The 288,358-nt window shown below is 41.2% G+C and overlaps 1 protein-coding gene across 2 annotated transcripts; it reads right to left on the bottom strand.

The window, feature by feature from the left end:
- Window positions 1-69,669: 69,669 nt before the first annotated feature.
- Window positions 69,670-185,789, bottom strand: CDH2 (cadherin 2; the record flags this gene model as incomplete). Of its 2 annotated transcripts, none has more annotated exons than XM_082499343.1 (16): window positions 69,670-69,876; window positions 77,150-77,314; window positions 88,548-88,687; window positions 90,789-91,022; window positions 91,338-91,571; window positions 92,806-92,948; window positions 94,370-94,626; window positions 96,961-97,146; window positions 97,497-97,634; window positions 102,200-102,372; window positions 103,427-103,571; window positions 105,322-105,477; window positions 106,570-106,707; window positions 108,550-108,776; window positions 174,607-174,718; window positions 185,715-185,789. In XM_082499343.1, 16 exons carry the CDS (start codon window positions 185,787-185,789, stop codon window positions 69,670-69,672), a joined length of 2,730 nt encoding a protein of 909 aa, XP_082355469.1. The 2 variants fall into 2 exon arrangements, with proteins under 2 accessions (XP_082355469.1, XP_082355468.1); XM_082499342.1 differs by having other exon boundaries at window positions 106,570-106,716.
- Window positions 185,790-288,358: the final 102,569 nt, after the last annotated feature.

Genomic DNA, 288,358 nt, shown 5'->3' on the forward strand with positions numbered 1-288,358 from the left:
AAAAAGAAACCCCAAAACACTCAAGGAAACAGCATTTTTAGAAGGCACACTCAAGTAAGCAACATTCTACGTAATAACCCAGTTTTAAGAACCTATCTGAAGATCTTAATTAGCCCATTCTGCTCTTAATTTCACATATCCCCTCTTTGCCTTCAGTATCTTTATAGAACAATTTGCAGGCAACTGCATCTATGTTTAAACCCGTATCCATCTAGGCAGGATATGATTATGATTATTTATGATTAGTCCTCCAAGCATTCCCACTTGATCAGGGTAGGAACACTGAGCAATTAACCCTCTGCATTCCTGTCCCTAAGTAACACCCTGCATCCCACCAAAATAATAAATGTTTTTTCCCAACAAACTTTTTATGGGTTATTTTTCCTTTTTGGATACACTCTTGTTCAGTTTTACAGAGCATTCTCAGCTACCTTTTCATTTGAAAGAAGATCATTATCTTTTTATTCTTAGATATTCTTGGGACAAAATGCCAGTCTGCAATTTTATCTGTTTCTGTCCCAGGTAAGGTGCCCCAGGCCCATGCCTGTCAGTGTTAAAAGTGGCGGCAGCTACCAGCACTCTTGAGACTGGAATGGGCATGGAAACAGTGACACCAAATGCCCCATCAGTTCACTGGGGCACCACCTTGTGGGCCCAGGAGAACACCCCGTCCCCACCCCAGACCTCCCAGCTACAGCTTGGACCCCTGTAGTATGGTTGGAGGAACAGGTTTGGTTTATTCGTGCAGGGATGACCATCAGATGCCCCCCAGGCAGCACTGCTCACAGGATTTCTATACCTTATTATCCCCTGTCCCATTTTTGATCCTCCTTTCTGCTGTCCTCATACCACCCTTTGCTTACTGCAGCCTCCTCCCAAGTAAACAGCTGCTCTTTTTGTCCCATGGGTTCCAGTTTTGCTACATCTGTACCCAAATAAAGTATTACTGATACGGTTACCTAGACACTGGTGGCCTTGCAGGACTATGGCCGGGAAGGTCCCCAGCACTCCCCAGCTCAGTTATCTGTGAAGCCTGGCTGTTTCTCCCATAACTCCCTCTTAGCCACCTGTGAAATCCAGCCATCCCTCATGGTGTTATCTCTAACTTCTGTCAGCTCATCACGCAGTTATCTGTCACATCCAGCAATTGTCATGTCTCGTCCTTTTCCGCTGCGCATCCCGCTCGTTTGGCTTAACGACAGGGCAGGACCCATCCAGCGGTCCAGTCATTTCCCTGCAGCCCTCAAAATCAGGTGAGGAGACCCAGCATCCAAGTCACTTCTCTCTTCCAAACTGAAGCGTCCTTTTGTGCACAAAAGATACTGTAAGCTCATGTCTAGCGTTTCCTGACCAACCCTTGCCCAAAGGCCACTCTGAAGGCACACTGCAGTGCAGGGCAGTACATTTGGCAGTCTATTTTCAGGCCTAACTATTTTCCGACAGCAAGTGCTTGAGGTTTTTTTCTGACCTCTGATTCATTGCTCCTTTTTCTGGTCCGTAACTGAGGCGATACACTGCACTTTTTGGAAGAGTTACTTTCTGCCAGTGAGCCTAACAGCAATGTACTTGTGTGTAATGGCACACAATTGAAAATTGGAGGCCCTTCAGATCTTGAACATAATACACCTATGGAGCAGTCTGGCTGAGGTTTAGCTGCTCAGTGAGATGAATATAAAATGAAGTTTCACTTTATAGGTACTGAAAATGCAATCCCTTCCCCTTGCATCAGCTCTGGTCATTCATCTGACCCCCCAGCAGGCTGTCACAAGAGGGAAAATACGGCAGGAAGCTCTTCAGTAGCATGGACAGCAACTCACCAATGCAAGCTCTGTTTAGGTGTTAGGCTCAATTAATTTTTGACTTGAATAATAGTCAGAGATGCCTCCTCAAAGTAAATGCAATCTGGAAGACTCAGACTTCTGTGCCTATGCTAACACCCATGTGCGAAGCCAGTGGAGAAGCCAACTGTCCCAGACGTGGCAGACCTCTCTCACCAAATGGGACACTTGGGTGGTACTTCCATGAACTCCAGTTCTTCATGCATGGCCACTGCTGCTAGATTACTTCTTTCTGTGTAAAGCAGATGTGACATTATGTCTCCAAGATTATTTTTGCTTTTCCATAAGCAGGACAAAATTTCCACCTTTTTAAAAATGCTGACTTCCTTCCAGATTTCTCTGGATAATTACCTCAAAAATGAATGTATTTTGTGCGGGGGAAACAGTAATTTTTGAAGGGTCCTGATATATATATATAACTAGAACTATAAATATCTTTGTTGGACAGCACAACAAAATAGCATCTGAAAGAAGCCAATATATATTAAACATTGAAGAGGCAGAATAGTTTATACTAAAATTATTGGTTTTACTGCCATTGGCTCCTTTCATTCATAAGCATCTGAAGCCCTCACCTCTGCTGTGGATATCCAGACAGTAGCTTTATAGAGCAGAAAATATTTTCTTTTGTAAATTTACATGATATCAACATAATCCTGCCTAACAAAATGCAAAGGGAGGAAAATAAAGGCTGCGAAATTAGCTTCTCTGGGGTTAGAAGTGCATTATGGGTAGCAATTAGAAATTGCTTGCACTAACCATCAACCAAGCTAGCAGATTTAGAACATCACAGAAATTAATGAGTCTGCATGTAAAAGCTGATAGCAATTCTTTCCTCAAACCTACCTCCTTGCTTACAGCACAGCAAATGTAATTTAACTTCTTGAGGCAACAGAGACGGTTCTTACCAAAATGCAGCGAGGTAAATGCAGATGCCATGTTCCTGAATGCAAGGAATGCAATAGGACCCTCTGCCCTCACTTGCTCTGCCTTCCTTCTGCTTCACCTCCCTGGTGAAGGGGGTCCTAACTGCACTCCTGCACGTTTTATACGCTATGTTCCTAGCAAGATATCTGTTTGCTGAAATACTTAATCCTTTCATGCTGTGGTTCTCCCTCCCCATCCTCCTAGTGGCATTCCAAGGTAAGGGCTTTCTTTAATTAAAAAAAAAAAAAAAAGAAGTTGGGGGAGAACTAACAAAGGGAATGAAAACCCAAAGCCGAAAAATAAGACAAAGCAGAGCCTGGCTTTGTATCATCAAGAGTCCCGTGCTGGTTTATTTCCAGCTAATATCAAAGTTCTCCAGGCAACACTCACACTCTAGAGATGGTCCACCTGGAATAAACAGCCTATCTCCTCATTGAGAAGCTGCCACAGGCCTAGAAAACAATCAACCACAAGGGAGCAAAATAAAATGATGAGAAAAGGGTAGCGATCACAGCACTAATAGAAACAGTGAACCAAGACAGACCAGAGGAGTCTGGAGCATCATCACCTCTTTGAAAGGAACCCGAAGGGAGAGGGCTAGCAACTTCCAAGGGAACAACCTCTGTTTGGATGCTCAGCACAGGCTCAGACTTGCGGTAGGTTCCTGACACAAAGCAACTACATTTCAAGCTACTTTCCTCTAATCAGGCAGTTAGCCATCTTTCTTGGTAGAAAGAAGAAGCTGAGGAGTGGCAAAAAGGACTAATACAGAGAAAATGAAAACAGAAATGAAACAGCTGTAAGACTGTGATTTGCTGCACTGCAAAAAGTGCACACTCTTGTTTCCTGCCTCCCATGAAAGAGACAAATGTCCAGGGAATAAGAGAATTTCATCATAATAGTGCACAGGTCTTGACTGAGGAGTTACAATGTCAAGAGTTTGCCTTAAGGGTGATGAGTGGAAAACTGATCTCGATAGAAATATTTAAGTACATTTAAGAATTAAAATTAATTAAAGTAAATTCCTCCTTCGCTTTCTCATTCCATTGTCTCCAATGTCGTTGTATTTTTGTCATGAGAGGACTTGTTTCTAAGGGTCTTTTTCCATGGGGCCTCTCTTTCTTTCCTAATGTGGTCTTTTCTCGTCAATCACTCCCAGCCTCTCCTCTCTGTCCTCTAAATGTCTTGCTCCGACCAATTGCCTTCACCCTTCCTGAGCAGTGGCTGCCTCGGCTCACGCTGCGTTCACACCTTTCCCCATCTCCTGCAGCCTGCGCAGCTACGCCCTGCCGCTCCGATCACTCAAATACTTCACACGCACAGCAGTCGTCTTTCTGCAGAGCGACACCCAACTGCATCATGCAGAACCGTGAAATCCAGGAATTGAACATGATATTCCACAAGAGAGTGATTAGAAGAGGACTGGGTGTTCGTTCAAAATAGGACTGATCACAGTAATGTACCATTCAAACAAGGACAGGTGATGGCAGGGCTACGTGCACCAAACGTATTGTCATGGCGACTGGAGGCCCCACTTGTTAAAAGTCCCACTACTCAATTTAAAGAACAGAGTAGCTTTCTTCATCTCTGACGGAGTCTGCTGCTTGTCTGCCAGCTGTCATACTGTCCCTATCTGAGGGAGCTCACAGAACAGACTTCTGATGAGCTCTCTTTGCCTTTATAACAAGACAGATTATACAAAGCTGAAGATATTTTCAGACATGTTCTCAAGGAAAAAATAAATCCAATGCTCCAGAGAGAAGCTTCACCTTAAAACTGAAGCTACATAAATGGTGCGTACCTTTCCCCCAAAACTATGTAGTGCAGTTCTGCAGCAGAGTTCATTGTGGTCTTTACCAGTTGATTTTGCCTCTGTAATTATAAGAGGAGTTCATGTATTTTACTTAAGAGAAGAAAAAGCATTAAACCTTTCCCCCTGTCTGTAGTATATAAATGCTTTATGCAGAACATATACCCCTTGTGGAGTGGGAAAGGTTTGTGAGTCCTCAGTATCTCAGAGTCTCATGACCAAAATACACAACCGATGTGTCTTTACAAGCTATAAAACACATCAATTGTTTGTGATTTTACCAAAACCAGTGGAGGGATGAAACAAATTATTTGCTACTCAGTAGCTATGGTGGGACAACTATACCTATTTTTTAACACCTCCACACTTGGATCATACTCAAGGGGAAAAAAGTATATTGCAATATTAGCAAGGACAAATTTCATCAGTCTAAAAACCTACACAAACAATAGCACTCACTTCAGCTACATCTCACATAAAGGGGGAACTCATCCGAAAGTTGGTCCCAGACTTGCAGAGTGCTCCGTGCAAATGACAAGATGCATCTACAAAGTTATTGAGGTCTACAGAGGAAGACCACATCAAATCATGCATCCATACATTCCTCCAAACAACCCCACAGGCAAAGCCTAAGTACTGCTGCATTAAGTCACCTCAGGCAATTCATGAAGACCACAACCCCACATCAGGAGAAGGGGAATAAGAATATCTTCCGATGCCTCTTTCAAGTGTGTGGACTGGTCCATGTCAATCAGAGAACAAAAAACAGAGCAAGGGGGTCTTCTATCAAATCACTGTTCAAACAAGGTTAAAGTTAGAAATGAAGAAAATAGCAAGAAAATTACTGTGTTAAAATTATTTATGACCATGCTGAGAAGAAAAGCAGACTGTCAGTGTTATTTGCACTATTAAATCATTGCCTAAAGCCTATCTATTGTATTCTTACAATCAGGAAGCCAGAAAGCTCCTTTCCCAGTCCTGTGCCTTGTTCTTTGGGTAAAGAGTAATACTTGCCCAAGAAAACTTATTTCTGTATTCAACAGGAGAGGCAGAAGATAACCCCCAAAACAGTTAGTCTGTTGAAGTCCTCTTGCAAGAAGCAGGCATTTGAAGTCACTAACTCTTCAAAAATGCACTAGACCCAGGCATCTCATCTCCTGGGTGGATGCTATCACAGCAATGCCACTGTGTAAAACTAAGGCAGCATGCAAAGCCTCAACGCCTTTTGGACAGATTTACCAGAGTCCCCGTGGCACAGAGCACAGGACTGCTGGCAAATGTGAAGAGCAGGTACATGGGGGAAGCTGGCCACAAAACTCCTACGTTTTTAGCTCGTGACCAGATTTAGGTGAGAGATAGATGCTGAGGTGCAGCTGTCAGTATGGCAGAAGCTCTGGGAGTGTGCAGAGAAGCTTCGTCATTGGAGCTGCATTTGAGTTTTCAGATTCCCAGGTCAGGGTACAGGCCCAGAATGTCTTCCAACCACAGAAACACACTTGCAAACAGCTGCAAAAAGTGATTTATCTGGACAATCAGGGAAATGTATCCTAAGATTATGATGTCAAATTTGGATGCAGCACTGGAGAACTTTACACAAGAAAACCCAATTGACTAGTTTTTCAGGGGCAGAATAGAACAGACAGGACTTTTTTCGAGTCTTAGGAACAAAAGTCCTTTTGTGGACTTGGGTTCTTGTCATTTAGTTATCTCGTCCCATATAAAAAAGGGTATATCTGACATTCCTTTATCCCTTCCAGTACCTCGGAGAGGATCCACGGGCAGATCGCATGTCAAAGATTACCTCTGCACTTGCCCACCCAAGCCCTCCTGGCTGGATGGTGTAGACAGGCAAGACAGCTGGATCTTCACCTTCTAAAAAGAAGCAGTAGTAGATAGCTGACAGACCATTTTCTGGGCCTCAATTCTTTGCGTTGCTCTACTATTTTGTACTTTGAAGCTTTTTGTAGACCTAAATTAAAAGGAAAGTAAGTGAAACTGCTGTAGTCCCACTTCTAAATGCCCGAAATGGGCAATGTTCAGCAATCCAACTGAGTAGGAGAAGCTAGCAGAGGGTCCACAGTCCTGGCAGATAACAGTTGAAGCTCCTGCTTTGAATTTTGGACACTTGATGGGTTAGGCTGAAGCTATCTGAAAAGTGGCCTGTGATACGGGCCAATCTTGGGAGTCTTGACTGACAGCCATGGCTTACCAAAGTTTAGATGACCTTCAAGGATTTGGAGGATAATCCTCACCAGCTGAGATTGGGAATAAAAACACTTTGTAGCCCTGAACTTTTTTCTTGTCACACCAGTTTCTTGCTGTTGAGCAGCCAGTGGAGGGTGGTTTTCTGAACCCCCAGGGGACCTTACATCCCTCATGGCCTATGTTGTTTCACCACTTGCTCTTGAAAGTCTTGTAGGAGGCAGCAGGACTCCACAGAGAACCAAAATGAATGCAGCAGTGAGTGAAACAGGGAAGGGAGAGGGGAAAGATCAGATAAGATACAGTGCTACTGTATTTTTGACCAAGAGTAAAGGAACTTGGTACAGCCCATCATGACAGCAATTTCTGCTTTTGGCCCCAGCTGCCACTTTTTTATTTCTTTTTTCTTCCTCTTCAGAGTTGTTCTGAATTTTTCTCCCCTTAACAGTATATCTGCCTCTATTGCTGTGACTGCAGGTTGCATCTATACTCAAAATACCTTGAATCAGTGAACTTGCAGTAGCTCGAAGTAAAAAGCAAGCTAAGGAGATGGGTAAATATTTGGGCAGCTACACAGCTGCTGGTAGCTGGCCCAGTTGGTTTAAGGCCATCTTAGGTCTCCTTGCACTCCTACCCTGCACTGTCACCATAACTGTGTCTCATAGTAATTAGCATCCATGCTTGGGTTTTAGTTTTCTATTAGTATTTCCAAAGGCTTTACCATGGAGGGGTAAAGCCTGTTGGAGAAAGCCCCATGCAATGGGTAGTGCTGATATTCCCTGTGAACCACTGGTCTGTAGATGCAAGAGGGTCAAATGAATAAGGGAAGTTCAGTTATATATATGTATGATCCATAAAGGTATTTGGTTATATCCCAGTTCCATGTGAGGTGATAACTGTCCTGACACACTTTTTCCCTTCAGATAACCTGGTCTCACATAAAGAAAAAGCAAATGCGTGGGGCAAACAGGAGCCAGAGCTTGCCCCGAGACACAATCAAGAAGCAACCATCATACCTTTTGTTCTCCAAATCAAGTTTTAGAAGACTATTCATAATCCGTTTATTCACATAAGTGTCCATTTCCTCACTCAGACTCCAGTCATCTGTGGTACAATTAAATGCACAAAATAAGAGAGTTATCCCTGGACTGTGCTAAATTACTGTCTACTGGAAAGGAAAGTTGCTTTGAAGAAATTCACGATAAAGGCAAGGCTGTTGATCTACATAAGCAGAAAGACATATCATGCCAAGTTTTATTTATGTATGTTTTTGTTTTTTCACTGTTTTGTCAAGCACCCTGCAGCACAGTTCAGTGATAGCGGGTAGTGTTTGAATGAGTGGGTAAAGGATGTCAAAATGAGTGTACAAGAATGAAAGCATTGGCCTTGACTATGGAAGGTCTGGTTGATTTAAAAGCTAATTCAATGATACAAGCCTTCACTCAGCTGGTTTGCTGAAAGTATGCAAGCGGACTTTTTTTCTCTTCTTCGTTTTTCCTTCCTGTCTTTTGAACGTGTGTTGCAGGCCCCAGGCATCTGTTCACAGGCTTTCTCTTTCTTACCATGGAGAAAAAGCTTCTCACCTGCCTGAAAGATGGAGTTAGGACACCATGCCATTCTAATCAGTTGTGAAAGAGTTTTCTTGCTTCCCTTTGGTTCTGGGCGTGCCTTTTTCTGTGTCTCTCATGGCTCCTAAACCTCCCTCAGCTACATTACCTCAGGACACTCACAGCCTGGTACAGCAAGTTGTGGGAAGCTCAGCGTTTGCCTCTGATCAGTGCTGGACCCCTGTGAGCCGACTGCTGTGCCGGAAGGGAGGATGGAGCAGGTGTCAGGCAGGGACAGGAACTCTGGCTGCTCAGGGATGGAGCTTATCACCTCCTCATTAGCCTCGTTTCCAGCCCACTGGCCTGCAGAATGACAGTCTGGAGGTCACTTACTGGTCTGGATCTCCAGCTGGACTCCTCGCGACACCTAGTCGGAAGCTGGAGGTGTCTCATCCTGTTATAGTTGGATCGGTCTTCTGGCTTGTCTGGTCAATGGAGGAGTTCGGTAACATTTTCATGTATATTCCGACACTGTATGTACTTATTTATCTTGTCACAACTAAAGTGACTTAGTCACATAAGAAGAAAGGAAAAGAATAAATCCTTCAGATCCTGCAGGATAAAAATGGCCTCCTTGAATCAATCTTCATCTGACGGTAGTGTAATTATGGATTATTTACCAAGATCCAGTCTCCTACCCAGAGCACAAAAATTGCCAAGGTGCCTGGCGCTAGTAAATTAGATAACACACAGGGTGATTTGTCATTATTACAGATCATTAGTTCTTTTCATGTTTAAACTTGCCCTTTCCAAAGATAGACTATTTTTGGGTGTCTGGAAGATACAATATGCTTCAATCATGACTCAACTGGTATGTTAATCATTGCACTGGATTGATTCTGGCCTCATCCAGAAAACAGCATTAAAGGCTTTGTAAAGTGAGAGCAAAGAAAGCAAGCCACAAATGGACAAATAAGAATTTGCCAATAGAGAGACTGTAAGGTCAGGAACTTTACCAGCTGTCACAATGTGAAAGTTACTGCTCTTTCACCTATTCCTGTGACCAACACTGTCCCCATCCTCTGTTCTCCAGCCCACAAAAGACATCTCTTAATGAGAGATACATGAAACTCCTGGAGGTCTGACAGAACTCTCTGAAATGGACCACTTGGAAGTGATGGCATCCTAAAATCCTTTTCCTTGCAGGCGGGAAAGTGTTACTGTGCTGCCCTCTAATGCTCACAGCCTTGCTTTCACTCACGGATGGGGAGGTTTAAGGTTAGTGCCGCTGAATAGGCAAAACGCTACTTTTTTTGTCTGCTCTTATCACATAAAATTGGAAAAACAAGGCTTTATGCTAAATTCAGTGTCGCTTTTCCTGTGCGAGCACACTTGTTATTATGCAGTGAAAGCATGTATTACTGAGCGCTTTGGGGCTGTAATCCAATTTGTGGATATTTCATTTAAAGTGTGCCATGAGTGAATTGTCCCACAGTGATGTATTGATAGGCCCTAGGCTGATACTGTCACTGAGAGGTAAAATAAGGCAACTCAGCACAACTGGAAAAAATAGGGGAACTTTTCTTGAACAAAATCATGACAGACGTGTTAGGTTCCTGTTCCTTTAAATTTTAGAGGGTATAGAAATGATGCTCCCTGGTCTATTATATCTTGCAGAACCATTTCACAGGATCATTTAATCTTTTTCAGGAGCTTCCCTACCCTGAGTTTCTTATTGTTCTCCTTCTGCATCACCTAAAACCCTGTCAAAACTTAAAACTGCTATCCTAATCCAAGATTGACCGTCTGAGCTTTGTGCTTTCATACACCCTGTTTTGCACTTAAATAGATGCCAGCCGATTCCCCTCCTCTTCTTCCCTGCAAAGAGGTGCACAAGGGGGGGGTGGGGGGTGGGCAGGAACAGGAGCTCCAGTTTAAGGCTCAGCAGCATTCAGCCCCCCTTCTAGCACCAAAGCTTGACCTTGGAGTCTGAGAGCTACGGCAGCGGCAGCAGCCACACGATTACTACCAGGGTGGGGGCCGGAGGAGGAGGAGGAAGAGGAGGGAAGGAAGGGATGCAAACGAGGAAACATGTCCACAGAAGCCCAGTGGATCTAAACTAGCTTATCAAGCTGCATAAATATTAATCGTATCGTTTAAGCCGACATTCTGCCCCATCTGCAGAGTTTCACTTGTAAGAGGTTTCTCTAATAGGGCATGATGTCTCCAAGTGCCTTTTATTAATAATTAAAACGTTGTATCTTGAATTACCATGCGGTTCACGGAAGATAACGCTGTGTCGGCAGTGTCAGGCAGCGGAGATCCTAGTGCATAATGCGGAGGTGAAGGGGTTAGGTATGCAGCCTACTGCCTTTCTCTTCATTATTTACATTTCAGCGCTTCCTAAAAGCCACGAGACCATGCCCTTCTTCTGCTAGGCTCCTGCTCCACACCTCTTTTCCCCATCTGCAAAATGACAATGCTTTCATTTGCCAAGCACTTTGAGGCCTACCAATGAAAAGCATCGTGTATGAGCTGGCCCGAAAAAAGGACTTGTGTGCCCAAGATCTTGTTTGTTAAAATGTACCAGTGGGGGTTATTAAATGCTAGTACCAACAAATCTTGCTTTGGCTGTGTCCTTAGGCTGTCACGAGCAAGCTCTCTCCAGGCACATAGTAAGAGGCTGTTCCGGAAAAAGAAAATACAGGTTAAGGAAAGAAAATACACGTTTAGGAATTTCTTTCTGCTGAGGAGGGACGGGAGACAAATACAGCACAGTGTATCGGCAGCGCTTCAGCTGGGAGTGCTGCAGGGCTCTAACAAGGCTCAAGTGGTGATGGTGGAGGAGTGTCACTGCCGTGGACTGGACAGAAAGGTGGAAAGGTAAAGCACCGACTCATCGTACAGCTTGTACACGGGAATGCGTCTGTGACCAGCAACAATGCTCCTTCAGGGATCGTAGCCATAGGGAGTGGGAGAAGAGTAGTAGTTAAGAGAGAAAGCGCAATCAACCCACATACAAAATATTTTAATTGCGAGTTTGTTGTTTTTTTTTTTTTCCTTTGGAGATGAATTTACATCTGGCAACAGGCATAAAAGGCTGTACAAAGGCAGGCCCATGGCTACTGGTCTGCCATGATGACAAAGTGCAGGGCATGAAGTAGAAATGGCACAGACAGGACTGAGCCCACACAGTGCAAAACAACACACCCTGGCACAAAGACGTCTGAGGAAATGATGATCCAAGCATTATGGTTAACGTGGTGTAATCCACACCATATCAACATTATGTTTAGCTCTGGATGTGGTGAAGCTGGAGCAACCAAGACTCTGCTGGGGTGTGTCATTAGAATGCATCCAAGCTCGGAGTGACTTTTTTCTGGCCAACTGGGATGTCCCTGGATCACCCTCTGCTCTGCTCTTGATCCAAAATGAGCAGAACAGCTGAATTCGTGAGCCCCCACAACTGGGTCCCTACTTAGAGGTCACTGTGTTTACATCGGGGCGAGCAGGTCTTACATATAGTCGTGTTTGAAATTCCTTGTGTCAGAAATCTCTTTTTGTGTGTAAAAGAGTTTCAGAACTGGGCTCACATAATTTGCAAAACAATGTCTTCCACATTTTTAGTTACTGTACAGATTTACTTTACATGTGTGTGGGGGGGTATCACTGATGGGAGTTGAAGTTGCCAATGCAGTTTTCAGTGAGCTACCAGATTTTTCCAGACGTGGAAAGCTACTTGTTTTCATCTGCTCTAGCCATAAGACTACATTAATTCTAAAAGGAACCTGGATGCCAGATTTATTAGTCAACAAATCTGGAAGAAGAAAAAGAAATCCCTGAGAAGCAGATGCTGACGAGATTGTTCAGAAAAAAAGTTTATTTAGCTTTAAAGAGCAGACAGTGCAACAAGGCACTAACATGAATGAAGATGAAACTTCTTATTTCATTTTTGGTAACTATTTTAGCGCCCATTACCTTCTTCACTTTCCTTTTGTGCTCCTTTTGTCATTGTTTTCTGATTCCGTGTTCTCATGATAGCTGGTTCACAGGAAGCTGTTAATCTTTTGGCTAGGTGTTGTAATTGTTTGAAAACAAATTAGATAGCTAAACTGAGGGACAAGAGAATTAAGAGACATGTCTGAGGTCACACGATAGGTTAATGGCTAATCACAGTTTGAATCCAGGAACTTCTAGTTATTAGACTTTTGCTGCAATCGACTGTGTTGTCTCCTGCAACTCTGGAGTGCTATAATATCACTTCAAAATTGATGCAAGGGTTGCATAGGTGAAAATTAAAAATATGGTCAGGAGAAAAAAAATTGAGTTATTGGGAATCACTAACAAGCATCCAGCACTGATCACTTCTTAAACAAACAGACTGGACTCTGCTGGCATATATTTGATACCCTCAGAACAATTAATCAACTCTCAGAAGTGGCAAGTGTCAGTAATAATATCTTACCTGTAGATCACTGAATAACCAAGGAAGTCTGTGCTTGTGATAAAATCTGTCTTCCTTTTGTTTCCTTGGTGGAATATGCTGGCACTTACTGCTCTGCTGGGAATGTTATGTGGGAGAATTTCTGAAAGAAGGCAGAGTACTGCTCTCCTTCACCTGTCCCCTTCCAATTAAACCTCTATGGATTTATGTCTTAATAAAACAGCAGTCATACTTTCTTTTTTCAATTCCTCTTTGCTGTTAAAAACCACTACTCCAGACATAATAGGTATTGTCTGCAATTGCTTAAATTGGGCATAAACATTTATTGCCTCCTTAGCTAACAAATGCAACCTTGCTGTTCGTAGGAATGAGGAAAATTCCACTCAAGGTCAAGTGACCTGATGTTTCCAGGCAGCCTCATTACCCGCATTAACATTGTAGAAGATGAGGCAGAACATCTGGTAGTGCCATAAAAATGATAGAAATGTATGTATATTTGCTTTAGCTCTTCATGACAACATCGAGCCTGTGCTCCCATTTTGGGCCAATGTTCTGAAGAAATGCTGGAGTTTCAGTGTTAAAGGTTTAGCTTAAAAGGTTTCTTGGTGTCTGCAATTCCCTGTGTCTGAAAAAAAACATATCATGGTGATACTGAAATTGGCATCTCTTGCTGCTTGCCAGCACTATCGGATTTCAGGCAGAGATGGCTTAGCCAATCTGATGTGCATTTTGCCCTGTGCATCTGACACCTGGGAGGTAGCTGTTTATTGGACAGCTATCAGCATTCCTCTGTCATCAAGTCTATCAACGAAGTTTGCTCACCACAACAAAAATGGGTTACGAAACTGGAAGAAGAGAGGATGCTTGGCAGCATGACAATTTCTGTGCTCCTCTGTCGCTGCCCTCTGATGAGTTTCTGCCCCAGTGGCACTGCAGTGTGCCTTTCAGACTCGTTGAAGGGCATGGAAGGGCAGCAGCATCTCACCAATCCCTGCAGGGGGAACCCCTGTAGCTCGTTCGAGGTGCAAGAGTGGAATTTACTCAGCTCCTTGGGTTTTTGCCTGACTCCAACCCTGATAAGAATAGTTCTGGGTCTATTTTGCATCAGTGGGTTATGATCACACACTGACAGCTGAAAGACATTGCTTTCTGGCTTTGCATTCCTCCTGAAGTCTGACACATCTGAGGTGTGGAAGGAGGGAAGTGCAAGATTTGGCTCTCCAGCTCCTTGTCATATGGAAACGCTGCTGTTCAGAGTATCTTTAGTACAGAAATTACAGGAGCTTCCCCTCCCTTCGAGGCAGGAGAGCACTGCGTAAGAGGGGTGCTGGGCTGAAAAGCCGCCTGAAATACACGTACAGTATGGTCCATCTACACAGTATGACTGCTTTGTATCCCATTAGCACTCCTGTTCATTTCAGTACAGTGCAAATGTCTCTATTCAGCATTCAGGAACTCCTGCTGCAGGTGCTGCAATCGTCAAAAGCTGGACCTTTTGTGATCAAAGATCGTGTAAACCCAGTCACTCCCAGAAACTCCAGAATTAAGGTACTGAAAACAGAAGGCTATCTGCTGTGGTGCATGCCGTGTTGGTCTGGCCACGTGATGTAGAAGGTAGCCAGGAAAACAGGGAAGAGCCTGGTGGAGAAGCGTCAGACTCCTCCGTGAAACTGGTCCTCTCCCACTCCCACTCATTCCTGCCTGATCTGCATGTTTTCAGCTTAAGTATAGAAGGGAGAGCAAGGCCGTCCTCCAGTGAAAACATTTCAGCCTCAGTCATGCTACTGCTGCGGCCAGGGGTAATAAACACAAGCTCTACGCAGTCCTGGTGGCCGTTTGGAAACCTCTGCAGACAACAGAGCATAGGAACAACACAGTGATTTACAGTGGGCAATGCTGCCCTTTCCAAGGCGGCCTTAGTGGAGTTCCATGCAGAGATGTGAAACCAAGATAATGTAAACCCACCACCTCGCTCCATACGCCGTATTGCCTTAGCACACTTCCTTGCCTTTATTTTAAAGTGCTTGCAATTCAGAGTAATTTAAAACCTCATCAGTGCTCACTAGAGGATTGGGGTTTAGAACCTCAGTCAATTAAGTCCATGTAGATGAGTAATAGGAGTAAAACTCACAGTTTTCAGTGCAGAAAAAGAAAGAAAAAAGAAGAAAAAAGATTCTATAGCCTAGCTATTCAAAAGCAATTATATTTTTAGTTACACGGAGAGACATTTTCAGACTTCTAATTGCTCCAAATCTATCTGCTAAAGAGTCATTACATTCCATTTTAACCCCTCTCTGACACCAGGAACCAATGCCATAATTGAACTGTGTCACCAGTGATCTCAGTTCACAATGATTAGTAGAGTTGTTCTTTTTCATATTTGCTCTAACATTACTGCTCATTGCCTACAGGCATGGGGCCAGATTTGCTGCCAGCATATGTGGGTACAACACCACCGAGATCAGTGCTGTTGTGTCCAATTAGGCCTGTGATGAGGCTGGCCCCATGTGCTATGAGCCTTCATTAACCAGTAGATTCCCATTACAGACTGTGTTCCATTCACCCAACTACATTCTCTTAAACACGTGGCAACACAGTAGAATAAAACTCAGTAACATCATGCTTTTGAATTTTCCCCAATTTTTTTTTATGTCATAACTCCATTTTAGGACAATTTCATATCCACACACATGATTCTAATTTCACGTGCAGACAATAAAGAAACAATACTTTTAAATAATTTGGGCTGCAGTGTGCTCCTAGGATTGTGATACCTTGTTGATATTACTGGGTGTATGTAAAATACCCTGGGATCATCTCCCTCCTCTCCACAGACCTTATTTGAAGAATCAAAGAAACTAAATCAGAATAATCATATTAAACATGTCAATAAGGTTACATGCAGTTTACATATCAAATTAAACTATAGATTTTGTTGTACTTATAAAAAAGAAATGTTAAATGTCAAGGATATTGTTAAATGCAGGGCTAAAAGTAGTATTTAACCATATACAGTATGATAGTATATTGGCAACCGATAATGTGAGTCCTACAGCAATCCTTTAATTAAGATTCTACCCACATTTCTGCTTTAAACCCTGCCATAAAAATATGCTCCATACTATAATTTGGAATACAGATCTTAGAGCAGCAGTGATTTTTTTTGTTGTTTTGTTTATAATTCAAAAAAATCATTCAGCCATTTTATAGCAGAGAAAGATAAAGAGTAAGCTGGAATTTTCCAAGCCCTCAGTTATGATCTTACACAACTCATCTGATCCCAAGATTAATGCTCACAAATGCAATAACTCAATCTCATTCCCATGGCATTAGACCGCTTAGAGCCCAGCAATTAGTCAGTGGGTGCTGGAAGAGTTTGCTTGTGCCAGTGTCTGTCAGACCAGTTGACTCATGCCCTGCCTCACCACTCTGAGCACGTGTTGACCAGGCAGATGTCATTATTTATGGCCTGACTCTGCCCCTGCTCCCCCTCGACGGAGCGTACACTGTTTCGCTGCGTTAGCACATGCTGCAAAGCTCTTGTCAGAACAACTTACTGGCCGGAGCACGACCACGCGACTAACCTTTGCAGGGCCAGAGCTGGCTCGTATCTCATTAGCGCAGGGGACAGGAGGAGGGTGCTTTGCCACCATCTACATATGACTGTGTAGACAGCGCCCGCGGAGCAACTGCTTTCTGGGCCAGACTGCGGCCCGTGACCTGTCGGAAGAGTTACGCTGAGACGAGCCACCCCATTTCCATTTTTGCCTACCTCATATTGCAACCAGGCTCCCTAGGGACAGACAACCGAGCTTGTATCTGGGCCAAGATCCTGGTTAACTAGGTCACCGGCGTGACTGTGCCACCTGCAGTCATCTCAGCTCCCCCGGGGAAGAGCAAATGCCATGTGGTGGCAGCCGCAGTGTCGCACACGCTTCCAACACCGCTGCCAGAGGAAACAGCACTGCTCTCCCCCTGACTCCGGCAGCTCAACGGCTCTTTCTGGGAAGAGAGCATCAGTGCTAGTGAAGGCACACAGTGGTAGGGAGTGGGGAGCCGATCCTGGGTAAAGTTAACCCAGGGGGAGGGGGAAGAGAGAGAAAGAGAGAAACCAGTTAGTTTTAACCTGCTCGGGTTCCCAGTCTCATTCCCCTCCAGCCACGTGACCGAACGCTCGCAGCATCATCCACAAGCAAAAGCTGATGCCAGCGCAACCGGGGAGCGAGCAGAGCACGGGGGCTGTGAGGAGCGCAGGGTGACTTGTAACAGCCCTGCTGGCTGATGGCAATTCAAGGTGTAGGGGCAACTACGGCTTGAAAATTCAGGCACGGCGGTTTAGTGACGATGAGCATCACTTCCCTGATCCACCGTGTCTGTTTTGAGAACCCACTTTTTGACTCAGTCTATGATCGATACATAACAGCTTTTGTAATTTTGAGGAAATAGCAGCATTAGAAATCACTGACTTCCTGAGCCTTTGGACTAGCTCAACATGCACTTACATGCTTCTTTCTCTGAAGCTTAATAAGAGCTTTTACGTCATTATTACACACCTTCATCTAAATTTACGTCCGTTTTATTATTGTATTACTACCAAATCAATAATATGATCTATTTTCAGTGTTTACTTAGCATAATAAAACCTGAAAAAAATAACTAAAACCAAAATGACAAAAATTCCCCAGGCACAAATAGGCTATAAAGGCTCCATACTCCCAGCTCCTTTCACTTTAGGTCGGCATTAGCCTGAGCTTTTCTAAGGCACAGAGTACCGCTTTAGCTTGGCTCCCCAAGCCCAAAACCCACCCGCATAAACACCCCTGACCTTTTCATGGCAACTGGAGGGCGGCTGTGTGAAGCGCTCCCCTACAGCATTCCAGAGGTCTGATTTTCCCCCACTTTCCTCATTCACCCCAAAGGTAGCTTCACTTCAGTAGTACCAAATGCATCCAGAACATACAGGAGGCACGACACCGGTATAAATGAGAATAATCATTATCATTACATTTCCAAAATTAGGTTCCACATTAGTGTCTTCCTGTGGGGCCTTTTATATTAAACCATAGGGGTTTAATCCGCAACTACAGTTTTTCCTGCTTCTGTGAGATTATTTTGTCGCCTTAATGTTCCTCTAATAGATGGTATTTGTGGCACGTGAAGTGATGAGTGTGTATTGTAAACCAATCAGGTTTTATTTAAAAAAAAAAAAAAGTGATAGGCAATGGAAAAGTATCGTGAAGCACTGAGAAATATTTGAATTTCTTGATAGTTCCTGCCTTCAGAAGCAGTGCTGTTTAGCCAATCTGCTAAACCATTGGAACAGTTTTATTTTTAGATTATGTGGCTCCTGTGCTAACATCTTTCCTGCTCTGTAGAACTAATTACCATCCCATACACTATTGTACATACCTTCAGCTTAAATCAAAAGTTAGATTTATTCAGTGATTCTTTCTAAAGGAACAGGAGACAAAGAGATGCATGCCCTCGGACTAATTTTATCCTGTGGAAAATTTCATTTTACCTACCTTCGTTATTTTAAAGAGTTATTTTCCATTTTGACTGTGTTTTATTAATAGGCCACTGGAAGCTTATAAACACTTCAAGGCTTTTAGGATTGTGTTTTTGCGAAAATGATTAATTATGCAGTGTTATGGATTATGATGCCCTCTTTTCCATGGTTTCCGGACTTCTTGCTTGTTGTCATGTAGCTCCAACAGTTTGATGAACACAAGAATATTTTTTCCCGGTTTGTTCTAAAAGAAAGTGTGATTCTTCATAAAGGACATATTGCAAATTGAAAATCTGCCACTCACACAGTCGGGTTGTCCTGTGGTGCATATCATATACAACCGCTTGACGCTTTTTTAAAGACTAGTTTAGTACTTGTGCAAAACCCCAGACTATCAGCTGCAGAGATTGACAAGCTTAAAGCCAGCAGGGATAGTGGCAATCATCAAGACTGATTTCCCGCACAATACAGGCCGTATACGTTCCCTCACTAATTCTTCCAAAGGAGAGAATTTTTCTTCCTGGAGTATGAGATTTATTTTATCTATGAGACAGCAAAGGGACAGTGTTACCTTCTACCGTGTTGCCTCATTTTTTGCTGAAACAATGTCTGAATAGTTTCTTTACGAAACTAATTCTTAAATTCTTTATGGATCATGCGAACTGGAGCTGAGTAAATCTTGAAACAGGCATCTCTACTGGAGAGTATCAATTTCAGTTCTTAATTAAAATAGACAGTATGTGCCAGCTCTCCTAACATAGACATACCTTTTCTACTGTCTTCCTGAGACTGTCACAGTGAGTGACTTTATTCCGAGGAATATTAGTGCTTTTCTTAATACACAGACACTTGGAGAAATTGCACTTTTGACTTAATTGCAAATTCCCGCAGCAGAAACCTGATCTAACAGGCCTACTTTACTCTGCCTGGAGGACACCCCCACATTGCAATGAAACGGTTTGTCAAATGCAGGCAGGGAACAACTGATATGCCAGGAATCATGCACCGATGTTGTCTGTCTGTAGGGTGACCTGATGGCCAAGTGCGTTCAGGAGCCCTGGGGCTGCTTCACTGATGAGGCATCGGTAGAAGGATATGCTGGTCATGAAGAATCCCATTCTGACCCGGCCTGTCCATCCACATAGAGAAGCATGGCAGGGAGAAAGAGAAATCTTTTGTTCCCTCAAAGATTTTTCTTGTTACAGGAAGCCAGCAATCTGTACCTTGTGCAGGAAACAGGCAGGCATGGGTGCCCATTCCTCTTGCCCCTAATATATTAGCAAGCCTACTGAGCTTGCACAGACAAGAAAACAGATGAGCCTAGAAGGCAAAAATGACCTATCTCCTCTCAAGTCTGGGAGTGGGGGTGGAAGGGGTAGTTGTGACCTACCGCCTGGCGTGCACTTTGCACGCAGAGCTGGACAGCCACATGAGGTCTTTCCTCCAGGGACACTATCTGCCATGCATAGTTAACATGGAAACAAACAATATCTACTTAGTTTCATGGCTAAGATGTAGCAGCTATGCCCACCGTCATGTCTCTGTTAGGATCTGACATACCAATTCATAATCATGCTTTGTCTTTTCTTTGTGCTTTTCCACCCTTATTCATGGAGTGGTTTGGGCACGTTGCTGAACACTACCTTTTATGAACCTCAGGGAACAGTATCAACCCCGTATTTCGGAAGGGAGAGGCAAAGTATGCTGGCCAAAGGAGTGTGGACATGTGTCATCTTTTACCTACACCTAAGCTGACAGAAGGAGCTACTGCAGCTTAGCCAGTGCCCGGGGCTAATCACCACTCTCCCAGCAGAAGCTACTCCTCCTCCGGGCTGCCTCTGCTGCTCATGGCAAAGCTCCCCAACCCGTTTCAGCCCAAACAAATGGGCCTGGCTTAAGAGGGCAGTGAGTCAATCTCTGCTAACCCAGCTGGATTCAAGTACGTTCCCGAAGGCAGCTCAGGAAGGGTTGCCCCTGGCAAGGACGGGTAGCTAGGAGGCAGGATCGGGCCGGTAACCTTTTCATCTGGCACCGCTGCAGCTGGAAAAAGGATGTGCGCTCACACAGTGACTTGCCCAGGGTCAGACTGTGGCGTAAACAGACTTACAGTTGCTTTAGTTAATAAGCAGAAGATAAGCAGGGGGAAGGCAGGAAAAAGTTCACAGCAGAATTTCTACAGCGCAGTAAAAAGAGAAGATATAAGAGAAGCCAAGGGGAATAACAGTTTTCTTTGTTAGAATAAAGTCCCTTATTCAATATTAGAAGAAAGCACCTTTTCTGTGATTCTTCACTTTTTGCAACAAAGTCTTTACACAAACAACTCCTAGTTTTATGAGGCAGCAACAAAACAATCCTTCTCCAAAACTGTCAGAGAGTGATAATTAAAGCTGCTACTGAGGAGACTGGATTTGAAGCACCGCTTGACAGGGAGAGAGCATTATGCAGTACCCTGCACTCCCTCTGCATCCCACTGCCTTTCCATTGCAATGAACTCACTGAAAATGAAAGTTAAATCACATCAGACAAACACATAATGAGCTTGTGCTGCAATGTTTAATAAGTTAATCAAGTATGTTAATGATACATATTTACAAGAAAGGAATTTGACTTGAAATGAAGTCAGGAAACAACAAAGGCTAGTAATAAGAACAGCTTTGCATTGACAAAGTCCAGATGAATATGAGATAATTTGGGCATCAAAAAGAGAACAGAGAAACTGGTAATAGGTGGAACTATGAAGAAAAGCTGAATTTCACAGCATATCCAATTACAAAAGTCATTACTGATGGGAATAGCAAAACAACTTGTCTATACAGGATATGAGTAGAATTCAGTGGATTAAATTGTCTAAATCTGTACCACAATTCGTTTTTATTTTTAAAAGTGTCTTGATGCTGTGGAAATTGTATCTAAATCCCAAAGTCTTAGAACATCTGGAAAGTCTCAGGTTTTTGGTCAGTTCATTAGAAACGGAGGTAGTTGTGAAGTTAGGGTTTCAAATTTTATTTCCCCTCTACAACATAAAGCATGTTTAGAGTTGCTCAGGTTAAGGTTTCTGTTTTTCTGGTAAATTCTCATGTCTTCAAGAATGAAATGACTGGAGTAGAATCATCCCGCTGTAAAAGCTTCAGTTTTAGATAAGAAAAGGCACCCTCTCTTGATCTCAAAACTGTGAGACACTTTTAGATGGCTGAAAATAAAGGAAGACCAAAGTGCCTCCCAACGGGGACTTAGCTACATGACTTTCATTAAAGAGATTTTGTAATGAATAGAAAACCCACTTTCTTTCTATTTTCTTTCCTTTAGAGATGAGAATTATTGGTCCTCTTTGTGTTTAGAGTTTAGAGTTCCTAATTTCCAAAGGCGAGGGGAAAAGAACCAGTAAGCTGTATTGCAACACTGCATAAGTGTGAAAAAAAAATGTGGTTTTTTTTTTCAGTGACATCAGTGTTCTGGGCAGGAGGGCGAACCTGGAGGTGCTGCAAGGCACAGAGGCCTCCCTTGTTATTGCCCTGCTGTGCTGCACTCCTACCCCTTCAACTATTGTTGATTCAAGGTGGCACGTTCGCGGGGTGCAGTGTCACTCCATGTGAGGACACTAGCTGGGATCGGAAGGCTGTATGGCTACATCAGTCCAGATCATCTATTTGTCTGCATTCGGTGACATATTGATGCAGGAATATTGCTTCCAGTTCTGGTGCTAGCTTGAACTAAGCCTGAAGAAAAAGTATCTGAGCTCAGACCTAGACCTATTATGCTGTGTAACCCATTTATTTGGGTGCATTATGTTCATCTCCTCCCCATGTCCAAATCCTTCATAGTCCCTCAGCAATCTTTAATGTCTATTACTGTTTAATGTCTGTTTGGCTGACTCTGGTTGCACGCTCTTCACAGACATGCCCCCTAGGGCCAGCTGGAACCGGGCTTTAAGTGTTTATTTAAAGAATCTGCACTCTCTTTCTTTAAAATATTTTGCCTTCCTAAATTTTCTCAGATTGACTCTCAATGGTAGTACTTCAAACTCAGAATTCAGTAGTTCTCAGCCATTTTGAATTTTTACATATGCGTATATTTTCTTACAGAAATGCATGCGTTATAATTTAGTAACCTGGCTTTGTTTTGCAGCATTTGTTCTCCATAAATACCCATTGAGCATCTTGTATGAGTAATTCCCAGAATGTGGGCTGTTCTCAAGCACCATGCTCTTGGTTACTTGAGCTTTGCCACTGGTTAACTGAGAGCAACAGAGCCTGTTTCTCCTCCCTCATCGGAGGGCGGCAACGTTGCAGTCTCAACAGTGAATGGTAAAAGAGCTCTTCTGATACCCTACATTATTTATGCTCGTGTCCTCAACACTCCGAAGGACTGATCTGATTTTCAAGGTTAACACTTTTTAAAAAAGCGTGAGCACTGCCTAATAGTTTATTTCTGAAATTCAACTTTACCTGTATTAGGGGCTGCACTAACAGCTACTAGCCCTTCATCAGAAGGCTAAGAATCTAACTGAAGGACAAAAGACAGCGTGACAGTGCTTGCATGGTTAATAATGCTTTTCTCTAGTAAATTTCAGAACCCGAGTGTTAAAACCTGGAGCTCTAAATGATGACTCTTGTTAACTCATCATGTCTCATCGTCAGTGGCTTTCAAACGACAGCTTCATAAAATCCCACCTAAGACCAGCAGCCAGCAGGGTAGATCATCTGATGTCTCTGAAAGGTTTTGGCTAGGCTGCTTTTGACGGCCAGAATTCAGCCTGCCTCAGACCCTGGCAGAGAGGGAGACTGCAAGCGACCGTCGGCATAAAGGAGCAGAAGGTTTCCTAGTGCTGCTTCTCTCTTCCTTTGTTTCTTTCCCGTTCTCATCTCAAGGGCTACTTTCACTTGGTCTTTCTGACAGCTGCACTTTTGCCTCCCAGTTCCTCTCTCATCAGTTGTTCTGCTTTTTAGAGTAAAACACATAGACTAGGTGGCAGGGAGACATTTCGTGGACTTCAGTGAACGTCTTTTTGCTTCAGGGTTAACCTTGTTGCACACACTGAGGTTTTCCTGTACTGTCCTTGGCTCCTTTGTTTTTTTTTTTTTTAACTTTCTCTACACTGAAAAGCTTAGCCTCAAAGTGCTTTTTTCTCTCAGCTCTTGCAGCAGCAAAATAGCAGCTGTGCCATAGCGTTATTTTTTAAATTTCTTCCAATTGTTGGAGAGACTATTTCTTTGCCTGGCTGTCTGTGTCTAGCTAGGAAATAACTGAAAATAATAATAAAGCAGTTTAACACATTGAATATCTGTGCGAGGCATGCACTTCATCTCGGGTCTTTTCTCCTCTTCGTATGCTACTGTTTAGCCCCTGTTATTGTTCACTCAGCATTTTATAATGACAGGCGTATAAACATTATAGAACCCTGCAGCTGGAGCACGCCTGAATGCAAATTACCTCACACAGGAAATTGTGTAATGCACTCAGTACCTGAAAATAAAGATCCAGATAATGAAAATGGAGATAGTTCTCTGGATGTGAGTGGAATTGCGCTAATTTACGGCGGCTAAGGATTTGCCTATGCATATGCCTGAACAAGCAGGTGATAAACAGCTTGTCCTGTTCCTAATTGACATCTTTCTTGGCACCGTTCCGTTCTTCCCACTCCCCCTAAAATTAGATGTAAATTGCCCCCTCCCCCGCCCCCCCCGGACTGAAATACTGGGGCTTGGGAGGTTTGAATTGGACGTGGTTTAGGTATAAAATGGTTTTAAGAGCACAGATGTTTCAATCCAGCACAAAGGTCACATGTCTTGAGGGAGAGAAAGCTCTACAGTCCTGTCCCTTGCCTTGAACTGATATGTCCTCCAGATAAAATGCCAGAGAGTTCAGGAGGTAAGGAGCATGGCTAGAAAATTGTAATGAAGGGAAGACAGGCTCTTTGGCAAGCAGTTAATGTGGTGTAGCCACCGGAGAAAGCAAGTCAATTGAGCTATGATGACAGAAATTGAGTCCTTCTCAGTAATTCCTTTCTCTGCCTGTCCTTCACAAAATTTAAAAGGGCTTATTATGTCCCCTGGACAACTAATAAAAACAGAGCTAAAATTAATTTTACAGCGTCCTTTCACAGAGCAAATGAGTTCTGCGCTAAAGACCCCAAAACCAGTTTCTGTTTTGGATGTGGCAAATGGAAGTAACAAATACCGTAGAAAGAATAGGTTGGGCTAAAGCTCCTGTACAGAGTTTTTCCTTATACTGAGTATGTGCTTTGGTTTAATTACTGCTTTATGAAGAACTCCAGTTGCCTCACATGCCATACAAGCCCTAAGGAGGCATTTGTAGTGGGTTTTGCCCTTCAGTTTCCCTCACGGAAAGCGTTGATCCGTCTGCCTGAAGAGCTATTGAGGTTCTGAATCAATGTGAGGAAGGAATGGCGAATACCCCATGTCTTATAGCTTGAGCGGCTATTTACACCTCAACAGAAGCAGGCTAAATCAAAATGACACTTTTTTATACTTTGTGTTATGCAAATTGTTCCACAAGGGGTAATACCAGCACAGAATGAGGTCCAGAGACCCACAGGAAAAGACTTACACAGTAATTAAATGCGAGCTGAGTGAAAGGCTGCTGGTAATTCATAGGGCGAAGGGCTAAATGTCTTCATTTTGCAGCATGTGGAGGCACACTCAGGAACAAGGCAGTCACTTAGAGCAAAACGCAGCCCTCACATAAACCTTTAAAGACATTGCACAGCCACTTGCATGAAAGAACTGTATGATAGCAGAAGATAACATTCTACTACCACACACAAAAATTCTCACACCTTTAATACCATATGAGCGGAGACGTCTCCAACTGATAGACATGAATTCTTCTGTACTGATTTGCCCAGATCATTATCACCCTTGGCTTACCGTGACAGCAATAAAAAGCATGTTGTACACAAACTAACACACGCAGCAAGTTCCACTGCATGTTGGGAAACATGATATCTGCCAGCGTAACACCCCCCCATGCATGTCCCCACTCTTATTTTATTTTCATTATTTTTGTCAAAGAACATGAATTCATCCACAGCCTAAGAGGCAGCTTGCATGTAAAGAAATCAGAATTAAGTTCAGAAGCTGCATGACACTACAGACAACCAGTATCCCAGTAATACATCACCTATCCCAAAATGTAGTAGAAGACTAATTAGAAAAATATTTAAAATAGTGCACTTCAAAACTTAATCTTCAGCACTGTGTAAGTAATATTCAGTCATGGCATCCCTCAATCTGACCTGAAAAATAACTGCCAGAAGGTTCAGCTGGATTTGTCTCTTCGTTATTCAACACCATGGCTATTCCTTCCCCAAACAGACTGGAGATAAAAGTGAGCTAGAGAAAAAATGGAAAAGCCTATGCAATTGTGCTCTTGAATGTCTGTCTGGGTTTCTTGGTAACGTGACATCAGTGGTGTGAAAATGTTGGGTTTATATTCCTTCAGTGGTCATCAAGCAAAAAGTGCAGAAAGGTCAGGGTAGCACAAAGCTAATACTGGTTCTATTGTTATTTTTGTCCTTATTAGCTCCCTAACAGGAAGAACCTGCTACCTCAGCCTCAATGAAGAGCAAGAGAGGAGCGGGGCAACTTTCTGAGCTTGTGCTCCCTGACACATTCATCATTTTGGTTTATTTCAGAAGACTCCTTTAATTATACTCCACTAGACACCAAGACACTTCAGCTGGCTTCTGGGGCGAGCTGTGTATTATATTATACTGTATTGTAGTGTATTATAAAGTGCACCTATTTCAAGTTCTGTGGAGGTCAGCAGAGGAAGATGTTATTAAAAAGATTTGAAGAATGGTATGAAAAGCGTGGCATGTTTTAGGGTTCCGCTGCTGTCCTGAATCCTTTAACATTTACGCACAAATTGGGTGTGATAAACAAGAACAGTCACATGGCAAAGATGAGGGGGCTATCACTGGCATAGGCAGCAAGGCCCATTGCAAGATCAAAGCTAATGTCCCTCCATCCACGGGGAACTTTGAGGAATGTGAAGTCAGAAATTTGAATATGGGATTTATCTCCTGGGTGCCATCAAATTCCTGTTCTGTTTCACTAGATTGAATGGGATCTGCATCAGGGACTTCCTATATTTCTGCCTAATCAGGTGAAAACACAGTGAAAGATGTGACCAGCCATCTGCAGGGAACAATTTCTGGGCAACAGATAGGAGCACACATTTGCCTTGCTATAAACTGATTCAGCCTGGGATTCATCACCCATCCTGAGGCCCTGCTCCAAAATTCACTGTGATGGATTATATATGCCATTACCAAAAAAAAAAAAATCTGAGAACATGTCTCTGTGGGTGACATTTATCAGCACAAATACAAATATCCTTTGTTACAATGGATCTCGTGCCTGGTCTAGGCTAGAAGTGAGGGTGATTGCTGCAACATCTTGGTTTTTCAGATGCTTTCATAGGGGGAATGTAAAGAAGTTTGGGAATGAAAGTTTTATTGGCACTTTTTTTTATTTTTTAGTTGGGAAAGGAGGCATGGGCCAGTGAAAATAGATGTCCCACGAGACCAGGTATGAAATGAGCCCAACTCAATCAGTCACAGCATGGTTGTTCCAGATGGTGGAAAGAACGGGAAGAAAGGTTCTACCACCCACTGTGGAGGAGTATAGGAGGAGAAAAGAGAGGAAAGAAGCCCAATAGATACAAAGAAAAGGCTGAATTTGAAGGGAAGGAGGTCTGACTGTGACTTAGCTGGGTCAGAGAAAAGGGGTTTGATTGACCGGAAGATTAAGTCATGTGCAGAAGTTCTCAAGCAGCAGCTTTCCACATAAAGGGTAGGTTTCGTTTTCTCCTGTTCTTTGTGCTAGGGGTCCAGGTGACTCCTCTGTCAGCAAGTGAAATAATATCGCAGGACAGCACACAATGTGACTGAACAAAACTTTCAAGACATGGACCCAACAGTAAATAGCTACTTTTTTACCTTGTATTCAAAATGTGTCCTCTTTGCCATCAGCACAGCTTATGATGTGGCATCTGTGACCAATTTCCACGAAGGAAGACTGTACAGTCATCTCTTTTTGTTTTAAGTCTCTGCAGTAGGACTAGGAGATGTAGCGACTTATAGAATCCCAGCAGTGAGTTTATGAATGATGCATGAAACAAAATCTCTCTCTGCCTGATGCACAAAGGGAATATCAGACAGGGTTGTGAGACCACTGCTGGGCTGGGCTGCTTGATGTAATATTCAGCTCAGACACAGCCAGGAAAGTCCACCAAGCACACTAGTTTCAAAGTAAATGTGTAAAAACACAATGAGAAAAAAAAAAAAACAGAACAAAACAAACAAAAAGAAAAACAGGGATAATGATATTAAGTTGTTTGGCATAGTGGATTCTTTTCCCTCTTCCTCTCTCTCCCTTGCTACCATTCCCTTTCCCAAAGCAGCTGCCCTCACAGACTGGGTAAGAGTAAAGAGCGTTTTCACCATTTCTTAAATACATTCTTTAGAAACTTATCTTAGTGAAATATGCCTACTACATTTCCAAGGGAGGTCTTTCACTTAAAAACAATGATCTGTGACCTTTTTAATAATGAAATCTCTTCCCAGATTGCTCAAACTAATAGACGGATCTAAGAAACACTGGAAGTTATTTCTGCAGTGTAAAAAGAAACCCCAGTCCATTCTGCTTTTTCAGATGAAAGACCAAGAAGCACTTGGACTCTGCTCATACGTGCATATATCTAAAAGGTGGGGGTTTATTTCTTAAATGACCACCAAACACAATCGAAAGCCTAGTGAAGTTCAAAAGGCATCTTTCAACTTCAAGATGTTCTGCCTGAAGATTTTATTTACACTACTTTATACATCACTTGGAGTTCTAAATTTTAAGTCACAGGAACTGTATCTACAAAACATAGCACAAGAGGTGGAAACTACACTAGAAAATAACTTCTTTTCTGTTATATATGTCAGCATAGGCAACTATTAGTTACCAAACCCTGTTACTGGTTAACAGGCATTTGTAATAGCCTTTAACTGAATTGCTTGTGCTAACGGAGAGATGCATATAAGAATCGATACACCTGGCAGTCCCAGCACAGATGACAAATCAGCAGGCAGCATAAGTCATCTTCCTACTCTCACGAAAAAGCCAAACATGGAAATGTATTTTCTTGATGCTGATGCACCATTGAAAATTCCACATCAGCGTAATCTGAAAAGAATCCTTTTGTTCCCTGCTTCCTACATCTCCACTCTGACAGTCTTCAAAATGTAAGTACTAAGACTGACTATCTTCTCCAGTATTCTGTTAAGATGTAGGGCTGCAAGAACTTTTATCTTTCATTAGATTTACAACACAACTAGAGAAAAAAAGTAAGCACAGACTTTGGAGTTCTTATACGAGATCTGGTAAGAAGCATCACATCAAAAAGAAAGCTAAAAACAAGTTAGATATATTTGTTCATAGCTTAATCTAATTTTGCTAATTGATTCAATCACTTGAGAGGAAAGCACTGACAGAGACGTGACACACATTAGCAGGGAGAGAGTTGACAGATCTTATGGAACAGACACAAAAAAGAAACCATTCATGTCCATGAAAACAGGGTCAGATGGCAAATTGTAGTGGCACATAATGTAATATCTTCATTATCCCCCCTTTGAGCATCCAGAGGAGTTACAAATTTTAATTCTAGACTTCTTATTTGAAGGGATTTGTAGGGCTCCCTTGAGGCTTGCAACTGAGAAGTCAGAGATGCTTTGTGAAAAACACTGGAGCTGAAGATTTCTACCCTTTATTATGTGCAAAAGTTCTTGTTTCTGCACACTGATTATTCCGTTTCAAAATGACAGCACTGTCTGCATAGGATATCAGTTTTCAAGAAGAGTATGTGTAAAATCAAAGTATTTTGATGGGTCCTATTTATGGGGACGTTCTAGATGTTTACATCATCCTGGAAGATTTGGATCCATTTATTAAGTATTAGCACGTGGAAAGTTTTCATGAGTTTATTGAGGATGGTGTCGTGTGAGAAGCAGAAATGAAGATTCTGGAAAGTGGTATTTACATGCATTATTTCTAAGGTCTTAATCCGTAATCTCTTTCAGTCCCTGGAGATGCAGCAAGTACACAGAGACTCTGCGACCCATTTTGCAGAAACTGAGGGAGTACTGGTCAAGCCATATTTGCTGACACTCTTCCACCAGTCTTTTAATGATACGCTTACATACTGAAGAAGTGAGACTGCGGAACTCAAAGTAGCAACTCAGATACATGTATCAGTTATATCAGTCACAAATGTTTATAGAGAGGAAAACATGGGAAAAGCCCGTGTTATCTCAGAAGATGAGGAGGACTTCAAAGCCAGCCTTGGGTTGGCCTTTTAAGGGGGCCTAAGCTGGGGACGTGGGGAGTGAGTGGTTCCCCTTAGATCTGTCAGAAAACAAAATCCAGCGTCAGTGTTGTCTAGGGTGTACACCCAAGCCTAATGACTATCTGCAGTCCATTCCATCCTATTCTACCCCTTAGCTTCCACAGTTGTGGCATCAAGTGTCAGAGGGTGCATCTCTGTCTGTTCTCTTAGCATCTGTTTATGGACCTGTGGTCCATGAATCACTCACCCCTTTTTGAACCCATTGAAAATACCAGCCTCTACAACCTCTATAGCAACAAATTCCAGAAGGTCATTATTGCTGTATAAAAAAATACTTCCTTTTATCTGTCTTAATCCCATCCCCTACTAGCATTCCATGAGTGCTCCTCAGTTCAAATATTGCAAGTTTGGTTAGTAACAGTTCTGCATTCATCTTCCCCCACAGCCCCTGTGATCTTGTAATCCTTCATTTATCCATTCATCACCCCCCTGTCCCATCTCCGCTGTACAGCACAGAATACAATGAGTGTTTCTAACAGTGGTCAGGTAGAGCTATGGCTGGAAAGAAATTGTAATGGCAGATAAAACCACTGCATTCCTTGCTTTCATATGTCAGTGCACAATTATATTTGAAGATCAGCCCTTCAGCTGGGTACCTAGTGGTTTTTTTGAAGTTTTTCCAGGGAACAGCTGCTCATTCCTTTGTCTGTGGAATGTCTATCATATTTGAAGCACTGAAGCAACACAGTTTTAATTCGGAGGTGTGAGTGCAGACCAAGAGGCAATCTGAAGGCAGGAAACCTCAGGGCAGCTCCTATATCATAAAGTTCACAGGGTGCCGCTCCAAGCCTCCTGTTACTTGCACGGAGAAGTAAGAAAAAACCAAAGCTAGACACTACACAGCACACAAGTCCAGGGGCCAAAACCAGTCCCTGGGTATTCAACATATTCCCCTGGAGTGAAGGGAGCTGCTACCTTCAGCAACCCAGCATTTAACCCATCTGACCCAAGACAGCAAACGAGGCAGCTGCTTCCAACTGGTGTTGTCAGTGGCCAGGAGAGAAGGGAGAAGGTGGTGCATAGGAGCACATGCTGAGATGAAGACAAAACCGGTGAGAACAATTAACCTCTGACATACAATATAACATATTATGGTCATCTCCAGCTTAATTGACTATAGTGGCTGCATCAGGAATAAGCTCTAACACGCGTATAAGTCTTGCAAGGTTCATTTGCAAAATGCCACGTATTTGCATTGTCTGGGAGCAATTTGCATTTCAGATCCCCAATCGTTTTCAGACAAGTGAATGTTAATGAAGCTCCCCAGGTAGCAAAACATTAAGAAGATTTAAAATGTGGGGGAAAAAAAAAAAAACAAAAAAAAACCAAAAAACCAACACCCTTGACACACATTAAAGTTCAGGTCATCTGATAGTTTAAAGGAGGATGCAATTGTCATCAGGCCTCAGGAAAACTTTACTCATGAGACATTCCAGCGGCTGGCACAGGCCAGCGCATAGTATGCTACCTCAGAGTCTGGAGACCCACGTCCTCTTTCTAGATCCATCACTTGTTTCACCACCGTTTTGGGCAGACTGTTTTGCCATTTATCCCGGGGACAGGGAGGAAGGCTGTACACAAACGTACCCTGCACCTCAGCACACACAAGCTCTACAAAGCACCTTGCTGACAGACACAGAACATATTTTAGCAAGCAGGGAAGAGCGGGTGGTCTGGTGCGAGTACATAGGATCTGGCAGAATATAGGTAATATCTGATTAGGTCTGTCTGCAGATTCCTCATCCCTAAAATGGAGCCATGTGCACTTCACGCCACTGCAATACAGTTTCAGATCATGAGGGTAAGAGCACTACGAAATGTTTGGCGTTGCTTGAATTCTCCATATTGATAAGGTGACCTGCCATCTGCTTCTCTGCCCATGCTTATGGGCTCTTGCTCCATACCTTAGCACCCATTCATGTGAGAGGAATGTTTGTGTGACCAGCAGCTAGGACTCTATTGTATAGGTCTTTGCAAACATTTCAGTGTGTTTTCCCAGGCATTTTTAAATCTGCCCCCAAACACACCAGTTTGCCTGCGTGGTTTTGTTTTGTTTTATTTTTCTCAAGGAAAAAATTCTCACATCTTAATGAGACACTAACTTAATATTTTGCAAATTCAGAGATATGCACACACACGTGTAATATTTTCTATAAATTTATATACATATATACGCATGCATAAAAGTGCAATGACAGAGAGATGGGATGAATATAAACTTTGGAATTAAACCCTGCTGTAACTCTGAATCCAGAGAGAGATTTGTCGGGCAATTAAGTGTTATTTTTGCTGACAAAACTGCCTTGGGAAGTTTCTCTGCGCTGCCCTGACCCAGCTGCTGCCCCTCCGCAGCAGTTTGCTGTCTCCTTGACGGAGGAGATGCAATTGTTTGTGGAACACTCTGTGTCTCAGACCCCTGATACAGTCCAGGGCGAAAAAAGAAAACCTCCAGATAAAAAGGTTCTTGTCCTTCTTTTTTTTTGTTTGATTGCTTTTTAACGCAGCTCTCCCTAATCTGGTCCACGAAATGATCCCACGAGCAGTTATGCTGGCACATCTATAGGAGTGTGGGAGCAGGGATAAAGGACTGAAGGGCAGTGGAGGAAGGGCAGCTCATTTTGCCACCGAGGAACACATACCACGTAACTAATCCTAACAGCTCTCTACAACAATGAACCAGAACTTCAAGTCTTCTAAATTATTTACTGTACTTGATTCCTGTATTTCACTCTCTAAATATTCTAGGTGTGGGTGTATTTTTTAAAAAATGCTGCTTTTTTTTTTTTTTCACTAAGGCATACTGACAAGAGACTATTCATTTCTTCCAAAATAGTGTGTCAGACAGTGAAATGCGGCTTTAAGCTAAAAGAATTTTTTTTTTTTTATGTAACATCTTTCTTGTCAGTGGAATAAACAACCAGCATGTATTTCCAGCTGGTGCTCAATTCTTCCTCATATCTGAGTCAGCCCTTGTACATTATTATATGAGTGCTATTGTTGCTGTTTAAAGTATGCAGATCGTTGGGCATTTGTTTGCTCAGTGAAGCAATTTTTTCCCTTGGGATAAATAAGTGCGGGTATTTTATTTATGGAAAGCTCAATACTGAACAAGCTCATACCAGTCCAGCAAAGAACGTAAGTGTGTGCTCAACTTCAGGAGTATAATTTCTGCTGCACTCATCAGGGACACTATTTACCCGCTGAGAGCAAAGCATGCGTCTTGCCGGATTACAGCCAGTGTGTTCAGAACCTCCCAAAATTGAGCTCATAACTAATTGAAGTTACTACACGCACTTCAGGAGGAGTTAGCCACCTAAATACCATTGGAGATCTGGTCTTAATTCCTCCTTGGAATCCCACTAATCCCTTTCTTTCAGTCATGTTTTACAGCAGTTCATATACAGCTGCATGCTATTTATGCTTCCAAAACCATCCTTTTAACAGGTTTAAATTGGTTTCCTTTTCACCTTATGGTGTCTCTGTATTTTTCTATTATGGAAGCAAACAGGTGCTCCTGTCTGACCTTCTCTGTTCTACTCAGTATTGGATATGTTTCTGCTATGTCGTAATTTATTTGTTTCTCTCTAAACCTTTATAATCACTATGCACACAGTAGACATCTTGCTATTCCTCTGATATTTTTTCCTGTCCTTCTCTGGACCCATTCGCTTTCTAGTGTTACCCTTTCTGAAGTGCTGTGCCCAGAATTGTAAACAATATTCAAGGTGAAGGTACACTCTCAGTTTACATTACGATACATTCCTAGTAGCATTCTTCTTCTTTCATAATACAGACTGTTGTTTATTTAACTTGAATCTTGGCTTCCATCAACAGGTGGTTTTCATCAAGGAGACTATGGTGAAGCCTTCTGTTATTTTTCTGCAGGCACATCCACTTAGAACTGACCGGTCTGTAGGCATGTCAGTATTTTGCTGTCAGTTTGCTTCCCTTCGAATTGTTTGACTACCAACATTTTGACTTGAGTTTAAATATCTCCTTATGAGGCCCTTCCCAACCCGAAGGCTCAAACTTAGAGAAGCACTCGTCCACACACCAAATCATGCCTGAGTTGCCATCTAATTTATCCTTCCTTCACCTGTTTCCTGGTATAGCTTAGGTCTTTCTCCACACCCACATCTGGCTGAAGTCACAGTCACATTGAAAATATAGGTAGGTAACTCCCCTCCCCCTTCCATCCTCTACACAATACATATAGATAAGCAAGAAAACAAACAGAAGTCCTACAGATACAGATCTCCACATCTCCAGGATGCAACTTCTTGTTGCTTGCAGCAGCAAGTTCCGCTACCTAGGAGTAAGGAGCTCCCTTGTCCAGACATGTAGTACGGTCTATGTTCCTAAAACAGTTCTTTCCTTTTTTTCCATAAGGATGCTATTTTGTACTGTTTGCAAGCTTTGCTGTATCTTCCTTCACTTCTTTACACAAACATTGATGAATATACTGGACCCTTCCAGTCAAAGGGTTTTTTTAATTTATTTTGCAAGTCAACCCCTTCCCAGGCTGAAAACAAACTGCTTACTATAGCCAATGCTGCTGACAACTTAGCAGTTTCTAATTAATTATATGACCCTTCTTTTTCATCCCACAACTGCATAGCTGTCTTTATGGCCTCCCAAGGGACATTGTCAGGAAATCTACAGCAGGTGGGAGAGCTCATGTGTCACCTCCTACAAATGAAGGCTGAGAGACTACTTACCCAAGCTAAAGCACAGATAAGTACCCTAAAATTAGCTGGGCATTTGGTGGAAGCAGCTGTATGTAGCAATGCACTGCAAGATGCAGAAACAGATGGCACAGCAGAAAATGCGGGTGTTGTGTTTGCTGTCCAACTGGAGGCCTCTCTGCTTCCTTCCTCTAACATCTCTGCAGGGTTTATTGTAGATAAAATGGGGTTCCCTTTCTGCTCCCCTTCCTGCCCCTTCTGCTGTCAGCTTTTCTGGATCTTCCCTCCATTCATAGTTGGTCATTCCTACTGCTTCTTTCCTGGTTTTGACTTCTTTCTACTAGAGCTTTCTTCTTTCACCTGTACTAGTATATTTTTCACTCATGACCATGACACTCGCTTTACATGGTGACAACAAACACAAAAGTACAGTTCATATGGGGTTTTGACATTCGTGAGGGAGGCAAGTGTACATATTAGCATTTAGGTCAAAGCAGTCATTGGAAAAAATTTAGACATTTACATCAAGGACATGCATGGATGTATATTCTGCCCCAAAAATGCAAGAACATATAGGGAAAAGCTCTTTTGTTCTTTTTTATAGAAGAGAACCAGCAGTTCCATGGGAGACCGGTAAAGTTTTGGCAAAGTTCTGTCAAAGTTTCAAATTACTTCTTTCAAAATCAAGGAATTATTTTTTTTTTTAGTTTAGTGGAATGTTAGGGCAAATAATCTCAAAGAGATTTCCTCAGCACAGATCCCTAAGCTCTTTCAGGCACAGACAGCTCTAGACCTGGGACACCCATTGACTTTCTGCAGCAGTAGTGTTTCACAGCACTTCTTGGGGGAGGGGAGGAAATGAAAAGCAGAGAATTTGGCTAATTAAAATGACAAATTTATGAGCAGATTAAGTGGGAGTATTTAATGCGTCTCAAGATGCAAGGGGGTGTGGTATACACGGAGGTAAATGCTCTGTGGCCTCCAGGACTCATGGGAAAAGATTGTTGTTTCAAATGCCCCAGGGTAGCTGAGCAATCCCCCAGGACATACCAGCACAACCTGCAGGGAGACCAGTGCTATGTGGGTGTTTCAGCCAAAGGCCTAGCACAACTCCACAAAAAACAAAGACACCCATCACCTCCAAAGAGCTCATGGTCTTCTCTCAGAAGGACAGAGACCAGCCCTCTCTTCAGGAAGACCACCAACAGAGCCACAGCTAAATCTTCCTCTGAGCCTCCTGTGTCTCCACCCTACTGCTGTACACCTTCTTCTGCTGGTCTTCACAGCTTGTCCTTCCATGTGAATCTTTTCCTACCTTCTCAAAGAGTCCTTCTGTGGCATGGTTTTGTAAAGCCCCTCTAGCCTCTTGCCTTCCTTTGCCGGTGCTGATGATACAGCTGTCCTCATCTGCTGGCCATACTGTCCTTCCACAGGAGCTGCTTCAGAGCTCCTGTATCTACCCTCCTTCCTTTGAAGCCTTCCACTCTGCGAAGGGCAAACGTTACTGGGTCTGCCATAGGGGACCCATGCTGTTGCAGAGACACTCAGAAACGGTATGGCAGGAAAGTCAGTGAGCAGGAAAGGGCAGCAGGAGAGCATTACTCAAATGTCTCCATCTCCTGCTCTGCCCATCGCCTCACCGGGGGAAAGAGAAGGTTGAAAAGAGAAAGTTGAGACTGGGGATAGGTTTTTTACCTATGTGGTTGTAAGTGCTCATATTCTTTTTTTTTCTGCGATGGTAAGTTTTTGTTTATTGGCAAATGAATTCTGAATTATTGGCAATGAATTCTGTAAAACTCCTCCAATTGAGACTGCTTTGGTCTGGACACCCTCACAATTCACTCTGTCCATGGGACCTCCAGTTTACAAATGTGAGCGTAGATAGGCAAAGACAGGGGATGCATTCTTATCCTCTGTGCCCTAGCTTTCCCTAACTACTTTTAACCTATAATAGCTACTGATTCACTTGTAAACTAGATGACAAACTGAACAGTACTTATGTTCTCATACTCCTGACAAACACAAGCCACAAAATCCCCAGGCATTCACCAGCCTGCTGAAAATTGTCATGACCTTCAGTCTGACATGGGATAGAGTGGCTGGGGGCAGAAAGTAGTTGCTGATCTGTGATTGCTTTTGAGGCAGTGAATCATAGTCATGTTATCCCAGGACAACAGGGTTGCACATCTTCCAAATCACTGAAAATTTCAATTTCAGTCCATGAGTGGCATTGTACGAGCTGGTTTGATAAGAGCTTCTACCTGTCTTTCATCTGCTGGAAATAACTGAACTGCAACCTTTAGACCCTTTGCAGTCTTCTTTTATGGTTGCTACAGTCTTTCTTCATTAATTAAATTCTGGAAGTGAGATTTACATTGCATTCCAGGATCTTCAGCATACAAATGTCATGTATGGGACTGTAACCCAGCATGGACATTAGGGACTGCAGCAGTGAGGTGCTGTGAAAACCAACTCTGGCAAAGTTTGGGGCATCAATTTAAAAGTGTTTTCTTTCTGTTTAATTTTGGAGAAAAATTGAGGACTGTTGCTTCACAGGAAGTGTTAAGGGTGACACTGTTTGCTAATGTCTCGGCATATACAAAGCAAAAATTTACATCTTTCCCAACTTCTACCAGAGTACATAATGAACGGAGAAGAAATATACTTAAATTTATAAGTGTAGACATACCTTAAGGAATTGGATATCAAGGTATAAATGCTTTCTGTTCCTTAGGAAGAAATATTGTTGCAATCACAGGATGTAGGAACTAGCAGTTCTTCTGAAGCTTAAAAGAAACTCGCTTTTTGGCTATAAAATATGTATTATTCATTTTGCCCAGGTTAACTTTATTTCTCTTTTAAAGGAGCTTTGACACTTCAAACAGGCTTTCGTGAATTTAGTGTAAATCTTTGCAATATTAACCAGGTGACAGGCTGGCTGCAGAAAATGAGAATTATGACCTGTGGAACAGCCCATTTAAACAGAAGCATGAGGAGTTAGGGTTCAGCCTACTTTCAAGCACTAAACAAGGTGCTCAGGCATCTTAGCACTGCCTATCTACAGACATTGCTCCATCCCAGCGTCACAGTACTTCTTGAGTAGGTGTTAGAATATTTTCTATATAAATTTATTCCTTTCTTTTTTCCATCTCTTTCCTAAGAAATTAGATTTAAAATAAGTAGTACTAAGTAAAGGTTTCCTGAGGATAATCATTTAAATACAAAATTGAATTAGGTCTGGCCGTGTTCTAACCCACTTTGTGTTTGCCTTTCACATGCCCCTGAGCAAGTAAATTTTGCTAACAAAAGTGCTCAAGAAAAATTTTGAAATTCACAGTAGAGCCGGTGTATTTTAGGACGTTTGGTGTTGTTTACGCAGGAGGTGTCTGACCTTCCAAAATCCTTTCACACATCCTTAGCGCAGAGACCAGGCAATGATTCAGGAAATGTTTTGGCCACACCTTCTGATAATTAGCAGTGCAGATGCAGCCATATTACCAGAGTGGTAATATGTTCGTTGCAAAGTTAATTTGGGGAATTAACGTCAGGAAGGATGAGCAGAAAAAGCAGACAGGTTGAAAAGCCAGATCGTGTCACTGTCTCTACTGGTGATGTGCTTGTATTATTGTGTCTGGATCGTGTAGCGCTGTTTCTTAAGGCTGCAGAAAGCGGAGCTGCTCCAGCTGATTCCTTCTCAGTGAAATACTGGAGACTTCTCGGTGAAATACTGGAGAACCCGTCTGTCTTTTTGGACAAGTTACTGGAAGATAATCAGCACTTTAGCAGTTTAGAGTCGGCGCTGTAGATGTTTTCCAATAAGGGCACTCTAGGTGCACCAACAGTATAGTCACAGGGTGGGAAAATACCACGGACACTGATGAATTGCTGCTCTTCCTTTCTAGTAATAAAACTGTACATCTCTCAGATAAAACACATCTTGTTTTCCTACCATAACACGGATCTCTCTGCCTCCCCCCAGAAACAGCAAGATGGAGCCACTCAGAAATTTTACGTGGGTGAGTATGGCTGGATTGGAGTGGAGGTGTCTGTGAAAAAAATCAAGGAGAAACACACATCCACTTATTTTTTCAATAGAAACACTGTCCTGAGAAAAATCAGGAGCTTGAAACTGAATGTTGACTGAAACCCACTTTGAGCTGTGAGCAAATACATTGTTTAATTCTTTCCACATAAAGGGCTACATGAGTAGAAAGGGATTATCTCAAAGACAACCAGCTCTGCCATCCATTTTTACTCCTAACATAGAGCTCTGAGGCCCACAAACTTTGACAAACAGCAGAGGTCAAAAGGGTCTCTTCATATACCAGTTGCAAAGAGACTGTAAATGAGGATAGGCAAAGGATGTCAGATTTCAAATGATGAGACTAATAACAGTGAATGGTTGAAATTATCCACCCAAGCAGCTAAGACTAGAAGGACATCTAGGGAAATACCGAACAAGCCAGACAGAATATTTCAGTGCACATCAGCACAAGAGGAAAAAAAAGACTCCAGTGGGGAAAAGCTGAAAAGCTGAACTCACGCTGTGCAGGAGAATGGGATTAACATAATGCATTCACCTTTGAACTTGCAGAGAGTGAAATAAAATGAATGTTCCAATCAAAATATTAGAAGATTGTTGCACCCATTTGAAAACTTTGCATTTCGTCACCGTGTGTTCCCAACAGTTGGCAAAAGAAGGCAAGGCATCTGATTGCTTTGTAACGGCCTTTCAAATATCTTTCATATTGATGTTGGAACATCCTGTAGAAGGAATAATTTCTAATGGAATTGCAGATGGCTTTAAAAGTGAGGTGGGTAAGGCAGTGATAGCACAAACTAGAGCAGCTATAATCTGCATGAAGTGCGTGGAGACGCACCAGGCAAAGAAAAATCTATGCATGGCACAAGAACAAATGCAAAGGCTGACATAAGATTGCACAGTAAGCTCTGTTTAAAAAGAAATTGTGTGATAGCAGATCAAGGAAACAAATGCACTCTTGTATTCAAGAAAGAGAATGAGCTTAGGCAAAAGTCCCTAACAAATCTCAGAGCTGTGAGCAGCTAACAAAATCCTCATAGATGACAGCTTTGAAGAAAAATAGGTTTACAGGAAAGGCACTGGGCTGAGCCTCAGGAGGTTGGTGTCCCCATTGCTATAGTGCTGCGCGTGGTCTCTGGGACTCTGGAGGGGAAAAAGATTCAGTAAAGCTTTCCTTTATAAAATGGAGATAGTATTTCCCTTCCCTGACATCCTTTGCCTTATCTATTTATGAGGCAAGAACATCTTTGCATTTACTCTCAGCTGAACCCGCCAGGAGTTACTGTGGAAAACAGCGTTCCAGGGACACCTTACAGAAGAAAGCGTGTACCAAGAGAACCGTTCTGAAAACCTGCCGATTCAGAATGAGAATACGAGGCCATGAGTGCCACTGACACAGGGGATGTCTTTCATGGGATGGCAGGGAGGCTGATTCCACTTGCTTCCTTTCATGTCAGTCTAGGTACTTTTATGCTCTACGGATTGTCAGCAGGTAAAACTTACAACCAAAACGGGGTGTCTTGAAGTCCATTGGCACACATTCAACCAAAGGGACCTTTAGTGGTCCCTGTGACCTTGCTCTGAGCAGGCTGAAAGACATCCTGAGGTCCGTTCCAGCCCAACTGATTCAGTGACTCTATTGTTCTATTAAATACTCGGACTGAAGAATAAACAAAACCCATGACTTCTGCCCAGCTCATGGGCACAATTAGGGTCTGGCCTTATGATATGGCTTGAGATATGCCAAAAGAGCATGTTCAGCTCCACTCCCAAATATCTCCATCAATCCTGCTCCTAGCCATGGCCTCCCACTGCTCACTTTGAGGTGACTCATACCTGTGTCAGTCACACAGCAAGCCACACCAACCCAATCAGATGGCAAAAAGGGACGAGATGAAGCAGTTTCATTTGAGATCAGATGAACCATTGTAAATGAATCAGGAGGGAAAGCTGGTGGCTGAGGACAGAGATGGGGAGGGGAAAGGGGAGAAAGGATGGATGAAGGGGCAATCAGAAGAAAGGTTATCACAGCTCCCCCCTTTTGTCAGTGGTGAACTTGAACACCAGCCTGGCCATATTGTGCAAACATATTCTAAAAGCAGGGTTAATTTAGATCTGCAATTCATCTCAAAACTATCCCGCTCTACCCATATCCTCTCAAACCATTGTGTGATGTACGAGCACAGCAAGGAGGGGCTTTTGGACCTCAGCAGAGCTCTGAACTCAGGAATTAAATACTAGTGATAATGCTTTATGCAGCACAGAAAAAGCCAACACTCTTGTGCACTGTATGCTGTCATGGTGGCACTGTAACATGGTGAAGGAAAGGTTGGGAAAAAGGGAATGGTAGAGGAAACATGGTCTGAGGGGCATGATCCTTTACAACACAGACATAGAGTTACGAGCGAGGATGGAGGAGAACCAGAGCTTTACATTCAAGGAAAGGACAGCTCTGTGCCTGTGGGACAGAGCTGGCTCACAGCTTGTCAGCAGCAGAGGCAAACTTCAACAGCAGGGCAGCGCAGGACAGACGGGTGAGGCCGTGCGGAACAGGCAGGTGTTGGCATGGGGGAAGCACAGGCAGTTACCACCCTTACCTCTTCTCCGCCTTCTTCTTTCTTGCCAGGCCCAGCTAACGAAGCCAGCCTGCCTGTCATCGCCTATTACTTCTCACCAGCGGCGCATTTCCCTTCACACCCCCGAGTCCCGCCAATGATGCTGCTTCCGCCCAACAGGACCATGCTCAGCCCCTCCTGAGGCTTGCTTTGCCACCACATATAGGCAGTTGCCTGCTTTATTGTTGCCTGAAGCCAGCCCTGCTACCAAATCGATCCCTACCAACTAAGAAGGGTCAATCTGAAGAGGAGAGTATCACAGTATCACAGTATCACAGTATGCTAGGGATTGGAAGGGACCTCAAAAGATCATCTAGTCCAATCCCCCTGTCGGAGCAGGAACACCTAGATGAGGTTGCACTCCTACTCACACTACAAATTGTGCAAGGCTTTCCAGAGTCAATATCTATGCACAGTCATCTGAATACACACAGGGCTCCTAATTATACGCTTTCCTCTCTGATTTATTCTGAATGGGGCAACATGATGACCGCAGTGCAGTGCTCCATAACCTCATGACGGGACACGTCTCTCTTCAATGACCTGCCTGTTGCAGGCAAACAACTTTGTGTATGTACGTATCTTTGTTCCCAAGGCTATGCAGCAAAAATACCCCAACTCCAAATGCACTATAAGGGTCATAAATGGAAAACAACAAGCCTTTGACGCAGGAAAATGATACACTCAGGCAAAAGCTCAAGATAATCTAGAGCTGCTGAAATCATGATGAGTGGTACAAAAATATCAACGATAATGGACACAGAGCTTGCTAGGCAGAACAACACACGCTATGTAGCAATGGTCTTATGAGTGAACAGCATTTAGGGGCAGTCAAACTAGAGATACAAAGATTGTAAGCCATAAAAAGTGATTGCATTGCAAGAAAACATCATCCCAGACAGAATAATCCCAGAGCTGTAAATACATACTCTGTGTTAGTAAGGAAAATTTAATCCCAAAGAACTGAAAATGACTCATTCCAAAATGAAAGGGATAGGTTTAGATCACTGTCCTTGCTTCTAAATTTGAATTTCCTCACAGCTTACAAGTGTTTAAGACCATGTTTTTGAACTGGATCTCCTCTATACATTATTTAAACAATAAAAAGGTTTTAGTTAACACTGTGCTAAATTGGCTGCAGTGGTTGGCTCATCCCAGCTCTTGAAGGGAGAAACAGCTTCTAGGGCTATCCAGAAATGGAGAAGACCTCCTGTTCACATAGTCTTACCAAATGAAGTGCAGCTTGAAGGAGGCTGTATGATTTAGGAACCTTAAGGAGAAAGAAGAGGAGCTCTGAGAATATCTCTTGCTTATATCTGGGAGCTGTAGGGCTAATATAGTTTAGTAATGGAAAAGGACCACTTTTTGGGGCAGTGAAAGCTGGCCCGGCTAGGGAAAAGCAAATTCAAAACAGTCTGAATCACATTAGGGCTGTGTGTAGGTTGGGTGCACTGATGACTCTGAGTATGGCTGGGAGCAAAATTGTCTCTCTTCTGGTGGCTTTAGTGTTGTATACTGCCTTAGTCTATTCCAATTGTTCACTGGTTGTCCTCAGGTTATTATTCTCCCTAGTCTAAATATGTGAGACAACACTTGGTAGGAATACAAACCTTCCTTTAATTCCACAGTCCTTATTGGTTCCTCCCCTACCGCAGTCTAGTTGCTTTATTTCCTTCACTGTTTTTGAATGGCACCAGTTGGTGCTAACACAAAAGAACAACCCCATGGGCAGCACCACCACAGCCTCACAAAGCACCAATAGATGAGCTGTGACCAGTTTTGCAACAGGGGTGTAATTGGTACCTCCAGTTACCCACCCTGCCCTCCAGCTGTCCACCCCCAAAGCCTCAGAGGACATTCCTGTGTGTCAGTGGCACCCACGTCACAGTCCTACATGTTCGTCTTATCCACCAGAGAGGAAGGGTGGGACTGCTGGAGAGTTGTGGAGTGGCAACACATGGCCCTTTCTATTTTGAGGTGAAGGCCTCCAGCGGATGGGCTACAATAAAAGGTTGGTGCAGTGACACTTTCTGTGGCCACAAGTGTTTTCTCACTGAATGAGGGAGCTAGGTCTGTATGGGGTACAAGGACAGGGTTGCTGTTTAAGTAAGTGCTGCAGAACAGATCTGCAGTTCATTCTTGCCAAGAAAAAGAACTAATGTGACTTTGCAAAGTTTTTCCCTCCTAAGGTCAACTCAGAGAAGAGTTCAGCAAGCCCAGAGCTGTATTTCTCTTCTCTGGATGAACGGCTACCCTAAATTGTTAGTGAGGTGCGATTTAGAAGAGCTGGTAATAGATTTGCCAAAGTCTTCTCTGTAGAATCGATATTAGCTTGTACTCATAATAGCATTTCAAACCATCATGTACTGAAGTCCTGACCATCTGGGCCAGGAAATGGCAATGGGAATTAGCATTCCTCCTCTGCTAGCCCCCAGTATGCTACCCTGTGGCTATTACAACCATCTATTTTGCATTCTGGTTCCCCTGTGATATCGACAATAAACAGTAAACAGTGCACTTTGTAATAACTTCTCCAAAGGAAAAAAATAAAACCCTCAACAAAAAACCATAATGTAGACACACTCTGTAGGAGTTTCCAAGATGGTTTGCAGCAGCTATGCAGGCATCAATGCCAAACAAAATTATCTGAGTGGTAGAAAAAAGTCCCCAAACAGCTGCCACCAGCCGTAACAGGCCAAGTTAGAAATAATGAAAGGAAGATGATTTTCTTTTTCCCTGAGCATTACAAGAAATGGGAGCAGAACTACATAAAGTGTCTGCGCCTCCTAAAGACTCTTTTGTTGCACATAATCCTTGTAGAAATTTACATATATCACCATCTGCTGGTACCCTCCATTACTGCATTGCAACATTGTGTTTCTCTATAACTTCAATAAGATGATGCGTAGAATTCCCATGGCTGTGTTTAGAGAAGAGTGGATTGAAAAAGTCAGTATAATGGAAATGGTCAAACTGGTGTGAAACCACCAAGGCTTGAGATGAGTTTGCCAAGTTCAGTTCACATTTTCACTTGGAGAACCACACAAGAGGTTTTAGAAAGCCATGCCTGGGAATAGGGGAAGGGACTGCCACCCGGGATAACTTGCTACGGAATGATGGAGAGATTTGTCTGATTGCTTGTTATGAAACAGAGAAAGGAAAAGGTCTACAGTCAGCAAGGGACAAAGTACGCTTTAGTCAGTTTGCTGTCCTGTCCTTAGGATCCTAGCTTGTACCTCCCCATCCTTTTTGCTTTACTTCTCCCTGTCTGAGATCTTGTCCAAACTCCATTCCTCCAGTCACCGATTTCAATGTCTTTTTTTCCAATTTTATTACAGTGATCTTTTTCAGCTTTTTTGGGGTGATCTTGAAGGATAGCTGGCAGCTCCACCTCATAAATCTTTTGGATGGTAAACCTGTCCAGTAGTGCTTTCTTCATCCAGAGATGAGAATAGTTCTTTATCCAATTCTTCGCCATGGATCAGTACAGTGCTCACACACTAACATTGCGTAATGGTGAATGGATGGAGTTTTACGGGCTTTATATAAAATCATCTTCCATAGATTAGTCTCTGTATGAAAATATCATGTAAAAAATATATGTAGAAGTGCCTCATGGCAGCTTTGTTCTTCTGCATACATAGGTTTGATATGTCCATTGTCATGGTTTCAGCTGGATAGAGCTGACTTTCTTACTAGCAGCTGGTACAGTGCTATGTTTTTGACTTGGGGTGGGAATGGTGTTGATAGCACACTGGTGGTTTTGGTTGTTGTTCAGCAGTCAAGGCCTTTTCTGCTCTTCTTACTGCCCTGCCAGCAAGTAGACTGCGGGTGTACAAAAAGCTAGGAAGGGACACAGTTGGGACAGCTGACCCCAACTGACCAAAGGGATATTCCATGCCATACGACGTCATGCTCAGCATATAAAGCCGGGGGAAGAAGAAGGAAGTGGGGGGGGGATGTTGGGAGTGGTGGCGTTTTGTCTTCCCAAATAACAGTTATGTGTGTTGGAGCCCCGCCTTCCTAGAGGTGGCTGAACATCTGCTTGCCGATCGGAAGTAGTGAACGAATTCCTTGTTTTGCTTTGCTTGCATGAGCAGCTCTTACCTTACTTATTAAACTGTCTTTATCTCAACCCATGAGTTTTCTCACTTTTCTGATTCTCCCCCCCATCCCACCAGGGGAAAGTGAGCAAGTGGCTGCGTGTTGCTCGGTTGCCAGCTGGGGTTAAATCACGACATCCATCTACCTCAGGGCTTCTCTTCCCAGCTGAAAAGTTGTATTTCTAACGGCAGGGAAATGAGTACAAATGGGCCACCCTGAGGTAAAAAATACAGTGAGAACAAGTTGCGTTATATTCCCTTCCAGGTAAATTTACTCTAAGCTTAACATCAAGTGGGGAATGGGGCTGGTCTAGGTGAATTTACCTTGAAATGAAACTTCGGTTTGATGTTTTCTTATGCTTTTTCTTTAGAATAGACAATACATCTTAGATCAAGGTAAAAAACGTGGCTTATTTAGCAAAGTTTTTGTTCACAAAGCTGGTAATTGCTTAGGATCCTGGCAACACTCGTCCAGGCTTTAGTCACTGAAATATAACTGATTAAAGAGCCACAGCTTCTGTGTTTCTAGCAGCAACATAAATAAGAATATTTTTTTTGTAGTAGTGCCTCGAACGTGAATCTTTGCCCAGGAAAATCTGAATTATGCTCTGGGGCAAACCTCGACTATTGAGCGCAGGTGCACTTCCAGCACTGCTGGGGGCTTACCACCACCTCCGAAATGCACAACAAGGAGCCCCTCTGTAATAAAAAAGGAATTTGAGGATTATTCTTTGGTGAGGGGGCATCTATCTGTGGATTTGGATGAAATATCCAGCCTCTCGTACCCCTGACTCGGACTCAGCTGTTAAAAACTGCAACTTTGAATCATCTGTTTACTTTAATCATCAGTTTATAGACATTAGATTGTTTTTGTCGAGGTCTCGTTGTATGTATTTTACATGAATAATGTTACTTCATCTTTTTGTAGTCTTTTATATTCAGGAGACATGCTCTAAGCTTCTGGTAAGATCCTAAGATAAGAGTTAAATGCTGTACTTTATTTTAAGGAACAAGTCACGTTTGAGAAACAGCTTTATCTAGAAAGGAATTTGAATTTTTTTTGTAGCTTATCACGTTTCTGTTGTATTCAGGCGAAATGTCATACTTTGGCATCTATAGGGGAGCTATTGTCAGTGACCTTTACACTACCTTGAAAAAGCAGTAAAAATTTCCTCTTTTTTTTCCCATTTGCTCAAAGAAAGAAGAGGGAAAACGACTCTGAACTCTTTCATTAGCAACTAAATCTTCACTTACTTCTTAACAACAACAGTCGTTGTCCAGAGCAGGTAACAAGGATCCCTGTCAATAGAGATAACCTAAATAAATCCAATAAATAATGAGAAAACTTTTGAGTAAAACTGTGTTGTTCGTGGCATTAAAAGACCCATGTATTTGCAAGCCCAAATATTTTCTTTCTTTCTTTTTTTTTTTTTTTTTTTTTTTCCACGGGACTATGGGTCTCCATACAGGGAGACATAAACGTGAGTGCTCCACTGCTCAAAACAAAAATTAAGACCAGTTTGCACAGCGTTGTAGATTAAACAAGAGAAAATGTTAGGTAATTAAATGCTAATGATTCAAGCTGGGTGCTTATGTTTTGGATTACTTGCCTAATAATGTTAGCATTTAAATGGTCAGCTTTGAAGTTAACAAACAGCCCATTAAGATGCAACCGGGGAGTTGTGGGCTCTTTGGGTGCCATTGTTTCAGTCTGGCTGGCTGCAGACTCAACAAAACAGCAGTGATGGGATTTACATAGCGAAGACTATTTTTGCAGTTGGAAGGGCTAGAAGTTTTGTTGGGCTTTTTTTTTTTTTTCTTTCTTTTAGTGAAAGCTCGTATTATTGAGAACACAGCATGGGGGAAAAGCTTAAATCTACTAATTTCTTCTGAGTCCTGGGACTTCTATTGTCCCTGCTGACTGCTTAAATACAAATCACTTGGTTCCCAAGCAGTGACTCTGTACAGTGATCATCCTATCGCAGCCAGTGAAACTCTACCAGATTGTTGACTCCTAGGCGGTGTCGCTGGGTACTTGCAAGGGTTAATATAAAAATGCACTCCTGTCCGTGAAAGTTAAAGAAGCTTCAGTGAAGAAAATTGCATCACAAAATGAAAAATCCTCAAAGTAGTGGCTACTTAAAGGACAGAAATAATTAAGAGATAATTGTCAATAGAACAGAATATTCTCCAGGATAATGGGCTCCTGCAGATGCAAGAATAGCGCAGCAAAGGCAAAGCGTTTATGGAAAATAAATGGCATGGTGCAGCTCAGGTTCTTTCTTCTTCAAAGCGCATAACACTGATCCTGTGACAATGGTCTGTTATTCCAAATCATTGATGTAGACTTAATTATTTTATCTAATGGAGGTTGATGTGGGAGTTACTTACTGTGCCACCGTAGACCTATTGCAATTTGAGTGCCTCTGAAGAGAAAAGCACTGTGGATTTCAGTGCCTGGATTTCATCAAACGTTTTGTTCTCCCTACTGTGACTGCTATTCCCTGTACTTACCACGCGGTGTTAACCAGGGAGAGCTAGATTTGCATTATGAAAAGTGGATTGCTGTGACAGTTTGATGTTTCTTGGTGGCAACTGTAAATATTGACATTTTAGTGACTACCACAGTGGGATCTTGATGCAACTCATTAAAGGTAATGGGGCTTTTTTACTGAATTTAAAGTGAATAATTTCAGGCCCTGTTTGGTGCTATAGGGGGAGGAGGACTATTCTTAAATTGGCTTTGTTTTTTGATATTTTCTATGTGATGTCAAAACGCCAGAACAGTCTCCTTGTAAAACTATCTATCTTGTTGGTTTTGATCTTTTGTGGTCTGCTAGAGGATTTATTAAAAATGCCACAAAATATGTACTGCTAGATCTCAGAACTTAATCAAAGGAGTAGGTGAGCCGGATGTTTAACAAAGACTTCTTTGTGTCAAAAATGTGAAATAGTGAAATAGTTCCTAGTTAGGAACATAAATCAGTTGCACTAAACCAATTTCTTTCAGTTATTCACTTGCCATCTTCATTCCTGTGATGTCATTTTTGTAATTTATTATATTTTTTTCTCAAATATGTTAGATAGAACTTATCAACTTATTTTGCTCTTCTGTTCCATCCTGTGTTGACTTAGGGAGAATACCCTTTAAGGGTTATTTCTACATCTTACCACCCACACATGACATGACCAGCAAAAATGACGGCCGTTTGAATTCTGCGTGGGCTGTCTGTAGCTGTACAAAAGGGCATAGACTTGGCCCTCTGTATTTCATGCAAATGCTGGATGGAATAACTTAGCAGGTTGTGCAAAAAAAAAAAAAGAAAAAAAAAAAAACACAAAAAAAGTGAATCCAAAATACAATAATGACATAGATAAAGGGAGATGAACAGTATGATTAAAGTACTAGGATCACACTGAATTTTTTGGAAGTGTCTACAGCTGTTAGAGTGAATGTCTGATGATTTTTTTTAACTAGCCCAGTTTTAATTGGGTGGGTGGCTGAGAAAGTCATGTGAAGCTTGCCTTTCCTTCTGACTCCATTTTTGTTACAAAGACGTTAACAGCATATGATCAGCTCTGTGACCTGATGCATCTCTCTTGCTTTAAGCTTAACAAAAGCAAGGACAGTCAGCAAAGCACCTTCCCCCTCTGCCAAACCTTTCTAGCTGTTTAGTTCAAACAAATTATCTTCTTCATAGATACTCCCACCTTGACTGTCAGGTGATCAGCTAGGAGATCACTACAAATCAGAGGTGATTTTTAAGCTACCACACTTTTCTTTGTTACAGTTCTGTTCTTCTGTTCCTGTAATAACAATGCCTATAAACATTACTAAGGAGTACACAGAAAAGTTTGCTATACGTAGCTTGAACCCTATTTGGGGATTGGGCTGTTGTCCTTAGTGAAGATTAGGCCATCGCCATCTTGGATTTAGCCTAGAGTGCTCCTAGAGACGCTGATCACCACTTTTTAGTGCAATGTACCTATTTACTTTTTGCCACGTATGACGTTTTTGTCTATGCCTGAGAGTTAAGAATATGTGGGTGTTAATTCTGAAGAACTTGGCAAACCTGTTATCTTTACTACAATTTCTCTGGCCTTGTAAGTGGCCATTATACGGATGACACAAGTAATATGGATTACTGCAGTTTTTCTGTGCTTAAGATTTATTATTATGTGTTGCAGCATTTTAGAATGGCAGTCACAATCTGGGTTCTGCCTCCAAGTGCCAAGAAAGGCCTTTTACAAACTAGCTCTGTCTGTCTGTCTGTCTGCTCAAACCATGTGATATATTTCATGTTGAGGCTGGAAACTACCGGACTGCCTTCTGTAACCTTTTCTCCTGAGCATATTTTGTTCCCAAGTCCATATCCCAAACATGCAACTTCTTTGTTTTGCAGCATCTTGAGGAGGGGACTGAAGAGCTTTGCGGGGAGCTGCAGATCACCTGAGTAGCTCTATTCTTTTTAGGGCTGTTGCCAGACAGATAATTTTTGATGCACTCCGCTGCTGACACATATATCCACTGAATGACTAGTGTGGTCCACACCGCCTCTTCTTCTAGTCCTTTCTCCTGTGCCAGAACACCAGACTGTAGGATTTACACATCTGCTGGGAGGAAGTGATAAAACAACACTCCAAAGAGCAGCTTTCAGGTGGGAAGGTATAAGCGGTCTGTGAGAGTGTGGCTGCATGGCATGCAGAAGCTCCTCTTGCTAAATGTGCTGTTGAACGCACTCTTAGATGTACCTAGCTGATGATGGTGCCACACTGTCTCTAGAGAGTTACAATACTTTTCAGAAAAGAGACCCTATTGCCCTTCCTGTGTCTCAAAGTCCTGCTTTGAGCATGTCCCAGGCTCTCTCCAAGGTTAGTCGTTGATTTCTGGCTTTATATGGGTAAGGGTAAATTGGCGCACCGTGTGTGAAGGTGCTTCAGAGCTCCATATCAGCTGACAGACTCCCCGTGCCGCTGTTTCTGCACGCTGCACTGACTTGGCCACCTGAGCTTGCCATTCTTCACCACAAGTGACAGTGGTCCCTAAGTCCTTCCTTGTGGAATTTTAGCTGTGCTCAAGAGAGGATGGATCCTGCATTGCAAGGCTGCAGTCTATCATCTCCAAGCCAAGAAAGAGTCAATCTAGGATAGTGTGGCTCTGCACCAGTCCCACTACTAAGCTGTTAAATAATCAGGCCTTGGAGAACGACCAGCACTGCTTATGGGGGATAAAGAGGAGAACCGTTAACGTTTGTCACATACGTATAAACAAACTATTTTCTATGGCAACTATTGACCATCACCAGCTAAAGATAAAACTACATACAGCCATCTCTTCTTTCGCCTTACGCTACACAAGGAGGTGCAAAATGATTCATAGACCATCAGGACTTGCCAAAAATGTTGCCCCCAAACCTGCAATAAGCATAATTTTTAAATAAAAAAGGTAACTTTTAAAATATTCATTTCTATGTTTTCTGTTTTACTCAAGGCAGAAAAATGGTACCAAAATTCTCCTGATGTTTTATAGTCAACCTAAGAAGAAGGTAGTTATAAATCTCTTATCAGAAGAGAACTCCAGCAATGCTTCAGTTTTAGCCAGTTGCAACCCTTGCAACCCAAAGAGGTGCAAATAAAGATTTCTTGTCCACAAAATACACTTTTAAAAATCAAAATTATGTGTTTCAAAACGTTACTTTCTAGGGTAAGATTTTCAAACGTACTCAATATCAGCCCAGCTGTATTCTCACTGGAGGCAATGCAATGGTTGGCATTGGTGTCAGTGGAAATGCTTTAGTATGTCTACCTCGGGGTATAACAGGTTAAGATCAGCTCAGAAAGCAGAACATTGGAATCTCCCATGCCTCTCCCACCGCTCCGTTTCTGCAGATGACTAACTCTGCAGCACCTGGATGTCATTCAGCGCCTTTGCCTCTTTGGCCAGGTCTCTCCTGGTTCCACCACCACTCTTGACTTACCCCTACCATTAGTAGACTTGCACCGTCTTCCTTCAAAGGGGCTACTTCCCAAGGTGTTATTTTTTTGGAATACCAGTTGCTGGAAGTTAGTCACTAAGCTTAAAAAAGAAACCTTAAGAACAGTTTATTTACCGGCTCAGTAAGACAGAGGTAAAATGGGAGAGGTCATGGGCCCACAGGAAATCTGTGGCCTTTGGAAGACCTGTAGTACTGATTTTAGAGGCACCTGCAGTGGAGGAGAGCCCCCCACTGTTGTGTGTGATAGCTGATTTGGGAAACCAGCTGTGCCTATGACATTAGGGCCCTTCTACAATTGAACAAACATATCAAAGGGCCCCATCAGATTCTGCAAAGCAGAACTACTTGAAGCAAATTCACTCTGCTGCTGCCACTCTGTTTTGATTGATATGAACAGGTCTTATCTTCAAAAATATGTATAGCTAACATGAGTATTTCTATAATCACCTCAGATTGCATCTTAGAAAGGAAGAAAATTTTGCCTTCTCCCTGCCCCTCCTCCTCCTCTCTTGTTGCCTCCACCCTGGAAAAGTCTTATGCATAGTTAAAGCATATGCTAAATGTGGGAGGAAAAAAAAAAATACCTTCCAATTCTTCATGTCTTTGGCAGCAAAGCAGCTGTATATATCCCTTTTCTTTAAAGGTATGAATTAGAACTGAAGAACTACTACTCCAAAATCTCTTACCTTTCGACAGATCTGTTTTGTGAGTGGTGGCTATGGCTGTCAGCAGCAGTTTGTTAAGTTCGTAAGAATATTTGATATTGGAGGGAAGGGCCATCTTTTTTGCTCTTAAAGAGGAGGAAATCCAGGAAGAGAATGACTGCGCTGGCCGTGCACAGCTATGCCTATATTTTCAGTTTGGCTCATCTGACCTTGCAGTCCTTATTCAACACTACAGATCTTGCAGGCTCTAAAAGGCAGAGCTGCGCATTCAAGGATGAAATCCCTTATCTCTGTCGATCTCGGTACAGATACACAACTCTTGGCCCAGATACAGCAGCAGTGCTAGGGAACGACACAAAAAAAAATTCCACCCCCAAGGTATGTTGAATGTGACTGTGGCTATACAGGCAGTGAATCCGATCCTGCATTTCTTGAACAGGTATTAGACCGATTTTTAGGACAGCCAGCAAAGATTTTGGTTTTGAAAGCTGATACACACAAAGAAGAAGAACCTCTAAATATCAGGAGCTGTCAACCAAAGCTTTGGGGAGAACAAAACAGGAGACCAATAGCCACAGGAGGATAGAAAAATGCAGCAGATTTTGATGAAGAAACAAATCCCCTAAAAGGATAAGTGCATTTAAAAATAAGGAGGAATAAAGTAGGCAAAGAAATAAAGAGAACTGACTTTAGGTTAGAGCAATTCACATAGGTTGACCAACCAAAATCAATTGCCCTGTTGGTGGTCTTTAAATAAAGGTCAGACAAAATTATACTGAAATCCACATGGGGATTATTTAAGTGCTTATTTAAGACAGTGGGTTGCCTGTGGGAGGCAGTGCTCAGTGCTAGTTTCACAGTATTTCTAATAGTTCTTAATTAGTTTATTATTGCATTTGGAATTACTCCTTTCTTAAAGACTTTAAAGTCTTTTTGTACTGTTCAAAACTCTCTTCCATCTACCCAGAGCTGCAACAGAAACATAAATTTTTGAGTTCAAATTCTATATCTTCATCTTTGTATCTTGTCAAAGTTCTCAGGCCTCCCCAATAAGCTCCTATGCAAATGATCAATCAAAGTATCACCCTCTGCTCCATTTGTCAATGCTCATCTTCTGCCCCTATCATTGAAGCAGCATGTCATGAGCTCCATGCAGTTGAGAACCGTGTCATTCCAAGATTGATGATGAAATCATGCCTGTTTACCCTTTGGCAAGCTTAGTTATCACGCACGGGGTGACAAAAATATTTATCTAGAATGGTCTGCTGACCTTCTGTTCCCACAGAAGTTGGAGAATTGGAAAACATGTGCAGCAACATAGTCTGTGTGGTCACACAACAGAAGCATGTACAGCTTCTGAATGTAACCTACATCGATTGAAAAAAAACTTTCGGAGCAGGGACAGCACTCCTGTATAATCTCCTTGTTTCTGCAACACACTAAAATGCTTTAAATCAGGTATACAAGCTTGAGGACAGTTTCCTGGTGGCTGAGAACGTATAGTACCTCTTTGCTAAAATACCTATGTCGTTACCCACCCAAGGGAGAAGCTGAGGCCTTCCAAACGATAGTCCTGTATGTGACTTTAGTACATTCAAAATAATAATTTTTTTTTCCAATCTTGCAACTCGGGCCTGTCCAAGACTTTGCAGCTGGACCGTTTAAAGCCTCTAGATACAATAGTAGACAGTAAATTATCCATGGCCCAGCAATGTGCCCTTGTTGCCAAAAAGGCCAATGGCATCCTGGGCTGCATAGGGAGGAGTGTGGCCAGTAGGTCGAAGGAGGTCATTCTCCTCCTCTACTCTGCACTGGTGAGGCCACAACTGGAATACTGTGTCCAGTTTTGGGCTCCCCAGTTCAAGAGGGACAGGGAACTGCTGGAGCGAGTCCAGCGAAGGGCAACTAAGATGATTAAGGGCTTGGAGCATCTGCCTTATGAGGAAAGGCTGAGAGAGCTGGGACTCTTTAGCCTGGAGAAGAGAAGGCTGAGAGGAGACCTTATTAATGCTTACAAGTATCTAAAGGGTGGGTTGAAGGAGGATGGAGCCAGGCTCTTTTCAATGGTTCCAAGTGACAGGACGAGGGGCAATGGGCACAAGTTAGAACACAGGAAGTTCCGTTCAACTACACGGAAAAACTTCTTTACGGTGAGGGTGACAGAGCACTGGCACAGGCTGCCCAGGGAGGTTGTGGAGTCCCCTTCCCTGGCGATTTTCAAGACCCGCCTGGATGCAGTCCTGAGTAATGTGTCCTGGGCAATCCTGCGTTGGCAGGGGAGTTGGACTAGATAATCTCTAGAGGTCCCTTCCAACTCTGAAAATTCTGTGATTCCGTGATTCCGTGAATATGTGAGCCCAATGGCCCTGTGAAAGGCTTGGGTTGAAAATGTTGTACTCCTTAGAGCAAGCAGCTTAAGGCCAATTGTTTTTGAGATCCAAAAGGGATCTGTGAGTAGCCAACACAAGGTGCTTTCAGAAACTTGTTCTCATGTTTGTTAGGTAGCCTTCAGCTCAGGGCTCTCACCACCTAAGAGCACCTCAACCCCGGCAGCTGGCACCATCGGCCAGCTCAATGCTGCAGGAACCAAGGGGGCTGGAAGGCATTATTGAGCAGCTGTTGTCACTGCTGATCTGACACGATAAAAAACGGAGGGAAGGAGCACTAGATGAGAAACACGGAGCTAGCTGCTGCTTGGCTGATTGCCACCCTGCTATCCCATCATGGTGTCCATCGTCAGGTTGTGTACAGGATTTGAGGTCATTGAATAAAGCATGTTGTTTCAGACAGCCCATCTTTTTCTCTTGGAAATAAAATTGTCACTCCTTGAGTCACGCGCAAGTAGCAGCCTGAACTCTTCCTAAAGGTGCCAAAGCTGAGCTTGCCTTCAGGAAAGTCTGTGGTACTAAGGAGGAGAAGATATTTTTTGGGGTGTTGGTGCGGAAAGTGAGCCTTGCTTTGTGGAGCAGGAAAGGACTCTATAATGGAGCTCCAAAGGGAGACTACCTTGACCTACTGCAAGAGTTAGATGCTTGGATTAAGCTGCTGTATGTATTATAGGGTCTAACTGGAACTTTCAAGACAAGAGTTCTCTGAATCTGAACAATTCACTGCCCATGATTACTGCGAGTTTAAGCCTAATTTTACACAGGGCTTGAAATGGGAGCACTGTTGGGTCCTTGTCCTGCTCACTGTGATATAAATATATAAGGAGCACAGCAACATACAGACCTACTTTAGCATTGAAACTCCTCTGAAAAGTGTCCTTTAAGGCAAAATCGATTTCATAATATGTGAGTACTGTAGGGAATATTTTCCACTCTTTTTTACAGAGAGTGTGCAAGTTGGTCTCTATCTTTCACAAAATGGTATTTGATATGAACTATTATTAGCTGAAAAAGATAATCTGTTCAGCGAAACATGTTCATTTTCTGGTCCTAAATGGTTTCTGTTCCCTAAAAGCACCAATCCCACAGTAATTCAGAACACAGGCTCTGCTCTCTGCTAAAGTTATGCTTGATGCATGTATTTATCAATCTGATAATTATGCTTAAAATAAGGGAGGGAAACAAAAAAAGGCTGACTGAGAAAGAATTCTGATCAAATGCTAGAGGCAGACACTGTTCATGTCTGCTAGCACAGAGGTTTACAAGAAAACAGAAAGATAAAATGCAATTTTACATTTTATTCAGTGCTGTTTATTCAGCTCTTTTTCCCTAAGAATCATTATCAATATTCTGTAGTTATTTATGCTTCCATTTCTGATGGAGCTTGGGCTTGGTCAGCAAATCTTTTCTAGAATAAAGCATTCTTTCTTTTTTATATCTGCTCACAGATGTTTTAGGATGAGATATTGATTATTCTGTAAATGGACAAGAAAGCAGTTGCTTTTGAACCAGAGGCTTGTTTTCCTCATTACAGCTCTAAACCACTTGCTGTTTTTTTAACCCTACTCAATCCCCTGGTTCTGTTTCATCAACTCCCCTTCAGGGTTTTTTTCTTTGGCCTCTTCTCTCTCAAATCCTTGATGTTGCAAAATTCCTAGGGTATTTTGCCATTCGTGCTGCACAGAGCTGAGAAAACTAAGGAACAAGTGTGTGTGTTTTTCTGTATATGCTTTGAAAAATTAGTGATGCAGTGATACTGCCACTCAAACTTTATTCGTGATGTGCTTTTGTGGTGGGTTGACCTTGGCTGGCCACCAGGTGCCCACCCAACTGCTCTTTCACTTTCCCTTCCCAACAGACGGGTGAGAAAATAAGACAGGGTCGAGATGCAGACAGGGAGATCACTCACCAATTATTGTCACGGGCAAAACAGGCTCAGCTTGGGGAAAATGAATTTAATTTATTGCCAATTAAAAATGGAGTAGGATAGCTCTCGCATGGGCCCCAGACCCTGCCAGAAAACCTGCTCCTGCAAGGGCTCCTCTCCAAGGGCCGCAGCTTCCTTCAGGGCATGTTCACCTGCTCCATTGTGGTCCTCCATGGGCTGCAGGAGACAATCTGCTTCACCATCGTCTTCTCCAGGGGCTGCAGGGGAATCTCTGCTCTGAAAATCTTAGAAAGCCGATTTTTTATCATTGGTATCAAAATACCGTGACCTGAATCTTAAGAGAAAAGTAGCAGGCTGAGAACAAGAACCAGTTAATGAGTGTCTTGTCTTCTTGTTAGACCAAGAAGAATTGGCCTCCTGAATAAGTAATTCACAGCCCTACCAGCTTCCTAAAGACCTGTTTGTACTGGACGCAGCAGATAAAGCTGGAAGTTCACAAGTCTGAAAAACAAAGAAGTAGTAGGAGGCAGAGAAGTGAGGGCTGAAATGTTGGAAGAGTAAATAGGTGGCAGAAGCGTATGGAGGTAACCTGTGCTTATTTGTGCACCTTTGGCCTTACAAGATCTGGGTGGCCACAGAGCACATATGAGGCAGTGGTAAATTTCTGAGGTTTCTGAACTAGAAGGTTCATCGTAAGCACACTCTTATTTGATTTTTACAGTCAAACATTTTTGTCTCCCAAGCACTGCAAACTTTTGCAATAGATACCCATATTTTTAAGTGAAAACGCGTGAATGAAAAAAATCTCAGCACCTTCAGCCTGAAGGTCAATTTGGAGGGTGAGGCAAGTATTGCTTTTAGCAGAAAAAATGCTTGAACTAGGAATACACTTAATATCCAGAAGCTGGTGTTATAGTAACCCGCAAGTGTTGTAACACAATATCACATACCATCTAAGTCTTGGGTCACCATCGTTCTTTACATGGACAGTCACGGGCTCAACTTTTGCCGCGCAGTAATGAGGATTAAGGTCTGTGAAGTTACGCTTGTGCAAAATGGGGTGGCTAGGGGTTGTCATTTAGAAGAGTGATGAATGGAATCACAATAATCTTTAAAAGTATTCTTGAAAGGAGCTTGAGGCATAGCATCTCGTAGAGTTAGCGCTTCCTGAAATGACACCGTTAATGAATGCAGGACAAAAGTATTTCATACCACCCACATTAAAGAGAAGGCATTTTGCATCTTCTTGCCTCTTCCGTGAACTAGGCGAACATTTTTCTATTGCAATATCCTACCACATACTTCCAGTCGGTGAGAATAAAGCACATTCCAACTCACGTGTTGAAATAAAGCGGCTCACCAGGGTGCAGCGCGGAGGGCTGCTTCCTGCCTTGACAAGAGCTATGTAAGAGGGAGCACCCTGACTTGCTGTACGCCCACCAGCGTGTACAGCTATATGACCCTTCCCTTTCCTTTTCTCTGTTTACAGTGGTTCTGTAATTGACCCCTACTACTTCACACCTCCTTTCCCTTCCCCAAAGGCTGAACAGCTTCCAGGCTATGGTAGGACCCTGTCTCCCCGCCAGGCTGACACTCGTGCACCAAATTCTTTGACAGAAGACTTCATACACACAACTAGTGGAAGAATTTGAAGAATCCAGCCAGCAACAAATGATTGGTTTGGTTAAGCTTTTAAGCTGGGAATTATGGTCCACTAATGTGCTGCTTGGGAGCTTTGGGGCCACTCCCAGTGCAAGCCAAAAAAAAAAAAAAAAAAAAAAATTCACATCCATTTCCCTCGTGTTTCTTGAGGTATATTCCAGGCTGAGCTGTCAGTGTAAGACAGTAACACTAAGACCTCTCAGTCAATGTAATATGGTTCAGTAGGGATTACTTCGCTCTTTCGGGGAAGGACTTTCTCAGCTAAAGAAAAGCCATCAAGTGAAAATCCTGGTTTGCCTGGAGTGTTTTGCAGGTCTGGAAACCACTTTGTGTATTGGGGTGCCCGTGAGAGTCTGGAGGGGAAGTCAGCTTTGAGAGTGGGTACATGGGTACCCATCATTCTGGGGCTGGACTCGCTTACTGTGATGGCCCTTCTACATCCCGCGTCACTAAAACCACATACTCAGAACTACTACTTGATTGATACCTGTAAATATAAAGTAAGCTAAATTAATAAAATTCTCAGCTAGTGTAAATTAGGCTAGCCTGAATGGTTTCGGCAGTTACACAAAAATGAAACAAGAGATAGGGGAATCTGCTCCAATATACGAAATATTAAATAGTAGAATATATTACATCTCTGTGTGTGTGTGTGTGTGTGTATGTGTGATCACATACATATAACCAGAATATTATCACAGCATTTGGTTCTACCTTTTTTAAACTCAACCTCAAATGGACCACGTTGGTCCTATTTTGAGGATACCATCTTTTATTTAAAAAAAAAAAAAAAAAAAAGGGAAAAAATCTTGGAATGCATGAAGCTCTGTCTCAGCAACGCTCTTTCCTAATTATGGCAAGAAGTCCATGACCAGATCTGAGGGTGGGGGACACTGACATGCCTCTGACAACATGAGCCATTCAGAGGTGGTGTTATTAAAATGAATGTGCCTTTTTCTGACACAACTGAATACAGTACTTTGCGTACCAAAAGACAGAAAAAATAGTGTTTTACCTAGAAATTTTCTCTCAGAACTCAAATTAAAAAAAAAAAAAATCATGATTCCTGCCAGCTACTGAATTATTCTTACTTTTAAAACCTTCCTTTTCCCCTTTAGCTTCTGATGATTGACTCTCCTTGTAAACTGCTTTGTAATAATCTGTATGGAGGACAGTATACAAAAATAAATTGCATTGAGTTTGATCCAAACATCATTTGACTCAAAATTACACTGAGGTTTTGGGCTGGTTTTTCCCCTCTCCCCATTTCTAGGTCTGACTGGCAAGCCAAATCATTTCTATTTGCTATCATAAAGGCTAAATAAAAGGGCAAACAACTCATTGCCGTTCCAATAAAATTCATGGTGTTATTTCACAATGTAGTTCTGCTTTGTCAGCCCCCACTCCCATATACTCATTCATACACAGTGCCACTTGGATCACCGATGTGTTTGCATATTACAGAGTCTGCAGAAATTATGGGATCAAGTTACACCTCTTTTGGTAAACTTGATCGCTGGCAAAAGAGTGAGTCTGTTGGAAAATTAGCCTTTATTTACAACACCGACAAGAGTGAAAAGAAGTAGCTTCTTGCAATGGTGCAGAGGTTATTACCTTCCTTGTAGTAAATCTCAGGACACCCAATTAAAGTTAACTGGCGTCTTGCAACAAGCAGCCTGTAAAGTTTGCTGGAAAGAGCTGCCATATTGTCATTCAAATTGCTTTATACTAAACAGTGACAAAACATCTAATTGTCTGATTAAGCTGTAAGAATAGGTTCTTACATGTACAGAATTTTGCATACCATCAACGAATACAGACTGTGTTCATCACTGACTCACATCATAAACAACAACAAAAAAAGAAAATAGGATAGAACAATGGGTTTCAGCTACTATTGTTCCCAAACAGCAGAGATATTTTTGCTAGTACTCCGAAATAAACAGAACCCCTCCAGCAAACTCAGAATTCTGGGGATGTCCAGGTCAAGAACAAAATTTTCTGTCCCGGTTCTGACTCTGCATGAGGCGCATGGTGGCCAGAGACCATCTTCATATGAAAGCTGTGCACCGGCTGTTTGGCAGAGGTGGCACTTCTTGGGGTAAAAAGATTTTCTAAGAGACGGCGAAGAAAAATATGTACCTTTAGGCTTAGTATTTCACATTTGCCTGCCCCTGGCACTGTGGGGCCAATACACAAATTCATGTGGTGGGAATGAGGTGGGGTATTAGCAGCCGCTTCATCAGAAGTGCTTGTGCATTTGCTCTTACCCTGGAGAGATCCCATCATAACCATCCAGGAGCTGCAGTGGAAGCTCAGACCCGGACAGTTAAAGAAAATGGACACATTTCAGTTTTTATGCCCAGGTTTATCCCACAGCTGCTCATTTGTTCGAGCAATACAACCGGTGAAAAAGGCAGAAGAGCATCAGCAAGGAAGCTGCACTATTTTCCCATCAGTTTTTCTGCTGATTTGGCTTACCATGGCTGGTCTGCCAGCCGATTGCACAGACAATACATAGAATCATAGAATGGTTTAGGTTGGAAGGGACCTTAAAGATCATCTAGTTCCAACCCCCCTGCCATGGGCAGGGATACCTCTCACTAGACCTGCTTGCTCAAAGCCCCATCCAGCCTGGCGTTAAACACCTCCAGGGATGGAGCATCCACAACTTCTCTGGGCAACCTGTTTCAGTGCCTCAGCACCCTCACAGTGAAAAATTTCTTCCTAATATCTAATCTAAATCTCCCTTCTTCCAGTTTGAAGCCACTACCCCTCATCCTAACACTACATGCCCTTGTAAAAAGTCCCTCCCCATCTTTCCTGTAGGCCCCTTTCAGATACCGGAAGGCCACTATAAGGTGTCCCCGGAGCCTTCTCTTCTCCAGGCTGAACAACCCCAACCCCAACATCTGGTACTGTATATGCAAAACTAAACATGGGTAAGGTACTCTAATTTCTTTTCATAAAGTTTGGGGGAAGAGAGAGGAAGAAAAAGGGGGTTTTGACTATCCTATAACAGTAGTAATTTCAGTGGAGGCAGCTTTTTACTGTGCCACTACTGCACTGTATCTTCACATCAGACAGAAGGTAGCCCCACTTTTTAATAATCCCAACTGTGAAACCAGTAAACATAAATTGTGGCCTCAAGGGACCCTCTTTTCCAGAAGGGAGAAGCAACTTAGCCTCCATAACACATCAATCTCCAGCTTGTCCTCAAAAGGCTGTCAATTGTCCTGAATTATGTATAAAATCAATGAGAGGTGCCGTCTGCCAGAGATGGGTTGACATTAGCAATTTCATTTTCAGTGAGGGGGGTCACAAGGCCCAGATCTTCATGACCACAGAGTAAGTGCCCATTCTGTCCCTACTTCTCGAGTTCCAAAATTATACCAATATTGTTGCATTTTTAGAATTAAAAAAAGGTCACAGCAAGATGATGCTGTCATAAAAGACCTCTTTAATTGTCTCCAATGGGCAAATTTATATACTGTTCTCAATGGGGTACTATTATAATCTGCCCTTTTCTACTCTAATTTCATTATACTCTTTATTAAATGGACATTCACAAACATGTTTTTTTTGGGGGGGGGGGATCGCACACAGTGTTATATTCAAGTAATAAAAATTAGCACTCTTAAGACTCACAAGGATTTCCAAGTGAAAAAATCTCCCCTGCAATAAGATGCACAAATATGCACAAGCACGACGTATTCAGGTGGGTTCAGAGGACAAATAACCTTGTAATGATCTTCAGGGAAGCCTGATTTGACACTGATTATGAAGCCTGTCCTTGTAAAATCACCATCACTGTGCAGGTGTACTGAATGATCTGGGACTTTGGCCCACAGACCCACAATAAATACTTATACAGCATACAGCTCATGACCCAGCACTTTACTATAACCTTTTTTCTACTGTACGTATGACTGGAGCAGTGTTGAAATCTAATTTCACAGAGTCATCTTTTCCCTCTCCTCTAGAATGGCAGCTGACCTGATATTGCTGTGACAGCCATGAAAGGTCCGAGTGTCTAGTGGTCTTTGAGACCATCATCCAACAAAATTGTCATCAAAGTTCTTTTCCAAATACTCAGTTCTGAAATAGATTTCTGTAAAAGCTCAGTTAAACAGGGTCACCTGTCATCACAGCATGGTCCAGACTTCAGCAAACACAGCGCCTTGGTGAATACAGCGAGTTGTAATAAACATAAAGTCATTAGAGGGCATTTTTCAAAAAGAAGTCAACTGACAATTGATAACAACTTGGAATTGCTATGTCATTCTCTCTTTTCTGAAACACACGTATTCATGCATATATTACTTGTTATTCAAGGTTGTTTAACTTCATATAATGTCATATACGGCTGAAGACATAAATGTTTTCTCTGAGCTGAATGCTGTTTTGAGGGCATCCCCAATGGGAGCACCTCCATTGACTCGGGAGCTTTGTATCCAACCCCACTTTTGAAGGGCTGTATTCCGCTACTCTTACTTACGTTCTGTAATACATTGCTCCCATAGCACACGTTGGAACTACTCAATTTCCAAGTGGCAAAAATTTTCATAAGAACTTGACTCGATGGACTTCTATCTGGCAAAAAGGATTGCCTTCCAGTCTCTGAAGGACAAGCCTGAAGGCTTGTCCTCAAAATGTTTCTTTGTGGGCCTCGTCCTGTACGCAAACCTTATTGCCGTTTGAGTCTTGCCTTCAAAGAGCTGCAGGCTGAGTGGGAATGTCCAGAAAACAATATCTTTTGTGAGTAAATGCAAAGGATTTGTGATCTGTTTCCTTCAGGATAAAATCTAGAGCTTTCCTGAGATTTTCATAGCAAAACTCAACAGGCTGTTTTCAAAATAATGGCATTCACTCAGCATATAAAATACCAAGGCACAATTCCCTGTTCCTGAGCACGGACTGGGGCTTTTTACATCCCAAACAGTAGCTTAAGCTCTAAAGTCTTTTCTCGGGAACAGCAAATATTTAATTAGTCACACCAACAAGGAGCAACAGGAAACACCAAAGCAACTAACTCAGAGCTGGGATTTAGACACTGTGCAGTCAGATTATTAGGGCTCTAGTCAGTGTGAATTCTTGCCACACAAAAAACGGGAAGATCAAAAAACTCGGCAATAGCCCGGAATTCTTCTGTTATGAGACATGACAGCAGAGCAGATCTTTGAAGTCGCCTCTCCCATTCCATGAGGAGTTTTTAAGGTTGGTTTTAGTTCTGTTGGTTGTTTTTCTTGGTTGCCTTCATTCTGCCCAAATGAGGAAAAATCAGTTGTCAGAAAGATAGGGCACTGAATGTTGCTTCCTGACTAGGCCAGGCTAAAAGATTCATTTTTGTTTATTTCTCAGTTTATCTTAAAATAACCTTGCTGAGCAAACTGCTGTTTATTAACTTCAAGTCAAAACATACCAGTAATGATTCTGCGTTTTTAGTGTAATTCCCTCTAATCATCCCAGCACAAAAACTCGGCTTGTTTTTATAACTGCTTTATACAATGCCACCAGTGATGAATGTTCTAGAATTGGAACATAATTTTGATTATCTGGCCATTACTTTTGATTTATGGAGCACAGAGACAGCTGGGTTTTTATAAGCTCGCTCTGCAGTACTGCAGATAACAAATGTAATGTAATAATCAAACTTCTGTAACATGGAACACAGAAGGGGTGGGCCCACAGATCTGTCTATCTATATATACCCACACCACATCAACAAATTTTATCTTCAGAAGCAGGAGTATAGAAGTAATGTGCACAATGCTACTATTCATTATTCCTACCCAGAGCGAAATATGTTGCTTTCAGAACCAGTATTTAGGCTCTGCAGGAGGGGGGTGGACCACCCGAAGGTGGTTTCACGAAATTACATAAATGCGCACCACCATGAGGTTTACAAACGCATTAGGGTTAAAAAAAAAATCCTCTCAAAACAAATATATTTTAAGAAATAGGAATAAATATAAGCCATTTTGAATGATGCAAAATCTAATTTATTTTTTTCTGGTTGCCACACAGGAAAATACAAAATCAACAAGAATGTTCGCCACTAAAAGGAAAAAAAAATCAGACTCTTCAAGGAAGATGTTGACCATTTAGTTCAGTTACAGGAGGTTGATCAAAGGTCTGAAAACAACAGCAAAAGAGCTGCTTACACAAACTGAAAACGGGGAAGAGGAAATCAGAAACATTCTCTCAGGCTTGCCAAGGGAACTAGGAAAGTAGAATTTGTTAATGCAAACCAAAAGGGTTTCAAAAATACATACTAGGAGAGGGAAATGCAGCAAACAACAACAGTAATTCATAAACCAGAGAGCATGCCCGTCATTAATAAGAGACAAATGGTTCTAAATACTTTCTAAAAATTAGTCTCTCAAAAGATGGGGGGAGGAGAAGAAAGATGAAAGCAATGAGAAAATAATGAACATCTCGTCCAGGTAGGGGCTGGTTGTAAAGGTGATAAGGGAACATCAGGGAGGAATGAGGTGGGACCTGTGGGTGCCCACAAACTCCAGGTTTTGCGTTTCAGGAGTCATATGTGGGTGGCTTTTTTGTGCTCAGGAAAGAGGGGCAAGAGAGCTGTGACTACACTTAAATCCTCTGGGCTCCAGCAGTTCCATTACACACACACAGATGCATTTTCTACAGCCAGAGCTACACGGAGAGCAGTTCAGAGAGCACGTGCCCACCACCTCACCCTGACTGATCTTTCAAAAAGCTCTATGGGGGCTGCAACTTCACATTATCACCACATTAGTGTATGCTCTTCTGCGACAGAGAAATCAAAGGAGCATGCAAATATGAAATCTGATTATAAGTAGCTACTGTATTACTGGGAATTGCTGCATTTTCGGATGTTCCAGAAATCCACAGAGGTTGCAGGCGAAAAATACTATTGAGGACACCAAACTTTGAAAAGTCTTCCCAGCTATTGCTACGTTTAGAATACATCCTGCTGCGTTTAGAATACATCCTGAAGTCCACAGCAAAACAATCAAACCAAAACCAGATTGTGACCTTGATTCTTTGAGGCTGTAGAGCCCGATGTGAGATTTGGCACTGTTCAACTATCTAAGTAAATTGAGGGCAAAAATTGGGAAAGCTTGGTGGTGGAACGTACCCCAGCAGGAAAGGCAGCAGCCTGACACCGGGAGCTCCAGAGAAGAGGCATCTCCAAGTCCTCCATTACACCAAAAAACCTGTTTGACCAGTAGAGAAAGGAGCAGGTTGGCTGGAGAGTGCCTTGCATTGATTGAGCAAAGGGTCCCTAACAAAGGGGATGCTCTTCCCCTATCCGTATGATGGAAGGCACCTTGAGTCCCTGTGGGAAGTGCTTAGCCTTTTTTCCTTAGCCATTCTTCTCCTCTTCTATTTCCCAGCTGGGCTTTGCTGCTAAGAGGAAAATTTTTCATTATTCCTGAAAGTTTTCTTATTATTCCTGTGACATATATTAAGTCAAGGGCAACTACCCTATGCTTTAGAGAAACTCCCAGGAAAGATTCTTGCCTACAGTAAGAGTAAAAAGTAAAGCTTATGTAAATAAATGGGAGGGAAATGAAAAAAGTAAGGACGTCATCCAAATCTAGATCATCTCCGGCTGAATGAGGAAAACCATGTATAAAATATACCATTGTGGATTAAGTATTAAGGCATTTGAGTGACTTTGCTGCATTTTATTTGAATAATTAATATTGACTGAGGTAAAAGCAGGGATTTTGCTTTCATATGCCTCATCCAGAAAGGCAAATCTGCCAAAACCACACTACCCCTGCTAGAAGGAAGGCTCCTTAGGAAGGCAGGAGTAGTTGTGCAAGGTAAAAATTGGCAGTGGCTTACCTGAGACATCTTGAATGACTACAGACAGGTCTGAGAGACCCTTTTGGGGATGTATCCCATCACCTCCCAGAAGACATTTTCCCTTGTATGTTAAGGTGAATGGGACCATGGCAGAGTAGATATAAATGTTCTTCAGGGTAAGGAGTTTGGTAGGGTTCCAAAAAATACCATGTACCAAGAAACACAGCTCCCAAGAAGCAGACTTCATGTGGCTTTTAGCACCAGAGTGACTTTGCTACATTGGCACCAGAAGAAAATAAGCGGCTGTTTAAAGTATTTTTGTTCACAACTGAGAAACATCTTCTGTCTGCAAACCAGTGCAATACAGACACAAACACCTTCCATTTAAAATTTACATGAATGTATAAACATCTTAGAAAGCAGAGACAAGCAAGACAGAATAATTTGGAGTAAGGGGAAGAAGTCGGTGCTCATTGTCTGCCCTATCAAACTGATTTACATGAGGTTTTCGTATTCAGAAAGATCACAGTGAGCCTTATAGACAGCTTGTAACAGTGCTACAGCACAGCCAAGAGCACATCACCACCAGTAAAATCACTATGACAAAATGACAACTCGAATGTTACTTAGTTCAGCTTCTTGGAGGGAGCAAAAGTACTTTTCAGACTGTTATGGGATGAGTATTAACATCCTTCACCAATACCTGGCAATCCCAGAGGAATTTCCCAGAGGAAACACAGGAAGCTACATCCATCCACATGTAAGGCCTTGTGTACCCATTTGAAATGTTTATTCCCCCAAAAAGCCCTTCTTCACCTTTTTCGCCCTGAAGTTCAGAAGGACATAGGCTACGAAGGACTATCATGGAGAGAAAATACAAATTGCAGAAAGGCTGAGATGGGAAAGTTCCTAAAGCCTTATTTCTTGCCAGTAACTTCCCTTGGATACAGCGTCTACAGGGCCGAGATAATATATATCACTGCCAAATCCCATTTCCAAAACAGGCTGCCAGGATTTCCCAAGACAACTGTAGGGTCTAAAGTTCAGCTATCTCCTTTGTCTCAGCGCAGTCCTCTGACAGGGATTTAAGCATATATCATGGGTACAAAACCTGGTTGCACATTTCTAGAATAAGAACCAACCTGAAGCTTGATGAAAGAGGATCAGTTCAAACATACTTTTTTTTTTTTTCTTGTAAAAGCATTTGAGATGCATAAAAATGATTTACCCTTTGTTCTGTTCAGTAGACCAAATGCTGACCTAACACTGGGTTTGAGAACCGTTGCTACAATTTCAAAGCAGCTGTAGATAGAGCTGGAAGATTGTCTGATCAAGATAAAGCTCCTATTGCTGTGCAAAAGAGCTGAGTGCTTACAAAAGATGACCTCTGCTCCATTTTAACAAAAAAAATGCACTATAGCCAAAACCGCAAATCTTTCACAAATCTTTCCCCCTCCGTATTTTTCACCATTCAATATCAATTAAATAAAACTCTTTTAGCATTTCCAGTTAGCTGGTTCCAAGTAACGATAATAGCATTATTATGCTTAAAATATATTTTTGCATAGATTACAGAAGACGGAAAATCAATGTGCTAAAAGTGGCCTTTTGCTTATTTAACATATATTTACAGTTTAAATTCTGCCCTTTATAAAAGTTTTCCTGACTTAACTATGCATAGCCCGATTTTCCTGTTTATGTCCTGCTCTACATCTTTTTCCCCTACACTGGTAATTAATATGGAAGTAGCTTTAAAGAAGGTCACTGATTATTTTGATACATTACTGAAAAATCAAGGCTTTGTTACAGCATCAAGCTATAGTTAGGAATGCATGAGATAAACAATAGGCAGGCATGCCTGAAATGTTCTATCCCAGTCTGAGAGGATTGCTACCCCTCGACTTCCACAGGCATCATCAGGAACGAGAGGAAGAAAGGAGACATGCCCACGAAAAGCGCAGCGAAGAGGAGATATCTCCCTCACATGCAGCGTTAAGATTTCAGGATTTACCTCTGGAAGTCACAGTCAATTTCTGCAAATTAAAAGGTCTGAGTGGTGAGGAAGCACTGAAGCGGCACCACGCGGAAAAGCATCACCCACAGACTCCCCCCCTGCCCGCCCAGCGCAGAAGGCTGCTACGCCAGTCCCGGCGCCCGGATGCCCTCCCGCTGCTCCGATTCTCTCAACGGGCTGTGGAACTGTGGCGTTTCTGCCGAGTTTGAGCTTCACACTGTTCACAATTAGGTCCTTAATGAGTGTAAATGTAGACATTAAACCTGGGCAGATTGTGGCAAGTGAAAGGCGGCAGAACTGCCGTACCTACCATGTTCGCTTTGCCTGCAAATACATCATTGTAACAGGTTAGAAACTTGTTTAGTAATAACTAATCTCCTAATGGGATTGTTTGATCAAGGTCCCTGACCGCGAGCACCTCCTTGAAGGACACGATCTGATGCGCGCTGAAGTGAACAGGGGCTTGTCTTTACTTCAGCGTAAGAAAGTCCAGGTGGCAGATGACTGCCAGGATCTGCCATTTATTTTCTTTATGCAACCCGCAGCATAATCACACAATCATTAAACTGTCAGTCTAGAAATGAGCCAAAAATGATGCAAGCTCTGTTATTTAGGTAATGTACATTAAGCCAAAGAGCTTGCCATCAATGTGGAACCGAGAACTTTGAATTCCCAGAAATGGCACAGATCACGCTGCTTTTACCTGGGGACCTCAAACCAGGACAACTTCTGCATTTGGGCTAAATTTTTTTTCCTATCTGCAGCTTGTTTTCAGTCCCGCAGTATGGAATGCTAAAGAAGCACACATAACTTCTGACAAAACTCAAATGCACTTTGTGTACTTTTTATTTACTATAGTCAGGACTGCCCAGGTAGGACAAAAAATGCCAAACCAAGCACCAGATCCAAAATTAGCATTTTATTCAGAACGTTGGGGTCAGAGGTGTATCATTCATATTCTGGTACACAATACAGAGGCAAAGCTGTTCTCAGAAGTCTCTCCAGTTTGAAAGCTCCTTCCCCCTTCCCTCCCCACCCCCAAAACATACTGTATATTTACTCGTGCCACCAGTATCAGGCCAACTCCCCTCCCCCCCCTTTTTTTTGGTACAAATTATGTAAAACTTTTGTGCTAAGAACTTTTCTCCCTCCCCAAACCAAAAAAATAATAAAAATAAAAATAAAAAAAATATTGAGTACTCTAACTACAGTTCAACAATTGAATCAATGTCACTTGTTTGCAACCTGTTTTGTAAATACTTTATCCATAACGAAAGATATAAACATGCAAAAACCTGAATCCATAGTCCAAATAATACATACACGTGTTCTGAAGTTTCTGCACTTCTCCACAGACTATGCCAATAAAACATTATGTACACATACCATTTTTTTTACAGTGAAGTGGGAAAAAAAATACTAGAAATTAAAAAAAGAAAAGTGTACATGGATTAAGACCAAAATGTGTCTAACATTCTAGCATAAGAAAAAAAAAAAAAAAATCAATTCTGCTACAAACTGGTGATATGAAAACTCCCTTTATTTGCAACCAGCTGCATAAGTTTTAGAATTTTAGTGAAAAAAATCCCCTAACATCTAAAACTAGAAGTAATGTACATTGTTCCACCTCATGGTCTTCTCTCCCAGATAATAAAATTGTTCCATGAGGACTTTTTTTGTTTATTTTTAATCTCCTTATTTTAATAAAAGCAATGCGATGTAACAAAAGCATGTTGAAGCATATTGTGTTTCACCTTACTCCTCCCCACCCCAACATATTTTGTCTCTTTAATGCATCATTTCATAAATCAGTACCATTAAAGCCTTAAACATAAAACTAATTCCGATCTGAAAAAGGTACAAAAAGGCACATAAAATCCCAGTGCTTCTGTACTGTAAAATTCAAGTGTAACTGAGCTCAATATTTTTTTCCAAACAGCATTGGATCACTGATATTCCACGGAGCCCAAATTGGTTTGCAGCCTAAGCCAAAGCCTTCAGCAAGCACTTGTGCTAGTAGACTACAAAGTTAAAGCCTAGCTTCTGTATGCTTTTGGGGAATATCAGTTGAAATGTTTGTACTTGTCCAAAAACAAAGTTCACTTTGAAGTTCAGTCATCACCTCCACCGTACATATCAGCAAGTTTCTTGAAACGTGGGCCCCAGTCATTTAGGTAGTCATAGTCTTGCTCACCACCACTACTTGAGGAGTTAAGAGAGCTCAAGGATCCAGCAGTGGAGCCACTTCCTTCATAGTCAAAGACTAAGAGGGAGTCATATGGTGGGGCTGTAGGGTCATTGTCGGCCGCTTTAAGTCCCTGAAAAGAAGGAGAGGGAGAAAAAAAAAAGATAAAGTTCTGTATCTGAGAGAGACAAAACATAACTGCGATATTGCAGTGCTGTTATCTATCAGCCGCCACTTGAGAAAACCAAATTCACGTTCTTCTGCAACCCAATTCAAAACAGGATTCATGTTTTTGTAACTCCAGCAAGAACTTATTTCAATTCCTTTTAGAACGGACAGGTTTCCAACATTACAGCACTGGACATTTTGAATGTAGCTGCAAACATAACTCTAACAAAACCTTAAGAGAACATCACGGCACTAGGACCGATGCTAATAACTACACAGTTTCAGGGCTACACAGCTCACAGCCGGCGGCACGAGCAATATGGGACTGGTCGAACAGACAGATGGGGAAGGAGAAATAGGCACGTTTGCAAAGATTCACTTTAACAGCCATCTCACGTGGCCAAGAACATATACAGTGACATCGCTAGCCTGCAGTCCATCTGCATGTGCCAAAAGCCGTATTTATTTAGTTCTGTAAAATTCATGTACCTCTATGGGCTGCTGCAAGAAAAAGATACAATGCTGGCTTGAGCATTATGTGCTTTGCCATAACCAACCATAAAAGATTCCACCTGCTCTTCAGAAAAAACACACAATTATATCAAAGCTAAATACAAAACTATAACCATTTTTGTTTCCTCATTTCCAAGTATTCAAGTTATCAACAGATGAATATTGGGTCTTCAATTATTTTAAATTTCTACTCTCTAGGGCTGAATAACCCAAACGAAAACCAACACAAATTGAACAAGAGGAAACGAGGGAAAGAACCACACTTCCTCCAGAGAAAAGTCTCCTCCCTCCCTGTTTTCTTACACAGGTCCAAACCTAAACATTAAGTTTAATTTTAGAATATGAGATGATTGCTCTGTGCTTATCCTGGGAGGATTTACAAGTTGAATATAAAAAGCTGAAGCCTGAAGTTAAAAAGCCCTCTTGTGTTTTGTGTTTTTCAACCTCGCAGTTTCTTCCATGGGATTAGCAATGCTTTTTCAAGATCTTCCACTTTGAATAGGATCTACTCCAGCAGCCACTGACAAGGGATAATATATCTTCCAGAACTCTATAAGGCTGAGCTAGAGATTTTAAATTGCTCACTGTTCATTTTAACCGGTGCTATTTTGCTGGGTTTATTTTTAATGTTTATTTATTTAAAGAATGGCTTTTTTATACTCTCAATTACTTCAAGGACTGAGTGTGCCTCCTTCGAATTATTTAACATATTCTGTTTTTAGAAAAGTATGTTTTACTCTCAATTGTGCTCAGTCTAAATGTAACATAATGCAAACAGATGTTGATTTTTCTTCTAGAAATACATATATAGCTAAACCCATTAATAAAAGCATATGGCACTGATAAGGTAGAAAAAATCCTGGTTCTTTATTGCCTAACTGAAACCATTCAGAAGTGTGTAAAATGTACCTAAAATAATTTTGCAAATCAGTGGTGGAAAGACCAAGTATATTTATCAAACTAATGACGTCTAATCAAGAACACATTTTGGACTTTTAAGTCCATGATCATTTCATGTAATACAACAACATCAAGCAGGTTATTAATAGCCTGCATTAGAAGCACAATTTTGAATTATCTGATAAGAATAATTGGTGATGCTTGTTATCTTCCTCTTTGGAGTCTTCCATCCCGATGGCCATAATAAGGACAAAAGACGTGAGATTCGAAAAAGGCAATAGCCAAAGTTGGAACATTTCCCTTATCCAGCTTCAAAGCTGGATATAGTTCTAAGGCTTTCTCTCAATTTATGCTGCTGAAGCAGAAATGCAACTTTACTTCTTAGGCAGGAACTGGCCTTAGAGTATTTACATCTTCCCTTAAGCCTGCCTGGGGTGACAGACACCCATGCTCTCCGAACACAGGTGACAGGGAAGGAAAATAAATACCACTTGGGCTTAAGGAGTGCTGAGGTATGAATCCCAGGTATCAGTGCGTAAAAGTCATTTAGAAAGCCAGCTTGGAGAAGAAATGCTATTTCCCTGCAGTTCTGCCTAGTAACAGCCAGCCGACCATGGGATACCAATTTATTAAAAATCAGCGAACAAAACTTTTTCCTACATCACTGCAGAAATTCTGATAACTATCAGCCATCCACAGCAAGGCGGCAGGCAGCCTCTTTTCATCTTTTTTCCCAAATGGGAAGTTGGAATTTTTTTCCAATTTGCTGCTGGTATCGTGATAGCATTTAAAAAGAAAACTGGCTTTGAGCTACTGACTTACAAGATAGCATCTCACTAACAAATTCATTGTTTCAAAGGTTGGGCTTACTGTGTAATCCATTTCATTCAGAGAACGTAGCTACAGGCCATGTCACAGAGGTGTTGATTCAACTGCACAGCCCAAGTTGCACTGACATTTGCACCTATCTTCTGGTTAAAAATTCCTCAGATTCATAATATAATGACCAAAGGTAGTCTCTAACTCTTCAAATGACAACCAAGTTTTCTCCTATATTTGTGTGGGAAGTTACATACTAAAATGACAAAGAAATATTACAATTTTTTCACTTTCTTTTGATGAGCATATTCCCTGAACCTACCCAGCGCACTGCTCTGCTTCGCTGTTGGGCTCTACAGCATGTCCACAGCTGGAGTTACCAGATGTCAGCTTTGGCAGTGAAACTGGCCTATGAAACTCCCCTCGGTTTCAGTATTTCCACCTTTTTTGCTTATCATGCCATCCCTTTCAGCGGATGGTACCACAGCCTGCCCTATTGGCCCAGCTGAAAAGGCAGCAAATGGCTGCCAAGAACTGCTTCTACTGATTTTGCCGCCATGGTATTGTCAACCGCTTCTGAAGAGATCTCTCAGCTTTTCCCAAATGTGTTCAAGAATCTCAAAGCAGCAGAGTTGTTACGGTTATTTGGTTTACAGTTTCTTGATCTGAAAACCCGGAGGTTTTACTAGATAGAGAAGCTTAGTCACCAACAGAATTGCTGGGACACACACTTGGGGACCAGGTGACCCTGCTGGGCCACATTGAACTAAGCCACATTTCCTCTACCCCCAACGCACAAGACGCAGCCACAGAAGAGCCATGGCACTACAAAGGTCAGCTTGAGGTCTGGGATAGACTGAGGAGTAACCTCACTTTTTTTCTCGCTTCCTCTTTTATATATGTCATGGCAACTTTCACTAAGGAGGAGATAGGGGCAGAAGAGGAGAAACTATAGTTCCTTGACCGAGGAGCAACGGTAACCTTAAGTTATAGCTTCCTTAGTATGTGCAGTATTCTCAATTTGTCTCAAATCAAGGGAAACAAAACCCTCAAAATCTTGAACTAACATAAAACATTACAAAACCTAATGCTTTTATTTTCATTAATCCTACTACTTAATCAGATTCAGCAAACTTTTGATCAGAAGGAAAGGAAGAAAAAAGCCCTACAGGGAAATACAAAAAAATTGTTTAAATCTGGAACCTTTTTTTAACTCTACAAGAAAACCCAGAAAACATTGAGGGACCTGTGCTGCTTGGAGGTGTGTTGTATCAATAACAGCCATTTACTAAGAGTGAACTGAGGGTCTTCCATGTCCTCATGGGATGAGACCTTCAGTTTGTAATTTAAATTTAGTTTACCTCAGGCTATGTCCTCTATTGATTAGAAATATATTCTGAGCCACAAACTCTCCACCACAATATGATTTGTTTAAGATTTCTAGGGACAGCGTAGCTGGTTCTTGAAAACAGGATTAACAAAGCTACTTCAAACAGGCCTAATTTATACTGTCCCGCAAATCCTGACTATTCTAAGTGTTAATTATGCTCCACACTCTGCAGGTTATGTTTTAAAAGGCTCAAAGTGGAAAACAAGGTCTACAGAGGATTCTTAATAACACATGACTTATTTCATTGACTTGTTTGTACACTAGACTGGAAGAAAAGGAGGTTTTTCCCTTCCCCCCTTAAATTAGAGATTCTTCTATCCATTAAAACAGACAAAACAAGAAAGTCCCCGAGGTCATTTAGCTTATGCCTGCGAAACATATTTTGATTATAAGGCACCTCTGGAACCTTCTTATTTTAGACAGTTCAGAGCTCTGTAGGTGTTATCTTAACTTTGTAAGTGTTATCAAAAATACGTGAAGTTTCTATCATGCTTGTAACTTGTTTTTCAACTGAGAAGTCATTAGAACACTACAAAATACTCCTACTTATGTATGTCTCATTGAATTAAGTAGATTTAATACAACGGATGGCAGCTAGAAAATAATATACCAAGAAACAGCATACTGCCAAAAGGAAAAAAACAAAATGACCCACTAAGTCTTTTTCACCTTTTGTTTCTACGGATCTCCAACAAAAGTAAGAAGAAAAAGCCACCCCGTGCTTGCTTGGTAGCCAAATCCTCCGATATCTGAAACCAATGACCTATAGTTCTTTTTTTTTTTTTTTTTTTTTTGTCAAAAGCTGGAGGAATTCGGAGGCTAATCTGAACAATGCTGGCTGTGTGCGTGAGGTGCCGGCGAGCATTCAACAGCCTAAATGAATTCCCGCACATGGGCCAGCATCCCAAAGGAACACACTGATCAGCATCTCTGGGACAGGGCCAAGTCCTCCAAAAGACCAGACCGATCTCCAAAAGCGTCGCATCTTTTCAAACCAATGGGGTAAACGCAGACTTGGCTGCCCAGGTACTGACAAGTCAAAGGCAGCCTCTCCCTACTCGGCTAGCGACTGGAACAGCTTCGCAGGTGGTTTGTGTCAGGGCTGCCCAAGGGAAAAAGTTAATGGTATGACTTGTAGCTACAGTGAAAGAAAGTTCTTTGCCTAACGATGTTGAAGCTGAACGCAGAGAGGTATGAACTTTGCCCTTCCTTATCTCGCTACGTTGTTTTCACAGCTCAGCACATCTTCTGTATGAACCGCCCTAAGAAATGTCTGCTACGGGTTTTACCCAAGATACTTCTTCCATCTACTCCAAGTAAAACTGAGAGGAACTTACCAATTTGTTTGGGTATAATCTTGCCACGGCCGCAGGTGGAATGTTTATGGTCTAGATGCTGATAATTTGGAAATTTAACTGTAATAGTGAGTATGACTGAAAGACTGCTATTTCCCCCCACCCCAACGGACTTTTTATAATCACATTCGCCATGGGAAATTTTAACATAAAACACAAATTAAGATGAAACTGTTTCAGAGAAATAAAATCTTCATTTTGCTCAGACTTCTGACAAAGCAGACAGAGCATGGACAACCTCTTAGTGGCTATTGTCTGCCAGAGAGAGGGTTAAGTGGAATGCCCCTTAAGTAAAATGATACACTGCTGTGAAATCCTAAGAAAGAAATATCTTGGGAAAAAAAGCAGCTAAATTTATAATGCTTAAAACAGGAACTACCTTATATAGTCCCTCTCAATCAGAGGATATAACTAATTCTGAGCTAACTTGCAGACAAGAAACTTGCCACGTTTTCTTTAGTTTCATATATATTTCCAAGGTTAATTTATTTTAGAGTCAGTGACATTATTGACGTTATTTTACTGTGTATGAATAGCTGGCAAAAGCTTTCTCTTTTGGTGGATAGCAAGGGGAAGAACAAAGGGAGGTACTGATCTAATACAATAGACGGCAGCAAGAAAATGACTCCATGCTCATCTGTACTGTGATATAAACATATTGGGTTAAATCGAGACAGCATGTACTGTTTCCCCAGCTCCATGTCTACACAGTGATGCTACAATCTTCCAGAGTGATTACCTACTGAAAAACAGTTTGCTAAGTAATTTAAAAATGGTAGGACGCTGGACAAACTCTGGCCCCTTTCTGGCTTTCCAGGAGAATCACACTCATTCTTTGTCTTGGATTTGTGAGAGCTTGATAGCCGCTTTGAGGGAAAGAACAATTATGGTATTGAGGATTATGGGTTCCTCCTGACAACCTGCCAGGTAGGTAGTGCCTGGTCACAGCTGTGTGAGAACAGGATGGGAAACGGGATTGTTTGGAAGAAGACAAGGAAGCACAAGGAAGTTCTTGTGTGCACACTGCCTTGGCCAGCAATGTGGGCCTTTTACTGTCCCACGTTCTCCACTATTTTCCAGAAGCTGATTGTAACTGTAATATTTAGAAGTGAAAGGCATGCAAAAATCCTCTTTGTTGAGATAACCTCTTTCTAATACAGCTCTTCCCCAAACCTGGAGTCTTCCAAAATACAATGTCTTATGAGAATATTTCTATGCTAGTTTCCTGCTAGTCATCTCCCTGTAGGTTTTTTTACAATTGTATTGCTGTTTACCTTAAAAGGAGCAAACGCAATTTTCTGCGGCTTGGTAACACAAAAGACTTCAGTATATTAGCCTGACTTTTCTTTAAAGCAAACAAGAATAAACACGCTTGCAAAAACAGTTCTGCAATACTTGCCAAGCTCTAGTTGCCAAGGAAGATACGAGAAAAACAGAGAAAATAATTAACTATTACTATTCATCTGTAGAATATAGCTTATTTTTAAGTGGGAAATTTTGGATTAGTATTTGTTTTCCTATAATCAACAAGCATAAGAAACTATCTTAAGTACCACAAAAACAATGATTTAACACTGACCAGTGACAGAAATAACGAAAAGAGTATTTGTAGGAGCATTTCTTTCAGAACTGTGAGTAATCTGCTATAGGCTGAATCTTACTTACATTTATCTTTATTAGATTGAGGAATCAAAGATAATGCAAAGACTTTTAAAGCTCTATGACAAGACAAGTATTAAAAGCACTTACGTAACATTTAATTTAGCTGCCCTGCTCACTAATCGTATTTGATGGAATTCTTTTGGTCTTATTGAAGGTACTGAATTTCCACTATTATCTGGACTCAAAGGGTAATGTATGAGGAAAATGAAAATTAACTTCTTCCATTATTAAATTACTGTGAATTAATAAATTAATTTAGGCTAAACTATAATTTTGTTGGACTATTTATTACTTGGAACCCACAGAATAATCCTGCTTGGAGATACTGTGGTTGCAGCTGATAACGTATTATGAATGTAATTAATACAAATGTACAAAAGTTAATTGATAAATCTTCCCTTTCTGTTTGAATGAGTTAATTAAGTTTGTCTGCACTTTAAAAGAACATATTTACTTCTATCTAGAAAGACAATTTTAATGTCTAAGTAAGTTTTAAAAAGTTGTTATGTTCAAGCATAACAGCTACTCCTGCTGAGTACAATAACCAAAACATAAAAGCTTATCACATCTTAGGAGGAAACTCCTTTTCTCTTCTTTACCTCATTAATGAAGTCCCCAATGTCTCCAGGATGAGGAGCAGCTGATCTGACTGGATACTGAGGTTCTGCATGGATTGGCCTTTCATCAAGACGTCTGATTCCAACAGGTTTGATGGCATCTGGTTCCACAGTGTCAGGCTGCTGGAGCTGGCTCAAGTCATAATCCTGCAAAATATGAAACAAGGACAGTACTTTAGGAGAATTTCAAACAATATCTGTCAGGAGGCAAACATGAGGAGGACAAAAGGGAAAATGAAAAGTATCATTTCACCAAAAGTCCTATTTTCAGGATTGTAATGCTTACTGAGAATAAGTCAATAACATTGTTATTTGCATACCAACAGGATGTTATTTGATTTATATTCCCTGAACCTATGGTTTTGATTCTATTCCATCAGATTTGTAGAGCTTCTCATAAGTTTTCCATTGAGAAGCAAGGATTTGAGTAGTACAATTAAGTGACTAAACACTTTGCCTAGTAACGATGATTTACTGCATAGAGCAAAGATGCCAAATCCAACTCTTATTTTTCTAAGCAAATAAATGCCAGACATTCTCATTCTCAGAAAGAGGCAAGTGCGCCGCTCTGCAGCGTTTTATAATACCTTCAAAGAATGAATTTAAGACTCCTTTCTGATTTCATGTGGCTTCCATAATATGAAAGCCAAAGGGGGAAAAATGTCATAAGAAGTACAAAGCTCCTCAGATTTGGCCTTAATTCTAAGCACTTTCTAGAGATTACTTGTGGATCTGTTCATTAAGTACTTGATGCCGCAGCTTCAAACTCCGGCAGATTGATGCAGCTAGCATAGCACTATGAATTCCAATAAGCAGGATGTATGTATATAAAAATTTTAATTAGATGTTTTTTTATGCATTTAAGATAGATATGCCTGAATACTATTTGCACAGTGTGATGCATTACAGCATTATCATTTACCTCGCTGTTGTCATGTCTAGAAGGTAGTCATGCTCTAGGGTGCCTTTGCACAAGGCACTGGTAAAAATGCAGAACAAAGAACTGGGCTTAAAGGCTTGAACTAAAGCCATTCACAAACTACCAGCAGACTGGGGCTCACGCCAACTCTACTGTATGCCAGATACCCTGCCCCAGAAATATCCAAGCAGTTGAGGAGCATCCTAAATAAGGTCCTTTATCATCAGTCTCTATTTTTCAACAGTGTTGTTGTGGTAAAAATCTTATTTATTTATAATCTCAACTTGCTGGAAGATGGCTGTGCAGACAATTACGTTTTCATTGGTTCCTAACTGGCTCCTAAAGGAAGGAATGCAAGCATTTACTTCTGCTGTCACCTCATGAGATGTAGGTCCTTTTTGAGACTATTACTTACTGTGACCCCAAAACCAGACTTTTCAACAGGAGGGGAGGTCTGTTAACAGCAGTGAAGGTAGTTTTTTGGGAGAACTGTAACTGACAAATCCACTACACCTTCTAATTTGTTACTCGGGTCCTCAGCTGACTGCACACAAACGTATAGTCAAAAAAGGTGGAACAGCTCCACTGAGATCTGAGAACGCAGTTTCATATGCTCTAATTAGATTACAAGTTCCTTGGGGCTGAGCTGTAACTTCTACCCTTCGGTTCTTCATGTACCAAACAGAATAATAAGTGATCTCCATAAAGTGACATGAATAGGAGAAAAGTAAACAGAACAGAACTTTTTATCCTTTTCCCTTTTTATTAAGTAAAATAAATCAAAATATTTCAGAGACATGCTATCAGAAAATCCTATTAAACACAGAGGAATGTACTTTTTAGAATTTATAAATATGTAACACAAGAGTGCTTTTCATACCCACCCAAAAGATAAAGGTGGAAAACACCAACAGGGAGAAATGAAAAATACTGTTTTTTTTTTTATACTAAGCATTTCATTATGGAGGAGTTCAAACAGGTATGGTTAAATAACAATATATTAAACCCAGGAGAGCCTCTCCAGTCATTTCAGTTTTATAAAGATAGTATGTTTTTTTCCCCACACTTGCACATGCATACACTTCTTTCTGATCAGTGGTCATACAGAAATGCAGTATGAATCAAGTCAGTCACTCCAGTATCATCACGTCTAAGGCCAGTTTGAGGCATCTCCAGGCTCCGTAGCTAAAAAGACAGCAAAGATTGCCATCTGCAAGGCAACAGAGGCACAGAATGTGTCCTTACGTGGACTCCCACTTGGTTTTTGTTTTCTTTTCTAGGGTAATTTATGACACTGCCATCTAGCCTTCTATCAGAGGAAATTTATTTTGCAGGTCTATTAGAGTCTGGACAGGAAGAGCACATCCACTGCGCTTATTACCACGGACTCTCAAATCTCTCGTATCATTAAAATCAATACTAATTGTACATCTATCAGGTATGGCAAAGTCATCCACCACCTCCCCAAACTGGCTTAGTGCCATACGAACACAACATCACGCGGTAACTCCAGCTGTTTCAAAATTCTGCCTAAAGCCAACTCTACTCAATTATTGCAAAGTAAAAGAAGGAAAAATGTTTTCAAGAGCCAGGGCATAAGCTGTTTAGGGCAGCTGAAATTCCATCTCTTCACTCAGTGCTGCGTTCACAGCTAGAAAAATAGGAAAACTTTTCACGTATCACCTAAAGCTCCTGAACAGACTTTAAGGTTAGCCTCAAGCAGAGTTTGTTAAGATAGTTAACTGCAGAAGTGACAGCTAAATGGAAAACAGTGGCACATCAGACACAGAACAAGACATGCTGGGGTAGGTTGGGACAGCCAGCTTGGAGCAACATTCGGGGTCATTATTTTGACTCTTAATTTCAGGACCACAAGTCAATGATGTTTTGTCGTTGCTCCAGTCTTTTTCCATATAACCTGTTCGTAATTACAATCCTGCTGAGGGACAAGATTAGGCCCACCATTGGAAACATACTTGGGCAAAGGCTGTGAGAATCTAATTCATATGGCCGCCAATTTTTGTCTGAGGTATTTATTATGTATGCTGTTTAGCCTTAACTCCAGCAATTTCAGAACAAATACTTCTCTCCCTTCCTTCAGTTTGGATTTAAGCAAATCCAAAGAGAGGGTTTGAGTTTTTCTCCTCAAACTTTCAGACAAGGTTAGATGGGAGGGAGAATTTAGTATTAGTTTTTCTGTATTGGAAGGTCACTAAAACATATTAGCTTGCTCCCATTTTGCATCTAGCAAAACCCCAGGCCTCTAGAAACCAGAAATCTAGACTAGTCCGATTGTCCAAGTCTACAGTCAACAGGGAATAAGAAACCTCCAAGTCTATGACAGGAATCTAAGTGAAGCAAGCTGAATGATCCCCTGTCTTTCCCCTTGTTCATAAAGGGATCTGATACTACTGATGCAACACAGCTAGCTACCTTTTATATAAATGGCGGTTAAAGAGATGACAACCTTAATGCTTTATCAATATAACTGCCTTTGGTTAGCATCTCTGGCGTCACCACTTGCTGTTGCTGAAAAAAAAAAAAACAACAAAACCCTGACATCTGTATTGAAGCAGAAAAAGTTCTGGTTTTGATTTATTTTTGTTTTAAGAAAGAAAATGGGGCATTTTATCACAAGTTGCATCTTGTAAGATTAAACAAGCTCACTTCCCCACCCCAAACCCCACCAAACCCCTCCCCTCCAAACTGATTACAAACATTGACCTTTATAAGCTACTCGCTTAGTTCTAGCCAGCTTTAAGCAGACTTACACCATTACTAGCTCGCGCCTCACGTTCCTGAAACGTGAGGTCCTAGCGAGACAGTGCTAAATGCCAAAACCAGCTAGCCAAGCCTTAAAATTAACCACCTTACCAGATGTGTAGGCAGAAGGGTCCAAAACCCCCAAAAGCACTTCTTTTAAGAACATCTATGCACAGTCCCAGTATCTCAACTTGAATAGAACAAATGTCCAGAATAGAAGAAAAGGCTGTTTTATATTCCCCAGTAATCACTGATTTAGAGAGAAACAAGATAATGCAGCCTTCAAAATCTCTTCCCTTAAACTACTCCCTCTTTTGCGAGGCAGCTATTCATTTCACAGCACTTGAGTAATGATCCCTCATAGAGCAGTCATCATTACGGCAACATGAGAGATATTTTAACAAGTGCTTTGCTTTCTGACTGACCGTTACCAGATTCTACAATCCCTGGAGAGAAAAAAAAAAAAAAAAAAAAAAAAAAAAGAGGGGACAGACCAGGAAATGGAGTTTCTCAGAAGTTTCTAGTTTTATGAAGTTAACTTTTTTTTTTCTCCTGGATTAGCTGTTCTGGTTATGTTTGCATTTTAGAAGATTTACTTAAGTTCTTGGCAAAAACTTAGTGAAGTAAAAACTTTTTACAGTAACTGGACCTGCTTTGTATGAATGTGTACTGAAACATTATAAAGCAAAACTGCAAACAACAGAATCAAGCCACAACCTACTAAAATTATAACTTGCTATGCATAGACTGGACTGTTTTTTTTTTGCCAGATAGGAAAATTCTGAAAGTATCGGAATATATTACATCTAAATTGAGCTTTCCACTACTAAGAAGTTTCTGTAACACTAACAGTGATACATCCTAATACACGCAACCTGACTGACATATTCATTAACGATTTATGAATCTGGCTTCTCTTATCTCAGAGCTCTCAGTATATTTCCTGGTCATTCATTAGACTGCGTTACACACTTTTAGGGATGTCTTGGTTTTTTACCTCATACAAAACTAAAGCTTTGGCTATACATAAATGTAGGCCTAGACATATGACTAATATAACAAAAGCGCTACACCTGTTTCTTATTTTCAAAGGATGCAGCCTTTGCAAAGAAATACGAAAGTTCACATCTATCCCCATGCAAGAAATAATTTGTCACCAGATCACTTAATTTGGCAGTAAGTGTCATTCACTGAACAAAATCAGCTGCAGTGGTCTAAGTGCACGGAAAGCAACATTGGCAGAAGTTTGCATTTCACCCACCCCTTTTACAGGATGATGCCTTAGTGTAACCCCAATTTTATTGCTGGGTTAAGAGAACAGAGCAAACTATGACTGGAAGTACCTATAGGTAAAACACATGTTCTGTTTTGCCTTTGTGTTCCAAAGACAATTACTGTCCACTCCTATAGAGAAACGGGATGGGGAAGCAAGGGAAGAAATATTTTACACAACTGAATGTTCCCATCTGCCAAGGTCTTTTAAAAACAAAGAAAAAGGAAGTGAAGACCAATCCTGATGCATCTTACCATTCTACCCCCAAACATCACCCTAAAAAATGATGAGAAATTTTCACAGAAAATATTGCCCGAGTTCAGCAAAACACTCCAACCTGCCCTAAATCTTACATCTGCTGAAATAATGGGACTCCAAAAAAAGCAAAGCACAGAGGACTGGCTAGATGTAGGCTGCAGGTGGGGGTTAGTTAAAATGCCTGCGCTAACAGTTGCTCTTTGTTTGTGACTCACTTTTTGATTACTTTCTGCCATATTGCTTTTCCCATTTGTTTTTATTATAGATGCATCTCCAGTATTACAAGTTAGTAATTTTTAAGATAACCAAGAAGCTTGCTTATCTTTTTTAATAATAAAAAAGGTGAAAGTTAAACTCCAGCTGAAGACAAAACACAATAACAGGCATAGGTTCTAGATAGGATAAAATAAAACACAAAACAATTTTGTAATGGAATTATGGAAACACTACTTTTCATATGATGAGATAAAGATTCACCAAGGAGTGACAGTAATTCCTCCACAGGAGCACTGCATGAGTCACTCATTCAAAAAAATGAAGTTAATGTCTTAGTAAGCAAACACAATCCCCAAAATAACTACCTTCTAATTATAATATTGTATATTCCTAGGGTTATCTTAGCAACAGTTACTTCATTCATTATCATTAAAATTTCTAAACATAAAATATATTCCAATCTTAATGCAGTGCAAAAGAAAGGTTAGAAAGTAAGAGTAAATGATCTGAATAACAGATTGGGTGGTGAAAATAAAATATAATCAAATGGATTTATAAACTTCATTGAGTAGAGGTAAGGACCATTGTCATGTTTACAACAGAGGTTATGACAAGATCCAGCACACATGACCAATGTAATCTTAAGATGCATGACAATAAGAAAAAAAAAAAACCAAAAACAAAAACAAACAAAAAATTCAAAGGATTACTCAATTTCCTTCTATCCATGACACACAAATGCTGGAACAAATCTACCCTTTCTATAAAGGAGCAACTTCTGATTAGAATTGAGATCATATACACATAAGAAAAAAACCATTACGTTTTTATTTTTAATGCTATTATCACTTTTAATATAAATGCTATTTTCTTGCGCTATATAAACATGTAATAAAACATGACAAAAACCAAGCTACTGACTAATGTCTGAATACACTTGTAAGAAAAGGCGACGCAGGAAGGAACAAGCAGAACCCTTACAAAGAATAATACTTTGAATAATAGTAAAATCATTGCACTAGAAGCTCTCGTGTTGAAGAGATCCGAGGGCAAGATTAAAATACAGGTTCAAAACAGCTGATCTGCAATAATTTCAAAGCATACGACCCACTTGCTTGGGCAACTTGCTTCAACTGTACCTGCATGAGCAAGTACTACTAAAATTCAGAAAACACTATAGAAATGGGCTCAAAGGAGATGAGAGGATCATCTTTTGCAATGAGATGTATACAAAAGCAATTAAATGGAAAAGGAAAATGTATCACAGTTATTAGGTTGACATATGCTGCACGTATCCCAGTCGAGCACCCACTGCCTCCATGTAAATCACGCAAATGGCCTGAGAGATGCAACGAAAGCCAATTAGTGATGCTTATGGGTTGTGATCTGCTATGTGCGTGAACCATGCTGCAGACATGTGCTAAGTGCTGTGACACTCAGCCAACATGAGGTTTTGGTATTTAGAGCTGACAATAGTGTCACAAGTTGAGAGCACATCGTGTCAAGGGAGAATATTTGTATCTCACACCTCCTGTTTGCTAAACAACTACAAACTCTAGATCACGTGGTCCATTAATAACAAAGACAGTCATGACCAGCTTCATAATTCATGCCTAAACTATGCCACCTATTTCAGAAAAAAGCAAATTGTAGTGTGTGCTCTGTGTGTCCCATGTTGTATCCCCCCCAAAATTGCTGGGTTAGACATTCAGATGGAATTTAAAACAAAAACAAACAAACAAAAAACAACCAATGCTTCCCCCTCCCCAAACCAGTCTCCCTGACTTTTGTGGTGGAATGATGCTAACTCAAAGCCTCTCATGGCTCAGCTCCTGTAAGTCAGATGGCCAAACTGTTAAAACTACAAAATATGAAACAAAATCCTGAGAAGAACCACAGACTTTTTATCTGGAATGCCTCTGCCCCCTCTCCTTCCTCCCTTGTCCCCATCTTCTCCTAGTACAGTGATCTTTGCTGATAGCAGGAAAAAACGTTTCTGCCTGGGTTGACAGGAGTGCTGTACAGCTTTCACAGACAGTTTTTCCGCTCACACTTCCGAGAAACAGACGTTCAGGTGAAAAAAGTCCAGAACGTTTCCGGTGTTGACAAAGCTCTTCAGTGGGGAGCAGGCTGACTTCAGTTATGACCCACAGCTGAAGAGCTTTTCTGGCTTAGGGAATTAAAAGCCTTTTTCTCAACTGCTGTGGAGATCACACGACCCTGTGTACATCATGCCAGGCTGGAGGAAGACTATGAATCATTCAAGAACCTCAATTTATTTTACAAGCATTCAGTCTGTCACAGTGAACAAAGCAGGCCAAGATGGCCTCAGCTGCGATTAACAGGAGACCTTCAAGACGGAATAAACTGCTCTTTTATGACAGACTTCACATCATAATTCCTTGGAAATGTTAGCACAAGAGAGGAAAAAAAAAAAAGAAAACCAAGCAGGAATTCCACCTTGTTGTTGACAGTTGCTATGATTCAGAGGAACTAGCTGGAATTTGGAACTCATCAAATTTGTTGGGGGAGACATTACTCTGATAGCATGTACAAAGAGTTTGAAAGGAACATGCCGAGCATGCTTTAGGAGTTTCTAGGTCTGCCATGACAACTAAGAAACCCAACTACATAGCTTCCAAATAAATAAATAAGCCCTCTTGAATAAGTAAATTACTCCAAGAGCAAAACCACAAAGTCTAAAAGTAGCGCGGTGCAGGATGCAAAGAGTCCTAAGTTCTATCACTCATCTTCAGGCCCTACCAGCCTAAGTCAAGTCACCTAAACTTCTGGGTTAAACAAGAAAAACATGAGGCCACACAGGGTAGGTCTCCAAATATTTATCAAGAAAAATAGGTGCCTTTAAAAGGGCCTGAGTAATTTGCTTGCTATAAATAGAAGTAAGTAATTTTAAAAGGTACAGATTATGAAAATATATCTGAAACTTTTAAAATACTGTTTTCACAGAGATCTATGTGAAGCTTTGAGTATTCCCTTCTATTTTGCTGCATGAGATGCAGATCTGTTTCTGAGTGACCTTGTGCACTGCCTTCTACCAAAGCTGCTTGTTCAATCAATCCTGATAGTTTTGGGGAGAGTGCACCATAAAAAGGTAATGTTGACGTAGAGCATTTTCTTCTGTCATTTGCTGATGACTTGTGGATGCAAGGTTGACGTGAAATATTTTTTCTTTATTTTAATAGAACAGTGGCAGTTTTACCCTATGAGGCCTCATTCTGAAAATAGATTTTTGATGGCAGTCTCACGCTTTTCTAGAACACTTCAACTTTGACACTTTAACAGTTATTTTAACTTTGACAAAAATGCAAAGATCTTTATGGCCAGTGCCTTTTGCCCACGACGTTCTGCACACAGCTTTGCTCATAAAGTATTTTCTTAAGTCACAGTTCGCAAAAATTAGATTACTACTTGTAGGGAACTTGCTGGGACATTTCAAAAGCTTAGCATTCCGAATTCTTAAATCTCACATAAAATGCGTGCAAAAGCAAATAGAACACGACCAAATACAGTCATCCCTCTTTCCCCTGGGCACAGGAAGTGAGTGGGACAAGGAGGAAACCAAGAACAAGTGAACCTAGAAACTATTATCATCTGCTTAAACACAAGCAGAAATTAGATTTTACAAAACATCAAACCAATATAAAGTAAAAAAAAAAAATATATATCTCTGAAAAGTCAGATAGAACTTATTTTCATCATCCACTGTAGACAGAAAATTAAGTGCTTATGTGAAAATTTTGTGCTCTCTATTCAGCCATTCTGGACAAATTCCTAACTTTGGAGCTGGGGGAGAACCTACCCCCTTTTTGTGTACGCAATGGTCTAAAACCCCTGCTACAGAAGTGGTTATAAAAGCTTGCTATACTTTGTATGAGCTTTTCTTTTCTTTTCCTGCAATGTCTGTTATGTTTGGAGCATATAAAGACCTTTTAGACCCTCAGACACTATGGTCTACTGCTCAGTGGAAAGGGATCGGTGTACCTGAACTACGTGGCGGGCAGCTAAGGTAATTAATTTGCAATCATGGCCTTAAAATTTGCTTTTAGAAAGCAAGCAGGAGTTTTGTGGCTAAAAATCATTCAATTTTCTATAAAGCCCTTAAACCTCTCTGCGTCTAGGTGCCTCCTCTGCTCACTGTGAGAGGAAACGATCCTAATTTCACATTTCTTACCACTTTTACTGCTACTCCACCCATCGAAAGTTCTTCCTTTCATTGCATGCACTGCGCGCATTCACTACTGGTGAAAGGCTGCGTTTATGGGTGGCTTATGTCCTGCTAATCTCTACGGCTTTCACACAGTGTTACCTCCTGCCGCACTACCCTGATTCTACCTCTCTCAAAGACAGCGCTTTCACTGGAGAGGAGCACAGTACAAAATGGAGAGAGGAGAGACTTCAGCACCGTTTCTAAACTATTAAGTATTTTACTCTCATTGTACGCTGTTCCAACAATCCGTAAAGTTTCTGATCTGGAGCACAACCTCTCCCAACACTGCTCTAGTGACTACACCTGTGACTTCCCAATGAACAGTAAATACTTTGAGAACCTTACTGACTGTGTCCTGAGGGTTGTGTAGACGACAAAAATCACAAAAAAACGCAACCAAAAATCACATGAAAATTGGCAGGCAGATCCTCCACAGAATTGTGGGGTGAACAAGAGCTGGGGATATGTGAATTGGGTTCTCACAGGACTGAGTTTTCTCGATGTTTTTTAAGCTTGTAACTCTTCTATGCAATAACAGATGCACAAACTAGAGGCAAGTCTTGTATTCAAACTATCTATGTACAAACAACTGGAATACATACAGACTCAAAGGGCTGTCTTCAATTTATTTAGTAGCATAAGCGATTTTCCAGAACTGCATAAACTGATGTTTCCTTTGCAAATTGCTTAAAAAGGAAGTTATGCAGAAAAGCCAGGAAATAGGAACACTACTTGGGGAAATGCAGGAAGCATGGAAATTACTAAGGGGAACACAAACTTAGACAAACAAACAAACAAGCAGAGGGAAGCTATATATGTCTGTAAAAATGAAGGGAGACACTTTCCAGTTATCTCAAGTGCAGGATGACTGACTGTGGATGTATGGAGGAATTACACTTAATTCTTCAAGGCTTTTTACTGCAAAATTTCTTGGGCTCTATTATATGCACTGTTCCCTTTATAATTATTACACTTACTTCTACCACTGATAATGTGCATAAATCTACTGTTCATCATGTTCATAAAGCACTTAATAAACCTCCTCTGAAGGAAGGAAATCACACTGCTTGGAAACTCACTAACTTGGAGAGAGAGGGAAAAAGAAGCTATTCTTAGCATATACACATCACTCCTAGTCCTCGGACATATCAGCAGCGGTTCAACCAGAGGTGACGCGAGAGTAAATGCATATGGCACCTGCCTGGGAAGGTATTTGAATGAACACAGATGTGCCCTGACAGCTACTTGAAACATAAATACTTTCCAAGCTGAAATCCCAGTAACGGTCAATCTGTCAATAGCCAACATTACTGTACATCTAGAAAGGCATCCACTCACCACTAAAAGGGTCGTATTTGGCATGGACTATATTAGGCACTCTGTACTGCTGATTCTGTATAACAGAATCTCAGACAAGGAGTGAAGAATGTTTACAGACTGCAATGAGAGTGATTGTTAATTTTCATTTAAATATAGTGGGAATATGGTCAGAATGCTGTGACTGTAAGTGGACAAGATACAGGTCTTACTGGCAAGCAGTTGGTATCTCTGGAACTGCAAAAAACAACATGAGAAGCAATGTTATAGTTCAGGTTTTTAAAACATTACTGCCTTCAGTATTTAATGGAAAAGTTAGCTACCTGTCATAAGGTGTCAATGGAAACAAAATAAAGTTGAGAGTGAAGTACAAATCTATACATTAAAACCATTAACCATTCCTCACCTGATCTTCTTCTCCACCACCTTCTTCATCGTATTTCAGAATGTTGTCCCTCACATCGTCTTCTGGATCAATCAAGAGCTGCTTTGCCTGACGTTCTTTATCACGGCGTTTCATCCATACCACAAACATTAAAACTAAAACTATATGGAAAAAAGGGAAGACAAGAAACCACATCTTGATTCTGAAGTACAGCCATGGAAAATTGTACAAATTTAACGCCAAGGAAAAAAAGCCAGGAAAGTTGGCTTTGACTGTTCTAGATAAGGTTGTTTGTTTTGTGTTTTGTTTTTTTTTTTTTTTCAAATAAAAAAAAAATTATAGAAGGCAGCTTAACCGAGAGATGTGTAAACTCAGGCTACCACAGGCTATTTGATTTGGAAATCAATCATATTTTCAAGGTCATAAGTCACAAATCCATTCCACGTCTACAAAATAAACTTGTCATGACAAGAAGTGGAAAGACCAAGCTTCATAAACCACTGGATTCAGCAGGGAATCTCTCCAGTAGTGGCAAGAATTCTAAAAGATTATATTATTTATATTGTTTTCTTCTGTGTCCCAAGAATATATATCAATTTATATAGTTTCAGTAATTCTGATGTTCAAACATCACCAAGCTTAGGCTGTTCTGGCATACGGCTCAGCAGTCCACGAGAACAGACCATATTGTTGCCTAAGTTTAGATTTATGTTTAGAAGCAAGAGGAATCAAGGTTGAGAAAAATGCAGTGGCATTTAGAGATATATATTTTTAATCTTTAATCTCAATCATTTCAAGTTATACTGCTTGTTTACAAACTAAACCTGTTAGAGAAAACCAAATGAGGAAAACAAAACAGAATAAATGTGAGGAAATTAATTTCTAATACAATAGGCATGTTTCCAATTACAACCATCTTCATTGAAAGAAATCCCAATGTATCTAGAATCATACAATGGTTTAGGTTGGAAAAGACCTTAAAGATCATCTTGTTCCAACTCCCCTGCCATGGGCAGGAACATCTTCTACTAGACCAGGTTGCTTAAAGCCCCCTCCAGCCTGGCCTTGAACACCTCCAGGGATAGGGCATCCACAACTTCTCTGGGCAACCTGTTTCAGTGTCTCACCACCCGCACAATAAAGAACTCCTTCCTCTTTAAAACTGTTACCCCTTGTCCAGTTGCCGCACTCCCTGTTAAAGAGTCCCTCCTGCTCTTTCCTGTAGGCCCCCTTTAGGTACTGGAAGGCCACTCTAAAGTTCTCCCAAGAGCCTTCTCTTCTCCAGACTGAACAACCCCAACTCTCTTCAGCATGTCTGGTCAGAATATCAATAGATGAACATCATCTTAAAGGATTTAATAGTTTCAATAACACTCTGTTAATTCAATACCTAAGAGTATCTTGTATCAGGAAAATAATTGTACTGCACTTGTGTATACAGCCACAGGCTTGCCTGGCTCAAACACTTTTAATTTTTTTTTTAAATTACTCCTTTCCATCATTTTGTATGTTCTGGACTGGTGCACAGTATGCTCTGAACAGGTTAATCCCCTCCTTGGGTTCCACCACAATCAGGAGTCAGTTAACCATAATGTGTAGGAGAGCTAGCATCTAAATTACTACACTGGACAGACACTTAGTCATGATGTTTAGTCATTTCCCTTATTGAATGCACTTGACACAAAAATGAAATACTAGCACAGCTTTAGGTAGTACTTAAAAACACCCATCTCCGTTCCTGCATGGCTGCCTGCTTGTTGGGCCTTATATGAAGGGCTGTGATGAATTACTTCCCCAAATCATCAAACAGCCTACTTAGATTAATCTGAAGCACACCAGTATTAACACCAGAGCGCTCCTTAAAGGCAGTTACCCACTGTGGGTGGCATCAAATCACACAGTACGAGCAGCACAAGAGAGACTAGATGTCTGGGGGTAATCACATCTTCAACCTGGTCACTCACTGATGTGACATAACAAGTGCCCATGGGCACAGACAGAAAATCTCTTTCACAAACACACTGTGGGGCTTGACTGCCATGCGAGTCCTAGTTACGATCTGTCCCACAGGCTCCTAATCCTTTCCCATCAGAAAAGTTTACGCGCTTGTCCACGACATTAAACTAAGCAGCAACAATTCTTGGACTTCAGTCTTTAATCACTCCCCCCCATCTTTGTCAAGGTACGTGGGACTAAAACATAAGAAGGTACTGGTAAAAACAAGAATAGAAGAGTTAAGTGTTAAGAGATCTATCTACTCACTGAGCAAGATGATGATACAAAGCAGAATTGCAATGATGGCACCAGTGCCCAGCCCTGCGCCAACGATTCGGTCAACATCAGTGCAGTCTCCATTTATGTCACATTGGCAAACTTTCACTTTCAGCACAGAAGTGCTAGATGCATGTGGATTTCCAGAATCTGTAATTACTATGGGCACATCGTAGATACCCGCCTCCAGGAACCTGATCCTTAAAGACAGCTGGGCGTGATCGCCTGCGTATGAAAATAACGCATTCGTTAAAAAGCAACGTACTGCTTATGTGGGTTTAAAACAGGATTGGCAAAAATGGATCATCTTTGAGCTCTGTATTAACTCATTGTTCAACCCACTACGTGACACTCAGGATAACAGACTGAACATCTTTTCTTTCTTAAAATTTCTTGTTCTTTGGGGAACTTAAGCTAAGGTGTTTTCCTATTCATATTAAGAAAATTCATGTATGTTGCGAAGTAACACGAAAAAAAAATACAGAAAAGCATATGCAACAGTTTCTTTAAAATGATTAAGATTTCGATAATGTTAATTACCGCTAATTCGAACAATGGTCCAATTCCTCTTAATACTAGCAGGCGTGTCAGGCAGCTCAAAGGCAAACGGGCCTGCATTTGGATCTATGTCAGGGTCTACAGCAGTGATGTTAATAGCGTTGGGCTGTAGTGTTTCACAAGTCGTGGCTTCTTTCGGATTCACTTGGGGGGCGTTATCATTGATGTCCAGCAGGTATATCTGAAGCGTGCCAGTTCCGCTCATCGGGGGAATTCCTTAAAGAAAAGAAAATAGTATTGCGCCCGTTTCCAACTGGAAAGTTACTTAAACGAAGCTGTACCAACACGCTTCTATTGCCGTGTATATATGTGCATCTCAGTTTTGGGATTCTGTCTTTACCAAGCCTACCTAACGCTGTCCCTGCTCCTGCTAACACACAAATTTTTATGTAGTCTGTCTGCAGAAGAAAGTGCCCTACTCAGCAAAATTCAACAAATAACTGCAGATCCACACATCAGGGACTCAACCACTTTACTGACCAGACAGCTAGCTCCTCTCCAGAGACAATCCACACCAAACGTTTCAAAGAAAAAGGTGAAAGATTCGGACAGTTTATCCTCTGGAGAAATTATTTGGTAACTTTGAAGACTAGCAATCCCCCTTTACCACATGCCTGCTATTTAAATTCTTTCTAATACCGACTTCCAGCACACTACTATTACATTCTTGCTATCCGTACCGGATGTGTGATGCTTCCTGTAAACCTTGCTGAGGTCACACATTTATGTGAACGTGCGGTGCTGAATTTGTGAGTATAATTAGCAACGGTTCTCATTCCACCCCTAGCCCCACATAATCTTCCAGTTCCATTTATTTCTCTTCTCCTGAACAGGGCCAAAAGGACAGAAATAGTTGATCTAGCTTTGTTATCCTGTATCAGTTAGCAAAATTTTACCATTTGTCTTCTCTCCAAGATAAATAGCCCCAGTGTTTCAGTTTTCTCCTCTAACGCAAGAACGTTCTTAGCTGCGCCTGCCCATCCTTCTATCACCAACAGTACAGCACTCCAGCCAAACTCAAAGGACTCGTTTCTGAGCAGAGACTGTTGTCATCAACAAACTGACAATGCAAAGATACATTTTTCAATTTCCTCTGCACTGCTGTAGCCTGAATGCGGAAAACCACAGTACCCCTCCCTCAAAGCGTTACTCCCCATAAAGTCTACTCACACTCTGCGTTCACTCAGCCTACTGCACTCCTGGTGCCCGTTTTTTTCAGTTTTCTGTAAACCTGACTAACGTAACTAAGCCAGTGCCTTTCTCCAAACTCACAGAATGATCTTTCAGCCCAGTTTCTGACTACCTGGGAAATATATGAAGTCTGACACTAACACAGACTTCCAACTGGATGTATCCTAAGCATATCTTGCTTTCTGCCCTAGTCAAATCAAATGCCGTTCAACCACGCAGAAGAAAGCTTTTTGAAAAAATATACAATGTTGATACATACCATTATCAGAAGCAAGAAATGTTGCATTATACATATTGTTTTGCACATATATTGACTCTCTGTCCAAAACAGCTGTAGTAGTTATTTGTCCATTAACGGGGTCAATTTTCAGCCAGTTTGCAGGATCTGAAAGTTTTGAGTACCTGTGTATTTGATCACAAGATGTGTTATTTATCTGCCCACATAAATATTGACAACAAAGACAATATTAGTTTTTTAACTTGTATTTGGAACACGTTTTTGGAATTTGGAGACCATATTTCACAAATTTCCATTTATTAAGTCTTGCCAATAAAATTCTTGAAAACACTTATTAAAAACATTCTTACATGTACATATTTGAAGCGCCCTGCCAGGCAAATTGTCATATAACTGTAGTAAATCATATCATTACTGTAAACTATATAACATGCATATTCAGACTCAATTACAATATTTCATTAGGGATTCTTCTTGCTTGTTCTATGCCTACAGAGCTGCTCATACTAACTTTAATCTAATGAGAGCACTGAGAACAGGAGAGAGGTAACAACGGACCAAGAGTGTTAGAGTAGCACTACCTTGTATTATTCTAGCGCTTCCAATATCACTTTAAGTTAATTTTTTAGGGGCCCTGGTTTTACTGCATGCTTCTTAAGTTGAAAGAGGAGTGTCTTTCAAAACCATCCTTCTATCTAATAAATTTGCCCTTTGATAAGTGCAAGCTATCTTAGGTCATTAAAAATATACGTATCATTAAGTCCTCACGCTATCATGCCTACAACGGTTATGCCCAGACACGAGCAAAAATATCAGCAACAGCTAACCAAAATTAAGAGAAAATAAAATTGTAAAAACCTTGACTTTGAAAGCAAAGATGGAAAATAAGTTTTGGAGTTTCCTCCACGTGAGCTAAAAAAGCTGCTGGATAAGCTAGGAACCCGAGACCTGGCCCCAGGCTAGTCGTTGCACCTTAGCTTTACGGTCAATGACCATGTTTTAAATGAGGTATGCAAAAGCATGCTTTTATACTGTACATGTTTTATCCTCTTCAGTTTTCTCAATTAGCATAGTTTTAGACATTAGGCAAGTTCTGATCAAATTATGATCACAGCTATCAGTACAAGAGTTCACAGATGGACAACAGCAGTACTTTGTGCTGCCGGAGAATAAATGAGAAGAAAACCCTTCAGATTTGGTCAACAATTGAATGTGGTTTTGCTGCCGTGTCAAAATTACAGGTTAATTTAAATTGCAAATGATCTTCACTCACACAAGCATTTGTCTGCTCTGAGTGAATTTATTGGGATGCCACGTATACAGATGCATAACTTCATTCTAACTTGATGAAGTGGGACTCAGCATTACAAGATGACCCAGCTTACAGATCTATGAATGCTGGTCAGGTGACTTTCTCTATAGCCCCAAATCCCTTTAGAGGCAGCTGCACAAAAGCTACAGGAGGTATTAGTATAGCTGTGTGCTATGGTAAATGCAGTCATTTCATAAGCAGTCTCTTTGCTTCCCACCCACCCTAGGATATTGCATTCCAATTGTTAAATAATTGCAAAATGCTTATACAGACCTTAGAGAGGTTTGCTGCATGTAACGATCTGGGTCCTGAGCAGTGAAAGTTGTCAACACGCTACCAGCAAGTAGCCCTTCTTCTTGACGCACAAGTTTAGGGTTTGGAACAAAGTACGGGCTCTCATTCACATCAATGACCGTAATGGAGACGGTTGCTGTTGACTGGGGAGGATGCTGAATCCCCTTAGCCAAAGGCACTTGATTTTCTGCAGCTACAGTCAGTACGAACATCCTGTTGGTCTCGAAGTCAATAGGCTGGGAAAAGCAAAGAGCAGGTAGAGTTGACATTTACTTACAACAGTGAGGAACACGCAGTAACATTTTGGCTTTAAAGCACGTTATTAAACATTACTTGTATTGCTTCTCTCAAAAATAAGCACAGAGTCAAAAGGGAGCACAATCAAGGTAACACCTCAACACAAGACTGGGTTGGGTTTTTGCTTAGCAGCAGCAACAGTTTTAAAGCCGGAACAGCTAGAAATCTTGTCATTCTTGGGTTTAACTTACTCTGGTACTGCCATTGGTGGTAACTGAGGAAACAAATAGTTTCATCAGAAAACGATACAGAAACTCCCAGCTACGTGCCAAGCACTCATGTGAGCAGATGTGCCTCTTGGGGAGAGAAACCTGCCTTTCTCTGTTATGATGAAGGTTTCCATCAAGCAAGACCATACCTAGCCCCATATATCAGAGACTCCCATGCCTTTAACGTTTCACTAAAAAGACTCTTTGTAATCCCAGCTAATCCCACTGCTGGTATACCTGCAGCTCCCATCTTCACAGTCCAGACAACGTTCAGTTTGGGGACTTCCTCACTGACCCAGAAGTCCAATTTAAGGATGAGTAAAAACAGTTTGAAGCTAGAGTTCCTCTACTGTGATGCATACGGGTGAGGCACTCCCTGAAACCCAGTTCCCCTTAGTGCTATGCGCTGTGCGACTCACACTGTTTCTAGACTTGAAGAAACCCTACACCTTACAGGGACGGTTGGCATGTGACAGTATGAAGTCAGTGACAAGAGACAATCCAATCTTCATTACAGGTTGACAGATCAACTCATTGCACTGCCAATAAAAAATGTAGGTAGGCTTCCAACTCTTCCCATGTCTGGGTGCTTAAAGGAGGGCTGCTGGCCAGACTTCAGAACTGCCATTTACCACCTAAGGCTGATTTTCCTATGCTGTTTAAGAGCCTCTAACTTCAGATGGTATGGCTGGTCCCCTTCCGAACAGGTCCATCGTTCCCTTGAATTTGTAGGAAAGTTCCTTTTCCAATGAGGCTCCCGCATGCTGCTACTCTGTTGTTAAACCCAGTCAGATATGGGAAAGCACTGAGATACTCTGGCAGTAGAGGGGATAGAATTTGTTAAAAATAAATTTGTAAGTGAGCAAAGCTATATCAAACAGGTTAGACATCTGGAATCCTAGGCTTGCTTCTCTTTATAATACTTTAGTTTAACCTGTGCATTTTTTAAATTCACTTTTCCACATGTTTCTAGTTTGATACCATTCCCAGATCTGAAAAAGATGCTTATGTGCCTAATTACAAGACACAGACACTCGCATAATTCTTGCTGGAAGACTGCAATATAACTATTGGTACCTCTGGGGAAGTGCAGTTATAAAACTGAGACAGTTCTTAAAAAAAAAAAAAAAAAAAAAAAACAAGGCAAACAAAAAAACCCAAACCCCCAAAACAACCAAAAAAACCCCCAAAACCTAGTGTGAATTACCACTATAGCTGTACGAAAATTGTATCTTTTTCTCACCTAGATACCAAGAAGATTAAAAAAAAAAAAAAAAAAAAAAGAGAGGAAAAGGGTCGTGGGGGGTGGGGAGTGAATGTTTTAATTTCTAAATGGGAACACTGGCATCTCACACTTGACTTCCCTAAGTGGATCAGCCAAAACCAGAACAGGCCAACTCAGAGAGGAGACGCTTATCAGAGGGCCGTGAGGAAAGGTGGCTACTGCCTGGCAGGTTTAATTATAGAACCACATTGTTATTATCACTTGAAATAAGTCACCCCTCAACACAGAGCTGTGCTGGCTAGAGAATGAAGATAGACAGGTTATTCCATAAAAGGTATTTAAGTGAGGTTTTAAAAATAGCCAGTCTCTAAAAGCCTCTTGTAGAAGTAGTCTCCCACCTATCACTTTTTCCTCTCCAATTGTGCCTTGACTGCCTATATCTGTTCCCTTTAATGGGAACGCGTTGACATAAAACCCGCAGACAACAAGCGTGACTACTAATGGAGGCCAGGAGGTAGGAAGCTGTCCCTTTAACACTAGCAACAAATACTGAGCAAATGTTTCTTCACAGACTAATTCCCATCTTTTGGCAAATAAAGCTTCAAAATCTGTCATTTTCAACAACCTCACCTGATATTTAAAAACTGATCAGTTGGAATACTACTGATAGTGTGAGCAAGCAAAAGAGATGGATGGCTTACTTTTAACAAGACAGACGGTGCCCATCCATTTTACTTTCCAGACTTGTCCTGGCCTCAGGAGCCCACATTTTTCCGCCCTCAGTGTTCTCCCCCTTCTTCCATCTCTGCTTAATTCTCCGAAGCACAACTATCCCTTACCTTCACAACTGTCACCAGCCCATCATTGCTATTGGGATCGGTCAGGATAGTGAATCGACCCGTTGGGTCTCCTCCGGTCATTCGGTACATTGCATTCCATGCAGGCGTGTGGGGCTGATCTTTATCCGTTACTGTCAGATTTGCTACGATCACATCCACCCTGTTTTCCGGTACTTCCCCGTAGAACTGCAAAAAACAAGAAAAGAAATCAATTTACTTTGGCTGCGGAAGCACCATACTGAACATTCATCAGCATTAGGGAGCGCACGTCTCTTCACTGGAGCTCTGACAATTTCGCGAAGAAGTTACCTGAGGCCACCCACAAAACCGATGGTTTGATTACCCTGTCATCTCTTGCCTTTTGGCCTAAGCAGAGTACCGTATCTAAGGGATATATATTCTGGACATACTTCAATTCTGCCTGTCAGTATACTATTTAGTAAGTAATAAATATTTACTGTCTGCGAATATAATGAGAAAAGCAGGGAACGGTTATAAATATGCACGTCCTTCATTTACTCCCACCCTGTACTTACAGTCATGGCGGTGAACTCTGGAGGATTGTCATTGACATCTGTCACAGTGATGACAGCAGTTGCTGTGTTTGAAAGACCATATGTTGGGTTTCCTTCCATGTCCGTAGCTTGAATTATTAATGTATATTGCTGTACTTTCTAAAACACAAAATGACATCAACATAAGTTTTAGACAAGACTAACATTACCTTAGGACAGCAGGTGTTTCCGAAATTGCACTTCACTAAGCAAAGGAGCCTATCACACTGTTTATTCTAGTTAGCATCACCCAAAATGACAGGAGCAAAGTTTGTGCCACAGGAATACAGCACCAGGTTGCATCTCGCTACACTGAACTACTGCTTCATTTTCTTCAAATATCACTGAGACGAGGACAGGCTGCCTGCTTCCTACTCTCAAAAACCAAAACCACTTCGTACAGTTAATGTCGCTCTCACAGATTTAAAAATGCTTTTCAAATGGGGAAAAGCACAAGAGTGCAGTTTATATTAAAACAGGTTAAGACCTCAAAAGCATTTAAGAGAACTGAGCCAGAGCAGGTTCGTTGGCCAAACGGCCACAACTGCCAAAGTTTTGTTTCAGCCGAACCCAAGTATAAAACCGCTGTTGCAACTTCTCGCGATCGCTACGGAAACCAAAGATGTCAAGGCTAACAGAGACGAGTAAGGGCACTGGGAGAAACGGGGAGGGAGCAACCACATGGGCTATTTCCATAAATGTTAAAAACCCCCGGCTGAGGATGGCCGTCTCCTCCTCCTCCTCCTCCTCCTCCTGCCGTTGCGGCTGCGTGTGCCAGCAGTAGCGGCTGCGCTCTCCCGGCAGGGCTGGAGTGGGGCCAGGGCTGCCCCCCCAGCACAAGGAATGCCCAACAAGAGACCTGACAGCAAACTGGCTCGCTGTTTAAAACAAAGTTGTTGAGGTTGTATTAAGGCAAAAAAAAAAAAAAAAAAAAAAAAAAGCACAACAAAACCAACACCAAACCACCAACTAGAAAGATGTTTTTTGTGTAGAGCTGCTGAGAAGTTGATTTTAACTCGTCAACGGCTTCTACCGTGAAATGCAAATATTGTGCATGCTTTTTCATTTACCAGTTCAGTTTCAAATCTGGCATTTCCCAGCTCAGAGGGAGCTAGGTGTTATCATTCAGTTCTTTCCAAAAGAAAAACACAAGAAAAAGAAAAAGCACAAACATAAGGAGCTGCTATTACTTTGAAATAACACTTTCATGAATGGTTTACTAACACTGGCAAAAAAACCTTCTGGCAAAACAAAAATACTTCATGAAAAGCACAGTTTTTTCCACTCAGTACCTTATCTTCTCCCACTACTTCAAGACTGAGGTGTATGACAGATGACTTCTCATGGCAATTATTCACCAAAAGGGACTCTGGATATTAATACAGAAAATAGGGAAGGACAATTCCACTAATATCATCTAACTTTCTTTCAAATTTTGGCCAGACTCTACAACAGACATTAGAGATTTAATGGTTATGCGCACTTCCAAGCAGCAAATATGAGCCATTGAATAAAAAAAAAAGTTTTTAAAATAAGCTGTACAAATGTTTATCTCCCACTGAACATAATTTATGCTCATGTTCTCTTTCACAAAGGAACCCTTACAACACACCTCAAATGTGTATAACTGCATACAGACACCAAGGTTCTTTAGAAAAAGCAAGACTAGTATGACTTATATAGAAATGCAATATATATGTTTTTTAAGAATGCATAAGTATGTATACAGATTCTGGCTTGGAAAATATACTTGCAAAGTGACCTTCAAAAGGCTTCAATAAACATCCTAAAGGTTTCCTTCATGACACCACCAAGAGAAGTAGTCAAAAGGGAATCAAAGAAATACTTTTACCGCTTTCATCCAGGAAAAAAAAAATATATACTTTACTTATTGTGAAGCAATAAAATCTACAGCAGTATTGAAGAAAATCTTGCAGCCAGATGATTCTACGTTATTGAAACAGCAGGTGCTTCTGATTCATCTGGGTCTTAACACATTGATCCCAAGAAGCAAATTTCATTAAGGAAACTCCATTATTATTACACAGAGACTCCACTTCCGTACAACCTTCTTATTTAATTCCAACGGAAGCAGCACACTAGAAACTGCCCCAAGAAGTGCCCCGAAAGACAGAGTATAAGTGTTTTTGTTTCCTCTCCCTTCCAGCAATCACATACAGCAGATCAACTGCTGGGAATGAAATTTCAGAGATCAACAAGAGTGTAACTTTCCAATAGCACAGGGAAACTGAGGGAGGCGGCTCTCCTCTTTTTACCGTGGGTTAAGAAGGAGCCGGGAATAAGCTGTGGAGCACGTGTCAGCAGCCTGCACGGAGACTTTGCAGCAACATAGCCGAAAGCAAACTGGCAGCTTCAAGAAAGAACGCAGACCTCATCAGGTCACATCTTTCCACTTCAACACAGGCCAAATAAAAGAGCACTTCACTGAATTAACCTCACACGAATCAGGAATGTCAGTGCGTAAATTTAAGTACCCTGCCTGACTTCTTGGCACCTCCAGCAGTAAGGCAGATGTTTTAACACTGAAGTGAATTCCACAGCAAGAGCGGAAGAAATAAGAACAGCTGGATCTCATGAAAGAGCGCCATTTGGGACAGCAAGTGAAAAACTTCTGCCTTTAGCCGAGTCCCCTACCTAAGCAACTCTCCTCCTGTGCACGTTAGCATAGACAGCGCGTTGTGCACATTGACCTAAAATACCAGCAGGTGAGGAGTGCTATCAGAGGAACCACTCTTTTTATTGAATGCCTACAACACTTATGCTCCCACCAATAATGGGTCACAGCATTTCAGAACTTAAAATTGCATCTAGTATTTTGTAAGCCTAATTAGAGCTTTACAAAGAGAGTCAGGACTTAGATAAAAGGGCAGAATGGCAGAAGTGGGTAGCCCAGCTGAGGTTCCCGGACAACAAGGAAACTTGCGCAACAAGGCACTCGCCAATCCACGGTCAGAAGTCCCGCTCGATTCAGATCTGACTTTCTAGACTCCTGGTCATTTTAATTTAATTGACTTCCATGAAATGACTGAGGAAATTAAGGAAGCAGAGCAACGGCTTGGGAAGGAAACCATTTAATCTCATATCAGTCTAATTTAATATTTGAATGATTTAACATTAATCATTAATATTCAATATGAGCAAGAAATGTTTATAAATACTCATTAGGGTATCAGTACAGTGATCCATCAGGAGAACTGATGGCAAATGACAAGGCACTTCCAACTGTTAATGCAAGGGCCCAAGCTCCACAGACAGCTGGTTTCTTCCAAGTTAAATTACTCTGGCGCTTCTAGTCACTAAGTAATAAAACTCAGAGTTATCACTATGTCCTTCTGAAAGTTCACCTGTCAAAGATGACCAGGGGATTTTAAAAACAAGGGCAAAGCTGCCCATCATTCTTTTAATTTAATAGGGCAATACAGTAAAGTTCAGGGTTTTCCTTTCCTCAAATTCCTCCTCTTCAAAACCAACTTAAAGAGAATGAATGTTAATAAAACTTTAAAACTTCATTACAATATCTAACAGTCTGTTTAGCTTTTCAAACCTTCTGATTGCCCCTTTCAAACTGAAATGCATCAGAATATTAATAGCCAACCCAGAGGATCAGAAAGTATTTTTTTTTCTCCATTTTAAATCAAACAGCTAAAAGGTGAACAGCAAATCCAGTTTAAAAAAACACTTCAGATTTAATGAGCTAAAATGAGGTTACTAAAACAGAAGTTGAAAAAAGATGTGTTGGAATAAGACTTGTTTGGATTTTATAGTTTGTTTATAAAATAATGCTTATCTCTTCTGAAGTTTTCAAGTGGTTCAAAAGCACAGTTAGTCCATGTGAAAGATCTGGAGTTGCGAGGGAAATATTTTTATTCCCACCTCACAGATGGGTGAACCAGAGAGGAGGATCTGGCATCCTCCTTCTCCGGTGGTGGGCACGGTGAAGAACTGTCTAGACAGAACAAGACTTGACCAGCATGTAGTATTTGTAGCAGGGAATTATTGACAGTCAGAGATTCTTTTTTGTTGTTGTTTTTAAGCCTTTGAATGCTTGTCCAGGCCTTGAGACAAGTCTCTATCTATACAGCTTCCAATACTGACTGGTTTATTTCTTAGAAACTTGGTTTTCAAATTTTAAAATCAGTAATATTTTTCCTGGTTAATTTTAATAAGCAAAATTCAGATCAGGGAGTTACTGCAAACGTAGCAACACAGCATCCAGATGATTTCAAATATTTACCACCTCTCTGTGAAGAGCAAGGAAGAAGACAGAAGCCCCCCTGGAGCTTCCAAATTAAATAAAACATATAGCCAATTCCATTTTCCATCTACTCTTTGCCTGTGGAGCTGAGCAAGTGGAAAGGGTTGAAGCTGAGGAACACCTCCCATCTCAGCACCCAGACTGAGCACCCGAGGTCCTTATCTGCATCGCTCTGCTTGAGTGTGTACTTGTTCCTTAAAAGCAAACAGGCTTTTGAGACAAGATCCTTTCCACAACCCCATCAAGCCCAGAGTGACTACATGTACAGAACATACAGGTCCAATTTGCAACCCCATCCTAATTTCCTTTTTCCCAGGGGTGCTTTTCAGTCCAGGGAGGGAGAGAGGTATTTGTAAGTTACTAGCAAAAAATGTGCTTCTTCACAATATTAAGTACAAGCCAGCCGTACCTCTCTGTCAAGCCCAGCTGCAACGGTGATAATGTCACCAGTCTCATTGTTGATTGTAAACATGTTTGGAGAGGGGCTGCTCGGGGCCTGGGACAAGATTCTGTATCTCAGCATCCCATTCTGCGCATTGGGATCATCCGCATCGATGGCAGTAACAGTCATCACGTAGGTTCCTAGCAGCAAGATAAATAATTGATGTTATATAAACAGTTTACTCAGATTACACAAGATCACTTACAAGCAATGGTCAAAGTATGTATTTCTTTTGGTAAACTCTGCACATTCCTTCTTTTACTTAAAACAAACTGGTTAAACCCAAGACTCACCAACAGAGTAATTAAAATACATAAGAGGAGATAAAAATACTTTGTGTTTATAAAATATCGGATTTGCTTAGAACTGAAGAAGCTCCATAAACAATGAAATACTACAATTCTGCCATAAATAACATTTCTGTAACAACAGAGCTCCTCATGTTTAGATAAAAGTGTTATTAATTGGGCCAAAGGCAATATACCTAATTTTCAGAATTGCTGCACATACTGATAGTGATTGAAAATCAATGTAAATAATACTCTTTCAAAAGTCTTTGAGACGCATGTTCTTTCCATCTCAAATGCCAAGTCAACACTGCGAAGTGAGAAAACACATTTGTTGTGCTAACCTTTCTAAAAAATTCATTTTGCACTACTGACAAATTAAGAAAGTGGTTTCAGCCATAGTTCAAGCTTTAGCCAGAGCCGATTAGAATTTTAATGAGATGTGAACAACATTTAGGGTTTTCTCGAGAATTCAAATGAAACTGTTTGATTTCAAATCCCAGTATTTCCAAAGCCTCTGAGATTCAGAACTAGAACAGGATCTGCTGATATTTCGGAAGTCTCTTATACCCCGAGCTGTCAACTAAATGAATGTCAAAATGGCTATCATGAACATAACTGTAAGAACTGTGGCACTATAAATAGGATTTTCCAAATCAGGAATCTAAAAGGCATATTCTTAAAGATTTCTCTGTTTTAGTTTATGTACATAATACTTTCTTCTTTTGGAAATTAATACTAGCATTCTAAAAGGGGAATTAAAAATGAGGTGAAATAATAAGACATTACCTGAGATTTTGCTCATGACACTAATAAGGCACCTTTGAAAGTGTTATGAGGTCTGAAGGCACCCCCCTTCATCACCTTCAAAATGTTACTGCACAGACTTTGAAAGCCCATGTATTACCTGGCTTTGATCCTTCAGGGACTGTCCCATTCCAAACCTGGTGTAAGAATTCAGGTCTATTGTCATTCATATCAATGACATTAATAACAATGTCAATAGGATTTTCCACCTGGTTTCCATTTACATCCACTGCGTGTGCTCTCAGCTGCAAAAATCATTATAAGTATTAGAATTTGCACAACATACAGGCACAAATAGATACAATAACGCTGGCAGGAAGTTTCAGGCCAGATGTTTTTAGCTCAATGTATTTTTTTTATCTGCCACTGCTCCCTCCTATCAACGATTTGAGTTTTCAGGTCGCTCGTGGAACTGCTGTTCAGACTTCTAAACTATTCTAAGCTGCAGATTTGCTTCTTTAAACTTGCTGAAAATGACTTTGAATCACGTAATTTTGATTAATACTAATGCCTACTGTCATACATAAATCTGGTTTTAGTAATAACCATTAGAAAACAGACTCTAGAAATATGTAGATTTATATCAAACAGATAGCAACTTATTAACAATCCATAAGGAATGAACACTGGCATCACTTTCAAAATTCTTTACTGATATTATGGATATTGAATAGACTTGAATGCATAGGAAAGGCATACAGAATAGGTTTGTGTTACCTGGAACACCAGGGTAAGGTTTGTGATAAATCACTGTCGGTAAACACACTGAAATTCCAGGCTAAAATTAAGCTAAAGTTTATGCACTGAGTTTCAAAGATACTGAGACACCTAATTTTAATGCCCCGATTGTCAAAAAGTACTGAGTAACTACCTTTGACAGTCAGGTTTCCCTAAATCATGTTAAATTGGACAGCCAAAAAAAAAGGAACACAGTCCTTTCTGAAAATTTAAAACTATGTATCCAGGCCAGAACCAGGCAATTGCTAAGCAAAAGAACAACTTTCTCCTGTAGCAGTCCTTGAAGCCCATTACACACACACACACACACACACACATCTATATCTTTTGGCTACAAACCTACTAGAAAGGAGCAAGAGGGCATTATTAACTCACCACTCTGGAAATGACTCATAAAATTTAAATTCCTAACTCAGTAAATCTTGAATTGCCAATGCCAAATTCTCAGTAAAAATCTTACATATGCCGGAGCTGTTGTGTTCTTGCAAGAGCCATTCCCCCCACCTCCCTCCAGATGCCTCCTGCTGCCTACTCTGTTCAGAGCAGAACTCAAAGGGCTTCCCGGAGTGCGAGGCAAGGAGTGCTTTAATCCACGACATGCCAGAAACTCTCTCTAGGACCTGAGCGACTTCTGTAACTATTTTGGCATGGTGTCTCAAAAGCAGAGACAACTCTAGGTCACAGCCTGGTCTCCCCCCTTCCTTCAAACCTTTCTTTTTCACCAATACCGGAATCCGTGGTCTACTATGTCAATTTCTTTACAGCAAAGAATATCATTTTCATAAGCTGACAGACCTAATTTACAATTCCATTAAAATGCTTAGATTTGCCCCTGAAAATGAAAATTGGTAGGTTATTCTTCCCATCTATTTCTCAAATCACAGCTGCTGCAATTCTAATAGCAGTCACGTCCTAATTTAAGTTGCTGAATTAAAAGTAAACTTTTGAAAAATATACAATACAGTGGAGACTGTGATCAATGGTCTGTATTTGAATTATAAGATACAGTATCCATATTTCAATCTTTTAAAATTACTTTATCTAAATACTTTTAATCATTGTTTACATATATTAAAGTATTTAAGCTGCTTAATCATAGCAAGAGTTAGCCTTAGTAAGTACAATAAATACAAATCTGCTACAAACTCTTCAAAATCATATCTCATAGAAAACTAAATGCCGGCTGCTCAAGTCATGTTTGAAGCAGATGTTAATCTTCAATTTGATAATCTGATTTATGGTAAATTAAACTCTTACATGAAAAGAAGCAATCTGCTCCCGGTCTAAAGGCTTTGTCACAGACAGCTGTCCTGAGATGGGGTTGATGATGAAGATGCCTGTTGGAGGCTGGTCAGCTCCTGGGCCGGTCACACTGTACCGTAGCGAGAGGCTTTTATCACGATCGGACCTAATCTACATGTCAAAAAAAGATAGCATTTACATTAGTTACAGTCAGTCAGGGGATGGGACTGCTGCTGAGACAAACAGCAGCTCCTTTTTTTCCCCATCTTTAAGCTAAACTTGTAAGAATAATTATGCTGGAAATGATATAAAGTTTGAGGTTTTTAGCTGCGCTCTTTGTCAGAAAGCTGGTCAATGAATTTTCAGGAACATAAAACTATCCCTGCTTATTTCTCATAATAGGATAAATTGTATTAAGCTAAAACAAGTAAGTGGTCTTACCTTAAATAGAATTGCTTAGATCCTAGAGAAAACATATTCTACCATAAAACTACGTAAGAAACAAAGTCTTTTTTGTCCCCTGCCCCCCGATCTCTCTTCTATGTCTTCCCAGACCAAAGCTATAGACTCTCTCCCACTCCTGGCAGTAGCCCATTAGAAACGCACCGTTTTTGTTTAAAGACTGAACTGTGGTCTCACCTTCCAAGGGAAAAGTTACAGGGCACTGCATCTGTGAGGAGCAGGTGAACCACCAGCATCGCACATCAACGAAGCTGAGCAAAACTATATCCTATCAATGTGGGCTAATGATCTACCAAGTTCTAACAAACCCCTGTAGAAGTTGATCATGACCAACTAGTAACACGGTTGGAAGACCTCTCCTGCGCTGGGCTCCTGACAATGGCCACGTCTGTGCTGCAGAATCCTATGGAACAACTGGTGTCCTCACCCCGTCACATCCCATTTCCTCCTGCCTCCTGGTGCACTCCTCTTCCTGCTCATCCCCATACGCGTCCCCAGGTGGAAAACTCCAGCGCAGAAGACTAGAGAACTCCTGAACTGGCAGAGATCTTCCTTAACCAATTAAGGAAGTTATCACAGTACTTCCCACCTGAACCAAGGTCACCTTCCACCAGTACAGGAGCATAGGGGCAACTTAAAAAAAACCCCACTAGTAAATGCAGCCCAGCCCAATATGCCCAGAGGCAGCAACATAAACCATCCCAAAAGACATCTGGACTATGAACAAGACATCATTCACACAAAATCTCTTCAGGAGCTCTCTGAGGGACACTGAAACCACATTTCTATTAACTTCCTTACCCTAACTAATTCCTGAGGAAAAGGTCCTCTGGAATTTTCTGGTAGGTTGATTGGAGGAATAACCCAGTCTCTCTTCTGCCTCTTCAGAGGGCTGCTGTGCTTGTATTGTTGCCATGGAAATACGATGTCTTCAATTTTCTTTTGGTCCGTTCCCAGGTACAGGATAAAATTAAGCACATGTTAGAACGAGAATGACTAGTAGATGTTATAAAATAACTCAGATACAATTACATAATTGACTGAAAGGCTGTCTTTCCTCTGTGTTCGCGGAACTGTTGTATTTGTATTTACAGTGCAGTATGAAAATAACCAATATTATTTACAACTGCACTGCGAAATTTCAAGAACTCCTTTTCTTTTCTTTTTTTTTTATTCAAGTTGGAGGAGGAATTGAATTATAAACCATTTATAATGTGGCACTACTGTGTAAACTATTCTGCACTTTCTCAAAAGTAGTTAATATTTTGCAGAATTTAATAGTATGCCTTTATGTATTTCTCATTAGCCAGAACTTCAGTTCAGGTAATGTGCTACTGTACATTAAATTTAGATCTGGGTGTGCTAAAATATAATTTGAGTTCCAAGAGAAGTTTAATACATACTGGTAAGGAATGTCTCAAATATTTATGACCCTATTAAATCCCATAGAATTAATACTGTAATTATTTTAAACCTATGTCAGCCATGATGGATGCAGTAGATGACCCACTTTACACATTGGGCATTAATCTCTGCTGGATGTCAACATTCCCTTCCTATTCCCTTCTATATCTGCACTCATTTCGGCCGTTGGATGCCAGCACACATAAAGCCACGCAAGCTTGCTTGAGGGTGGCAACAGGGAGACAAAAACTTTTTCCAAATCTTTTAAGAGACAGAGTTTTTTTTTTTTAAAAATCTAATCAAATAAAGTAAAAAGAGATGCCCAACTCAAGGGCAGATTTCACCACTGTACATTCTGCTGATGGCAAGGATGCCTGAACTGGATCTTTGGAAAGCACAGGGCATGCCCTGGCATACCTAAGCATCTGCTCTTTTACAGACAAAATGACAACATTACCTTTGTTAAAAACATGCCTTAGAAGATTTAAAACAATCATCAAGTAAGCAAACAAAAAAAAATGAGGATTACACAGCTTTGGTCTCCAGTGTGTTCTTGGGAAAAATGTCTTGCATAACCACACTGTCCATTTTGACATTATGCTTAAATCTTTAATGCATACCTCTTACAGGTATGTTCATCTCTGAAAAAATTTTGTTCTTTATTTGTAAACTAAGCAATTTATAACAGAAGGTAAGAAACAGCAGGGAGCAAGTAACAGAACACAAAAAGGTAGTAGACCTAATACTGTTTTCCTAAAGTAACTGCACTGTTATTTGTGTATTGCCAGGTTTGATTTTTGTTATAGTACATGGTTTATCCTGTGGCCGCTTCCAGCAGAGGGAGACTATCTTCCTTACCAAATAGTGCTGGAATCATGAATAATTTACCATCTACAATTTGATTATGAAGGGACAAGACAAAGCCAATATTCCCTGCCAGAAATGCTTTCCTACTACCACTGTAAATCTACAGCTCCCATCTAATAAACGTGACTGATGCATTCTAGCACAAATTTGTTTATTTTGTGGTTATATTTAACCACTTGAATAAATACTGTAATACTTTCAAGCAATTTAAAATAAAGAAATGACCGTGTCCGACTTAAATTCAGGTATAAATCTCAAACTACACAAACAAAAAGCTCAAACATAAATGAACCCTATATATTTAAACAGGCATGCCTTTCCATGCCTTAGCAAAGCTACACAATAACAGGCTATAAAAACATTCTTCCTGAGGCTTCAGCTCTGCATGCACTAGTTGTCCATTAATAAAATGCCTCATGGAGAGGTACATGACAGACAGAATCAAATCCCTATTTTTAGGCCTGTTTGCAGAGACACGTTTCTACAGGCAACGTTTAGTTTTTGCTTTACCGTTTCTGAAGCTCCTGTGAAGGCTGGTTCAGGGGTTAGCTTCACTCTCATTTGCCATTCTTCCTGGGTTTCCTTGTCTTGAGCAGACACGACAAACTCTGTGGGCTCTGCTGAAAGTTGAAAGCTTCTCTCTGCATAGACCACACCATCTTCACCTACTCTGAAATCTTCTGGCTCACTGCTTCCAAAGTGTATTTTTTTGTTTTCATCACAGCTTTGAAACCTCACTGTAAAACAGACACACAAAAGGCAGAACAAAAAAATTAAAAAGCAGCCCACTTGAACTCAGTGTGACATAAAATGCATTAAGAATAAACATTCAAAAGCAGAAATACTTAACTTGTTGCTGTTATTATGACATGCAATTATGAGTTAAGTCTCATACTTTAGGGGTCAGTCCACATAACAGCGATATGCTTCTGCAGCCTGCTAGGCAGAGGGAAGGTTTTAACCCCAGATATGTTGGTCTCCCAAAGACACCCACTCCCTGCAAGAAAACCATTTGCCTCCATGTCCTGCGATATGTTTCAGTCCGTTTCCAGTGGAACGGCTGCGGGGGTTTGCACATCAAGCCTCACAAAAAAGATCCAGTCAAGTCAATTCATCAAAAACACTCAACAAATTTAATTACGCTGCAACCATAATTGCAAACACAACCCTGCTTCCAGCACCTTCTCTGCCAACAAGGGTAAGACAGAAACCCAGAAGCCCGTTAAGAGATTAACTTCTGTGCCCAGATCAGCCTGTGATTCAGCTGCATCATCTCAGGTAGGTCACTTAGAGTTCGAGGCCTGAGTTTCCTCATCCCTCACCTACAAGACAGAGGCAGCAGTAAATACCTCACAGACAAAAATCTAAGGTAAACACTTTTTTTTTTTTTAAAAAACAAACTATTTCATGTACCACACATATCCATTTATCTACTTAAGAGCTACCCGTTCTTGTTTAATTTCCCCCCTCCTTCCTTTTGTCCTGACTGAAAGACTCACATTGGGACAAGAAGTCAGTAAAACTGATTGTATAGATAATGATGTGAAGTGCACAAAACAGAACTGATAACAGGTTGCTGCTTTCTTTACCCAATTGCTTTCACTACCACTTATCTTCTGGGTTACTGCAAATAATAGTAGGTAAAAAAATGAAATTGTGCTTTTATAACCAATGATAGTTCTTTAATGTTTCCAAAGCATTATGAAATATTTTGATTGTATGGGCAATAGAAGTGCAAAACATCATTATGAAGGTTGTGCTGAAACGCACATAGTGAAGATGAAGATGAAATGAGGCTTTATGCCTCATTTCAGTTATTGGACTTTTTATATTGTGCTAAACCATGCACAAACTATTTAGCTTCAAAACCTAAAGGTCCTTCTCAAGAAAAATCACTACTAAATGCCATGTATCATATGCTTTCTTCTGTCATGCACTGTTTCCAGGAAGGTACTGAGAAAAAGAATCATACCTTTTTGTATTTGAGCTTCAAGGACCGAGCTGATGTTCAGATGACATATAAAATTTGTTTCCTTACTGCACCCTTTCCGTTATCCAGAATACGCCCCCCCTTTGCCCTCTCCTGACAGAAAAGACTATATAAAATACTTTTTTGAAAGGGTCCATTGTGTACAAGAATGAGACAAAGCACAGCACTCCTCAAAATAAATGATAAAACATCAACTGTCTTAATACTGATCTTGCTGGGCTGCGCAGGGATCCTGCTCTTTCCAGGTAGCTCACAGAGTTTTAAAGGTCTCCTTCTGTGAAACACCAGCCTCACCATCGGGAGAAGAGCATGCCATGTCCCACAAAGCACTGAACCCAGGAAGAACAAATCTGCCTGGGTAAAAAGCTGAAACCTCACAGCTTGGGCTCCTCCTGTGGCCCTCCTTGTAGATGTTGCCTCAGGTCTTCCTCATTAGCAGTGAGAGTGCTTCACTGAAACGCTAATAAATACTCAGCCTCACATTGGCTGCTCGTGGCTTGGATGGATGTACACTGCGCTGGGCAAAAAACTGGCTAGATGGCTGGGCCCAGAGCGATGGTGAATGGAGTTAAAACCCGTTGGTGGCTGGTCACAAGGTGTTCCCCAAGCCTGAGTATTAGGGTCAGTTCTCTTTAGTATCTTTATCAACAACCTGGATGAGGGAAGCGAGTGTGCCCTCAGTAAGTTTGCCGATGACACCAAGTTGGGCTGGAGTGTTGATTTGCTTGAGGGTAGGATGGGTCTGCAGAGGGATCTGGACAGGCTGGACCGATAGGCCAAGGCAAACAGTATGAGGTTCAACAAGGCCAAGTGTCGGGTCCTGCACTTGGGTCACAACAACCCCATGCAGCACTACAAGTTTGGAGTTTGGGTAAGAGTGTCTGGAAAGCTGCCCGGTGGAAAGGGAGTGTTGGTTGATGGCCGGATGAGCCAGCGGTGTGCCCAGGTAGCCAAGGTGGCCAACAGCATCCTGGCCTGTATCAGAAATAGTGTGGCCAGCAGGACTAGGGAAGTGATTGTCCCACTGTACTCGGCACTGGTGTGGGCACCCCTCCAACACTGTTCAGTTTTGGGCCCCTCACTACAAGAAATACATTGAGGTGCTGGAGTGTGTCCAGAGAAAAGCAACAAAGCTGGTGAAGGGCCTAGAGAGTAAGTCTTATGAGGAGCCACTAAGGGAACTGGGGTTGTTTAGCCTGGAGAAAAGAAGGCTGAGGGGAGACCTTATCGCTCTCTACAACTACCTGAAAGGAGGTTGTAGTGAGGTGGGGGTCGGTCTCTTCTCCCAAGTAACAAGCAATAGGACAAGAGGAAATGGCCTCAAGTTGAGCCAGGGGAGGTTTAGCTTGGATATTAGGAAAAACTGATTCACTGAAAGGGTTATCAAGCATTGGAACATGCTGCCCAGGGAAGGGGTGTAACCATCATCCCTGGAGGTATTTAAAAGATGTGTAGATGTAGTGCTGTGGGACATGGTTTAGTGGTAACTTGGGAGTGCTAGGTTAACAGCTGGACTTGATGATCTTAAAGGTCTTTTCCAACCAAAACGACTCTATGATTTTATGATGAGTTTTCCTATAAATTACTCTCTAGGCAATCCCTACTGTTCCTCGAGTCCACCCTACCTGCTCCATAAAGTACAACTAAAACTTTCTTTCCTATGGATCTACAGACTTACAGGTCAGACTTAAAGGAGGAGAAAAGCGACAAGTAGAAGCTCCAGCTCCCAAATGTTGAACAACCTATTGATCTCTCACTCTTTACAACACCAAGCCATGACGGTATGCTGAAATGCAACAGCCAAGTGAGAAAACGCATCCTTCTAAGCCAAGGATATAAACCTACCAGTTAAAAGAACTATACCAGTACCCAGAAATCATTACCACAGTCCTAATTCTGTAATTCTGATTAGCCAGCCTTCAGAGCTGGATATTCTGTATTGTTTAGCACAAAAATAAAGAGGTGTCCAAGAAGAGCTAAGTCAAAAGTCACTACATCTAATGATTTAAGAACTTAATGACTTGACTACCAAACAGCGCTGCTCGTACTTCAGAGGAACAGACCACCCACACCCCAGGCATGGAGAAAGCTGGGCCTTCTCCAAGTGTCATCTCTGTTCACAAACAAAACTCTCAGTTAGAAACAGTTCACATTAAGAGACTAAGGAAAAAACCAGCCAGCGACATATCCCATAGCTGTGTCTCTGCTGACCTCCCATCTCAGCTACAGCTGCTCTCTAAATCTGCTCTTCAAAAGAGTGTCTTGACCAAAAGGACGAAGTTCGGGCAAGATTCACCTCTGGCTCTCCTCAGACTAACTTCTGAGAAGTAGGGAACGGGAAAGAGAATGAATATTAATCTAATCTTTGATCATCACTGTTTTTAAAGAAGCTGAAATTTAAAATTAATATTACAGTCATTACAGTCCAAAAGACTAAGATAATACAACGATATTTTATAAAAACCGATTTCTCAACTATTGCACAGTAACATAATATATTCACTTTTTAGATATTCAAATTCATAAAGATGAGGATTTCTTTCCCCCATCTTCTTACATATAGACTCCAGTAGCCAAAAAAAGAAAAGGCAAGAAAAAAAAACACCCTGCTAGCCACTTCATTGATATTCCTTCTCCAGGCGACTGTATATTATGAAATTCAATGAAAATCCCTTTCCTTTGACAGCATCCTGGTAAAAACGTATAAAATTGTCAATGCTTTGTGAGACTTATTCTCCCTTTGCAAGGAGCACACATTAACAAATTATACTCAAGTATAACCATCCATAATTAAATTACCTTGACAGAGTACAGGTTGTGCAGTAGCTACTCTCCCCCCAACTGCATGGTTATCAGTCTTGTAAATTCGATTTAGATCACTTTGCTTCATATTTCAGTGTTCAACTGGTATGAACAAAGAGTGATTTCTGACTGTAGGTTTTAAGGCAAAGATTTTTGCAAAAATGCGACAGGATTTTTTTTTTTTCAATGAGAATAATGACTGTTATACCAAACACATTCTTTCTAACAACCACACAGAAGGGAGGCATGCTTTCTAAAAACCATTTTCTGTTGACAAATCAATCATATGGATTCTTTTCATTTTAAAGAGTTAACCAGATATACTATACAGCATCTAGTCACTTTATATACAATAGAAAGGGTAATCAAGTATCTTATATTTTACTGCTGTTTAATAACATTCTCCACAAAAATGATCAGATATGAGTATATCACAATCTGTAAAAAACAACTCTCCTATTTTTAACCATTTCTCTCTATTCAGTCATAATCTGAAATATAACTATTTTGGGTTTAAAGACCTTTAGTCCTATCAGAACAATAAGATGCACGCCAGTTTTGACACATGGTAGTAAATGCAATTAGTTCACATGCTCAAAATAAGGCTGTGCGCAAGGATTTACAAAACCAGGGTCTTTAAACAAAATTGTATTTAGCATTAGCATATAATCATTATTAAACATTAGACCCTAAGACAAAAGAGTATTAGTATCCTAATTTAAAAGTCTTTTCTTGTCCTAAAAGCAAGACAAGTGTAATCTATTGAAAAAGACAGAACCTCTGAGACTACAACATTCTAAAATGGAAATCTACAGCTCTGTGGTATTAAAGCAAGCTTTCAAGTTAACACTCTTGCATGGAAGTAATTACAACGTATGTATACATGTGTAGTATATAAAACGTTAAGAACTAAAAAGGCAAATTCATTTGAAGTGCACTAAAGAGCTACACCACGCGTACTCAGGTCTAACGAGATGAACAATTCATAGTATCTACAAAATACACGTCTAACCTCATGTACCTTACTAGTAATCTTCAATTACCTAGAACCATTTCTCAAGACAATAAAAACCCTTTTTCAGTTACTCGTGTTGGTTTGCACACTTTGGCAACCTGTTTCTGCTTTTTTTTTATCTTAGGCCCATAACACCAGCATTACCTGACCCAAGGACTGAGCACATAATGATATAATGGGCTGCATTATTAACATGAATTTTTCGTGAAAATATTGTACAATATAGAGTATTAATACATAATTTCCTTTACTCGTGTTGTTCCCAAGACAGTTGCATTGAGTTTGCCATCTGGATTTCTGCACTTTGAAAATAACCAATTTATTTCTAGATAACATCCACGTGCATACGAACAAACAAAAGTGTATTTCCTTCTCTAAACTTGCTGAAACAGTACTACTCCTCTTGAATGATATTCTCAATGCCTAAGCATCAACCTCAAGGCTAAGACTCACTCGGAGGACATTATGGAAATTGCAACAAACTCCAAGAGCTAACAACATATGCACTCCAGCAATACAGTTAAGAGTGTGTACCATAAAATGGGAAACCCAGGCATATTTAATCCACTCAGGATCATTTTGCAGCAGGTAAAATAAACAGAATAAGAAAGTAGCTTACATACAACTACCTGCCAGATACCACTTTTACCTTTGACAGACTGAGAAATTATATGGAAACATTGTGCTCGAACTGTCTAGCTATCTGCATACTTAACATCTGAACGCTACCTTCTCCAAGAAAACACTGTATTTAACAAGCCTTCCTACTTTTCAGAGAAAGAAACTATTGAAAACTACACTAAAACACATTAAAAAAAAAAAAAAACCAAAACTTAACTACTTTATAAATTAGTCATTTATTCAGACTGGTTACTTCTGCATCTGTAAGGTGATCCGTTAGTCCCACTAAGGCAGCACACACGCTCCTATTTCAGCTCACGGCTTGCAGGAGTGGCATGTGAAATGCCCATGAGACCTCCTTTACTACAATTACAGATAACCTTCAAGAGAAGTGGGGTTTTGACATCATGGTGGACCATTATAATCACAAAGAACTGAACTACATTCAAATTGGCCTTTTCCATCCCCAGGAACACTTTTAAAGTGCGTTTGATTTTAGAACTTCTTGGGACCAGCTTAAAAGCATTATTTAATTTTTGACTTTTTGCTACATGGGGGGTCTACAGCAGCCAGGAAAATGCCTTGTTCTCACCTGTAAGCTGAGAAAATCAGCTACAAAAATTGCTGATGCAAAATAAATATGGAAGATAATCAGGTTATCTTCGACAATGGCGTTTTCCTACCTGTATTATAATTCCATTTGTCGTTATATCCTTTAGAGATACTTCAATACATCAGTGTTGTTTCTAATAGGTTCTCCTAGTCTTTTTTCTAATCCCCTTCCCTTTTCTACTTTTATATTCATGCGCTGTAGTTTATCCCGTACTCCAGACCATCCAGAAAAATTTCAAAGTGCTCCTCATTTTGAGCCTTTTCCGAGCAACCAACCAACCTGTGACGCTTTAAAAGAAAGCTTGGCTGTCAAAAGGCAGCTGCTTACCACTTTCTGAAAAGCAAGCCTGCTAATTCAGTAATTGCTTTTGAAAACCTCCGCCTTTGTGCTGAGCACTGCATTCCGCCACCCCAGCCCACAGCGAGCAAAAGGCTACTTCAGTGGGTCACACGAAACCAACTGGAGTTTTGCCACTTACTGAGGGCCAAATATGGCCATTTGCTTCTAATTCCTATTTTCACTTGACTTCACAAGCTTCGCAACCCAGTGCCAAGTGAAAGCCAGGCTATGAAGCTCGCAAGAGGGGAAAAAAACAAAAACAAAAAAAAAAAAACCCAAAAAACCACAATCACACAAAAAAGTTTCAACGAAGATAAAACTGGGGATACATTCAAGCTATTTACCAACTTTAGGTGTTTCATGGTCTGACTTGTAGCAGCTTAGCTGTCCGCATTTCCACACTATGCTGTTTGCTTAATCATTTATCTATTCAGTTAGGAAAACAATAATTAAAAGGAAAAGTGATATGCAAGAGTTATGGTTTAATTCATACCGTACACTTATTTCATTAGCTGAAAGCCGTTCCAGAGTGATCCGCAGCAGGCATTAGGTAAAACCTAGTACTAATGATATGACTTTACTCTACGGAATTAAGATGCTAAGTGAGTAGGCTACTGCAGAATAGCTGTAAAGTTGTATGAAAAGTTGTATGAAATGCTGGTAAAAATAATTTGTGGTCCTTACTGCAACTGATGTTCATTCAATGCAATTTTCTTCCCTGCCCCACTCCCCAGACTAGAGAAGAATATGCATGTTTCCTAAAAAAACCTTACTTTCAAAGCAATCTGGCAGTCTGCAGAACAGCAGGTCAGTGTGGACAGACTTCCCCCTCCTTATTGCCACAGCATATATTTTTCATTCTTAATTTGTACAATTACATTTTGTGATTTTTTCTTTTCAAGTATTTTGTTGCTGGGTGCAGGTGGGAAATATTAAAGCCCAGCGCATACTCTGTCCTAAATTAGAGGACTGCCTTCTCATAAACCAAACTAACTCAAACACTGAGGTCTCTTTTCTTTCACAGGTAGCTACCACCAGCCTGCCCGATTCTTGCATTCACAGTGAAAGACTCGCAGAGTTCTTTAATAAAATGCCATCCAGTTTCCAGTTCCCATAATCCTCTTTGTTTACAGAACAAAGTCGTAACAGGCATGCCAGAATGAAAATGGGGATAATGTTCTTTCTATTCGATGGAAATGCCTCTGCAGCTTTTCAGGATGGGAACACCAGCCATCAGCAAAACACAGGACTGGTATCTCAAACAGAGTCCAAATTATATCTGATTCACTGATCCTTTTCAGCCCTTGCCTCTACCACTCACTGACACAAAGATCTTCTGCGCTTTGACACCCCTTTTGTCTTTATTTTAGAAAAAATAAAATGCAGGAAAAGAGAATAAGCATCTTCGAGAAGGGGAAGTACTTATATTTCAACAACTGCTTTTGTTTTAAAACACAAAAAGGTTTCTTTCCCTTTTCCTCTACTCTGTATTGTGCAAGGCAGTTTCACTACAGATGAGCCTATAGGCCCCCGCAGAGTTCTGTGTCGGTTTTTTTTCTAAATGATGCTAGCTGAAAGAAAACTCAGTAATAAATGTCATTTCTGTACTCTGGAGTATGCAGTGCACCTTTAATACTTTCCCAAGTATATCAATCTACACAGTAATAAAAAGAAGGATTAAACACTAATCTCTTATACCCATAATGCATCAACTGACTACACCTGCTAAAATCCAATTTGGTAATTAAAAAATATATCTACTGAACAGTCAAACCATGAGACTACAGGGAAAGTACTGTCTCTGCAGACAGCTAGCAGAAAACAGTTTCCAAATTCAGGTGCTTAACACAAACCTATTTTTACCGCTATTCATTTTTATGTGACCTTAAGCAGCGTAAGAAACAAATACCTACAATTATGGTGCAGCAATTAAAGGGCAGTTTTATTGCTACAGTAATGACTTAAATATCTAGTAAAAACTAGATAAGCAGCTTTGCCTTTTAGTCTATCTTTAGAAAATGCAAAAAAACCTTAGCTTATTCTTGTTTTCCCTCCCCCTTGTTAGCAATAAGGAGAGTGAGAACAGAGAATAGATGCTTTTTATATGTTCTCTTTTCTAACTGTTCCTGGCCCAAAGTCCTTCTAGGCTTCAAGTTTCACGTTTTTTCTAGCTCTTCTTTTTTTCTTCTTTATTCCTCCTCCACCCCCTCTCTCTAGGTGTTCTGTTTTCTAGATTATTATTTTTTTTAAACCTACTTTATTCCCTGACGCTCCTATTTTTCTTGCTCTCACCCCCCCCCCCCCCCCCTTTCAACTGTGCTCCTGACAGAGGTACAGAGGTGCCAAAGCATCGCTGGTTTCAGGCTGACAACCCAGGCTGCAGCTCAGGCTTCAAGCACACCTAGGCAGAAAGAGCCTGTCACCAACGGCCTGTCTTTAAAAAAAAAAAAAAAAATCTAATTAACTAAATAAATAATAACGCAGGCTCCTGGAGTTGCTGTAAAGAGCCAGGACTTGCTGAAACACCAAACGGACACGTACTTTCAAATGAGCTGATGATCTGTTCCACGAATTCAACTGGTCAGCAGTATTCCACGGTGGCTTAAGCCCCCACACTAAGAAGGGTTTAGGAACAACAACAGGATATAGGGGAGAAGCATGTTTAGGCTATATGTCACATTTTACCATGAAAAGAAATAAAATAAAATACAATACAATAAAATAAAATAAAACAGACTTTTCTCATTAAATTACTACTCAGACAGAAGCGTGTGTTGTATTTGCACGGCATTGCAACAAAGAATTCACAGCTCTGACAAAATGGCAGTGATCCTGCCAGCACTCCTGCTTCCCATTTCACAACAACCAAAAAAAAAAAAAAAAAAAAAAGTGTGTTGGACCATTTAATATTTTGTATTCTGCTGCATACCCCAGGATACCACCCGTCACTTGGGAGCACATTTTGCAGTCCCTCCCAGGTGGCTACAGATGCAGCAAGGGGATGGTTTTCCCTAAAGTTGCCCTTCAGCTTCACAAACCAGCTCACATCTGAGCGTGATAACCCTCCACAAACGTCAGCGTTGCTTGTCCTCTCTCCTCTCCTCCCTCCGGTCTGCCCACCACTCTGCTGGTGTTTGTCACCCCCCCGCAGGTCACTCCTCTGGGCACACCATGGTCTAGTTTTCCAATGCTGCAATTATTTTTAATGATTTTTAGAAGGTCCTTAGTCATCCTCATGTTACCGTGACAGCTCTGCATGACACTTTGTTCATGAAAGATGAATTCTGTTATCTCCAGGGGGAATCTGGAGAACCTCCCAGCCAGCGGAGCTGGACACGGACACTTGGACACAACCGTACCAGCGTCCCCACAGCAAACAATGGGCACAGCCGATCTCAAAGCAGAACCACCCTACAATAAAGGGCGGCTCATTACCTTGGCAAATGAATAAGGGTGAAAAAAATATCCCATCTGCTTGAACACCGTACTTTTGTATCAAAAAAGGGCAAGAAACCTACCAGTTGCCAAACACGGTGGAAGAAGAGCAGAGATGGCCTAGCAGTATTTACGCTGATGTGCTAGATAGCAATAAAAAAAATCGTAAGACCCGGGGATTATACTATCACTGGATCATGTCCAGTAGGCCTCAGGAAGAAAACTAGTTGCCATGGCAGCTTAATGTTATCTAGTCAGACCTCAGGGTTTTATTATCATTATTATTAAACACAGATATCTGACCTTAAAAAAAAAAAAAAAAAAATCAAAAAAAAAAATCCAAAAAAGCACTTGGTGACTGGTGCAGGCTAGTACAGTGTATTTCACAGCCAGGCCACAGTAGCACTTCCCATAGCACAGCAGAGGAATCAAAAAGCTAAAGGCAATATGTCTGTCTCATTATAAGGGAGTACCTGTCGGTGAAAGTAACCTCTAAATGAGTATTCTCACCCTCTATGTATAGCCTTCATCATTTAAAATGGCAAAGGTTACATGCTAATTAATCATTAATTAATTAAACATTAAAGAGGGGAAATACAAAGAGAAGTGGCAAGAAAATATGTAATTTCATATATTTGAAGGTACCTCTATCACCTGGGTTGTTCATTCAGTAGCTTGCTATAGCATATCTCCGAACACACCTCACATTCCCTCTAGATGCAATAAATATGTGTAGATACCTTAAAAATAAACAAAGGACCACTAGTATCAGCCATCCTATTCAAATGAATTAGAAAGATATAGGGAACCATTTCACACTGCTGACCGTGGAAGTTCACCTAAAACACTGCAACACCATCGCGAAGCTTTAAAGTTGTGTTCAGTCCTACACATAGCAGCAAAGAGCAATTAGTAAATATTTTACAGGCTTTTCCTCTTGAGGTAAAATAAGTACAATGAGCCGAAAAAAAAACCCCAAACATCTAGAGCTGGAATACTTTTTAGTGACTGACACTTAGTGACTGCTCCCAGATGATTATTCATTACTTTTATCTTCTTGGTTGATTACCAAAACCATATTCTCAATGAGATGAAAACCATTCACCATTGCAACGTTACCAAATCTCAACAGCACAAAAGGAAAAACAAAAGAGGAAGAGAAATCTGGCTTCTTTTGGCCTGAGCTATGGACTCACACCTCTGACTTGAGTCTTTCAAATTACTATTTTATTTCACATAAGGTCCACCTGGCTGGAGGTAAGGCAGGGAAACACCAGCTGTAAGCAGAAGCACTATCATCACTTCATGTCTGACGGCGCTATATAGGACAAACTCTTCCAAATTACCAAGATGAGGTCACTTGCATAAAGCTTACTCAGTTTAAGTAAAAATTCAAGAGATGCTACTTCCCTTCAAGGATACTTGCCATTCATTGCATATCCTGTCTAGGGATTACAAAATTACAAGGCTCAAATAATCCACTTAAATTCAAATGACAGTAATAAAATTGACAGGAATAAAAAAGGTGTTATGCTAGGAAAAAACACTGATAAAAATTGTTTTCTTTGCAAAGCAAGCATGACAGCAACATAACATGGTACCTGGGTTAATACAGGAAGGGAAAAAAAATCCTCAGATATAATACATAGACAAATGAGAGGGATACAGCCAGACTTCATTTAAGAGCCAACTTTCAATACAGCCACCGCAAAATTAAGACATACTTTAGGATCCTACGCCAAGACAGTGCTGTGCAAATTTATGCAATTTATTCCAGGTGGGGAACAGACAGAGACAGACCTGGCTGAGCAGCCTCTCGTTTAACAATCGTGATTCGGTCCAGCCACAGAAGAACAGAAAAGAAAGAGAACAGACCTTCTGATATATTTGAAGATATGCTTCCTACGATAAATGCAGGATACTTTTTTTTGTCTAGACTTTCCTGTGGGCCTTGTGAGCGCAAAACACAAGACACTTGACATTCAAATTGTGTTAGATTGGAATAATGCCTGAAAATGGCAGGGGCTTGACTGATTGAACTAGAACTGAAAATTCTACTTTTAGCAAAGCCTAAGGACGGGTGCAGGATATTACCTTTCTGAACCCTTTTGCTGGCTTGAACAGTTACATGAGCTTCGAGACCAAAGATTACAGTTATAAACATTGCAATGAAAACCCTACATGTGACAATAGTTCCCTAAGGGGACTCATTAGGATTCATTGCTGGATGCGGTAATTAACCTATTATTGTCTGAGTCAAGACTATTTTGCTGAGAAGCAGTGAGGTATGCTACTCTGTGCAGCCTTGATTTTTCAATTATTAGTCACAACATCCTAAGTTTCTTATAAAGATCACGTAGCATCACCCTCCAAATGCCCAGACTGCAAAGTGTCTGGGGATTATCCCTACAGCAATCAGCGTAACGGGACTGATCCTTGACCGAGAGCCCCGGATACTCAATGAAAACAGTAACTTCTAACATTTACATGAATCCAACACGGTCCAAGCTGGCCTGGGTAACAAAAACATTCATTCAGTGCTAACTTGCAGAATCAATGCATCACAAAAATGAAACTAAATTTGCCTTTAGAAACCCAAGTAGTGTCTTGTTCCAACAGGAAAGCATTCCTCGCTTTGCTTACCAGAATAGTAAATACTCGTTTCCAAAAAGAATCTGAGCAGAAAATCCCCATTGTAATAAACATTTCAACGGCTATTTCAACTGCCATCTGTATTCCTCTCAATTTTCCTCAAATGTCTGAATTCCCTGAAAAGACACCTGTGGCATTCACTCATGAGAACAAACATCTCTTTTCACTTCCTCTCCCCCAAAACAATGCCAGTTTGCAAAGGGAATAAAGAAAGCTACGCTACAGATACTACGCACTTCAGAAAATACTACCCACTGTGTCCTACAGTAATGACCGCTGATGCAGAGGTATTTTTCCTTAGGATAAGCATTATCGTGAACATCTTCTACAAAGATCACCGAAACGCTGCACTTTGATAGCTAATATAAGCAGATTCATGATCTATCTAAACGATTGTGAAAGTTACTCATGGCAAAATTCTTTCCTCTCTTGGTGCATGATGTGCAGTTCCTCTCCAATAAATCTCAGTCACTTACTATAACCAAGACAAGTCTTTCTATGCATATGAAAATGCTTTTGGTCCATAAATGCAAAAGTTCCACCTATCGAGAAAAGACAAAGTCATTCAGCGAGACAACATACTGCATTTCTGTTGAAACAAAACTGTAGAGCGTGAAATAGCAACCTGTCATCAGATGTTGGGAGTCTGATGTTCATCATCAGCAGTGAAAACCACCCTCTCCTCCCACCTCTCTCTGAGGGAACTGACAGCCGTCTGCATACAGTGCTGACCAGTCTACATCCTGCAGGCAAGAGCTCGAGTCAAACCCTGCACTGCTGTTTAGGATCTGTTTCACTAGGGTTTCGGGCCATGTTCTAGGAAGTTTGTTTTGGGTGGTGTTTTTTTTGTGTTTGTTTGGTTGGTTTTTTTAAGGAAAAAACCCACCAACCAGACCAAACAACATGCCCCCCTCCCCAAAAAAACAACAACAACAAAAAAAAAACCCAACAAACCAAACCAACACAAAAAAGCCACAAAACAACCCCATCTCACAGACGTACACCCCCAAAATCAAACCAATAGGAAACCAAGGCTTAATCTTTTCTATTCATTTCAAGCAACTTCAGTGCCGGTGTTGTTCTCCACTACAATCTACTTTCTATTAAAATGTGCACACTGTAATTGGAGAAGGGACCCATACCCACATCACCCTACCCCATTTTATACTAAAGGCGAGGAATTCAGCTGCCCTCAGCAGAAGACTCCCAAAGAATGCAGCCTGAGAGCCTGCAAACACAGGCTCGGTACTTTTCCGAAAGGCACTATCCAGAACATGTGGCATCACGCGTCCACAGCTTCGTTTGGGCAGGCTGCTCACAGGGACGGTACTGCAGACCCTCCTGCCCACTGGAGAGAGTCCACGTGGCTGGTGCATAACACTTTGATGAGGTAATTAGACAGGTTAGCAAGCAATATAATCAATTTGAACAGCCGTCTCAGCCGAGCCCTCTGAATCCGGAATAACTCTTATTAAGTTGGACAATGCCTACAGTAAACGAGCGATACATTATTTTGATTTGCCTCTCAGGGCTCAGATCATGGTATCAAAAGCTCACCTTCCCATGAGAAAGGGATTTCTGCAAACTAAAAGCAGCCTCTCCAGCAGCAGGAGGAAGCAGCAAGTGAAATGGAACAGATCTGACCTTACACTAAACATCTGAGCTACATTTTAAAATACTGGCACCGAGACATTATTACTTTGCTTTGATATGCTGCCAAGGGAAAGCAAAGAGCCACTGAAAATTGAACTCCATTTAGAAGTCGCGTCCATTTTTCAATAATCCTTGTAATACTGTGTACATAACTTAAGGATGTTACAAAAGACAACAGACTATGATGTCACAAAATAATAATATTCATGTGACAGTCTTAACAGATTCATACTTTACAGTAGTGTCATAAATCAGAAAAATTACTGTGGAAAATAGACACAATACCACAAACGAATTACATACAGTAACTCAGGTATGGAGAAAGGCATTTGGGCAAAATTAACACGACTTTTGGCTCACAAGCACACAACGCGGCTGCTGTTCTTTATTAGAAGTTAATGTTTTGATAAGTTCACTACAGTGCTTTTTCCTTAAAAATGCAGAGATGTCACTTTTAATGTGCAACTGTTGGCATTTTGCCCATTACAGACAACTGATCGGAGTTCCAAAAAACTGGTGTCACCAATCTACATACTTTTTCCCTAACTTCTTTGTTGCTGGATGCCTCCAATACTACAACTCAACTTTTTCTTTGAGGACCAAGGAAATAGAATAACTTGAGACATCTGATATTTTAGTCATGCAGCTGTGATTTATCTGTGGTATTCAAAAAGCCCTCAGGATAAAAATCAGTAACTGCATTCAATCTATTTACAAATCGCATTCAACTGTCTCATGTACAGCTGCATAGCTTTGTTTTTACTTTAGCTTACCTTCAGATCCAATGGATTTCTGCTCTTTTGCCCAGTACTGCAAAGTTAACTTGTTTTAGTATTAATTAATCTTCCTTTCCTTAATACACCTTGTACCCACCATGCCTTTTCTTAACCTGCCTTCTATATATGACACAACCCAGTTCTCTGCCTTACATTTTTCAACTAGATGTCCTAAGTGTTGTTTGCCGTAAAATGTGTCTATATTGTTCAGGGCAATACCATTGCTATGTAGGGTCCTTGTCTTTTAGGGTGCCAGTGAGATCTCTTCTATCATTTTCCCAAATGGGATAGATGGGCAGAGAATAAAAAGGTCTCGGCTCCAAGTGTAGCAGACACAATGGTCTTCCCAAAATTCTGATTCGGGGTGGTAGAGCCAAGACAGTCAGCAATGCCTTAGGAAACAGATCTCCCTCACCTAGGACAGCTTACTGCATGGTATTTTAGGAGGTAACAACATGGGACGCATCACTTCATTCCACATCAAATGCTTTCCCACACACACAACTAGAGATGCCATTATCTAACAATGAATGAAGAGCAAATGTAACTTATGCTGTCTTTACAAAAGATTCAGAAACAATTCTTAAAGCCATTTGAACAAGCAGGCAATACCTAAATTTTGAAGGCTTCCACAAAGGAATCAGAAATCAGCACAAAGCTGAAAAATTGGAAAGTTGTACTGAGTAATCAAAAAAAATGAATGAGGAAATAGAAAACACCACTCTCAAAACACTGTCCTGAACACCTGTCACCATTTAAACTATGTATAGAAATCTTTTCTCCACTTAAAAAAAAAAAAGTACAGTTCACGTAATTGTTTCCTCTCTTGTCAAATAGGACCATTCTCTCCTTGTAGCCTCACCAGGTCAAAAGCATAGTTGAGCCTGTGGTGCTCACTGACCTGAAGGGAAAACTGAATGTTTAAGAACAAAAAAGCTATGTCATTTCTCTAGATGAAAATGGAAAGGATCCATCTTTCCCTAAATGTCTTTTCAGTCAGGCAGCAGTTCGCATTTTTAAAATATTTATTAATAATATTTGATACTTTTCTTGGTTGTGGTCATCAACTGCAGAACGCCGAGATGTGGGATTTTTTAAATGAATGTAAGAAAGGCAGCTTTGTCCTTTACTTTTTTCATCCGAGCCTGAAACACACTTAAAAGGCCTAGTCAACAAATGTATATAACTTTGAATTAGAGGACTGGCTCATCAGTTGATGAGCTGATGAGTTGAGATAATCATTTGATACTGTTTAATGCTGTGCTGTAAAATATCGCTGCTTTCCAATATTTACCATGTTTTTAAAAGGTGTATTTATGTTTCCAGACATAGTACTTTATTACATTTACTGGACCAATAGCCAAGTCTACATTTCTCATCTCCATCATACACATGTAGGAATGATTTGACTATCTCCTTTCCTTACCAATCCAAGAAAAACAAACAACAAACTTCTTGGGGGCTTCAAATGCATCTACTATAAGGTACATAAAAACTGTCCCGTAAAGATGGGAGGGAATGGGGCATAACGCCTCACCCTGCCCCTATTAATGCTGCTTTACTGGGTGACCCCGAGGAACAAACCGGAGGATTTTCCCTGTAGAAGAGAACCAGAAGTCGAGAGATGGGAGGTGAGGAGCATCCACCGCTGCCGCTGCCGGGGCTCAGCCGGGCAGTTTCACGCAGGACAGGGCCAGCACCGCCTGAGCCCACCCACAAGCTGTTTCTGTTCCTCCCATAATCGCTACAGACCTCTGTCCTTCCAGCCAAGAGAAGCCATCTTAGCCTCTCCTCAGACGAGGAATTTATGCTCTGACACACAAACACACAGCTCGAGAATACAACATCAAACGAGGGGGAGATGCTATAGCCATGAGTTCTCCCACGCCGCCGCTGCAGGGGCAGCTCTGCCACGCAGGCAGGACAAGGGGTCACGACAGTCAGCAAAATATCCAAGGGCAGCAAATTGTTTAGTGACTATTTTGTTTACTGTGCAAGTGGCTTTTGACTAGGAGGGGTGGTAATTCTTTCCAGCTTGCCTTGGGCAGCGAAAGCTATAAAAGAGTTTGGTACTTGACTGGTGTCTAAGGAAATCAGCCCCAGTCCTTGCTTCTTTATCGAGTTTGCCGAGTGGTACACTATGTGGGGCACACATTATTTTTTTTTTTTCCCCCCTCTCTCCCCCCACCCCAATTATTCCATGTAACATGTCAAAAAAGAGTATTAAGCATGCCAGTCAGAAAGCAAGCAAAAAGCAGGCAAACATATCCCTCCGACACTCAGTATTCAGCAAGCTGCTTTCGCAAAGGTTTACAATTTGAGCAAGAACTTGCCCCCATCTTCATAGGAAAACACAATGCCATGCAGATTCCTTGTGAGAAAAATCTCTCTCAGGCTAAATATTTGCATGGCAAGTTGAAGGAAGCAATAAATGGCTGAAAAATACTTGTATTTACAGCTTGGCAGAAGTTAAGTGACAGTGCCCACTAGCAGGCATTACCAAAGATAAAAACAGAAATATGGATTTTTAAAGTTTATTTATGGGCCATTATGTAGTTTATGCTGCACCGCTATCACATGTTAAATAAGAAATTACAACACAGCTGGTGACAACAGGGAATTTCAGTAATAACCTTGAACAATCATTTTATCTTTCCCCCCAACCCTTATCCAGGAAAAAGTGCAATTTTTGTCAAAATTCCTAAAACCAAAGTCAGCTGTAAAATATTATGTTCTTTGAAGAATAAAAAGGTGACTTTGGCTAATACTGATCCACTTACAGAGAGGAACAATCCACCTTTCAAAACAAAAATGTTCATTTAACATGAAACACTGAAATGATTAAAAATTTAACAGATTATAAATTGTGATTATTAAGCGCAACCACCAACAATAACTCAGAGAAAAGTGCTTTGTCTTTTAGGTTACTTTGATAGCTCACAGTAGAGTAAAACTAATTATAGTTTCAAGGTCTTCATCATTACGTAACTCAATGCCCATATCAGCCAATTTACTAAAAACATTACATACGCATGAAACAAATGATTTATGGCACTACTGAACAACTAAAGCAGGGCAGCCGTAATATTGGGGTGAATTTAAGCAAGACTTGAAAAGCCTGAACCGACCAGCCATAGCCTGTTAATATAGGAAGTACAATCAAATCAAGCGGACTTTCTTAACTAAAATTCTAAAAAGCTACAAAACATGAAATAACACATGCCCCCCCATCTCCTCCCCCCCCCTCCCCCGCCCCTGACTTCTAGGCATTATTTACGGCACTGCTTTATTAAAATTGTTGGATGGCATCTACTAGATATTTGAGTTCATGTCGTTGGAAAAAGAAAAAAGTAATCTTGGTATTACTGACACTTGCTTTAAATGAGACAAGAGAGGAAAAAATGAAGACACTGCTACAGAAAACAAAAATGCACAAGTTGTCAGGTGTGATTTCATTTGAAAGTTAAACAAAAACCTTCTGGGAGAGGCATCTCAAATTGATACTTAATAAATAAATAAAACATCAACAACCAAAGACCAGCTTTTCCAGAGTAAAGTCACTGTGTTTGCAAAGAAAGTGCTAAAGGGAAACAAGTGGATACTGGAAACCTCTCAGTACTACACACTGGTATTGATTTGGGAGAGTTTGGTATGTGTGAGAACTGCAAGACTGCATCCTAGGGAAATTAAAAGGAGCTATGACACGGTTGCTGCTGCCTGGAATCTTTCCACTGAATGCAAGATTTGCTCCCGTGGCTTTTCCCAAAATTTCTCACGGCTAACTGAAAAGGGGGGGTGGGGGGTGGTGGTGGTGGTGTGTTGGAATCAAAGCCGACAAAGCCTGAAGCATGTCCCAGTCTCCCCCCTCCTTGATAGCGTATCCCCTTGCCCCTCAATTAGGCCACTCTGCAGAGACCCTTGTAGAAAACCGGAGGAAATGCTCCCAAACAGCCAGTGCTGAGGGAATACACAACTGGTCTCCACAACCACGTGTGGGCAAGGGGGAAATGTTTCTTCTGCCAAGTTAGTTATGGCTCTGGTCGCGTACATCATGGGCTGCTCTCATTCGTTCGGCTGCAGACTACAGCTCCGCTAATACTGTCTTATTCTCAGTCCTTTCTTACTGTCTACAGGCAAGTCCTTACTTATCCTTTCAACTACACCAACACAATCCTTGCAGAAATCAATTTATCTTTAAGATACTGGATTCTGACATACAGATAAATTAACGGCCTATGGCAAACACTAAATGGATGCAGCATCTTCAGCATCTGAGATGGATTTGAAGGCATATTGACAAAAGACCCTTAATAAAGATTTCCCGACATAGATGAATGTTATGTATTTATATGTTTATCTGTATATTTTTACAGTACATTGAGGTTGCCAATAGAACAAAAATGCAACTGCTCAGGCAGGAATTTGACATGAGAGAACTTTATTTCTTTTCCTTTTGTCTCCGCATACGGGTCTCAGCCATTTCTGAAAGCGACAGGAAACACAGCTGCTGTACTCCTACAGACGCCCATGGTAACTACCTTGACAAGGCCCGTTGCAGGGATGGGGTGCTGTTCTCGACTGCTGCAGCTATAAAACACAAATAATTACACTATATCTTTAACTACTCTTCACTTTAGCCAAAAGAGAGCTGTCTTGGATCCAGCTTCTCTTAGACAACTGTGAGGAAACAGAACAACTGCAATTCCCAAAGTCCCTGACCTCATGGGAGACAACACGTGCTGCCCTTGACACCACTTCTCCTCAAGAGTTTTCTCTAAGCAAGTGGCAGAGAAGTTTACAGAGAAGGGTCCACAGAGGCCACAGTTCTGTGGCAGATGAGCAGTGGGAACGGATTGTGATGTTGCTGCCCACAGAACACATACCACGAGTGATTCCTCCCCGCCTCCAAATTCTGCAGATTTGCCAATCTGCAAACTGACAAGAGCACTATACAGAAATCCTAAAACTGTTTGACTATCTAAACTTAAATTTGAAACCACCAAACCTTCAAGAAAAAGGCACACATGGGCAACAAAGAGCACGCAGAACACAGGATTCAGTACATCTCTATTCAGCGGCAGGAAGGCATCTATTATCAGATGCAGAATGGGCCTGAAATGCAAAGAAAGCCAGCATTGTTGCAGGCATTACTGGGAACAACATCCTCACTGCTTGCGACAACTACTGAAAGGAAGATGAGCTGGGACAACCCAAAAGAGTATCTTTGTAACTGATAAAGCAAATCTCAATTCTTGCAATAAAACTGAAACCGAAGCAAGAGCGTAAAGTACTTAGGTGCTCCCCGGAAAACTCACGGATGAAAAACAGCTGGAGGTTGGCCTTCACAGCCCATCTCGGCAAAGCTCACAGCGGAGCAGCAGTGAAAGATGCAGTCAGCCTTTCAGACATGGTTGTCTTGGAGACACCAGAACACACTGTAGTGATGACAAAGGAAACAAAAAGCTGGATGCACTTTCTAAGGCTTTCAGTCTGCTCTCTTTCATGTGGAGTTTACGGAGGAAGGGCCTCCCTGGGATGGGTATGCAGGGAATGCTGGCAGCAGGACCAGCTCATTGAGGTAGAAATCCGCACTTGCTTCGGACAGCGTTTCATGCAGCCCCAGAGCACCCTTTATCCCCGGGAACGTGGGACGTGGCAGCTCCAGCACACAAGACTCCCCTTTGCTCACTTTGAAAGTTTAGCTCTGAATGAGCATTACACCTTTCCCCCTAAGATCTTTAAGAGAAATAGAGCAAGCAGTGTCTCCCGGCTTGTGCAACGGCCCTGGAGCTGCTCAGCTGCTCTGGGGACTCTCTCCATTTGTCCGAGTAGTCTTCTGCTCGGCTCCTTCCAAACTACAGGCAGAAATCTGGCATCATACTTTGAGGCAGCAGAGTCACAGAGATTCCAGCAACAAGCAGAGGAACGGCTAGTGGCATTTAGGCTGCAACTATGAAAAGAGCAACTACTCTCTCACTGCAACGGAGATACACACAGAAAAGAATTTCCAATTAAAGTTTTGTGTTTGTTTTTTTTTTAAAGGGACCATGCACAGTGTATCCTTCCAATTCCAATAGCTAAGTAACTCTTGTAACTCTGTAATGCGTAACTTCTATACCAAACTCTGTCAGATCCTGGCTTTGTGAGGAGATCGGCCAAGCATGTAATTTTTTTCCTCCCTTCAACCTGCTTGGAGAGGAAGGCTATTACCATGAAGCAGCACTCGGTTTGAATGGACCTCTTCTATGCTGCACTACTGTAATATGTGCACCGTGTACAAGGATCTTTTCAATTTGCAGTACTTTTTATTGATAATGTAATTCAGACTTACATCAGAGGATGCCATGACAACAATAGTAACTACTGGCTTTAACTACACGCTGTCACATGCGCCTATCAGTCCTTGAATTAAGCGCTAACACTTAGGTCTAACTGGGTAGTGTGACAACACAAGCCTAAATACACGTGCTGCAAGGGTTCTGGCTCCCTGTCTCCACATCTAAACCTCTTGTAGGACTGGCGTGATACTGGCTGTTACTTGCAAAGAGAGCAAAAGGGTTGTAGCTATTTCTCACACACACACACACACACACACACACAAAAAAAAAAAAAAAGGAAAAAAAAAAAGATGGAAGGTCTCACCCTGCCACAGGTCGCCTGCTTGCATGAATGTTTATAAATTTCCTGATTTCACAGGCTGCTGACTTTTATATGCTCACTATTCAAATTCTGTGAGTACACCAAAAATTGTGCATGATACACCAACATTTAGTCCTGATTGACAGTAGGATGGGTGAAGAGGAGATGAACAGGGAAAAATTGATAATTTTCCACATCATAACCTCCTCCTCTTTCATGCTGCTCCTCTCTTCTGTCTGTACAGGAGATTGAAAAGGAGAGAAGGAGTGAGGCTATGCAAAGACAGGTGTTAAATCCTTGCCTTCCCAGTCTGTTCTGAAGGGTTATAAAATGGACAGATAATAGGTACCTGACAAAGGGATATTGGAGCAATCGGCACAACCACCATCACACCTTAGAAGACCTCTCAACATCTTTGTGTAAAACTACACATCTGTAGCAGATGATTGCTATGCTCTCAAAAGTAATAAAAACTTTCTGTCAATAGCGGAAAACCTGGGTCAAATGATGCAAAGACACTCAGCCCGATGGGATCAACTGCTGCTGGTGTATCTCCAAATCAGATCTGCCTATGCAATAAAGCAGCGTTAAGATCACCATCTCTCTTAATCCTGGCCCATTTGTCTTGCCACTGAATGCAAAACAGCGTATTGTATTAACTGAATTGCTGACAGCAGCTGTGTTTTTTGGGACCACTAAAACTCAAACTATTTATAGATACCACAACATGGATTTTGGAATCTCATTTCAGGCATCACATAGATTAGGCATACCCAGACCAGACCAAACATCATCCAGACAGAATACCTCTCAGTTGGAGAACCTGGGATTTCCGGATTTTTTTAATCTTGCTGAAATCCCGTCTCCCCTGTAACGTGTACCTCAACCACCACCCAGGACGCCAGTTCACTGTACCCTTTACAGGGCTCAATCCGTGGTGCTTGCTTTTCTGCTAAGGCTTCAGTATCCTCCAACAATGTCTTCTTGCAGGGGCACGCCATGACTAGAGCATACTGCCGTCCATACTGGCTATGCCACTTTACACTCGCAGCGCCAAACTTACTTAACTGGTTGACATTGACAAGTCCCTTTTCTGTATGTCGAATGTCATGGATCTGTACTTGAAACAAACAAGATCTAGCCAGCACCCCAGCTTTTTCTTGGGTACAAGCCAAAAATCCAAGGAATTTGGATTGAACACTTAACGGCTGCAGCATCCTAATAACCAGTGTGTGGTTGTTCTTTCTGAAGTGCAGTCTTTGACTTGTCAATCATCCAGAAGTTGAAGGGGTGCATACTGTGTACACCTATTACATATAATGCAAATCTGCCACTACTGCCTTAAAAAAAAAAAAAAAATAAAATAAAATCAGCAGTGCCGATCTGAAAACTGTGTTGGTTTCCCACACCGGGCCAATCTGGCAGAATAAAAATGCCTCTTTGATGCATCATTTAGAGTTTCTTTGATTATGAATAAATCAATACACTCCTTGTACAGATGACCTATTCCTTGGTGTAGCTGCCTCGTGTAACTGAAGCATCCGTGACAGTACAATTCAGTAGGATTTACGAGGAAAAAATATTCTATTCCCTCAGTTAGTAAAATTAAAAACCCAATTATCCAACAAGGAACACCAGCGGTACAGAAGATCCTGCCTCCCACAAAGGGGTCCTCTGATATGGATACAGGTAAATACTCACGGCATCATGATTCCTGCTGTGACGTTTATGGGAACTAAACAGTCAAGCTGTGCTATCACCATTTCATACATTGATCTCAACAGGAAAAAACAGGCTCAGAAAAAAAAAGGAGTGTGTTTTGATGATGATGCATGAGGAAGAACACACTACACAACATTCTTTCTCCATCCACTTCCATTTTTTGAAATAAATGCAAAAAAATATTAGAGGACATTCATATAGACAGCAACTGCATCCATTTCACGATGTTGCACTAGAGGCACAGTCTAACAGGCAGGCAGAGCCACCAGAGGATTAACAAGCTAGACGCTTGCATACGCTTTTGCATCAAAATCACTTTTCGGGTTTGATGCCCATCCATAGCCTACCTCATTCTTTTAGAGGACACCCTCAAACGCTGCTCAGAATTGGGGCACGAGATGTTTTTACACATTGAATCCATGGGCATTTGGTAAAACAATTACACAACGACCATAAGGTACATCCATGCTAAGGAAACTTTTAGCAAGCCCTTTAATCTTTCCCTACATCCAATTCAAAAACCTTAAAACCACACACAAGTCTCCTCTTGACTCCCAGGAAAAAAAAAAAAAAAAAATCAGAAGTTCTAATGCTACTTTTAAGACAAACTATAATTTTCTACTCTATCTATTTATAGCCAGCTACAGTTAAGAAGATAATATACTTTACTGATAGCTGAATTGTTCCATTGTGCCCATAGCATATCGGACCTCTATTAAAATTATTTCACCATAGCAAAGCTGGGAAACAGAAAATTCGAGGCTAGTTCCTTAGAGAGCATTCCCCTCTGCCCCAGCTCAAAATCTACAGTATCAATGGAGCTCAGTTTGCCAGACCTTCTGTAAGGGTCTGTTCTCCATGTGGCTGATGTACACAGACTGCCAAATTTCAAAGTTCCCACTAACGCACCTACTAGGTCCTGGTACAGCAAAACCTAAAACCAACAAAGAGGGACATAACTGTAAAAACTAGAACCTGGAATATTTTTTTTTCCTTCCTTTTCTCATACAAGAGAATGAAGCTCTACACACCTATTGCCATCTGGGTAATAAACCTCTCTCTGTGTTCTGTACCAGCAATAATCAGCCAATGGACTAAATTTTCACAAAACAGATGCCCAAAACAAACATTTGCAAACTAACATATTGAAAGTTTTATTGCTAAGTAGAACAGGTCTTCTTATTCTTTGCAGCAGGAGCCATTTGCTTCCATTACTCTGTTTTATGGGAATTCTGTTCCTTATTTAGACTTCAGCATTAAGGGCTTGCATGGTTTATGGATACAGTTCTAAACCCAGGTCTGTTTCCAATTTTCCAAAGCCAAACCTTCATCTTAACAGACACAGTCAGAATCGCAGGAACAAAGGGTGATCATGAAGGAATGACATGTTTGTAATGTAAACATACACGGTATTATACCACACAATCAAAAAGCGGATTTTGCAGCCCTAGCTAATACATAACACCATGAGGTCATTTGTAGGATTTGCCCGACTGACTGTAAAGCAAAGCCTGAACCAGCAAAATCATTTTTGTATTAATATAAATACTCTTGGTCAACGGAACTACTTGTGCGCTTCAAACTGGACAAATGTAAATTCCCTGTGGAGATGCAGTCCTGGACTGTTAAGAGGGCGTTCATACAGTAGCTGACGTACTGAAGTTTTACACTCCTGCTGCTAAGACCACTTTTATAGCTCCAGCTGGTATTTGCATCCATGCTGTTCCTGTGGTAGAAACTAGCAGGATGAAAAATTTGGTAGGAGACACAAGTAAAAATGTATATATGACCGATTACTTGATTTAGTTATCTGTTTCCAAAATAGCAAAGAATCACTTCAAACCCATCAGAGCAGGCTCTTAATACTGTATTTTAACATTACTTCATCTAGCTCATTTTCCCCTTACTTTTTTAAATCTGTGTATTATATCCCTTCACCATTTTCTCCAGCTAAATTTTCTATTGTGCAGATGAAGAAAAAAAAAAAAAAAAAAAAAAAAAAAAAAAAAAAAGGTAAAATGAGCCCGTATGCCTGCTGTGGGACTGTGACACCAAAGCAGAGGGAAGTTCACTAGAATTATATACTGTCAGCTCTGCTCTACTCCCACCGGTGCTCAGAGAGGCTTACTGTACAGCAGGGAAGAGATGCAAAGCACCAGCATACAGAAAATATGTATGGGGGGAATCCTGGCATATAATAAATATTACAGATGCTGACTGCGCATAACAGCTTGCTAAGCAGAGAGCAACAGGAACGTTAGTTCTATAATCAATGGTTTTCCAATTTGCTTCCAAATTATAGGTGTGTATAACTCATGGAGTTGGGGGTAAATCATTGCTTGAACTCAGCAATGTCAAATAAACTATACGTTAACAATTAAATGTTTTTCCCCTCTAATGCAATATTCATAACATCAAGTCTGACAAGTTCCTTTTCAACTAAAGACAAAGCTAAGTACACTTCACAGAAGAGATCTGGTTGCCTGTGAAGTTGTTAAATAGACTCAGAACCACTTCAGTTCTCATAGGAGAGTCATTCAAGTTTCTGATGGATGGGAATCTTATTTTCAAAATCATTTCAACATTTAAGACTTCAAAACATGTAAGTTATTGCTACACTTATTCCAAAGTGGTCACGTTCCTCCATTAGAATTTCTCGAGTAAGGAGTCAAAGTTTGCCAGTAACACTGCTGAAAAACTTTGATTTTTTCAAAGACTGTACCTGTAATTGATATTAAAAGCTCAATTTCCATTTTGAAGGCAGAACGAAAGAATAAAAGACCAACAGTGAACTGAAACTTTTTGTATTAACTTATTTCCATTAAAAATGCTTTCTTTGGCCTTTATCCAAAGATGAGTATTAGATACATAAGAGAACCTCACATAAATTTAAAAGTACCATCAACAAGCGTATTTTCTGTATACAGCTTATCCCTAACAAGACTGATACTGTTAGTAGTTGGGGATACAGAAAAATGCAGAATGTACTCAGAATGTAAAACAACGGGTTTTCTGTATTTTAGGATATTTGCATTGTCTGTATATACACACATGCTCTATGCAAACATACTAATACATATGGATGTATATCAATGCCTTAGGACAGTGAGTGCTATTTATCCCAGCCCTTAGTGAACTGTATTTAAATACTTGATAGGGGGATACTGTTGATGTTGTAATATTCATGAAAAGGCTCATGTCTTCAGCTGATCCTCCAAAGAACCAGACTTCCAGAAAGTATCTGGCATATCTTTTACCCCATTTTCTACTCAATTTATCAAATAAAGACAAACATTTTAAAGATGGCAATGACTCGCTGAAGATGGTGGAATTCTTTGCAACCAACTGTAGTGAGTCCAAACATCTCATCATCTGGATGCTTTCTGTTCTCAACTGAAAGACAAATTGCTTTCACAAAGGGTTAAGACAAGCTGGGCAAAATGCCACCTAAAAATAACTCCCTCTCCACTGGAGAGGCCAGAAGCCCATACAACATAGAGTAGATGCCTAACAATGAAGGACGAGTTTTAAATGAAAAAGTATCTTTCACTAGGCAGACTCACATAGTTTAAAAAAACAAACAAACAAACAAACAAACAAAAAAACCAAAAACCAAACAACAAAACACAAGATTTGGGGCACACAAAACTTTTTTTGTTTTAAAATCCTCACAATGTTATTCTCAGCTGGGCAAGATTTCTTATTTTGGAGCTCAGGAAAGGCAAACATACAAAGTCAAAAGATTTGCCCAGTGCTACCGTGCAAACCACCAGCAAACTAAGATCAAAGATAAAGTGGTCCTGGATGTACATTTAGGGGGCTCCTTCCCCAGCTAAGATCACTTCTCTGGTACTTCTGGAGCGCCTGGCACTGCACAGAGACTCATGAAAATGCCTTAAGCGAGTTTTTGCAGGGCACATCCAAATTATGAAGGTACTTTGGTGTCATCCAACAAACAAATACATTGGCTGCTGCTGCTGCTCCATGCTCCACCAATACTGTGTATGTTTTTAAAATGGTCTAATCCACCTATGCAAGTATTTCCACAAAGTCAAGGAACATCCACCTGGAAGGAGGAACAAGGGTTTTTTCCATTGGGTTTTTGTTGTTTGTTTGCTTGGGTTTTTCTATGATAACCTCACACGGAAACAGATTTGTTCTTAATAAGATTAACGGGACTGAAACAAGAGCCTGTCTTCAGGCAGTGTTTCTGAAAAGGAGAGAGTGAGAGTCAGTACAGATCAGAGGTGGTTTATACGTACAGACATCCAGAGGAAAAAAAAATATTAAAAAAAAATAGTTTATACTTCTGAGGTTGAGAATGCCTGTAAATAGTCTAGATGAGAGTGTCTGAGGGTGACCAGTCTTTCAAAATTCTCTGATATAACCCTTCCGGTGAGCTATAGCGAGAGGTCTGTGTACTCACCCCTTGGGAACTCGTACACAAGTCCTGACCTTGAATGGATACCAGCTGGCCTGGCAAATGTTCCTACCACCAGATCCAAAATAGCCTTGACGATATACCCAGTGTGGGTCGCAATTAGCGCTGCCACTTGACAAGGAGTAACGACTCCTCTCGTTTGCGTTGCAGTTAACGGGCACAAACAAAAAGCTTCCCATAAATTGTTGAGCGGTACCCGACTGAGCAGGAAGAATCTGGAGGGAAGCTTTAATAGGCCATTGAAGAAAACTGTGATGAGCTAAGTATGAAACAGCAATAGAAATAATAGTGGAAGACTGCAAAACAAGGGCATAAGGCCTAATATATGAGAATATGTGCCAGTTGGAAGCAGGAAGGATCTTACGCTGGAGAGATCAAAACGCAATTCTTAGACCAATGAGTCAGAGAAAAATACCAGGTCTTTGGCCTGCGATGCATTTAGCTTCACTGCATATCTAGGGATGCTGCCCCACTGTTTCACTGTGCTCCTTGCTTCTTCTCAACAGACGGCAGCACACTGTGCCACCAGGAGCTCCCGCTCCTCTCCCAACGAAGGGGCCCCACAAAACCACACTCAAAGCGGCAGAGGCTCAGGCAGAGACAGACTGCTGGTTGCCTCCTCCTTCCATAACCTGGAAGTTATACCTCCAAAACTTAAGTCTGAAGTTTAAGAATGGGACACTGTGCCGCTAAGCACTGCGGACGGGATGAGAAGCAACGCCTCCCCAGAGAGCACTGTCTACACTTCGTAGAGGCTCTGCTTCACTCTTGGTACAACCTCACAGCGCTACAGTGGCAGGGAAGCGATTAAGACTAAAGGGCATTGGACAAAGCTCAGTTAAAAGATGGTGCAAACCTTCCAATCCATACATTTACCATGTATAGAAAAAGGGGACTTACGAGTACAGAGAGAAATCAAGTACGACGTGGAAGAGCTGCCGTAAATTTTCTTCTAATTGTTTGAACCTTTAGATAGGTTTCTTCCCTGTGTGTTGCTAAGAGCTTGCATAACCATTGAAGCTACTGAAAACACACCGTTCCTCTCAAAATACCCAAGCAGCCAGCCAAAACGTGAATTTGGACAACTATGACAAGACACTTTGCAATCAGCAGGCACCCAGGTTTATAAGAGTACCAGCTGCTGAACACTGGCTAGTCAAGATACACTATCCAGCACTCCTAGAAACCCCTCTGTGCATCCAAAGCCAGACTTGGAGAAAGACATTTCGTTCTTTAGAGAAGGTGCCTTTAGTCTCTTTGAGAATTTCTGAGATTTGAGGTAAGAAATGCACACGGACAGAAGGAAGCAAAATTACCAGCTGGAAGCTGAGCCCTTTAGACAAGCTGGCAGAAGAGATCACATGCTTATTCTTAACAAGTATCTAACTGCAGAAGATCCATCGCTTGGAAGGAGGTCCGTCCAAGTTTTGTATAAGAGAGGCATCCCTGCTATTTGTGCTTTGAGATTAAGAAAGAAATTATGTATGTTTGAATACTTCCTCATTTATTCTATTCATATTTTTACTTTGACTCAACCTCTGCAGAAGTCATTCGTACACTGACTAACCGGAGGGAGACAAACACGTGCCAGGACACAGGAATAACTACCAAGCTGGTCCTTCCACAGACAGAAACCTGGTAACTACAGACTTAACTAGGCTCATGTTTTATGTACTTTAGTGTCTTAGATTGGCATCAGATGATGCAGAAGGTGGGACATAGGCTGTTAAAGCAAGGCTCCTAGGTCTGCTCCAGGATTTGCTTCTCAAGTGATTTATATAGTTCATAAGAGTTCTTATTTATTAAGCATTTCACTAAATGGCCTCCATGGTAAACCGATTGACCAGAAAGAATCAGTGCAGAATTCTGTCCTGCGTAAAACAAGAATCACATCAAAAACATCTATAAGGCTATTTCTCAGCTGCCAGCATTGCAATGAGGAAAAAAAGAGACCGGGCTTTCCATCTGGATAAAACATTCTCAGAATCCGGACATATGAAACATTTAACAACGGTCATGCAAAAATTGTTATTAAAATAAATATCCACTATTCCTTCTGCATTCAAAAACAACCTTTAGTGGTAGAAGTTATGCCCTTCCAGCTGCATGGGCAGACATGGTATCTTCCATCCTGTCACTAACAGATGATCACTATGATGATGATTTATAGCGACCACACTTAATGAATAAGATGACAGACTGACGAATGCAATGTTTCCCTATCAACTTGCTGAATAACTGGTGAGGCTAAAATGGGATTTACAAGCCAAACAGTTTGAGATAAGAACAAAAGAATTCACTTTCTTCAAAGAAATCACTTTGTTTGCTTTTTCTAGGACACCTCAGAACAAGTTAAGGTTTTATAGTTCTACAACAGCACAGATGCAAGACAGCTGCTTTCAGAGTCAGCCTTAGCACTTTCAGTAGCAAATATGCCCGCAGATAAGTATGTGCCCCAGGGTTTGATTTGCCTCAAGTATGAAAGTTTGTGAAATTGTTTCTGTCCTTTTTGGGTTGTTACTTCAAAGGTAGCTTAAGGGTCAGAAAATTATTATCAATTAAAAATAAATCCAAAATTAATTCTTACGAGTAGAGCAAATCATAACTTTGCTTTAACAGCAGCCTTCACAGAAACGTAACATTTGTGTTTCTTGCATTTCAAACAGTAATATTGCAACTGGTAAACCTTTTTTTATATATTCTGTAATACTTTAGGTGTCAGTTGCCCAAACTGACCATTTCATTATTGGTTTTGAACTCTGTCCCGTTTTTTTTCAAGGAACCCTGAAACTTTGTGTCTTATTAATATTTACTTACAATTCCTTCTGTGTCCTCCCCTTGCCTCCCCCCTGCTATGTTGGCTGCTGAATGGTGCTGAGCAACCTGCTGTTTTGTTTCTTTATTAATACTTCAGTGGCTTTTTGCTGAACAGACAAAGTCTAAAAATCAGGAGGCGAGACCACAAACTCCAGTTTCTCTACATAAATCCAGCCTAGTTACTTAACAACATTATTATCCTAGGAAAGGAAAAATATTCTTAGAGAAACAACATAAACGTTAGCGAAAGACTACTGTTTGGCCCTAAAAGCATTCCTTGAAGTCAGACAGATAACAATGCAAGAACAAAAATATACTCACCATGTCCATCTCCTAGAGATAAACCTGCCCCATCATTTTGTATTCTCTACGACTAGCTTTTCCTCATTAGATACCAACATTCCAACACAAATCAAATGCTGCTTTAAGTACTCCTATTTCTTTTACTCTCTCAGAAATGACTACTCTATTGTCTTGCCTCCAATCATTTAGACCTTACGCTAATGTTACTTCCAAATTCAACTCAAGAGAGGAGGACCAAACTACAAAGACTGTTTAGTGCACAAGGCAGAGGCTTGTTAGTGCTACCATTGGACAAAATCCTAACGAAGAAGGAAGATTGTGGCTATCATTATTCATTATTAAGATGGACAAGAAACATTCCCAAGTTTACACTATGGAAAACAATCCTTTCAGCTCTGGATATGAAGCAACCAACGCGCAAAACTGCAAAATGTGCTTTAGAAATCCTTTATGGTGGATTAAAGTTATACATTTTATATATGGTTAATTTTACAAGTAATGGAAAAAAAAAAAAACACAGCATTTAATTTAAGTATTGTTAGAGTCAACTCAAATTATTACCTCTTCTGGAATAGAGCTGCAGGTGTATTAATTTATTTTTTTAATGCTTTTACACAGCTGCTTCTAAAACAAAATGTTCAGGACAAGTTATGCTAGACAATATATAACAGGCATAATATTTTTAGCCTATACGTGATAAAGAGATGCTAAATACGATGAGAAGCCCAGGGCTATCCCAGGACCATGAAAAGTCCGGAAATATTTTGGATCTCCCTTTGAACTTTTAAGAATTAAAGGCTAATCTCCTTTTTAAAAGGGAGATTGCTTAAAGCTTTCCCCAGTAGATAAAATCTTTACTAGATGAACTACCTTTGTTCATCACATCATTCAGAGCCAGCCGCACCGATCATCTTGGAATAAAACGTATCAAATCTGGGGTGGAGGTTAAGTGATTATTCCGGCTTCAGCCCTTGCACAGGCACATTTCAGCCTGAGCTCCCCGGGTTCAATGGGGGCTTGTGCTCCGCCACCCCTCCCCAGCCCATGCCCTCATCTAATTGCAATTTCTGTATCCTCTGGTCCTGCAGAACCCCCCTTACCTTCCTTTGTGTTAAGGCACTAAAGACAGTAATTTACGTCTAATTAATGGAACTGAGTCATAGCGAGCTGCTTTCTTTTACCCGCAGTGAATGTTAAATGTCCAAAATAACCAGCGAAACCCTGCCTTTGGTCCTGCTCCCTGTTAAATTTCCGCAGCACAAAGCTGTTATTCAGGCCTCCCAGCTTTGCGTGCAGGCGGAGGGTCGGGGGTTACCCACACCAACCAATTCTTCAGATGGGATGCACAGGGGGGGGCTTCACTGCCCGCCACCAGCTTCCACGCTTTAGCTGAGCAGCCACGGCGAGACAGGCTCATCCTTCGGGACCCGTCGATTTTCTCCTCCAGCTTTGAGAGGACATCCTTTTCCCACCGGCTGAATGGGATGGCCGCTCTCCAGGAGGGACCGATCTCCAGGAGGGAAGCTGGAAGGCAGGCGGCACAAAGGGCTGCGCAGCTGCCCAAAGAAAAGCGTGACATAGCAGTTCTGCTGCTGACGCAAGGTGAACCACCTAGATGTCACGAAGTAAATCAAGGCTATCAAAGAAACCAACTAAAGCGGGAACAAAAGCATGCACAAAAACTTAACAGGAAAATAAGCTGAGCTTCCCACTCCAGGAAAGCGGAAACTGTGGCTGATTTAGTGAATGGAACCACAATAACACAAAGCAAATAAACAAAATATTTGAAGATACTGACCGGTCATCCCAAAAGACAGGCAGAGTTCTTTTTCCAAAATACCCTTTTTTCGTCATTGTTTTAAGTTAATAATGCTGATGGTGCATATATTACACAAACACTAGTACGTTACTACAAGTAGGAAGACAAAAACCAGCCTAAGCAGAACCAGGCAGACCACCAACCCACAACCTTGGACAACGTCCTTCTTCCATGTCCATGCGAAGACTTTCCATGACTTGGAAGTGAAGAAGTCAAACAGGCCCTTCCACTTGCACAACAAAGATTCCCGCACCACCCCCTTACCCCCACCCCCCAACTATGGATGGAAACTGAAAATTACAAAAAACAGACTCTTCATATTAGATGACTATTCTATGGGCTATCAAATGTGATAAAAACTCTGAATTATCTTTTTAATCATTCTTCAATAAAGTAATTCTATGTGTTAGTTGTAACATGGGATTTGAACATGATTTTTTCCAAACTAATCTTAAGAAGAGTATCATCTTCAATGTTGAACTATCATGCCTGATGTCAGGTGACACATAAATAGTTATACATCCACCTACTCATTTTTAGCTGTAGTTCATCGAAAGTGCAAAGTTGTGACAGCAAAAATAAAACCTCAGACTGAAGTTATTAATATTGAAATCACATTAGTATGGAAACATTCAGAGATTAGACTTTGTGTCAGTACGGTCATCTTACCTGCAGCAACCTGCATTTCCATACATATTGTTGCCTCTAACTTGGCAGCCACCTTCCCCAAAAATGTCATGGAGCAAAGAACAGCTTAAACAGGCACAGTGTTGGTTTACAGCTGTTCTGGCTTACCTCCCCACTCTCTCTACATCACTCCTTCTATGCAAACTTGTGCTAGCAGGACAAAGTGATAGTTTTTATACTACAAAATTAATGCAGTATGATTTACTGCATAAACTTTAGGGTTTTCTAGTTGCAACAGATTGAATATATTAAGAACTACACAGCTCTTTTCCCCCCCCGTGTTGGTCAAAATAACTGATGCATATTAAGCTAATAATCTAGCTGCTTAAATTGCTTAATAGAAAGAAAAAGTGATTATTTTTCAATTGGTTAAAAGCACCATTTGTTAAAACCAAATTACACTAAAAGCACTTTTAATTTTACAATCCTATGAAAAGAGAAAACAATGTACATTTAAAAAAATCATGCTTGTCAAACATTCATTTTGTTAATGTATTATTCTATTCCTCCATGTTAATGGCTTATTAAATGTAGTTTTCAAAGAAATTTACCAAATAAAACAATTTAAGTACATCGCACTATATTAAAACTAATGCTCATTTGAAAAAATACTGGTAATGAAGTAAGTTCGTAAGTGGAATTGCTTTCAGAAGCAATATGAGTTCTCAACCAATTAACGAACTGGTTAATCAAACATGAGTATTCTTAGTAAAATTACCGTCATCTCTTTAAACCCAAGCACAGAAAGAAAGGTACAGTTTTCCATTTACCCCCACGTTATTTTTCTTGATATGAAAACAAACAAAAAAAGACGACATATCAAGAATCACATATCATGAGTTTGTCAAGGATCCTCTTTCTTTAATCAATCCTGTTCTGCTCCTTTAAAACTGAGTCAAATGGATTTGCAAAGGTTGATTATCATCATTCGCATGTAAAATGCATTTTTACTGGAGGAGAACACAGGGCAGAGAAAAAGACAAGGAGGAGGGCAACTGCTAATAAATACATATACCAAACACGAAAACCTATTTCCATAATCATTTTCTCCCAATAATCCAGATGAGCACACAACTAGAGCACAGAACTGGTGATCTGCTGATGAGCACTATGTTTGCTAAGAGCATAAGGCTCAGGCTGATGTGTACCACATTTTCTCAGAAGTTCCCAGAGCACGGTTGCCTGGAAGAGATATTTTTGAGATAGTATACACAGTGTTTCTATCCACAAAGTGCAATGCAAGGCGCACCACAGATTGCATGAATCTTTCCCTGAAAGAACAAATAAAAAGCCTGACCAACAAAGCTACTCATAATTTTCTGCAAAGCGCTTCAATAATATAAAATTTCGTTTCTTTAACATTCATTTTATTTGCATTATTTTCTACTCTTGCATTTAAACAATTTTAACATCATTTATGCAAGCAAATTCAATTATGAAAAAAATACCTTGGCTGACTGACAATACATCAATGGATGACATCGTGCTAAACTCAGATTGCTTCAACATGTGCCGTACTAGACCCGAGAGCATCTTACCTTCTCCACCACTACAAAAACTGAATGTAAAAACCAACTTCCTCATGTAGATTAAAGTTTAAGAGGGCATAATAAGAATTTACTCCTAAAATTTAGCAGTCATGGTCAATGAAATTTTAACACTAGACAAAGACGCCAGACAGGATTCATTTCTGCAACTGAAGTCTCAAATTTGTTTAATTTATGTGGCAATGTAGTCATCCATTTAATAGCCCGCCAAAGCAAAACTTGCAAAACTATGGGAAATGCGATTTTGAGATGGGGATGAAGATGGCGGGAGCACTGCTAATAAACTCTCGTGTGTGTCCACGTTTGTGTGGGCGCTGTGTTTTTTTAAACAGATGTCTCCCAAAAGGAAGACCCCCCCCACCCCCCCTTCTTCTGGCTCTTACAAATACCGGGTTCTTAATTCTCAGTTATTGGTTCCACCTTGTTAGAAATTCTATTCTTTACTCAGATATAAAAGCCCTTTTGTTCCTGTTCTTAGAGAATGACCAACGGGAACAATAACAGCGACAAAAATTCAGGCTGGAGAGAACTAGTTTTAGGCCTCGTCTCTACAGAGGGTATTTTTAATTGCTCGGTGAGGTTTTTCTTTTCTTTTGCATTCGTGCACCAACGCAGCTGCACCGATGCCGAGCTCACGCAACATAACGGATGCAACATTTTACAGCTGTGCAAAACACGTGCATCACTATTCCTACAGCATCACAGGAAGACGGGATTTGCCATGAAACATCAGTGTTGTTTCCCACCCCCTTAACTTTTTGCCTTTATAAGGCTTCTGTTTAGGAAACACAAATGATTTAAAGTAGATCAAATTAAATGTTTGACAAAGGCTATCTGTTTGGGATTTTTTTTTTTTTTTTTGGTGGTGTTAGAGTTTATTTTTGCATAATACAGTTTCAGCAGAAAATGTGCAAATGCTCTGAACAGCAAAACTGTGGCCAATGCATTTTTCCATTTCTGGAAACAAGGAAATACACACTTTTTGTATACTCAGCAGGATAATACCTTGCAGTTGTTTACATAGTCATAATAAATAAAGAGCCAATATCCAAGAGCTGGATATCAGATTCAACTTTAAAACATCACCTCTGAGTTCAAGCATAGTTAAACAGTAATAAATTTTGATCAAAAGCAACTCACCATCACAGTTACATTAAAAAAATTAAATAAATATGGACTTTTTGCCAATATCAACTCCAAATATTGCTTTAAAGGAGCTCATTGCAGGCTTTGATTAATATCATAACGATGACCACTGAGCCATCCGATCTTCTCGGCTTTGGAAGGCACTGCAACTTAAAATTGGAAAAAGTCTGAAATGTAACACTAAAGGCATTTAGAGATACATTTACTTCAACACTTCGGGACATGGTGAATTGAAGGGTTGCCTTTTTGTTCTTTTTTTTTTTTTTTTTCCCCCCTCATTTCTGAATAATTACATGAACAGAGACAAGCAAAAACCTCTTCTCAGAAGGGCAACGTACTGTTCCCTTCAGAGCAGAATTCACAACCCAGCACACATTTCTTTACGAGCGTGGATTCCACTGAATAACATTTTCACAGTACTGCAGACCACAGTATAAATCCTGGGTAAGTGTCCCATAGCTCCACCACAACAGCTAAAATTCTCCACGTGACCCAACACAGTGCAGCACCGGTATGTGGTGAAGGGACAGCTAGGGCAGAAACACCGCGTATATGACTGAGGCGGAGAAATACGCTGCGTAATATATGGTTCTCTCTGGTGCTCATTTCAGAAGCAAAAATACACAAACAAACAAATAAAAAAAGAAGTACTTAATTTTGGCCAAAATTAATTGTGACTTCCACCAGCATAAGAACAAGAACAGACTACAATAAACTCCTCCTAAGATTGCACGGCTATTTTACAGGAAAAGAATCAGGATTCCAGGAAGATCCTTCTGTGGCTTACATTATTATTTGTTTGGGTTTTTTTAAAGCAGCTCAGAGTGCTGATTTCATTAGGTAAGCGAGTTTGTCTTGCTGTTAGGTAGACCAGTCATGTACACTCGAATTTGGACTTCGCAATGCAGAGAACAGTCTAAACTTCTGCTGAGGGCTTCTATCTTTGCAGTTCTTCAGTTCCCTGTGTATGACACCACCTCTGTGCTGTTAAAGCAAAGCAAAAGCGATGCGCCCATGATTGTTATAAAAGGAGTAAAGAAAAACTGCCGTCTTGGAAATACGGCACTTAAACTACAAACTTTCAGAGAAACTGTACTGATTTGTTGTCCACCACTTGCCGTGTTCCCCCGTCCCCTCCGAGTTCTTTTCCTGTTAGATAAATTATTTCCCTAAGCAGTGAGCCTTTCAGGTATGAATATATACGGTCATACAGAAGTCAGGGCTTATTGATGAAATATTTTTACATCCAACCAGTCATCTTCTTACTACAAGGGATCGTTCTACTTTACATGCAGTAGTCAATAAAATGTTGATGACTTCCAAAAGGAAATAAGCAAGCTGGAGAAAGCCAAAACATGGCAAATCATTTGTGTATAAAAAAAATACTGCCCACGTAAAGAAAATGGGTGTGCTTGCAAATAAGTCTTTGCATGTTGAATACTCTTTGTTAAACAGTATCTATAAGGATTATTTCAGTAATAAATAAATATCCACCATCTGACACCTAGGCAGTTTGTTCCAAGCATAGAAAAAATATTTCAGATAGAACTGTGGTATCTGGCGATTTACATTAAAAAAACGCAACAATGTTTTAGTGATGAACACAACATTTAAAATTGTACTACCAACAGGGCTGTAAAGTATAACACCACCCACTGAAGCTTGTCAGAGGGAAGACTACCTGTCAATGATTATATGTTCTCATATACCTCTTTCAAGTCACAAGAAAGGAAACACAGGATTTGGAAAAGGGAACTAATTTCAGGAAGGAAGTTAAAACTTCACAAAGAATATCCAGAATGACAACTATTTTTCTTCCTTTTTTTTCCTCTCCCCAATCCAGAAGCAAGTTTCCAGGTGGGGAAAAAAGCAGACAATCATCATCTCTTTCCTCAGGACATCTAAAAAGAGCTAGGAACACATGGAAGCAAATAGTTGTTGGAATTCTTTTTCCTTTTGGAGGAAAGGAGGAGGCCTACAACATTTTCCACTGGACATCTAAAAAGCTTAAACCTCCTGATAGCGGAATTTCTTTTCTTAATACATCTCTGGCAGACCTTCCAAGACATACAAACAACAGATAGCAAACATAGTAATTAAATAGCTATCTTCATTACAAGTGAGATCTAGAACTGACACAAGGCAGCTGGCTGTAGAGACAAGGAAGTCATGGCTGCTCAATGCATTTCAAATCCTATTATATTTCTTGTTTTATTCTGCCATAAAATGTTTTCAAAAAATAATCTGCTATGCCCCCCCCCCAAAAAAAAAAAAAAAAAATCTGAGATTGAGAGATTTCACCTATTAGATAACAGTTCTGGAGGGCAATAATCCTTTTATTTGCTTCACTTTGGAGATGTGTCTTTCCTCACTGGTGCTTACTTTCACCCAGTGGGGGCAATGAAACTCAAAACACATATTTCTTAAAAGGCTGTTGTTAAATTTGGAAAAGCATATATATTATTTGGGGGAAGAAATAAACATTCTTGCTTGCAGTGATCTCTTGCAGACAGCTGCCAGATGGGACAATTCCCCAGACTGATCTGCTTTCCGATTCTGTTTCGGATACCCAGCTTTCCTAAATAATTTTAATTGTCTGACATAAAATGTCTGGCAGTAAGTCATACATATTTCTTCTGCAACTTGTCGTAAAAATTCTACTAGTTCTCTCACTAGAATAAGAGTTGTCATCATTTACACATTTGTAACAACCCCCCCGCTTTCTGTCAACTGCTCCTTGATCTTTGTTTGAAAAACAACACTCAAACATACAAAGTGACTAAGGGTTACCAGGTCAAGAAAATATAGCTGCAAAACGACTACAAACCTAAGGCCTCTCTCATAACCAGAATATGGCTAAATTGCTATGCTTCTTTAAATCATTTTCCCCTCCACCAAAAAAAAAACAACTTACATTCATTGCATCTACTTGAAGTCGACACTCCCTTTCAAGTCAATGCAGTACTACTAGAGACGACTTTCCTCTTCTAATGACCCACAGGAGAAAAAGAACATGGCATACGCTGATTGTGGATACATTGTCCAGGAAGCCTAGAGGCAGGATAATTAGCGATAAAGGCTCAATCTACTCTATTATCTTCTCTTACTAGTGCTCCTGTCCAAGTTTAAGAGAAGAATAAAGAAAAAAAAAAAAAAAGGAAATTAAGCAACAAACCTAAGAAGGAGCCTGGCAAGAGCAATTAATACTGGAAGACTAAAGAGCTCAACATACTGTATATCTTGGCTAAGCAACAAATGAGGGAGTCACGATAATTATCTGCAAAGTATTTGAAGGATAAAGAATAGGGAGGAGGAGGAGGAATTCTGTAAGGCTGCATAACCCATGAGGGTACCACCAGAGCACCAGCCTGCTTAGATAAGGACAATGGAAGCAGAGTATCAGGAAAGTCTTGAATAAGAATCACTTACCACACAGCTGCGTTTCAAGAAATATCACTTCCCCCAGCTCTTAACTTCCAAAACCACCTCTGGAGGAAAAAAAAAAGCCTTTCGTGTGGGAACAGCTCTTAGCAAGCTACGTGACAGCAGCCAGACTCTGTCATTCACCTGCAGAATTTGTTTTCTTCTCTGCAATTTTGGTGTTTTCCCACATGGGCTTTACTGGTACAGCAGGAGTCATAAAACACGGATTTGGAAAGCACTATCACTGGCCCGACAAATAAGAGATGATTTTTAACACCTACTCCCCTGAAGAATCTGGAGGCAATACTCTTGACATGCTCCAAGGATGAACACAAAGGGGTGGGAGAAATAAGAAGCATGTCTCTTTTTCCTTTTTTAAAGTGTTTAGTAAGATTTACTAAATCTTAGCCCATTTTTTTTTTTCAATTACATCAACATCTAAAAAGCATCCATAAAACAGTTTTATGAACCACTTTCCAGAGACAGCACTGAACAGGGCAGAGGCAAAACAGTAAGGCTGCTGAACCTGCATATTCTTGCACGTGTCAATCCAGCATAAGATAGAGCAGATGACAAAGGTTTAAATCCCAGCAGTTCCTCATATGGGCTTTCTAACTGGCAAAAAACTATAGGAAACAAAAAAGATAATGGTTTTGGCTATGCCTCACTCATGAAAGCCTGTATATGACACGGCAAGATCAAGGAGGAGACAGATGTCTGCCGAGGTTCAAGGTTAGCAACGCCGACACTCCAGGACAGCAAATTTACATCTAGTTTATGAAAGGGTCTGTGGTTCTCAGCTTTACTAAACTAGAGAGACAGATGCAAAAATAAATCTATCAAAAATAACTGGCAACCAGAACAGTTGTCCTAATTGTCCAGGAAAAAAAAACAAGCCCAAACAACTAAAACAAATGCATCGCTGGATACATACTTTATAGGGATGGAGACAGTTATTTATACACAAAAGGAAAGACAAAGAATGGCATTATAGCATCCTTTCTAGAAAGATGCTTTTCTGAACAAAGTAATGCATTGATTACAAACTGTGAGCCAAATATGAAAAGCTGATACACCTATGAGAGTATTAACTCAAATTATTTCTGGAGGGTGATGGGTTGGTTTGCCCAAGCACCAGAGAAGGCAGTTTTCTTTTATTTCTAAGTATACAGCCTATCTCTTAAAAAAATACAGCTGCACCAGCACCACTGGGCAAACTTGCTAGAACTAGAGCTACAAAAATAAAGGCTTAGCTGAATCCACACAATTTTTAATATTGAAGATGATAAAGAAAAATGCACTTCAAACTTCGGTTCCAGGCTGAAAATGCAAGGCTAGCAATTAGAGGGAACATAATTAAACCTGTACAGTAAGCGTATTTGATGTCAATCTCACTGACGAACAATACACTGGGAAGCACAAAGCCTTTTTTTTTTTTAAACAGACACGCTTTCCAGAACACACATTTTACGGTGAGAACAGAATATAGCATCCTCTGTTGAAGTTTTGTTAGTTCACTGTCTGAATCATGTCTATAACACGGCTTTCAATTCAACTTCTAGAACGAGTCCCATTCTATGAAACATTACTAAGCTTGTGAAAGCCTCCCAATTTTAGATCAAAGTCCATTACAATACACTTGACAAGGTTTCCCTCCACCCTAAGTGGTGGTATTTCAAAAGTCACCCTTTAGGTATGGGGATATAGCCTCCTAATTAGTAATAGCTTGTTCAAATATCCTAAAGAGTTTTTCTGGAAACACTGACCCTTGATGTTTGCCGCTTACAGTAATTATCTTTTAGAAGGAGAAAAACATCATTACTTTCTTCTAAATGTGATAGCTATCTGTTAATAGCCATAAATATAAATAAGGGCCTCAAATCATAACAGATTTATATGATGCTTTTTCCTCAAAAAAAAAAAAGAAGTCTAAGGTTAAATTTATTTAACAACATAGTGTAATAATTTTTGCCCACCGCTTTTACAACAGGGTGCTGTCCCAAAGGGCACCCCTCACAGCCCTGCCGGCAGCCTGCCCAGATTCTTTGTTCTCCCTGATTTTCCCCTTAACTTAGGCAGACTTCACAGAATTTACATTTTCCTTCTTGGAGTCCAATTTTAAATCTTTATTCAGTACAGCGTCCCTTGGCTCTGCACACCAGCCAGCAATTAAGATTTTTTTGAGGGATGGCACTCAGCCTACCACGTGTTAGCTCCTTAATTTGACTGCTGCCCCCCTTTAATAACCATGTTCTCAAGCAAAACCCATATTATTTTGCTTTTCTTTCTATTACTCATGCAACGTTTGCTTGCAGTCTCCAAAACAAATGCAAAACTAAGAGAAAGAACTGCACCGAAGTTACCTTATCCCCAAATCCTGGACAGGCTGTCACAAGTAAGATGCTTACTGACAGCTTGTCCTTTTAGGCAGTGCCCGGATTACATTTCATCCTTCTACCACCCTCCCTCCTCCCGCAAACGTACCTTTGGCAGAGGCTGTCAAGTAGAAGTGTCTTAAATGGGCCATCTGCATGGAGTGAATTTCATCCACAAACCCCATTTACTGCTGCTCAGTATTTGTGTATTTTGTGCATGAATCTCCTACTGTATAATTTATGCAGTCAGTTCAAAAGTACACGGAAGTCATTAGATGAAGCTGAACATTTAGTCTACTCAGAATTATGTTATGGAACTCAGAGCAGCATCAGAAATGAGATTATCTGAGTCGCAATGGAAAACAGAAGAAAGCATAGAGGGTCTTCGGTCAAACAGACTCACGCTGTCCTTAGCTAGCATTATGCATTCAAGTTTTCCCTTTGAAAAAGAAATTTTGAGAAAAAGAGTAACTGTAATACTACATGGCACCGCCCTTAGGCCACCTGCTTTTTGGATTACTAAAAACTTTTTGGATTACGCTGCTTAAAATTATGAACATCTCAAATCTTCGTGGAAAGCAGGAAGACTTACGCTGCGTCAAAATAAGTTAACATAGATGTTGGGAAAAGCATGGTTTGGTGTCAAAATGACCATTACAGAATCCTAATAAACTTCAATTAAGAAAAACCTTCTTGAACAGTTTTGTAAATACAAGCCATTAAAGAAACTATATCCTTTTATCTTTTCTCAAGTTAATATACCTGTGAAAAATAATTTATAAGAGAAACTCAACTAGAATGCTTATTTTTGGTCATTTTATGTTTTATGAGTGAGTATAAAGTAACTAGGTTTAAGAAAATGATCTTTTACTGTGTTAGAAATCATGTTTGTTTGTAAATTTCTAGTTCTTGTATGCATATAAAAGCGTGCCACAGATGTATGTACATTGTGCCTAAAACTTGCTGCTTTAGCCCACCTGCACAAAGAAAGAGAGACAGAAAATTCTTTGCAAATGACTTATTCTAATGCAACGCTTTTGTGAAAAGATTAAGCACAAAACTTTCTTCATACATTAATTAGCCAGCTTGCAACCCAGGGAGGAGATGAAGGCAAACATTTAACATCTTCTGTAACTCAGCCTTTGCTGTCTACCAAAAGAAAATCCTCCCATGTTGGACCCTGAAAGAGCAGTTTTCCTTTAGTATCCGTCCTGTAACTATCGGCAAGATTTATCTTAAAAGACCTCCTTGTTTACAATACAGATATTATTCTTCCATGAATTAAACCCAATTATCCAGATTTTTCTTTAATTGAAAATGTTTAAAAATCCACTAGCACCGTTTTCAGTCAAGAAACCACACGATAACCTGCAACCGGCGAGGAGGGGCCGGGGGGGTTGGGAAGTGAGAAATATGGGGGAGAGGGGGCTTGCAAGCCAGTTAATTAAAAAAATAAAAATCTAGATGTTCAGTGAGCGTGACAAACGGTAAAGAGATAAACAAACTCACTTTCTAACACTTTAGTCTTGGCGTTTGACCAAGAGGTCCCTTTCCGGCAAGGAAATAAAGCCCTGCAAGCTACCAACCGCTCAAAACATCTGTAAGTATAAACTTCTGCTGGACATTTATTCATTCTTAACATATGCCCTCATTAATTTTTTCTTCTACTTGCAGTCTAGGGATTTATTTTTATTTTTATTTTTTTAGCTGGTGCTGAAGAACGGAGGCGAAGTACTCAGCTAAACAGGTCCAGCTGCTGTGATAGCAGTCGAAATGGAATTGCCCGTGCCCACACCCCGATGGGCTGATGCTTGGGGCTTTACCTCTCGGCTCCTGCCCGACTCTTTCCAGCCCATTAAGAGAGACCTCAGCAGCAAAGCCAAACCCAGATTTACTAAAAAAAAAAAAATAATAAAATAAATCAGGTTTGCTCTGAGCAGCAAGGTGGTTGGACTTCTACGCTCCGTTTGTACTCTAAAAAGGTAAGGTGTTTATCTAAAAACTTTTCAAAACTTGTAGTACCCTGGTCACGTCCGACGTCTTTGTAGTAAAATCAACCAGTCACACTTTCCTCCCTCAGCAAATCACTAACTTAAAATGTAGTCTGACTTCAAAGTCTAGTTAGCCTTATCACTGTTACAAAGAAAGTTTAAAGGAGGAGTGAATTTCCCTCCCCATTTTTAAGATGACACCACCTCTCCCCACCCTGTAATCTTGCTTGGAGAATGAGCACAACCCTTTTGTGTACTGCATCTTGTGGAATGGCTTCCTACAAAGCAAAACCACAAACATTTAAGTAACTTGACAGATTATGGGGTTTATGAGAAAATAAGTTAATTTTGGTCTTGCACCACGTCCCAAGAGAGCAGGAGACAACTGCAGCGTAACTTCTCATTATTCCTGCAAAACCATTTATGCCTCTTTGCTGTGTAACCCTGCACTTCTAGTCTTTCATTACACTCTCGAGAATGCACGCCATCTCTTGTTAAGAATAATTCCAGTATTCAACATAGCATTTACATACAACTCTTGAGAAAGAGCAAAAACCCATCCCTACTCCACTGTGAGCCTTATGAGGTTATCAGTTCTCAGCACACAAATCTCATGTGGGCCTGATGTCCCAACCCCCAACATCACACACTTCCCGGGGCTGTGGTTTTGGCATACAGTAGCAATGGATGGTATTCTTTTGGTTTCCCACCTTCTGGATGTGGCGCAACTTAATCATACGCACAAGGAGGTTGTCAGCTGCTAAAGTGACAACGGTAACCTGTTTCCATAGGAGAGTACCACTCCTACAATGCTCACGCAAAGGTGCATTTGACTCTTGAGGTACGCACTGAAAAGACGAGGCTTTTCTGGTTTGGCAGGTTGGGGATACGGAGGAGGAGGACAACAGCAGGAACGGGGTGGCAAAAGCAATGCTGGGGTCCGCGTTTAGAAAAGTAGGATGAAAATCTGCAGAGGGGCAGGGCTGGGTCCTGCTTTCAGGGAAGCAGGAATAATGAGAGTACAGGGAAGACTGATTTGGGAGTCCTTCAAGTAACTCCAGAGCCTCTTGTTGCACGCTGCAAACTTAAGTCAAAAAAGTGCATTTAGCCTACATGCAACTACTCTGAACACAAGTGAAGAGTGGAGCAACTCAATCAAAGAAGTTTGGGGCTATTTTTGTAACACTGTCATTAGTTCTTACATAGAGAAAACACCAGAGAATGTCTTCCAAGGTTTGCCACGAAGCAAAACCAGCTTTTCAAAGATAATTTAGCTAACTAGTAAAAAGGCTGGAATGAACTTTACGTGGCATTTCAACAGCCCTCTCCTGCCAGAAGATTATAGACATCACAAAATATGCATACTGCCCAGTGGTTAGGCCACGGATGGCGATAATGATAGCCTACGCTACACAGGGCTTTTCATTGTCAGTGAGCTTTGCAAACGAAAAAAAGCATCACCACAAAGGTCCTTCATAACAAAATTTTGCTTGGAAAAATATGAAAGAGCTTTAAACCCCTGACATCTTCCTCCCAACTTTCCTTCTTCACCACATCCCTCTTTAGACTTCGGCTGGCAAAGCTGTGTGCCAACTTGAGTCTCTTTGCTCTCAGGGAGTGTAAAAGATGACAGCAGACCATCTTGATTTAATGCTATGGCACATCAATTCTCTCACGTATTAATTCTATAACAAATCTCCGAACCACGCTTGTGAATGGTTCACAGGTCTAGCATTGGGAAATGGAGGGCTCGAGCCTTCTTTTAGGGCAGGGAACATGAAGGCAGGCTCCAAAGAATTAGCAGAATACAGCTGGCATAAGGAGCAACTTGACAAGTCAATACATTTCAGCAGTAACCTGGATCTGTAAAAACAAGAAACCCTGCACCCACAAAAACTTCAGTTATCGCCAACTGCTAAAAAGTTCAATCCCACTACCAGAACTGTCACAATTTCAGTTTTCTATTCTTTCTACATCAGAAAAGGATACCCACAGAAACATACTCAGCTATTCACTGTGCTATTAAAAGTATTTAGTGTTTAAATCTGCATTGCTTGTTTCCATTGATGTCTTAATTTTTGCTTCGCTTTTGACCGAAAATTTCATTTTTACATTTTAACTTTACTTACTGCACAAAAAAATAATTACTACCAACTAATAACAGATCTAACAGAAAGGACAGGCAATATCCATACACTGAAGTTCATGGGAAAACCTTGTCACCTGCAGATGACTTTTAATTCACACCCACTACAGGCTCCTGGAGGCACGCAGTCCTTTTTATTTCATATCTCTGCTCTGTGGCAAACAAAAGACAAAGTCACTGGACCAAAATAAACCACAGATACTTTCTGCTGTGACCATTCTGGGAGCTGCCTGGAGATGACCAGAGATGCCTTCAGCACCTGACCTCCGTGCAGCTGCGGCAGGACGGCGGCGGGGCATACGGCACAGGCGCCTGCGTGCCCGGGTCCCATCCGATGCCACACCGAGGTGAGGGCTAGGGATAAGGGCTATCAACTCACTGCCACACTTCTTATGTCATTTGCTTCTAATAGCCTTGGTCTGATGCACGTGCACCTTCTGGTCTCACTCTGAATTCACTCACTTGATGCTTTTTTCATTTGTCTTTATTTTCCGTGACTTAAAAAAAAAAGTAAGAACTGTATTACAGAATAGACACTAACTGGTAGCAACAAAAAACTAAAAACTTCCTTCTCCAAAGTGTAACACTAGATGAACAGAGGCTAGAAAACTAAAGGGGTAGAAAAAAAAAAGAAGGGGGGGAGGGAGGGGAGGAGAAAAAAAAAAGGTTAAACCATCATCCTCAGCTTTCTCCATGCTAAAAATATTGACAGCAAAAGGTCAGCAGTTACTGAAATCTGTCTCCTTGGAGAAGTTCAGCTCTGAGCCCCTGTTGTGGCGAGGGTGGTTCCCCCATTTTTGCTACTTCTTTTTTCTTTACAAAGGACTATTTCAGCCAAACATGTAAAAAGGACTTTATGTTAGGGTTTCCTACATTGTCTCTTATGCTGCAACGGGTGAAACAGAGTTGCTCTTTGAGAAGACTTATTTTTCCGCTCTAAAGGCTATTTTACTTGAGATAGTCTCTGGAAGCTTATTCTATAGCTAGACCCTCCTTAAATAGAAAGATTATCTTCTTTGAGACTTGCTTTTTATTCTTTCTTTAAACGCACTTTTAAAGAAATGCATCTCGAGCCACCCAAGACTTTGAAGATTGCTATTGAGCCTTCATTCCCAGCGCGAGGGTGGAGCACAGGTCTAATCTCCTTAGATAGAGATTAGCCTTGCTCGGTAGAACTGGTGGCACGCTGTGCCTCAGAAAGCCCAGCTGCCCACTGCCCTCCCTCCCACGGCACACAAATGCCACCATCCCTGGGGGCTGCCCGTGCCTCTGCCTCCAGTATCCCGCTGGGTCGGTGGGCAGCAAGACCTCACTGGTACGTGTGGCTCCGCTCAGAGCTATCTGAGCCCCGCGCTCTCCTTCCCAGGTGCACAATACAAAGGTTTCTAGATCAGCCCCACCAGACTCATGGCAAACTCAGACGGACCACTGCTGAAATAAATCTTGCTATGTATGACCTGCGGCGGCACAGTGCTGGTAAGACAGAAAACCAGTACGGTGCAGAAGCAGCGGTGGGACACAGCTACCTTGACCGGTAACACACATAAAGCCAAGCAGTATGACAAACAGACTGTGACAAATTACGACATTTACGGAGACAATGTTTTGCTTCGGTAAAGGCAACCAAATGACTTCCAGCTAGCCTTACGCTTACTTTGAGCTAGATAGACACGTTTTATCCACATGGTAGCCTCCTGTATGCACAACGATATCCTTTTAAGAGCAAAGGCTGCACCATGGGAGACGACAGACTGGATTAGGCATCAAAAATTAGTATTACATACTGAGCCGTTGAATGGCGTAAATGACATTTTACGATTTTCCGCTGTTTCAAGAACGTAAATGAGAAAAAACAAAATAATGCATCTAACGAGAGTTGAGCCTATATAATTTAATTGCCATCATGGTACTGCATTTATCATTGGAGAGAAACAGCCATTCCTTGTTTTCACATCCATTGGAGTTCGACGAAGTATGAAAAAATTACAAAACTAACATCTAACCACCAGTGTTGTAATGATAAGCATGCAGGAAACTACAGATTTCCATATTTTTTCCTCACCATGAATTTCCCACTTTTTTTTTTTTTTAATTCCAAGTAACAAAATCCATGGTGAAGTCAATCAAATCATTGAGACTTGTCTCTCAAGCCCAGTTTTTCCTCAGCTTTTCTCCTTCCCCAAAAAACTTGCAGTAAGACTGAGATGTACATTAACTGTCATGAGCTCTTTATTGTCCTCAGTTTAAGAGGTGCACAGATGCAAGTATATAAAAATTGGGGTTTTTTAAAATGTAATATTCACATTCCGTGCCTTGTAAAGCATTCTAGAAAACCTCAACATTATCAAGCTTCTAGTACTCCTTGAAATTGCTCTACTTTTTCCAGCATTACAGTCTACTTCTGAAGTTCTGGAGCATGACAATTATTCACCCATGCAAGGCAGGCAGTCATTGAATTCAGATGAGGAAGCGATTCTGTAACACTTGTGCCTAAATACTGCAGATTTATTTAAACAGTGTTCTCATAAAAGCACAAAATATTTAAAATGGAAATGAAAAATAATAAAAATTTTGACTCAACAATGAATGCCCCCCTCCCATTAAAGTCTGCTTAGGAAATTAAAATTATTGGCAAAGCCACACTGTATTGCACTGAACAGCCCCTTCTGGCCACAGCTGTCGGCTTTTACTTTTAGAATCAGGATCTGCCCATGGGCATAGAGATAGTTGTAGCTAATAGGCTCATTACAAGTCAAGGGCAAATAAAAAAAAAATAATATAATCCGTGTAAACCAGTATGAAACACTAACGTAACTTTGGATGTTTAGATTATGCAGTTGGACATCAGTATGCTAATTAAAATGAAAAGGTACTATCAAACATCCAACTTCAAGTGAAAACCCATACTAGGAAAACATTTAAGCCATAAGAAAAAGCAAGCAACAGATCTCCTCACCACCGGTTCAGATTAAAATAAAATCAGATACCAGAAATCTGTATCTGAAGAAACACACCTATGCCATCAGATACATTCTGTTGTTCATCATACACAATAGCGCACTAATTATTAGTCTCCAGGGACATCTAATTTCTACTTGTCCCTGAACAGGAAACCAGCATCACTCTCATTCCCTGTAACATTCAGATAACATGCATAAAAATAAAATGCAAGTCTTTTCCAGAGTGTAAGATCTATAGAACATTCTACAGAATCTCCTTTTTCCAGTTGAGATATTCCAAAAAAGCAAAAAACCTAAACACTAGAAACTTACTAAGTTTGTGGTTGATTTTAGACTATCCAGATTTGCCTTGCCTTGAATTTCAAGTATTCTCAGAAACTCTGGAATTAATTTTCCTCTTTCTCATACCACATTTATACTTATGTAAATCCGCCAGCTTTGATGAATTATTTTTATACTGACCACTAATTTAAGAGGAGAAGTAGACTGTACTATATAAAGATCTCTGGAATACATAGTTTAAAAGGTGAGTTTGGGGTTGTTTTTTTTTTTTTTCCTCTCCTTATTGGGAAGCTTTACAAATGCTGTGCAAAACAAATCAGAGTCTTCAGCTTAAAAGGAAGCATTTCCATTGTTTTGAACCTGAACATAATCAAACTGATTATTACAAGTCATAGGGAATGGTTTTTTTTGTTTGTTTGTTTGTTGTTTGGCTTTTTTTTAAACCCCAGTTACCACAGCAGAAACATTTGGAACAAGCCTTCAGCCTTAGCTGGAGAGCAGCAAGCCCTGCCACCACAGGAACTTACTGCAGAACACAGCTCTAGACCGCTTTCTGAAGACCGCTTTCCAAAGTCTGTGACCAAATGGGGAGCCCTGGGGGGGTCTTCTGCCTTCCCCCCCCCCCCCAAACGCCGCCACCCCCAGCCACCTATCTCGCCTCTCTCTGCTGAGGACAGCGCCCAGCAAGACCCAGCAGAAGGGCACGTGCCTCCTTGTCTTGCTGCTCCACTTCTGCTGCTGCCTCCTTGGCGTCCGCACATGTTTATCGATAATTCAGAGGAGGCTTTGACCCTCAGAGGCGAAGCCCGGGCAGGCAGCCTGTGCGATCAGCCTTGCTGCAGGATGGCAGCCTCCAGCAGAGAGACAGCAGGGATACACGGAGGCGGCGGCATCCTCGGCTACGACGGGAGGCTCCAGCAGAGCCCTCCCTCAAAGCTCTTGGCGCAGAAGTGTTTGAGGAGCGAGGGTGCCGCTGAAGCTTCAGGATCGGCCCGGGTAGACTGTCATGTTTTACATGGCCCCAGGTGACTAAAAGAAAAAGTTCAGGAGGGGCTGCACGCAGAAGTGGCTTACAACTGTGATAGTCAGCTTTGCTTGCTCTGTTTTGTCTTGCAGATTTGCCGTAAGACCTGCGACTCTTCTTGTCTGAAGAGACTGACGCTTGTTGAGGGCTTTACTGCCGGATTGTCACAGCAGAGGGAGAGAAACAGGACGGACTGGAGAAAAGATTGAAAAATGCTGCACATCGTTCTCATATTTCACAGAAGGGCTTGAGTTAATGGTGAAATATCTATGATTTATACATTCATAAAAAAAACGTAATCACGGCAAAAGGTCATCTCATTTGCATACCAGAGGCTCAAATCAAGCACTCTGGTTCTGCAGATCTAAATCGACAGAAAAGCAATACTATTGGCTAGCGAGAGACGTAGGATGAGACCGCTGAGCATTATTTACAGACACAGCTAGGATGCGCTTCTGGTATGACAATTAAAATGATTTAGGCAGAAGATGCTGCTAAAGGAGGTGGTCTCTCAGCCCACGGTCCCAGCTCCCTCTTCTCCCAGAAGCCGCTGCGACGCAGCCGTGGGACAAGTTGATTCATCGGGCCGATCCACGGGAAAATCGTTCCTTTTTCGCTCTGGGGTAAGCCTGCCATTTGATCAGCCCGACACATCGATCCGTACCGAGGCAGCACAACCACTATATGCAGCACAAAAGAAGCCTTTGGGCCTCTGGGTAGGGCTAGAAAGAGATGTGGGACTGCCCTCTCCAATGGTAGCTTACAATTAAAGTGATGTAAGGGTAACATAGAACCTTGGCCTTAAAACACGAGAAGGCAAATCTGTCCAAGCTCCTCCACCACCAGTGAAGACGCACTGGGTTGTCTTCTTCTCCAAAGTGTGACTTGCATCAGGAAAGTAGTACCATTCAGTCCCTCATCAAAACAGCTCTTTCCCCTCACCCCCCCCGTCCACCACCCTTTCATCCTGCTACCCTATACAGTACCAAATCAGAGACCCAGCTTTAATTTAGCCGCCTCATCCCCAGCAATGCAAGCAACGGCACCAAACCTCCCAAAGCGTTTGGGTCTGGGAGAGTGAGGCACAAGCAGGACTAGTATCAGCAAACCTTATTTTACTGCACATCTGTTTTACGTTTGTCTCACACTAGAGAGATACCTTTCTCTACTTGGCAGCTGCTGCTGCTCTGCAATTCTTATATGCTCTAAATTGGGGGTACTCTTACTATGAGAGAGCTTGTGGCAGTCAATCTCCTAAATTGGCCTCCTAATCTTCCCAACTGTTGTCAATAACCCCACATAACAGCATCTTTTAGATCTTTCAGTCACAGACAAGTTAACTGTCTTTCTTTTTATAAAAGCCACGATATTGCCCGGAACCTGCAACATCCACCTCAGAGGGCTTTGGACACCTGATGATTCAAGTCATGGAACCACCAAAAATTCTGCAGCAAAAACATTTTACAAGCTAAATTTTAATTTTCATAGTCACTATAGCGAAGAAAATTTATTTTGAATGTTTTGTAGAGCATCAATTCAAAAGATGAGAAATACCACATTCATCTGCATGCACATGAGTTCAGAAAGGCAGTAAAGAGACTGTGTATAAATATTAACCCCCCAATCATTTTATCAGAACTAAGCAGGTAGATCCTGAAACAACCCAAAACCAATTGCCTGTCCCTTATTGAATATGACACACCTGACTGTCCTCTTGGCATCTCCAGCTCTTCCTAAAGACTTGTCTAATATTACCATTTCATTAATAAAACATTTTATCTTTTGTTGCTGGTAAAGTTAGCAAAGTTAACAAAAAGTACGTGATATAAAATGAGTAATGGTATCAATACAGTTTGCATTTATTGCACAAAGGTGACCTTTTTCCCCTCTTGGTTTATGGCACCATACACTCAGAATTCAATTTATCCTGTGGCAGATCAGTGCACGGCTAGCAAAAATTTTAAAATGAAAGACAGCGAGATTCTTACTAAAGCAATAATACAAACAGAGACTTGAAACGTCTAGCACCAAATAAAACCAAGGACTTCTAAGCAAACCAACCATGTTTTGCCCTTCAGTGACATTTTGACGCTACATATAGCCTGGAAAATTCTCTGCATCATAAATACATGTGGCTGACACTCATTATCAAAACACTTGTGTAACAGCTTATCAAACCGTTTATCTATCTCTACACCTTCTACAAAGCTATGCTTTACAAGAAGGTATTGCAAACAAAAAATACCTATAGGGAACTACATACAACCCTGACCAGGCTCCACTCATCTGCTAGGCTCACATTCACAATATTTTAATTGTTTGCAAATTATAAACATCAACTCTGACCCAGATGAATAAACACAGACCACCTCCAAATAAACAATCAAACTGACAACAAAGTATTCCAAAACACTTTTGGATTTCTTTCTAAAGCAGTAATCAATTTGTGTCACGGTATCTCAGAAAGAAGTCAGCATGAAAAACACGTAGCACCCAGTTCACAGACAACCTAGGAGTTCATATTACAGGATTTTCAGAGTTTGTGGAGGAAACTAAGAAAGGTTATTCAATTCCTACATGGGGGGGGGGGGGGGATCTTCAACCGTAATTTTCATTTTGATTCCTTCCAGAAAAACAGGCACCTTCACCTTCCTATCCCCCCCCCCCCCCCGGTGATCCTTACCAGGGAACTGGAGCACCGAGTTCATTACAGCGTATTGATCTACCAAACAAAGGGGCTCGCGTCCATCGATCGGCTCCAGCTAAGCCCTGCGCTGCTTGCGAGGCCACGCGTGGCGCGCAGCTGTGGATCACTCAGCAGGACAAGCAACACAACACCTTCTCCCCCCGGCTCCAAGCGGGCCCAGGCAGAGCCTTCTTCTACGGCATGCAACACACAAGCCACACAACCGCCCTCCAGCAGACAGCAGGCAGCCCTCAAAAACAGCTTTTTTCCAAGATCTTATTTGGTTCCTCTACAAAAAGTTCAAGTACCACGTGAAGGGTGGTAGGTCACGTACAGGAAAAAACGTTCAGAGCTTCCTTCTTCAGTCTGTTATCGATGCCCTGCATGATAAAAGGGGCTTCGAAAATTAAGAAGCATCTTTGTGTACTTTTATCGTTTTTCAAGAGGAACACACAACTCAATATTACTATGACTCAATAACTTTCCTTTTAATTTGAAATCAGCTGGAATACAAAACCCACGAACTCAAGAGACAGTGGCCACCTTAAGCCAAGCTTCATCCCTGTGCTATGACCTGCCCAGCAGACCGCAGAAACCACGCAAAGCTTTGCTGGGATCACACAACATGGTTATCTCTTAGAAAATTGGGCCCTAAAGCCAGGTGCACCTGTGCTTTTGCAGCCTTTGCTTCCTTTCAATAACAAACTCGCTGAAGGCTAACAAAATCTTTGTTTTAGTGACTACTTTGGCTTTTTGACTTTTTTTTCGTTGTCTCTCAGCTCTGCAAATTACAGAGCCTTTGCTGCAAGAATCAGAAGGAAGTAGCAGATCATTTGCAGCTGTAACAATATATGTTTTTATAAATAATGACATACATCATTCTTAAATATTTAAATTTGCACACAAGCATAATGACAGGGTTTTGATTAAGTGAGACTTGACAGTCAAAAGTGCTAATAGTGACACGCAGTCTAAGAATGAGAGGGGTTTCTTCTGTTGGTTTTTTGTTTAAGTTTCAATGCGATAGGGACTTCATTCCGGTTCCGGGAAACACCCTAAATCAATTACAGGTAGGCAAAACCACCACCTCCGCCACCTGAAACGCTAGACGTGCTTTTTGCTGCAAGCTGTTTAAACTCCTGCCCTAATATATCTCAGCTCCGCATAAATGCACTCCAAGAGGTTAAAATTACACTCCATTTCATTGCTTCGCTCTTCTAGACAGTCTGGAAAGCGCTGTGATATTGACCTTCTCCAGCTACCTTCATACACAGGAACGCTCCCTGCCCGCCTCTGCTGCCCCAGTTTCCACTAATTTCAGCAGTATTTCTGCTCTTACGTTATGAGTACCTTCCTTCAGAAGAAACCAAACCAACCAAGGCTCTTTTCGCATAACCTATCAGTTTGTGGCTACTGGGTGCAGAAGACAGACTGGATCTGAACCTGTGACATCCAAGGGACCTACACTCCCCCATTAGCCCATCCCCTGAGAACCGCATTAATCAATTTTTTATAAAAGCACAAACATGCATTAAAGCACTGTACAGGGAAAATTGCGGTTATTTGCATAGAAAAGCACACGCTGAATTAGAAAGCCAAGGACTTTTCACTGACATAATATTTCTACGGTGTAAAAAAGCATACTAGCTGCTTTACAGAAAACTTTCAAGCTTTTGGGGGGTTTGGTTTCATTTGTTTTTTTCCTCTTGAAGAGCTCAGACAATAACCAGCACTGAAAGCTAAATCTATGCAAACAATAATTTGATTTAATGAATACACAGTGATAAGAATTGATTTAGTACGTTCCAAAGAACTTTTAGCATAAAAGATGGTGCTGAAGAATAAACAACATGGACAGCTGATGGAAGGAATATGTGGGGATGATAAAACCACATAGCTGACCCACTGATATTGTCACACTGATATTGTCATCTGTGAACAAACAATACGCTTACAGAGGGTAGTTAGCAAGTTATCAGTGTGTCAATGACCGAGAGATGTTTTCTAGATTAAAGAGTTTAAAAAGACCCTGAAATACAAATTTTAAATGTGTGATCTTTACTTACCTTACCCCACAACAGTCCTTAAGCACCACTTTGTTGTATGGTTCTCCTTCGTAGAAAAATAAGTTTATAAACTGCTTAAGCCAGGCGTTAAGTTAAATACAAGTTTAAGAACCTGCTCTCTGTGCAGCAGCAAACCCTACAGCGCAAATACCAACAATATTTTATGCATCCAGTTTCTGGCACAAGGCTTGAAAGTTAAATGGCTATCCCATACAGCAATAATTTTAATAATGAACGTGATCCAAATCCAGGAAAGTCAACAGCACCATTTCCACTGACTCAGCTATGGATCAAATCCTATGCGCACAACTAGTTGACAAAACCTGAAAGAAATGAGGACAAGAAAAACCTCATGCACACTCAGTATTATGTTACTGATGTTTAAAAGCCGCTCACTTGTGGAAGAAATCGGATTATTTTTTTTTTCCTCTTTTCATGTGAACAAAAATATTGACCTCCATGCTGAAAAACAACTAAGAGCTTACCCTACACCCACACATCATTTTGATACAGGTATGCTAAATGCAGAAACCAAAGTCTATTTACATAGATGTTTTGCTTGCATGTGATTGCCAGTTTACTTGTATTTGAATATCAATTTGCAAGCTAATTAGAGAACATTGCTGAACCCATTACAGAAAAATAGTGCTCCACCATTAACTGCAGTGCTATCTGACTAATTCCTTTAAAGACTGGCTTCAAACACCATCTTCATCTCCATTCAAAACAATTAGTGTACATTTATTTCACATTTTAAACTGCAGAGAATCAAATTTTTAAACACTTTAACAGATTGCACTGCTATTTTGATAGCTTTTATGTTACAAATTATGCTTTTAGGGATTCGTAACTTTCCTATTTAAGAGAATGTTAAACTGGAACTCACAGAGGGTCTCTTAAATAATTCCTCTTCTCTACAACCTGAGAGGCATGTGCCATTAACTTTCAAAACCAAACATAACCTACTGCTCAAAAGGCAGCCCAGTGCCCAAGAAGGAGCCTGCTGCTGCGGGCGAGCAGACAAGGTTATAATATCTGCTGCTGCTCACAGGTCTGCCAAAACACGGCAGGTAGTAAAAGGCAAGAGGAAAAATTCAAAACGGGCCGGTTTCTGAAGCTCTGCGGGTAGCTCAGAGGAGGAGGAGATGCACCGGAGCTGTGCCGGGCTGCTCCTCTGCCCGGAGTGTCGCTGCCCACGGGCAGGCAGGGGCGGCAGCGGGGCGAGGGGCGGCAGCGCTGGGTGCCCTGGTTCTCCGGGATTATCTGCAGCCGGGCTGGCGGGTTAATGGGATTGCTCGCTGTCATCTGCAACCCAGCTAAGAACCCCGGCGCAATTCGCCGCTACGCCTGGATGGGGCCGGGATGCAGCAGGCAGCGAGGGACAGGCAGGGAGCTCGTCCTCAGCTGCCCAATCCTGGGAAAAATTAAAAACGGCAGGAAGAAAGCTCCTGGTTGCACTGTGGGGAGAAAAGGAAAAAAAAAAAAATCCAAACACCAAACCGAAACCTAACAGAGAATCCAAAACAGTGTAGTCTTATTCAGCTATGACCTCCTTTTCTCTCATCACCCCAAGCAGACACCTCTTCTCATTAACTTATCTCCTTTTCCACAGCAGGTCCCAGTAAATCAACAAAGCAAGCTGATCCAGGGGAGAACTAGGCCATACAAGAAGCAGCAATAGTTTTGTGACAGATCAGCTTGCTGATCTAACTCGCTCATCCTGCAGCCACATCACTGTGGTGTACTTAAAACTCACGGAAAGAAAGCTGCATTTTTGGTATTTCCTCTCCTAGCTTTACTTAAGACTGGTATTTCCACATGCACTTAAACTGCACATCTATAATCACGGTGAGAAGTAATGAAGAAAAACCAATACTGGTACCAATGCATCTGTAGCAAGAAGCAGCAGTGGGTTTCAAGACCCCTCTACACACTGATGGACTCTCAGTGCTCAAACCCAATGCTGTCTCCAGAACCGTAGCCATGATGTGCAGCTATAGGTACCTTTTTAGTGAACCTCATACCCTGGCTACAAGATCATCTTATCTTCAAAAGGCTCTTCCTTGTTCATGTTCTGACCGTGGCTGAATACTCAGATAACTAAGTTTCTTGGCATTAGTATAAATTGCAAAAAAATGGGAGATGTGGGCATCCTGTTGTCATTCTGATGTCAAAAAGGCCTGGCAGCTTCTCCTAGAAAATCTTCTCAGCAATATCTGTTCAGTTAATTCACTTTGGTGAGTTCCACAGGGTCCTTGGCATTTCCCTCAGGACAGATACCAGATGCCTATGACTAGCTTACACTGGATATCACGAGGAAATCTGGAAGTACTCCAAGATACTTTCCTTCCTACCTTAAGTTGCTTCTGCCATCTTCTTTCGAACAATGCCAAGTCTCTCTGGTTCTTTCTCAAGTTGTGGGGAACCTGCGCTTTCCTTTCCCCCTTGAACTACACCAGGGTTATCTATTCATTCCTCCACCCATTCCAGCATCCTTCAGCACGCAGATTCTGCTGCTGCCATCCTTTCTCCAGCCTCAGCTCCATTCTCCATTCCAGAGTTTCACTCCACTCATTCCCCAACATTATTCTCCTTGCCCTCTGGCAGACAAATTACCCAGCTGGGGTATACGGAGAGGAGTGGAAAACCATCTACATTGTGTTAAATTGGAAGGATTTAAGGGGTACCAAAGGCTAGTTACTCTTTCTACAGCCTAATTAAAAGATAATAGCAACTCTAGTAATCTCCCTTTCATCCAAAATCTGATGCTGTTCCCCTGCACCTTTCTTCTGCCCCTCCTATCTTCTCAGTTCAGTGGGGCTGACTGTGATGCCTAGGACGTGCCCTGAAAGTTTGGAAGTGAACTTCTCCAAAAGTTATCATTTCCAGATTAAAAAAATGCCCCCCGTGTTGAGTGTCACAAGTTCAACCAAAAGCAATGAATCTGCCTCACTGCATTCAACCCAAATCAGAGCAGCTGAAACAGTACTTGGGATTTGTTGACTGACATCCAAATCTTCAACATGGTAGTATTTGATTTAATGTAGTCATTAAGTGTTTAAATACTACTGGAATTTATCTCTGATGGTAATATGTTCTGCAGTAAAGAGTATTTTCCTATAAGATATAGGATTAGTTCAGATATAGTTCAATTAGTTAGATAGTTAGATATAGTTCAATTAGTTAGATATAGTTCAATAGGATGCTCTAGTAAATTTGTCTTCCGGACTGTTAGAAAGACAACAAGTCAACAAAAGATGTAGTCTTATGGGAGAATTCGAATGCGCAATTATACATACCACGTATCTCACATTACTCGATCACAGATGGCCTCACCTGAGTTTTTGCTTCATGTATTCCATATATGGGTCTACCCACATAAATAAACAAATGTACGTTTTTTAATGCAGCTGTTGCAAGGAATAGCAACTTTTATTCTATCACTGAACAGCTCTCCCATGTCTAAGGGTACCTTTGCGTGCTGGGGAGGGTTTCTGCCCAGCTTTGCAACCGCCATTCCTCCCAGCCTCCCCTAGCGCAGGGGTCAGCCTTGGAGAAGGCTCTAATGATACCGATTCCAAGAGAAATAATGGCCCTCTGGGAATCAAGGCCAGATGGCATCATTTAAAACTGAGCTAAGGCTACACTAAATGGTGTTAGAAACAGTATAAAGCTAGACCTGGCTCCAGGGGTAGAAACAAACATCTCCTTTGCCGTTCCCCGTTGAGCCATGCCCATAGCTTACTGGAGCAGCTGACGACTCGGCTCTCCTAATTCGTATTTCTGCACACAGAGAGGGCACTACATTGGAGATCCTCATAAGTAACCAGCTGAATATAGGAAAATGGAATAAGTGCTAATTAATTCAGTGCATTCCAAGTAAATGCACCGTAAACAGAAATGACTATCAGAGCTGGACTAATTAACTAAGATAGTAATTTACACATCCCAGAACACTGCAACCATTCAGGATTTCTACAATTTCTCTGTAAGTGTATTTTTCTCTTTATCAAGATGTAGTTTATCAAGAGTCTACACTGGAAATAGAAGCAGTGTTCCTTTTGCAGGGAATAAGGGTGAGTCAAGTTTCTTCTCTGGAAAAAGTGGACAGAATAGTACATTTAGGATTTTAACCACAAAATATATTTCCACCTCTAATCCAAATATTCCATAGAAAGCAAACATTTTGTTTAGTTTTTTTTTTTTTTAATAGGTTTTGGGTGTTTGGGGTTTTGTTTTTTTTTCAGGATGACTCATCTAGAACCCAAGTGATAAATTCTTTGATACTGGAGACACAAATTGATCCAAATACTGCAATTCCCTAACAGCTTTATCATCCACCGAGAGATAATGAGCATCCACCAACAGATAACAGAGTTACATTTCTGAAACATTTGGGCTTTGCACACATCCAAAACATCCCTGAATTTCATTATTTACATTTATTCCCTGTTTATATATATGTAAAGTTCTACACACAAGCTTGCAATGAGAAAATATCAACATTAATCAGTAGTTTAATACTAAAGAGTCAAATTGGATATCACGTACAAATCACATGTAGAACTTCACAGAAATCAAAGCCAAAAAAAAGGAGTCACCATTCAAACAGATATTTTACCACTGCTCAGTAAGGTGAACATACATTATGTATACTCTAGGACATATTCTATGTTTAACGAAGGAGCGGGGAAAAGGCAGTAAGGGAACTACATCTCAAGAAAGGCAATCTCTTGCTTCAGCAAAAGAAAGCTCTGATTTTCAGGGGACAAGTATTGGAGAATACATTAAGAGCTTGGTACGTGAATAGACAACAGGCATCATAAAACAGGCACTGTGCTAGTGTAGTTAAAGCAAACAGAAGCAGCTCTTCCAATCCAGGATAGTGAGCTCAATACTGACACAGGAGAATTTAGGATGCTGTGGGGTATGGAAAGAGGACAAACAGGAAAGCTGTTTGAGAAAAGAAGAGGAAAAGGATGAAAAAGGCAAGAGACTGAGAATTGGAACACAACTGTAACACAGAATAAATCAACAAAGCACAGCATCACCAAGTAACGGCATTAAAATTTACTCTGCTTCACATGGAAGAGGGCAAAACTAAACCTACTAAATGTTAAGCAGGAATAGAGGAAAAAATAAATATATCCCCAACATAAGCTTCTGAAAAAAAAACAAAACGAAACAAAATATCTCACTCCCACTAAGGCTTAAAAGAATACCTAGAAGGATGGTGGGTTTGGGTTTTTATTTTTTCTTGGAGGGGGGCGGAGAGGGTACAGAAAGAGAATTTCAGGAAAGAAATACATTTGGGAAGAATTGAAACATTTTTTCCCAGCTTGCCAGCAGCTCATAGAGAGACCCCCATCCATCTGAGATTCTTTGGCTGTCTGCCTGGAAGGAACTTGTCAACTTGTCTTTTTGCTTAAGGCAAGGAGACTTCAAACAAAGTGGTTACCTTTTTTTTTTTTTTTTTGGGGGGGGGGGAAGACTAATTTCCCTCTTGGAAAATATGATTCTGCTAAAAATACTTTCCCTAGCTCTACTGTTAATGTGCACTGGAATATCAAAGCCACCAGTGCATGCTACCATAGTAGGAATACAATTGTATAAAAGATGTTTATAGAAAGGAATGAGACATAAACCTTGAAAGATATGCTGATGACTTCAGTTTTAAGCACGAGGACTTTTTTAAAAGGAATTTTATTCTTAGCTGACAATGGGCATTTTTATACATAGAATGGTAAAACACCACTAGCAGCAAAAATAAGCCGAGTGGCTTCACCTGGGACAGAGAGCACCCACGTAACCTCCACTACCTCATGGAGAAACATTACTTACTTTTAAACGCCGGCAATTCCCCGAGTACCACATTCCCAGCAACGCGCTTCTGGATTATTTCAGGCCAACTGGTATTTTCATTGGTAAACTACAAAATAAGTCAGTGGGAATCCCAAAAATCAAGTTTTGTCCCTCGGTTTGAAAGCATCAAAACAAGTACTGTTTACTAAGCATTTCGTTGCTAGAAGAGAAAAGGCAGCAGGGACACCGCGGCTCTGTTTAAGCATACAAAAATCTTTCAGCAAAAACCTAAGGAGTAGGAGTGTGGGTTTTACCCCAGATAAATTGGTTAACCCTGTTCATTTTATGGTTTCGCGAGCACTTGGTACCAGGCTCAAAGAGGAGGGATGGTGTAACCATGCCTCTTTTGGCAACGCTGTCAGCTCGCTCCGGCTCAAATGGCTCATGAAACTACGCCGTTACTCATCCATAATCACTGCTTATCTCGGTGATCAACACCAAAACATTTTTTTCTTTATCACCGTGCAACTCAAAAAGCTTAGAAATATTTCATAGCTACACAACACTCAAAAGGATACATTTAAGAATCCTGTCTAGACAATGAATTTGCTTAGCAGAGAACAAAAATAATGCGTTTAGTAACAGGACAGACAATGTTAAAATAAAGTCTTCGAAAGATAAGAAAGCACTAAAATAAATTATCCGAGTAATAATCTCTAACTTCAAGATACGATTCTACAAATAACTATTCAAGTAACCTTCCCAGGTGAATAATTTCAGTAGAAATGCAGTATTTGTATCTTAAAATTTTCAGGACATGGAACAAAGATTAGATAAAGAGGCTGGGCATGCATATCAAACTGCCAGAAGTACTCTTCCCGGATGAACTACGAAACTGCAATAAAACCAGCACAAGCAAGGGCATTTAATATATTAAACATAATTCCCTCTAACTTCACCTTTTCTTCTCCAAATACAACATCTCATGTATGGTCCTCCGGACAGTAATCATATTTTATTTACAGAAACAATTCAGAAGTATTGTGCCCATAAATTTGGGCTAGATATTTACTTCTACCAGGTGATGGCTGTTAAGTTATTTGCATATGAATTATTTTCTTTATTTAAAATTTTGGAACATTTAGTGCTAAAATACTTTAAATTATATTAAATTCTAAAAGATGCAGAGGCCCAAATAACTCCATGGTTTTATCAGTAAGACACTTTTTAGAGATGCATGAAGTTTCTTTTCATTTTGTTTCAGAGAGCATTACTCTCTTTTTCCTCCCTTTACAGAAATGAACATACCAGTTCTGAGCTCACCTAGCTGCTTGGTAAAAATCACCATCATTTCACTGAAGTGAGCGGTACCAAGTGGAACAACACGTAAAACTTTATAAACAAATTCAAACTCAGACCCGCAGTACTTAGCTTACATGCGCCTCGCGACCTGAGCATACCGCATCGTGAGGTCAGACTTTGTGCGAGACAAAGTGTAAGACACCAGCTTTGAAGGGTCTCCAAGGCTATATATAAGTGGTCAAGTTTGCACCAGGGAACACGGGAGCGCAGGACACCGGTGACGCTATGCCAGAAGGAGGCAACAGGACACAGCCCATACTGCAGGCTACCTCCTACACAGTTCGGTCAAGACCTACTAAAGGAGTGGTTTCCAACTTCTTCACAACTAACTGCATCTCTCCTCTACAAGACAGTCCCCACTTCCTCATCCTGAAACCAAGGGCGGCTATTTTCCTCTTTCCATCCCTCTACCCACATTACTAAATGTGAGGGGTTTTTTTCCCCCCTTTTTCCTATTCGTGTTATTCTGAATGTAGTGCTCCACCAATTTTTCATGTATTGTGACAACTGAACACGTAGTGGCCTCTCATGCCCTCATGCACAGGAGATTTAGTAGAGGCTGGCATATTATCGTAGCCATATGAATGAAAAGAAAAAGCCATTATCAGTTATAAAGATGACTTTTTTTCTTATGTAATAGGAAAAAGTTCGACCCTCCCTCAAAAACAAGCACCACCTGAATACAGAAACATCTGAGTACAGAACATAAGAGTATCCCGTAGTGCACAGCGGAACCCTGACCCATCCTCAAATAAAGTTTTTCTCATAATAATACATTAAAAAACAGATATCCTATGTTACTGTAACAACCGAAAGGCACAGATCAACAAGTCATATGGTAAACTCTCATTTTATTTAAGTTTTGGTAAGAGGGAAACTGAAGACCTTATGAGGGGCTTATCCCCCACTGTGCAAGATAAATGCAAATGAACAAGACAGATAATAAACACATGGTCATTTTGTTGGTCAGTATTTTAAAAAGCATCGAGTCAAGTTCAAATTATTCTGCAGCTGGCTGAAAGGGGCTGTAAAGCCTCTGTGCTTGTGGTATCAATGCACAAAATCAAAGAAAATTAAAGCTTTCACTCCTGAACCATACAGAAAACCTACAGTTATGTGCCCCACTTTCGAATTCATACCAGCGCAAGCATGCAGTTAGACAGGCGAGGCGACTGAGATCAGAATCAGGCCCATGGTGATCCCTAAGAAGCAAATGTCACACAACTATACTTAACTTGCAGCGTCATCCAAATCTAGTTTAATAACCAGAAAATAGGCTTTTGACAACAATAGTATTTCAAAATGACAGTGTAATTAAATTTAAGTCAAAGCTATGCAATGACGGACTGTATGTTTATGTGTAACCAGCAAATTATATGCTTTTAAGCATGTCAGAATTTTCAAAAGAATTAACCATTGCAGTAATTCAACTGAGGAAACAGTGGCAGGAAACAAACTCCCCCAGGTCATTTTTCAACCAGCTGATGTGATGCGATACATACTGTACGCCTCGTACCGTTTTTCCAATTCCTACTTCCCTAAAATGCTACGCGTTTTCATACCATTCAAGGACAAAACAACAGTCATGCTTCAATCGCTTCTGAGAAGCAAGGGAAGGGACTGTGCGAATGCGATGAGTAATGAGAAAGGAAGTCAGTCTGCCATCCTACGTTACTAGTTCAGACTCAGTTAAGACTGGTCAGTCGTTATCATCATTGCATGAGCAATGCCAACACAGAATTAGCGGGCAGCGCACTGTAGTTCCTAGCTGGTGGGGGGGAAAAAAAAATTAAAAAAAAAAAAAAAAATAAAAGGGGACAAATTGCAGAAAGGGTCTTGATTCCATGAAGAGTGAAGAGAACTTCCACAGGACAGGGTAGATCTCAAAGCCTGCGTGACCTCCATCCCAAGATGAACTGATGGCATGATAATTAAGCAGGAACAAACATCTGGTGGTTTCAAGGTGCCACCTTTGGAAACCACTCGCCCACTGTGCTCTGTCCCTGTTTCTGCCCCTCTCTCCAGGTTTGGGCATCACCTACCAAAGGAGTTCTCAGTGCCGATGGCTATTGCAGAAGTCTACAGTAGAGTCATCTATTAACTCCCGTTTGGTGGGAAAGCAAGGAAATTCTCTTTCCTCTTTATTATTTTCTCAATTGGCAGAACATTTACTTTAATACATGAATTTCTAAGCTATCCTTTAATGAAAGAAAAGTCTGTGGTGGTAGAACATACTTCCTTGAAACTGAACAGAAAAAGCTTTAATAACTCAAGTTTAAATACACTAAAGCTAATCAATTCATCCTGCATTCAAGTTTCCATTATGCTTCTAAAAAAGCACAAAACAGGTCTGTAAAAATATAATTAAGGAGAGAGACTACTACATACAGCATGTAAAATCAAGACTACAGCTTTCACTTCATTTGTTTTGCAGACTCATTAGAATTTTTTTCATTTACATGTCTTGATCTGTGTAACCGTATTTATATGTGAAAGAAACAACAAATTAAATTAAATTAGTCCTTATTTAAGATGTATTTGAAACAGTCTAAAACTGATGTTCTTAGTCATTTCCACAATTTCCAAATTAGATGGAAAAAAAAAAATATTATGTTAGCAGTTTAGAAAACAGCCAAATTAATTTTTTAAAATGATCTACTTCCACAAACTTGTATACTAAAACTTAACTCCTTGGGAAATCTGTGAAAGATTCACAGCGTGTGCCTCTGTGTCCTACAGATGACTGCTCTATCCCCGAAAAACAGAGACGCAAGAAGAGCAGCGAACTAAATTCCCAGCCTGGATGACCCGCAGGCAGATGTACTGACTGCAGCGCATCCCCGGCGGAGGCAGAGCCCGCAGCGCTGTGGCCACCAGCCGAGGGCTGACGGGCAACCGCGCTCTCGTGTTGCCGCCTGTCCTGCATCTCGCTTTCCACAGGTGTGTCTCCTCAGGTTGCCGGGAAGAAGCAGTAAGAACTATCTCTGCATTAACGCGAGTGCTAGGGCTGGGTGTAAGTGCGGGACTTCTATGGGAGACGTAAAGCAGAAGGGAAATTTTCTTTACCTCCTCATCACTCGTACATGGGCTCTAAGTATAGACTGATGGTATACGTACTGTCAGTGGTGGTAAGAAACACCAGCGTGAACGCTGTGCTGAGAAAGAGCATTCGTGGACAATCACGGGAAGGTTTGCAATGCTCCGTATTTTCAAATTATGGTCAACAGAGGTGCATGTGCTATCACTAATACCAACAGATTTTCCAAGTCCTATGACAGTAATCAAAAAATAATCACAGATCAGCTGATGTTCTTTCCTGCAAGAGTCTGTGCCCTATTTAAGGATGAAAATGCTCCACAGTGACTTATGGTCAAGAATACAGGAAATAAAAAATAAAAATAAAACACAATAAAAACATCTTTTCTAACCATACCATTGAGAAGAGGCTGTCCTCCATGCACACTCCTTGACACCACTGCACTGTGAACATCTTCAGGAAATCCTGTCTTGCATGACATATCTTCACAGGTTGCTTTTATCGGTGCCTGAAACGCAAGACAAAATTTATGTAAAACTCCCAAACCCTTATTCACCAGAGAAACATTCCAGTTGGCACATACTCCATTTTGCTGCTGTTGCATACAAGCGGCGTCTTTGTTTCTGAACGGCTGCAATTAGGACGGCGAGGCCAAAGGGTTAATCTTTCTGATAACTGGAATGGAAGAAACAAATCCCACTTGTCTGGTAAGATCTAAATAATACACAATCTTGATTCTTCTGACAACTGAACATTTCCACTAAACCAGCCATCAAAAATGAAAGTGAATCAAAGGGGGAACAAAAACATTCCTTCCGCTGGAAATAAATGTTGCACAAAACCCATCGGCAACTTTTTCATAGCCAGATATATTTGAAAGGGAAGACTTCAACTGCTGAGTTAAAAAGCTTTATTTAGAGTATTTCTCTGTGAGGTTGCACCGGTACAAGTAAACTAAGATAAAATGCTACATTTGCAGTAACTTTGCAGAACTTATATTTGTGCTAGCATTCAAACGGATACCATATAAAGCCAAATGTTTCCAATGCAATCTCCTTCTATTTCAAAGGGACCTCAAGTTAAAAGGAGAGCAGCTCATTATTAAATTTGCACAACAAGGGAAGAGCTGAGCCACTGAAACTGTTTGTTCTCTCACTTGTTAAGAAAGTTTCACCTCAAATCACGTTCTTAAAGAGTTTCATAAACGCCTTTTTATTAAGAAATATAATAAAGAATTTGGAAACTTGCTTGGTCTGTAGTGTTCCATGTTCAGAAGATACTTTTGATAGCTAAGCTCGTTTCCAGGACAGTTTGTTGCCTTGTTGAAAAAAAAAAAATTAAAAAAAAAAATATGCAATTTTCTGTGGCAAAGGACTGAGATTTCTTTTCAGGGGGTTCTTTCTGTCCCATTTTAGTGCTGCACAAAACAACAGCCCCGCTTACATGTGGCTAAGTGACCATCCGTGGCAAAAGCCCTTTCGCGCTGCACAAGGTGGAAAGCTCAGCTCCCACACCAGCCTGGGCTGAGATACACCCTCGAAATTGCGACAGCCCTCGCACAACCTCCAATGCGCCTACATGCCAACTAAAGGCCTACTCGTGTGCACGCCCAGATGAAATATATGGTCTTTGACAGCACGAGCAACTGTGCTGCTATATCATACCTAAATATGATCCAGACTTAAATTAGATTTTCCTTTTTACTTTCCCAGATGGGCTTCCATCAAGTAGACCTACTCAAGGCCATGTAAGCATGTCTGCGTACACTTGGCAAAGAAAGCCCTACAGGAAAAAGAAAAGAAAGGATGGAGAAGGAGGAGATGATGATGTTATACCCTTCACCATAGTAACCTCAGGGCATTAAAGCATTAGATCAGAGGTGGGACTGGAGCATCTCAAACCACAAGGGTTTCCTCAGGCAAGAGGGATGGGACCCAACTCTAATCTCTCCACTGACACACATGGTGAAGCTCAGCATGCCAACCCCTATTAGAATAACTTTATCAACTAATACAAGGAGGGATTCATAACATGTTGTTTTGCACTTATACCAACATGGTCCTAACTAAGCAGCTCAACACTGACACCAGCAAAAAACCCCGAAGTACTATGTAACTCCAGGTTAATGCACTACCGAGGTAAGCACCCAGTAAGAGAACTTGTAATTATCAAGTGTCCAGTTTAAGTAAACTGTGATGTGGGTTTAATTCTGACTTAAGTAACTACATAGGTATCTCATCTGCGTACAACTCCTTATGTACTTTAAAATGTTTGTGTGGAGACCCTAAAGAGGAAGCAAACACAAAGCAACAGTTAAGCTGCCGGGGGACTGCGACCTGCAAAGCTGGAACGTGGATCTGTAGCTAAGCACCAGCAGTCCATTTACAGGTTGAGTTTTTAAGATAAAAAGATGGTAAATCAAAAGTAATTACAATTCCAACTGCCAGCTTCCTCAGCTTTAGAACTCAAATCACAGGTTTGATAAGGCTTCCGTAATTTGAAAGAAAAAATATTATGACTTGTTTAAACTACTGTACAAAAGGTGACCTCAAAGCAAATGTGATCAAGAAGAAAAAAAGCCTTTCATGGTACCCTTGAAACAAAAAGGTCCTGGGTGGGCAGCTGAGGAGATAGCAGGATTTTTCACAAGTCTGCACCGCTGTGCCTGGGAATCTTTCAGGCTTTCCAGCAATCTATATGTACTAAACAGCTCTTATAAACTGAAACAATGCCCGCTGAAACAAAGGCTGGGGGACATGAATAGAGCGCCTTCTTTATTCTTTCATTTGCAGCCATCAATTTTATCCGGAAACAAAAGACTGTACTCTGCTCTCCAAAAACAGTCCTTTGTAAAGATTGTTTGAGAATAAAAGCACAAGGGAAGGAAGAATTCAAATTTTCAGCAATTCTTAATCGCCCTATGTTAAGCGTTTTGAATTAAGTAGAAGTTGTAGCTTCAGACACGCTGGGTCATATCAAGTTCAGCCTAAGAGTACTACAAGACTTAAACGATTTTAACTCTAAGCAAAAGAGGACGTTGAAATATTTTTATCCCCTCGTCTGGGGCAAAAGGGGAGAGCTAGTGAAGATTATGGGGCACATTATTGTAATTTACAGGATTTTGTGTGATTAGTGCAATTCCCAAGACTATTTCAAACATAAGATAATGTTAGTCACACATTCATCTACAGAAGGACACTACTTAAAAAACTATCTTTTAAGAAGGAAAGCAATTACCTTAGCTTGTACCCATATAAAACCTACTTAATGGAGTCACAAAGCTTTGAACAAGCTCAGCGCTTGGGAAATTCTCCTCTCAAGTACTAACAGACTTTGCTAAAGCAAAATAGGGTTACTAGTGAAAAACTATTCTGCTTTCCTCATCCTTTATGGCTTATTTAGTCATTTTTAACTGCAAAATGAGTAACAAGCATTACCATCTCCAGATGCTAAAGAGCTAACACCCAGTCAAACGTGGTATCAGATCATGCATATAAACCCAGCACTGTAGATCTCAGATTAAATGCAACGGGCAAACTGCAATTATGAAGCAACATGATGTAAATTAGAAGTCCTCTGTCAAAGTTATTATTCAATCAATTAAAAGAATTGGCCATTTCGATATACTTACGGCAGTTAAGCCTGCAGTTTTCATACCCTGCTCCTCAGTTACTTTAGTTCCCTATCTAGATATCCGAGTATCTAGAAACCTGTGTCTTGATTTCAAGGTTGTATTCCAGCTCAATTAAAAAACAAACAAACAAACAAACAAACAAAAAAACCCTAAACAAACAACAACCTGTTGAAAATCCCAACTTTGTAATTCTAAGGGATTCGTGTTTGCATCTTTTTCTAAACACCACCAGTAAATGTCTTCCAAAAATACGGGGTTCATTGGCACTTGTGAAAGAATAAAGCCAGACAGCATTGCTTCACTGGAGTTGACAGTTCTGCACTAATACCCCTTTCCAATTTCCACGCTTCCTAAAAAAAAAAGTACAGAATTGCATTCTAAACGTGGCTAAAGAAACACCTATTTAAAAATGCAAGCTCACCACACAACTGTAGAAGCAATTCCGTATCACAACATGCATCCTAAATTTGCAGAACTGCGCTCTTAAGCACAGCTTTCAAACAGGGCTGATCTTGTTCTCTCTGCATACACCGTACGCCACTGGAGTTCACTAGTAGCTATTACGCTGAAATATCAAAGTCTCTGTTTTTCCACTGTTCGCATCCGCGTGTACGACAACATTAGATTTCTTAATATTGATTGTACCAAAGTGCAAGGGAAGTTGTTTTTGAAACACTGCTTTCTTTTATGCTCAATGTAGCTTACTCCGATAGGAAAATAAGCCGGGGTGGTAAAGTGAGAAACAGAGGGGTATGCATCAGAGAAAATATCATACTATATGGTTATAATTGGACATAGTACAGCTGCTAGTTGCCAAGTCCAGCCAACTCACGGGGCATTATTGTGCGCAGCTCAAAAGAACGTCTGACATATAATTATATGTATGGCAGAGCAGGAAGGGGGTATTTGAGCATTTCCTCCTTAATAACCAACATTAATTTGCAACTGTGACAGTAACATTCAACTTAAGCACAGATCGCAGAAACATTTGTGATTCTGTTTAAAGACTGGCTGTTTCCTCATTAATTTAAAGGCCAAGATGGTACCCAATACTCAGTCACAACATGGGTACGTCTAGGGATCATTCTATCCATTTTTCGTTTTGTGTACACACATCATCTGACACAGCGGGATACGCTGTACAAGGTGGGTCTTATTTTATGATGAGCTTTTACTCACTACCATAAGGCATACGAAAGATACTCTGCAGGATGACAGACATCTCTGAAATGCTTTGGATGCTGAACTTGAAAACGTTCAGCAACTCTTCCTTAATCTCCAACTCGCTGCAAAGAAGAAGAGCTGCTAGAGTTTATACCCTCACAGTGCTCAGTACTCCAGCGAACGCAGTCAATGTAGTACAATTTGTTTTCAACCACAGATTTCTACCGGAAAAAAAAGAAAAATGCCTTTCATTCAAATTGTTCTGGAAGCCAAAAGCTTCCAAAGCAGGTGCCAAGCTATGTCCTCCCAGAGGTCATTCAGTTACACCAGAAAGGGCTTTCGTTATGCCACCTTCACTTCTAATTAGTGTTCTACTTCAGGAGCCAGGAGATTTCAGATCAGAAAACCCAAGTTCTTAAACCAACACTTAAAGCTCTCTAACACCTTCCCAAAACAACAGGGTCTGTAACTTTTATGCCATCACCTGGTTTAAAACGAGTTGCCGTCAACCACCACTGGTTACCACAGGTTACCCTAGCTTTACAGATTAGAGAGTCTCACAAACTGTGTTCGTAGCCCATTCTGTTAGCCTCAACTGAGAGACAACGTTCATTCGCCTTATTAAACACGGAGACTTTTTTTGGTACATCCCACGTAGCACAAAGCCATAAGCCAGTTTGGACTTTCCCCTTCCCCCAGCTAGGAGAACATGGAGCACTGCATCTACCAAGAGATGTGCTTCTCCAGACAAGCCACAGCTCCTACCAGAGGCAAATTTCAACTGCAGTAAGAAAACCAAATTGAATTTCTGTAAGTTGCTTTTTTTTTTTTTTTAAATTAATAAAATCCAAAACCCCAGATCAGCCCTGTGTTTGACTATATGTCCTCGTTTCTTTAAGAGAGGAAACCTCCCCTCTCTGATTTGATGACAGCCATACAATTGCTCCTGTTGAACATCTCCACTCATGAAAACTGCTGCTCGTGCTTACGGGAGGATGCTGTGTTTTCCCGACCTTCGGGGGAGGCCTTGCAAGGCTTATGTGGAAGAACCCTTTTGGGGGATCACAAAATTTTAACTATGTCTTCAGCTGCTGGGTGATAATTATATGCTAATTATAAGGAATGAAGGAGTCCCTAGAGGAGTCTGTTGGTAAAAATATATTTTTTAAATATGTCAAGGAGTGCCTAGAGGAGACGATAAACGCGCCTTTTGGAAACATGATATTTAATTAAATACACGAATACTGACTAAAACCAAATAGTTTAAGTGAAACGTTGAAAAGATTTGGCAGCGATATACCTTCCATCTTGGAAGCTGCTGATCCCATATCTGTTTTCATAAGCCATTTAAAAATAGAAAGCCTAATTTCCCCTCTTTATTCAGACGGAGCTCCCGTGATCTTTCAGTGAGAACTGCAGGATCAAATCAAATGGTGAATCACACAGATTTGGTTACATACCTCTCAAGGTGAATGGCCCGACACCCAGGTGAAAAAGGTCCGTCTCGGATCACTCACGAACTACAAACACGCTTCGCCAAAATACAAATCCTCCCTAAACTCATCCTGCAATAACGTACAACACCCTTTTTTCACTCTCAAGACTCATCTCTACACATGCCAGTATTAATTCGGACAACCAGTGAGCCTCGGTTTAGCGGTAGGGTAAGGAGAAGTGCTGTTATAATTATCATTGCTACTGCAAAAGACGTTAAGTATTCCTTCTGCTTTCATCCCTCTCCACCCCTGATAGGTCTCATTGCATTTTAGGCACAACTAGTGCCACTGGGTCAGTACAAGTACATGGGATATTCAGTAAGGACACTACGAGTTCCTCCTATGCTGTATAACAAAAAGCAATTTAAAATGAAAACACCAGGGAAAATTAGAGGTTGCATAGCCTTTGGGGACCAGACTCGTGTTTTATATGCGTACAGTGTTAGAAATAAATAAAATTTTCATCCTAATGGGAGCGCTGGTGAACTACTAAAACTATTGCAAGTTTTCCAATTTTTTTTTTTTTTTAACCTAAAAAAGCATTTACAATAACAGTGATAGAGTGAAAGAGCGTATAACTGGTAAATGATCCTCTTACTCAGGCAAGAAAAACTATTCAACAATTCCTGCTCCTTACCACATGACAAAAAGTCCCTTACGCAAGACTGTCTGTATTGAGTAAAAATATCTTTACTCACAACTTCCTCGAGCTATTTTTAGATATACACATGCACTTCTGTCACAACTAAATTGTCTTATGCATTGCAGTATTCAGTTATTAAAAAAACCCAACTAATAAATGAAATTATTGACATGAAAGCATCATTGAAACTAATTAAGATGGGACATGACAGGGCTGTTCCAGTGATGCTTCTGGGAGTTCCTCCAATTTCTGGGAGCAGAAAGAAAAACAATAGATAGGAAGTTTTTTAATTACACACTCTTGATCAGATGTAGTTCAAAAATACAATCATTTTGGGTAATATTTTAAAAACTGGTATCATAAAAACTATACATTCATCTTTCTAGCACATTAAGCTGCATGCCTAGGTAGCAGTGCTACCCACGAAGAGAGCGAGCAGTGGAAGGCATTCTAGAATACACATAACATTTATTAAAAATACATAAATTGGCAAGAGAATATATACCTTCTGTTATATCAGCAGCATATATACTTCTGAGCTTGCACCATATCTGCTCAGGTAATCAGAACTTGTTTAATACACAAAATTATCTCCTGTTTTGTCAACCAATTACTTCAATTCCAAAATTCAGTTGACAAGCAACCTTGTATGTCCTATAATAGATATAGAAAGCAATTGTAAAAAAAAAAAAAAAACACAGCCTTTTCACAAACTATTTTTTAAAATAATATCTCCTGTTCAATATCCAAAGAGATACTTCTAATTTTTTTTTTCATCAGTTCTGCAATTATCTGAATTTTCAGGATTTGTCAGTGGTATCACTATCACCTAGACCAGACACACAGGGATTAGAGAGTTCTTTACTGCAATATCCTGCCACATTTAACTTTTCAGATAGATTCTTTGAAGACAAAGCAAAACCAGAACAGAAAGATCTACATCCAAAAAGGCTGAGCAACTCACATAACCATCTTGTTCTGGGGCTTATGAAACACATTATAAAACGCATTCAATTCACTTTGAAAGGAGTTAATGATGTTGGAGTCTGATTTGTTAAAAAGAGACACCCTGAAACTCATTTTTGTGCTTATACAATCACGTAGTTACTATACTACTCAAAATGGACTGATTGAAAAAATAATAATAATCTAAGACACAGGTGTATTACGAGAGATAGAAGATGCGCCCACAAAAGGAGATCTCACTGCCACTTCTGCACAAAACCGTGTTAATATTCCTCACCCCAATTCTGCCAGTGACAACTGCTGGGGGCGATTACAAGAGGGGTGCAGTTGGCAAGAAATGCCATTGCTGGATTCTCAGCGGAGGCAGCTTAACAGGAATGTCATTCAGGGTAGTAGCTTTATCACCTGGATACATTCGCTAAGACCTGGAATAAGACCAAAACTGCCTGCAGAGAGTAATAACTTACGTCCTCTGTCATCGTAATTCGAATTCAAACCAGTCACCCAGGCATGAAAGCTTCCAAAACTGCATTATTGTTTACTTGTTTATAATTTATAAACAGTAATATCCATAGAGTGATCCAATCACCTTCCACATAAAAAAAAAAATAAAATTCCCTTTTTGAGCACTTAATTTCTACTCCCCTTTCCAGTTCATTTCTAACTACTAGTAGTTTTGTTCCTGTAAATGTAACTCTCGTGCCAGCTTTCCCATTGCTACTTCAATCCTGTTGTTATCCCAGTTCCAAAAACTGGAACTGTTCTTTTGGCCAGAAAAGCAAGCCTCACTCGTTTTATCCTCTCTTTTGTCAGGTTTTTCACATAACACTTCCAGATTCATACTGATCTGTTAACCAGCAGAATAACGTGCAATTTTCATCCTCTTACGTCTCAGGCTGGTTAGATATTGCCAAAAAATCTAACCCCATATTTCCCAAACATGCAGCTCTGCCTTAAAATGTGCTTCCAGTTATGATCTTTCAAGTAATTCCATAACGACAGCTTTTCTACATCACTGATGAATAATGAAATGATCAATAACTCCAGAAAATAAAGGTAGTTACATCTAATGTTGCAGAGAGGAAAAAGGTAAGTAGAAAGGTTCAACATTTCACAAGACCCTGATACAGACAACCTTCTGCAAACTAAAAGCAGTAGGTATTATGACAGGGGAAAAAAAAAAAGTTATCATGGCATCTAGCTTGTGATGGTTCTTTGCAGTATGCATGAAAGAAGAAGGGGGGGGCTTTTAAAATTAAAGTGTTGTACAGGCACAGGTCTATAAATCTGATTTCATACCCAAGTTCCAATTTTGTTACACACTATTAAAACTCAACCCTAACCTGATTTAATGGATACCCAAACAAGGGGGAAATTGGATTCCCCAACCGTAACGTGCCAGTGACACTGAGTGATACATAAAAGCAATACGGCTAGTTCCTGTCCTTAATTCATAGCTTGTGCTTTAATTTCAAACCTGTGCTGGGTAGGAAAGAAAAAAAAAAAAAAAAAAAAAAAAGGAATGAAAGCTCACTGCAGAATTCGTGCTTTAAAGATTTATTGAGATAGGAAGACTAAACAGAACTGAAATCACATAATAAACAGCACATAAGGATTTGAAAAAAAAAAAAAAAAAAAAAGCTGCATGTACAGATCTGCCGAGATACTAGGATACAGAGGAGAAAAAAAAAAAAAAAAAAACAAAAAGGAAAAAAACAAACCCAACCAAAACCCAACCAGTACAAAAACCAACAACAAAACCCACCAAAAAAAAAAAAAAAAAAAAACCAACACAAAAAATCCCACACAAGCCAGCCCAACAGTCTGTAAGCGGCACATCCCAAGTTTCTGAACAGGGTGGCTGCTGCTCTCCCCCGGAGGCCGCTCCTGCCCCGCCGGACACCCCCGTGCCGGGCCGGCCCGCCCCGTCTCCGCTCAACGCCCCCCGGGAACCCCCCCCCGCCCCCCGCCGCCGCCCTCCAGCACCCCCACCCCCCCTCCCCGGCTCGCCCGCAGCCCCCGAGAGCGGCTTCGAAACGGCGGGGACCGACTCCACCGCCCGGGGGACCCCCGTGGAGGGGACGGGGGTGTCGGCGGGAGGACTCCGTTGCCAAGACGAGCGGGCTCGGTGGCGGCGGAGGCGGCGGGGCGGGCGGGGGCAGCGGGTGCGCTGCACCATGGACAGTGGCGGCCGCCGCCCCCCACCCCCCCCCGCCCTGCGCCAGCCGCTGCGGGCGCGGCGGGGAGGGCGCCTGGGCCGCCCCGGGCACCCCGTCCCCGCCGGCGGCCTCGCCTCAACCCTCTTCCCCCCGGCCCGCCAGAAATGCCCCAACCATAAATACCATTAAGAGGCGATGATCTGCGCCATCTGTCCCTCAGACTTACCGCCCTCGCCACCCCCGGCGCCGCGCCGGATACGAGCTCAAGCCAGCACAAAGCGGGGGGGGGGGGGACGGACGGAGAGACGGACCCACCGCCACCCTCCACACCTGCCCCCCGGCCTCCGCTCGGGGTCTCGTCCCGTCCCGTCCCGTCCCCCCCGGCTCCGCACTCGCTCCGGACACCCCGCGCCGCCGGAGGGGAGGGGAGGGGAGCCCATCCCAACCACCCCCCCGCAAGGAGCTGCCCCAACTGGGATCCATTTTGTCCCGTTCGTCCCCCGCCCCCCCCCCGCAGCGTCCCGTCAGTCCCATCTCGCTCCACACGCCCCCCCGGAGGGGCGCCGGCCCGCAGACCCCTACTTTCTCCACGGGGAGACACCCCTCTGCCCCCTGGGGCACCCCGGGGGTCCGGCGCTGCCAGCCCGGGACCCCGCCGGTCGGGGCAGGCGGGGAGCCCGCCCGGGCCGCCCCGTCGAGGCCGCCGAGGGGAGGCAGCAGCAGGACTTTTGACAATAATAAATTAAAACACTTCGGAGCCCTAGCCCGTCCCAGTGGAAATTCCCGTTAACGGCAGGGGGTGGGGAAGCCCAGCGCCCAGGCGGAGGCTGATTAAATTCTTCCCGGGCAGGGATTAGCGGGCACGGGAGCCGGGGGGCGGCCGGGGCGCGGGGGCTGCCCCCTGCCCAGCACCTCTCCGGCACCCCCCCGTCCCCCTTCTCCCCTAGGCGGGGCGGAGGGGGTGATGCCCGCTCCATCCCTCCCTCCCTCCTCTCCGGTACTTTGTCCCCCGCGCTCACCGCGCGGCCGAGCGGACACCGGACAGCCCGTCCCCCGGCACCTGCTCTCCCAGGGAGCGAGGGGGGAAATCCGCGTCCCCTCAGCGGCGGCGCCGCCACCCCTCACGCCCCCATGAGGGGGGAGGGGGACGGGACCCCCCTCAGCCGGCCGCGGGCAGAAGCTCCCCTCTGCCCGGAGCGCGGCGCCCGGCGGCGGGGCTGCCCCCGAGCAGGTGGCTCCACGCGTGCGGCCACAAGCCACCCCGGGGCACCCCGGCCGCGGGGGCAGCCCGCCTTCTATCCTCTCACCGAGGCCCGCACCCCAGCGGCGGAGTGCTACCCCCCCCCCCTTACCCCCCGGTTCTCCCGCCTTCCCCGGGCACCGCCGCCCGCAGGGGAACAAAGAGACGCAGCCCGGCCCCGCTCCCCGCCGGCGGTGCTTACCTGCTGCAGGGCCGCCAGCAGCATCAGCGCCAGCGGCGGCAGGATCCGCGGCGGCGCTCCCGCTACCCGGCACATGGAGGCGAGGAGGGGCGGCGGCAGGGCGGCCCCCAGCAGTCCCGGAGCGCGGCGGCTGGAGCCCGCGGAGCGGGGCGAAGGGAGGGAGCGGGGAGGGTCGGGGCAGCGGCAGCTGCGCCCGGGGGCTTGCGGACGGCGTCTGCCCCCCGCCTGCCTGCCGGAGCCGGCTGCCGCGGCGCTGGCTGCCGGCTGCCGCTCTAGCTCATGGGCAGCGATGCAGCGGGGGAAGAGAGAGACAGGGGGGGGAGGGGGGGGGCGAGGCAGAGGATGGGTGAAACTCAGCTCTGGGTCAGGCTGCTTTTCTCTCTGCCGAGCCCCCTCCGCGGTGCAGAGGGTGGGCAGAGAAGAAGAGGAGGAGGAGGAGGATGGGCGAACAAAAGGCTGGGAGATAAGAAAGAAGTAGTCGCTGCTGCTGCTGCGAGGCCGGTGCGGCGGCGGCTCCCCGCGGCTGGCTGCCTTCCCCACGCCCGGATCGTGCCCGCCTGGCTCCTCCCGCCGGTGCCCCCCCCGCCCCCGAGGCGAGCTCGGGCAGGCGGCTCCTCTCAGCGCCTCAGCCCGGGCGCGCCAGCCCCGCCGCTGCTGCTGCTGCTGCTACGGCCCCAGCCCTGCTGCATGCTCGCCCCGCACTTTCCCTCTCCCCCTCTTTCTTCCCCTCCCTCCACCCCTCCCCCTGCACGCAAAACCCTCCGCTGAAGCACAATGATAACAATACCCCAGCAGCCTCCGCCTGCCGCCGTGTCTCTGTGTGTGTGTGTGTATGCGCTCGCCCGGTGCCTGCCTGCCTCCCTGCCTGCTGCCGGCAGCTCCCCCTCCGCCTCCCGTCGCTCCCTGTCGGCCGCACGGCCAATGGGAACGACACGGCGAGCGCTGGGGATCGCCGCCGCCTGCGGATAGCGCTTGCCCTTCCCTCGGTCCCCGGAGAGCCGCCGGTAGGGGCAGCGGGGCAGGCGCCATTCGCCCCGCAGCACCCACGGGGGGCGGGCGGGATAAATGCCAACCCACCAACTTGGGGGGGGGGGGGGGGGATGAACATGGACACGAGGGGAGAACTTGCTGGGGAAGGAGGGGCACGTCCCCGCCGGTCGGTGCAGTCGAGAGGCTGCGGGGGCGCCGGCGGTGCCCGGCCCGGGGTGTCCGGGACGCCCCGGTCCGGCCCACCGCCGCAGCAGCGCCAAGTTTCGCGCAACTGTTCCTGCTTAGCGGGTTAGCTTTTTTTTTTCTCTTTTCTTTTCTTTTTCAGGTTTTGACACCCCCCCCTCCCTCCTCCTCATTATTTTTGGTGGGGTTTTTTTGTTTGTTTTGGTTTGTTTGTTTTTTTTTTTTTCCAAACTACCTGCTGAATTTCATCAGCAAGCGTTTCCAAAGGCTTGGCCGGGGCTGCAGGTCCGCGGGGCCAAAAAAACGCCAGCGTGCATAACGGGAACCGGGGAGTGCTGCTGAGCGAACGGTCGCAGAAGCGAGTATCAGTGCTGGGTCACTGGCGGAGCTGGCAAGGATTTTCCTCTCGCCCACAGGTCACCGAGCAAAGTTGTTTTGTTTCCGTGCATCAGGGCTCCCATCCTGGGACATAATAAGGGCAGGATTTGTAGGCATTGGCCCCTAGACAACCTCGTGAAGTGTTGATTCAAAACGGTGCATTATTTATTTTAAAGCGTCTTATTTTACACTTGAACTTGCAAGAAAAATACTGTTTGTGCTTCTCTCTCCCCCACCCCCCCCTTTTAGAAAATAACGCAAAACACCACTCCCGTGTTTTGAAGGGAAACAGCGGCTTTGCCTTTATAGTTTGTCGGGGGAAAGGCGGGGTGAGTACGTGCTTGTACGATGCTGATTTCATTAGCTCCGAAATTGGAAAATACCGGACACTTGCGAGCCGCGGTGCAGCTGTTTATCCAAGTCCGGGAGAGCGAGAAGAAGCCCGAAGCGGCGGGAGAGATGCGCGCCGGGGCCGGGGCCGCCTCCGCGGGGCCGGTGCCGGTGCCGGGCAGCGGGCGAGCCCGGAGCCACCTGCAAGCGTTAAAAGCCAAACGAGACTCGGCCGAGGAGAGGCAGCCCCAGCTAGAAAAGCAGCCTTCACCCACCCCCACCTTTAAAGTTGTAGCCTATTAAATTGCAGCGAAGCCAACAGCAGTGAAGAACGATAAATGAGGGGAAACGAGGTCTGGTAATGAGTTTCTGCATTAAGCCTCGGACTGAGGGGACCGTAAGGAAGAAGGGCGCAGCTGATGTTTATATGCTGTTACGAGGATGAGTTGCCCGGGTTTGCACCTGACGGAGCGTGTGTTCGGTCTCTTTGGCAATTCTAACCTCTTTGCTTGGATTTGCTTATGAAATGGTGACTTTCCCCCGAGTAACTGATTCCTATTTGTATTTTATGGTAGGTAGACACAATATTAACGTTTAGTAATTACTGCATTTGAGCATTTATTCACTCTTACAACTGTTCTACAAAATGCAAAGCACACAATATAAACAAATCCATAAACCAACTGTCCGATGAGAGTAATTACCAAGCATCTAAATGAGCCTGGCCCCTCATATCCCTCAGCCCATCCATCCCTAAAGGCCTGAAAAAAAAAAAAAAAAAAAAGAGTCTGCAGCATATCTGAAAGGTTACCAGATCTGAGCTCTGGTTGATGCTTCTTATGCTTCTGCTGCTGCCTTTAAATTTACTTAGCAGAAATAGGAACACTGGCAGAAAAATTGCTCTCGGCCAACACCGTTTTACTGAATCTTTTAGCCTTGAACAAGTTTCTATCAAGCAGTTGGCTTCCCTCATTTACACACTCGTAACCAAAAGTTTCCTCCGTCTCATGGAGTTTCCTAGTTCTGGGTACTGTGATAAAGGGAAACCAAGAGAGCAGGGGTGGGTTATCCCTTTGGAGGTATAATCTCCGCACTGCATCTCTTTATGGGTGAGAGGCATACGTTTGGGAGAGCAGAGCAGAGGAGAAACTTGTGCATTGCTTCCAGACACGGATGACTCCTCAGGGTTTATGCTATCCGTCTGTAGCATAAACCCAAGAGAACAGCTTTTTTTTTTTAATTATTTTTTTTTCCCCTCAGAAATAATCTAGCATTAAGTAGGCAGAGCTGGAGATTCGGAGCTTGAACTGCTACTAGATTGAGATCATCAACCCTTTTCACGTATATCATGCAAAAGCCAGCAAATGGTGGCAATTTCTGGCCAAGATTCAAACAAGTGATTTAGAACTCAAAGGGTTTATCTCATAACTCAGCCACAGATTGCATTTATGAGTGTGTTTTAAGTAGTATAAAAATAACGGACATAAGTTAACGTTCAACCTAGGAGATCTCAAGGGCTTCCAGAAAAACCTTGTTAAAATTCCATGATTAAGTTGAAGAGAGGATTAGGGTAATTCCCATGTTAGTCATGGAGTTGAGTCTCTCTTTCAACTTGTCCAAATTAATTTTCATTCCTAGGGTTCATAAAAATTCTGTAAAAAATGAATGTTTTCAATTTGGAACATACTAGATTGCTCATGGCTTCAAATATTTTGGGAAAAAAAAAAAAGACCTTTTCCCTTGTGGGTCTGTCCTTACATTTAATCTGCCAGGTGCTGCCACTACTACTCTTCTCAATTCAAATGATGCAAATTAAGCACTTTACTGACAGTTTAGGCCTTGATCTGACAAACATTTATACATGTGATCTCAGGGCATTGAGTCACACTGCACGCAGGCATACCACTGTTCATATGCCGAAGTATTTACAAGATGGAAGGATAAACGTACCAAGCAAAAGTACTGAGGGCATATTAGTTTACCTGGTTTCCTTGTATTCTTCTTTACATATGAGGGAATATTTTTATTTGTTTAAAGAAAAAAAAAACACCACCTAATTAATGGGTCTGAGGGAATTCAGTGCTTATTACTGAGTTTTGTCACAATAGTGGAAAAAACAGTGGTTGTTTCTTACTGTGACACGAAGGCGGCACACACTATCAGCTAACCAAGATTTCTTGGGGTAGTCTTTTAACAGAAGGGGAAGCAGCACTACCAAGAACAAAAATCCAACGTTTGAGGACGGTGGTTTTCAACTGAGGCTCTGTGGACCCCTTGAGACCCCAGGCTTATTCTGAGTAGTCTGTGACAGGCAACGGGGAAAAAGCAAGTTTGTATATTCTGTATAGCAACTTCACACATGTAAAATTCCTAAGAGGGGAGGTTTTTCTGAATTGTAAGATTGTTAGTCGTAGGCAACACTTGAAAATGATTGTTTTAGGAAGGAGATAATCATGCATGGCCAGGGAGAATGCAGTTCTATGTAGATAGCGTCAAGTGGGAAAGAAAAGCCGAACGGCACAGATACCAAAACAGCTTAAATATTTAAAAAATCAGGATAATTAAAACTTTGTTGTTAGCGCTGCTTTTTTTTCTCTTACTTTAGTAAAATGAGTATGACTCTTTGAACTATCAGATCTGAGTGTTTTTCTAAGTATGCTTTTTCATGTTGATCACCTATGTGAACTAAAAAAAATTGTAATTTCTAATTGTCCTTTTATTTAGGGAAATAGTCGTGAAACTGTTTACTTGGCTATGTCTTGTAATTTGTTACAGAACTTAACCAAGTTATCCTCATGGGCTTTTCTGGCACTATGATTAGCTAACATGCACAGCCCTGCATGTTTCTCCAGCCTGTTTCTTACATCAAGACAGCGCAAGACGTGGAAAGGTAACTACAGCTGCAGCAGTTAGTGAGTTGTTCTGCTCAAATTTGAAAATCAGCTGGGTTAGGGTGGAAGAATGTTGTATACAGCCGTTCTGTTTCTGCTTTAGCAACCCTCGTCAACATCAATCTCTTTCAATTGCCACGCATGTAGAAAAAAAAAAAAAGGATTTGGTGGAAGAGGTTGTTTTTTCCTTTTTTTCTGATAGCTAAATCATATCTGTCGCCATAGTTATGTTTCTGTTGACTGCTAGTAGCTTTTGCGAAGGATTTCTCTATGGAGAAGAAGCTGAGCATATGTAATCCAGATGTGATACAATATATTTGCATATTTTATAATTGGCTTTATGTCTATATCCTCAGTTTGATGTTTTGGGAATCAACATAGTCAAGCTTAGTGCATGTCATTCATTCTTCCAGGGATCTCATTCAGCATCACTGCCCAGTGCCTGCAAACTGTTTAGCCTGGAGAGTTTCTATTGAAAATCAAGATAGAGAAAAAGATCTTCTGATCAGCAGAGCATCTCTATTCAGTCAGATATCTCCAACGACAAAAACTTCTTTTCCAGAACAAGGCCTTAATCATATGGTGCGATAAAGGGCTGAAAGGATGATTGCTTGTAACAAGGGCCTGTAATAATTTCTAATCACCATAAAAGAAAGATTTATTTTCATAGAACTGTTTCATATGGAATAGGCCGGTAGAAAGAGGTGGACTTGCCTCTTAAGAGTGGTTTGTTTTTTTTTTTTAAATGTGCTGATAATTCTCTTATTGGAAGTGAAGTATCTGCTTTTTGTTGATTTGCTTTCCAATAAAATCAAGTAATCATTTTGTTTTCTTGGGATCAGAAGTCTCACTTTTTTCTGACTCACGCAGTCTGCAGAGTCCCAGGTTCCCTCCTTAGCCACAGCCAGAGTTCACTGGTGTGAATGAGCTTGTTGGCTTCTCTGAAAATGTATGTATGTAACACCTACAAAACAGAAACGTTGGAAATTTCCAGAAGACCAATCTTGTTACTCCTGACTTCTGGGTAATAAAAATTAAGAAACTGGAACCCTAATTGTTTATGGTAAACCAGCCTATGTAATAATTTGCTTTAATGAAATTGTAAGAGCTGACATGTGGATTGCCACTTTCATTATTAAACAAAATTTTTAACACCTATCATTAGATTTGCCTAATATTTTCTACCCCCAAATCTTATTTGCATTTACTGTAATATTTCCTTTTTTTAGTTAACAAGATATTGAATTCTTTGGGCTAGTTGGCTGTTTCAAGCCAAGTGCGTTTTGAAAACTTCAGACAAATCCTTTGTCCTTTTTAAAGAATGAGATCAAGGAAAATATGTCATTTTATTTTTGTTATAAAATTCTTACTGCCATCTCACAGAAGGATTTTACTCCAGATTCTGGAGCACAGACTAACTTTGGGAGGAGCATTGTTCTTAGGCTGAGGTTGCGCCGTTCTGAATCGCTGTTAAAGTTGATCAAAACCTGGCATTGTTACAGATTTGAAAATTATGTTGTTATAGTTCAGAAGAGTTTCACAGCTATATCCCCGATGAATCTGTCTGCAGCTAATATACCTCTTAGTCCCCCAACAACTGCTGTGTTGCAAAAATTCTGCAAGCAAGCCATCTTCATAGAACAAGTCAGCATCCCCTATTTGGAGACTGGAGGAGCTGCTCTGCAGTTGCCAATGCTTTCTGTTCTATGAAGCACCGGAGAGATGGAAGAAACCATCTATTTTTATGAGTTCGTTGCTCCTCTAGAAAGGTCCGGACAGCACAGAGGAGGAGCTGGGTCTGACTGATGTATCGAAGCTTATGCTTCTTTTGGATGCAATATTGGGAAAAAATCTTGTGCTTTAAGTTTCCCTTGGTCACAAAAGAATGGAAGCATATGGCTTCCTTCAGTGAAGAAACTGTTGTCAATATAAGCTGCCTTTGTCGTGCATTGTAATACTGATGATTATGTTTTCCATAGGAAACATGAAGGTAGAATATAAAATGGCCCAATGTGATAATATAATTGATATGTCGTTGATACATTTTTCTGCTTCAAGGATAGAAAATGCAACTATGAAACTTGAGTTTTAGATCACAGTCAATGTTCCCCAAATTTGTGGATTAAAATAAACGTATTACATGGTTTGTTCCAAGGATTCAAGAAGTTTAGAGCATTTAGAAAGTTAGGAAATTGTGGATTCAAGCATCTGAAAAATTGCTTTTATTGACAAGTAGATTAATAATAGTAGTGCGCTTATTAAAAGCATTTACAATTTGTCTGCAGAAATTCAGTCCAAGTTAAAATTCAACACACAGTGGAGTAGCCATGCAGAAATATTTTACATACTTTCAGAGAAATCTGATGATTAAAAAAAAAATATCTTCCTGGTTTCTGAATCATTTTTACACTGGTGGAACTTTAAAATGCCTTTCTTCTCTGAAATGACATTTTGGAGATCTTTCTGGTTTGCGGTAATGCAAGCCTAAAATATTCCCATATCCTATCTGAATTTACATGACTGGATCATTAACCTGAAGTTTAGGAAGTCTCCAAACTCTTATTCACAGGGAAAGAATACTTTTCTTTGGTTCCATTACACCCCTCGCAGCCTGCAGATTTGGGATTTTGCCCTGACCGTGCCAGGAATGTCCTGTGGAAAGGCTGATTTCTGCGGGCACAGCTTCCTCTGAAACTAAACTCTTCAAAGGAAAAAAAAAAAAAAAAAAACACAACTTTTTTTCTATGGCACTGTGGTTTATTGCTGTTAACAGCTACCCACCTTGTCTCTTCCCAAGAGGTCTCCATCCCTGGAGCGGAGGGGAACACGTGCTTGTACCCCACTCCATCTGTTTGCGGTCCACCGCGTTAGTTTGAAGTCATCTTCCTCAACAGCGTGAGCTAAACAGCTGAGCGGTGCCCCCAGGTAGCTACCAGGCAGTGGCTTAAAAAAAAAAAAAAAAGCACGGTGACTCTGAGGCCAAGGGGCAGGAGGGTTGTTTGGATTAAGGTGTTAACAACTGTCATGGCAAGATGAGCCAGGGCTCCTTTGGCAAAGCCCTAAATCTACGTCATTCCTCCTTATAAACCCCACTCTGCTGCTTCTGACCTCGGGATCAATGGGAGTTGCTGAGTGCTTGTCATGGTCAAAAGTTTGCCCATTTTTTTCCCCCAGAGTCTTAACAGAAGTATTTAGGAGGTGAAATTAAGGATTTTTTTTTTTTTTTTTTTTAATCATAGCCCCAAATTTGTTTCTGTGTTAAGGAGCACAATTCAGTACGTGCAGATTCTGAAAATAAACAAACAAATAAATAAATAATCTAGGATTTTAGTTCTTTGGCTTTAAAATAAAATCTCTTGCTTTTTCTCCACTGCTAATGGATCACATCCACTGTTTTTTGTATTTTCTGAAGTCGGAAGGGAATGTTTTCATAATTTGTTTTGTCCTCGTCAAAACACAGGCTTAAGAATATTACCTACTAGTTTTCCTAACAGCACCAAGAACTTGTGCAGAGCGAGGGGATGTTTTTAAGGCCGACATGGAAGCTTGATTTAGAGTGACAGAATCCCACCACAAGTCTTGTTACGTTTTTCCCAATGAATACAGGTCTTCTGTGGTTTCGTCTCTTACTTCACAAGTCAGGGACAGACACTTTTTCCACCCAGGCCTTTCTTTGAACCGCTTTGGAGAGGGTACAATGTCAGCCGCCGCTACAACCTCGTCTCTTCACAGTTCCTGAGCTGCAGGCAGCAGCCGGGAGCTCGGCATGGCCTAACACCTGAGTATTCGCTTTGATTTGCAGAAGGATTTTGCATCCAGCGCTGAACTTTGTGCTGCTGCTACCTGGTCTGATGCTACTGCGGTGGCATCTACATTGCACCGCAGTTATTGCACAGCCAAGAATGGGTTTTGGAGAAAAACAAATAAATATTGAAAATGCATATATGCCTCACAGACTTTGTAGCCAGGCATTCTTTATGCATGCTTGTGATTTACCTTAAAATTGTTAGACTGGAAATGTTATATATCCTAGATTAAATGAACAAAAGTCTATAGGCTGACCTTTGGTGTAATATTGGTTAAAAAACATTGCTGAAGTAGTTGCTGCTTGAACTAGATTTCTTTTTCAAAAAAAAATATCCAATTTTCATTTAAAAATTACTGGTGATGGAGAGTGTAATGTCACCTGTACTAAGTTGTTCCAGTGGATGGTTACCCTTCTCTTTAAAAATGTCTATTTCATGAGTAGGCTGCATTATCTAACTTGTCTAATTTCCAGACATTCACTCTTGTTACTTCTTTCAGCACTAAGCTAAAGAGTTGCTTTTTCGTGTGTCTGTTCCCTGTATTGGAACTACAGACCAGTTACCTTTGATAAGTCAAAGCTTTTTCTCATTAAGCTAACTAAATCAAAGTCCTTGAGTATTTCATTAAAACACATAGTTCCCAATAATTGAATAAATGTTCCAGTTCTTCCCTGACCCTTTAATTTTTAACATGCTGCTTGAAATATTGGTGCTAGAACTGCACTCTGTATTTCACCAGCAGCTGTAGTCATTTGAAAATCAGAAGTGATACACATCCCAGGTTCCTACTTAACGCTCCCATGTTAACAAATGCAAGGATCACACTAACCCTTTCCGCACACTGTTGCTGTAGTTATCAGTCGACTCCCCAGTCAGAACCACGGTTTCCCAAAATAGTATTCCTTGCCCTGAAACACGCCCTGCAGTGTTTGTTCCCAGGCATGCGACTTTTCCAGGAAGAACCCTCATTTTCCTTCACGCTGAAGCCTTTGTAAATACATTCCTTGCAGCTCCACTTCTGGCAGCCTTCCACTTCCATCCCACGCTCATCACTTTACATCTCTCCGTATTCTCTCCTCACACTGATTTGGAGTCATCGTGACCAGATTGCCTCTACAAATAAATGCCCTTGGGGAGCCAGGAGTGCCCCACTCCACTGCTAAGTAATAGCAAGTTTCCATATCTATTAAAGCAGCCATGTCCCCTTTCATTCTGCCTGAACATGGGTAGGCTTCTGAAGAGAGGCGTGTGTAATCCCACCTGAAAATGAGTCAGTGAGTTGTAAACACATATGAGATTTTCAGAACTAGTGAAGAAATCCCTCCAAATCTGGGTCTCGTGTCAATGGTGAAGAAGTGGCAACAGAGAAACTGAAGGGTGAGGGGACCAGAACAGGACTGCTGATACTGGATGTGCCCCAGTTGCGAGGAGCTGGAGAGTGTTTGCATCAAATCAAAGAATTATGTGGTGTTTAGTTTTCCATAAAAACCACAACTGATATGATCCATGCATTGTCTGCATTAAATGGCCTTTGCGTTGTCTGCATTAAATGCCAGGCTTTGGGTTGGCTTTGAGTTTCGTCCATGCGTATTACTTTGCCTCACATCTGTTCCTTCCGGGTGCTGTTACCACCCAGAGTCAGGGTGCTGTGCAAGATCCGTAAACTTCAGCCTGAACTGGATCACTCTGCTGAGCAACAATGAAGTTTTGAAAAGGGTTCATTCTTTCAGTGGCTTTTGCATACACAGCCATATCATGACTCAGCCCCCTCAAATCACAGTGTTGGCTCTTCTTGAGGAGTGGCAGGGAAACAAAAATTTGGCAATTATTGCTGCTGAAGACAGTATTTTGCTGAGTGCTGGCCAAAAGCAAACTCCTGACCATTGCTTACAAATACAGAGGTAAGCCTTTCTCCCTCCCCTTTTCCCAAAGGCTGTAAATATTTGGGGGATTTTAACTGCTCTATTTTCCTTCGACAGCAACTTTGTGATGCAGGTAAACAGCCATTCCTAATCTTCTTCCTTTCAACTCCAGTGAACAGGTTGTATGAATGAGTGCAAGGCTGTAAAAGGTGTAATATCCATTCATGGTATCTCCCCCAAAATATCTTAACGCTCCTGCTGAAGAAAACGACACATCATTTAGGAGGTGCTCATTTAAAAATAATTCCTAAATTTGTTTTCTTCCTGGTATCACATGTCCAAGAAAGCCAAAGAATCCTGTACAAGCTAATTTCAACACGTTTCCTTCCTAACTGGTAAGTATTCCTTAACATGAGGCCCATTATGGAATAGCAATTTCTTTCAATTAATTCCTGTGAGAACCTTTTAAAAGTTGCATGCTTCTGAGACCTGCTCTCCTGGTCATCATTTCTCCTTCAGAGAACAGGCGAATGGGATTTATATGTGCTCAGGTGTCACTTAAGTATGGAGATGGGATGCGGCTACAGCTCACACTTGGACTTGGAGAATTTAAAGTGTTCGTGAGTTGTCCACTTTTCCTCCAAAAATCTGACAAAACAAGACTTTGGAGGAAAAAATCCACCAACCGTGATGCTTTGCAGAGGAAGGATGCTTATTGTAGTGACAAATCCAGCATGAAAAGCAGTGAAAGAACATTGGCTCATGGTTTCATTAGTCTGTTCGTTTTTTCCCGCTACTGAGATTTCATAAGATAAAGGGCCAAAATCACATTACAGAGACAGTTCAAACATGAGTAGAGATTTTTAAGACATTGCAAATTACTTGCCCTTAAACAGTTACTGTGGAATGCTGTTAATTTTGCAGTGTATTTTATAATTATTTGTAGGTGTAATAAAAAAGAACTGAAAGTTAAGGTGCACAGACTTCAAGGAAGAGCTCTCCTGTGCCTGCTCAGGTAGTTAGTGTTTCCCTCTACCATTCCAGCAGCTGGAGTATTTCTATGGTTGGGAGTAAGATGAGGAAAAGATCATGATAAAGAGCACCCTTGTGCATCTTTCCAGTTTGCCTATTGGCTGTTTTGAGTAAGATCCTTCTGTACCTCAGGAAAGTCTTGCCTCTGGGTAGCATCCTCAAAAGTAAGAATAGCTTTGATCAATGCAGAATGCTATTAGCAGCCCTCTAACTGGTTTTCTTTTTTCTACCTACCCACCACAGACTAACATTGTTGGTCAAACACCCAGCTACAGTTACAGAAGCTTTAAGTAGGAGAAAATAATTTCAAATATAGCTCAGCCTCCCAAGGGAAGTCAAAAGAAATCCCAAGGTAGAAGAGTGGCTGGAAATGGCTCCCCAAAAATGTGGGGGAGGTGGGAAAGGGGAAAAGGATTACTTTATATTGTTGGCACTGATATCATGAAGAGGGGTCACCAAATGCTTGGGATATTTCTGTCATGCTGCAGCTAGTGTAAAGGGGGTAGCTCTTCTCCATCGAGAAGCAGACAAATCTCCACAGGAAAAGAAAGAAGAAAAGATCTGTTTGGGGGATTATTGCATATGCTCTAAGAGATCCGTGAAGAGACAGCTGAGAAGCAAATAGTTTCTTATGATAGGACCAAGGGACCAAACTGGAGCAAAAGGCTCTGGAAGGGGTCAAAATGAGGAAAAAAAAAAGGAAAAATTATGTCAATGGGCATCTTCAGCAGAAGGCTGAAGACTGTGGCCCTGAGCTCTGCTGCTGTCACTGTGAGGAGCACCCTTTCCAGCAATGGCTATAGGACCTTCCGACAGCAATCACTCGCTCCTTCTTTCCTCCCTGCAGAATAAAACAGTCCTTTCCACACATCCTTGGGTGAAATTCAGCATTTAACCATAAGCGGTCCAAAAGCATTTTCCATTTTCAGACTAAGCAAAATGAAGCCAAACTATTCTTTCTTCTTCCAAGGGACCCAGCGAAAGCACCATATGCTGGGGAACTGAAAATAAACCAGATATTCCCTGCTGAGGTGTGAAATCTTAACACCGTTAATATCCAGATTATCCAGAGAGCAGTTTTTCCTTTGGGCACTGCTGGAAATGAACCCCAGTTCTTGGCAACGTTAATGTTTCCACATTAATATTAGTGAACCTTCCTTAATAATTGATGAGGCCTTGCAGCAACATGAAAAAATATCTTCTCCCGTAGATGAAGATTTTGGCTTGAAACCTTGCTGAAGGTTAGTCATGCGCATCCCTCTACGAGTCCTAATGGAATCAGGAATGTGACCATACAACGCAATTCATAGGCCTCTCTGAACAGCCAAAGTTACTGATGTGACACAACAGCACTGCTCCTTCCAGTACTTCTGATCTTCCCTATGCTTGTTCCACTCTGACCTGCTCAAATAGTTAGCTAAAGACAAGTGAGCAGCAGGTAAGTGAGCTTTCTGATGACAGTGAGATGTGGGAACGCCTATGCAAATACATAGGAAAGAAAGCCGTTGTCATCTTGAAATTCTGCTGCCACTGCTGGCAGCATCATTGTTCTGGTCCTTGTCACTGAAGTTGCCTTACCTCTGTAGCAGAAGCCAACTGGGAAAAGCTGCATCCCGCTCTGTAGAATTGGCTTTTCAGCCTGTTACTCCTCTTCCATGAGCTAAATGACCATGATGCCTGAAGGTACACAATACTGCACAGTGATATTCATCTGCTATAAAATTCTAGTTGCATAGGCACAGCCTATTTGTATTAATAAGATTTAGATTCTCAGCATTAATCAAGATTCCTTCACGTATCCCAATAGCAGTTCAAAAATGGAAATGGCAAAAGTAATGGATGTCAAAAAAGCAACGATGAGCGTGTTCGTCTGAGTCACAGTTTGAAATTACGGTCTTCAGGGAATATCCTGCATTGTGGAAAAAAAAATCCAGCCAAATGGTGCGTGATGGAACGTCACACCATAGGGCATCTTCCCAGAGTAGATGAGACTACTTCCCATTACCGATGAGACTACTGTAAACCGGTGTCGTAAAGTGATATGGACCCACTTGGGTTTGATATTGCTAAATTGCTGTGCTTAGAGTAAACTGATTCATCTTATGTACAGTCAGTTACAGGTGCAGCCTCAGAAACGTGCATGTGAAGCATTTCTTCAGTTGATCTTACACAAACCTGTACCAAAAAGTATTTTAAAAGTACTGAGAAAGTCTGTTTTAGTGACTGCCATGGGTCTTCCCGAGTCCATTCTTGTCTAAAAGCCTGGCAAAGCCCTGCAAATACACAGAAGTACAGAATTAAGATTGAAATGAACCTCAATGCAACTTAGCGAGACCATTTAAGCAGTCAGAGACAGCATGGTTTTACACCAGTAAAGTATTGTTACAAGGCCATTGAATAGAATTATGTCAGTGTTTAGTACAAAATAATGTACATTACCCTAGCTGTATGAAGTCATGATAGAGTACGGTGCCAATACATGTTAAGAACTCTTTGCACAGTCTTAGCAAAAATTCAAGCCCTGCCAGTGTCAACTGAAGGACAGCAGGAATTTTGTTCGTGTCATGCTGGGTCCGAAAAAACCTCCTAACGCAAAATATTGAATATGATATCAATGAAAGATTTTGTTTGTTTCAAACTAAAAGGAAATGAAAAAATAATAATCCTGTTACCATGGGGCTCTCTATTCAGGTAATGATTCATCTAAATCCAAACTAAAAAAAAAAAAAAAAAAGAATGAAAACTGACTTTTAAAAATAAAATACAACAAACCCATTTACTCTGTTTGTGTTACATGGAATACTTATACTTCACTTGATGGAAGAATCAGAAATATACAACATTTGCTGCTAGGAGTGAGTCCCTTGACTTTGATTGTCTTTAAATTTGCCCCAGTCTGAGAATCTGTCATTCCTTTGGCTCCTTCTGGAGGGATGAACAGTGTGCCCTCTCCTGTATTGCACTTTACTTACCCCCTCTGCTCCTTCAATTGCCTTGACCGTATATAGCCAAGACTTATCCTAATTCCTTGAATTCAACTTCAGGTTGATTTCCATTATCTCTTAGATTCTGAGCAAACGTTGCATGAGGAACTGGCTACTACATTATTAAACAAATGCAGCCGAGGTGATTAGACCTTGACAGCTGGCTGGGGTTGAAGTTCTTTTTTAAAAGATTCTTGTCGTTATTTTTTTAATCAATCTAGAAGTGATGTGTTGCTAGATGATAGGATGCATAGGCAACCATTTTGTTTACAGAGGAAGATCCAGAAGTTCTAATATTTATCATTCAGTGCACCGGCCACTTACATGTGTGTGTGCGAATTACATACTCTACTCCTGAAAATTAAAAAAAAAGGACAATATGAGGCAATTTTCAAAGACTAACACTGCTGACAGTATGTGTCCTTTTAGCTGAAGACTTTTTTTCTTCAAGTCTCTTCAGTAAGAGGATAACTTCTTTAAAATAACAAAGTTAATTGTAGTTAGCACTGAAATGATAAATAAAAGATTTGACTCTCTACAGGAGGTTATTTTTTCAACTGATAAAAGGGGAGAGATGTCTGACAGAATAATGTGATTAATTTTAAAAACATGCTCAGCTTTGGACATTATGTCCAGAGGCAATGACATGATTACTGTTGCCTTTAAAGAAAACACAAAAGTTTAATTTTAGGGAAAACACTGGAAATGCTAAGACAGGAGGCATCTGATTGGCTTTGAGGACTTAATAGACAGTTTAACTACCTTTCAAATTGACGTCTGACATGCCAAAGGGTACATTTTAAATAAGTTGTCTGGATTTCACAGTCTCAGCTACTATGGGCTTTATTGGAGATCACACCTTTGGTAACAAGTCTAAGTTTTCTTGAGCCAATTGTTTTGGGTACCACCAAGTTTGCCTGTCAAGCAACGTGGGCAGCGAACACTCAGACAGCTTTACTGTGCTGATTAAAAAGGAAAAGTTTGTCACTTTTTTCTTTGAAAGCGAGATCCTGATCACCTTGAAATTAGTTTATTTTCAAGCGATGTAAAAGAGTATTTTGTCGCATGAATACACGGCTGTCTGCAAAGAAGCATTTACGTGTTCACACGCTGAAGCAGGATAAAGATATTATAAGAAGCTATTTTGAATTTCCTGACCTTCACAGAACTAAAGTTTCAACTTTAATCAGTGCTAACACAGTTTCTCTTCCCCCCCTCCCCTTTTCACAATACAATAAGATTTTATTTGAATATTGTAGTGTGGGTTGTAAAGTCCCAGAGAATTGAAGTGGCAAGTCTCCAGGATCTGACTGTGCTGAGGGAAGAGATAAATTATCTTTCTTGAAGGAGTGAGCAATTGCTTCATGTTTAAAACCTCTCCGCTATTAGGAATGAAAAACAAACGCTTGGATTTTGCACTGTGACCTCCCTACAAGGTCCATGAAAAGAATCACATAAATGTCAACTAAAGCAGACCTGCTCATAGGATGGGCTTTGAAACGATTTCCAGAGAGAGTGGGGGCTTCGCTAGCCCAAAAACGAACATTTTTGAAAGACGTTTTGGGGACAGGTGTATTATTATGCATTACAGCAACTGAACGCTTCCAACTTTTGTTGTTTTAAGCAGAAGAAATGTTAGGAACATTTTAGATTAATATTAATATTACTTCTATCTCTGAAACAGAGGGCATTTATAGCATTTTAAAAACAAATAAAGTATGCTTTGAGAAGAATTCTTGTTATACCAGAAATACAGTTTTATATTAGACATATTGTTACTCTACTGGATTTGTCTGTCTCTCTATATGTAATGACAGAATTCTAACATTAATAAACAGAAACCTGAGTAATATAAGCACCTCTACTTAGAACATTAACTACAATACTAACAGTCCTTGTCATTGTTAAATTTTAAATCTTCATTGCCAAATACACATGAGACAAAATAAATCATTTTGTGTGACTGCAGAAACCTCTCTCCCCCAGATTCCTTTCTTTTCCCCTCCAAGACTTTTTCATGCTATTTTAGTGGTAGCATAACATGTTAACTTCTTTATGCTGCAGTTTGCTGATATGAAGTTTTATTGTACGTGTTAATATAGGAAAGCTGCAAGAAAGTTCCTTGATCTTCTTCCAAGTTTTAAATACCAATTTTAAGCTGCAATAGTCTCATTCACTAATTGCTGTTTATTTCTTACATGCTGCTGTATTTTTCCTTTTCTTATTTTCTCTCTCTGCCACAGCTGAGTCTCTAATTGCAGCACAATTTTTCATTCTGCTCAGGTCAGTTTTATTTCCATCCTTCCCCCAATTTTAATAGTATTTGCACAGAAAAATAGTGAGTGCTGTGTTATTTTTGGCTTTTGATAAAAGTAGGCAATATCTTCTAGCTTTGTGTTAAAATTGAGGTTAAGTAGCATTGTAAGTAAGGTGTGGACCAAAACTGCAAAAGCCGCTTAGCTAAAATGGTTTCTTTCAAGAGGTCTTCTTTACATTTGAACAATAGTTCTCCATGATGCAAAGCTGTGATCTCATTGCTAAAGAAAAAAAAAATCAATTATCCTTTCGATTCACAGGTTAAAAAAAAGAAACAGAAGGGCAATTTTTTTTTTTTACTTGTTCTAGATGCTTTAAACATGAAAGAGCCATAGTGTCCTACTCCCACGTATTCTTCTCATGCCTTCTCTCCTCTGCAAGTTGCTCCTCTGCTTTAAGCCTCCAGCCGTTCCCTCAACTTTGCCTGGTAGGTCAAGAAATGGAAACGTTTTTGCTTCTATTGCCCAGACTCAGGGTCTCTTCACGCATCCTGGATGCTTTTCTAGAACGGCTTAATGCTTCAATGGAAAAGAATAAGCTTCCTTGCAGTATCTGTATGTTCTTCAAAGAAAGAAGCCCCCTCTGACTTTATGCTTGGCTGTGTGTCTGGGTGTTCATGTGATATCTAGTAAAATGGGGTCTTAGTTCTGATCCAAATCTAAAAATTGGTCTCAAGATAATAAAAAGATGCTCTTATTCATCAAATGCTCTGTGTTCATTCCCTGTCATCACTTGTTTTCTTCTCTGTATAGTTTTTCCTCCATCTTTCTCTGTTTTTTTACGCTTTATTCATAATGCAGTGAAATGTCAAGGTATTTAAACCAAAATAACTCAGTATTAGATAAACCAAGTATTAAAATTGTGGGCAAATTGTGGGCTGTTTCCCTCCCCCCTCTTGCTCTTCTTTATATCCAAAAGATATTAATGATGGTAATAAGAGGCTATTCAAAATTTCCATGTAAGGTGGAACGTAAGTGCATCTTAATAACGAGCTGCTTAGCAAAACTTCTTTTGACATGCCTATATTATTGTCACTGCTTACCAGGCTCCTGCTGAGTTTAGGGCCTTCTTGTTCTGAGCACTATGTAAACAAAGGAGAAAAATAATTCCTGAGCTAATGAGGCTGGTTTTAGACTCGGCAGAGGGAATGAAAGTAGGAAGTTATTCTTCATCTTTAAGACGGACGGGGAAGAGGGATGTTGTACACTCTATCCTTGAGAGTATCTCTAGCCTGATAAGACTTGACTTCTGAGACTGACATGACAGAAGCTGTTATGGTGGAATGAACCTGTTAAGACAACCAAGAAAAGGAGGCTCTGGAACTTGAGTAGACACTGTCCCGTCTATTCGTAGATTTTAAAAATCCCAAATTTCAGAAAAGTTAGAGTAAAAACAAGACTTAAGACAGGACTTTTCACCAATCCACTGTTACATAGTACTTGAAATGTAATAAACATTGACTTATGCTGTTAGAGTGCTGATAAGTACTTACATTACAGTTATTGTTGGAACACTCTGCTGAGGTTTTAATAAAAACAGGCAACTTGGAACTACCAAAGAAAGTTTTATTTTTTTTGAAAAAGCTTTCACATAAATCCATATGAAAAGCTTTCAGTAGCTAACTGAATAAATACAGCAGAACACCCATAAAGGAGCTTGAAAACCTCTGCTACAATTTTGTATTACTTTGTTGTAACATTTATGTTAAATTAGCCACTTTAATCTCAACTCTTTAAGATACAAGCAAGCCTGTTAGATCTTCAGCTCCTCTTCCATCTTCACGCCACATACCTGCTACTTACTGCAGGTATTAAAGATTTTTAAATTCCTACTTTCCTCTGTTCATAAAGCTGGAATAGAGGACAGGTTTGCATCATAGGGAAGAAAGAACTTTTATAATGACAAAACAATTAAGTTCAGTCTCACAATCTGACTGAAATTTACCTTTTTCTAACTGAGAAGGCAACAGTAAATATGAGCATCTTCCAAACAGTACAGTCACTCTTTGAATCATTCTTCTCATCTCATCACCTGACTTGTCAGGGATTTTTGTTGGCATGTATGTAGCAAGCATTAGAAATGTCTAAGCTGGAGCTATGGTGTGGAAAGCATGGTCTGAAGGAGGAAGATGTAGAGCCTAGAAATTTTTGTCAATTTCTGTTACTTTTTAAAGCTACGAAGGCAATCAAGTCACAGGATTTGTCTTAAAAAGGTAAACCAATATTGCCTCTGTACAAGCATGCAGCCTCAAGTCTCTTTTAGATAGGTAATTTTCAGTTATCCATTATGGCTTTACAAAAAAATTAGGAACAAACAGCAAACATTGGATCAAAAATAGACATCCTTTCCTTCTAAAGCTGAGGCAGGATGAACAGCAAAATTATTCTCCTTTCCACTTCCAGTATCCTTTCACACAGTCCATAGTGTGATCAGAAGAATTCCTTTCTTTTCAAGTTTTACAACTCTAATGGTTTTTGTTGTTGTTGTTGTTGTTTTTTTCAGGAATGAATTTTTAAACTCAGCAGCAGTAAGATTTCCTTTCAAAAATATTAAATCCAGACATTTTCCTTGACTTGTGGATTCTTTAATGTTTGAACTGAATAATAATTCAGTCCTAGATGATTTATTTGCTTACAGAGTTTTTCTCACCGTTGCTTCAATGGTTATTTGGCTATTCCGGCTGCTGCAGATATGTCAGGCTTCTCTGTACTGTCTACCCAGTCCCATACTGTTCAACCATTGCCAGAACCATCTTCACATTTTCCACTAATAAAACCACAGTATAGAGAAATTGCCACATTTATAGCGTTACTAGAAATAATAATCCCTTAAGATTTAATATACTAAAAGAGCAAATAAAACAATGGCCCTCAAGAAGGCTGAGGCTATGAAACTCAGCTTTAAAGGCTACTTTTTTTTTTTCATTGATGTTGCTCTCAGACTTTGCCATCACTTCATCTTGTACTGAAGAAAACATAAATCGCTCAACAACAAAGTAAAATTAAGGAGAGTTTCTAGCTTCTAGAAGAGCTTAAAGTACACTCAATCTCAAGAACATTTGTTAGGAAGCCTGCTTTACTCACTTCTTTTGTATTCTTCCACCCACAGAAGCAACTGTAAAAACTGAATTTTGTGTTAGTCTGAGAAAAGAAAAACATAAACCCCAAAGAGTTAGTGTTTGGAGATCAAGTAGGTGTGCATAATAGCTTTTTCTATCTCTTTTTTTATGATGTATTTACATGGAGGCATCCCCTGAAAAGCACTAATATTACATAAAGGAAAGAGACTTGAGGAGGTCTGTAATTTATTCTCAGTGGGAAACATAAGATGTACAATCTCTAGGGAAGATTGCTGAGGGGATGAAAGAGCTCTGTTTCTTCCATTAAACAGTCCCAGGTGTGTGCGTCAACCAAAGAGGGGAGGATGGCTCCTCTACCAAATAATCTGCTTCTGTGGACTACCCAGTGATGCTGCATGCTGCATACAGCTCTGCATCAGCGGTGATACTGCTGTCGTATCACACCAGTATCTCTCCACCATGAAGGTCTTTGCATCTGCATTCTGATGCACCCACCTGTGTTATTTGTATTATTTCAAAACACAACAGCAAGTAGCTCTCAGGAAAAAAAAGTGCTTGTGCAATTCCTGCAAAGCATAAAAAGAATGGGTTTGAGCTTTATGGACTGGGTACAAACTAGCCCAGGTTTCTTTTAAGTATCTGGTACAGAAAATCCAAGCATGTTGTTATGGCTGCATGACAAACTCTGCTTTAGATCATGCTAGGGTATTTATCAAGTGACAGGCTTAGTTTCACAAAAGATGAAGCCTTACAGTCCTGTAGCTCTGTATTCTTGGCTGTGTTAGCATTATGGACCCAGTCAAATCTGGCTAAGGCAAAATCCTTCCTGCCAAAAAGTCTTTGACCAGCACGCTGGGTAAAAATGACTCAAATTGAGGTATTTATTCATTCATTCAACCAACATAGAAAAGCAGGGAAAAGATAAAAGGTTAGGTATATACTTATATTTCCTCTTACCTACATCTTAATCTTTACTTTCAGTGCTTGGCAAGTCAACTTTCACCCAGTTCTGGTCAGGGAAAAATAAACTAAATTTCTGCAGTGTGCTTTATTGAGCTAGTGGTAACTTTGCAGTGATACAGTCTCAGCCTTAGGTCAAGAGGATTAAACTGAGCAACACTCATAGCTGTTCATCATACTGTTTCATCCAGTTAGTGGATGTGCACTTGGCTGCCTCTAAAAAAGTAGGAAGTAGGTTAAGCTTCTCAACTAGCGATAACACAGGAGGACATCTGAAGCCGCTCCTAGAGACCCCAAGCCTGAGTTTTAAATCAGTGAGCATTGTCATTGGAGTTCCACTGCACAGAATCAGTCCTGTTCAGCCTTTTTTTTTTTTTTTTTTTTTTCATTTAAAGACCATGAAATCTAAATATGATGTGCAAAGGAGGAAAAAAAGAAGTGATTGAAATCTTGCTGTACATATTTGGTATGCAGGAAAACTGCAGTGTTTTAAATGAAACCAGGGTATTAGGTGGTGGACTGAGTGCAATCCTAAGTGTTACATTTCAAGAATGGTATGGACTAGCTAAAAGTAGAACAATGAGCGTAGTCCAGAATTTGAAAAACCTGAATTTCCAGGGAAGACTGCAAAATCATTAGATGTTTTCCATAAGGGAAAGAGACGGGGGAAGGACACGGTTACGAACTTCAGATATGTAAAGAGCTGCTTGTTGTTCTCTACCTCCATGGAGAGTAACGTAGCATAGGAAAAAAGAACGTGCAAGGAATAGGTGAGGACTGAAGTGCTCTCAGGCCTCCCAGGCTTCCATGTCTCCTAGCGAGGACTGGGAGAGGAGAGGATGGTCGAGTTAAGGGCTGCCTAGGTAAGCTGGATGTGTGGGATACCTCGGAGGGTATTAAGAGAGCTGGTCACTGTGAGGCTGCTGTTTGTCATCTCTGAACTCGTGTCGTACCAGCGTTCCCACTTGCAGGTGCAAGGAGGTCTTCACTATCTCACAACTTGAAAATCAAAGCTGGGGCGCAATTATGGCTATCCATTAAGTTGTCTAACACCTAACATGTTAAATCTCTAAGAATTTTACCACTCAGGTTCCTTTAATTACTTTAAGTTGACATGATGCTATTTATGAATATTAACACGATACTGCTTGTGAATGTTAACGTGCTTCTATTTATGAATATTTGCATCACAGTAAAATTTGCAGTAAATTTATTACCAGATCAGTGTTTGTTTTCTTTTTTTTTTTATTCTGGAACTAATTTCTTGACCTCTTTTGCTTCGCAGATGAGGGTCAACTGTAGCCAGATTTTCCTGTTCTCTTTCTTTCTAAGCTTCCCAAGTATGAGTCAGCCTGGTCTAGGGCTGTACCTGAAGCAGCAGGCTGAAAGGCAGGGTATATTAGCACTCTGCTAATTTGCCTCTCCGGGCTGCCGAGCCAAAGCACACTCACAACTTCCTCGCTTGGAGTACAGCCAAAACAAATCTGTGACTGCACTTATCCGAGCAGATACACACTTCAACATTTAATTCTTTTTTACAAACATCATTCTAAAAAACCCTTTCCTCTTTCAGCGTGGGAAGCCACCGTCTTTATACATGGCTTAGCATCGGCGTTGCCGCAGGCAGTGGGAAACAGCAGCCATTTTGACAGAGAACAATTCTTTGTGTTTTGCTGGGGAAAAAAAATAAAATAAAATAATGGCACCGGCTTCTAATGAAAGTAAGGTTCGGCTCTGTGTTTTTATTGTTACTTCAAAGGCTACCCGTGTGCCTACTGTACTGTGTCTGTTCTGAGCGGAGGCACGGAGGGCGGGATAAGGAGGGGTGAGGGTGTGAGCATGCATTTGGGTACGGCAGAGGAGCACATCTGTCGGGGGTACGGTCCTGCAGGGCAGGGAGTTGTGGGGAAGCCCAGCCTGGACACCTCAGCCACCAGAAAGAGAGAGAAGAAAGTACTTTCATGTGTCCTTGAGAGTCATTCCTTTTAATAAACGTTCCGCTGAAGGTGAAGATCCAGATGACTGCCTGAGTCGTAACCTGCGGCTATTGCATGATTTCGCTGGGCATCAGAGATCAGGGACGGGGCTGATTGTGTTCCTCTGCTGTCCGTAGCCAGTGCTTAATTTTTAGAATTAACTTTTAACATTTTTTATTTACATATATTTTACACTTCTAAGCTCTATTTTGGTTGTATTGTGTGTGATGGTTTGGGGAAAAAAAATACAGTGGAGTTGGTCAAACAAATTTTGAGAAGGATTTTCAAGCAGAACCACTTCTTGTGGAAGATTCTGTTTTGGCAAGAATTTGGCAGTTTCAAAACCTGCAAATCAAGGCTCTTTGTCTAGAAAACAACAAAATCAATAATTTTATGAGTCAAAATAAGTTTTCAATTGCAAGTTTAAGTTAATTAAATCAAATCTTTTAAATAAGGTGATCGGCTGAAATTGATTAGATTGTCGACTGAATTGTTTAAATTGAGATGGATTGTACTGAACATCTTTGAGATCTCAATTTTTTCTTGATTTGGGGTGGGAAAAGATTACAAAATCTTGACCTTTTTCATGATGATTAAACTGTTTCCCATACAGTTTTAATTTCTAACAGCATAAGAATATGTTTTAGTATAGATTTCAGATATATGCTGTCAACCTTAACTCAGTTTTATTGTAGGTTTCTATAGCAAATTTATTAACTGACACAAATACATTAAGACTTACAAGGAGACCATATTGTAAGCCAACCACTGATATAGACAAATAGAGGCTTAAATTCTGTCTCAGCTCCTGTTCTCCCCTTCAGCTTCCAGCACTTCATTAAATGAAATGATTAACATTGATCACATGCAGTTGTAGCAGAAAGTGGCAAGATTTGTAAAAGCCGTTATTTCACGTGGTAGCTTACTTCACAGTCTCGTAGACACCCCTAAAATGCTTTGTCTCCAGCATAAGCAAGCTTTACCTCTATCATAAAATCGCCCTTGTGTCTGAAGAACAGAACTACCACCCGTTAGTCATCATTTGAGAGCTTTAGGCGATTTTTCAGTTACCTTGGTTCCACGCCAAGAGTTGTCTGGAAGATAAAGACTGTGGCCCTGCACAAGTAGAAAATAGGTTAGATGTGCTCATGGTAGATTACATTACTGAGGACATGTGCTTCAGCTTTTTTTTTGTAACTAGCTTTCCTAAGGGCTGATAGTTTCCTGTCCAGGTAACTTCCTGCAATAAAATTGTGATGGGACAAGAGGAGGGAGATGATGAGGTCATTTTCCTCTGGGATATGGTAGAGGGAGGAACCGCCACCAGATTTACATTATCAAATAGCGTTAATAGAAAAGACGCTTCACAAATACGGTTGTGGAGGAACTTGGTACAAGCAAATGCTCCAAAACTGTAAGTCAGGTTGACAAAGTGCTGACACATACTTTCAGCCAAAGTGCACTCAATCATAGCAAAGTATACTCCACAAAGTATATTCTGTTTACCGGCGGGGCCTTTGCCTTGCTTAGATTCACCTCCATTTGGCTATACTTCATTCATGAGATGACCTGATTGCCATCCTAGTGATTAATGCTGAAGACGAAGCAGAGCTAAATGTTAACTTAAAACATCAGCTTTATCTCTGCATTTCTCGATTTCTCCATAATCCTGATATTTTAAATATTTTAAATGCGGCATACTTTATAGCAGTTTTTGTTTGAAATTATATTCCTTTGCCACTGGAAAAATACCTGCGAACTAGGCATGTCCATTCTGTGGTATAACACTGTGTATAACATCCTTCTTCTTATGCTACTAACAGATACCAAGAACTAGGTAACTGTATTACCCATTATAAATCAAAAAGACACAGTTCAGACATGTCAAAAGGGAGAGTTAATGAAATATATAGGTGAGCAAAGAAGAGAGAGAGGGAAGGGCTAGGAAATGATGCCAATAATCCTAATGCTTTTCAACATAGATGAAGAAGTGTGGGGCTGCGGTCATGTGGTGCTAGTAAAGTCTGGCACTGTTCTTTTCCCAATTTCTCCTAGATGTGGAAGGACATTTCAGAGAGATATTGGCACGGGTGCTTAAGTGATAGATAATGGTTTTGACACCCTTTGATTAGGACTATGCTTGAGAGCATATCCAAAAATATGTGTGTAGCAACTTACAGGTGTGTATTGTATATACACACATGCATACAGGGAGGCAGAGGGAGAGAGGGAAGGGGGTGGGAAGATGTATAAGATGTAGTTAGCTATATATTTAGTGTGGAATGTTGTTCAGTTTACCAGAGTAAAAATGACCAGTTTGATCACTCCATGTCATCTATATATGTATGTAGCTTACTGGAGAGAAAAAACACGTTTTACTTTGATCTGAAAGGTGAGTGAGATATGGTTTGTTCTGATTCATTCCATGTCAGTACAAATACAACCTGTATTTTAGCTGGAGAATTTTTATTGTGAGTGGATGGAAAATGATGTACGGAACAGAAAGAACAGAGTTTAATTTTTTTTTTTTTTTTAGGCAGAGACTGAACAGGGAACATAGACTGTTGGATAAAAAAGCAGTTAAAAAAAATCTCTTTTGATTTGTAAACTGAGCAGATTTAATCTGGAAATCACCAAGGGAAAATAAATACAGTACATGATAGATGTCATTTTTATAGTGTAATTTTTTTTTGACCAGAGTTACACTTTAGCAGTTCTGCTGACATGATAGATGTTCCAAAGGAGCCTTGTGCCTCACAGAATTTTAACTGCAAACCTTTATACTTAACACATATCTCCTAAGGCATTAAGACACACCGCAATCAACACTAACATCATTTAAACCTGCATCAGCCAGAAACTACAGGTCTGTGTCAATTATGATTGCTGCCCATTAATGCAATCCTTCGTTATTATACCACCTATTATTTTACCACTTGTTATTATACCACCTATCTCTAGGTGGTACAAATGCAGTTTGCATTATCCAGTAGATGTAAAATGAAATTTTATGCTCATAGAAGTGTTATTATCCATATTGTGTTGTTTCAAAATCATGTGAACTTGAGTCCCATATGGGAAAAGAGGACCAGTAACGGTACCTAGAGATTTGCAGGACATGCATTTGCTGCAGTAAGGCCACTAGAATAAGGGGAGAGCCTGAGAGGTGATAATTTTCAGAGGAAGGGTACAGCATGAGAAATGACAGGAGGAAAGTAAAATAACTGAAAAAAAAAAAGAGGAAAAGAGAAAGTGCAAAGTGAATACTGGCACTAAATCCAGCAAAAAGTGGTAAAGGAAAAAAGCTGATATCCAGGGGAGTGAATAAGCCTTTAGTTATCCATAAGTGGTCCCATTACCAATTTAGAATTCATTACAAGCATTAGCATGGCAGCCATCAGCATCGTTTCTGGAACCTCCCTAAATGCTTTCTTTCATCCTTGTGAAAACCTCCAAAGCATAGCAATACAGCGTGCCTGGCGCAGTGCCAGCTCAGAGCTTCTCAGCTGCATAGCAAAAACAGAGTTATACTACCAGAAGGCTGAAAAAGTGGGGCCAGGCCAGCGTCCTCTCCTGTCACTGGAACGGACGGAGATGGGATGAGAAGGAGCCATGGGGAGGGAGGCTCATTCCTGCAACGGATGAAGGGACAGGCTGTGTTCTTCTGGGGGGAACTTCACCCCAGACCTCTCACTGGCACCTCAGCAGCACGAGCAGCATCAGCGGTCAGGAAGTTCTCCGGGGCATTGGCACAGCAACCTGCTTTGCTGAAAATCTATTGTTATCCCAACTGCGCTATGGCTGGATTCCCTCTACTGCTGGCTGAAGAGCAAGAGAGACTAACCAAATCTCTTGGTATTTTGGGCATCTCTGGATTCATAATATCTGATAATGTGTGAATTGGTGATGATAGCTAAGGAAGCAACAATGGAGATACGTTGAGTTGAGAATGTTGTCAAATGGTGTTTGCTTAAAAATGCATTTTGAGTACACCTAAACCATTGCAGAAAGTTGTGCTGAATTTAACGTACAGTTTTAGTTAATAAAGGTTGCAATATTTTAATGTTTGGTAAATATGTTTATTTGGTTTTGCCTCAAATATTTAATTATAAAATTTAATTAAAAATAGCAATGTAAAATGTGTTAATAAGTAAGAACTTCCAAACCAAAGTGAAACACATATTTTTAAGTTGGACCAAATGTTTCATTTTACAAGAAATAACCCCTTTTTTTCTAATGTCAGTAGTAAATGTGGGAGAAATTTAAAAAAATAGATCCTAAAATGAGAACTATGCCTCTAGCTTCTCTGAGGATTGTTGCTTTTTGTTGTGTCCTTGGAAGGCATTTATGCAGTCCTCCAGTAATTGAGACAACATTGTTTTGGCATTTTGTTTTACTGAGGCAGTGGGTCCACGTTGCAGATAACTGAATACCTCTTTTTTAATCAAATATTGAATTTCCCTGAGACACTCAGAGATTCAAACACATTTACAAAGACAGCCATACCAATAGAACATCCTTCATGGTGACCCTCAGAGTGTCTTCAGGGAAACAAAATTCTAAAAGCATAATGTTTTCTGAGAAGCATATTGTTTCCTTGTAAAAAGGAGCAGCCGAGTTTGAAGTTAGCTGGGATAAGCTGGTGTTAGTCTGACGGTCTATCAGGAAGAATTCTGTGCTGCATTTTGCAAACGACATTAATCTCTGAGACAATTTTGGTGTAAGAACATATGGCATCCTAGCACCAAAGCCAAGTTCCGGGCTTTGTAGAATGGTGCTCTCTGTCTGAGTATGCTTGTTGGGAGTTACCTAGGGGCTAGTAGTGATGCAAAAGGACAACACAGTAGATTAGCTGTTAAAGGTATAAATAGCTGTTTATGTGTAGATATATAATCAGCACTCTGCCCTGATCTCCCTTTGCACTTTCATAAGTATTTATTTCTGTAAAAATCATTTGTTTTAAGGATGTTTAAATCAGGCTTCTAAACTTCTATAATTGGTTCAGTGATATGACCTTGGAGAGTTCTTGAAAGAGAACAGAAGACTGTATCTTCTCTGACATCCTTGTTGTTCTCGACGAGAAAAGATTCAACTTTTGCCTGAATTCTGAATCTAAACTTTTGCAATTCCAGAAGTGTAGCAGTGTTGTTACAGTTGAATATTTTACATCACATCAAAGAAAGGTTGGTCTAATTTCTCTTCTGAGCTCGTGCTTTCTCATCCCTGGGTCAGATTTGCATAACTAGATTCCTTGGTACTGTGAATATTGAAGTGTCCTATGTCTTGATTAAGTTTCCTTCCCTTTCACCGGTATCTATAGACAAACATGAAGAAGCGTTAACTGCATGGCACACACTGCCCCTGGAAGACATGTCTAATTTCAAGACCTTTTTACCTTTTGAGCAAGGTTTTCTGGATGTTTAATGCGAGTAGTCTAACTGATCATCTTTAACTTTTATAATGACATCTGATGTTCAAAATGCAGCTTAAAATGCCGACTTCTTCCAGCTCGCCACTTCTGTATCCATCAGGCACCATTCTGTGACAGTGCTGGTTGAATGCGAAATAATACAGACTTGGCCTTTGTTGGAGTTTCCATGAAGACATTTCAACTTTGAAAGCGTGGAAGAAATCAGCATCTTACCTGGGTGAGCCTTACCTGCTGGCAGGGAGCAGTTGGTGCAGGCAAAAACATTGGTCTTCCCTTTCTTCTTGCTTCTCATTTCATCTTGTTGAAGCAGAACAGCATTTTCCCAGAACAGTAATATTTCAGTCCAGAGAAGCTTTGTTGCTAATTATAATTTATTATGCTGAGCGACTGTTGGTAACATGCTTCATGCCAATCAGTTCACACAGGAGAGGAGGTTCCTCAGAAGCCTTAAAAAAATACTGAGCACAGTGTGGTTCCTGAGTAGTATCAAAAGAGGAGAAAGGGGAGAAAGTCCATAAAACTGGTGTGTGGCATGGTGAGGTTGTGGCACTCTTGCTTATATTGTATTCATCATGTGTAGATATCTTCATTGCCTAAGTCCATGTCTCAACAGAAAAGGACCATCAGGAGAACTTAAATGGACAAGGTTGTCTACAGAAGAGTTCTATGTGGACTTCGTGTATGTTTGGAGTGTTACAGCAAGCACAGTGGAAATAATGGGAGGTCTGGGGTACTGGAGCTGACATTATCTACTGAGAGTAGGTGGTGGCCAAGTATTGAAGTCAGATATAAAAGTGGGAAGCATACTTGGAGATCAGTGTAGCAAAGAAACAGGATGTAAATACATCCAAACAGGGATGTTTAGACAACTGGTCAACAAGTATGATTTCAGAGGTAAAGTCCTGCTAAGCAAAAAGAAGCAACGTGGACTTTAGTGAGATGAGAAAAGATTGTGTGCAGCAATTAAGCCTGGAAATGAGAAACCTACTGGAGACTATTTTTATTCTTATAACCATTACATTTGCCTGAACAGACAGAAACGACCAGGTACTGTGTATGCGGAGAACAGAGTAGCAAGATTTGGATTTGCCAGACAGGTGGCAAAGCAGCAAAGTGTTGTGCCTATGTACATTTTAAAATACCCCAGTAGTCCTTTTCTAGGATGGCATTAGTATGTTACTGTACACCGAATGAGTCTCAGAGGTGTCACGTACTTGTGAGCTCACCATGATATCATATTTCCAGCTTGTCCCGTCAGTCCCACGTGTGCTTTGCATCTGTTGTAAAAACCGAAAGCCTTATTTCAAGCCTGGCCTTATTCTTTTTACCTATTAAATTGCCCCAGTTCAGTGTAGAGGGTTTAGGTTTTTCATTATTTATTTGCAATGGAAGAATTTTAGATGAGAAAAAAACACATAAAAATCATGTTCCTGCTTGGAAAAAGCTTATAATCTAAGATATATGAAAATCCTATGCAACTAACTCAAGTGGTGGGTAGTATGAGGTATGTAAACCATGTGGAGGTGTTCACCAACAGTCCTGGACTTTGGCAGGTCTTTCCTGTGCAGGAGAACAAGGGGCAATAATTTTGGAGAAAATGAGAGTGCTCATGGTCATTGAGAGCCTGGGAGGAGAGGCTCATCTGAGAAAGGGAACAGAGGGAAGAGGAAAAAGAAAGTTTTCCTTGAGGAATCATTCTTGCATCGAACAGACATCCTGCTAGGTCAGCAGGCCTTACTTCAAATGATGCGGGAAAGAAGAAAAAGCTGGAGAGCCCCTCACTATGTCCAGGCTGCTGGTAAGGTGAGGATGTCCTGTGCACTCAGGCAGGGATGCTGAGTAGGGTTGGCCAAAACCCAACAGTTTTGCTTTGTGAAAAATCTCAGGGTGGTTGAGATTGACGCAAGATGTCAGCACACACGAGACTGAGACTTTCTGATAGTTATCATGGAAAGAGTATCATGAATCTACTAGGCAGTGAAATAACCTTTTCGTAGGGGAATGACCTGTACGACAGAGTGAGGACGTGGGTCTGATTCTGTACGTGAGTGCGTTGTGGATACGTGAGTGTGTGTGTGAGGGTATCCATCAGACCACCTCATCCCTGCACCGTGCAACCACCAGTTCTTGTGATGGACAAACTGGATCTCTGCTCAGCTCTGCCTCTCATCCGGCTAATCACATCAGTACAAGAAGCCCAACATTGCTGACTGCCCTCATCAACGTTACTGTTTGTTACTCGCTGTCACGGGGCTTACCTAGTGAGGAATTTGTGCCTCTCACAAATGGAGTGAAGGAACGGTAGAGCGATACAGCAGGGGAGGAAGAAAACTGGCTGTCTTTTCCTTTTCTGTGCTGCTTTTCACCCCAAATCTCTGTGACCAAACCCAGCTTCTTCCCCCGCAGGAATCCCATTATTTCACTTTGAAAATCTGGTCAGTCTGCTCATCGTTAGGTTAAATCAGGATTCCCTGTGCTGTGCCTAATGTGTTATGTGGGGAATTTAGTAATGACGCTTTAAATCCCTTCCAATTTAAGTTTAAATCCTTCTCTACAATTGAATCTTACTTCCCTGACGAAATTATTCTCGATTATTTTTAAACAATCAATCACATTTGCTGCGGACGCGTTTCCCTTGATACGCTGAGCTTCACCCTCCTCTCCCCACCCCGGAGTGACTTGGAGCCCGCCTGTCCTCCTTCGCCCCTTGAGAGAATATCTCAAGGACAAAAAAGCTGTCAAGTGACAGGAACAAAGCGCGGGGAAGTGCTGCTCGTCCTTGCTCTCCCACCCAGTCCCTAATAAAGAAAACTAATAATGCCCATTTTAGGTAGCCTGCTTCTACAACTCTAGTCTCATTATTTCAGCAAAGCAGTGTAAGCTGCCAGCTGTATCTTTTATACTTCCAGTCGCACTTTGCAGAGGAGCTCTTTGCTGCTATTTTGAAAGTGAGTTCTCCCCCCTCCTCCCCTTTTTCTTCATGTTGCTTTCCTAGATCCTGGCTGAAAGGAGGGTAGGGAGAGCTCCGCAGGCAAGGCTGAGGACAGGCAGGGCAGGGGTGTGCGGCAGCAATCCCTTCTGTGTCATTTTCTCACTTCCTTACTAAAACGTTGATAATTAGAAAGGTTCTCATTACGCCTATCCCGGTTCCTTGCTTCAAATGCAAACTATTTTTTACATCCAGTGGTATCCTGCCGATGGCTGCGCCGAATAAGAGCATTTCTGCTCGCATCCCCAAAGCTTTTCAGCTGCGGGGCCCTTTGGGCAGCCATGCCCCGGTTCCCAGCTCAGCAAGGGCAGAGGGCGGATTCTGGGACGGTACAGAGTGCCTCTGTAGGGCTGCAGCAGGAGTGCTGCATCCTATCTCCTTTAGTGCTGTCCCTACTGGCCTCGAGCCAAGTTTAGCCCTTGCCGAACACAGGAAAAATCCAAGTGTTTTTTGGCAGAAATACAAACCACTTGGAGCACTTTGGCGTATGGATGTGAAGTGTTTTACAAGCATCCTTAGAAGCCCCGGCACAGCTCTTTGTATCATAAATTTCTGTAGTGTGGACAAGCCTTGAGAAAATACCTAGGAGAGGAATGGGAGGCAACCGACAGCATAATCACTGATTTGGGGGGAAAGGAGGCCAGAGACGGAGGGGAGTAGAGAGACTTGTTGATTGGGCAAAATTTTAATAGCGCAGTTTCACCAAGAACTGAAAATCAGGGAGGAACCGAACACAACATTTTCATTTTGAGGTTTGTTTTTTCCCTACTGATAACAAAAACCAACGGTAGCTAAAATCAGAATAATTTAATTCAGCAAATAGAACATTTAAATTTCCTAGAAACCAAGTTTTCCCAAATTTCATTTTAGAATTAAAATTATTACAGTACCCTTATTTTACTGTTACTTCCATACCACACACTCCTCCAGACTCCCTTTAATTTGCATGGGGACAATAAGAGGTCTCTGCAGAGACTATATCGTATTTCTGTCTGTACAAAGTCTCTGCATCATTGCATTCTTCAGCATGCTAATGTTGATACCAGTATTTTCTGCATGAATTTCCACATTTTTATTTCTCAACTGATGCCTTAGATGCAGACCACAATTTAATTCCATTTCATCAGAAGTGATGACAAATGTTCTTTGGTGAAACTGAAAGATGATATCAGAATATACTTTGTGTGCAGCACGCTCCTAAGTACATCAACAACCTATTTTTCTTAGCCATTTAACTGATGCCTGCATGAGAAAAATCCAGAAAAAAAAAGTGACTCCACTGACTTGAATTCTTGTCTCAGTTTCATTGTTACGAAATAGGAGAGAAAAAAAATGAAGTCATATCATCTGTTTTTTTGTCTCTCCCATCTTTATCACTTGAAGACTCACTGGCTAGTTAAGTTTCAATGGCTATAGAGCAGGACACATTTGTGAAGCTGCTTGAAGATTAGTAGGTACTCAAGACAATAAAGCAGTGATAGAATGACCCCAGTTAACAGGTTTTACCTTGGCAAGGAACTTATTCCCATCTATTTTAACAAGCTTGAAAGTAAAATAAGCAGAAGCTGTCAAGGTCTCCGGAGGTGTGGGCATCACTCCTGAGTGTTAGTAGTGCAGTTGCACAGAGCTGAGGAGGCTCAGCAAAAACTTAGAGGTCTCTGCTTAGCTCTGGTTCCTCTATTGCACTCAGTCTACCCCAAACATGTCCCAGCACTAACGAACCTGGCATAGAAATTCAAGCTAAACTAAAGCAAATGGTTAAGCAGCTTTGTATCCATTGCTTGTCATACAGGACATACTCTCAAGCATGCAGCCGAGAGCGCTAAGGTATTCTGCCTCCAGTAAGCCTAAGTAGATATGCTATCACATCTCTTCATAGGGTAAAACTTATATGCTATATGCTGCTCTTCCATCAGTGCATAGGGACACAGGTTTTCTGGTGAGTCAGCTAAATGATGCTCCCTTCTTACTCTTGATATCTCCTTTCGGGAGAGGACAGAACAATCCCTGTGCAGGGCTCCACAGCTATTTACTGCTGTTCTGTGTCTTGCAAAGCAAATCTCCTGGTGTCCTATACCCTGTACCTAACCCTGTAGGCACAGTTAGAAAATGATCCTGTGATATTACCAGGTTTTTTGTAGGAAACTATGGGAGGGGAGAGAAACTAGATGAGAAACAGGTATTCAGGAAAAGTGGGCATTACATGTATTTTCCTATCATGGCAGTGGTGGGGAAAGGCTTTGCAGAAGGCATGGATGTTTCTTCTCTAACAAAAGAGACGTTGTCTTTCGGTTCTGCATCTGGATGACTGCCAGTGAATCTTCAGAAAAAAAGAGAAGAAAAAGCATTGGACTTCTGAAACTTAGAAGAACATCCTAGACGCAGCAAAGGAGTCTGAATAAATGACCCCAGCATGGGGAGAAGCAGCACAGCGCAGGCTGTGGACAGAGGTGCTCTGGCCGAGTCTTCCATCTCCTGCTCCTCCCTCTGATGGCTGCTCATAAGTAGCAGGTTACTCTGGGGGCTGCTTCTCCCAGGGCCACCAACCAAGCTGCTCCTGGGAGCACTCCTTACCCTCTGCAGCCAGAAAGAACTGGGCTATCTTGCTCCTTGTGTTTACCAGCATGGCATATTTGGACTGCAACTCATTAAGGAAGACTCAGGTGAGAATTTATCCACTGGATCTGAAGGATCAACAGTCTTCAAGGCGACAGTGGGAGCCCTTGAGGAGGGAAATGTTGTCAGCTGGCAACTCCTAGTTTTGGAAGAAGGTGATCCTGCTTAGCCTTAATTGTAACTACCATTTAAAAATACACTGCTAGAAACTTTAGCAAGGCACAAGAAAAATTTTAAGGCAGTAACTAAAGACAAACCTTTAGGCTGCTTTCTTCAGTTATTCCCAACCTGTGCACATGTGTGAGGAATTCATTGATATATTACCTTAGGAGCACTGAAGTGTAGGATACAGGCTGCAGCTGGTAATGAAAAAAAACCAGGATTTTTGATTACTTCACCTTCAACAAGTAGGACAGGAAACAATAAGGCAAATGGGGACATCCCTCCACGTGGTGAACAGCCAAATATCAAACATCAACTACAGATTAAAAGTAATTGTCACATATACTTAGTCTTTGTGCTTTGATATAGACTGAGACAAAGGCAATTTAATCAATTTGTTATACTCTATGTGATATGCATGTCTCAGAAGTTTGTTGTTTTGAAGCTGTTTTGGAAAAAAAAAAAGAGAAGAAAAAAGCAAAGAGATTTCATCTACAGATAATATGCTAACAGCGGTTATCAGAGAGGCATAGAAAAATATATTAGTAAGTAGAGGGTGATAGAGTTTACAGTGATGTTAATATGATAATAAAGTTTAGCCAGACAGGTATGAGGAGTCCTTTCACTACATGGCATGGATACGTACCGCTCCTGCCTCGTCCAAAAGGCTTTCTACACATTCTTTGATTTTTTTGTGTGTCTGATCTGGTCTAATATTAGTTTGTTCTTACTCTTTTTTGACATGTTGGTAAACGGTCCTTTATTACTGATTGATAGTATATTTTTTAATCATCTGTTATAAAAAAAGTATCATTAGTATATAGCAGGTCAAGCCTTGCACAAAACCCCTGTTAGAGTACTGTATTAGACTATGGAATCTGCCACACAAAAGTAAGATAAAGACCTTAGTTTGCTAGTATAAAAATGTGGCCAGCTACAACTCACAGCCACAGCAAAAGAAAAACTGATGCTGAAAATTGGCACATTGAGATATTCTTACTGTTCAAGTCCAATTATCTCCTTGGTAACAAGTTCTTTCATTCATTACATATTCTATTGTCAGAATAAACCATGTAATAGTGCTGTATCTGGGTCTGTACCTCTCCTGCAAATATGGAATACAGAAGCATAAATAAGCAACCTGCTAACCAGTTTCTTATGCTTGCTGGAAAATTAAAATATCCCTGTGAATCCAGATCTGCCAGAAGACAGTATTCTTCACTTTTAATGTGTAACTTTCCTTTTAGATACAAGTCACCAGAAGTTAATGGGCTCTAAGTTATTTACCGACTGGTGAAGAAGAAACTCCACCTGGCCATGTTTTAAAATCCACCTCTCACAAACAGATTGTGATTTCACCATGCCTATAACCTCATTCAAATGAACACAGAATTGTAGAATCTCAGAATAGTTAGGGTTGGAAGGGACCTTAAAGATCATCTAGTTCCAACCCCCCCGCCATGTGTTATAGATGTTTTATAAATTTCATGTATAATGTTATACATTATACAAGTTTTATATGTTATACATGTTTTATAACATGTTATACGTCTTATACATTTCATCCTTTGACATAAGTTTGAGTGGACATTACCCAAAGCCTGGGTGAAATATACTGAGGTGATTTACGTAACACCTCACATGCCATGTACGTGGTTGCTGCTCTGTGTGCTGAAGGTATACCTTGCTGTTGTTGATTTTTGTGGGATTTTTGTGACTGATTCCAGCTTAACTGTAATTAAGATAATGGTTTCCGGAGGCTGAGAGTGGAAGAGGGCATTCATTCAATAATTATCAGATCTAGTGTCAAGGAAACTGCTACGTGTGAAAAAGAACAAGGCAGAGAGCTGAGCTATTACAGCCTTGTGTACACTGCTCTCTGTCTCAGGCCAAGATCTAAAAGCGTTTCATGGTCTAAAACAGCATCCGGAGATTTCAGCTGGGATAGAAGCCCATTTCTCTTTATTGCACAAGCACATAGGAAGAGATGTTCTGCCACCAAAGACTTTGCAGTCTTGCTAAAACAACAGAGAGAAAGGGGAGAGATGGAAAGATGAAGGCAACTGGGACTGAAACACGACTTGACTCATATGTGGCTTTGTTATGGCTTCTCTTGTGAGGTTGTGGAAGCAGTGAAAGAGAATACCAGAGTATTCACCTCTTGGTTCCTTCTGGACGTTCAGGGGATGTGAAATATCGTTTCTTGGGCCAAGGATTAATATCGTATAGCGCCGGTACAGCTAGAAACCGAGAAAGACTTTGTATAAGAATGGTGTCCACAGGTCCCTTGTGTAGGAAAGAGTATTACCATTCATAGCAGGAGCTATGTACCTTTTATGTTAGAGCCTGCCAGCCTGCTTACATCTTGCTGCTAAGTTATTGGTATTAACTTGGCATGTTCTGTCAGTCATTACCCTCAATGTCAATCCAAAGCTTTTCTTGGTAGTAGCAAAAATGGGAGCCTTAGGACAGACAGCACGGCTGTGCATGAAGTAAATAAGAAGTCTGCCCTCCTCTAACAAAAGCCAGTCTTTGTCAGTGGGGTCTGCTGCTGCTGCCGATCACACTCCACGCAGGTGTGGGTGATTTGAAGGAAACAATCTAGTGTAGGCATGTAGTTATCACAAAGTTATCAATTTTGGGGTTGGTTAGGGGGATAGTAAATTGGGACCAAATATCTGAATATCCCAGAGAAAACAGTGTCCCCAAAAGCCAGAAAAGTCAAAACCAGTGCATCTGTGGTTCAAAAACGTAGACGGGATCTAACTGTATCAGCACAGTTATATGCGCGTGAACTCATGTACATGTGATGATTTCATACAATGCAGAGATTTCAGTGGGGCTCCTTTCACCTGTGTTGCGCCACACAGGTGAATTTTGCTTGAGCCCCACTGTGTACAGTGCAGCTGACCCACATCTGCTTTACACCAGCTAGTCAGTGGTGTAGTTTTATTCATAAGCACTCAAAAACATTCCTAGCCTGAAAGCTCTTCAGCTACACATTATATGTATATGTTGGCTGACGAATGCACGCCCTGGAGTGTGTTAATGGTTACTTCGGAAGAGTTGCACTTTCCTCAGACAACTTCAGTTGGCATATTGCCTGAACACAGAGGTCTTCCCAATCACAAGGAGTGCCATGATTATGGGACAGTGGGTTCATGAAGAAGAGACATTATTTTTATGTTGGAGTCTTCAGAGGAAGCTGCCACAATCAGCAATCTGATCTTGGACTCTCTGCCATTTGGGGTATTTCTGTTTTATCATCTGACAAAAGGGAAGAAATACACTAGCTGTGCTGCTTTTCTGCTAACCCTTTCCAAGTTTAACGTCGATGGGATTTGCTAGCTTTTTCATAATGACATGGAAAAGAGTTTCTCCCTTAGACATACTGGGAAAGTGTTTTATCATAGAGCAAAAAGCTGCAGCCTAAAGAACAGATCTAGAAAGGTCTGGGAAAAGTCTTTCACAACTGAACGTTGAAGCAATTTGTGATGAAAAAATAAAAAAGGGGGATTAGTTCTGTAATACCTTTTTTTCTTGTCATAGGCCCTGATTCCTGAAGTTCTCTGTTTCAGTATTACATGTACTGTCACATGGAGGAGAAGCATGAAATCTGTATTTATGAAAGTGACTTGAGTGATCATTCAAATACACATCCCCATGTAATGTTAAGGCATTTAGAGGATGCCAAAAGATGACCACACACTACCCACTGGAGTCTCAGTTAGATAAGAAACTGCTGGTTATGCAAAGAGGGAAGTTTTAATTGCCCAAAACAGTGATAATGCCACTTAAAATACCACTATATCTCTGAGCTTTGAGCTAGCTGCTGTCCTCTGTAACTTCAGATGTATTTTAGGATTACTAGTGTTGAATTTGGAAAGAACTAGAGGGTTTTAATACAAACATTAACATCAGAAGAGAATTACAGATATGCATATTACAGGGTGCTTTCACAAGATTCTGATACTGGAAGCTAAACAGAAATTAAAGTACTTCCAAAAGGAATTTGTATAGGGAATAGGGATTTTCCCAGCCCTATCACAAGTTTATGAAATCTGTTTGATGTGTGTTTTTGAGGAGGACAGAGAGCCCTATGTCTAAGTTTTGAAATAATTTAGAGACCCAAATCGGGCACTATTAACTTTCCACATTGACTTTCTTAATTGGTGTTGGATCTCAGCGACTTTTAACTGTGGGTGAACCCTGTCTCTCACCATTAAACCATGGCAAAATTCTGATTCATAAAAATACTGCATATCCACAGTGGGATTTAGTACTAGGGCTGTAAAATCTAGACAGGTGGAAATTTATATCAGCTCGATACAGTTTATACAGGCATCTTTTTCATTGGCCTACCTAAACACTGATGGTTCCTACTAAATTAAAGGCATTTAACGGAGTTGGTCCTGATGGGACTGAGGTACTTAAATCGGCACTTTTCCTGTACATTACTTCCATTGCTCTGGCATTCCTTCGGTTTCACCAGCAATGGAGCTGTAATATAGGTCCTAGCAGCTGACAATCTTTTAAATACAACAGTGCTTCATCAAAGCTGATCTAGACTTTTTAAACCCGCCTATATTACTCACTCTTTTTTTTTTTTTTCTATGCAGGCTGTTCTTTCTGCTGGTATGATAGGTCCTGGTAGTGAATGATAGGATTTACCCCAATATGGGGTTGATGACTCCAGGCTTTTCTTTCCTTCGGAACCTTTTTCTATGTATTATACAAGTTGTGTGTTTGTTTATTTATTTAGGAATGTGGAAAGCTTATTGGATTGACCTTGGTTCCAAAGTGACTGTAGCCTGTATCATCTTGTACAAGTCAGAGGTATCATAAAAGACAGAGACTGCTCAGGGGCACCTGTGGTGAGATGGACATGAGGGCAAAAGAACAGAGGCTCAGAGGAAATCAGGCTTCATGAGTTCTGCTGCTCATGGAAGAATTATTGTTGTTGTTGTTTCTATTATTATTATTATTATTATTACTAAATGTAGTCTCCTAAGAGCTGGAAATCCAGTGCTCTTTAAGTGACAGCCTTTGGTATGACAAGTATGTTTTTTAAAAAAAATATGGTGAGAGAGATTACATCCCCTGAAGCTGGAGATATTTCTTACAGTATTTCTTCTTCCCAGCTCATTATCTGTATGGCTCATTGTCCCAGTGCTGTGTCTCCCATAGAGAGTTAAAAAAACGATAAACAAATAGATCTCAATTTAGCAGCAGATCCTTCTGGGAGAATATTTGTAAGGCTGGAATTTTTCCATCTTCCAAATTTCCTGGTGATTTTGTATCATCTGAGTGTTTTTCAGATATGAAAGTCTTTTCATATCAGCTTGACAGGAAGCAGTGCATACCACACTACTGTAAAGTACCTGGAGTTTAAAATGAGAGATGAACAACCTGGCTTAGCAGGGGATGCAGGAAGAATTGGTTTAGCCCTCAAGCCAAATCTCAAACCAACCCCAAACTAATTTGTGTCTGGCTGAATGTTGTCTTTGAATCTTATTTGTTCCAGGGTTCCCTGGAGAAAGAAGATAGCAGTGAATTTTGAGCTGCCTCTTATGTAGGGAAGACCCATAACTCATGAGATTTGAAAAGAGCATCTGGTAAAAGCCCAGCAAGGGGTTGAAAAGGATGCATAAAAGACAGAAAATAGGGCCCAAGTTCCTCAGAAGTTGTTTACCCTGTCTGCTAAAATGTCTCTTTGGCTGTTTCTCTGAGTCATGCCATGATAATAACAATACTCCGCACTATTACAAGAGGGGTTGGTGAGAGAAGAGAAAAAGTGAGGTAGTTCCCTTTGCTCTAAGGCACCCTCAGTGAGTAACACATACGAGTCTTCACATTCAATTCCAGCTATCTCAATAAAAGGATTGTTTATTTGCCACAGGGTAGAAAAACAAAGGTAAACCAAAGAAGAAATAATCAGAAAATAAAAGTTAAGCAGACTGTAAGCACAATAGACCAGATTACTTCAGGGATATGTTTGACCCAGCTAAATATATTATCGCAAAAAAAGCATTCAAGCTGGGCATGAAACCTGAAATCTTAAAATTCGTTTAGTGTCTAAAGTTAGGCACCTAAATCAAGATTGTGAGTGCTTAAAAAAAAAGAAAAAAGAAAAAAGAAAAAAGAAAAAAGAAAAAAGAAAAAAGAAAAAAGAAAAAAGAAAAAAGAAAAAAGAAAAAAGAAAAAAGAAAAAAGAAAAAAGAAAAAAGAAAAAAGAAAAAAGAAAGGAATCTTTCCTAAGGTGGTCACATTTCTGCAGTTCTTACAAATGTGAGCAGTACCTGAGGGGAACTGTGTTTTGCACCTTTACAATGCACGTGCTCCACTTGAGACAACCCGGCACAGAGCTGTAGTGAAACTTCAGGGCATAGTGTCACTTTGGCACTTCTCTTCCCTGCCTTCCTGCCCATGGAGATGCAATGAAAATTCAGTAAAAGACACGAGCAAGCAGCTTTGTATCTCGACTACAGCTTTGTTATAGGAAAAAGGTATTTATAAGCACTTAATTCCCGTTCTTACTGCATTTGTTCCTAATTTGTGATACTTTTGCCTTTACTTTGTAAACTCTCTCGTCTTGTCTAGCTTCTGCCATCTTGCTTGTCTAAACATCCTAGCTTCTCTGTGGGAGCATGGGAATGGGCCACATCCAAGCAAGGGTTGAGAAATGTAAGCTGTCCTGTCCTTTTAACTTATGATGTACTCTTTATTTTCATTTCTGGAGAAAAAAAACCTTCCAACTCAAGACCCGTTGTGGAAGGCATTCAATTGACATAGTTCGGATTCAAAAAGTTGTCCAGTATTCATACTTCCAGTTGATTTCAGTGGGAAATTAGGGAGGTAAAAAAGAGTTAGAAATATGTTCATGGACCTAGAGACCATGCTCAGTAATAAAGTACATCTCTCCCAGTCCATCAGGTGGAAGTTGGTTTTGCTATAACAAAAAAACCCCATATTTCTAGTGTAAGATTGCCTTAGCAGATACTGTGCAAGCTGCTTGAACTGACCCGTGCATTTCAAACACTGTAAAGCCCATTTTTTCTCTCATTATTTCACATTCAGTTTTGGTTTACTCTCTGTTTGTATTGTTTACAACATTAATGGTTTGCATTTAATCAAATAATTCCAGTCCAATTCCGTTGTATAAATTCGTCCTCCAGGTGTTCACATAAAATCCCATTAGCGTGTTTTCTCTCAGCACATCTTGGGATACAATATCCCATTACTATGAAAATGGAAATAACTGTATTCCCAGGCAGGTGAAGTGTTGCGTAGCGTAACTGCCATGCTACTAAATTTTAACACTGAAATTTTTTTATACAATATAATTTGTATCAGAAATTCAGGACAGTGACTGTCACACACGGTATGTGCTGTGTTTTTTTCAAGTTTTAGCAAAAATCAATCTAGCTGCATGAGTTGTGAGAGCAGGAACTCCCTCCCCCACCTCTTCCATATGTTCCAAATGAACTGCTGCATTCACATGAGCAAAACGGAGCTGGAAATAGAAACTGGAGCCCACATCCTCCTTTGGCATAAATTAATACAGTTACTCTGAAGCTAAAGGGCACTGTTTGATGTAAACAAGGGAGGATATGGCCTTTAAAATTTCATTTATTTTATTGTCTTATCCACTAAAAGAAGAACATCCCTGCTTTGCAGGAATTCCTGTTTTAAAGGATGGAAATGAGGGTGTCCCCTTTGGAAGTGCTGTACTATACTTCTTCTGAAAAATTCTTGGTAAAAATTTAAGAAACCTTATGTCAATAATTTTTAAGATCTTTATATGTTTTCACAATATCATTAAGCTAGCTTAGGCTATAATATTAGCTATAGAAAATGAGGAATCAGCTGTCTTTGTCAAAGCGTGGTTGGGCTAAGGACACCGTGCTGAAGCAACAGGGAAACCCCAAGAGACCTCTAAAGATTGGGAACAGCCAGAAGGGATTTACCAAAGGCAAATTGTGCTTGATTAGCCCAAATGCTTTCTGTGGTGAAATGCTGGACTCTGACTAAATGGAGAGCAGTGAATGTTTGCCTCAAATTTAGCAAAGCTTTTGACATACTTTTGCAGAGTACCCACGTAGCTTCACCAAGAAGGTAAGGACTGGATGCGTCGTAGTGGTTCATGACTGGAAGTCTAGTTCACAGCAGCCTGGTGTTCCTGGGGGGCTGACACTGGGGCTGATACTGCTCGTCTTCTTCATCAACAGCCTGGGTGAGGGGATGGCATGAACGAGCACTCTGCAAGGTTGTGGATGGCACCAGTTTGGGGGATGCAGCTGGCATGCTGGAGGACAGGGCTGCTGGGGAGGGACCTCAGCAAGCTGGATGAATGGGCAGAGAGGAACCTCATGGAGTTCAACAAAAGCAAAGGTAAATTCCTGTGCCTGGGGCAGAATAACCCCATGCATGGGCACCTGCCGGGGTCGACTGGGGAAGCAGCAGCTCTCCGGAAAGGGACCTTAAAGTCCTGGTGGTCAGTTAAACATGCCAGCAGTGTGTTCTTATGGGGAAGAAAGCTAACCACGTCCTGAGCTGCGTTAGCAAGAATGCACCCAGAAGGTTAAACAAAGTGATTTTCCCCTCTGCACTGTACTCGCAAGCTACACTTGGATTGCTGTGTCTGGTTTAGGGGTGCCTAACAAGAGTTGTTGACAAACTGGAAAGAGTCCAGAGGAAGGCTGCTAAGACATTGAGGAGACTGGAGGATGTGACATACAAGGAAAGTCTAAGTTTTTGTGTGTGTTTCTAAGTGTAGTTCTCCATTACCTGAGGAAGGGTTACGGGGAGCACAGAGCATGACTTTTCTCTGATGTGCATAAAAAGAGGATGAGGGGCAGCAGTGACAAGTTGCAGAAGGGGAAAGTCTTACTCAAAAATTCTCCACACAAAGGGTGTTGAGACAGGTTCACATGCATGAAGGTGTATTAGCGAGGTCCATCCATAGCTTATGGTGTACATTGATTCTGATGATGAAAGCTACTTTTGGGGAAAAATGTAAGGATAAAGAATGAGGGACTGACAGACAGAAAGAAAGTACAGAGGAAACTGCTCACGGGCCAGCTGGGAAGGGAAGTGATGAGGGTTCCCAGAGGAGCATCCTCCTTGCATGTTCTCTCCTACACAGCAGGGTTCCCCATAGTAATTTTCCCATAGTAGCTCCATGGTTTCCACCAGCCCTTTCTCAAACTCCTTGTTGTTCATTCCCCTTAAGGAATGTTAGAGCAGGTTGGAGCACACCTTGATGAGGGGCTGTGCGCTGCTTGGTGGTTGAGCTTTGTGCATTCGCACTGTTGGTCCCCTAATGTCACCCAAAAGCTACAGCTGAAGGAAAAAAGGGAGAAGGGAAGAAAGAAGGGGTGATTGTCACACCAGCAAAAGTCACTTCCCATGAGAACCCACCACAACAACGGTATTGGTGTCTGCAGGTGCATGAAAAAAACAGTATGAAGAAAGAGCGTGAGAGCAACAAAGGAAAGATACCACGGCAGAGGCTCTGGAAAACACTGTCCTGGAAGCTTGGGTGAAAGGGTGAAAAACTGGGCATGAAAAGATGGTCTACAACATTGCAGGCAGAAGTCCTTCTGCAAGGCAAAAGGCTAAGGCATCTGAGACACCGTGCAGTGAGGCTTAGGGTTAGAATCCTTCACTGAGAGAGGGGTTTGGCACTGGAACAGGAGCTCAGAGAGGCTGTGAAGTCTCCCTCCTTGGAGCCACCCAGAGCTTGACTGGACAAGGTCCTGAGCAACTTGACCAACCCTTGAAAGTAACCTTGCTCTGAGTGAGGGGTTGGATTAGGTCATACCCAGAGCTCTCTTGCAACTTAAATTTTCCTATGATTCTCTGTAAGTAGTGTCAGGTACCATCAACACTGTAAATGTATTTCAAATGTGGTTACTGAAGGCTTAAAATCTTGTCTAAAAATTCCTGTAAGGGGAGAAGACAGAGCTCATGCTCACACTGGACATATTTTGATCTGTATAGGAAGAGATGATTAAAAAGAGATTATTTTAATTGACATAATTTTTATAGGGACTTCATCTTTTTTACTCTCTTTGGATTGTGACTTATGAAAAATTTAAAAGATGATTCAAGCATAAGTACCAAACACACTGAAGGTTTTGCAGCTATATTTGACTCAATAGTGACTTCAAGGAAAGCTACAATAATGAAGCTTTCTTAATGCCATGAAATCTCCTTAGTATTACTGTTCATAAAAATAAAAGTGTTTACTGCCTCCCCAACATTACAAAATCATCTTCACATATCAGTTCTTCTATTTTCTTCCCCAGGCTTTACAGTAGATATTCTTGGAGAGATCACCTTTGCTTAGGTTTATAAAAAGGAGCAGAACAGGTGAGTAAATTTACGTATAATATGCATCTTCAGGGAGTTATATAAATGAAGTCTGAATTCTGCCTATTTACTCTAAATCAGAGTTCAGATAAATGAGGCCCTGTCCATATTCTGGGTGAATTCAGTCAATCCATTTTAGGATCAAATTTAAAAACAGCCTCCAGCACAGTGACCAGCCGCTGTGCAGCCTAGCCAGCTACATTACAAAACAATTGCATTAGAGTTACAGTTCCTAACTAGCATTTGAGAACTGCGGGGATTCTTTTTATATACCCTAGAAGGGAAAGTGAAAGGGTTATGGGACTGATGTCATTCCTGTACGGGTGAGTGGACTAAAAGACTTGAGCAAGCTGGAAAGTTGGGATGGTGTTATAGTTTTAGTCTACATAAGATGCTGGAGAAATTCCTACACAGTACTAGGTTCAGCTGTTGAGAAAACTAATTGCATATTTTGCTTATTTAGAGCAAAATTTTCATCTTGGCAGTGCAGCCTTAAAGAGAATGTGTCTTTTTTTTCCTCTTTTTCTTTTTCTTTTGTTTTGCTTTAGCTGCTTTGCTCCACGGACAGCTGAATGACTGATGGGTACAGACCACTCCAAAAATTATCAGAACCATTTGTGTTTTCTGATGGAGGGAATTATTCTGTGCAATTACTTATTTACAAGATACAGCGTAGCAGTGGTTGTCCCTGCAAATAAACACAAGAAATCCAGAGCACACAGTGGGAGACCAGGATCATGCTTTTTCCATGTTTAGAAGTTAGCCAAGGGGACAGTGCCATTTACTCTGATGGAAATCCAGCTGTGTACCTTTGCCTGGGAGAATGGAGAAGGAAATCTTTTAAAGTACTATTGGAGATGTGTAGACTGATCCTTAGGCCTTGATATTCAAGTGTTAGCCCTATCTACTTCTGAGGTAACTGAGAAGTCTTTTTTTTTTTTTTTCTTTATGCTTTGTTTATACATATTCTATTTATTATATCTGGTTTTCTCTGTCATTGTGTCTCCTGGTCTGCTGTAAATTAAACTAGAATGAATGGGACTATTTCATTGGGCAGCAGTTCACAAAATGCAACCCTTAGCCCACCTGCAATATTCCTGGACACACTGGAAGAGTACTGTGGTGTCTGTTGAATCTGCTTCACGCCACTTGGGAAGAACACAGAAGTTCCCGGACGTTGGGATCCTGCTGTTAGAGCAGGTTTCCAGCAGCCAGTTGAGCGAGAGTCCCTAACTGTGAAATAAGGACAATGTAACAATGAGAAGTTGGACTGGTCAAGTTGAATTAACCCTGTAAATAAATATGAAATGCTATGAATGATAAGCTGGACTTTCATGTAAACTGAACGACCTTATGAAAACAAAAAAGTCAGAAAAGGAACTATGTCTGCAGCATTTTATCTTTGCACATCACTTCCCTGGTTATTCCCTTGTTCCTCTGCTGCTGACATCCAAAAGCAGTAAGGGCACATAAGGGACTATGGAAAGCTAGACCATTGCTCACCGCAGGAGGTATGTGTAGCTCAGGCGCTGGCAGTGGAAGGCATGACAGTGCTGGTGACATCCTTCTAGTGTGTTTTGAGGGGCATTCTGCAGTCACCCTCAAGACCAGACTGTCTGTCTGAACGGCAAGCCTGCAAGTGAGGTCTCATGTACAAGAGAAGGTTTCCTTCACAAAATTTGGTCAGCTTGAGCGTGGCGGTTGGCCCGGTGAGCTGCCTAGTGGTTTAGCACCCACATCATCATGTGCGCCCAGCCAGCAGGGTGTGTTAGGCCATTACTCGCTCAGGTGATGGAAGAGAAGGTTGGAGGGAATCTGAAAAGATTAGCTAGTTTTAGCCCATGTCCTTGATCTAAATTTGGATTAACTGTCCTTATACTGAATACTAGAAATCTGTCCCGACTACACCATTTTTTACTGCCAAGTAATGCAAAACTGGGGGTGCTATGCTTACCGCTGGGTGCTCTCTTGCTTACTGCCCAGTCTGCCATCAACCATGCACTGCTGCGTCTGCTGTAGTAAGTTTGATGGAGGAACTGAAAACGCAGGAACTGCCCGACACATACAGTCGTGTTTTCCCCTGCTTTCTTCTTCGTTGCAGAGATCAAGAGAGGACTAGCTAATGTATTCTTTTGTTAATTTGCCTTTGTAAGATATTGCTCCCTGAGCCTTGAGATAGAAGGGTATATCATCTGCTAATCCAACCCTCTAGAGGCATTTTAGCAGCTAATCTGGTTGAATCAAATCATTCCTGCTGCATATGATTAATTTTGGGCCAATTTAATTTTTATTAGTCATGGGTTTCAGTCACCTACAGTTGCATGACTATAATTGCCCTTGAGCACACGGAATTTCTTTGCAGATTTGATTTGGAAATACATCGGGGTGGCCCCACCTCCGCTTCACCTATTTGTGCACCGCTAACCTTATCGTGCCTAGATTTGCACCCTCTTAAATATAGGTTGGCAAAATAAAAACCTTCACAGGCGAAATTGGTGAGTCAATTTGCCTTCCTAATTGTGGGATTTCTCGAGTGAATTTAGTGCTTTAGAATGTGGTGCCTATGGCACCCATGAAAGGATTAGTTTATGAAGGCCAGCTCTTAGAAACAGCCCAACAATAGTGCCTTATCCTCGGGATCACTTATCAGTCAATGGGAGTTTGTTCTCAGGAGGGCCAGAGCCAATGGGTAAACTCCTGTTTATGCTAGCCGAGGAACTCTGTCTCAATGTTTGGATAAATTATCACTTTGTATCCTGTTGGAGGTAGAGTCATACGGGGAGCTTAGAGGAGTCTTCGGCTTCTGCTCGTGCAGCTTTGAGTCAGCTCACTCCTGCCCGTGCAACGGAATAAAATTGTTTCCAGGCGGAGATGCGTTGCCTCATCTTGTGCTTCCCCTTTGCCACCCACAAATCCCTTCCGGTGGCACCAATGAAGCTAGCGCATTCCCGAGAAGTGCATGGGTCTTATGGGACCTGGGCAACCTGGGACTTCGCAGTGAGGAGGGCAACGACGCCTCTAATGAGTGCCAGCAGGGATAATGATTTTTCTGCTGTGGATAGTGGAGAGAAAGCGCCAACTCACTTAATAAAGGCAACAGTACCATTTTTGGCCGGTGCCAGCCAGGGCTGGTTTGGAACTAATGACCTGGAAAGGTTCCCGGTACCATTCCACCACCCTCAGGCACCCAGCTGGCTTTTTAGGGACTGGATTTCTGCATCTCACGGTGAGCGTGAGGTCCTAGATATCTGGGCTTGATTGGCACGACTTGAAGAACTGCTTCTTGTTTAACGAGCATAGTGTAAGAACAAATGAAGGGAAAGCCACACTATCTCTTCTAATAACATTCGCTCTTTACTAAAATCCCATAGAGATGTAGCAGACATCGGTGGTATTAATATTATGCGACTTAGCTGATGCTAAGAAGCATTTGGGAAAACTTTGACTGACTGGCTCATGCGGTTGCTAATGAGGATATCTCACTTACAGGGATATGGCAGAGTAAAGAGGTTTATTTCTCAGTATGCTGTTGCCCCGTCTGAGAGACGAAAGGAATATTCAAGCAAACAGGAGACGTGAGGGGTTGGAAACCTCTGGTCTGCCTCAGCCCTGACAACATGAGGCAACTAACGATGGCCTCCTCTCTACCTAATCGCGGTGTATAGGCACCGTGATGCTCTGAGCTGTGGGATGGACCTTTTTGCATGGAGGTGCACACCGAGGAGCAACAGCCAAGAGAGAATACAACCGAGAGCCACTTTCCTGGGCAGAGCTCAGTGATGGACAGGTTGCCTCATAGCTTGAGGCACCCAGGGGGGCACCCTGTGCAAAACGTTACCCCCAGAAGAAAGCGTGGAAGAACTGCTTGTTTTAGAGGCACCGAAAGATTCAGGATATAGCTCTGCCTGCCTCTGAGGAAGTGACTTGTCACCCTTGTTACCCTTGAGACTCCTGGCTGACATACGCTTCGTCCATTAGCCACCTACTTCTCTGCGGCTTCTCTGGGAGGAAATAGTTCTGCTTTTGTCAAAGCACAGGAAAAGGGATTTATTTATTCGTTTATATGTTTTCTGGGCTGTGCTTTTTTGCCTCTCACAATGGAGGTGGTTGGAATGTGTGACTAGAGATAATGCGGACAGATTGATCTGCACTAAATGAATGTCATGACAGCTTCTGTGAGAAACCTATTTGAAATGTCTTTATTATTTTACAAAGGAACTTCAGCTGCAAGATTTTACCAAGGATACGGTGATTTATTACATCATGGAGTCCAATAAAGTTCGGATTCCAAAATAGACGCAGTCACTATGAAACCGCATGCATGAATTTTTCAGATTTATTCCCAACCTTGGAGTGTATTTGCAAATGTACAATTCTTAATAGCATGTTGCACCTAATACAGCTAAATTCTCACATTATCATTGTGACACTGAGTTTAGTCCTGTTGAAGTTAGTGAAGCTCTCTGTGGACTACTCAACATGGTCAAAATTGTTTTCACCCTGGTGTAATGCTGAACAGAAATAATTTTTCAGAATGTACACTTTTCAATGTACAGTTTTCAATGTACACTTTTCACGTACAACTCTCTCAACTGTTTTGAAAAACAGTGGTAAATACTGTCTTTAGGGATCTACATTTTTCCATCCAAAAGAAAAACAAAAAACAAACAAACCCACAACAGAAACCCAGCGGTAAACTTCAGGGTTAAAACATTTCTGCATTTCTGGTCATGCCCTTTGTGGTATCTTTCAGAAGGAGGGTACGCACAACTGGAAACCCGTAAGTACAGTTTATATGCATTTTAAATGGGCTGAGCTAACATTCAGTTTAATTGGAAAGACTCCTGAATGCAAAGCAAAGCCTTCCCACACTGTAGAAATCCATATGTTAAAATACTTCCTTTTTTTAGCATTTCACAACGCTATAGCCAAGAGTTGCTAGAACAAGGTCCCTGTGCTGTCCTGTTTTGAAAATAAACAAATTGACAAATCTGTTCTTTGTGCCACAGCCACCGGTTCCTGGGTATATTTGCAAATGCAGAAACATAAAGCTGAATAATCCGCTTCTCTCAAGACTGCACATTAGGCAATTAAGGGGGTATGTTTGCAGGCAGGCACACTGGGCATTAGGCACACAACTATTAACAATAATAAGAATTGGGCATTTAATTCCCTTCATAGGGATGAAAACGTATCTCTGCTGTTTAATGCGAGCCAGTGTAGTATTATGTGATAAACACGGATCAATAGAAAAGGATTTTTAAATTTAGAATGCCATTCCTCTACCACAGAATTGGCAACAGAGACTGTTTCCCAGTAATAGAACCAGTCTACCTCTGCTGAGACAGGAGCAAAGTTATCTGAGGAAGTAGCAACAATGTCGTTTATTTTAATGAGGCTTGTTCTCCAACAAATGCTGTTTCCGCACTCTCGGGAAGGTTCCAGTAATGCTATAAAAACTGAAAAGGAGCCCTATCAAATGCTGGAGTGCGCCTTTGTTTATATAAGCCCAGATCGTGGCACGTAGCAGGGCCCTACGTTCAGGAAAGCAGCAGAGTTATCTAACCAGGGATGTCAGGGTTTATTACAATCTCTACCCTTGTTGAGTATTCGGCTTTTTAGTCCAGCTGATAAACTGATTGTCGTGTATCCTTAGGTGATTCATCTGTCTGTTGAACATTAAAAACTCCAGATTTGAACTTCTCCAGATGGATATTAAAAAAAAAAAAAATATGTTGCTTTTAGGACAACTGGGTTTCATTATCCTTGGCCCTTTCCATGGCATTATGCTATACACCCTTTTGGCTTGCCAGTCTCAGTCCTGACTGGAGGGAAAAAAAAAAAGCTCAAAATTGGCTTTGCTGTAGGGTTTGCCAGTGTTAGTCCAGGGAGAAACCCAAGCTCAAACTGGCACGCAGGCTGCATTTACTTTAAGACTGTATTTCAGCAGTGTAGTAAACCCAATGGGAAACTTAATTTCTAAACATGAACATTATTGAATTGCAAAAGCTATATTTAGATGAAGCTCTTCACGCCAAAATTATTAGACTTTAGTAGGAAAAAAATACATTACCAGCTAGAAACATATTATTACTACTTGTGTTAAATGGAAAAAATGTATTTTAATGCACTTTTGCTTAATTCTGAAGACCCAGTATCTACTTCTGACATTTTGAAAAGCCCGGGAAGCTTGTATCTGGATATTTTACAAGTATTTTCTTCATCAGTTAATCGCTCAGTCTGGGTTAGACAGATACTTCTGTTGGGGGAATACTCTTGAACATTTTTTTCCCCTGCCATTTTTTTCCTGTGCTGCTCCTTTCTTTGCTAGTGCAAGTGTTATGGTGAAGGAGAGCTTGATCGGGAAATAGATCTGGGAAAAATACCGTGCAGAAAAAGGTGGGGGAAGTTTAGAGAATTTAAGCATTTGGAAGCAGAAGAAAAAATATGCAATGGTATGGAACCGGTATAAGCATGTGGTGAAAATTTAATGTTCTTTTAGCAGGCATGTTTTTTTGAGCATGCTAGTTGGAGTTTCATTTACAGCAATGAGTTATCATGCCTTGTCAGATACAAAGCTGTGGGTTTATTATAGATTAACTAGTGACATTTTTAACTTTCCTGAAGCAATATTGAAATGTAAGTTGGAGTAAAAGAGCAGACCATGTTTGTTCCATGAAGTAGTAATTGATGAAAAAGGGTTTGATGTGTAAAAGAAGTTATGGACCTTTAACTGAGGATTAAACCCTATTTATAAAGAAACTTCATGCTAGGTAATTGGGGTTGTCGTTTTTTTATGATTCAGAGAGAGTGGGCAATGCTTGTAGCAGTGTGAAATGGAAGTTGAGCTCAGCAACAAAATTTTTTCTTCCCATCTACCAGCAACAACTCGTTCCTGATGCCTCTAAGGAAGAAGCAACTTAAACTGGAAAAAAAATCAGAACGGCACAGACTTTTCATGCAATGTATAGCAAATGACACCTGTTAACACTTGCGTTTAATGTAGCAGTCAGTTTGCTGTAGTCCAGAGTAAAGTTTATAATCTGCATAATATTTTTCTGGACTTCGCTTTTAGAAGAAACAACTAAGATAAAGCATCACTGAAGAATTCTGTGGTAAAGATGGCTATCAGTTGCCCTTTCACCTTGTCGCTTTTCTATTCTGAGCTTCAAAAGAAGGGGATAGAATATCTTGCTGGCAAAAATACTGCATTATGTGTGCTTTTTCATGGTTAAACTCTATTTTATAAGTTAAAGTCTTGCTAAATATTAAGTCCCAATTCCACATGCTGCCATGTGACGAAGCCTTTATATTCTGTTGTGGTATAGGTTTGTAAAAGGTCAAACTAAAGTGTTCTGAGTCTAATCTCAACGTATATTCTGTGGACAAAAAAAAGAGAAAAAACTTATATTAATGACATTTTTTATTAAAAGCATATCTTTATTTGGCATTCTCAGCCTGTAACATTCTCTGAGATAGAATATCATCCAAGGTTAAGCTAAGGTTAACCGTGTAGTATTGGCAGTTTATGCTGTGTCACCCTTTTCTGCTCTTCTTAGCTAAACCCAGTGAGTATGCAATACATAATTTTTAACATGTAGAATAAAATACCAATCCCTTTGAAGTCAGTGGAAGGTTTCCCAGAAAAAATACCAAGGCAATAAAGATGCTACAGGGGGTAAACAAAACCCACTTAATTGTTTAAACATCTATTAAGGGTCAATGGCTTAATGTAGAAGCTACTCCTGTTTCCCATAGCAGCATAAAAGGGTTTTTTCTATCATCAGAGGCGGTGCTACCAAGGTGAGGTGTCTGGTCAGGTGTATCAGGGGCCACAGAGTGTAACACAGGGGTCCTGCTGAAAACAGATGTCCATGGCTTACTACTGGCAATGCATCTACTGCTATGACACTACCCAGAGGAATTAAGGAGCCCAAGCTGTTGTCCTGAGCGGACACATCTTTGACATTCGGGAACTGGTTGGTGTAAGCTTGTTAACAACAAAACAAATGGAATGATCCTTCAAAAAGAAAGAACCGACCAGATTCTTCAAATGCTGTGAGTCTAAAAAGGAATCTCTTACTCAATCCCGCAAATAGTCCTGCCTAATTTTATAATTCCTCTAAATTAGGCTAGCCACATGCTTACTGCTAAGCTCAAATCTGTCTGCAGGATCTAACATATGTTAAATCATGTGTCTGATTCCCTGCAACCTATTCTGTAATTCAAAAATGCATCAAAAAGCTGTCCTGTAGTTTCTACTTATCTACCGACAATTGAAAACAAAGCATGACTGTGTTGCTGAAATTTTCGTGACCCAGGAACATTTTGCAAGAAATGTGTTTGTACAAAAACCCAGCAAACCCAAAAAGGAGAAATCTGTGCTTTCAGTGAATATTTTACTGTTCTGCAAAAAGCAAAAGCTATAACAGAAATCACTTTGCTCACCACAGAAATACAGTCACCTCTGAATAACTATTTTTGGAAGTTCCTTGTTGTAGCTGTAATTGACAGACTGTGAAGAGTCGCTTCTTTTGAACAGGTTGAACCTTGGTAATTCCTTTTTTCTGATTTTGTGAAAACACAAAATTAAGTGTGATTATTTAAGTATGTACTCCATTTGGAAGGGAAGTGGTTTACGGCATACTGAAGCTAAGAAATAAAATTCAGGTCACACTTCTGAAGGACCGTCCTGATTTCTTTACAGATAACTGACTTCAGCCTGTCATATTAGGCACTCAGATAATTTGCAACTCGAATTTTTACTCATGGCTTCTCGACTCAAGCGGCTTTGTTCTTTCTGGGTACCGTTGGACAATGCTCAGTTTCTATTCAAGTTAGTGAGGAAAGCTCTGTTGTGATGCTGATGCAGAACCCAAGTGAAATTCCTTGTACCCTATCTAGCATAGACAGGCTTACCAGCTACTTCTTCTCTTTTCTAAGGGTTGCTGTCTGCATCAGGCTAAAATGACTGGGAACTCAGAAAAACCTCAGACCTCGATTAATTCCAAAGTTAGCCATTGTGCGGCCCTTGAGTGTTAACTTCCCACGCTGCCCTTTAATTGACCTCAACATTGGACTTCTGGAGCAAATGCTGATAAGGGGTGAATGACAGTTCAGCTACATGCAAGCTCTGAGCCAGGTGACTGAGTCACCCGGACCTTGCCTGTCACCTTCTCTACTTGGGTGCTGCTGCAGGCTGTGACCTTTATGCTGAAGGTGCTGAGCTAAAAGCACCGAGCCTGTCTCTTTCAGTGCCTGGGTTTGCTTCCAAATGCCAGTGCTTTTGTAAGGGTGGGTAGTAGAATCACTCTTTTGACAGGTCCAACAGGAAAAAAGAGTTAAAAAAAAAAAAAAAACCTAGAAAAAAAAAATGCCGCTTTTTAAAATAGAGTGAAGTTCCACGGAGTGTACTCCACTGCAGAGTCACGAGGTGCCAACGCTTACCCTCCCATAATCAGTTGTTAGCTATCATCTCCCTACTTTGCTGGTTACTTCTCACCTTCTTAATCAAATTGTCATAAATAGGTCAGGAATTCTTGCTACTGGTTTTATTCAACAACACCTCTTTATCTCTTACTTGTCCTAAGTCTTATCCAATTATCTCTTACTTTTCCATGTGCTCTGTCCTCACGACAATCACTTCTGTTTGATTACTGCTACAAGGCCCTGATTGCAATTTTTCACTGATGAGAGAGCTCCGGGACTTGGGGGATTAGGGTTGTATTCCAAATTCTGCCAAAAACATGCTGACCTCAGATGGAGGAGACATATCCTGATACTTTTAGTCATACAGAATATTTGTTTACACCAGGAGGAAAGAGGAAACAGGAATCAGGAAAATAAATCCCAGTATGATTTTCTGCATTACCTGGCAGAATTCACAGGTTATAGCCCATAATAACTTTTTACTCATTTTTACCTCCGGCAAGGTAGTGCCTGCTCTTGTGGGGGGCTGGAGGTGTATCTCTCAATGATTGCGAGATGGTCTGTGACGAGCTGCCCGAGAATGTGACTGCTCTCTGACACTGGTCTGATAAGCGCGAATAGAGGGTTAACAGTCTTAATTCGTTGACAATGGACCACTAATGGACCACGTTGTTTTGGTTTGCTTATTTCATCACAGCTTGGTTTTCGCAGCATGTGTGTATTACAATAGGATTTATCTTACACCCTTAGTAAAACCATTGGTTTATAATCGTAGGCTTATATATGCAATAATTGTGGGATTCCCTGCTCCCCCATGTGAATTCTGCTGTCTTTCCCTACTGACTAAAAAGAGATGAGTTTTGTAGTGGTTAACGTATGAGCCTGGGAACTGGGGAGTCCAGCTTTTATTCCCAGCTGTGCCAGTGATTTACTTGGGGATTTCTCAGTGCCTCAGTTTTACTAGAATAATGGTGTTAGCTTTCCTTTTGATAGGAGTGCTAGGAAAATCCCGGGATCGTTTGCTGCTTCAGTGAAAGATGATGTTGCTCCACACTTACCGAGAGCAGATTAGTCATTCAACTAATTCTGCAACAATAGCTGGAGACATCATGCTTGTATAGAAAGTTACAGCTCATGTCTTGGTGTTTAGCACTGCGCATAAACTGAGTATCATTATTGTCCCAGGCCTACTGGGTGCTCCCTTCCTGGGTTAAATGGGAGTATTGGAGGCTGCTCTGGCAGTCTGTACACCTAAGTCCACAGGGCTGTGTGCAGCATCTGATCTTTGAATCTTTCTCAGTTAAATTTCCAAGCTGTTTAAATTCTTCCCATTGGCTATATATCTCCCCCATATGTATATGTATATGCATACATATACAAAAGCACACACACACTCTCTCTCTTAGGACTAAACTTCTCTATCCTCTTTGTCCAGACTGGCAAAAAAAAAAAAACAAAACAACAAACCCAAAACAATATTAAAAAGAATCCCAACAATTAACAAAGAAAGTTTTTAAAAAGCTATTCTCTTCATAGATAAATTGTTCCAAGGGATTAGAAATGACAAAGTACATTTGTTTTTATTCAGGAGTGATATGGTGAAGGTAATTAGCTCTTTTATTTATTATTTTTTTTCTTCCCAACACCCTCTATGTATATTACCATTATGCCAAGAGTAGGTGACAAAGCTTCCTCCACCATAGTGAGACTGCTTAGGTATATAATCATACTAAGGTGACTCAGGAGAGAAGACAGCTCCCAAAAGCGTTTGGAAAATGCTTTTAGATTTCCGGAGCTTTTAGTCCTATGTGTATGAATATACATACGTGATGTGCATGCACACACATACGTATGTGTACACATGCATGTATGTACACATGCCTATAACTATAGCCCCGTCACCCATTCCCCTGTACACCAAAGATACCAGAGACCAATTAACTGCTCAAGCTAGTGACAGGTTATACCTGCACTGCTCTCCTGTGTGTAGTCACAGCACCAGCCATTGCTTCTGCTGTTCCATCTTTGATATTTTATTTTTTGCTTTCTACCCTGCAGCAGCAGCAGCAGCAGCAGCCCTGATTGCAACAACCAATAGACATGGTCGGCAGTGTGAAATGTAAAATAACAAAACCTACAGTCTGGCTAGCTTTGTGGATAATATGCTGCAACAACCAGCCATTTCCTGCCCGTGGCTGTGTCAGCTGAGCCATCCACAGTCCATTTTTTCATTGGCGTTATTTTTTTCAGTGTCTATGAAATCAGGAATGGGACACAGCATGCTTGGAATTTGGCCAGTATCCTGTTGAGTTAGTAGAATGGAAAGAAAATAAAAACTACACTGACCCAATTTCTTTGACTAAATATACTGGGCCATAACAGCAAAAGCTGTGAACGTGTTTATTCTTTGAATTATTTTTCAGATGAAGTGGCTTAGGACAATACATTGCAAATGGAGCTGGAGATCAGGGAGTGAAGCCTTGTCATCAGGCTCTCCATTAACTTCAAGCGGCTTTTTACACCCTGGGTCTCAAAGATTTAAAAGTAGGCTTCGTTTTTTTCTTTCTGTTGCTTTTCTACCTAATTTCATTTCACTGGAAGTTTCTGTCCACTTTTTTGTACCTGTTTTAATTAAAGGACCAGTTGTGTGTTTGGTTTTGTTTTTTTTTTTTTTTAATCAGTCAGTGTATTTTTCCTTTATGTGACAAGTACCTACACTTAAGATTTAGGGGGACTGTGCCCCTTGCTCTCTGGTATAAGCAGAAACGCATCAGGCTGCATCTGGAAGTGAGGAGAAACCTAATAGCACAATCGGTTATTTTTTCAAATGCAAAGTGGAGGATGCAGTTAAAACCTGATAATCATCTAAATCGAACAGCTTGTGCCTACCTTTGGCTCTCTCACACCTGTGCCATTCATTGTGCCATCCCAGGCAATGCGCCATTCCAGGGAGGAGGAGCGTGCCAAGGGGTCCACCGCTCTATTCTTGGATCTATGTCCCAAGAAGGACCAAAGAAGCCCTGTCTCAGGTTCCTCATTCATGAAACGGGGACAATAATCTGTCTCCATCTCTGCAGAGCACCTGGAAATATTTGAATGCAAAGTGGCAGGACACAATGGGAGCCAAGCAGAACTGTTCTCGAGTGCCATATGGCCATCCTGGTTGCCAGCTTTCAGAGCTAAAAAAGCCAGAGTAAATTATAACTCCTCCCTCAAAAAAAAAAAAAAAGCCGCAAACCCAAACCAAAAATAAAGGGTTAATTTAGCCCCAATAAACAAAATACCTTTCAGAAATGCCTGGCCAAATAAATGTTCCCTCACAGCTTCCCATCTGCTGGTACTGGCAGAATAATAATAGTACCTGCAGCATGGTGTATAGCTCCTCCTCCAATACGTCCCTGCTTTTGTTGTCTTCTTCAGACCTACAACATAAGGTCCCTATCTCATCGCCCTCCTGCTTTTCAGCTTTCCTTTCCAGAGATCCACCAAAAATGGTTAAAAACTGTAGAAAGAATTATGCACTATGAAGGAACGAGAGAAAAATATAGTAATGTTTGCAAATTTGTATTTGACTTGGGCCTGAGCTTTAGCCTAATTCACAGATCATTCAAGTCAAATCCTTAGCTTGTTTTTGGCAGCCTCTGTCCTCGGCACGGAAACCCACCTTCATGGGGTGCAGATGGGCCAAGACCTGAAGAGACAGGGGAGGGATTGAACACCTGAGTGAGGGCAAGAAGGACATTTTGTTCAAACTCATAGATTTATCTGCCCAGTAGAGTTTTCCTTTCCCGTTCCATGGCAGGTGAGTGTAAGCCAAGGTGCTTTAAGGTATCCCGCATGTTTTGGCAGAGGGGCGAGGAAGAGCGGTCTCTCCAAGACGATGGCTCGGGGAGTTCTGTGGACAAAAGCCCAGGCTACGCTGTGCGTTGGCTCCAAGGAGCCTGAAAGCATGAAAGCAGGAATCCCAGGATCCGAGCAATTTATGGGTTGAACCCTAGCTATCCTTCAGGGCAAGGGTCCTCCATGCAACAATTTCACAGGCAACATCTGTTTTTTAGAACATTCTTGTTAGCCGGGGTTGTGTAAGCAGGGCTAGTAGTATGGTGGCACAAAGTCTGGGCACTGGTTTCAGGCAAACATAGTTATTTGGTACATTTTTTATTTTAAATGAGAGGTTTCATTGTATACGAACCCCTAACTAAAGTCTATCCATTGTAAGAACTGACAGAAGTAAAACCAGGCAAAGGAAAGCAGATGGCTGAAGCATGTTGTTGAAAAAAAATCGATAGTCCCACTTCTGATGCATCGATATTTGGGTGTGGACACATTCAGAATTGATGTTTAAATGTCAGCTGGGCCCAATTTGCAGCACTTCAAAGCCACCTTTGTGTTTCGAATTCAGTAGGACTAAAGGTCAGAAGTTTTACTAAGTATTCAACTCCAATGATACACTTTACAAACATTAATTTTTATTTGAAAAGATCTTCTTTTATCTTGTTCCACTGGTAGTAGTCAAGGTGGAAGAACGTAGAGGAGGCATAAATTCAAAGCTTGGTCAAAGGACAACAGTTGCTTGTGTTATCTTGACCCTAAAGCTCCCAATCACTGCTCCTGAAAAACTAGATAGCTGCAAATCTGAATTTTTCCAGTGTAGAATTTTATTATATCAATAAGTTCTTTTTTGTCCAAATCTGTAAAGATACTGCAGCCAATAAAACTCATCACTGAGCCGGTTGTTTTTTGATGTGTGCATCTTTTGTAGTAGAAAGAAGACTGTGGGGCTATTTAATAGAAAGTGTTGATAGAGCAGAAAAGAACATAAAAGGCAAGTATTTCCTTTTTAATGCTATATATTCAAATGACCAGAACTTCAGTTAGTACAGTGTGGCAAAGCCTCTTCAAAACTAACAGAAACGTGCATTTAAACCATGGGAAGAGTTGGTTATGCACCTTAAAATGCAGTTAAACAAGAGCTGCATGAAATTGTAAAAAAAACCCCATTAGTGTTTCAACTCTGATACCAACGGAATAATTTAATTTTAAAATTAATTTAAAGATGTTGTTCCATTACTTTGACATGGTTACCGAACAATATTTTGGACGTGCCAAAATAATAATTCAGTTGTCCGTTTCACAAACCTGAGCAAAGTACTGCCTTCTTTACGTATAGTAAGGACTTCAGGAAGTAGTAGTTGAAGTTTAAGCAAAAAGGACTTTATAAACAGGATTGTGCTAGATAAATGTAAAGGGACAGTTTTAAACCCATTTACTTTAACTGAAGCAGATGTCAGTCGGCGTACTGCGGGAAAATTTTGCCAGGCACCAGCGGTGGCATTCGCTATGTGCTTTGCAAAGGAGCAAAAGACTGCGTGAACAAGACTGGTCAGGATGGGGAAGTCAGGCTTCAGAGCTGCCAATAGGCTACCGCTCCCTTGAAATTAGTAGGACTGGAGGGCGTTCAGAGTTTTTTGAAGAGAGTTGCATTTATTTGCAACTCAGCTACATTATACATTATGAGTGACAGATATGTGGCAAAATAGAGTACTGAAATTTTACTTTAAGTTCTGAACTGTGAAGATAGAACAATGCTTGTCACATTTCAAAAAGGCTACAAAGGAAAATCCTAAATAGTTAACAGAGACACCAGAAGGAAACAAAATAGCTGAGCTTCATAAAAAAAAGCAAAAAAGCCACCTATATTTATAGCTGTAAAACAAGAAATCTTCAGAACTTTCTGAGTAATAGAGGACAAGAATTATCTCAAAATCCCAGGCAGAAAAAATTAATTTGATAGTGCTCTTTTTTGAAGAAAATCTCATACGCACTTGTGTTGAGCAGAAGATTCTGTCTGTGAGGAAGGGGCTAGGAGACACATTGGAGGAAAACATTTCCAGCTTGCATGGCACAGCCATGGGTTGACCAGAGGATCAGAATAGGCTACAGTTATGAAATCATCCAGGCATGAAGGTCAACTTGTCCAGAAGTCATGTCAACAGAGGATTGTGGTTAGGAATGGAGTAGGCAGGCATTTTCCAAAAAAAAAAAAAAAAAGAAAAAAAAAGGGGAAAAAAAAACCCAAACAAAATAAACAGCTTCATTCAAACCCCCTTGTAACAGGAAAAAAAAGATAAAAGGGTGGAATTTAAAGGCCATTGTAAAGTTTGGTTGCTTGATATTGGAATACTAGAGTAAAAGTTAGAGATTCAGCATGCTCAAATATCTGTTTAAACCAAAGATGCAGGGAGGGAAACATAGCATGAGATGCCCTCTCTGGAAGAAAGCCGGGTTCTTCAAAGATTCTTCAGTGCTACTGTGAATCCTTCAGTGGGGAAGATAGATGTACTTTATTTAGGAGCCTCCAAGAGTTGAAAGAAATGATTAGGCAGGTTTTCTTTGTCTATTTTACAATTACTTAGAAAATACGAAGAGCTTTCTTGTCCTCATTTATTCTGGGTAAGAAGAGAGAATAATTATATAGATCCCTGAAGCACAAACCCAAAAGAAAACAGGATCAGCTTTATGACCATGTGCCCCATTCCTACCAGGCCTTAGAGACACATTCTGCCTTTAATATTGTAAAAGAAAACTTCATTCACAAAGACCATTTTGACTTTCTTGGAATGACATTTTACTTGCAGAGATTATTAGTGGTTGGTTGGTTGTCTTGTTTGTTTGCATTAGGAGAGTCTGCTAAAGCATATTGACTTAAAACAAAAGTCACCTTGGTGTCAGTTGCAATAGCCCCACAAACAGTGTTTGGATTTGCAGCACTGGCATTGTGTTCTGCTGTTTTTTGAAGGCGTTTGGAGCTTAGAGTTGGACCTATCCTTAACATCACTAACCACGGGCCTGCTTCTTGAGCTTGGTTATTGGAAAGATAACATAATTTATGATTTCTCGCCCAGTGTTTAAAAAACAATCGCATTCCCTACCCCCATATTCCTGTTAGATTTTGTGATTAACAGTCCATAGCTTTGAATTTATGACTGTAGAGACCCCCCACGGCACAGGAGTCTCAGCAACGCCTCTCACTCCGTGTGTCCTCTCTGCGCTGTGGGTAAATGGGAGACTTCATCCCCCAGGGTTATCTCGGCAGTATCTTCCACAAACACATCCCTTTTTCAAGAGAGGAAAGAATCTACCTTTTCAGCTAGCTTAACTTTGCCTAGACAGCAAAGGCAGCCATGTTTGAGGTAGCTGATTTAGCTCCCCCACCTGACTAAGCTAGAGTGAATGCGATTCACAAAGATTTTCTCTTTATCCTGTGTTTGTCTTTCTGACTTCTCTGGCTGCTTATCTGTGCTTGTACCTGGGAAACCTGGGAAACTCTAAGCAGCTATCCCACACCGCAAGCTGCATGCCAATCACCTCAGCAGGGATACACTAGTGGTAAAATGAGACTTTGGAGAGCCTAATGAGTAACGTGCAGTGCAGATAATGCATTTTTCTTCATTTTCCGTTTCAGAAGTCCTCATTGTCTCTTCACGTGATACAGTTTTATCTGCTGGTTGTAGCTTATACAAAACCGGTGTCTTTACAGCTCAGGATAGGTGTTTTTCTGCCTTCTTATTAATTTAAAGAAATAAATATCTTGATGCGTGTGACCTTCATTATACTTCAGACCTGATCATTGCTCCCTGTGGGCTCCATTGCCTCAGTGAAAGCCATAGACAAAAGTTCACTCAATAATTAGAGGGACTGGAGTTGTTCTGGTCTGGGAACCCGACACCCCTGCTGTGCTGAATGGCAGTGTACAGATGAGGGATTCGAGAGCTAAGAGAGCAAACTAAATTAAGGCTGCCTAAAGTCTGTCTTGCGCATTAACTTGCAAATAAGGTGGGAGCACAACAAAACGAGTAATCCTTTTCCTAAGAAGCAGTAAATCATTCCCAGTTAGGATGTGTTCAAACAGGTAGATGCGAGTTCTCATGTGTGATTCAAACCTACGGTAACATGAGATGAATACTCCGCGTAATAAAAAATATTGTTTTGTGTCCACTAACCAGTCTTGTACTTATCCAACAAAACTAGCAGCATTTTTCTGTGCAACCATCTGTTTAGAAAAGAGATTATACATAAGAAATTAATATAATATAAAATATGTATAAATATGTATATTTGCATACACATGTGCACATAAATATGTATGTGTGCACATATCTGAACTAATCACTGCATAGCAAGCGGACTTAATACAAGGAGAAAATCTTTCACTGTTAAATTCATGGACAAAATTCATGTGTTCAACAGCATTGACCTAAAGACAGCCTGTCCTATAGCACCCAGACACAAACCAGGTGAGGGGCCAAGGCAGCTCTCGTGATACAGAGTGGACATCCACAGAGTTTGTCTGAGTACCTCTCAGAAAGACTGCGGTAAGCTTGGATTTTCTAAGAAGCTTAAAGCTGTATGAAGATATAACCGTGAACTGGAGGCCAAATATGAGTGACGATCCTTAAAATGGGACTTCGGTGGACTTTATGCAATGCCGGCATGCTAGCGGGTGACGCAGCCCACCTCTTGCTGCAACGTGTGCTGAACCGTAGTGGTGGGCTTTGTGGCTTCTGCGGTCTTTCACAACATGGCAGTTCTCTGGAAAAACTCTTTCGGCTTCCTGCATCTACTTATGGTAGCGCCCAGTTATGGCTTCTGGCCCACCTGCAGTGCCCAAACCAGGAAGAGCTGCTGCGTGAGGAGGTGGTCTCGCTGCACACCAACCCTCATCATCCGTACAGGGCACTTCCCAAAATGTGATTGCGGCCACTTCATCTTTAAAATGTGTTTTTAAGCACCCCGCTTTCCCAGAGAGTATATTAACAACCGAACCCTTGGTGAGGTGGCCTTGGGGAGGGGGGTACTAAGGTGAGGCTCTCTTTCATCTCCCCTTTTGAAGCAGTGCCGCTGTGCAGAGGGGAATGTCAGACTCCTCCACCGACCTTTGCAGCTTGTCCTTTTGAATCAGATTTCAGCTGCTCCCAGGTGCCCGAGCGATGGGTGCCTGTCTCCCCAGGCTCCCTGAGGAGTCCAGCCTGCCCTCGTCAGGGGGAGCGGGGGGCCCGGGCAGGCAGGAGGGGTGGAGGCATTTGATTGCATCCACCTATTTTGGCTTTGCACACGATTAGAGCAGAGCGCAGCAGTATTGGAGAGGGGTATTACTGTGCAGGTGCACAGGACAGAACGGCAAAACTGACTTCCTCATACTGGTGCCATCTTGAGCAGTCCTCACCCCTTTGTCCATGGTTTCTTCCACAACAGCCCTTCTTTTCACTTTCATTTATACTGGGTTATTTTTCAAGTGGGAGCAATTGCTCTATCCAGGCTGCAAGAAGTGACAGTGCCAGGAGAAGCGAGGGTGCGGTGGGCAAAAATGAGCAGCAGGAAAAGGAGGTAGGTGGAGACTCCCCAAACCGTCCTAAACCCCACTGCTGCTGAGTGAACAGCTATTGCCAGAGGGTGCCAGTAGTTGTTTCCATCATGACAGCAAATGTCTTATCGATTCTCCACCTAGCTCTTTCCATCTTCCCTTTTTTTGGATGCTGCTCCTTTGCTTTTCTTCCCTTCTCTGTCGTTTTGCCAGGCTCCTTTTGGATCCTCTGCTCACAGATGTATTTTATGCTATGGTCACCAAGAACAAGGGATTATTCCTGCCGTTCTGCGACTCCTTGGTTTATTATATCAGCTGAAGGAGCCCTGTCCTGCATTTGTGTCTTCCTGGTGGAGATTACTCCTTTGTTTTGGCCTGTTTGGATGTGGTCTCTGACACACTCAATGCTGTTGGGTGTTTAAGGGCCACCTGTTGGTCCTGTCTGGTCACCAAGCTGTCACCAGCCTCCACCTCCTCCTCTTTGCATGGCTGCGGGTGAGGCAAGATAAGCAGAATGTACAATGTGTTAAGAGGAAATTTATACCATATTTGACAGCATTACCCTGTTGATGGGTGCCAAGAATATGACTGGCATAATTTTCTTGGGTCTTTCTCTCATCTCAGATGTAAATTTGATATGTGTTCAGGCAAGCACATATTTCAGAAGAATTTTAAAGAAGAATTTATTCCACATATAGCTGTATTACAAGTATTTACTCTGATAAATTGAACTCCAGCCATCTTCACAATTTCTCTTTGTTTAAAGTGAGTAATCATGGTGTCATCTTTAATACTGCAATTATTTATGGGAACTGGAAATTAAAAATCCCAACTGTGAACATTCAAGAAATTTAATCCCATGTTCCTGTTTAGGAAATGAGAAAGAAACCTGATAAGAGTCACCTATATACATGCAGGTGAAAATAACCCACCTATGTTATATCTGTGGTTAGTAATAGGAACATTAGAGTAGGGTTTTTTTTTCCTTTTTCAGTTCTAACACATGGTACTGAGATCCTATTGCAATGACCCATTTTGAACTGAAGATTTCCCCCATCACCCACTTTTATAAAGAACATCTCTACATTGTGCCTTCTTGGTGTCAAATTTTCAAAATGTTGCCTTACAGTAATATAACACCACAACTCCAGCTAATTCCTAAATGGAGTGTGTACTTATACTCTTGTATAGTGCTTTCAGCTTTTAAAGAGGAAATTTTCGAAGGAAGCAAAGGCAACTGGGTAGGTTGATAGGAATTACATATCTCTTTTTGCTTTTGTAAACTCCTTACTCTAACTTATTGTGTCATCAAATATACACACATTCTGCATTTGCAGTTTTCCATACTTGATGTATGATTTGTCTAGGTAAATTTCTATACTGCCTCTTGGTGGAAGACAGAATATTTACTTAGTTTAAGTAAATATATGATATATCGGTGTCCATCATTGCTTGTATAACTGAAGAAGCTATAAACCGCCTCACCCTTATGTCTTCTTCAGGCAACATGAAAACATTAAAGAAAAATACTTAGAGAGCAGAGAATGCAACCCACAAAAGTATTAACTTTGGATTACAAAAAAACAATTAGAAGTTTTCTTCTATGTGTGCATGGCAATAAAAAAGAGAGCAAAGAAGCAGTGCCAAGGGGAGATGGCGTCCTGAGCCCCATTGCTACCGTGTGTCCCAGTTATTTTCTGGGGTGAGGTGAGCTCCATTATTTGCTTTCTCTGAGTCAGAGTTCAGCTGTAGAAATATAGCATGCTTGACAGAAAGGAGTCAAAGGAACACAAAGCAGCGGGGTGACAAAGTGGCATACTGGCTCCTGGACTGAGTTAACACGTCACACAGGACTGCATGACAGCGTATAAAAAGAAAATACAAGAACCGCAGGGAGAAGGGGATTTTCCCCAGGACTAAGGGTCCGGTGCCTCTGAGCTTTTGTTAAAAAATAATAAAATGATGAAGAAAAAGTTACAGTAGCAGATAGTACTGAAAGTTCAGTGATTGCTTAACTCCAAAGCTATCTCATCAGAAAACAAGATGATAGAGGCGGTAACATCAAGGGCTGGAAAAGGAAAGGTGGAGAAGGAGGGAGAGGGAAGACAGACAAATGTGCATGACATCTTGCAGCCTGAGAAGAAACAAAAAAAAAAAATATTGGTGCTTCCCAGTCAGTCACCAAGACAACAGCAGATTGGATTTGGAGCCACCTGTAATAATTTATGACTACTTTGTCTTGGTTGGATTATTGTGTTGCTTTGCCTGATTATGTTGGATTCATTAGCTTGGCAAGAGCTTCAGCCAGAAAGACAAGGCAGAGGGAGAAGAACGGCAGAATTTGGGGAAATTTGGATCTACAAAAAGGTGATATAAAAATACTGGTGAACGTGAAAAAGGTTATCACTCTTGTTGTTTTAAACATCCTTTGTGCTATGATTTCTTCCCAGTGGTAAGAGAGAGACACACACAAAGAGCAGTGACAATGAAATCCCTTGTTGCTATAAAAGGACCTTCTGGTCCCTGTATCCACTGCTGATCTCAAGCTCCCAAAAAAGAGAGGTCAAAAGTGTGCCAGGACCTCATGGGACCCCTTGGACCTGACAGCCAGCTGGAAGGAGAATCACGGTGCTTGCACCCCTGAAGGGCAGGAGGCAGAGCCAGAGCCTTGGGAGGTGGGAGGTGATAGGGAAGCTGAAGTGATGGCCCTGCAGGAGCCTTGTTGCAGTAGAGTGGTACATTTTGAACCCAGGAATGACAGCAATACTGGGGAATCTGAAAAGACCTGCCTGAAAACCCCGGTTCAAAAAGTAACCTAGCAGTGGCATAGCAGAGGTGGACAAGCATCAGGCAACATGCTGCACTTAGCACTTCAGTTGGTTGGAGGATGGAGAGATGGAGACTGGTGGTGAGGGAGGTTGCCCTTTCACAGCAGGCGAACAACTGAGTGACAAAAGTCCTGTCTCAGTCCATTCCTGCTGGGATATCCACACCTGTTAGAGGCAAAGATGGTAAATTGCACACACAGGCAAATTGCTCACCATATGGTCTAATTTCCTTTGGAAGCAGTGTGTGGCAAAACGCAGAAGAAACCATCCTATAGCATGCAAATCAAATGCAATGTTATGGGACTGGACCTGCTGGGCTTGCTTTTTCAAAAGCCAAAAGTTTTACTGGGCATTGGCTGTCCCGCTGACTACCCTTTCTGGGGCACCTCAGAGGTGTATTAAAACCTCCAAGCAACAACAGTAAGAAAGCATTAACGATGGCATGGAAAACTCCTTTGCACCTCTGAAACGGATGCTAGAATTTAACTGCTGAGCAGTGGAGGATCTGTCTGTTCTGCTCCACCTGTAAACCCAGCTAACTTCATCCCTAAAATAAGCACACTTCTACCCAAGTATTTAAAAAAAACGAACACCACTGATTTCCACCCTCCCACCCCCACCCACCCGTTTTATGGCTTCCGTAAAGAGACAAATGTGAGGAAGGAGCAGTTTGGTATGTCCCGTGCTTTGCACATTGCACTGATTTTATTACCTCTAACATTTTAAGCTGACAAAGTAGAAAACATCCTGTCACTATGCACACAAAGGACCAGTTCAACATGGGGGTGTCTGAACAGTTGAAATTAGCGCACATCCCCCACAAATCTATTTGTGGAAATAATTTCATATTGTAGCCTAACTGTTTGGGTTGAACCATCCATTTATATGCCCGTTTTCTTGACTTGTAGCTTTCCCTTTCGAAGATATTATGGCAGACCTCTCTTTAGCCCTGAGGTTGGGGCCAGCTTAGAATGCTACTCTAGGATTACAATAAATACACTTACAGAAACCATAAACAAGAAAAAAAGATGGCAACTCTGAGCCACTCATCATTTTTCTTTCGCTTCTTTTTTCTCCCTACAGCTATTGCAGTAGCCCTTGATGAACCCCAAATGTTCCTTGCTCTTCTGTGGCAAGTACTTTGTGAATTGCTTATTAGCTTGGAAAACTGTTTCTGTCTCTCAGGACAGGCACCAGCAGAAGATATCTGGGGTGAGCGCTCTATGAAGACAGTACCTTTATGCCTTAGGAACCTATGAACTATTCCAAATGATCCAGCGCTGTGAACCATGGTGAACTGAAGACCGACAAATGTTACCTTCCATCTCTTCTAGTGACTTTAGTGTTGTCTTCATTATCATCTTCTGTTCTCCCTTGCCAATTCAGTCAGCAGTTTGCCTCCTGTGCTTACATACCAGCTGACAGATGTATCCTTTTCATTTCACATACTTTTAAAGCCTTGGGCACTGCTTTCTGGAGATATTTATACAGCTCTGGGACCCAGTTGCTGGAAAAGTAGTTTGTACTGAATATTTCTTACATGTTCTACAAGATCCCACACACTCTTACTTTGCATAGAGTAAAACAAAACAAAACAAAGGTGCTGATGATTTGTATGTATTTTGTATGGAACATACACCACAGACGTTGCAATATTCTCACAATCTTTCAGAGGTTTTCTCTATATCAGTATGAATTACATGAGAAAAAAAAAAATATATATATACCATGGTGCCTTCAAAACCTATCTACCACCAAGTTTCTTCATTTCCTAGAAGCAAAGAGAGTGGGAGAATGCCTTCCTCCTGCACATCACATGACACCTCTGTGTCCACTGGAAGAGGAAAGGACATTTGCAACAAAGCACACTGCTGTGTCTGTTCCCCCGCAGTGGTAAGAGCAATCAGTCGTGTGCTAATTCTGATGGTGTAATTTCTTCCTCTTATTTTAATCGATATAGGACAAAGTGCAGAACTGGTGTAAAGATAACGTATTTTTATTTTGATTTCTGTTTTTCTATGTGTGGTTTTCACTTGTAGGATACCTTGTAGGTATATCGTCTACCTATTGAATGACCATCTCCTGGCTCTGCCGGAGGAAGGTGGTGAAATCTGAAGGCTCTTTTGCTGAGTGTTTTACCGCTGTTCTCTCATTTAGATGATCCATATAGAAAAAGCGATAAACACATAATGTTTGAAAAATGCTATAGCAGAACCCTGAAGGTAAAACAGCTGGCCTTCGCTTCAGTTTCTAGGGCAGCATTTTAATAAACATTAGTCATGGTGATTATGGAACATTTTATCAAGGATACATCATTTCCAGCATTATTCTGTTTTTGAGTCCATATTAGCATAATAACTTGCATTATTAGTATAATTTGAGATGTTTTAAGGACATGGCTGGAGAATAAGAAGCTCAGGCTGGAAAGCGTCTGATTGCCAGTTGCTTGTCTTGCTTGCCAGGGCCAATTAACATATTTCTTCCATATTTGCCTTTGTTTGACTTATCAAAATACAAATGTGCTGCAGACTTTCAGAATCACTTAGGCTTCTTGTTCAGGCTTTAGAGGCACATAGCAACACGGAGCACATTCATGCAGATTAAGTGCTCTTTGGAGTATTAGAAACCACTTAATCTGTACAAATATGCTTCAGGTTGCTCAGTTTTTACAACACCTTGAGAAGGAACTGCAGTGGTTCAGAAAAGCGTGTGATGCATTATTTAAAAGGAGATATATAATCCATGATAAGTTTATCTTCCAAGTGACTGTTGTCAGAATTATAGTTTTATTTTTTTTGTATTTTTGTACTTCATTGGACTGTGTTAATGCAAGTGACAAAGGGAATTTCCCATTATATACTCTATTACTTTCAAAATTCTGTTTTTATCACTGTTGATTTAGGAAATAAGCATGAGAGATGTATAAGTACTGAGCAATTTTACTTTACAAATTCGTGCGGCAGGAAGGATTTACACTTATACAGAAAAAGGTAAACAGTATTTATTTTCTCATCTAGCTAAATAAGTTAGCCCATGCATAGCTTTTATTTTCCATTGACTCTAATTGTTGTTTGCAGTAGAGCTGAAAAGAATGAGATATGAGACGGGACTAAGAACAGCATATTGGGATGTTAGCTCTTTTGCTTTTGGGGTTTACAGTGTTGTTTAGTCTAATAACTCTTTGCAGTATAGTTTAATTATTACCAAAAATAGAAAGCACGGTTGCATTGCGCAGCTTTTCCAGAGGATGTCTTACGTATCCTGAGATAAATATAAGCTCTGTATTTAATGTATTTGAAACTGTAGCTGTGTTGTATTCAGAAATCCCTTGTTATTCAAATGGTTCCAGCAGCCATTTGTAAGCAGACGATGGACAAGACAGCGCCCATCACAAAATGCTGAACTCAAAGAAGTAAATAAGACTTTTGGTGGTCACAGAAACAGAGACTGTATACCCTCCGAAGAACAGAATTCAATATATTGAATTCTAATTTTAGTGACAACTTTTGAGGTTTATTACCAAGAAATAGCTATTATGGGAAAAAGCCTACGCTCTGTTGTCCATTTTGAAGGACGTTTTAGTAAACACCAGTCTTCCTTCCCGGTATTTCTGGGGCTGTTGGCTCTCTGAGTTGAAGGCGCAGCACCCAATCCAGGTGTGGTGAGTCGGTGCTAGGTGCTGGAGGCGAGTGCCGTGTCCCCTGCCCTTCACCAGTGAGGTCTTCCATGTGCCGAGGACGCGCCGCTGCAAGCAAACACGTCGAGGCTTATCGCTCCCTGAGGTTCTCCTGCATAGGCAGTAATGGCCGCAGTGGTTTATATTTGGGCCCCAAAGCAGGACTTCCCCTGCCACTGTGATCATAACCTCACCGCGGTTTTAAGAGGGGCTGGTGGGGCTGCCCTGTTGCCTGCCCTGAAACGTGTGAGGGAGATGGTGGGAGCAGGGGAATACTGATTTGCATGCCAGGGCAGGCTGAAGGCTCTTTTGAGAAACATTAAATAACACAAATGGGACTTGCAAAGGGCCGAATGTGGCCCGTTTGCTGGGTGCAGAGATGAGTTTTAGCCTACCTTTGCTCTTTTCACATATAATAACCGAGAACATGACCTTAATTGTGAAGAGGACAGTTGGGTGTCTTCTCTGGGTCGTTTCATTGTCCCTGTAACAAAGTTTTCTTTGTTTGACAGAGATTTATAAATTTACAGTGGCTTTTGGTAAGAATTCCAAATGTTCTTTTTTTGTAAAAATAAAAATTAAAAAAATTACAAAGAATCTTTGGAAATTCTGATGTTTTGCTGTGATAAGCAGTATTCAACTGCAGTAAACTGGGTGAATAAGGCTCCTCAAATGATTTCAAAATGGATTTAAAAAAAAAGTGAGTAGTTTCCCTAATTTTAATCCAACTTAAGGTGCAGGTTGCATTGTGTGTGAATTGCACAAAAAATACTAATACTTTTCTCACTGCAGGCTCAGATTTAGTTCCCCGGGTTATATCCAGTGCAAATGCTGAAATTTATATGACCTCTATTGCGCAGAGGTCCTTCGCCAGAAGCTCATTGCAGGGATGGGCTTTAATATTTTTTGCATTGGATTTTACTCTACTGTTGGTTTTATCATTCTTGATCTCTGCAAATGTGCTTTATTGTCTGGATCATTTAATTTTGTTAGGCAAACGTGCTTCATTTTTTAATGATAAATGTTAGCGTGCTCTTCAATAATAACTGTTTTTTCCTTTCAGAGCAACTGATGCATAAAGTCTAATCTTTTGTAGTTGAAGGAAGATGTTCTTTAAGAATTGATTTAGGGTCTGCCTTTGTATAACTAATTTTTAATTACATGCAGTCAGACCTGATTAATCTGAATTAGTATGCAAAGCCCCTTTTAAAACTAAATAAAATCAGATTAACAAGTAAAGGGTACATACAAGGGTGTGTTATAAGGTTGGTTAAAAGTGAAATCCTTCTTATTCTTAAACATACAGACATTTCTCTCTGAACAGTTTATGTCTTCTAATTGGTTACATAGTTTCTCTGTGTTACGGAGCTTTAATTCCTTTTGACTTCTGACTGAAGCATCTAGGCATCATAATAATATTATGCAATGAAATGCCTTTGTGGGATTTTATAGCTGAAACTGGACTTAACAAGCTCGGTTCAGCCAATGCCTTTATGAACACAAGCGTGTTTAAAGAGGTGGCATTGTGTTGCAATTTCAGAAGTGACTTTGCTTTTAAACAGTGGCTAATGCAACCTGATATGAATTAAGAGCAGCTGCAGTGAGGGTGAAGCCCTCCCACTTTCCTCCAATCTCTCCTCCCCTCCTGCTCCTGGATGCCCACTTATTTCGTACCGGCTTTGGTGCTTGTTGGAGCACAATACAGTATCTCTGCTAACTAAAATGGCAGAAAATAATCCAGCAAAAGAGTAAATATGGACTTTTTTTCGCTGGTAGAGCAAACTGAATGAGTTTACCTATGGGTCAGTCAGGCACTGAAGTTGATGAAATGGTGGGGAGAAGGTAATGGGGAGGGACAGGAAGGGGAGTGGAAGAAAGAAAAGGAAAGTGGGGGCAAAATCTCTGTCTTTCAGGCTCTGTGGACCATTTGTTCAGCTCAGCCACAGCGTGGGACTGTGCCCTAAGTAGGCCAAAATCAAGTCTGCAGCTCAGCAATGTGCTTGAGCACCCTGTTTAGCTCATGGGAACGGCTTCAGTAAAGTCAGCTGGACTTAAATACGTGCTTTAAGCAGAGGTATATTCAACCCTCCGCAATGGGGATCCAACTAAAATGTCTCCTGACTGCCCCATCATTGCATCTCCACACACATGCTTTGCCTTGGTGGGAGCACACAACTGTCCTGCATTTTGGCTAATAGGAGCAAACATGCTCTTCTCTGGGCAGAAGCCACAGGTATACAGAAACCTCCTTAACTATAATTGCCTTTTTAAATTGATTGCAGCCTATTATATTGCTACTACGCAATTATTTCTATTTGTTAGAACTGCACAGTACCGTAACTCTGCATCTCATCTATACGTCTCATCCGTGTTTCTACAACAAAACACAGCGTGTTATGTTGTCAACATTAGTTTGGAAAAAATTATTAAAACCCTTCTCAAATACAATGGGAAAGGCTACTCTAGCAGGACATTGGTTATTTTAATTTGAAACGATAAATACACATCTAGTAGAGGACAATAAAGGCTTTATACTTGACTAACCCATGCCTTATTTGTACTACTTTTTGCCGTGATGTATTTCCGTACTGTGTACAATAAAACACAAATGACTCAAATTCATCAAGAAGAGATTAATTGGCATGTAATAGGGGGTCTGGCTACTATGCTGGCAAGCTGCCAAAATAAAAGAAGAAAGAAGATTGTGGAAAAGGGGGAGTAAAAATACATGAGTGTAAAAAGCCAGCAACTATAGGAATAAGTCTATGTGGAAGCTAAGTCCAACTATGTGACTTGGCTTATATCAAAGAACAATAGCAACATTATCAGATTCCCAACATGGAATGATTTCTAAGGGTCATTCATACATTTCATTTTTTTAGGCTTTAACGGAATTGCTTGAGCAGACAGGTGGAGATTTGATATGGTTGTTTGGAAACTGTAGGAACCCAGATGAACAGAAACCACAACCATGCTGGCATGCTGATCACATCTCCTCAAGCTGAATGGCCTAACACTGCAAATCCTTGACTCTCTGATTTGACACTTTGCTTAGCTGGGGCCTAAGTCAGGAAAACTCATTGCTTTTTTCTCATTTTCTTTTTTTTTTTTTTTATTTTATTTTCCTATTTCTTATGACTATATTCCCCATTCCTTTCTTGCACTGCTGTAGATTTTCAACAATGATCACATTATTGGTCAAACCCAGACTCTCTTTCCCATCCCCCATCAAAAAAGAACAAACAGAAAGGCTGTACAGTGTCTTAAAAATCTGCTGTTGCACTTATGAACTTTAGTTGTCAGGCACTTAGATGTAATGTTTTTCAGGAGGGAATACAAATCTGTCCATTTCAGTGCTATTCCACTCCTCCTTAATTCTTTTCCTTCATTCTGGATAAATAAAAAGATTAATTCCCACACATTCCTGAAGCTCTGCTTGGCTCTAAATTAGATCAAGTTGGGAGTTTTGCTCATTACAGCTCTTCTTCCCTGCTGGCAGAGAGACTCTTGTCTTTGTCCCTTGTCTTCTGCCTGTCCGCCTGTCCTTACAATTCAATTGTAAATTCCACATGACTATCATTCAACCAAAAACCAGACTATTGGGACTTTTTAGCATGTTTCTTACTGTAAAATATGTATAAATAAATGCACATTACTTCCAGACAAACCCTTATACTGCTAATAAAGTTTTAGATGCATAAAAAATAATGCGGTTGAAAATACGGTGGAGCACAAATTTTAAATGGCTGCTTATCTCATTAGAACGGCATTTCAGCATTTCAGTGTGCCAGAGTGTCACTTCAGTTTTGTGGGTCCTCCCCTTCAAGAAGAATTACTGTCTCTCCTTATGCAGGCGTATTCTGTGACAACAGTTCCCACCGTGTTTTTAATACATATGTATATACATTTTAGATGCATAAAAAGCTATACATAGTATGAATCATCTGTTTCATAAAGTTGACTATGCTGTTGTCAGAACCTATAAAAAAAATGTGACAGGCAGACCTTAGCAGAGTGTCTATCCACCAGCTACTGTGAAGACAATCAACCACATTCAATCTTCATCACCTCAGCTGGAAATCTGCCCCTGGAAGCCAGCGGGAATACAGACAGGCGGGAAGCCAAAAGTTTGACAGACCTGATTTTTCAATAACCAGGAATATGCGCTTCATAGCAGAGGTCTTTGAAAATACCTTTTCAGTCCCGCCTTCCTGTTTATACTGAAGGAGCTCCACGCTGAGCGATTTTGCTGATTACGGCACCGTGAGACTGACCAACATGATACCATCTAGAAGCATCGCTGCTTTATAAACTTTGCAACCTTTCTAATAGCTTCCTGAAAGTTTGTGCAGGCTCCTGAGGTACGGTATGCTCTGTACAAAACTCTCGTCACTGACAGGTAAAAGATATACTCCCGGTCTTTCCCTTCCTCTGCAAGAGGCACACCTCTACATGAACATGGGGACACATGCAGGAGGTCTCTTCCCTGCCTGTCATTGTAGATGGCCACAGACAAGCATCACTGGAAGGATTTTTCAACAGCTGAATCTGTTCATATCATATTCAGTGAAATCAGATTGATATTGCTAACATTTGTTGTTGTAAAGCCAAATGATGGTAGCAAGCTACAATCTTATTTCACCAGAAAAAAACCCCAAACTTAACTCCCTTTTAGGGGATTGTCCTCATGCATGCTTTCCTTTTCTTTAAAAAAGATCAAGATTGGTCAACACAAAGTGGCCAAACCACATGACAAATTGGCTTACAAAACTAAGCAGTTAGTCCTGCGAACAAGGAGCCAAGGAAATTATCTCAGCACTTTTCTATCTCTTTTATTCCCCTGTAAAAGCGCTAAGATGGTTTGAGTGGCCAGTGTGGACACAGGGATTTTGCTTATCACTAGATCGGTCAGACCATATTCATTTTATCATCCACAAAAAGTGTAAGAAAGATAATCAAATAATACCCAAAATGCCTTTGGGAATTCATACAAAGGCTTATTTAAAATGTTGAAAAAGTAAAAATAACGTTGAGTTACAATGTTCTTGAAGAAAGTAAACCTTGTGTGCACTATGAAATTGCGTGAAATTTTATGTGATTTTGAGGGATAATGTTTATGACCATATGCTTGCTAATAAGCCCTTCTGTATTTGCACAGCTGGGCTGAATTTCACCTAAGAAATTTGGATTTAGGTGAAATTAACAGGTTTTTATACTGAAAAGCATTTACGAATGAGAATGAGAAACTGTACTTATCACTCTATTTTTCTTGAACTAGCAAGCTTATTAAAGATATTTAAAAACAGTTTAATACATGCTTGACCTTCAGCCCTTATTTGGGCTTGACTTTAATGATATACGAGTTCTCATTTGATTTAGAGCATAGGTTGAAGCCTTTTCAAAAGCGGAGATAAATTTCCATAATGCAGATTTGTCTGAAATTCAGATAAGACACAGACAGGTGAAATGTTACATCATATTGATAAATAGTACATGGCTTTTTCTTCAAAATTGTCACCTGTCAACCCCTAAAACCTGGTTACCATATTCAGAGACATAGGAAAGTTCAGAAAGGAATCATTTGCATTTCCTAAGTTTCTATAAACTCAATTCTACCTAAATATGAGACACAAAAGCTGCCTGAAAAAGAAGAAATTATTCATTTTATATTAAGATGCAACTCTAATAAATATTTGGAGAGTATAGAGGCATTTCTGAAAATGCAAAATGTATGTTTAATGTAACACTTGTAAAGGCAGACAGGGTATAAGGGGCAAACTTCTGGTGAAATCTACTCAGATGTGCTTCTGTTTCCCCAGTTCAGCACTGGAAGTCCCCTTGCTGCTTTTGAAAACCAGCTTGAACAAAACACTAATGAATATACATAGACGCAACAAATCCTGTACTGGCAGAGGAACAGATTTTATGACCTAATAGGTCTTTTCTCTCTCCAAAGGCTATAATTCTTTGAAAAAATGAATCCCTTTCCATGGAAATATGGGTATCTACTGCCCAAAACTATTATTTTGCAGAGTGATGTAAGTTCATTATACCTTGTAGAGCTCACCTACGCTTTGGTAAAGGTAGAAAATAAGCAGATAACCAACCTATTAAAAATAAAGGCCCCGGGAGCATAAATGATTTTTTTTTTTTTTAACTACATTAAACAATTACCCCATTTGTAGGCAACCCAGCCTGCTGCCTGAATGGTTTTGTGTTTTCCATAATCCCACTAAAGTCTTACGCAGCCTTGCTGAATTTAATTTCTTCAGTTTCCTATTTGTATCCCTGTACTTTCTCAAATTAGCCATTATTCTAGTGATGTTGCATTATACAGAACCTTTTGATTAAAGTGCTACCAAACACAAGGAACCTTGAATATAGCTGGGGTTTCCACAGGGATCAAACCAGCCTCATCTGCTTCTTTATGCCGAATTACAGAAACCATGTAACATGGCACACATTCTTCCCCGCTTTGGCAATCCAAAACATTGTTTAAACAAGAAGGTACTTTGGCACTGCATATAATTCCCAGAATTACAAAGAAGAAAATTTCAGAGGGGTATGACTCAACAAACAGCCTCGGAAAAAAAAAAAAAAAAGATCTGCTTTCATTTCCTGTTGGAATCAGTAGCAAAATAAATTCTCCCGTTTTTTTTTTGACCAGCATCAAATTAGCTCTTTCCATTGTGAGCCAAACTCAGCTGCTGTTCATTTGGTACTGCTTGCCTTTGTGCTTTAGGCTAGGCTATGCAATTAATTTTTACTAAGGTCTGTTGAGTAATTTTACTGAAGCCCACTAATTTTTACCAAAGCCCTCTGGATACTTTTATTCAGGTCTGCTCAGCAGGAAGCTGTTCTGGCTCCAGCTCTGACGGTCTAGCCAAATGCTGGATGCTGCCCTCATATATGGGAACAGTAGCAGTACGTTGCAAGGGCTTCCGAAGAGACCAGGGCACGTTATGGATGCAGTGGCAGGAATGCGCCTGCGATCCGGGTGAGGCCTGCTTAAAATTGCTTTTATTCCTAACCCGTCTGGAATCTCTTGTTTGAGCTGATGCAGTGTGTGTTTTACTCGTCTGATACTTTTTTATCCCATGTTGGTGTAATTCCATGAAGTTTCGAGAATTATTTTTATTTATAATATTGCTCAGGAGGGAAGAAACAGGTCCTGTTTACTCAGGAGTTTTTTCTTGAACTTAGAGTTCACTATCTGCTATTTGTGACAGTTTATTTGTCAGACATTTTTGGATGTGATGATTATATTATTTGTGAATGCATTTGTGAATGCGTTTGTGAATGCATTTTGCCCTCCCTTTCTGTAACAGGTTAAACTGTAGATATATTTCAGTGTCTTGGCTTAATGAGGTCTTTCCTAACCCAATAAGGACGGTTTGCTAATTTCACAGAATCACAGAATTTTCAGAGTTGGAAGGGACCTCTAGAGATCATTTAGTCCAACTCCCCTGCTAAAGCAGCATTGCCCACAGCACATTACTCAGGACTGCATCCAGCGGGTCTTGACAATCTCCAGAGGAGACTCCACAACCTCCCTGGGCAGCCTGTGCCAGTGCTCTGTCACCCTCACCGTAAAGAAGTTTTTCCGTGTATTTGAACGGAACTTCCTGTGTTCTAACTTGTGCCCATTGCCCCTCGTCCTGTCACTTGGAACCATTGAAAAGAGCCTGGCTCCACTCTCCTTCAACCCACCCTTTAGATACTTGTACGCCATAAAAGGTCTCCCCTCAGCCTTCTCTTCTCCAGGCTAAAGAGTCCCAGCTCTCTCAGCCTTTCCTCATAAGGGAGGTGCTCCAAGCCCTTAATCATCTTAGTTGCCCTTCGCTGGACTCGCTCCAGCAGTTCCCTGTCCCTCTTGAACTGGGGAGCCCCAAACTGGACACAGTATTCCAGTTGTGGCCTCACCAGTGCAGAGTAGAGGGGGAGAATGACCTCCCTCGACCTACTGGCCACACTCTTCCCTATGCATCCCAGGATTCCATTGGCCTTTTTGGCAACAAGGGCACATTGCTGGGCCATGGATAATTTACTGTCTACTAGGACCCCCAGATCCTTCTCCTTAGAACTACTTCCCAGTAGATCCGCCCCCAACCTATACAGGTGCTTTGCATTCTTCCTCCCCAGGTGCAGGACCTTGCACTTGCTTTTGTTGAACCTCATTAGGTTCTTCTCTGCCCAGCTCTCCAGCCTGTCCAGGTCACGCTGGATGGCAGCACGGCCCTCTGGGGTGTCAGCCACCCCACCCAGTTTGGTATCATCAGCAAACTTGCTGAGGATACACTCTGTCCCCTCATCCAGGTCATTAATGAATGTATTAAACAAAATTGGACCGAGTATTGACCCCTGGGGGACACCACTGGTTACAGGCCTCCAACTAGACTCTGTGCCGCTGATCACAACCCTCTGAGTTCTGTCACACAGCCAACTCTCAATCCACCTCACTGTCACCTCATCTAGCCCATACTTCCTCAGCTTCCTAATGAGGATGTCATGGGAGACAGTGTCAAAAGCCTTGCTAAAGTCAAGGTAGATGACATCCACGACTCTCCCCTCATCCAGCCAACCAGTTATAACATCATAGAAAGCTATCAGATTGGTCAAGCATGATTTACTCTTGGTAAATCCATGTTGACCACTTCCAAGAACTTCCTGTTCCTCAACGTGTTTGGAGATGACATCCAGAATGAGTCGCTCCATTACCTTCCTAGGGACAGAGGTGAGACTAACTGGTCTGTAGTTCCCTAGGTCCTCCTTCTTGCCTTTTTTGAAGATCGGAGTAATGTCAGCCTTCCTCCAGTCCTCAGGCGCCTCTCCTGTTCTCCATGATCTTTCAAAGACGATGGAGAGTGGTCTAGCAATAACATCCGCCAGCTCTCTCAGCACTCACGGATGCATGCAATTTCTATGTATGAAATAAAAGATGAACACAGGAAATAAGAGATTTTTTTTCCTTCCTTTTCCTGTGAATATCTTTTTAATGAAATGGTTGAGAAGTTGCATGTATCTGTGGACAATAAAGGCAACTGAGTCATCCCCTTTATAGCCACGTATCTAAAAGCCATTCTGAAATCCATGGGAGCTGCAGGTACTTCAGGGACAGAAGATCAATCCTTTCTTAAGTATGAAATCCTCAGAAAAGATTGCAATTGTCCAGAACATCTACTTTTGCCTCAAACCATTGCTTGACATATTGATGTGTGTATTTTCTATACACTCCCTTACACAGACCGAAGAATCAGATGATGCAGGCTTTGCTACTGAAAGCATGCACTTCTTTTTGAATATCAGGACAAATTGTTTCCAAAAATCCCCTACATTACTTAGGAGATATTATAGCCCTAGTGCTGTGGATACCAAAAATCTCTCTGTGGGAATGTTTTTCTCATGTCCTCTTGATATTTTACAGATGTTGCAATCAATGTTGTCCTCCACCTGTAAATAAGGAGTGCAGAAGAGGTACGGGCTTCTGTCATTTACATACCAGCTGGATCCACAAAGCTATTTAAACACTTATCTCTCATTGATTTTTATGGAGCGCTGGTTCCTAAATGCTTTTGTGGATCTAGCAAGTCATATTTTCTTCTCTTTATTGAGATGAAGGCAATTATATGGCCAAATTCTTTCAAAATCCAAGAATAACGTTGTCACTCTAATGTATGCTTTTTGATCAGTACTTGAAAACTTGTCAGTGTATTTTACTGCTGTGCTCAGAAACATAATTACATGCTTTATAAAGTATAATCAATATTAGCACACTAAGGTAGAGAACAATCTAGATCTGTTAATTTGCCTGCTTTCCATATTAATACATTTTTCAATATGTTTGGAAACATTAGCAATTAAATGCCATCATAACTTGGAGAGAGAAGTGGGAACAGCCTAGGTCAGGTGTTCCAGCTCCTCTTGTGCCTCCTTAGAAATATAAAGCAACCTCAAATGGTGTTTATCTGGCCCATCAGTCTAGTTTTACATCTCCTTTCTATAGCCGGGGCAGTGCAGAACAGCCAGAGCACGCCGGTGACTCTGCCTGATTAATTTTAAGTAGACGCTGGGCCTGAAGGTTATTTAGTACCTCTGGACTACAGCTTTCTCTGCCTCTTCAGGGGCACGATTAACACAGTTGGTAGTGCTGTCTCTAGAGCTCCAGTCTTCTGACTAAGGCTTCGTGTAACCACACTAAAACAAAGCAATGGATGCAACTACCCAAAAAGCAAGAAATACATGCTGTCACCCTTTTATTTCCTTGCTGCACTTTATGGACAGTTTGGTTTCACAGATAAAATGCTACACTTTTAGGAGATGCAGGGGAAATCAGACCCTGCGGGCAATGGTGGGGGAACAAATCTGCTCTGTTCTGCCAACTTGCAGCAGTCCCCTGGGGGCAGCTACCACACCTGGGAAACACTGAAGGCAGATGTTATATTAACCTCACCTTTACAATACAAGAGCAACGATACAAGAGCAGCACACCCAAGAACTTGAATGGAGAAGATCCATAGCTGCTGCTACACGGCTCTTTTAAGTATCTTGTAGTGTCAAGAGTCAATCTGGCCCTATTATACCTTTAGCTTCATACTTAAGATCAATGGGGCAACCCTAACATAAAAATGAGGAATGTAGAATGCTATTAATCCAAAAAGGTACTACGTTTAATGACACATTGCCTAAAATATATTGTCTACTGGCTTCAAAGTTAACAAAAAAAATATAACAAGCAGGTGGCTCTGTCTGTGAAATAAGGTTTATGTCTAGAGGTGTCCTGGTTGTTGCTGGAACACCATCAAACTCTCTTCTACCCATAAATATCAGCCTTTGGAATGATCCAGGGCAGGGCCAGCTATAAAAAACGCTGTTTGCTATTAACAAACTCAGGGCACTATCCAAACAAGATTAGGGAACTCTAGGACTTGGCCATGAATACGCAATTATGTGATTTCAACAGACGCAATATATGGTCTAATATTAAGAAGGCACCATGGGATTTAAGAACCTATCCTACTCGAAAAGGAAATCAGATTTCAAATATATTAGTCTCAGGGTAAACTGAAGTCAGCTGGTAGCACTAATCATTAATCTGCGTTACTGAGATACAAGCCAAACTCGTACATTTTCCACCCCAGGTCAAATCTCGAGTTATTTAAAAAACCCAAAGAACAAAACCCCCCAAACCCATTTTTTTGCCAGTGTTGGGCAGTCATGGGTTGCCGTAGGATGTAAGACCTCTGACCCTGCACCAAGCCCAGCCATTTCAAAATCATACAAATATGTGATTACTCCAACCCTCCCTTATGACTAGAACTTCACATTTACTTTTCAAAATGGACCTTTTGTATTCCTTGCCCCTTATCTACTCTTAGTGACCGAAAATTATCAGAGGTGCCAACCAGTCTACAGAAGGGATGAGGCAAAACTCTTAACACTTCAAAGTCCAAGCGCCTCAGAGGCAGCAGCAGCCCTCAGCAGCCTCGCCTGCCTCCCAAAGAGCCCATGGGAGACATCCGCACCCGTCAATGGAGCACTTTGTGTCAGCCCTGCTCCTCACCCCTTCCTGCCTGGCAGAAAACGAGGGACCTCACTGCAGAGAGGGAGAGATGCTATGGCCGGAGGCAGCTGCTTTGAATGATGCCCATTTAAACTGGTACCCTATTTCTTCTGCTCTTCATTCTCTGTACTTCTGCATGTCCTGCTTTTCCTTAAAGCTAAAAATGTAGGGGCCTACAGCAGTTAACTGTCCATAAGCATTCGTTAAAAGGGTGCAAAGAAGGTGAGCCTATGGTTTCCCTTTATGGGCGCTGTTGAAGGAAAAAAAAAAAAAAAAGGGGGAAATCGATGAGTACAGAAACTAGCATAAAATTAAATCTTGTGAAACACACAATCCTACATTTATTTCTGCTCATTTAACCTGCTAAATGGTCTATTAGCAGGCCATAACTTTTCCAAGTGTCTCTGCATAGACCAGCCCTCACAGCGCTCCCTCCTTAACACTTCCAGAAAAAGTAAAAGACAGCAAAGAGGTTTAAAGTTCCTTTGTAACTCAGTGCTGTGAGTAAGAGTGCACTGTGTGTTTTTCAATGTGCCTTTCAGAAATACAAAAGTGGATGTTTTCCTCTTACCACTTGCCCCCTGTTAGCAGAGCAGCGTACAATTGTGAGCTCCTATGGACTGTTTCAACAGCTACAGGCTGAAAATTAGAGTCAAACAGAAGAGAAAAACACAGACAACTGTGAAACAGCATAAATCTGCCTGTTTACTTTGGAGACCAAATTGTGTTCGGAGACATGTCCTGAAGAGATACGTGATTATTCTGCACCTTGTTACTTTTCTGTGGTGAGAAGCCATGAGGAAAAATGAGGAAGACATTTGGGAGGGCACTGATAAAAACGAGGGGAGGAAAAGTAAAGAAATTAGCCGCAGAGAAAGTAGCTTACTAAGCCGTTACACGTTGGAGGGACTCTGTGCACTCCAGGCAGCTTTGCTTGGCATTTGTACAAACTTGCATTGGCTTCTTGAGCCATAGTCCCATTTCTTTCTCTAGATGTTTGCATCTCTGTTGTCCTCACATACCCCAGCTTACCAGCTTTGTCTAGTTTTCTTAGGAAAAAGTGAAATAAAAACCTAAATCAAAAGAAAGAAGAGGAGAACTTCTATCAGTACATAAAATGCTGCAGGCAGATTTTCATCTGGAAAAATATTAAGGAATGAAAGGGAATGCATAAGTGAGCTTCTATGAACAACAATAAAATGTAGTGATGAGAAAGTACACATAAGATAGAGCTGAGCCATCAGCAGAAAGCCCACAGGTTGTTCCTGCAGCACACAAATGTCCAGCCTGACATCTGAATGCCCAAAGACATCTGTATCATTCGCTTGCTCAGTGCACTGTGGGCAGTGTTCTTTAAGTTACCCTAATAAGTGGTTCGAGGAAAACACCCTCATATTTTCCATTGATATGCAAAATGTTTCCTTAGAGAAAATAAATAAAACTAGCATGAGTAAGTTTAGGCTTTTAAATTGTGACATTCCCTACAAATGAAAATCTGAGCCAAGAGTCAGCTAAATGTAATAAATATATCTCCTGAAAAACAGCAAACCCGAAAAACCAAAACCTAACAACTCTGAAACAAAAAGTATGATACAGAAAACAGTAGTCTAAATTATTATGATGATGGCGATTTCATTGTATAACTGGCTCCATAAGGGACTCATCAACATGACAGCTGAACACTTTCACTATACCAATTGGTTAGTTGCTTCTCAAAAAATCTTTCCAGGTTGGTGTTGCTGATTCTGTTCCACAAATGAAGTTTAAGGTTATAAGGGAGCATAAGAAGATCCATTTTCCCTTTGTCTTGCTTATCTGCATCAACAATCCTTTTAAAGTATGAGTAGGGAGAGAAAAAAGAAACAGAAAGAGCAGACTACAACTAAAACCTCTAAACCCTGTCAAAGGTGAGAAACAGGTCAGGAGGCAACAGTGTCCAGGGTAAAAGGAGAGCCTTGCTGTGATTACTTTCTTCACCGAGATAAAAAGGACCAATCTGAGGCACTTAAGTCTTTTCATTGCTCTGGGCGAGTAACTTGCTCTGTAATTGTGCTGGGTTGCAGGGTTAAGCCAGGCTTCAGTCCTCTTGGCCTGGACTTCCCGCCCGTGGCGAAGCTGCGAGCAGGCTTGTGTTTATCCGCTTTGAACTTGGTAGCCTGGACGAGTAGTTTCACTGTAACTGAAGGCTATCTCCAGTTATTGCTGATGTGGTCCTTCCCTCCCTCCTTCTGTGGCCCTTCTTTTGTGGCGGGATTTTGGCAGAACACCCCTAGCTTGGCCTTAGCTGCTGCGGGAACCCACCCTGTGTGTTGGACCCACCTCCTGGGCTAATGAAAGGGCCGCATTCGCAGAACAGTAATGTTTCCTGCTGTGGCATCTGCTGCAATTTGCTAAGCCCTTGCTGTCCTGTGCTGGGGTGTTGGGAGCCCTTCTGCGGGGTACGGGGGGCTCGTGGAGTCTGGGGTCTGTGATTCATCGAGGACCAAGTATCTGCTACAGAGCAGCCAGTGTGGAGGACTGGACTCAATGATGCCAGTGTTACTCCTTCACGCTACCCTTGAAGAAATGTGGAAAATCATATCCTTTACATATCAAGAATCAATCTTACTCCTATCAAGGTTAATGGCAAAGCTGCAATTTATTTAAGTGGAAACAAGATCAGGTCCCGGGTGGCTGGAATTAGAGCTTGGAGCAGGAAAAGACATTGAAAATTAAGAAGGTGTTTGTGGGTGGTTACATGGACATTTTTCCACTGTCGTGCTGGCTAAAACAGCCCTGCAGGTGCTTGTTCTTGCCCTCTTTGTTACGCTGACCCCAGAGCTTGTACATATAGTACAAATTACTTTTCTGGATGGACAACAAGCAGTTTTGGTAGGGGTTAATTTTCAGACGGATGAGATCCCTCATGTAGTCTATTCTGTGCTCCCACATAGGCTTTGCAGACAGAACAGGGAGGATGACAGGGAGCAGGGACCAGTGGCCAGGGAGGTTGGGAGTTGCTTAAACGACTATTAACACCACCTCACTTTTCTTTACTTTCTTCCTACTGTTTTTCCTGTTCCCTTTTCCTGTCCTCAAGAATAAGAAGCAAACGGATGTTTCACCTCTTCTGGTCGCTGCTGGCTACTCCTGGCCCTGTCATCTTCTGTCTTTCAGAGATGGTGGCTGCCTGGTAGTGCTAAGGGCAAGCTCACGTAGATGAGGTGGCAAAACTCTTACCCCAACTGGAAGTCAGAAAGTTGGCTAACGCCCTCGCAAGTATTCAGACTTTGTGTGCATGGGATACTAGTGGGAATTACTGTCGCTTAACAACCCACAGCTTATCACTTAAGTACAATAGCTGCCAACGTGCGTGTCCTCAGGCAAGTATAAAATGAGCTGGCTTACTTAAGTCTCTCTTCTAGAAAGCTGAACTAAGGCAAATTGCCTCAAATTTCCCGGGGCAGATCAAGGTGCTGATGTATGGTGACCTGACTCTATATCTGAGCCCTTAGTCCAATAGGAAGCACATGAATATTTTAAAGGATCTACTCCTAAATATTAAGGCATTACTCTTTAAGTCATCTAACCACGATAGTATGATATTCCCTTCTGGGAAATGATACACTGTAACTTAGCCTGCCTTAAAGTTTATTTGCCTTCCAGTTTTTCTCCTTTTGCCCAAAAACATTATTGTTTCTTAACCTTCTTTTAAAAGTGCCATTAATTTTACGGGTCCATTGCCAGCTGTCATTGCTGCTGTCGGTCCCTCCTCCCAGCTCCTCTGACTCAGCGTTTCATGAAACCGCACTTGGCAGGAAACACACTTTTAGAGGGACCAACTGTAATTTAGACAAAAAGACCATTAGCTGCACTCAGCAGCGATGGCAAGACTGCTTTTGTGCTGCTGTGTTAAAGCAGACCAAGGCCAGGAAGAAATACATTATTTATGTTTACTAAGTTTTGGATAGACGGCTTTTCAAAACTTACCCTGCTTCTTTTGCAGTATTTTGGTCAAATAGATTACAGGCTCTGATGAGAGATCCTGCTCTGTGGCACTAAGCACTTAACGTTTAACAGGGTCCAACCCACAAACCCACAGATGTTTCTGTGGGCACTTCAAAGGAATGTGGCATTTTCTAAACTGGGAAGACCACAGCATGTGGCAACCAACATCAGCATGGTCTTTGATTCTGGTTCCTGCTCCCCGGAGATTGGATTCTCTCCAGAATTGCCTGTTTTCCTCATTAGGACAGAATTACTGTTTTCTCCATGCCCAACCAGCCACATACGCTGTATCTTCTCTTTTGGATGTCAAACAGAAGAGAAAAGCAGAGGCAGTTATGGGCGATATATTTACTCCTTGTCAAGGAGGGATATTTCTATTAAAAGAGCAGAACTCTTTCCTGGTACAGTCAAGGTCTCCTGGAGCTGTCAAGGTAGATGCTCTTTTAAAAAATACGGCTTCTGACAAAACGTACAGAAGTTTTCAGTGGGAACAGAACAGCCAAAAAGATTATTCAGCCTTTATTTTAGGCAGACCGTACAGTGTTAAGGACAGGTCAAGGATAATGAGCTGTGATTGTAAAAGTCATCATGTACAAAAGAAAGATATAGCGATGTGTCATTTCAATCAAGGGAGAGGGAGTCGGAAGGGTATTTGTCTTCTGCCCTGTCAGGGAGAGATCTCTCTCCTCCTGCAGCACAGCAGACATCGGTTTGAACTGGCAGGTTCTGCTCTCCTTTCTGGGCCTCCTCAGTAGGGGAAGAGAAGAGCCCACCGTAGCTTTTGATCTGCTGCAAAGCCTGACTGCAAAACAACAGACCGGACATTGCAATGCGGTGAAATAAAAGCCATCAGCGATTAAACAGAATGTTCATGCCAGTGATTGAAGATGACTTTATTTCTTGCTGCCTTTGTTTAACGAATGTCCTTTCCATATACTCATAATGTACATGACAAATGACTACATGGCTGTGGGGGAAATGCATAATGGTCTCTGTCTCCGATCGGAGGTTGATCACCAAGTGATTAAGGCATAGTTGTTTGGGGTTATTCCCAACACGGGCCTGCTAACTTATTTGTTATGGATGTTATTTGGGCAGTTATGCCAAAGTATGTTATGGACGCAAAGAGAAGAATAACTTTTTAATGTAATATCTGAAGTCATTCATGTATGCATATGTAAATAAATCTATGTATAAGCAATATTTTAAATGTCTGTCTGACAAAGAAATGAGTATGGAAATTAACATGATAAATGGATACATGTTTTTTGCATGAACAGCACATTCTCTCGTTGGAAAATTTTAACCTGGTGGCTAAATAAATTCTGAAAAACGTTTAGGGTCATTTTTTTTTTTTTTTTTTTTCTGGAAAGGAGGGAAACACCAGCAAGTGTGATCTGGTAGCAAAAAAAAAAAAACCAAAAAAAACCCCAACAACAAAAAAATGCAACAAGTTGGGATACCTTGATCTCAGTGGAAAAGAAATGCTCACTGGTTGAAGTTTGCTCCTAGGACTGTTGCTCTTTCACAGACCCTATGGACTCTGTAATTGATTAATTTGGATAGGAATTTATAAGGAATTATCAAGCTGGTCGATCTGAGAATTCAGCTTTTTAAAACAACTCTTCAGGGCTGCTAACCTGTTTGTGATATATACTCTCTTCTCAAGTGAAACCCCAGTTATTTTAAAACAGAGCAGAACTTAAAGCACTGTGGACAATCAACAGATCTGATTACAAATTGAATGGCCTGATTCACCCCTGCTCTGCTTCAATTTTGGAGCAGTGTGAATCCAGTGCTTTTTATCTCCTCACCCCAGACACAATCTGGAGCAGCACAGCAAGGAGCAAGTTTCTGGGAGCTTAAGCTTGTTCTGCTTTATTCGTTTTTCTGTTTTTGAGAGCAGCTGTCTTTGAGATTTGTGATCCGTTCTAAAAGCATGACCATCGTGATCATAAGGGCTTGGTGAATTTATTAACCCTACTTGATTAAATCCTACTTTGACTCCATTTTGAAAGAATTAGTTCGGGAATACAGATTTAGATCTCCTCTACCACGTATTCACCAGATGTAGGATGAACTTTGTAAGCATTTTGTTCCTGCTTTGGACTCAAACAAGAAATATCAAAATATATAATGTAGACCACTAAAACCAGTAGCTGAGACCTAATTGAGATTTCTTATTCCGGGTCGTGAACTTTATAATGGATCATCTAATAGTACCCAGCTTCCCTTGCAGTCCCAGGAATAAACGTGTGGCCCTGGCTTAGCAGTTAAGCAATATTTTGAGGGAGCCAAAAGTGGTTATGTGTTATCTGTGAATAGCGTTTTCCTAACCAAAAATCCTATGATGAAGGAGATTATATTTTAGACATAGCATCAGATATTTCAGAAAAGAGATGAAGCTTATGAGTTCTCCAATGCAAAGACATCTAAAGGCTGAGCATTTGGCTCAGAGTACACTCAACCTGAACTGAACCTGTAAGCTGTGGAAATTATCCTTTCATCACATCTGCTTAGCTATTAGTAACGATTTCTTTTGTTTAAATATGACCAAAACTCTCCTTGCCTTCTCTCTTTCCTTTTTTTTGAGGGTTTTGTTTTCCACAGAAATCATTAAGTTAATCCTTGATAATCCAAGAAAAAAATAAAGGCAATAGTTCAAGCCCTTTTGCGTGTGTTTAGAAAAATGAGATAAAACTTCACCATTAAAATTCTTCGTTTTCTATCCAAATTCTAAGAGATACTATATGATGTGTAACTTGTAAATGTTCACAGCACACGAGTGGGCTGCCCCTGGAAATTGCACGGCTTGAGTGCAGCATAAACTGGCAATTGTGACATGATTAGATGAAAAGGAAAGGGGAGAATTTCTTATGACATTTCAAAGCTTCTTATAGCACAGTACCTTCACCTGTAATTGCCAGCCAAGATGTTACCACAGGGCCATGGAGTGTTATTTAAAAGGCTTATAAAGGTTTTTCTTTCCTAAAAATAATGATCGAATTAAACATTGTCGTTTAAAAGCTTTTAAAAACAGGGTCCTTATCTTCTCCCATTCAGCGGCGGTGCCCGGCTTAGGAAAGCAAAGAGGATGTGCATGATTAGCTAATGTTGGATGATATCATAAATGACACTGTGTAGAGATTAAGATACTTGGATTTTTCTAAATGTGTATTTTAGTGCTATATAAAGGTGCTAAAATGACAGCTCTGGGGGCTGAAGTCTCCTCCTTACCCAGCGGTGGACAGAAGGCAGGATCATTCAGTCTTTGCTTCATTCATGTTATTCTTCATCTGTCTCCTCCAGCTGCCATTCAGTTTCCAATCAGCCACAGTTTGCAGTAAGGATTTCTCGGGACACTTTAAAAAGTTAGATAAAAGGTGGAAGACCACTGATATCTTTTACCGAGGATGTCCACTATGGGCAGATTTTCTTACTTGAATCCATGGTCTAGTAAGCTAGAGGTAGAGACTCGTTTTCTGATAATCAACTACATCTATAAAATTAACCTCATTGTTTATCTGCTTTCTAGCTGATAATGTACCTTATCACATTCAAAGGCTTGAAGACAGGTTTTGGTGTGAAAGTGTATTTGAGAAGAGACTGGAAACAATTTCCAGAAGTGAAGAAGCTGATTTACATTTAAACAGACTCTTTCTTCAGAAAGGAAGTTTACCTGGGGTAAACCGCTGGGTGGGAATGTCCTTTGAGATGATGTTAATTGTACCTTGGTTCAAAGAGCTCTTTGAAATTCCTGTAATGCAATTATGCTAAGTTAGAGGAAGTTAAAGGATTGTGTATTGGCAAAAATGCAGTTAGAATCCCAGTTGAAGTCATGTGTCAGAAGTGCTATTGATGATAACATTGACACCTGCCTCTGATAACTTCAAAGTCTCTGCTCTCTGTATGAACGTAAGTTCACTGAGCTCAGACAGCAAAAGGACAAACCAAGACAGAGACACCGGTCCAGACCTTCAAGAAGTGTAAATGGAGCTATGCCACTTAACAACAGCACATCAAAACTGAGCTCACCACCTTTTAACATAGAGGATACGATGACTGCATTCTACCAAATGAAGCCCAACGTCTGTAGACTGACAGCTGTTAGTCATAGAGAGAAAGGGATCTCTGTGACTATCTGCTTTCTCCATGCTGGTGAAAAAAATAAAATCACTCTGTGTGAGTTTCTAAGGAAAAATTGGGTGTGAAAGACAGCTTCCATGTTGGTTTCTGAAGGCATTGAGGTTCTAAGTGTTTCTGACATCTTCTGGGCGTGAGTTCCAACCTTGCGGGGGGCCATGTTCAGACAGAGTGACGGCAGGATTTTTGTCTGTCCCACAAAGTGCTTCGGGAATAATGAATGAAGTCTGAATTGATTAATGCACCCAGAACTTAACCTTTGGGAATAAAACTCATTACTCTCTGTATCACCCAGGGTTTTGTAAGTGCTCTTTAACAAAAATATTTGTGTATTTTGAGTCTGCTTTGATAATTTCTCTCTTTTTATACATAAATCTGATATTTTATTTAATTGCTGCTCTGTTCTGTCCAGTTCTGTGAAATGACAAGCTAGAACTGAAGAAGCCCAAGCATCAGCTAAGATCACATCGCCTGTTTGGATTTCACTGTGTATGTGGAATAAGAGTGACTTAGAAGTTCAAAGAACGGGAATATTAATAACAGTGCTGTTAACCTTTGTGGGGGGTGCCAGATTTTAAAAATAAGGTGGGAAAGGGCTAGATTTTTCTGCCCAAAGCACTTCTAATTGTTTGGTTCAAAGCCTGCCCTGTCACAGAGACTCTGCCTTTGCACTCTGGTCCCTTGGTTTCCCTCTCTGAGCATCAACCAAAACATGCAGTGGTTCCCACCTCAGTCACAAAGTTATTTCCTTTTCTTTGAGACAATCAGGGAATAGGAAAGGTGCAGAGCAGTCTGGGTCTTCCCCAGTTTGGAGGTCCCATGCAGCTGAGGCACACAACAAGATGTAGGAACTACAGAGCTCTTCTGGCTTCCTTAGCAGAGATGCAGCCAGCCAGAGCCCTCAAACGTTATGGGAGCCAAGTCCTCACTCTCCAGTTTCAGCCTGTTATAGCTGATCTCAGTATTGAATTCTGTCCAGAGCATAACTTAAGAGTAAGAGCTGTGGACTTCCCATCAGGAAATAACGGCGGATTTCAGAATTTAGAACTTTACAAGGGAAATTGCCCACGCTGGTCATGCAGTCTTGCTGTATACATACTCCAGAGGTGCTTTTGATCTGTTGTTCAAATGAATTCTTAGTGAAAAATCATATATAAGTGTGGTGAAGAGGAGAAAAAACACCCCAAATGCTGTTGTAGTCAAACTGAAAAATATGGAGTCATAGAATCCAGATGACAAAAATAGATTAATTTTTCATGTAGTGCACTGCAGTTAATCCTTGCGCTCACAGTATACTTTATTTAGAATCACTGCACAATTCCTCCTCTGATTTTCTCCCTGAAAGTAGCCTGTAGTGTTATACCTCAGACTTCACAGGAGCCTAAAGGTATTTGATTTAATTTATATCTATGAGTTTTGTTCTTTGTTCATTTATTTTAATCATTGTTGGTTTTCTCTCCCTTTGACTGTCCTAAGATTTTCATTCTGATACATCATCGGTTATTATTATCTAAACTGTTCTCCACTGAATTCAGGTTCCCTAAAATTTCAAGTACAGCAATTTCATTTGAGAATGAGTATCATTAAATGAAACTGCTGGATTAAACTATCTCAGAAGCAGAATGTGCAGTTATAATTTTTATATAATGTTTATAATGGCAATTCCAATCATCTTGCTAACACTTGAGTATTTTCTGAGAATTTTCAATTCAGCATTTTTAGATATAATTATTATTTTCAAGATTATGTAAATGTTCTAAAATTGTAAAATACTATAATAATGTGTTAAGTTGGGTTTTCTGGTAAAAGTTAGAAATGCACTGTTTCATAATGTGTTCAAAGTTAAACCAAAATATTTCACTGAAGTGTATAAAAATATTTGGATATCAAACCTTTAGAAGTCAACATGATCAATGCCTACTGCAAGAAAAAATAGAGTAGCATATTCCACAAGCTGAAGCTGACTTATCCATTTGTATTTACTTACATAGTTAGCACTTTTCTGCATGCAATTACATTAATATTTTTAGATATGGTATGGTTTGACATTTTGGTTCCAACTGCAGACAGGCAAGTATGACTTCAGATGAGTCTCTGCCAGCTAAAAATACGGTCCTTAGATAAGTACGTACAACCTGCACATTAGTATTAGTGACACCCAGAAATAGATTGCTGTGTTGAAATAATTGAACTCCAAAGAGTTCTGTAGCTTGTCCGTTATTAAGCTAGATTCTAGCTTGGATATATGTAACAGTATAAAGCTGAACAGCCTACATATCCGAAGGGTGGATGGCTGCTTCCTTTAGAGAACAGTGGTCTGGTACAATGCTGCAGCTCCTAGCAATTTAGGAGCATAGGATACAGGTGAAAAAGGAGTCTCTGGGTCACGGAACCAGGTCCTCACACCACAGTGCTTTTCATGGCCAATGACATTATGCAATACCCCTTATAAACTAATTTCCAACTTAAAATTGATCATTTGCTTGGTGCTTACGCTATCAGAAGGCTGCTCCAGACTGTCACTCCTCCAAAGTTAGAAAACTTGTCATCTATCATCAGTGAGTCACAGCTTTGTCTTAAACTCTATGCTGGCGTATCTAGCATTGCAATGGAAGTCGGTTCACCTCTTCCCAAAGAAACACAGTGGAGGGTCCCCAAGCAGACCGGTGAAAACCTTCTCAGTCTTGCTAGAACAGAGCAAACGCAAAAAACTTCTGGTCGCTGCCAGATAATCTCTCTAATCCAGCTGTTGGATCTCACTCTGCACGAGATGAATCAGATCTTTGATGGCAAAAAAAAAGCCTTGTCTGCATTGGTGTGATTGATGATCTCCTTTTCAAAAAGCAGAGGGATGTTTTATTCTTTTGCATACTAAGCTCCGAATATGAGACGGCATTCTAGGTGCCTCACTGTTTCAGAGTTCAAAGACTGTAGAGGATGTGGTTGCCTTGCGGAAAGGAGGTTTAGAAAAGGAAAGGTTAAGATTTTAGGCATTTTACTCCCTACTTTGCTCCACACATTACATTTGCAAGTTCCGCTTAGTTAAGTCATAAAATTGTAGGAACATATTTTAGCCACACAGGACTGCTTCTTGTCGGCTTTTTTGTCTCCCTCTGCCTCTACTTAAACTATTACTGCTGAAATAGGTGAACCTGTATTTGTTGTGTCAATATTGGTGAACCAGCGTTGCCAATATTTTTGTGCTCTGCACACAGAGAGTAAAGTCCTGCGAGCAGAAGATGCGCTTGAGAATGCTTCAGCCCTGGCAGTCAAAGGTTTCACCAACATTGCTTCACTGAGGACAGAAAATTCAGCAGTACCTGACTTGTGGGGTTCCCAAAAGACCATTTTAGTCCGAATATAAAGGTATGAGAACTTCTGCTTTTAAACCACTGGGCCAGGTAGTTGGAGTAAAAGGTGTTAAAAAGCAGCATTTACTTGTCTGGATTCCTTGGATTTCTCTGCCGCTGTTTATAATGGGATAATCTGGTGCTCAAAAAAATGTGAAAAAGCCTTTTGCAGAAAGCAGTAGAAAGACATTTTATGTTCCTTTTTACTGATTACTTTTGCTTGATGCTAGGAAACAATTATTTTAAGTGGATTACTTCCAAAGAATAACTTAATTTGATAATAAAACAAATACTACTTTCCCATTTATTGATGAATCAAGCAAGGTAATTGGATTTATTACTTCTGAATCTATGAGTAATCCTGTTTCCAAATCACATATGTGTTTCCTCCTCTGCTTTTATGTTCATCAGATGATGACACTTATTTATTCCTTTTCTTTCTGGCAGAAATTAACTTTTTTGAATCAGGACAGCAACGGCCTGAACTCAAAATAGAGCTAATTTATACTTACTCAATATACATCCTTGCTGGAGAAAAATGAGCTCCAGTCATTCTGAGTAGCTAAAAATACAAGTTAATTAAAAACATATCTCGCATTAATATCTATAATATGCGCAGTAACAGTGAAATAGATACAATGATGTTACGGTGCAGCTTCATAGCAGGGGCCTGGAAGCTGAGAGGTCCCTGGAACACATATCCCAGTGGTATGTAGGAGATGCCTTTGATGGGCACATAGAGCTAATCTGGGGAGTGGCTGTGCCAAGCGTTATTGACGCTTCTCCTCCCTCTGCTTTATAGCTTGATACCGCAAATCCACCATGCTGAATCTTTAGAAGATTATAGATGATTTAAGACATAATAAAATCACAGAAGATTTCTCAGCTAACTGAATTAGTAAAATATTCGGTTTCGGCAGTAATTAATCTTGTAGCAGTTTAAACTCCTCGAGCATCTTTCACCTGGAGATCTCACATCAGTTTGCAAACATTAGGTAAACTTCTTAGACTCTCTACTTAAATATTGCTTTTGTTTCACAGGGCAGGTCTGCTCCTACAAAGGTCTACCAGTATAGCTATATCCACTCATACCAACAAACTTCTGAAGTGGAAATGCTGCTTACATTAGAAATACAATTCCTCTTTTGGTGCAGCATAAAATCTGTTCTTTGAGGAAGTACGTCTGCATATTCTGATTTAAAGTGTGATTTCTTTTCGTACCTCTGTTTGGCTCAGTAATGGTAACAAAACTTCTAAGAGCAGATCAAATCATGAAGTGAAAGTGCTAAAGAAGCTTATTCAAACATGGATTATTTTCTTACGTAAAGGGCAACCGACCCTTGTACTGAAATGGCATTATTTTATTGACGGGATTCATTGATCAGCATATGACCTTGGTCCCAAAGATGCAAATCTTTTACATTCCTCAGCTTCACCACCTTCACTTTCTGCATCAGTGTTGTCCTCTTGCCTGACAAAGCATTGCTCAAAAACGGACTTCCAGAGCTGAAAGAACACATCTGTGGAGTTTGACTTGAATAGCCAGCTTCCGTTGTTTGGAACTGTAACAAAATTGCATCAGCTGAAAATCACAGAGATCTTCTAGCTATCATGGGTTCACTGTGGATTTGAAAATATTTTGACATTTTTCCTGGTCTGCCAATGTCAGCCATGTTCTTTAATGGTGGTCAGCAGTGAATGATAGTGATTCACTTGGGAGTTTCCAGAGTTTCCAGGCTTCCAAGCCCCACTGTGGTTTACGGTTGAAAAATTTCAATCCAACTTTTCCATCTGTAGATGCCATTTGAAGCCACTGCTGCACTTTAATTTTTTTTATTTTTTTTTTCCAGACAGGAACAGAGCGTGGTGTTTGAACTGAAATTACAGTCTGGGGTGGAATAGAAGGAGGGAGAAGAGGAGACATGCTGTTTGTTAGGAAAACATGCTGTAGGCTTTGCGGTACTGTGGGAAAGTTTGCTTCTGCTGAGTCCGCTCAGAGTCCCAAATCCCACGTCCACATCGCCCTGATTCCCACCGTGTTTTCCTCTGTGCCTCCTTCCACGCAGTGACAGAAAACGCCAGATCTTTTGGACTTATATACTCTTTCCTCCTCAGTCTCTTCTGTCTCTCCCAGTTGCTCCCAGAAAGGGAGGGACTATTTCTGGCCATTCCAGGGCATCCGAGGGCTTTCTCACATCACTTCCAACGCATTCCTCACCTCCGTTCACCCAGGAAGAATCTGCTGCTTTTGATTTCTGTCTCAGGTCACTCATCTCACAGCTATGTGCCAGGTCAGTGCCAGTGAGTTGTCTTGCATGGCAGAGCTTTGTTATACAGGCTGGTGGGTCGAGTTTCACATCTTCAAAAGGAGTCAGTGTAAAGACACAGAGAAACAGCATATGTTTCAGTGCCAGTAACACATAAACTACCACATCAACTACACAGCATGAATATCTTTATCCAGCTGTGTTTATATATTATTTTCATTAATTATGGGTGTTCCTAACACTTGACACAAACAAGGACTTTTTTTTCTCTCTGTTAGGTTGCCTTTTTATTAATCTATTGTTCTTCCAAAGAATAATTCCCTCCCCGTCCCCCTCCCCCCATTAACTGGCTTGTGATACATCACTTTTTTTTAATAAATCTCCAAATGCAGCCCTGCAAACTACTGCTCTTTGGATCATCATTTATGAAAGAAGATACCTTCTTATTCTGTCCACCATGAATTAAAATAAAATTGCTTATAATACATCCTTTAAAGCCCCATGGTCAAATTTATTCCTGGCATCACAGTGCAGGAAAGAGCATAATTGCACCATGGATGAACTTAGTCTCATGAGTTTAGCTGTGCTTTGAAAGCTTTTTGATGTATGTGCTGTATTTTATTTATCATTTTTTCTTTTGTTTTGCTTTTTTAATACCAAGGCTCTTTGGGGGCTGTATTAGTAACATGAACTTTGTAACACCGACTGCAGCAGAACCATAATAAAGCTAATGGCATTTTAGCCTTTGCCAAAGCTTACGCACAATGTATAACCAGCAGAAAATAGTTATTTTTCAGATATATGCACTTTGAGAGATCGGAAGTACCCGTGCATTTATTGACTACAGGGAAGCTGTTTGAATTCAGACAAATGCATTTCACACAATTCATTTCAGGGCTGATTCATTTTATCTGCGTGTCTCCTGTGCCAAGTGGGAACATTAGGCCTCTTTAAAAAATGATGGGGGATAATAAATGCTCCAGGCATTTGTTTTGCTGAAATGAAATAATGGCAGAGAAGCATATGGTGAAATATATTTTTAATTACTTTTCAACAATGTTAAATGTTTTTTTCCTTATTTTCATATTTAATGTTCTTGATCAAGCTTGCTAAATAGGCGGCTCTTATGGAACACACATTTCGTGCAATAACACATGACTAAGTTTATGGGCAATATTATATAACCCTGTGTATCAGCAACATATTAACTGTAGAACTTTGTTTATGATGCTTTGTGCCATCCAAAGAAGCTGGGGTTGGGGAGGGCTGTTTTGTTCCTGGTTTATTTTTTCCTCTGAGCCCACAGCTCTCAACATCTTTGGTTTAGTTTTCTTATATTTTTGTTTGTGCATGTAAAGCAGGAAATACGCTGCTCTTCTGGTAGACTAAACGAAAGGAAATCCACCTGGGACCCAGAGGAGACACTAGCCTCCCTTTTAACGACTTCACTTCTAAATCACCCTTCCAACCCCTGCCTTCATCTCCCTCCCTGTAGCACAGAATCCACACTAAAGCAAAGCGAACGCAAACAAAGGACACCTGTTCCCAGCCCTGCTAAAGAGAAAAAAGCCGCTGGTGCCTAAAGGCTAAAGCTGAGCGGAACGTATTACGGCTACAGGAGTTGGCTAAGCTGCAGATACACCTGCGCAAGGGAAATGTGAGCCTACCGCACAATGCCAGCAAATAACAACTGAAAAGGAACTTACATCTCAGGGGAATGGCAGGGGGGAAATCAAGGTACAATTATCACCACTTGTTGGATATATATATCATCTTGTTGGGATGTATGCAAGTGTTCCTTCAATACAAATTATTAAAAAAAAAAAAAAGTCAAAAACCCCTCGTATTTTGCTGTCAACACTTACAGCAGGCGACCATGCTCTTCCCTCACTTGTTAGAGAGCTCGTGCAAATTCTTCTTTTTCTGCAGACATCACGGTCATCACCAGCGTGAGCAGAAGGATGCTTCTTGTACCATGCCCTGGAGATCAACAGACCCATGCTATTTCAGACCAGTGAGTCCTTTCCAGAGCTGAGAGCTCCTCACAGAGACTGCTCTGCAACCGTCACCTTCTTTTTCAGCTTGAATGGCTTTTCTTCTTGCCGCCGTGGCAGTATGGCAGAAAGGAGACGGGATAGCTCTCTCGTGTGTCCGGCGCTTCCTTTCTTACTGCTAGCGATTCAGAGGATTAAAGCAGCAGGATATAAAGCAACAGATGGGGATTTCATTCGTTCCCTGTGCTTTGAAAACAGCCTCTACGAAATATATCCATTGTTATTATTGTGACTTCCAGATTTCAGTTTGAGATGGGGGGGAACAAGTCTCTGGGTCCAGGGAAGTGGGCACCGCAGTAGAGAGAAACACTCTAGTGATATCTTATCCACATTATTCAAGAAAAAAAAAACAAAAACAAAACAGTTTGTAGCAAAGATCAGTGCATCAAAGACATACAAGATACCCCTGTTTATCTCCATCTCTTCCCCTTCTCCTGGGGATCCAGCACAGAGGAGCAGAAGCCAGAGAGCTTGGCAGTGGGACAGGTGAACTCCAAGTATGGCTCTCGTGGTGATGCTCTGACCTCTCAGGCCTGTCCCTGGTACTGGGAAAAAAACCCAACAAGCAAAAAGAAAAGAGAATCAAGAAGTTGCTTGTGGGAGAAGGAAGGCCATGCCAATCAGTGCCCCTGCTCCCATATTGCCTGAAGCAGTGGAAGGGGAACTGCCCGATCCTGAGGCTGCTCATATGATTTTTGGGACACATTTTTATGGCAGAAGAGGGAACTGTAGCCTTTCCACCCCTGACCAGCGGGGCAGCCTAGTGTGGGTGGTCTGCAGAAAAGGAGCAGAGGATTTCCCTAAATTCTGTCTCTCCCCAGGATGCGCGTTGGAGGGCTTGGAGGGTGGACCCAGGGCTTCAGTCTCAGGGCAACAGATGAAGGAAAGAGCCTCCAGAAATGGCCTCATTCTTGTATTAACAGATATCAAAGGGAAAGATTAGTCCCAGGAAAGAGGCTTTTGCTTCTGGGGTTCATAACCTGGGAGTGTTGTGGAGCTTCCAGAACCCAGATATGACAGATGACATTAACTTTTCCAGAGTCTTCACTTTTAATCTCCAAACGTGACGAATCGGGTCAATTTTGCATGGCCAGAGACAGCAGTTTCCCTTGTACTGTAGCTTTACGTACTGGAGATAACACTTTCTATAAATCAAGACAGGCTGTAAAAAGTAACAAAAACTGTGAAGTTCAGCTTGCCAGGAAACTGTTATCGTGTATGTGTATTTTTTTGTTTTAGAAAAAAAAAAAAAAACAACATTTAATATCCACATCCCGTTTTGTCAATCTTTCAAAACCACTGACAGGGATGCGAACGTTGCTCAAGAGCTATTACATGTCGTGATTATAATTTGTTCTTTTTGAAGAGGGTGATGTCTAAGTCGTTTTTTGATGATTACATTTCCTTGGTCTATATTTATTTGAAAGGCACTTTTCAAACCTGAGAATTGTTTCCAAACAGTATGCATAAATGATTAGTACCGCTTTCAGTCGTGCAGTTTGATCCCTGTTCCCTTTAGATGTTAGTCTAGATGTGAAGACAACGCCCTACCTGGTGCAGAAAGAATAGATCTTAACCGCTGCGGCAGCTGAAAGAGTTGGAATGTTTTAAAGATAAAACCAGCCACTTCCTATAGAACCAGTCAGAGCTCTGGATTATAAAATCCACCATACATTTTGCATGTGCTAAGGACGTGGCGTTTGCTAGCGGAATGCTGTGTAAGCGACTAGTAAACACCATGGCTTCAAACACACAGATTTCCTGTTTTGAGCTTCATTCTATTGCCTACAAGCAACTTAGTCTTACTTTGAGGCTGCTATGCCACAAACCCTAAATTATCTTCGAATTTTTCAAATTCAAAAGAAACTCCGTCTATTTAATTGTTTAATGCCTCTAAAGAATCAGGGCGTTTTACACCAGGCTCACCAGAATGAATACTTATCCCAGACATCTGCCTTTGAAGAGAAGGTTCTTCATCGTGCCAGTAAGGAAAATATTTTGTGAGTGCTGCAATTTCTTTTCCAGCTAAGTGACAAGGAACACTTGAGTTTGGATAAAATAGGTGTATATATTTTCTTTCTTGTCATTTTTTTGGTTTAATAGTCCATTATTAGTGTCTTTCACCATTTGAAAACCAGGAAGAAAAAACTTTTGAGAAAAGAATAGGTAATCACCTAGTGAAAAGTCAAAACCAAAGAATCATTATGTTTGGACAGCACATGTTATGCACTGAAGTCTGTATATCTCTCCATACATTCTGATACATTTTAGACTTGTATTTATTTGGAAAAAAAAATAGGGAACTGTTGTTGCAAAAAATAGCACATGTTCCAGAAGAGGTATATGAGTAGAGGGACTGATTTTTATGGGTGCAACCATAAGATGCATATGAAATGAGCAAAAAACTAATTTTACCTTTGTCAACACTAGCAGCGGTGGGGTCTAATAGCTTTTATATTCTTTGCTGGGTTTTGACCAGAATCTTCCTGTCTGCAGATCCTGTTCCTGGAACCGTTCTTTCTCCTCCCCCATCTGATCTGACACCTGTTTCCAAATTTAATGTGCTTTTTATCCTTTGGTTCTTGAATGACATCTCTTTTCTTTTTACCCCTTCTGTTATTTAAGGCTGCAATGTATATGAAAACTCCCCAAACAGGCTCAACGCAAATCAACCCCCAAAGTGTCTCTGTGTAATGAGGGCACGAGTGATTAGGAGCAACAGGACAGAGTTTCTTCAGTTACTGCCAGGAAACTGCCTCGTGTAAGAGGCAAACATCATTTAAACAGCTGTTCTTCTGAAATGCAGAAAAGGAGCTGGCTTGTGTCCCCTCCCGTTCGGTGACAATGTGTTGTGAAGTTCACCTGATGCCTCAGTCCTTTCGCATGCCAACTTGTGGCTACAAAGCTGCGGGGAGGAAGCGCATCCTCCAATTTGACCACAGGGGAGAAAATAACGAATGTCTCAAACCAGAGATGTACTGAGCGGCAATGCAGCACCGTTATGCATGGAGATGGGGTGGGGGGGTGGCACAGCGGGAATCATGCATACGGTGGCACTAAAGTGTTTATCTGGGGTTGCTGTGAGGGTGGAGAGAGGTATTGACATGACCTCCTTAGTCCCCTGCTAAATCCATTCCTAGTCCTTCAGCCTTCTCTTTCCTTTAAAGAAACTGAAAATGTCCTTCAGAGGTCCACTGGACATCTATTTAAAATTATTTGTAAATCCTTTGCCGCAGTTGGGCTTGCACCAGAAGTGGGCTGAAAGAAGCAACGAGCCAGAGCTGTGAGACAGACCATATAGAGTCTGCATAACATGTACCCCCTTAAAAATAGTCACTGTCTTCTTCTAAAAACAGTAACAGAATATGAGTTCTAATCTTGATGTTCTTAGATTGTCAGTTTGGCTCTAACTAAGCTACCGTTTAAGGCCAGTTTTTACATGGGGTAGGAGTGTTAAAAAATAATTGACGCTAGCGGCTTTCATCTATCACTTTCCAGTGAATGATTTTCTATTTAATTCCTGCTAATGTTTTTCAGCAATTTTCTCATGGATATTTTTGTATTTCTATTTTTTCTTTTTTTTTTTTTTTCTTTTTTTAGTCTTGCTTTGTTCTGACAAATTTGCCTGTTAAAGAAACTGTTTAATTTCATGGGCCACGTTGGAAGAACGCCTGTGACTGCCCAGGTGAGGACTCGCTCCGAGTCAGAAATGCTTTTATAGTCAACTAAAAAGGAACAAATGCACACCCCCAGAACTGTGAATTTCAACACCTCTTCTGGCAGCGCATGCAAGGCAGCATCATTTTTGAAAGCATAATAGTATTTCTAAAATCCAATTAAAGATCTTGCTTTCAAGGTATCTTATTTTCTGTTCCAAATAATCTGCAGTCTACAGTATAACTTTGTCAACCAGAAGAAAGCCTGAAATTAAGAGAAACATTATATGATCCTAGCATCTATTACGCATCTTTTTATTTGCTGAAGGCTGTAGAATCCGCTTGTTTCCAAGGAATGAAAATTGCTTATTATCCCGGATAATGAAAGAGAATGTCGTCATCTGTAATTGTTAGTTTAGGATACTTACTGTACCCTTCTATTATAAATGGGCTTGCACAATAAAAGGTTCAGTAAAGGAAGCAGCTTTTAAAGATTTTCTTAAAAAAGAGGGATTTGTTTGCAAGTGAAATTTATGCGGTTTTGACTGCAAAATGTATTGGAACAAGTTTCTTAATTGACAGACTGTAACTTGAATGTGAATGCTATTTTCTGAATGCAATCCGCGAATATTACAGTCTTTTTTTTCAATAATCATAGAAGCGTGCTTCTATATATAGCTAAGTATATAAATATACCCACCTGTCTATGTACGTCTGTGTATGTAGGTGTACTGTATATGCGCTTATTGCTTTTTTTAACACAGAGTTTTGCAATTTCTAGACATTTTTTTTCAAGTCTATTCCTTGTCTTATTTCCCCTGATTAATCTCTTGCAAGATAATCTTTACAGGGTAAGAAGGTTTGCATTAACACCCTCTGCCTCAACGTGACAGCTCTGTAAACAGCAGCTGTACCGGGTCAGTCGTGAGATCTAGAAATCAAAACTATATGGGCCTTAGTCACAGCTCATGAGACAAACGCTACGTGCTGGAAATTGACTGCCAGACAGCCTATATTTGATAAGTTGCACTAGACTGTATGTCACACTTTCTACAGCAGTAGTATTTGACACACACACAAAAGTGCCTATGCGATAAAAAAAAAAGAAGACGAAAAAAAAAAAAGATAAATCTACTCCAAGCTCTAGGAGGAGGATATTAAAATCATTCAACTAGAAGGACATTCTCAGAGGAACAAATGTTTGTGCCTAAAGGGTTAGAAAACCAGTTTAGACCTAAACCCCCGTGAACATCAGGTATTCAGGGCTGTTAGCTCTTTCGGCAGTCGCAGAAGTGAGCTTTAAAGCTGTGACTGCGGTCAGCCAGTCACAGTTCACGCCTGCATGGAAGAAAAAACCTCAGCACTGGAACAGTGAACCCAAAGAACTACAAGACGATGAAAAAAGAGAACTTTTTTTTTTTTTAATAAGGAAAATAATAGTAAAAAACAGTGTTAGAATTGGTATCAGCAATCAGGAGAAGAGTTCATATAAAACTCTCCTCCTGCTATCAGTCATGGATTTTTCATCCGAGCCCAGATAGCCTTCATCCATCTCACTGACGCGTCCTGCCAGGCTCAGGGTAACTCAGCCTCTGTTTTGGATATCGTTGCAGGGACGTCAGACTGGAGAAAGCAAGCTGCAAAATGGTTGCCGTTCATTTCAAAGCGCACACACGTGCAAGTCCCCCACGGTTAGCAGGTATAACGCGTCCCTGAGAGCACGCCGGCACAGTTGGGAGCCAGCTTTTGACTTCTGTCAGTGCCTAATTAAAATTATGCTAATTCTAACAATAAAATTATGACTTTGTAAAACAAAACAAATAAATGTGTTTACCACAGCGCTAGGTATTGTATTTGTCTATCTTTTCCCTTCACCTTCTGACAATTATGGGAAATGTCTATAGGAAAACTGTCCATGGCAGTTCTTCAAACGTTTACGTGGGGCTTTCAATTTAAAATGGTTGAAAAAAG

The sequence above is a fragment of the Vanellus vanellus genome, assembly GCF_965231255.1.
Source record: "Vanellus vanellus genome assembly, chromosome: 2".
Lineage (NCBI taxonomy): Eukaryota > Metazoa > Chordata > Aves > Charadriiformes > Charadriidae > Vanellus > Vanellus vanellus.